The sequence below is a fragment of the Aphidius gifuensis genome, linkage group LG3 (genome assembly GCF_014905175.1).
Source record: "Aphidius gifuensis isolate YNYX2018 linkage group LG3, ASM1490517v1, whole genome shotgun sequence".
NCBI lineage: Eukaryota > Metazoa > Arthropoda > Insecta > Hymenoptera > Braconidae > Aphidius > Aphidius gifuensis.
The window spans coordinates 26979324-27267681 of record NC_057790.1 but is presented as its reverse complement, the minus strand read 5'-3'; the positions used below and the strand labels follow the sequence as shown (position 1 = coordinate 27267681).

At 26.1% G+C, this 288358-nt stretch overlaps 36 protein-coding genes and 1 long non-coding RNA gene across 56 annotated transcripts in view; 18 read left to right on the top strand and 19 right to left on the bottom strand.

Moving 5' to 3' along the window:
- LOC122853443 (RNA-binding region-containing protein 3) overlaps positions 1 to 167 on the top strand; it is a 2258-nt gene extending 2091 nt beyond the window's left edge. Inside the window, exon 6 of the mRNA XM_044153924.1 lies at positions 1 to 167. This exon is cut by the window's left edge and continues 268 nt beyond it. The gene's annotated coding sequence lies outside the window, so the exon portion shown is untranslated.
- A 429-nt stretch (positions 168 to 596) lies between these two features.
- LOC122853444 (myb-like protein X) lies at positions 597 to 3435 on the top strand. The gene is made up of 5 exons (XM_044153925.1): positions 597 to 1234; positions 1680 to 1992; positions 2081 to 2367; positions 2435 to 2738; positions 2827 to 3435. Exons 1-5 carry the CDS (start codon positions 1043 to 1045, stop codon positions 2886 to 2888), a joined length of 1158 nt encoding a protein of 385 aa, XP_044009860.1. The 5' UTR covers positions 597 to 1042; the 3' UTR covers positions 2889 to 3435.
- Positions 3436 to 5140: 1705 nt separating this feature from the next.
- On the bottom strand, positions 5141 to 6163 carry LOC122851137 (the record flags this gene model as incomplete). Its single annotated transcript, XM_044150187.1, has 3 exons — positions 5955 to 6163; positions 5670 to 5891; positions 5141 to 5599 (listed from the first exon to the last, which is right to left on the bottom strand). Coding segments are annotated over exons 1-3 (828 nt in total), but the record flags the coding sequence as incomplete, so codon positions are not given.
- A 64-nt stretch (positions 6164 to 6227) lies between these two features.
- On the bottom strand, positions 6228 to 12049 carry LOC122853442 (histone-lysine N-methyltransferase, H3 lysine-79 specific). Its single transcript, XM_044153923.1, has 10 exons — positions 11992 to 12049; positions 11851 to 11920; positions 9164 to 9422; positions 8234 to 8665; positions 7868 to 8154; positions 7071 to 7793; positions 6902 to 6991; positions 6745 to 6846; positions 6415 to 6676; positions 6228 to 6339 (listed from the first exon to the last, which is right to left on the bottom strand). Exons 1-10 carry the CDS (start codon positions 12047 to 12049, stop codon positions 6268 to 6270), a joined length of 2355 nt encoding a protein of 784 aa, XP_044009858.1. The 3' UTR covers positions 6228 to 6267.
- A 1626-nt stretch (positions 12050 to 13675) lies between these two features.
- On the top strand, positions 13676 to 17728 carry LOC122853441. Of its 2 annotated transcripts, none has more exons than XM_044153921.1 (6): positions 13676 to 13848; positions 15906 to 16354; positions 16531 to 16786; positions 16865 to 16942; positions 17019 to 17156; positions 17233 to 17728. In XM_044153921.1, the coding sequence occupies exons 2-6, from the start codon at positions 16322 to 16324 to the stop codon at positions 17481 to 17483; spliced, it is 756 nt and encodes a 251-aa protein (XP_044009856.1). In that variant the 5' UTR covers positions 13676 to 13848; positions 15906 to 16321; the 3' UTR covers positions 17484 to 17728. The 2 variants fall into 2 exon arrangements, with proteins under 2 accessions (XP_044009856.1, XP_044009857.1); XM_044153922.1 differs by having other exon boundaries at positions 13685 to 13756; positions 17233 to 17627.
- Positions 17729 to 18028: 300 nt separating this feature from the next.
- Positions 18029 to 20226, top strand: LOC122853440 (F-box protein SKIP2-like). Its single transcript, XM_044153920.1, has 5 exons — positions 18029 to 18150; positions 18263 to 18334; positions 18541 to 18670; positions 18754 to 19262; positions 19362 to 20226. The coding sequence occupies exons 1-5, from the start codon at positions 18043 to 18045 to the stop codon at positions 19983 to 19985; spliced, it is 1443 nt and encodes a 480-aa protein (XP_044009855.1). The 5' UTR covers positions 18029 to 18042; the 3' UTR covers positions 19986 to 20226.
- A 763-nt stretch (positions 20227 to 20989) lies between these two features.
- LOC122853439 (RNA polymerase-associated protein CTR9 homolog) lies at positions 20990 to 25396 on the top strand. Of its 2 annotated transcripts, XM_044153918.1 has the most exons (5): positions 20990 to 21136; positions 21410 to 23473; positions 23566 to 23682; positions 23753 to 24724; positions 24842 to 25125. In XM_044153918.1, exons 1-5 carry the CDS (start codon positions 21095 to 21097, stop codon positions 25043 to 25045), a joined length of 3399 nt encoding a protein of 1132 aa, XP_044009853.1. In that variant the 5' UTR covers positions 20990 to 21094; the 3' UTR covers positions 25046 to 25125. The 2 variants fall into 2 exon arrangements, with proteins under 2 accessions (XP_044009853.1, XP_044009852.1); XM_044153917.1 differs by having other exon boundaries at positions 23753 to 25396.
- A 9432-nt stretch (positions 25397 to 34828) lies between these two features.
- On the top strand, positions 34829 to 45102 carry LOC122853436. Of its 2 annotated transcripts, none has more exons than XM_044153914.1 (8): positions 34829 to 35134; positions 38003 to 38237; positions 38314 to 39304; positions 39410 to 39567; positions 39866 to 40115; positions 41419 to 41640; positions 41806 to 42001; positions 42526 to 45102. In XM_044153914.1, exons 2-8 carry the CDS (start codon positions 38019 to 38021, stop codon positions 42533 to 42535), a joined length of 2046 nt encoding a protein of 681 aa, XP_044009849.1. In that variant the 5' UTR covers positions 34829 to 35134; positions 38003 to 38018; the 3' UTR covers positions 42536 to 45102. The 2 variants fall into 2 exon arrangements, with proteins under 2 accessions (XP_044009849.1, XP_044009848.1); XM_044153913.1 differs by having other exon boundaries at positions 42433 to 45102.
- On the bottom strand, positions 35733 to 36912 carry LOC122853437 (serpin A12-like). Its single transcript, XM_044153915.1, has 4 exons — positions 36765 to 36912; positions 36481 to 36708; positions 36264 to 36402; positions 35733 to 36109 (listed from the first exon to the last, which is right to left on the bottom strand). Exons 1-4 carry the CDS (start codon positions 36837 to 36839, stop codon positions 35940 to 35942), a joined length of 612 nt encoding a protein of 203 aa, XP_044009850.1. The 5' UTR covers positions 36840 to 36912; the 3' UTR covers positions 35733 to 35939.
- LOC122853438 (serine protease inhibitor 3/4-like) lies at positions 37024 to 37650 on the bottom strand. The gene is made up of 3 exons (XM_044153916.1): positions 37566 to 37650; positions 37317 to 37499; positions 37024 to 37245 (listed from the first exon to the last, which is right to left on the bottom strand). The coding sequence occupies exons 2-3, from the start codon at positions 37491 to 37493 to the stop codon at positions 37024 to 37026; spliced, it is 399 nt and encodes a 132-aa protein (XP_044009851.1). The 5' UTR covers positions 37494 to 37499; positions 37566 to 37650.
- A 27774-nt stretch (positions 45103 to 72876) lies between the features above and the next one.
- On the bottom strand, positions 72877 to 74019 carry LOC122853435 (GS homeobox 1-like). The gene is made up of 2 exons (XM_044153912.1): positions 73752 to 74019; positions 72877 to 73634 (listed from the first exon to the last, which is right to left on the bottom strand). The coding sequence occupies exons 1-2, from the start codon at positions 74017 to 74019 to the stop codon at positions 72877 to 72879; spliced, it is 1026 nt and encodes a 341-aa protein (XP_044009847.1).
- Positions 74020 to 83044: 9025 nt separating this feature from the next.
- Positions 83045 to 87433, bottom strand: LOC122853434 (protein crooked neck-like). Of its 3 annotated transcripts, none has more exons than XM_044153908.1 (4): positions 87317 to 87433; positions 86946 to 87141; positions 84858 to 86850; positions 83435 to 84770 (listed from the first exon to the last, which is right to left on the bottom strand). In XM_044153908.1, exons 2-3 carry the CDS (start codon positions 86979 to 86981, stop codon positions 84865 to 84867), a joined length of 2022 nt encoding a protein of 673 aa, XP_044009843.1. In that variant the 5' UTR covers positions 86982 to 87141; positions 87317 to 87433; the 3' UTR covers positions 83435 to 84770; positions 84858 to 84864. The 3 variants fall into 3 exon arrangements, with proteins under 3 accessions (XP_044009844.1, XP_044009843.1, XP_044009845.1); XM_044153910.1 differs by having other exon boundaries at positions 83439 to 83938; XM_044153909.1 differs by having other exon boundaries at positions 83045 to 86850.
- Positions 87434 to 87630: 197 nt separating this feature from the next.
- LOC122853433 (nuclear RNA export factor 1-like) lies at positions 87631 to 91359 on the top strand. Its single transcript, XM_044153907.1, has 8 exons — positions 87631 to 88029; positions 88145 to 88446; positions 88529 to 89053; positions 89121 to 89233; positions 89474 to 89510; positions 89592 to 89827; positions 89915 to 90083; positions 90179 to 91359. The coding sequence occupies exons 1-8, from the start codon at positions 87960 to 87962 to the stop codon at positions 90614 to 90616; spliced, it is 1890 nt and encodes a 629-aa protein (XP_044009842.1). The 5' UTR covers positions 87631 to 87959; the 3' UTR covers positions 90617 to 91359.
- A 14231-nt stretch (positions 91360 to 105590) lies between these two features.
- On the bottom strand, positions 105591 to 108265 carry LOC122853430 (metalloendopeptidase OMA1, mitochondrial-like). Its single transcript, XM_044153906.1, has 6 exons — positions 107324 to 108265; positions 107115 to 107254; positions 106861 to 107034; positions 106675 to 106782; positions 106228 to 106608; positions 105591 to 106153 (listed from the first exon to the last, which is right to left on the bottom strand). Exons 1-6 carry the CDS (start codon positions 107667 to 107669, stop codon positions 106043 to 106045), a joined length of 1260 nt encoding a protein of 419 aa, XP_044009841.1. The 5' UTR covers positions 107670 to 108265; the 3' UTR covers positions 105591 to 106042.
- Positions 108266 to 108358: 93 nt separating this feature from the next.
- On the top strand, positions 108359 to 110717 carry LOC122853429 (eukaryotic translation initiation factor 3 subunit E-like). The gene is made up of 8 exons (XM_044153905.1): positions 108359 to 108789; positions 108927 to 109043; positions 109121 to 109282; positions 109353 to 109475; positions 109551 to 109783; positions 109844 to 109961; positions 110031 to 110242; positions 110327 to 110717. The coding sequence occupies exons 1-8, from the start codon at positions 108700 to 108702 to the stop codon at positions 110583 to 110585; spliced, it is 1314 nt and encodes a 437-aa protein (XP_044009840.1). The 5' UTR covers positions 108359 to 108699; the 3' UTR covers positions 110586 to 110717.
- Positions 110718 to 111202: 485 nt separating this feature from the next.
- Positions 111203 to 120123, top strand: LOC122853428 (microtubule-associated serine/threonine-protein kinase 3). 3 transcript variants are annotated; one of them, XM_044153902.1, is made up of 14 exons: positions 111203 to 111839; positions 112403 to 112660; positions 112737 to 112816; positions 112893 to 112995; positions 113436 to 113517; positions 113593 to 113695; positions 113778 to 114004; positions 114087 to 114162; positions 114626 to 116862; positions 117028 to 117436; positions 117503 to 117838; positions 117964 to 118029; positions 118157 to 118745; positions 118834 to 120123. In XM_044153902.1, the coding sequence occupies exons 2-14, from the start codon at positions 112438 to 112440 to the stop codon at positions 119637 to 119639; spliced, it is 5337 nt and encodes a 1778-aa protein (XP_044009837.1). In that variant the 5' UTR covers positions 111203 to 111839; positions 112403 to 112437; the 3' UTR covers positions 119640 to 120123. The 3 variants fall into 3 exon arrangements, with proteins under 3 accessions (XP_044009837.1, XP_044009838.1, XP_044009839.1); XM_044153903.1 differs by having other exon boundaries at positions 111209 to 111839; positions 118855 to 120123; XM_044153904.1 differs by lacking the exon at positions 117964 to 118029 and having other exon boundaries at positions 111209 to 111839.
- Positions 120124 to 129953: 9830 nt separating this feature from the next.
- LOC122853427 (retinal homeobox protein Rx1-like) lies at positions 129954 to 134753 on the top strand. 2 transcript variants are annotated; one of them, XM_044153901.1, is made up of 4 exons: positions 129954 to 130178; positions 130978 to 131234; positions 133291 to 133378; positions 134201 to 134753. In XM_044153901.1, the coding sequence occupies exons 1-4, from the start codon at positions 130100 to 130102 to the stop codon at positions 134671 to 134673; spliced, it is 897 nt and encodes a 298-aa protein (XP_044009836.1). In that variant the 5' UTR covers positions 129954 to 130099; the 3' UTR covers positions 134674 to 134753. The 2 variants fall into 2 exon arrangements, with proteins under 2 accessions (XP_044009836.1, XP_044009835.1); XM_044153900.1 differs by having other exon boundaries at positions 130957 to 131234.
- A 13636-nt stretch (positions 134754 to 148389) lies between these two features.
- Positions 148390 to 167444, bottom strand: LOC122853426 (retinal homeobox protein Rx1-like). Of its 2 annotated transcripts, none has more exons than XM_044153899.1 (5): positions 166846 to 167444; positions 161239 to 161480; positions 149688 to 149785; positions 149420 to 149598; positions 148390 to 149318 (listed from the first exon to the last, which is right to left on the bottom strand). In XM_044153899.1, exons 1-5 carry the CDS (start codon positions 167015 to 167017, stop codon positions 149299 to 149301), a joined length of 711 nt encoding a protein of 236 aa, XP_044009834.1. In that variant the 5' UTR covers positions 167018 to 167444; the 3' UTR covers positions 148390 to 149298. The 2 variants fall into 2 exon arrangements, with proteins under 2 accessions (XP_044009834.1, XP_044009832.1); XM_044153897.1 differs by having other exon boundaries at positions 148644 to 149298; positions 166846 to 167396.
- Positions 167445 to 175611: 8167 nt separating this feature from the next.
- Positions 175612 to 176613, bottom strand: LOC122851136 (chymotrypsinogen A-like). Its single transcript, XM_044150186.1, has 3 exons — positions 176560 to 176613; positions 176154 to 176469; positions 175612 to 176080 (listed from the first exon to the last, which is right to left on the bottom strand). Exons 1-3 carry the CDS (start codon positions 176606 to 176608, stop codon positions 175612 to 175614), a joined length of 834 nt encoding a protein of 277 aa, XP_044006121.1. The 5' UTR covers positions 176609 to 176613.
- A 1212-nt stretch (positions 176614 to 177825) lies between these two features.
- Positions 177826 to 178837, bottom strand: LOC122851135 (trypsin-1-like). Its single transcript, XM_044150185.1, has 3 exons — positions 178781 to 178837; positions 178377 to 178692; positions 177826 to 178300 (listed from the first exon to the last, which is right to left on the bottom strand). The coding sequence occupies exons 1-3, from the start codon at positions 178827 to 178829 to the stop codon at positions 177826 to 177828; spliced, it is 840 nt and encodes a 279-aa protein (XP_044006120.1). The 5' UTR covers positions 178830 to 178837.
- Positions 178838 to 190914: 12077 nt separating this feature from the next.
- LOC122853423 (kynurenine/alpha-aminoadipate aminotransferase, mitochondrial-like) lies at positions 190915 to 193745 on the top strand. Its single transcript, XM_044153894.1, has 8 exons — positions 190915 to 191213; positions 191293 to 191480; positions 191568 to 191738; positions 192139 to 192399; positions 192468 to 192647; positions 192717 to 192843; positions 192909 to 193117; positions 193193 to 193745. Exons 1-8 carry the CDS (start codon positions 191117 to 191119, stop codon positions 193265 to 193267), a joined length of 1308 nt encoding a protein of 435 aa, XP_044009829.1. The 5' UTR covers positions 190915 to 191116; the 3' UTR covers positions 193268 to 193745.
- Positions 193746 to 194038: 293 nt separating this feature from the next.
- On the bottom strand, positions 194039 to 198954 carry LOC122853425 (bile salt-activated lipase). 2 transcript variants are annotated; one of them, XM_044153895.1, is made up of 5 exons: positions 198787 to 198954; positions 198310 to 198385; positions 197067 to 197201; positions 196896 to 196988; positions 194039 to 194725 (listed from the first exon to the last, which is right to left on the bottom strand). In XM_044153895.1, the coding sequence occupies exons 2-5, from the start codon at positions 198380 to 198382 to the stop codon at positions 194127 to 194129; spliced, it is 900 nt and encodes a 299-aa protein (XP_044009830.1). In that variant the 5' UTR covers positions 198383 to 198385; positions 198787 to 198954; the 3' UTR covers positions 194039 to 194126. The 2 variants fall into 2 exon arrangements, with proteins under 2 accessions (XP_044009830.1, XP_044009831.1); XM_044153896.1 differs by lacking the exon at positions 194039 to 194725 and adding an exon at positions 195085 to 196384 and having other exon boundaries at positions 198787 to 198953.
- Positions 198955 to 199935: 981 nt separating this feature from the next.
- Positions 199936 to 204069, top strand: LOC122853422 (voltage-dependent calcium channel gamma-3 subunit). The gene is made up of 6 exons (XM_044153893.1): positions 199936 to 201649; positions 202979 to 203071; positions 203171 to 203314; positions 203380 to 203468; positions 203543 to 203698; positions 203776 to 204069. The coding sequence occupies exons 1-6, from the start codon at positions 201364 to 201366 to the stop codon at positions 203995 to 203997; spliced, it is 990 nt and encodes a 329-aa protein (XP_044009828.1). The 5' UTR covers positions 199936 to 201363; the 3' UTR covers positions 203998 to 204069.
- A 121-nt stretch (positions 204070 to 204190) lies between these two features.
- Positions 204191 to 206266, bottom strand: LOC122853420 (tectonic-1; the record flags this gene model as incomplete). Its single annotated transcript, XM_044153891.1, has 1 exon — positions 204191 to 206266. A coding segment is annotated over exon 1 (2076 nt), but the record flags the coding sequence as incomplete, so codon positions are not given.
- Positions 206267 to 206282: 16 nt separating this feature from the next.
- Positions 206283 to 207044, bottom strand: LOC122853421 (B9 domain-containing protein 2-like). The gene is made up of 2 exons (XM_044153892.1): positions 206824 to 207044; positions 206283 to 206722 (listed from the first exon to the last, which is right to left on the bottom strand). Exons 1-2 carry the CDS (start codon positions 206909 to 206911, stop codon positions 206283 to 206285), a joined length of 528 nt encoding a protein of 175 aa, XP_044009827.1. The 5' UTR covers positions 206912 to 207044.
- Positions 207045 to 210902: 3858 nt separating this feature from the next.
- Positions 210903 to 214650, bottom strand: LOC122851134 (ankyrin repeat and KH domain-containing protein 1-like). Its single transcript, XM_044150184.1, has 4 exons — positions 214639 to 214650; positions 213762 to 213926; positions 213125 to 213678; positions 210903 to 211020 (listed from the first exon to the last, which is right to left on the bottom strand). The coding sequence occupies exons 1-4, from the start codon at positions 214648 to 214650 to the stop codon at positions 210903 to 210905; spliced, it is 849 nt and encodes a 282-aa protein (XP_044006119.1).
- A 1563-nt stretch (positions 214651 to 216213) lies between these two features.
- On the bottom strand, positions 216214 to 219425 carry LOC122853419 (conserved oligomeric Golgi complex subunit 3). Its single transcript, XM_044153890.1, has 2 exons — positions 219218 to 219425; positions 216214 to 219133 (listed from the first exon to the last, which is right to left on the bottom strand). Exon 2 carries the CDS (start codon positions 219092 to 219094, stop codon positions 216551 to 216553), a length of 2544 nt encoding a protein of 847 aa, XP_044009825.1. The 5' UTR covers positions 219095 to 219133; positions 219218 to 219425; the 3' UTR covers positions 216214 to 216550.
- A 70-nt stretch (positions 219426 to 219495) lies between these two features.
- Positions 219496 to 224423, top strand: LOC122853418 (formin-binding protein 4-like). 3 transcript variants are annotated; one of them, XM_044153889.1, is made up of 9 exons: positions 219496 to 219835; positions 219921 to 221174; positions 221248 to 221699; positions 221767 to 221900; positions 222605 to 222886; positions 222962 to 223164; positions 223231 to 223544; positions 223636 to 223974; positions 224239 to 224423. In XM_044153889.1, the coding sequence occupies exons 1-9, from the start codon at positions 219772 to 219774 to the stop codon at positions 224326 to 224328; spliced, it is 3132 nt and encodes a 1043-aa protein (XP_044009824.1). In that variant the 5' UTR covers positions 219496 to 219771; the 3' UTR covers positions 224329 to 224423. The 3 variants fall into 3 exon arrangements, with proteins under 3 accessions (XP_044009824.1, XP_044009823.1, XP_044009822.1); XM_044153888.1 differs by having other exon boundaries at positions 222605 to 222889; XM_044153887.1 differs by having other exon boundaries at positions 222605 to 222894; positions 222964 to 223164.
- A 699-nt stretch (positions 224424 to 225122) lies between these two features.
- LOC122853417 (putative uncharacterized protein DDB_G0282133) lies at positions 225123 to 236339 on the top strand. Of its 4 annotated transcripts, XM_044153885.1 has the most exons (11): positions 225143 to 225251; positions 225436 to 225557; positions 225901 to 226260; positions 226339 to 226928; positions 227026 to 227631; positions 228225 to 228472; positions 228583 to 235628; positions 235706 to 235803; positions 235882 to 236010; positions 236077 to 236231; positions 236307 to 236339. In XM_044153885.1, exons 3-11 carry the CDS (start codon positions 225999 to 226001, stop codon positions 236323 to 236325), a joined length of 9153 nt encoding a protein of 3050 aa, XP_044009820.1. In that variant the 5' UTR covers positions 225143 to 225251; positions 225436 to 225557; positions 225901 to 225998; the 3' UTR covers positions 236326 to 236339. The 4 variants fall into 4 exon arrangements, with proteins under 4 accessions (XP_044009818.1, XP_044009820.1, XP_044009819.1 ...); XM_044153883.1 differs by lacking the exon at positions 225436 to 225557 and having other exon boundaries at positions 225123 to 225251; XM_044153884.1 differs by having other exon boundaries at positions 225143 to 225557.
- A 760-nt stretch (positions 236340 to 237099) lies between these two features.
- On the bottom strand, positions 237100 to 239516 carry LOC122853415 (polyribonucleotide nucleotidyltransferase 1, mitochondrial). The gene is made up of 2 exons (XM_044153881.1): positions 239357 to 239516; positions 237100 to 239257 (listed from the first exon to the last, which is right to left on the bottom strand). The coding sequence occupies exons 1-2, from the start codon at positions 239500 to 239502 to the stop codon at positions 237130 to 237132; spliced, it is 2274 nt and encodes a 757-aa protein (XP_044009816.1). The 5' UTR covers positions 239503 to 239516; the 3' UTR covers positions 237100 to 237129.
- A 7923-nt stretch (positions 239517 to 247439) lies between these two features.
- LOC122853414 (probable E3 ubiquitin-protein ligase makorin-1) lies at positions 247440 to 251068 on the top strand. Of its 2 annotated transcripts, none has more exons than XM_044153880.1 (6): positions 247440 to 248398; positions 248676 to 248844; positions 248937 to 249579; positions 249652 to 249974; positions 250050 to 250206; positions 250288 to 251068. In XM_044153880.1, exons 2-6 carry the CDS (start codon positions 248807 to 248809, stop codon positions 250399 to 250401), a joined length of 1275 nt encoding a protein of 424 aa, XP_044009815.1. In that variant the 5' UTR covers positions 247440 to 248398; positions 248676 to 248806; the 3' UTR covers positions 250402 to 251068. The 2 variants fall into 2 exon arrangements, with proteins under 2 accessions (XP_044009815.1, XP_044009814.1); XM_044153879.1 differs by having other exon boundaries at positions 247615 to 247888.
- A 271-nt stretch (positions 251069 to 251339) lies between these two features.
- LOC122853413 (putative uncharacterized protein DDB_G0282129) lies at positions 251340 to 254768 on the bottom strand. The gene is made up of 3 exons (XM_044153878.1): positions 254181 to 254768; positions 251693 to 254112; positions 251340 to 251612 (listed from the first exon to the last, which is right to left on the bottom strand). Exons 1-3 carry the CDS (start codon positions 254182 to 254184, stop codon positions 251607 to 251609), a joined length of 2430 nt encoding a protein of 809 aa, XP_044009813.1. The 5' UTR covers positions 254185 to 254768; the 3' UTR covers positions 251340 to 251606.
- Positions 254769 to 256758: 1990 nt separating this feature from the next.
- On the bottom strand, positions 256759 to 261399 carry LOC122853412 (tetratricopeptide repeat protein 39B-like). Of its 2 annotated transcripts, none has more exons than XM_044153876.1 (10): positions 260811 to 261399; positions 260001 to 260050; positions 259875 to 259903; positions 259616 to 259796; positions 259395 to 259527; positions 259201 to 259333; positions 258961 to 259126; positions 258006 to 258730; positions 257391 to 257624; positions 256759 to 257314 (listed from the first exon to the last, which is right to left on the bottom strand). In XM_044153876.1, the coding sequence occupies exons 2-10, from the start codon at positions 260025 to 260027 to the stop codon at positions 257113 to 257115; spliced, it is 1830 nt and encodes a 609-aa protein (XP_044009811.1). In that variant the 5' UTR covers positions 260028 to 260050; positions 260811 to 261399; the 3' UTR covers positions 256759 to 257112. The 2 variants fall into 2 exon arrangements, with proteins under 2 accessions (XP_044009811.1, XP_044009812.1); XM_044153877.1 differs by lacking the exon at positions 260811 to 261399 and adding an exon at positions 260135 to 260259 and having other exon boundaries at positions 257028 to 257314.
- Positions 261400 to 261774: 375 nt separating this feature from the next.
- Positions 261775 to 264504, top strand: LOC122853410 (TBC1 domain family member 22B). Of its 3 annotated transcripts, XR_006373904.1 has the most exons (5): positions 261775 to 262144; positions 262328 to 262521; positions 262613 to 264023; positions 264091 to 264284; positions 264358 to 264502. XR_006373904.1 is itself a non-coding variant. In XM_044153875.1 (4 exons), exons 2-4 carry the CDS (start codon positions 262424 to 262426, stop codon positions 264229 to 264231), a joined length of 1650 nt encoding a protein of 549 aa, XP_044009810.1. In that variant the 5' UTR covers positions 261794 to 262144; positions 262328 to 262423; the 3' UTR covers positions 264232 to 264504. The 3 variants fall into 3 exon arrangements, 2 of the variants coding, with proteins under 2 accessions (XP_044009810.1, XP_044009808.1); XM_044153875.1 differs by having other exon boundaries at positions 261794 to 262144; positions 264091 to 264504; XM_044153873.1 differs by having other exon boundaries at positions 261897 to 262144; positions 262395 to 262521; positions 264091 to 264504.
- LOC122853409 lies at positions 264091 to 284632 on the bottom strand. Its single transcript, XM_044153872.1, has 5 exons — positions 284233 to 284632; positions 283536 to 283571; positions 280391 to 283446; positions 264819 to 274529; positions 264091 to 264752 (listed from the first exon to the last, which is right to left on the bottom strand). The coding sequence occupies exons 1-5, from the start codon at positions 284291 to 284293 to the stop codon at positions 264666 to 264668; spliced, it is 12951 nt and encodes a 4316-aa protein (XP_044009807.1). The 5' UTR covers positions 284294 to 284632; the 3' UTR covers positions 264091 to 264665.
- Positions 278950 to 279482, top strand: LOC122853411. The gene is made up of 3 exons (XR_006373905.1): positions 278950 to 279058; positions 279134 to 279365; positions 279427 to 279482. It is a non-coding gene; the product is annotated as an uncharacterized LOC122853411 (long non-coding RNA).
- Positions 284633 to 286208: 1576 nt separating the features above from the next.
- Positions 286209 to 288090, top strand: LOC122853408 (RING finger protein 11). The gene is made up of 2 exons (XM_044153871.1): positions 286209 to 287344; positions 287407 to 288090. The coding sequence occupies exons 1-2, from the start codon at positions 287216 to 287218 to the stop codon at positions 287800 to 287802; spliced, it is 525 nt and encodes a 174-aa protein (XP_044009806.1). The 5' UTR covers positions 286209 to 287215; the 3' UTR covers positions 287803 to 288090.
- Positions 288091 to 288358: the final 268 nt, after the last annotated feature.

Genomic DNA, 288358 nt, shown 5'->3' with positions numbered 1-288358 from the left:
TTGAATTTAAATTCTTCCATGTGTATCTCTCTGTAAATAATAATAATAGAATTTTCCTAGTCCAATTATTAGTTAAATGTTATTGAAATTTTTCATGTTGTATTTTTCTTTATTTATTATTATAAATGGTAAATAAAAAGAAAAAAGTATTTTTCATTGATTAATTATATTATTTGTACATGGCTTTTTTTTTTTAATTATTTCATAAAAATCACAAATCAAATCGAAATAAAAATATTTAAATCGAAATATTTTTAGTTGTTTTTTAAAAATATTTTAAATAATTTCGCGAAATATTTGTTTAAATACATTGTTCATTTTATCAATGACAACTTTTTGCAAAATATCAAAGTGAAATTAAATTATCTAATTAACAAAAAAAAAAATAAAAAAATAAATTTATAAATCGACAAACATGATTGCATGACTACGTAAACGAACAATATGAATTATTGTGAATTATGATTTAATTTTTTTAATGGAAATTCAATTGACTTTTGTGGTGGCAAGTCACAGCCGCGTCAGCAGCGGGGGTGTCAGCTATTGGCTTGATAAATCCACCAGAGGGACAATAATTGATAATCATTGTTATTATGTTTATATGTGGTTGTGTGTGTGAATGTTGATGTGTGCCAACTTGCCAAGCCGTCGTGTCATCATCATCATCATCACTGTACAAATATAGTATATATATATATGACAATATAATATTGTTGTGCTAGTGTCATTATTGTATTTTTTGCATGCACACACAATCAAAAATAAAGGAAGAAAAAAAAAAACTTGTCTTCCGTCAGACACTCGTGTCACTTGTGTTTTACAATACGCCGCGTGTTAAATTTTACTCAATTTTACTTGTAGACACTTGAGATTTTTAATAAAAAAAAAAAAAGAATATTTATTCTCCAAAGTAAAAAAACAAAAGTGTGTTTAAGAGTTTGTGACAGGTAGATTTAAAAAAAAAAAAACATATATTCAATAAAAACTATTTACAGTTAAAAGTAAATTTTTCATAAAATAAAAAAAATATATAAAGTCAAGCATGGATTTGAGTTTGCTTCTCCAACAATTCCAGTACGTAATTCCAGTTTGTGTTGTACTGATTGGAGCTATTTTAGTATTTTTATTTGGCTTTAAAAATGCTGAACAACCACCATTTGCTCAACTCTCAGCTGCCCCAGACGTGGACCGGAAACAAGCCAACAAAAAACGGAGCAAAACCAAGGATAATAAAGTAAATATATTATATTTCAATTATTTTTATATGCCATCAATACAAATTTAAATTATCAATAACAATAATATCGCCATGTTTGATTTTATGCAATTTATTCAATACAAAATACTGTGCCATATGGTGGTACAATTTTTTTTTTTTTTTCTTATTTATTCCCATCGTTTTAATGTGCATATAAAACACACACACACATACATCCACCTACTTGTACTTGTATACACACACATATGATAATATATAATAATCAGCTGGAAAGCATTCATTAGTGCATTAGGCTTCAAAATGCAATACAATATTTAATTTAATTAATTTTGTTTAATCTAAATTAAATTTTCTTGATATAATATTTTAATTTATTATCATTTATGTTCATTGAATTTAATTAATTGATTAATTGAAAAAATTTTTATTTATTTTTATGTATTTAATTTTACATTGTTAGAAATCATCATCATCATCATCATCAACAACAACGACAACAGCAGTAGCAACAAATTCTTCAGTAACTGCAAATGAAAAGAGTGCTAAAAAATCATCACCAGCTAAAAAATCATCAACAAAGAATGATGACGTTGAGGATAAATTGAAAGAACGAAAAGATGAAAACAGACAAGTTATTGCTGCTAACGTTGCCAAGAAAGACAAGACTCAAATAATTAATGCTAAATCTGGAAAAGAGAACAAGGCTGAGCAAACCAAAAATAAAAAGAATCTCAAAAATCAAGTTTTGGAAAAGCCACTTGACTTTGACGAAGGTATTTTTCTCTTTGTTTGTTTATTTATTTTATATTAAAATTTGCAAAATAATAATCATAATAATTGTTATTTTATTTTATTTTCAAGGTGATTGGGAACAGGCATTTTCAAAGAAAAATAAAAGATCCAAAAAAGAAGAAGAAACACCAAAAAAAAATAAAAAAAATAATAAAAAAATTGAGCAAATAAATGATGCCAAAGATGTCAAGGAACAAGAAAAATCTGAAATCAAGGATAAAATTGCTAAAGAAAGTGAAAATAAAGAACTCAAAGAAAAAAATAATAAAAAAGATATAATTGTTGATGGCAAAGTTGAAGATAAAGTTGATGAAATTATTCAACAAGTTCAACAAGTCAAAGAACAAGTTAAAGAGGTAAAAAAACATTTAATCATCAATTTAAATAAAAAAATTATAAAATATTTATTTATTTTTTTCTTAGGAAATAATAATGGCACCAGAAAAAGAAGAAAAAAAAAGTGTTAAATCATCAAAGAAAGCTAAAAAATCAAGTAACAAAGATGTGAACAAAGATGAAAATATTCCAGCTGCTGTTATTATTGCTGATGTACCAGTTGAAACTAAAAAATCACCAGCAAAAGTAGCTGAAAAAAAAAATGAAAAAAAAACTGAAAAAAAAGTTGATAAAAAAGTCGAACAAGTCAAGACTGAAATTGTTATTGTTGAAGCACCAAAAGCTCCAGCAATTGTTGAAAAAACTGGTGCAGTCTTTGATGAATTGGAAGGTATTTAAAATTATTATCTATATTATTATTTAAATTACTACTACTTATTGATTATTTAAACATATAATTATTTGATTATTTATTGCAGATGTTTGGACAGAAGCCAAGCCTCAAAAAAAAAGTAAAAAGAAGGCTCGCAAAGATAATTGAAATATTTAATTAAAATGAATAATTAATTTCAATTAAATTTAAAAGCATCAATGATTGTTGTTGCTAGAAGCAGATAATGATGATGATGATGATGATGAAAGAGAAAAAAAAAATAGAAACAAAAAAAAATTAAATAAAAATTGAAAAAATGAAAAAAAAAAGGGAAAAAATAAATAGATAAATAAATAAATAAGAAATTAAATGATTTCTGATTAATTATTAGTGCATGATCAGTGCACTTGTTAAACAAGGCTTGATAAAACAAATAATAATAGTAATAATGAAAAGTTGATAATTCTTCTTTTTTTATTCGTGTACATAATTTATATCTGGATTGATGGAATAATCATCATTTCGCATATGAATACATATATATTATATAAATATTATAGAGGTATATATAAATTATATTTTTTAAAAAAATCACACACACACACAAACATACACACTCACCTTACAAAGAAACAATATCGTCAAAGTATTGCTCACAGTAAATTTAAAAAAAAAAAAACGAAATAAAACGAAACGAAATTATAAAATATTTCATGTGCCACTTCAGTACCTTCTGAACATATTTTTCATTTATTTTTTTCCGAATTTTAAATAACAGTTGAACAAACAAATAACAAATCAAAACATTTTTTCTAAATTAATTTATTATTGTAATACATTATTGGTGATTGTTGCCAATATATTGACGAGATAAATTTTCAAGCTGTGCCAATTAGTAAAAAAAAAAAAAAAGGTGCAATGAAAGAAATTGAATTTTAAAATAATTGTTTTAACGATATTAGTATATATTTATTTTTTTTTTATACATATTTTTGATGATAAAGAAAAGTAACCCAGTGGCTTTTTGTTATGAATAAATTTAAAAATTACACAAAAGCATTTAATGAAAATATCTCGAGATAAAATATTTTATTTCAAAGACTTTTTCCTCGTGATGGTGATGGTTTAATATAATATAATAATAATAATAATCATGTCATTAATAATTAATTAATTGAATAAAATAACAAGTGTTGTAAAGGCTGAGAAAGAATCATATTTTTATTTAAACAAAAAATGATTTTTTGATAAATAAAATAAATCACATCTATTAAAAACAAAAAAATTAAGACAATTTGTAATGCTAGAATTAAAATGTGATAAGTGTACTCGATACCTGACACACACTTTGGTTGAATGGCATCTAATTAAATATTTTTTAAAAATAAATAAATTTTGTTATTCTCTTTGCTTAATATCACCGACAATTAAACAAAAAAAAAAAATACTTTTTTCTCTTCTTTTTAATAGTATATAATATTTACATAATTAAACTCATTTTGAATATTGTGATGATAAACATCAAAAATTGGGTTGGGTACTTAAAAATAAATTACCAATCGAAATGAGTCGAGCCTAAATAATATTATCAAAATGGATTTTTTTGTTACAATTATTATTGACAATATTTTTGTAATGAAATCAAGAAAAATATGTAAAAAAAGCGAGAAAGAGAGAGAAAGAGAAAAATAAATAAAAGACATTTTAAATATAATATAATCCTCCAATCAACGATTTAAATCATGCAAAAAATTGTAAAACAACAAGTAAATGTGAAAATGTCATATTTTGAATAATAAAAATTAAGTAAATATTTGTAAATAATTAATCTTATAATCGGGAAATAACAAGTGCTGATAATAATTGCTATTTCTTTCTAGTAATATTATAATAATCATTATTTAAAGATAAATGTTTACTGGCTTTTTAGTTTGTTTTATTATTTTCGTTTTGTGAATTATTAGAAAAAATACATTGTTAAACAATTTGAATGTTAATAATAATAATAATAATATCAATATTATTATTTGCCAAAATGACAGAAAACAAATTTAAAAATAGCTATGTTTTGATAAGTTGAAATGAGTTTTTTTTTTTTTTTTGAATCTATTATCAAAAATATTGTTGTTGTAGTAACAAATTATATACTTTTAATTTTAATGATGATTTGTGCATGTAAAATTGAGCATTACTAGAAAATGAAAATATATATTAAAAAAAAATAAAGAATGAATTTTTCGAAAATGAACAAAATAATAAATTAAAATTGTATATTCCAATTACGTTGAAAAAGCACCTTAATATAATAAATAAAAACTCTTGAAAAATAAATTCACGTTAATTATTTATTTTTTTAATGACAATGATGAACTTTTACTTTTTTTATTTTTCGAGTAATTTGTACATTTTCTTTTAAATTTTTTAATTTCAATATCTTCATATTGATTTTGATCCTCATTGATAACAACTGTTTTTTTACTTTTATTACATTTTGATTTATGACTTTTTCCAAGTAATCCAACATTTTTTTTAGCTGATGAGCCAATAATTTTACATCTTGTAATTTTTTTATGATTTTTTCTTTTATTATTTTTATTTTTATTATTTTTATTATGAACATTATTGAGACCAGCAATTATTGTACTGGTATCATTTGATATTTTATTTTTTTTTTGTTGTTGATTAATAACAATACGTGTAAATGAATCATAAAGTATATCACCACATGATTCACCAAAACAATATTCTTCACCACATTCACCACATATTTTAACACTACTTTCAATTATTCCAGCACGATTTTTATTTCTTCTTATTGGACTTGTTATTACACGTCTTTCTTTGGCCAATGTTTTCATTTCTAATTTTCCCATTTCAACCTGTCAATATAAATGTTATTAATTAATTACTTGATTAATTAACAAATTCAATTAATAATAATTAACAAACCAGACGTGAAAACATTTCTTCATCAAGTCGTAATTTTGGTCTGAGTGGTGTCAACATTCGCCAATCAATAGCAACTTGTTGTAATTCTTGAAGATTCAATGTAATCATATCTGGTGGTACTGGATCACCATATCCCCAATCACGTTCAACTGATTTTAATTCTTTTTTTGTTGTTTTCCATGAAAAATCTTTATCTCTCACTTTGACATCATCACGTTTTACCTATTAAATAATTTGTCGATTTAATTTAACTTATTATATTACTTGGTGAAAGATTTTACCAACTTTTTCTGGTTTTATTTTATATTCTGGACAACGTTCTCGTAAACGACGAAATTCCTCTTGTGTATTGCAAGTGGCTTTACTCAAATCTGGTATTAAATTACCATCCCTTTTGTCATCCCTCAACAAGTCATCCAATTGAAATGCCATTGATAATCTTTATCAGGAATATTTTTTACATCAAAATTGAATATCAAAAAAAAAAAAAATACAGTAATGCAAATCATATATTATTATATTTTAACGAGCCTCTATTTATTGAAAAATTAAAAAATAATAAAAAGATTAATTTTTTATTTATTTATTTATTGGGTTTTTAATAAATATCAGCACTTGGAGAAATTAGACATCTTTCTGAATCCCACTCTTGTTGTTTTGCCAGTAGACCCTTGAATACATTATTTGAAACAAAAAAATATATATATTAATTTTAATATCCTTGAATTTTTTATAATCAACTTACATTTTTTAATGTTACCAATTGAGAAATAATATCATGTTCGTGCCACGAATCAACTTTGTCATTTATTTTATTTTTTTCAATAATTAATTCATTATTATGAACATTAATTCTTCCATTTTCATCAATTCTCAATGGAACAATTGAATTTAAACTGTCCATTGATAAATCAGCATCTGAATGATTATTTTTAATATTACGACGTGTTAAATTTCTTATTTTTAATTTAATATTATTTATTTTTCTTCGTTCTGATGATGGTGATCTATAATTACCAATTAAATATAAATTAATAAGCAAATAATTTGTATGATAATATGTTTAGAATATTACCTTGATCTATCATCACTTGATTCAATACGTCGTCTTCGCATTCGTAAACGTCTTTGATAATGTGGATCTTTTTCACTCTGTGTTCTGTATCTCGTACCAGGCCTAGACAAAACTTTAATCACTTAAATCGAACACAATTGTTATTATTATAAATTACCTATTGGCATTCCACCTGGGACGAGAATCAATACTTGCTCGTGGTTGTGATTTTGATCTTGCACATTTTTCCTCATTTGTACTTGTTGATCTAAATTTTTAATTTAAATTATTATTTTTATTATTATTACTATCATATTTTAAAAGAATAAAAAAAATAAAATATTAACTTTTCATTATTTTTTCTATTGTTATTATTTTTTTGTTGATTAAATGTCTCATTTTCTCCGTCAGTTTGAGTTGCACATTCTCTTGCGGTCATCAATGATCTGTATTTGCTTGGTGTTAATAATCTATATTCAATTGTTTTATCTTTTGGTGAACATGATGAATCCGTCAATGGATTTTTAATAAATTCATTAATTATTGAGTTTGAGTAATAATTATTTTTTGATAAATCAGATTTTGTATTAACAACGAGATTCAATAGATCCGAGTCATCAAGTCGACCAGTCAAAACAATTGCAACTTCATTATTAACAGGAAGTCGTAATAAATTTTTCATTTTTAAATTATCTAATATTTCAAAATTTAAATCTTTATTATTATTTATATTTTTTTCTTCATTATTAATATTGATATTAATATTTTCCTTGATTTTTTCATCATTTTTTTCTTGACTATTATTGTTGTTGTTATTATTGTTTGGTGTATAGTCAATAGTGGTGGATTGATTTTCTTGAACTTTGTGAACATCAATAGTAGTGGTGACTTTTGATGGTAAATGGTCGTTGACCTCTTTGATATGCTCAGTTGAATCATTAACTTGACGACGATGTCGTTTTTCTTCTTTTGCAAGTTTTTCAGCATTCTCAATAATTTTTCTCATTGCTTCTTCTTTTTTAATTTTTGCCTCTTCTTTTTCTTTCATTTTTTTTTCTTCTTGCTCTAGTCTGTAATTAATTTTTCATGATATAAATTATTATTATTTGTAATATATATGTATGTATGTATTGTAGACAAATACCTTTCCCTTTCTAAACATCTTTCTTTTTTAATTCTTTCTTCTTCCTCATATTCTTCTTGTTGTTTTTTAATTTTTTCTTCTTTACGTTTTTTATCATTTTCTTCAAGTTGTTGTTTTATTGCATTTTGTAGTTGTAATGCTTTTTGTCGACGCAATTCACGTTCTTCAAGTATGTGTATATCAACTGGTATATTATGACCACGTAAATAAGTTTTTGAATCACAATTTGATGAGCCAGTTGTTGAACTGTCTGGACTACTTGTATTTTCATGATTAATTACCAATATCTTGATGAATCCAACAGCAACAACAATTATTAATACATTATTATTAATGAAAAAAGATTAAAGAAAAAAATATATTTACCTGACTAGAATTATCAAGTCTTGATAATCCTCTTTCGAGCCAAGAATGCTGTGGTGGATCTTTTGATGATTCACCTTGCCAAACACTTCCCCATCTTTGTCTATTGATATCACCTAATCGTGTTATTGAACATCCTCTTGATGTTTCAGACACTGAACCAGCAGTTGTAGTTGTTGTAGTATTTGGCATTTCACAATATGGATTTTTCCAAGTTTTTTCTGATGACATGACATTATCATTATTAATCATTGCCGGATAAACTTGATGATGTTGATGACTGATATTATGACTGTTTACTGGTGCTTCAACAGAATCACTTGCATAACCAGAAGTCTCATCTTCTCTTTCTAATTCATATGGCATATTTTTTGATGAGCCATTTTTATATTTGGCATCTCGAGTAGTCTTATCTCCTTTTAATTGTAATATTTTCTGCATAAAAAATAGATGAATAAAGTTTATTGACTTGGCATTATTATGATGATTAAATTACAAATGTTATTGTATAATGTATATATGTATTTGGGTCAGAAACTCGGAAAATAAATTGTTATTTTAATATCGTGACGATGAACGAAATGGTACGACTAGGTCTTGTCAACGATCAAACTCAACTGCCAACTGCTGTTGCTGCTGTTGTTGTTGCTTTTTGTTATTTGTATATTAGGGTTAAAACGACAATATAACATGTAATCTATTTTATTTTCTTTTATTTTTTTTTTATATACCTATACCTATCCTGCAAGACAAGGTAAATTACTTTTCCAAGTTATTTCATATATATATATATATATGTATACAAAAGTTCGTTGAACCGAGTTACGGATTTAAACGCTAGAATCGATTTTTCTTTCAAGTTATATAAAATATGTTTTTCCATAGCTACACATATTTCGTATTATGATAATATATTTAAATGAGATAATTAACCTGACTATTGTTGGCATGTTGTTGTTGTTGTTGTTGTTGATGATGATGATGATGATTTTCTTTGGTATAAATTGGAGGTAAACTGGGACTTCTTGTTCTCATTGTTCCTGTAAATTCATTACGATCAAGAATATTGATCATACTACCACCAGCTGAAAATTCAAGACTCTGGAGACTCGTTGTGCTACCATACTGTCCACTGGCACGAACTATTTTTTGATTACAAGAAGAAGATTGTTCCCTTGACGATAATCTTGTTCTATATACATTTTTATTTTTTTATTTAATTTAATTTATAGGGGTGTGCGAATAGTCTTCGAATCGAATCGAATCGAATAGTACTATTCGACTGTAATTCGAATCGAATTATTCGACATTTCGAATAGTCGAATTATTCGAATTTTCGAATATTCGTGTAAAAACGAATAGTCGAATAGTAACGAATTATTCGACTATTCGAATTTTTCGAATATTCGTATAAAGACGAATAGTCGAATAGTAACGAATAATTCACTTATTCGACTATTCAACGGTATATTTTTAATTTTTCGAATTGAAATGATTTATTGCATTCAAAAATTGTTCCAAATAGAAGATAATTGTAAGAATATTGAACTCAAACATGAGATAATTTTTTATTTATATTATTTCAATGAATTTATTGAATACTTATTAATATAGAATACAAAGTATAGTATCAATCTTACACCCGGTTCCATTTATTAACAAATACAGCAATATTTTACATTTATTTATATTTATTGATTGCACTCTTTCATCACCTTATCAATCATGGAATAATTGAGAATTTCGTTTAATTTATTGAAAAGAAAAAAATAATTACAAAACAAAATCATTAATTTTTGGGTATAGAAAAGACTCGGTTTTCAGGTCTGTGAACTTGGCCCCTCAAGTTTGAATAAAAAATTTATAATTTTTTTTTTTGATTCTTTTATGATAGTAATTGATATAAGTGAATTATTTTTTGATAGTATAGTTCAACCATTAACTGATATTTTTTTTTTTTTTTAAATGCCATTCTCCCGATCAAAAATTTTTGAATTTTTATTTTTTTTTCTAGTTTAATATCGTTAGTAGTTGATAGTAATTAGTAGTTCAAAAATAAAAGTCTTATAATTTTTTCATTTTTTTATTTTTTTAGAATGTGTCGGAATTAATAACTTCTCTTTTAAAACTAGCTACTATTGGCTACAGTAATTTCTTTTTTAATAGTAGTTTCATAAACTCGTTTGAATATATAATCGAAAAAAAACTAAATTTTCAAAAAAATATATTCTCGTATTCCATGTCAGAATAACCTGTAGAAGGTTAGCACACCACAATGGACACAAACTAATATATAGTTAGAATGAAAAATTTTATGTTATATATTTTTCTATATTCTTATATATTTTTTTTTATGCAATGTTGTGCTAGCTTAATATTAAGTTAACACAACTTCTTTAATAATTATTTTATTCTAATAAACTCTCGATCAAAATTATGTGCTTTTTATGTGTTTTTATTCTACGTTTGAGTTAATTTTTTTTTTAAATTACTTTTTATTCAAATATTTTTTTTTTTTTTCCTAAAAATGTTGTGCTAAAAAAATTATTTCAATAAAAAGTAATTGAAATAAAAAATTTATTCAAACGTAGAATTAAAACACATAAAAAGCACATAGTTTTGATCGAGAGTTTATGAGAATAAAATAATTATTAAAGAAGTTTGTTAACTTAATATTAAGCTAGCACAACATTGCATAAAAAAAAATATATAAAAGCACAAAAATCGCGAGTTCCACACGAAAATAGCACAAAAAAAGCATAAAATTTTAATTCTAACTACATTGTGGTGTGCTAACTTTTTAGAGGTGTCGGAATAGTAGTTGAATAGTATTAATAGTCATTTTAATATATTTTTTATCAATGAATGATATATGTAAAGAAAGTGTAAAAAAAATAGAAAAAAATTAACTATGAAATATTTATTATTTTTGATTATTTTTTTAAACAAATTTATAAAACCACTATTGTAATAAATATAATGATTTTTGTTTTGTAATTATTTCTTTCTTTTTAATTAATTGAACGAAGTTCTTATTTATTCCATGATTGATAAGGTGATGAAAAAGTGTAATCAATAAATATTAATATAAATGTAAAATATGGCTGTATTTGTTAGTAAATGGAACCGAGTATAAGATTAATACTATATTCTGTATTCTATTAATAAGTATTCAATAAATTCATTAAAATAATATAAATAAAAAATTATCTCATGCTTGGGTTCAATCATTCTCACAATTATCTTCCATTTAGAACAATTGTTAAATGCATTAAATCATTTTAATTCGAAAAATTAAAAACATACAGTCGAATAGCCGAATTATTCGTTACCTTTCGACTCTTCGTCTTTATACAAATATTCGAATAACTCGAATAGTCGAATAATTCGTTACTATTCGACTATTCGTCTTTATACGAATATTCGAAAATTCGAATAATTCGAATAATGACGAATAGTCGAATTATTCGTAGATATTCGACTATTCGAAAATTCGAATAATTCGATTCGATTTTCGAATTGAATATTCGATTCGTATTCGATACGAATTATTCGAGTTTTCGAATATTCGCACACCCCTATTAATTTATTTTTCAACAAAATATATTTAATTTTTCTACCTGATTGTTGTGCGTACTGGATTATGATGTTTTATTAAATCCCAATGGTTATTAAGTCGTGCCATTTCCTCTTTTAAAAATAATTATAAAAAACAATTCAATTGTTTATTTCAATTAAAAAAAAGAAATATTTATAAATACCTTTTTCTTTGGCCCATTGAATTTTTTTTTGTTCCACCAATGTTAATCTTTTTGTCATTTTTATTTATTCTCAATCATCAATAATAATAATAATATAAAAAAAAATAATTTAAGCTTAGCAGTATATATTAAACAGAGGCTCGTTTAATATTATTTAAATAAATAAAAAAATTTTTTACATTACAAGCATTAAAAAAAGAAAAATTTAAAAATCAAAAAAATATATTTAAATACTACATTTTTCTAATTAAATCAAAAAAAATAATATAATACTAAAATTAATGAATGAATGGGGATGAACGAATGAATGAATATAATTTTTCTGAGATTTTATTAAATATATACCAGTGTTGATTTATGTATTTATATTTATTATTATTTATTATTATATACAACACATGTGAAAGTGGACAAGACTAAACAACAACTGATGTGAGGTATAGCATAAGCAAGCATAAGTTATGGCTTAAAAAAAATACCCTCGGGTTTAAGTCACCCCTCTCTTGGGACCAGTAAACTTAACTTCGATCGAACACACACCTTGTATATATGTAACCATAGAAACAATTGTCGAATCGACTTTACTTATATGTATACTATTGTCAAATTATTATGGCTGTATGTTTTTTTTTTTATTTCATTTTTATATACTTGTACGCATACAGCAAGATTTTTTAGTTTGATATCATATATATACTTATCGATCTCAAAATGTATCAGACCTTTCGGATGGATAATGACCTCCAGTGTGTGACAACTAGAGGTAATTGTCACGGTCACTATTTTATTATTATTATTCAGATAAGATTTAATCTTGTTGCAGCACATGCATTCTATGTGTATTGAGTTTACAACAGGTACATATATGAATAGGTAGACTGATGGATGCGTGGATAAATTAGTTTATATATCATTGATGCAATTGTTTGTTTTTTTATATCAATATGCATGCAAACAAATGGCGAGACAATAAATGACCTTTGCGAAGGACAATGCACTCATTAATATATTTAATTATGTTAAAGTAAATAAAGCTCTTAGTTTCATTTATCTTTTTTTTTTTTTTTTTAAATATATTTGTATATAAAAAAAATAGTGAGCAGTTCTTTTAATTAATTAATAAATTTTTTTTGTATATATAAATGATGCGTTTGTGGGGTAATATATAAACTTCAAGATAAAAGCTGTCGAGCGTTATAAATAAACAAAATAAATATAGATAAAATAGGGGACTATTTTTGATTAATGCACCCTCTTATATATTTTGTTGAATATCTTCAATATATTCAACTCAAATAAATAACAACAACAACAAAAACAATATAAATATAGGTCAATATGTCTTTGATGTGTCTGACTTGATACTGGTTCACATCACTTGCGGGAATAATTCTGTTTTATTTGATGCGTATATATGATTTTGTGTTTGAAAAATCCACTTGAAGTAGGGCTGTTTTATTATGGCTGAGTCATACAATAAAAAAATAAATAAAAAAAAAAATACAATACAAGAGAATAAAACTTTTATCGTCATGCAGACTTTTTCTTAATTTTCATCTAGTTGTACGTTGGGGCGTTTAAATATATATAGATATATCAACATCAACCCACCACCACCATCATCATCATCATCATCTTCGTTTTTTTTATATATTTTTTTTTTATCACGTGCGTGTACAGTAGTAAAAGCAGTGCGTCGTCGTCGTCGCAATAGTTGTTAGCATCTCCACTCAGTCGGTTCTACAATATACTCAGTCAGACACAAGTAAGAAAGTCCAACAAACCAACAACCATACAACCAAGGAACCGTACAACCATACAACCATAGAACGTTGACCCGACAAAGTCATAACTCTCGTGAGTCTCGTGTGTTTTTTATTTTACATTACCTAAATTAACTAATTTAATATATAAATATTTAAAAACGAAAAAAAAAAAATATATTTATTCTCATCATACGCGTAATACTTCGAAGCTTTTGTTTTATTCATTTACAATTATTTTCATTGTTTTTTTTAAATTAACAAAAAAAAAGTATAAAGTGGTTTTAAGGTTGATTCCCAGTCACATCACCGAACCAATATTTATGCCACGAAGGGCCCGTATATCAATAACGCTATTTTTTATTCCCGTGTCCTAAAATTTTTTGTGGCGCCACTGATGAAAAAAACAAATTCTTTAGTAGTATGTGTATCGTGGCTACACACTAGCGAGCAAAGATTACATCGTACACTGAAGCCATGCTTGTGTTCATGTCTGTGTGCTGCGCTTCTCGCGAAATTTTTGAATTTCAAAGTTATTTATTTTTTAAACTCAGAAGACAAAATACTAAAAATTTATATCAAAAAATTTGTCTTTTCTAGCACTACAAACTGATAGAAATTTAACGTTTTCTGTTGCGTTTTGAAAAAGTTATTAATAAAAATATGAGATACCGCCTATACCTTGCGTGTTAAAGTTGTCAACTTTGACAGTAAATATCTCAAAAAAACCGAACAAAAAAAAATTGAAAAAAATTGACAATGTAGATATTTATTTCATTTAAACATAAGATAAAAAAAAAAAAAATCTGTTGCGATTTCAGATTTCAAGAATCAACCTTAAATTTATTTTATTTTTACTTTACTTTAAGTGCCATTGTGTGCGATTTATTTTTGAAAATAAATAGTTAAAAATTTGTGTTATTGTGATACAATGTATTATTTAGAGAAAAAATAAATATATATAATTGATGATGATTGTAACGAGTCACTTGTAAATAAACTTGTTGATTGCTATTTTATTTGCCGGCGTAATTGAAATAAAATGAAAATATAAAAAAACCCATATACTAATTATAATAATCCATAGCTAAATAAAATATTAGTCTACATGATGATAATGATAATGATGATGGTGGTGGTGATGATGAAAATAAGCGTCTACAATAGTATATCTAAAACACATATATAAAATATAAATTATAGTGACATACACGAACAAGAAACTCCTACTCGGCCTCATCCTATTTTCGTATCGCTTTATTTCTCTTAATACATATTTCTTTTATTTATTTTTTTTATATTTTTAAGCTCGTATCGGTTTCTCGCTCATTTTCCACTTGATCAGACTTGTCTGAAGCTTCTCTCGCATATATATACATAAATCATTCATACTTTGAATGTTACACACTCGCTTCTGTCTCGTTTTTCGGTTAATTTTTTTTTTTTTTTTTTCTTTTTTGTCATGAAAATACGCATTAAATAAATAATACAACAAATATGTTATTATGCTGCACACATTTATATATATTTTTTAACGTTTACCCAAGTTTTATTTACATTTTTTATTGCACAATTTTATTATTAGTCATTACATGCGTATACCAGAGCAATCATTAAAACAATGGCATACTTGTAAACTATTTATTCTTCATTTAAATTATATTTATACTCAAGTTATTCTTGGCTTTTTATTATTGCTTTAATTTTATGTGTCGAACTAGTCTTGACATATTTTTTTATGTATTTCATTTGAAAAAAGAAAAAAAAAAAAAAAATTATTGATAGCTGTTAATTAAATTAACAGGGCAACTAATAAAATAAATAATATAATAATTAATTGCTTTTTTTTGTGGTGGTGCCATTGTGACATTATTATTGACATTAAGAAAATTTTCACAATGTTGGCACAATGACAAAATTTAAATGTCATTGCATACAAATAACAATGTGGTATTTTGGTCAATCATCAAGACAATCTTATTTGTATAAATATATATTTTTTCTTTTTTTCTTTTCATGTTTACAAGATAATTTAAACGAAAAAATATTAAACTGACTGTAACAAGATTTGCTTTATTAACATTGTTTTTCATTGTTTAATGTTTATATTTATAAATATATACATATATTATTTCTTTGATCTTGTTTCAGATAAATAGATAAATATTTTGACGAAAATGGCACATGTCATAATTTGTTGGGACATAAATTCAACATCAAAATGTCTCGAGTATGAAAATCATAAAAGTGCATAAGGATTATAATCTGGAGTAAAAAAAATAAAAATGTAATTTTGATATTTTAATTTAGTGATTGTGTTGATAATTGATACAAATGTCATTTTAAACAATAATTAAAGAATATGGATAATTAATTGAATGTGTGTTGGACCACTGCCAAGTATAATTATTCACCAACAAAATATATATATTATTATTATTATTATTATTTTGGCATCGCTGCATATGTTTTAAAACATTTTTTTTTTATTTCAAAAAGAAATTCAAAGTGGTGACAGTGATATTTTTTTGTATAAAATTAAATTAAATAAAATAATAACAATAATAATGGCGAGTCGAATGAAAGCTCTATACAGCCAGGTTCGTATATATACATACTTTTTTTTGAAAACAAATGTAAAATTATTCAACAGAATCTTTAAATGTTAAAATAAAAAAAAAAAAAAAAATGTAGATTTATTTTGACATTTAAAAATAATGTTGAGCGTGATGATAAATAAATAATGTGAATTTAAATTTTTTTTTTTTTTATGTAGATTGTATTTGAAAGGCGGGTGTTGTTTGGCTGTACAATATTAATTGGTTTATCAGTATTTGTCTGGGCAGTTGCAATATTTACTGATCATTGGTATGTCGTGGAAGCACAAGACAATCAAAGCCAAGGTTTGCCACTTGGTGATGCTGGAAAAGCTGGAAGAATGCTCATTTACAGAAATCAAGGTCTTTGGAAATCTTGCACCAGTGGATTAGTACCAAGTCATGAAAATTCAAATCAACAATTACTACCTTATCGTAATAATTATTATTAATAATGTATAATTATTATTTTATTTTTAAGTAACAAAAAAATTAATTTAATTTAATTTACAGATGAATGCAAATATCTGGAAATGTTTCCAACAGAAATAAATATCATTTCAGATCCAGGCTTTGATGAAACTGTTTTAAGTAAATATTATTATTTATTATTTATTGTTATTATTAATAAATGTTTTTAATTTTTTAAAATTATTTAATTTGTTAGCCTATGCTAGAACACAAGTGTCATTTGCTATTATCAGCATGATTGTTATGATTCAAGGACTTTTTTTTTCAATATATACATTTAGAAATCCACGTTATATGTTTAAACGTCTTGCTGGTGGTATTCATTTTATAACTGGTAAGTTTTAATGTGTGTAAATAAATAAATAAATTAAGTCATATAAATTGATGTTAAATTAATTGTTGTTTTTCAGCTGCTTGTGTGATGGTTGTCATTCAGGTAATCATATCATCAGTTGAATACGAGAGTAAAAATGTACAACAAACATTTCCCAAAGGTGCATCAATGTATTATGACTATTCAATAGTATTGGCATGGTTTGTTTGTCTATCAAATGCATTAGCTGGATGTTCATTTATGTTATTTTCAAAAAAACGTAAACGTGATAAAGCACCAAATGAAGAAATTGCTATGGCAGATGAACCAACAATAATTGGTCGATGATTAAATTTATTTTAAAGCGAGTGTGTTGCCAAATAATTATAATAATATACTATTTTAATTCAATTGTTTTTTTTTTTTCTATTGAAAATAAAAAAAAAAAAAAAAAGTACCTGTTGTACAATAAATTATATTGTAAATAATAAACATTATTATTGTGGTTTTTTTAGTTTTAATTTAATTGATTATTGTAAAATATTATATTTATTTTCAAAATACTGGTATAATAATAATAATTTAAGAAAAAAGATTTATTTTTTTAAATTAGTTTGCTTCGTTTATTATAGAGGTCATTTAGTTCATTTTATAAAAAAAAAGAGGGCCCTTTCAACTATCATAAAATTTATCAAATTTATCATCAGTATCATACGTATGATCAGGTCAGTCGAAGTTCAAACACACCTCATATCGCCTCATAGTATATTTTGACATAGCTTACATCACGTGGTTGCCACGTGGCCAAATACTGGTGCTGGAAGCTTTACTAATTTTTATGAACAACAGTTAACAATTGTGAGGTGATAAGGTTTGGCCTTCATACAAATTATTAATTTTATCAGATATGAGTCAGCTCAAACGATTACGGAAATCAAGCTCGCCAGAACGCTTGATAAAAAAATATAAAGCTACAAGTCGAATTCCACGTTGCATGAGCAAAAAGAATAACAAGGTTAATTAAAAAAAAGTGCAGTATAGTCTGCATCCCATGCTTGTAGATTATATTATATATAATATATTGAATTATTGTTATTAATTTGGTAAATATTGATTATTCTTTTCAGAAATACTATCAGCAACCTAAGGCTCCAAATCCAATTGAAATAACATGGTCTTTTAATAAAAAAGATGATAAGGTTAGTCGAAAATAAGTGTTAGTTAGTCCAGTCATAGAGTTTTATATATGAACTGGTTTTGTAGTCCATAGTCAAGTTAACATAGTGTAGTATAGTATAGGCATAGAGGCCTACAATAAAAATTATCAACAGCAACAACAACAACAAACAGCAATTTACTCCAACAATTTACTTCAGCTTATATATTGTTTATATATTTTTTTTAGACAGATTACTATCACCATGATGATGCTTCATACGCCAAAATCAGGATGATAATGGAGCGTGTTAATGATGATTGCCTGGCTGAAATATTCATGTATGTGCCAGCATATGAGAGACAACAAATTGCACTGGGTAAGATGATGAATTATTTAATTTAAAAAATTATTATTTACAGTATATATATAATGACAATTAATTAATTTTTTTTTTCTTAGTATGCGAAAAATGGAAAAGAGCTCTTGATAATGCTTGGTTTAATGTCAAAAAAATTGAACTAACTCATTGGGAGTATGACGAGTATCCAAATTTTTTAAAGAAAAATTATCCAACAATAGATAGACAATTTAATTTTTTAAAATCACTGCTTTATAAATGTGGTCGTTATTTACGAGAATTAGACTTGTCAGTCTATCCTAAATGTAACATACTGCCAATTATTAATGAGTATTGTCCAAATCTCGAAAAACTTGGAATAAGAATCGATAATATTGATGATATTGATGATGCAATATTAAGTAATGCATTTACAAATCTTTCTAAACTAAAAGTATTAAAAATTATATTTCATCGTTGTCTTTGTGGTGTGGATTCATTGGTACCTACAACTTTAATTAATTCATTGTTAAACGTTGCTGATACATTGACTGATCTCAGTATGTTAAATTGGCCTGAAGCCATGCAGCTTGAGGAGGAGAACGCTCATTTTCCAGAAGAAATGACTAGTGTAAATATATTATTTAACCTAAACTTTATACATATATCTTATTATCTTATCTATCGCAATATATACACAAGTTTTTTATGTGAATTATCTAATTTGCAGGTGATTTCTCAACTAAAAGCCTTAAAAAAATTTGTAGTTGCTGGCTTAGAATATCACAAGAGTTTATATGACTATGTGCAAAATTCTAAAAAAATACAAAACTTTTTTGGCAACGCTACTTACATTCGAGGAAAAATGGATAATAAAAAAGAGCTCTTTAAAAATATCGAGGAATTAGATATTATGTGTTGGCCAATTAACGATGATGGTATATATCATATTGCTAACACTATGAAACATTTACGGATACTACATGCATCATGTGACTCTCTAACTGATGCTGGTATCGTTGCATGTACAAAAATGAATAATTTAAAATGTCTCGATTTTTTCGGCTCTAATAACACCACTGACTCTTCAATTATATTGCTTAAAAATTTTATAAAATTAAATTTACCACACAGCAATAAAATTACTGATGAATCAGTCATTAAGGTTCTCGAAAATTCACCAGAGATGCAAATTCTTGTTGTTGTAAACACAAGTATAACTCATAAATTTATTGAAAAAGCAGAAGAAATATCGAGAAATCGTAAAAGGCAATTAAAAATATGGGTTTCACGTGATATGCCTGTCACACAAGTTCAATATGAATATTTAACTATTACACATCACAGATATTAATATAATTATAAATTCAATTATTTTTAACGGTAAAATTTTTATATTTTTATGTTTGCTTATCGAAGGTAGCTTTGTTTTGTTTTTTTTTTTTTTCACCTGTAATTTTTTTGTTTGGTTTTTTTTAATTTTTTTATTGTTTCTTTATTTTCTTTCTATTTTCTATGTATATATCGTTAACAATTAATTAACGATTATCTGTATAATTATTATGCAAAAATAAATGCTTTAATTAAAAAAAAAATTGGTATATTTATATTTTTTTTCTAATATTATTTATCCATACATATTTCATTCATTTGCAGAATAGCTCGTATACAAATTTTATTGCATCTTGAAGAAAAATCTTGTGCGATCAATTTATTATTTAAAATGTACCTATTTAAATAGTATAATTATTATACAATTAAAATTTAATTATTATATAACTATATACAATAATAATTTAAGAATAACTTAAATCTCATAATACATATGCGCATTACTAATTACTAATTATTAATTAAAATAAAAAAAAAGAAAAGTAAAAAACATTTAACAATATTCTTAAATAAATAATGATTGATTGTTGTTGTTGATGTTGATGATGATTAAATGATTATTAATATTGACGTTCGACATATTGTTGTATCTAATCATGATAATAACTGACACGAGAATAAACACCAGGAAGTGCTTGTTCACCACATCCAATTCCTAATTGTAAATTTCAGTAGATACCGGCATGCTTAGGTCACGTGGTTAATTGATAAAATATTATATTCATTTTCAAAATACTGTATATAAAATTGTTAAATTGCCAATTTATAATAATAATTATAATAATAATAATTCAAGAAAAAAGATTTGTTTTTTAAAATTCGCTGTTTTTTAAATTTAGTTTGCTTTGTTTATTATAGAGGTCAGCAGCTCTTGGAGACGACATTTTGATTTTTTTTTATTTAGTTGGTATGTTTGTAATAAAAAAGCCGTGTATTTTTTTTTTTTATCTTGTTGTTTGTTGACGGTTTGACGTGTGAAGCCTCTTCGAGAGCAACAAGAAAGTGTCTTTAAATTGTTACAATATTATATATTAATTAAATCAGTTAATAAAGTTATTTGTGACGCCAAATATGGCGGGATCAATAGAAATACCACTTCGTGATACAGATGAGGTGAGTTTTATTAGATATCAAGTGTTTTAAATAATTTAAATGTATCGGCTTTTTAGTGTCTATCTTAAACATAACCTCTAATTTGACTATAAAAATTTAAACAATCACTGTTATTGTTGTTGTTGTTGTTGTTGTTGTTGTGGTTTTTTTCTTAAATTTTATTTTATTTATTTCAATTAATCTTTTTTTAATTAAATAATTAAAAAAAAAAAATCAAAATAAATTATCGTTACTCTTTTATGTTTATTTACAAATTGTTTAAATAATTAATAGGTGATTGAACTTTATCTGGAACAACTACCTGAGGGCGATGAAGTACTTAGTATATTACGTTCAGAACATGCCCAACTTAATATCTGGGTCAATTTGGCATTGGAATATTACAAACAAAATAAAATTGAGGATTTCATTAAAATCCTTGAATCATCTCGTCTTGATGCTAATATTGAATATCGTGATTATGAAAAAGATCAAATGCGTGCATTGGATATGTTGGCAGCATACTATGTTCAAGAAGCTAATCGTGAAAAGAATAAAGATAAAAAAAGAGATTTATTTACAAAAGCAACATTACTTTATACAACAGCTGATAAAATTATTATGTATGATCAAAATCATTTACTTGGTCGTGCATATTTTTGTCTTCTTGAAGGTGACAAAATGGATCAAGCTGATGCACAATTTAATTTTGTCTTGAATCAATCACCAAATAATATTCCATCACTTCTTGGTAAAGCATGTATTGCATTTAATAAAAAAGACTATCGTGCTGCACTGGCATTTTATAAAAAAGCATTAAGAACAAATCCAAATTGTCCAGCTGCTGTTAGACTTGGTATGGGACACTGTTTTATGAAATTAAATAATCAAGATAAAGCTAAACTTGCATTTGAACGTGCACTACAACTTGATAGCCAGTGTGTTGGAGCTTTGGTTGGTTTGTCAATATTAAAATTGAATGAACAAAAACCAGATACAATTAGAACTGGTGTACAAATGTTATCAAAAGCCTACACAATTGACTCGACAAATCCAATGGTACTCAATCATTTGGCAAATCATTTTTTCTTTAAAAAAGATTATAATAAAGTACAACATTTGGCACTTCATGCATTTCATAATACAGAAAATGAAGCAATGCGAGCTGAGAGTTGTTATCAGCTTGCTCGTGCATTTCATGTACAAATTGATTATGATCAGGCATTTCAATATTATTATCAAGCTACTCAATTTGCACCAGCAGCATTTGTTTTACCCCACTTTGGCCTTGGTCAAATGTATGTCTATCGTGGTGATTCAGAAAATGCTGCTGGTTGCTTTGAGAAAGTATTAAAAGCTCAACCTGGTAATTATGAAACAATGAAAATACTTGGCTCATTGTATGCCAATTCATCGTCACAGTCAAAAAGAGATATTGCCAAAAGCCATTTGAGAAAAGTAACTGAACAATTTCCAGATGACGTTGAGGCCTGGATTGAATTAGCACAAATTCTTGAACAAAGTGATTTAACTGGAGCATTAAATGCCTATAATACAGCAATTAAAATATTAAAAGACACAGTTCAAGCTGATATACCATCTGAAATATTAAATAATGTTGGTGCTTTGCATTATCGTCTTAATAATCTTGAAGAGGCAAAAAAAAACTTTGAAGATTCATTGGCTCATTCAAAGCTAAGTGCTCAAGATGATCCAGCATATTACAATTCAATAGCTGTTACCACAACATATAATCTTGCACGTTTGAGTGAATCACTTTGTGTGTTTGATCGTGCTGAAGAATTATACAAAGACATATTAAAAGAACATCCAAATTATGTTGATTGTTATTTACGACTTGGCTGTATGGAAAAAGACAAAGGACAAATTTACAAAGCATCTGATTGGTTTAAAGATGCACTACGAATAAATCATGAACATCCTGATGCTTGGTCACTTCTTGGTAATCTTCATTTGGCTAAAATGGAATGGGGACCTGGACAAAAAAAATTTGAAAGAATTCTCAAGAATCCAGCAACAAGTAATGATGCCTATTCATTAATAGCACTTGGTAATATTTGGCTACAAACTCTTCATCAAAGTGGCAGAGACAAAGAACGTGAAAAACGTCATCAAGATCGTGCATTGGCCATGTACAAACAAGTATTACGCAATGATCCAAAAAATATTTGGGCAGCAAATGGTATTGGTGCTGTTCTTGCTCACAAGGGTTGTATCAATGAGGCACGTGATATATTTGCACAAGTACGTGAAGCCACTGCTGACTTTTGTGATGTTTGGCTTAATATTGCACATATTTATGTTGAACAAAAGCAATATGTTAGCGCCATTCAAATGGTAATTTTAAATTTTATTTATCTCAATAATGATGATGATTATGATGATGATAATTGTTGTTATTTATTTATTATTTATTTATGTTTTTTTAGTATGAAAATTGTTTGAGAAAGTTTTATCGTTATCATAATTTGGAAATTCTTCAATATCTTGCACGAGCATATTTTAAAGCTGGAAAATTAAAAGATGCTAAAATGACATTACTCAAGGTAAAAAAAAGAAATAATTTTTAAGCTTTTATTATTTATTTAATAAATAATTTTTGTTATTATTTTATAGGCAAGAAGAGTTGCACCTCAAGATACCATAATTTTGTATAATATTGCACTGGTATTACAACGTCTTGCTACACAAATTCTTAAAGATGAAAAATCAACATTAACAATTGTACTTCAAGCTGTAAATGAATTGGGTCTTTCACATAAATACTTTCAATATTTAGCAACTCATGGTGATAGAATGGAAATACTTGCTGCAAATGAGGCACAAATTTGTCAAGATTTATTATCACAAGCACAGTATCATGTTGCAAGAGCAAGAAGAATTGATGAAGAAGAAAAATTATTGAAACAAAAACAAGAAGATGAAAGAAGACGTTTGAAGGAAGAACAAAATCGTGAATTAAGTTTAATTGAAGAAAAACGACGTAAAGAAATAGAATCAATGCTACAAAAACGACAAGAATTTGTTGAAAAAACTAAAAATGCAGTGGTATTTGGTGATATGCCATCTGAAAAATCAGGTAAAAAAGGTAAAAGAGGACGTAGTGATCAGTATGTCAGTGATTCTGGTGGATCTGGTGGTGATGAACGTCGTGAAGATGCAGCACCAAGAGAAAAAAGTCGTAAAAGAAAAGCAAGTGGTGATGCTAAAAGTCGTAGACGTAGTAAAAAAAGTAACCATGACAGTGGTGGTTCAGGTAGTGATAGACCAAAAGCTAAACGTGGCAGAAAACCAGGTGGTGGTGGTCGTAGTGGTAGTAGTAAAAAAAGAAAAGACACAAGACCAGCACCAGAAGTTACTAGAAGTAATTCCAAATTTTTATCAAAAGAAACAATATCAACAAGTGAATCAGACAGTGATAATGGTGGCAAAGCAAGTACAAGTAAAGGATCTCGTGGTGGTGTTAAACATTCAGATGGTTCAAGAGCATCATCACGTGACAGAAGTCGTTCAAGATCTGGAAGTAGATCATCACGTTCAAGATCTGGAAGTAGATCTTCACGTTCAAAATCAGGAAGTCGTTCACGTTCACGTTCGCATTCAGGCAGTCGATCAAAATCTGGTTCTCGTTCACGATCTGGATCAAGATCACACAATTCACGTTCACGTTCACAATCACGTTCAAGATCAAGATCAAAGTCTGGATCACGTTCACGTTCACATTCTGGTTCACGTTCACGTTCTGTATCAAGATCTCATGGCTCTCGTTCACGATCAAAATCAGCAAGTCGTTCAAAGAGTCCATCAAAATCACGCAGTAGATCTAGAAGTGGCTCAAGAAAATCTCGTAGTCCAAGTGGTTCAAGAAAATCACAATCTCCTTCAAAGAGTCCCTCAAAATCACCATAATAACAAAATAAAAAAAATAAATGTATATATTTTATTAGGTTTATGGAATAACAACATCATCATCATTAGACATATTTGTATAATCGTTAAACAAAACAAAACAAATTGATGAAGATTATTATTATTTATTTATTGATTGATAATTAATAATTAAAATAATAATTATATTACAATTATTCTTTTTTCATTAAAATAATAACAACAACAACAACAACAACAACGTGACAATGGACCAATTGAAAAACAATTTAAAAAACAAACAACAAGTGAGTTTAAAATTATAATTTATCAAATGGATTTATTTTCAACGAAAAAAAATAATAAAATCTTCCAAATTATTCAAAATTAAAATGCAATTATGTGTGTTGATTATTTTTAATAATGTTTAGTTGGAAATTGGAAGCATTGACATGAATGTCATTTCGATTTATGTTCGTTGAGAATTATGCTTTCCCTTATGTCATTTATTTAGCATTGGATGTTGTCGAATCGATCGATTCCATATATTTTTTTCCAATTTTACGAGAGAGTATTTCCCAAGAGTGTGCCAGAAAACTTGGTAACTAATATTTTTTTTATTTTGCATTGATCTTGGTGTCATCACCTTCAACCACTTGAACCGTTTTTTTTTTCTTTGAAAATAATATAAAATTTAATAAACATAAAGTCGTGGTATTTGATCTCTTTTTTTTTTTTATACGAAAAAACAAGTTGCCCAAAAAAAAAAGGCAAAAAAAGTACCAAGAGTACTTTATCTTGTCTATGTTTTTTTTATTTTTATTATTTTTATTATGATAAAGTTACGTGGGTGGTTTTGTTTTGGTTTCGATCGGACCCTCTTAACTATTTTCACAACCCTGAGTTTTTTTTTATTTTATTTACCGAGGCCAATAAAGATTTCAAACTTGAAACGTTTTTCGAATAGTAAAACCACCTGACCAGCTTCTTTAACTTCAACCAAAGGGTTTATATAAACTTTTTTTTAAAAATATTATTTTCATTATTTATAATATGCTTTATTTTTATATTTTTATATTATTGGTTTTGGCATTTTGACAAAGTGCTTGCTCTCTCGCATTAGACGTGTATCTTGAATTAGGATTGTGTCGGCTAACTCAACCGAGCATGTTGCTTCAAAAAATTTTAAACTTTTTTGATAGATTACAAGTAAATACAAGCACATGTTTTTTCCTATTACATGTATTCTCAATAATTTCAACAATATTTTATTATTATTTTAAAATTGAATATATCACATCAATGTAGATTATTATTTTTTCTTCACGATGCAAAATAGACAAAAAAAAAAATAAAAAATATAAATAATGAAACACAAAAACTTGAGACATTAATGATGAATAAATAAATTTGTCTCTTTAAATTTGGTGGATATTTAAATGACATTTTAAAATATATTTAAATAAATATACAATACTTGTTTTTTGATACTTGAGTTTGAGGGGAAAATAAATTGGTAAAATTAAATTTAAAACAAAAACAATGAATTTAGATTTAACATGCTGTTGAATTATAATTATTATTGACGACTGATATACCTGCTTGATATGACTTGGTATATTATCAGTGGTGTATTGCGCGGACGCATTGCCCCTGGCAAGGAGTAGAACCTGTGGGGTCAGTCAGGTTTTGACCGCGTTCTCGTTCGGTACATATTTATTTCAAATACCATATACCTGCTTCATCAAGCTTAATTACATAACATAACATAAATATATATACAGTATAAACTTGTACGTGTGTGAAACAACAGATTAATATTATTATTTTTTTTTTTTTTTTTTTTTAAAAAAGAGTAAATTTATTTATCATTAGCAACTTTTTAAATTTGGATGTTGGTGAGTGTTGAAGAATTTTTTTTAAACCGGCAATTTAAAAGGAAATCGATTTATATACTTTTATGAAAAAAATTTCCTTTTTACAAATTGAAAAGTCTTTTCGTTTATTTATTTATATTTAAAATTCTCAAGACGACAAATTATCAAAAGTTTCATCAAACTTTTACGCTTGATTTTTTTTTAAAATTCATCTATTTTAATTTGGCTTTTATCGGGTATTTTTTTTTCATTGTATTTTTGTTTTTCAATTGATTTTCAATTTTTAATCAATTTTTTTTTTATATGAATATTTATATTTCGTGGAACAATCAAATTTTAATTTTTTTTTTCCGATTTTTGATGAACCACGATTGAAATTGTCAAATTCTTTGTCGCTTTCAATTTTATCGAAATCACTCTTTTTTTTTTTTCAAACAATAGTATAGTAAAAAAAAAAAATATTTAAACCGCAATGTTGATGAACCTTTCAAAAACAATTTTGAATTCCACCAATTATTTTTCTTCACTTGTATAAAAAACTTGATTTGTCTTGACATTTGTCCATCTGTTAAACCAAAAAAAAAATTAAATAAAATGTAGATTAAAGCTTGAACTCAAACAGCATGATAATTAAAAAATCAAAGCAAAATAAATCAATGTTCTTGCGCGATGATCAGTCATTTATTAAATGTGCTTATTCGCATACATTTATCAATTGATCTGCATAAATATATCAAATAAATTTATGTAAATTTATCAAAGCATTTATAAAATCATTTTAATTAACAGTTTTAAAAATTCTAAATCAACACAAACTTATCAAAATATTGATTATAGAAATTTAATTATAAAACTTTAGAGTTGCGTTTGATAAAATTTTATTGAATTAATTGCCTTGGCGGTAAAGCCATATACTTTGCTATATACATAATATATATTATAAAAATTACATATACATACATACATTAACACAAGATAAATAGAGTAATTAATTATATGTTTCATCTGTTGATCAGAATCTATTCAATTATCACATGTTTATCTACAAATTTATATTGAAAATATAAAATCCTTGCTTGATTAATATTTTTTTTCATTTAATTTTTCAAATACATCCAACATTTTAATATTGGATAATACATAACAAAGTGTACACTACATACAGTTAATCCTCAAATTTGCATTCATGATAATATCAAAATTCAAGTCCACCCGGGAATGGGGTTGAAGTTTATCTTGAGCATACTCGGAAGAAAAATAAATCTTGTCTATGTATCTACTTATATATTGTTTATATACTGATTTTAAGTATAAACTGAGCTACATTATTATTTCAAGTATAAAACACAAAACCGTCTACTTGATGATTTATTTTGTAATGAATAAGAAAAAATAAAAAATACATTAAAATGTTTATAGCTGTATGTGAACTCAATGTTGATCGTAAAAGTGTACATGGATATATATATTTTTTTTTTTTAATGTGTGGCATTGATGGTGCTTTCGGTTTTTAAATTTTATCTTCTAACCAGAATCTTTGTATAGAGTAAAACGGAATTAAGCTTGTAAGAGCAATAACTTTTATCCACTCGACAAGAATAAAATATCGTTGTATGTTATTCAACTTGAGCTTTTGCTTTTTGTGAAATTTGTAATATTCATTAGCTCATTGCATGTTTCAACAAAAAATAAAATGAATATATATGTATATAAAGTTTAGATCAACTGCGATAAAACAAATATAATTTAAAAATAATTTTAAAAATATGAAATTAATATTTTACAAAAAATAATGAGCACTTTTATAAAAAATAATTAAAGCTTTTATGTATACAGTTGATGATGAAAATTTATAAATATTCAGTTGAGTTTTAATTAAATGTCTATCGACTTACCATCACAAGGATGCCAATGATTATTCTCGACATCATGAGCAAGTGCCGGTAATGCTTTTCTCAAACTTTGCCGCTGTAAAAATATGAAGAGGAAAATGATGATGATGATCTTTTAATGAATAATATATATTGAGACATTTCATCAACTCGGAAATTTATTAATCATAGCTGTAATATTTATCGAGATAATGACTCAACACTTAGCTGTAATTATCTTTCTCGCAACTTGATTATGTTTTTTTCTTTTTTAGCTTCAATTAATTTTGAGGATAACCAGAAAAATAAAATCAAGTTGGAAATATATTTAATTTAGTATTTATTTCAATGGCAAAGTAATTATTATGCATTGGAAAATTTAAATAAAATTATTTTCCAAGATGTTATTATTTCTCAAAATACAGCATCACTTTAAAAGGGTAAATCTTGGAAAACTATTAATTTCAAGGGGTGAATAATATCCATATTCATTATTCTACTTTATGTAAAACAAAAAAAAAAAAAAACCAAGCATTTCAAATATCCATCCACTACTGAGAAAATGAAAAAAAAAAAAAACGAAACAAATTATCTTTCATGATATAAAATTCTTTTTATTGACTGTATTTTTAAATATTTATTTTTTTCACTTTAAATATATATTAAAGTATGAAGAAAAAAATAAAAAAAAATTCATTTCATAAAATATCAGCTTTTTTCTTATTCAAGAAAAAAAAAATATTTATTTTTAAAATTGTCATTTGTATAGTAGGTATATAAATTTATTAAATTTTCATTCATTTATACATTTTCTATTTTTTTTTTTTTTTGATATTCAACTCGTATAGAAAAATGAAAACAAGCTATCTATATAATATATACTTAATTTTTATTTTTATTTGCACGGATACTTGCACGTGTTAAAAATATAAAAATTCAGTAAATTGAGTGCAAGTATACATTAGATACAAGTCACATACACATGGAATATTTTTATTATTATTATTACACGTGTTGGTAGATTCGAAGAAGAAAATTTGTTGAATAAAAAATAAAAACATTTTAAAGGATCAACTGGGTATAACAAAGTACAAAGATAAAATAATGATAATAATAAAAAAAGAGGTGATAAATTGTATAAAGATTTTAACATAGTGACTCAATGTCAAAAATATATATATCTTTTCATCATTTTATGATATTTAAAAAAAAAATAAATAAAAATGAATTTAAGGTTCTTTGATGTAGAGATGAATTTTTTTTATTATTATTATAATATATAATAAATATAGTGCCTTTGTAACTCTTGTGTGTCTGACTACACATGCGACTATTCCACTTGATATACAAATTTCATTTATCAGTATGAAGATAAATTAATTAACATTTCATCAATTTACCTTGTCACTTAATTTTAAGCACACACTAATTAAGCTCGTAATTAAATTTTATATGGATTTTTTTTTTTTTTTTCTAAAATTTAGGTTTCTTTTAATTTAAAAAGTATGCTTCGATGAATTTTTTTTTCATTGTTAAAAGTTTACAATATTCCTATAGTTTTATATATTATTATCGACTGAAAATTATAATTAAATTGCTTGATTTTTTTTTTCGAAAATAAATAAAATTTTCTTACGTCAAACTTACGTATATATTTCGTGATTTTATTATTTTTTTATTACTTATAATCAAGTTTATTATTATTATTATAAACACGCAGATTATTTTTTTTTTTTATAAAAAGTTTGTTTTATTTTAAATATATAAATAAATAAAGTTAAATAAAATAACATGGTACACCAATTTTGGATATGGGAAAAACAACAGCTTGTCGCGTCTATGCAAAATACAAGCTTAAATATTTATATAATATTTTTTTTCCTCCAAAGTATACAATGTTCATTGAAAATGAATTTTCTTTTTTTTTTTTTTATTTCAATTTATTGTATATTCTCTCAGGCAACAAATGCCAATGATTACCATCATCAAAAAATGTCACATTTCAATTTATTATTATTATTATATTTAAATAATGAAAAATTCCAGTAAAATTATTTTTAATACCAAGAGATATTGTTTTCTTATCGTTATTTTAAAATTAAAAATTTATACAAAACTTGAATGGCTAAATAAAAATGTAGAAATTATTTTTAATTTTAAATGGAGATTTATGAAATTTTAATTAAAAGTAATTAGTTCAGGGGGGAATATAAGTGAAGGCACTCTAAGAGTTGGAATTGCCAAAGCTTTTTTTTGTTTAGCCAAATAATTAAATATTTTATTTTCATACAATGTGCAAAGATGAAAGTTTGAACTCGACAAACCTTTGTCTGTTGTTTCTTGTTTTTTTTTTTTTTTTCTCGACATTACTGTCTTATCACTGTCGAAAGCTCACATTATTTTTGATGGATAAAAAAATAAAAGCAAAACACTGGCTATATTTATTTATTTTTTTTTTTATTATCTCGTCAAGAATAAAATTGTTTTTTCATGATAAAGATGGATAAATGAGAAAAGAAAAATAATAATAATACTATTAAGAAAATTGTCTGTGGTAGGCATTGTCATCGATCCAAATATCGATAAATAAATAAATGACAATTGACTTTGACCCGGCCTAGTTTTCGGGTGAAAAAATAAGGTCATGACACTGTAGAGGAGAAAAAACATATAAAAAAAAGTTTATTGATACGTCAGTTTTTTAAAAAATAAATTACAGAAAATATTAATAACATTTGTTGGTGTTTTATTTTTTTTTTAACTTTTCTGATATTAATTTTCGGACGTAATACATTATAGAGCTTTGAAACATAATAGTTAAAGCTCATTTGAAACAAATGAAAATAGTATTTTATTATTTCTTTGAGTGCCAGTACATGGATTATAAAAAATATATTATATTTCACACTGCACTGTACGAGATATTATATTTTTAATTAAATATATACTGATCAATGATGAAGATGATAATAGCAAAAAATAAAAATACCACTTCAATATAAAAAAAAAAAAAAAATTATTTTTAGATATACAAAAGTAAACTGGGTGTTATTGAACTACAGCCCTCTCACAAGGCCAAATGATTCTATTATGATATAGAAAAAAAAAATAAAAATAAAAAAGCTAAGAGTATAGGTGTCGAAAAAAAAAAAAAATAAAATAAAAGATGGAATTGCAAAAAATAAAAACAAGTTAAATAAATAGAAAAAAAAATAAAAAAAAGGAAATTGAGATGTCTCTCGATATCCTCGTCACAAGTAAAACGGTAAAATGATCTTTTTTTTTTCCTTCTTATTTAAGTATTTACTTGATATTTTTATCTTGATAAAAAATTAAATAATAACACTTGAATAATTCTGGTCACTGTTTTATTAACAACAAATAATTATTTATTAATTTTTCATTTTTTTTTTGACCTCATTCAGTCATTCATATTTGTTTTTATTTATTTTTTCTTTCAATTTTTGCAAGCCCATCATCTGAGCAAAAATAAAAAAAAAAAACAAACAGTCTCACAAGACTTTGTAATCTCACGGTTTGATAAACCGCAAGAGGAAAAGTCTTTTTCTCCATTTTTTTTTTTCAAAATGTATTGGCTATTTTGTACGGAGATTTTTTTAGACCTTGGTGGAAATATTTCTCCGACTTTTCTCCGTCTTTTTACGCAACAGACCGGTGATTGAAAAAATAATATCAAGTCTTAATTGTCATTCGGATGAAACGAGTTGATTTTTATAAATATTTGTTCAATTTTTGCAAGCCCATTTGAGCAAAAATAAAAAAAAAAAACAGACCCCTGGTAAAAAATATTTTTCCGGTACCAATCTCATGCCGGACTCCGGAGTAATGTCAGAGAAATATTTCTCACAGTTTAATAAACCGAAAGGAAAAGTCTTTTTCTATTTATTTTATTTTTTAAAACGTATTGGCTATTTTTTACAGAGACTTTTTTAAATAACAACATTCCAATTGTATATGAAATTTATTTATAAAAACCAAATCAATTTATTTAAATTTCATTTTCATGAAAATATACAAGAGTCATTAAATTTATCAAATAATTACAATCTATACATAAACATTATTATCCTCCATGTCAAATATTATCATTTTGTTTTTATTTTTTGACTTGTTTGCATAACAACTACAACCACAAGAATAATTGTTTATTTGAACATAAAAAAATTCCATTAATCTTAATCATAAATTTTGTGACATTACATATTTATTATAATAAACAATTTTTTTTAAAATACCAACTGCAAATCAAAGTGAATCATTTCAGTGAAATTGTTTGTTGATTTTACTGGCATAGTATATTTTTAAAATAAATTGATAAATTTGATGGAGTATCTCAATAGCTATTCAATGATCGATTTAATGTGTCATTATATACATATATATTATACACAAGTAAACTTACAATACTCATTTCAAGTTGTTCCATAAACCACCCTTGTCTTTAATATAAATATATTACATTGCTAATGAGGTACTTGTTCAAAGAGGGCGAGAAAGATTATAAACCAAAGTTATATATAATGATTAGATTATTATATTGTGCGTGATTTTCTATATACCTATCTATCTGTCTTTGTATAATTAAATATGTCATTAGTTTTGCAAGTAACTGTTGAGACAATAATACAATGAAATTCATAGAAAGTAAGAGATAGATAGAAATTATATCTATACTCTTAGACACGATAGGAATAATTAAATTATTCAATTAACATTTAGCCATGCAGATTTGAATAGACAACTTTATTCAAATTAATCTTCAATATGTTAATAGTTATTTTATAAAAAAAAAATAGTCAACAAATTTAAAAAGTTTCATCTTGTCAATAGTCGTCGCAGAAAGATAATTATTTGTTTTAAAATTTGAATATACTTGTAAACAAAAAAAAAAAAAAAAAACAAATTTGTATATACACTTAATCTTGATTTTGGTTTTTTGTTTTTTTCGTTGTATCAGTAATATTGGTGGTGTCGTATATAATCGAATGTAAATCCATCTTATGCATGTTGGTTTTGCACGAAGCCATTCATCTTGACTCGAGCCAGGGTGACACTGTTGTCCCCATGGAAATATTTCAATGAAAATTAATAGCCCGGCTTTCTAAACTTGGATATTTATTTTTTAATTTAATTTATTTAATTTATATAATGAACTTTGTGCGGCTAACATTAGTATAATGATGTGGTATAAAATATAAATTTTTTTATGTCAATGACAATATCATCTTTGTCATGAAAAGAAAAATTATTTAAAAAAGAATATTAAATATCAAACAATGAAATTTGTTTCCATTGAAACTAAGAAAAATTTTGTCTCCACAGTCATTTATCCCTGTGGGATTCAATAAAAAAAAAAAAATTATCTTTTCAATTTTTTTGAAAATGTCCTTGAGAAATAATAATCAAGTAAATAAAATTTATATAAAAAATTCTAAAGAAAATGGTCATGTTGAGAAAAAGTCATTTCGAATTAAAAAAAAAAAAAAAAGATTCTTGATATTTTTTACATCGGAAATATCATGATACACAGAAAAAAAAAAAAATTACCAAGAAAATTAATATGAAATTGACAGTTATTTGAAAAGGTCATATTATCGAGCTTTGAACTTTTTTTTTGCGGAAGTTTTGAAATTCAATAATATAATAATAATTAATATACAAGCTATTAAAATAATAATTAAATATAAACAAGATAATGATGATAATGAAAATTAATTATGTACATATAATTTGATAATATTTATCGATGAAAAATTAGTAAAAGAAAAAAAAAAGTAAATAATTATTGTAAAATAATATGTAACATAATTAAAATGCTGCAGTAATGAGAAACTATTTGAGATTTTTATTCGGCAATCAAGAAAAATCTACAAGCAACATGCTGCAAATGAGGTAAAGTAAAAAAGTTGGAGTGTTGTTGTTGTTGTTGTTGTTGGAGGAACGAATGAACTAGAGGGTTGCTATATTGCTATATATTTTCACAAAGATGAGAGGAGTTGAGAAAATCCTATGCGCTGACGCAAATTTCTCTTTCGCCAACACACAAATCGTATAACACACTCAGTAACATCGCAACTTTCGAGTATGCTTGTCGTATAACAATCCTCAAATTTTTATTATTATTATTATTTATTTATTGCTAAATAATTGAGCCAAATTAAAAAAAAAATATCATCAAACTATAATTAGTGGTATATAACTTTTCAGTGAAAAATATTGTGATAATACATAAAAATCCTATATTCGAGTGAAAAAATAAAAAAATTATATTTATCGTTTTTTTTTTAAATTTTTATTTTTTAAATAAAAGGTAAAACAAAAAAAAAGAAATAACAAATTTGCCAAAGAGATGATGAGATTTGGTAAGTTTTTTTTTTGTTTGTTATTTAAATATTTTTTCAACAATAAAATTATTATTTTCATATTTTTTAAATATATTTTTCAAGTAGTAATAATAATAATAATAATATCAAAATATAATCCAAGTTTATGCTGTATATCTTGATAATTTTCAAAGCAACTTTGTGAAGATATTTACATGCGGAAATTTAATATATACATCATCAAATATACAAAGACATATATACACTTGTTATTTATACCCATTGATAGTTGGAAAATTGTACATGAATGTGAGTATTAATTTACAATATTCATATAAAGTCAATTTAATGATGTCAAATATCCAAGTAAACTTTCAAGCTCATTATTTATAAATATTCGCATTCATCAAACTCTGCAATAAACTATAATAATTATACGCACTTGTTGAAAATGAAAATATATTACTGCTCATTTTTATAACTTGAAATGCATATTTAATACCAATTATAAAAATATTATTATTTAAAAAAATTAAAATTTCAATTAAAAATAATTAATACGTAAATATATATATTTTTTTTGATATAAAAAAATAAAATCACAAGAGCGCACAAGTACTTTGTGTGATGTGGAATACCTATATATTTTCTTGACGTCTGGTATTGACACTATATATTTTTTTTCTTGACTGGTTAAAAATTCAATCGACACCTGTCATTGTCGTCGTCTGTGTCGTCGTTAAAATATCAAAGATAGGTATATAAAACAAATATGCTTCTGACACGTTTTAAAATTAAACTCTAATATTTTTAAAAATTAAAAAAAAATAATAAATAATGATGTTTAAGTTTTTTTTAAATTATTCAAATGATATTGAAAAATATCAATTGTTGGATCACAAATTCGTGCACTGAATAAAACTGTTCCATAATATTCTGATACAATTGTTATGACAAAAGGTTTGATAATTGTTTGCACGTGAAGTGATTCAACTTTAACTTCACCAAATCCACCTGCAATAAAAAAAAAAGTAAAAAAGTAATAAAATACTTTGAGCATTACTTTAAAAGTCAATGTGATACATAAATTATATTAAGTTTAAAAAATGAATTATTCAAATAACATGATCAACTTAACGTAACATAAAAAATTATCATCAAGTTTTACCAGTTATTGCAGCAACTTTAGTCCCTTCTTCATCAACTTCGATAACAACTTTTTGAATAACTTCACCAATTTTAGCTGACGTTGTGTTAACAATGTCTTTCAAGTAAACTGAATATCCAAACATTTCATTTATTCCCATCTTAATAAATTTTATTATATGTATATATTATATTTATTCAAGTTTTATTTTTTATTGAATCAATCAAAAATTTATTACCTTTGAAAATACACTGCTAAGATCTAATTTACTTTCAATTTTAAATTTTGGTAATGCAAGATCCATTGATGAATAACTTGTGTTTATTTTATTGAAATTAACTTTGTCAATATTCATTTCAAATTTTTTTAATTTTCTCTCATTTGGAAACATCATTATGTACATTTTAAGTGTTCCTTTATTATTATTAACATCTTCATCTTCATCAACAACATCAGATGATTTAATCTAACAGAAATTAGATATAAATAATTTTTTATTTAAATATTTAATATACTTTTTACCTTGTAAGGTAATGCAATGAATGTGCCATTGTATTTTCTCATTGTACCATGTAAAAAATATCCAGATTTTTGCATTGTCGGAATGTACTTGACAGTGTCATTAACCAAGTACGATGCAATCAATGTTCTTGCTGGATCAAATTTACTTTCCCATGTTGCATTAAAATAAATTGCATTTGCTATTATAAATTCAGCAAATTTAATTGAATCTAAAACAATAAATTATTCAATTTTTAATTTTATAAAATCATTTATTTTTCTACGTACCAGGTGTTGCTAAATCTTTAATCATATTCATTGTTTTATTAGAACACCACTCATTGATGCTCAAAGTGGCTTGAGTTTTATTTGATAGATCAATAACTCTAGCTTCAGAACGAAAATATTCCATGTTGTTAATAATAAAATCATGCTGTCCTTGAACTGTTGATGAAACGAAAATGTGATTGGTAAGCCAAAGTCTTGATTCAACACGAATATTCTGTATGATTAAATTATATCATCAAGTATAATAATATTTTGATTAAAATTAAAAAAAAATCATAAACATACGTTTAATGTATCAATTAATGATTGAAATCCAGTTTTAGTGATATTGGTATTTATTGGCAGTTCAATTGAATCATGAAATTCTTTTTTAATATTTCCACTTGCACCATTGTCGAGCATTCCAAGTACCATCAATGCACTGAATGATGATATTACAATATTATTTGTACTATTATCCATTGCACTCTAAACCAACCAATAAATGTATTTTTATATAATATTTAAATTTTCATTATTGTTATCAATAAATACCTTGTAATAATTGGATGAAAATTTACGTAGACCTTGAGATAATTCAATGACATCGCTGGTGTTACTTCCCCAAATAAATGTATGACAATTTGTTGATAATATTAAATTTAATATTATTCCAATTAATAAAACTTGAATAATAAATAATTATTTAATTAAAAAAAAAGACAATAATTAATAACCTCTAAATTAAAATAAATTGTACTTACATTTAGCCATTTTAATTTCGACTTGGCAACTGCGATGAAGGCTTTTAATTATTATTATATTATATACATAGAATAAAATTTGTTTGCATTTGAAATTAAAAATGATAAGCGTCTATATGTAGTAAAAAAAAAAATGAAATGAAATAAAGAATTATTGTGTCATTATCTATTTTTATCTGCGATGATATTAACTTTTAAAAATTTTATTTTTTAAATGTTATGAAATAGCTAAAAGAATGTCGTGATGCTTACGAGAAGTTCGTCGTCCCGATGCAGAAAAGCGTCGAGGAATGCCGGCGTAAATTCACCTCAGGGTAATTCAATAAATGTACGACGTGCATCTGTTGCAACTGACAAGATCATAAATACAACAACAGATAATATAAATATTATGGATCGTCAACGTTCACCCCGTGGTAGCGTTGTACCAAATATTGCATTTAATGCTGATGACAATGATGAAGTTAGTAGTACAATATACATATATGTCAACAAAATATAATTTATAATTAAAAATAAATTTAATGAATGTATTACAGCCAATTGGACGAAGAATTCTTCCTGATCCAGAAATGTGTACAACACGTGGTTTACTTCCAGAACAAAATCGTAGTCCAAGAAATTCATTAATACCAGATGAATATTGTAGAAGTCCAAGAGGATCACTTGTGCCAGATACTGGTAGAATACATCGTGATAGTTTATTGCCAGATGTACCAAGAAGTCCAAGACATTCTCTTGTACCAAATCATCATCATCATCATCATCAAGAGCATCATGTATCATATAATAATCGTAGTCCAAGAAATAGTATTGTTCCAGGCACAAGTGGTGGTGGTGGTTTAAATCAACGTTTAACATCTGATAATAATAATAATAATAGTTCAACAAGAGGTTCTAGACATTCATTATTTCCAGAGGCATCAAGAAGTCCACGTGGTAGTATTGCAAATATTGAATTTGACAAAAGTCCAAGAGGTTCAATTTGTCCAGATGTATCTAGATCACCAAGAGGTAGTATTGTACCACCAAATGATTATGATAAAAGTCCACGTGGTTCAATATGCCCAGAAATGTTGACACGATCACCAAGAGGTAGTATTGCACCTGGTTGTATTGATATTGAACGTTCATCAATAACATCAGAATATCATAATCAATCACCAAGAGGTTCAATTATGCCAGAAATTAATAAATCACCACGTGGATCAATAATACCAGATACAAATCGTTCACCGCGAGGTTCAATATGTCCAGAGGGTAGTCGTAGTCCAAGAGGTTCACTTGTACCACATGATAGCGGTGGTGTAAATAGATCTCCAAGGGGTTCAGTTGCTGTACTTGACTTTGACAAGAATCCTCGTGGTTCAATTGTAGAACAAGATGTTGTATCAAGCCGCAGCCCAAGAGGCAGCATTGGACCAGATATCGATCGTAGCCCAAGAGGTAGTCTTGGTGGTCATGAAAAACGTTATCATCAAGCTAATAGTCTCACATTTCATGAACCACGAAGAGCATCTGCAGATCAAGGTTACAAAACTATTATTATTATTATTATTATTATTGAAGAATATATAAATCAAAATTTAAGATAATTTTTTTTATATATTATGTATATTAAATTTATGATTTCAGGCACGTCGGGGAATCGTAGCAATTCTCCGTATCGTCAACGTGAGGTAAATTCAGCAAACGTGAGATCCGGAGCAAGTTGTAATGCGCAAACTAATTTTGGATATGGTACAACAAATGCCTGGGCTGATTCAAGACGAGCAAGTAGTTCTGTTTCACAGGTTAATATTTTATTTTCTTCAACATTAAATTTTCATTTGCAATTATTTTTTTTTTGCATCAATCCTTTTTTAAATATATTTTTTATTTTTCAACAAACATAATCAAAACTTGAGTTTGCGCAAGTTCAAATGAAAATTATTATCCAATATTTACTAGCGTCTTTCATATATTTTTATTTTTATTTTTTTTTCTCAAAACATAGCTACATGCTCAATTGAACTTTGACTTTGAATAAAACTTTTTAAAGATTGATTTTTATATAGTCAATAAAATATTTTTTTATTTTTGTTTATTTAGTTTTCAGGTGATGAATCACGAAGACTGTGTATGAGAAGTGTAAATTCAACTCAAAAAGGAGTTGATGGATCTGGTAGTATTGCTGTTGCAACTTATGGCTCACTTGTATTTCAATTAAAAGATGCACATCGTGAAGCTAATGGTACATGTGACTTTGTATTTCGAGCAATGCGGGTAGTCAGCAAAACAATGATTGTCACAATTTGTCTAGCCTGTCTCTCGACAATGCCCGTCATAATGCTTATCATGGGTATGTTTTTCATTTAATTGTTATATATTACACATAAATAAAAAGTTTAGATAAATTGATAAAATAATTTATTTCACATTAATATCGATTACACGGAAATAATGTAATCTCTCTGTTTGATTGTGACACGCACGCGCAAAATACAAACGGCAATCGGCATGCAAGCCCAATTAATTTAACTTTGTACTACTGGCCTCTTATTTTAAACAGCTACATAGTATTTGCAGTTGTATATTTTCAAATCGATATTTAGCATATACTTGTAGTGTAATTACATATCAATATCAATGTACATATATTTAGTCTAAATAAACTACAGGTAGATAATTATCTTGTATACCAACAATATTACTGCAAATTTCAGATTATCCACTTGCTCTCATCAATCATCATCATAATTTATTGACAAACATATTTTATAAACTAATTTATCTTTTTTTCTTTTTTTTTTTGTTCCAAACAATCATAGAACAAATTACAAAAACTCAATGTTAAAGCCCCATGATTAAAAATTTTATTAATTTATAAAACAATTAAATTTACATTCAAAAATAAATTACTTTACCAGTAATTACAAAAGTTTATTAATTTTATTTTTTAACAAACACTATTATATATGCGTTTAATCGTCACGTTTTCACATATGTAATATAAATTTAAACTTTCATCAAGTAAATAACATGAAAAAAATAAAATAAATGCAAATAAACATTGCATTGTTGATAAACTCCACGAAACAAAAAAATAGAAAAAAAAAACAGTAAAATAATATTTTGTGTTGATGAAAAATCAGGATTATAAAAAAAAAAATATTTTACATGTAAATAAATACAAAACAAATAAACAAACAATTTTAAAGTCAAATGCAATCATCATTGGTCCATATAAAATTCAGTTGAATCAATATTTTTATTTTTCAATGTGGTTATTCACACATGCACCACATGATTCTCAATAAAATAACAATAACAATTCATAAGTTTAATTTAAATTTGACCTTGCAAGGATTCGTGTATGATAAAATTGAATTGATACAAAATTTTGATTGAAACAATTTGACATTATCATTTATCAACAGATATATGTACGTGGAGTATATGAATGTGATGTCAATATGCTGGCTTCTCTTTGTTCACCAGTTCTCATTTAACAATAGAGTCCTTATCACCTCAGTCGAATTTGACACAGATGATTCAACCATGATGATGGCTTTTACTATAATAATAATATGCCAAAATTAATTAATAGTAGAGCCTAAATTTTAACATAAATTGATTAATGAATTTAGTAATAATTTATTTAGGTTTGCAATACATTAAGGATTGTCCAAAAGAACCTCATATACCAGTCTACATGATTGTTGGTGGAACACTTGGTGGTGTTAGAATGTTTTGGGCATTATACTCACAAATACGTTCGAGGAGACTTGAACTATTGAGCGTGCCAACAGACTCACCCTACATATCACCGATGCAGCTAGTATCCATTATTCTAACGTGTTTTTTAACTGGCTGGTTCGTGCTAGGTAAGACAATTTTTTAAAAACTTTTTTATCTGTTGGCTGTATAACATGTTTGACCTATTTTTCATGTATTTGTTCTTGTTAAAAAAATTTTATATATACTTTTATTTTATTTCGATGAAAATTCCAATCGACTTTTGTTTTTGTTTGTTTTACAATATGATTCAGGTAATTATTGGATTTTGAAAATCAGATGGCCAGATTATGAGGCTAAAATGTTTGAACCAGATCACTGGTGTCACAAAACACTCTATACATTTTCAATAATTCATTTGGGTATAATGTATGCTGCAATTGGTGTCAGCATCATAACAGCAATTGTTCTTGCAATTTGTAGGTTTCTTGCGTGTCCCTGGTTTGAAAGGTAAACATATATATTTTTAGATATATTAATATAATAAAATCAGTGGACTAAAAAAAATGTCCAAGACATGTTTTTAAAACAGGCTAAATGTCCAATTTTTCATTATATACTGACCGGGCTATATTTTTTTTTTTTTACCTATCATACTGTCGCTGTTTTCTCTTCAAAGAGCTGCTTTATTGTACACGATCAATAAAATCGCGTGATTCCATACAGTATAATTAAAAATAAAAAAAAAAAAATAAAAAAGTAAAAAAAAAAAAAAATCACATCTACAAACAACAACAATAATAATAATAATTAATTTTTAACAAAATCTCATTTTGTTGATTGATAAATTAAATTTTTGATTATCACGTTTTTATGTTAAATTATTAAAAAAGCACAATGAAAAATAAAAAACAATAATAATTTATATTGAATGATTTCAGAAATTATAGATAATAATATATAAGATGGCATTAATATTATTGATGTGAAAAAACTCTATGCCTATATATTATATGTGTAATTGTATATGATAGATACAAATAACCACGGCGATCAACACGTCTGAGAGAGTGCATTGATGAAACATCTGGTGGTGGTGGTGGTGGTGGTATTGCAAGACGTCCGAAAATAATATCATTTGATGGACAAATTCTGGAGGAACTCAATGAAGAGGATGAAGATGCTGCTGGTAATGATGATGCTGCTGCTGATCGTGATGACGATGATGATAATGGAAATGATAAACAACATCAAAATAATATTGATAATAAAAATTATAATAAAGATATGATTGACACAAGCAAAGAAGTCGTTGTTCAGGAAATTAAATTTTGTAGCAGAGTACAATTTCGTGCACCAGATATCATCGAGTTGTAATTTAGCTCTATACTAACTATGTCACTTGTCTTGGTAAGTCAACAACTGAAATTATTTATTTTTTGTCTTTTGAAAATTATAATTATGCTCAATTTTTTTAATAATAATTTATTTAACATATTCAGTTTGATTAATATTTATATACAGTGGTAGCGTCCGCGAATTTTAGATTCGCTGTAACGAGTCAATTAGACGTAAATAATATATTTATGTCACCAGAATTTTTTAAACAAGAAAATATATGAAAAATTAAAGTTAAAAAAAAAAAATATATATATATTAATTTAAATTATTGTGGAGTGTCTCATGAATTAAAAAAAAAAAAAAAAAATATATAATATAATAAATATAAAAAAATATTAATCAAGTCAATAGATAGTCTTAAAAATAGATAATACATATTGTGTAGAGAGTAGAGACCCGAGTCACCTGACCAAGCAGTCTTATCAAATTTTCATGGAACAAGTTAAGCTAATGTTATACTTGACCTAAAATAATAGTCGATGGCTCTCTTGCTCTCCTTTTCTCATTGCGTCTTATTATTACGCAATGTAGTATTTAAATTATCAAGTGTATTGCTGAAAATACACCCCGTCTGACAACGTCCACATTTCGCTAATCTAAAATTTATTATACAGTGTCATTATAAATACTGTAAACTCATGAGCTACATGGCTTTTAGGAAAATAAAATTTATAAATTAAAAATGTAGGTCTTATTGGAGACAGGTACAGGTATATCAAGGTTTTCTTTTTTTTTTTTTTTTATATCTATTATTTACATTTTTTTTTGCCAATAAAAAAAAAATATATACTATAAATGTGCGGGTCCATTTTATATGAATTCAATTGAATTTTATATTTTTTTTGCAACGACATGTATGCATTATATCTTTGAAATACTTTGTGGAGTAAAATATATATAAGTATATTTTTCTTTTTTTACTTTCTGAATTTCATATGAAAAAAAATATTTTATTTTTCAAGTTTTTTAAACTTTAACATCAGCAAATGGTATATAGACTCAATAAAATATCAAATGTTAGACTAAAACTCTTTAAATTGATCAAATAAAATTATTGAAAATATCTGCAACGAGGATAAATAATATAATATTTTAGTAATAATAATAACAAATTATTATTTAACTTTGTAGATTATATTATAGAGTTTAATTATTTTTATAAAAAAAAAAAAAGAAATATTATTATCATTTAAATATTTTATTCTGTTGAAAATTATTAAAAACATAAATAAATAATAAATAAATGTTTAGAGAATTTACGCAATGTTACGCTTATAAATAATATATATTTAAAATGCAATATTTTTTTGCAAATTGTGTAATAAATAATAAATATTTTTATTGGACTGAAAAGAAAAAAAATAAATAAAATCTCCATAATTAATTTCATTTATATAATTTAAATAAAATTATATTCTGTTGAATTATTCAAATGCAATATAGCATTATTTATTAATAAATAAAATAAACTCCAATTTTTCATATATATATATTAGTTTAGTCGAAATTATCTCATGGATTTCTCTAGCTGGTCGCAAGGCTTTAATCACATATGATAAATAAATAAATAAATAGATAAATAAATTAATCAAAAAATAGTAAAAGCTCGTTATAAATGTTTATCAAAAAGAAATTTATTTGTGTTAAAATAATAAATAAATATATATGTGTAGAAAAATTATAATAATTATGTTGAAATTTTAAATCGTCGACCAAATCTATATAGACGTATATATAATAATAAATTTTATTTGATAAAACAAAAAAGTTGATTTTTAATGAAAATAATTATACTTGAGTTTATGAATTATTCATGAAATATATTGTAAAAGATAACAAGGATTTTTCAGTGTGGCAGTGCCATATTGATTGTTGAGGATAAATTAAATTCCATTAACAATATAATTATGTAGATTAAATGACATAAATGCATGTGTAAATATTAAATATAATATTAAAATTATTACGAATCCAAATGTTTTAAAAAGAAATATTATATTAAAACAAACTTCCCGCGATGCACAATATTATATATTATACAGAAATATTTTAACATGCGTTATTGGGTCCAAGCATTATTTTTCAATATCATATATAAAAATATATAGGACCTTGCAATATGCACCAAAAAATATTCGCCAATTCAATAAACCAATTTTCACAAATTTTACAAAGGAAAAAAAAAAAAGCAGGCACTCAATATAATATATCAGCACACTCGTATAAATTATATAAAAAATAAAAAATATCATATTATAAATAAATAATAAAATAATAACATTATAATATGTGGAAAAAAAAAAGAAAAAAAATATTTATTCAATAAAATAATTAGTTTTAATTTCATTGTATAATAATTATAATAATTTATTTGTATTATAATAATGAAAAAAATATAACAATCGAACAAACAATATATGCCTGATAATAATAATAATAATAATAAATAATTTGTGTTGATTTTTTGAACTTGAAATGAATTTAAACCTGATGAATGATGATACATAATTGTTTCAAGTATATGTAGTTGATGACTTTGTTTAATTTATATAATAAATAATTTAATTTAATTATATTTCACACGCATGACTGATTGGATTCCAATGAAGCTTTGCTTGACGATGTGAAGGATATAGAAGGATATACAAGGATAGAAGGGTAAATGGTGTTTCCTTTCGAGGCAACACGAGAGCACCATTGGTTTGACATAATTCAAGTAATTTAAATGGAACAAATATATTTGAAAAGAAACGAGTGAGCTGTCATGTCACACTGACGATCAAATAAAAAGGTTTTTTATATATATATATGATTATTCAATTTAATATATTATTCGTTGAAATCAGTGACGTAAAGAAATGTTGTGGTGGCTTTTTTACTTTTTTTTTTTTTATTTAAAATTTTTTTTTTGTTCGTATTAGATCGAGTGGCTGATGTTGTGACAGCAATTGTAATTCAATATTGTCATGGCTCGAAATTTCATAATGAAACACTGTAATGTCCTGTGGGAACGTGACTTTTTTTTCTTCCAAAATTATTATAATCACAATTTAATGTTTAAAAAAAAAAAAATCATTATTAAATTATAAAATATTTATGTCCTTTTTTTTTTTTTTTATACAAATTTAAATTGGAAATTAAATAAATTTATGTATATTTATTGCGCAATTGGTAAGTTGCCAGAAACATTTTTATAAATTTTTTTTTTTCCAGTTTTAAATACACAATATATTAATATTTATGAGTATCGATCAAAATTCAAATCAACGAGTCAATAAATTAATTAAACAGACTGTTGACTTTTTACTCATTTATTTTATATTACCCGATGAAATATTACTCTATCATTTTTTCATTTTTTTTTCATTTTGCAATCATGACAGCAAAAGTTAGTGTATGTGTATACTTAGCCCCTTATATTCTGACTGATTCTTATCGCAAAAAATATATTAAGTGTTACTTACGTCAGTTATTTGAGTCATTGATTTTTTTATAAAATAATAATATAATATTATGACACAGACAGATGTGTAGATTCAACAAAAGCTCATTGATAACATCTCTGTAAATGTATATACGTGGGTTAATATTAAAAAATATTAAAATAAAATTATTTAAAGTTATTAATAATAAATTAAGTCTGCGGGGTTTATTTTAATTTCCGTTGAGATAATTATATTTATGTCTCAAAGAATTTGTATATAATTAATCCAATGCCACAATTATATTTCCAATAATTTCTAATTATAATATAAATAGACTCAATTTGAAACCTGAAACTCATTAATAATTATTAAAAAATACACAAGTAATTTATTGATTTCTTAATTTTCCAATGAATTCTTTTATTTTTCATCTTAAAATTTATTCATGTATATATGTAAATTCGTAAATTTGTAAAGACATTCAAGATGTCATTCATCATTGATTTTATAATACAAAGATACTATTTTCCAAATAAACAACCACGAATGAGATTGCATCTTGAAATAGTTGACGACTGAAGCGTTGAATAGTTGAATTTCAACGACAATTATTGTTAAAAGATGCAAGACAAATACAATTGATGAATGATATATCATTTATGGTTTTATCAAATGGTGTTGCTCTTTTTGCTTCCACTCATTTTATTTTTATTAAATTTTGCAATATAAATCGCATCATTTTTTTTTTTTTTTTTTTTTTTTTTGTTGGGTTTATAATTATATTCAAATTTCAATAATATTGAAATCTTTTTCTCTCATTGTTATATAATGGTGAAATTTTCAATGAATCAATATTATTTAAACCTCATTATGTTGTTTCTATCTTATATGGGATAATAAACAGATAAATATTGATATCGAACTGCTGTGTCACCCATACCAAATTCACATGTAGCCCATACTTCTAATTGCCTTTTACGATTGCTTGATATTTTTAGTGCTTTTTCAATAAACTTATGAGTTATACCTGTGTTCTGAACGATTAACTTTCGCATGTATGGTGAATTTTCAAGAACTTCAATGACTGATTCATCAGTTATTTTATTGCTGAATGGTACACATAAATATCTTAGATTTTTAAGCAATTTAATTGAGGAGTCAGTGACGTTATTGGAGCCACAAATAATAAGAGAATGTAAATTATTCATCTTTGTACATGTGACGATACCAGCATCGGTTAGCCTTGAACATGATACATTTAGCGTGTGTAATCGTTTCATAGTATTAGCAATATTGTATATATCATCATCTGTAATTGGCCAATCAATAATATTTAATACCTCGATATTTCCAGAGAGCGGCATATTGTATTTCCACCAGGAAACATTCCTTTTATTTGGAACTATGATACCAGTGTCATCACAAATTTCTATTGTTTCAGAATTGTTCAAAGAGTCACGTAAACTTTTCGAACAGCTTAGACCAAACATTACTAATTTTTTCAAGGCCTTTAGTTGAGGAACCACCTGCAAAATAAATAATTCACGTAAAAAACTTATGTATATATTGCAATAGATAACATATATATGTATAAAGTTTAAGTTATATAGTTACACTAGTCATTTCTTCTGGAAAATGAGCGTCCTCCTCCTCAAGCTGCATGGCTTCATGCCAATTTAACATACTGAGATCAGTCAATGTATCAGCAACGTTTAACAATGAATTAATTAAAGTTGTAGGTACCAATGGATGTACACCACAAAGACAACGATGAAATATAATTTTTAATACTTTTAGTTTAGAAAGATTTGTAAATGCATTACTTGATATTGCATCATCAATATCATCAATATTATCGATTCTTATTCCAAGTTTTTCGAGATTTGGACAATATTCATTAATAACTGGCAGTATGTTACATTTAGGATAGACTGACAAGTCTAATTCTCGTAAATAACGACCACATTTATAAAGCAATGATTTAAAAAAATTAAATTGTCCATCGAGTGTTGGATAATTTTTCTTTAAAAAATTTGGATACTCGTCATACTCCCAATGAGTTAGTTCAATTTTTTTGACATTAAACCAAGTAGTATCAAGAGCTCTTTTCCATTTTTTGCATACTGAAAAAAAAAAAAAAATTAATTAATTGTTATTATGCTGTAAATAATAATTTTTTAAATGAAATAATTTATCTTACCCAGTGCAATTTGTGGTCTCTCATATGCTGGCACATACATGAATATTTCAGCCAGGCAATCATCATTAACACAATCCATGATCATTCTATTTTTGGCGTATAAATCATCATCATTATCATCATCTTGGTGACAGTCTACTTGCTAAAAAGAAAAAAAGAATAGTTGTATACAATAATTTAATAACAATAATTCAATTATATAATATAATCTACAAGCACGAGATGTAGACTACTGTACTTTTTTTGAACTAACCTTGTTATTCTCTATGCTCGAGGAACGTGTTGCAATTCGACCTGTAACTTTATATTTTTTTACCAAGTTTTTTGTCGTTCCTGATTTACGTAATCGTTTGAGCTGATTCATTTTCGATAAAATTAAAATGTTGTATCTCTATAAGTATATAACCAATTTTCAGTTTAATATATTTAGTAGGGCCAGACCTCACAATTGTTAACTGACAAGTCATAAAACATAATAAAGTAAAAAAGTGTCAAGTGAACCTTCAGCGCCAGTATTTGGCCACGTGACAATCACGTCGAACTCTACTATTAGGAATTGGATGTGGTGAACAAGCGCTTCCTGGTGTCAGTTATTATCATGATTGGATACAACAATATGTCGAACGTCAATATATTACTAATCATTCAATCATCATCAACAACATAATCAATCATTATTCATTTATGAAAACCGTTAAATGTTTTTTACTTTTCTTAGTGGCTAATTGTCTATTTGTACAAAAAAATTAAAAGACGAAAAAACGTTCTTGATTTTTCTTCAAGATCCTATGAAATTTGTATACGATCTATTCTGCAAATAATTAAAATATATATGGATAAATGATATTAGAAAAAAATATAAATATATCATTTTTTTTTTTTTTTTAATGAAAGCATATATTTCTACATAATAATTATACAGACAATAGTTAATTTATTATTTAAGTAGCTACATAGAAAAAAATGAAAAAAACAAAAATAAAAAAAAAAACAAAGCTACCTTCAATAAGTAAATATATAAAAATTATTTTTATTTTTTTTTTTTACCGTTAAAAATAATGGAATTTATAATTATATATAAAATTATTTATAATGTTATATAATTGTAAAATTTTCATTTTGTTGTATTACTCTTTTTTATCATAAACAACAGTTAAATATTCATATTCAACTTCTACATATCATTTTTAAATTAAAGCCATATTTTTTTAGGAAAATCCATCAACAGATAAAATCGGGCCAAAAAAAAGTAATTTTATCGCAAAATTTTTTAAATAAAAAGTTTTAGTTTTGATGTGAAAACGTTTTGGCACAAAAAAAAAGTATAGTATCTATTTAAAAAAAACTATGTTCATACTGGAAACTCCGCCTTTTTCATTTTTTAAATTTTTTTTTTCGATTTTTCTATGTCCCCTTTCAACCCTACAACTTTCCCTGGTAGAATTATTTCTCCAACTTTTTCCAACTTTCTCCGCCTTTTTTCCAACTTTCTCCACCTTTTTACGAAAATGACCCATGGTTGGAGAAAAGTTGGAAAAAAGTTGGAGTACATTTCAAGTTAAAGAAATGGCGGAAAAAAGTCGGAAAAAAGTTGGAGTAAATTTTTGGTTGGAGAAAGATTGGAGAAATTTGTCCGCCAATTCTTCAACCATGGGTCATTTTCGTAAAAAAGTGGAGAAATGGCGGAGAAAAGTTGGAAAAAAGTTGGAGAAAAGTCGGAGAAATATTTCTACCAGGGTTCACTTAAAAAATACTTCAATTCGAGCCATATTTTTCGAGAAACAGCCATTGATAGATTAAAATGGGACAGTCTGTCTTTATAACCTGTACAATTAATCATTCCTAACGGATATCTAATTTTTAGCATCAACACCAAAGGCGTCAACATCTGGCAGAGTTGCAAGAGCAGCAAGTCCACCAATTCGTAAGTATTTTTTTGTATTATATTTTTTTAATTACATACACATACTCGGTTTATTTTATTAATCCCCAGGTTGTTTTTTTTTTTTTTTTAATCAATGTAAACTAAATTCCCACACGTTGTAAATATGTTATTCCAACATATTTCACATAGCTCAACTATTTTTATTATATGCTCGTGTTGAATTTTTTTTTATATTTATTTTTCAGCTGATCCTGTTCCATGTTTTGTATGTCAGGAAACTATAGACTATGCCAGGTGCCAAAAACATTATGGCTACCATGGACGTCAGAATTCCTGTTTTTCATGTCACAAACAATTTGAAAGTGCGCAAAAACTTGCCATTCATCAAATTGAACATGAAATTACCAATTATCGTGATCATTGCAAGAAGGAGCATATACATGAAATTTTGGACGCAGTTAAAAAAAGAAAAGAACAGAAGAAAAAAGAATTTGAATTCAATAAATGATTTAAACTAATGAAACGGTAATAGCAATATTGTTGCGAGCAAGTTATAGACCGTAGAACGCGCCAAATACACTATGATCATCATAGGCGTGAAGGTAATGTTGTTCAGTGTTTTCGATGCGGGGAACTTATAATTGAATCAACCTGCCAAACTCACTATACTTCTCATAAACTTGAATATTCATGCAACACATGTCACCTACAAAAGAATAGTATTCAAGAACTTGGTAATCATCAACATGAACATTATCGTGTTGAGCATCCTGTAATGTATTGTCCATGGACGTCGTCTTGCAACCGAACATATAAACAAAAAACTAGTTATTTTGACCACTTAAACAAATATCATACATAGGAAGTTCGTGGTGAAATTCATAGTTTGCAAATAGATTTGCACAAAAGATTGCACACAAGATTGCATAACGAATAAAATGGTGATAGCACCAAATTCACCATTTTTTTTTTCTTTTTTTTTTTCTATAAAAACATTTATTTTTTGCATAATTATTTTTTTTTTTTATCGTTAAAGCATAATTTAAGTATTACATTTAATGAATTTTTTTTAATTTTCATATTTGTCACTGTAATAGCACAAAATATTCTATTTTTTTTTTTTTTTTACAAAGCTACCTTCAGTGAGCAAATATAAAAATTATTTTTTTTTTTTACCGTAAATATAATTTCTTCGGATTTTCTACGTACTTGAGACTTCCGGAGATATTTACGGAGTAATCTCCAGACTATTTCTATAATATCTCCGGATTTTTTCCGGAATTTTGACTTAAAAAAACAAAAAAATGGAAAAATTAATAAGCAAAAGTAGAAATAAGAGTTTACATACGAAAAATAAAGAAGAAATTTTTTCTGAAAAAATTCGGAGAAAATCCGGAGAAAACCCGAAAAAACTCCGGAGTAATATCTCCGAAAGTCTCAATTGCGTAGAAAATCCGGAGAAATCCGGAGAGATTATTTCTACCAGGGTGAGTTTATAAGTATATTGAAATTCCAATTTCTATATATAAAATTATAAATAATGTTATATAATGGTAAAATTTTCAATAAAACTAGTATAATTATCAAATTTTCAATTTGTTGTATTTATCTTTTTTAGCATAATAAACATTTAAAAATTCATATTCAACTTGTGTGTTAGACATATCACATTCAAGTGTAACCCATATTTCTAATTGCCTTTTACAGAATTTTTATTTGCCTGTTTTTTTTTTTATACAAATAAAATTTACATATATAAAAATCAATATGAAAAAACTTATTTGAAATAAAAATATGTCCGTACATGTTATTTAAAATTATTCATTGAAAAAATTTAAATTAATATTTTATTGAATTTATCATTCCAATTGACAGGTGTAAGAAAATCATAGATAAAATTTTTTTATAATTTTTTTAAATAAATATTTTCAAGCTTTAAAGTTATTTAAAAGAAAAAAAAAATAAAAAAAAGTAAAAGTGATGTTACTGGTTTATATACATTATTTATGTGGCACACGCCACATGTTCAAAACTTTTTTTCAACATGCCACCAAATGCATACACACTTTTTGTTATTGTCAACTAATCTTGTGTAAAATTTCAAACTACCTTCTGCTTCTTACATTTTTTCTTATTATATTTTTTTTGAATTTTCTGAATGACAAAAAAAAATATGATACTTGTGATACTATTGTCCAAATTTTATTTTTCTTTTCTTGACTTTTATACTTGTTTATTCTTTTTTATTTTTTAATCTTTTGATCCATTCACTTTGACACATGTAATATGGTCTATTATGTCACTTATATTTATATATGATCATTGTAAATATTTTATTTATCGACCATAAAAATATCATACATTTAAGTACAAAAATATAATGTATAATTTGTCAATCAACATTAGCATTCAATTTATATAATATCATTTTATTCCTACTCGCATGAATAAATTTATAAATGTACATTTTTTTCCTTTTTCAAGTTACAATAATAAGTATAAAAATAAAATTTACCACAAGTACAATTAATTAACAGACAAGTAGGTAAATAAAGGAATTATTATTTTTCTTTTATATACTCAAAGGGCTACTTGTTTGAATGCATCAATGGATCTTCAAGAGCCAGTTATACTTTTATTTTTATTTCGTTTGTCGCGTGTGCCGACCACTATCAATGATGCATCAATCAAATATCACGTGTGCAATATGCTCTATACTTGTTTGTTTTATAAATTTTATCATTGACTGGATGAGGCTTTTTGTAAATAATGCCACATTTAAATCCATCCATAAAAAGAAAAAAAAAACCCAATTTAAAATTTAAAATATTAACATCAACATCCAAACAGACAGTTATGAATAAACTGAATTTAATGATAAATCCCAATGGGACAACTTGAAAAATTTTTCAAAACTTTTTTAACGATGTTAAAAATTTTTTATAAATATTTATGATTTTTATTTATTTTTTTTTTTATCATTTGAAATTGAATTTGTCAATATTTATTATTTATGCTGAATAAATATATTTTTATTATTTTTCGTATTTTTTGAGTTATTAAAAATATAGAAAATAAATATTGATTATAAAATGAAATTTGTAATTAAAAAAAAATGCGGAAGAATATCCTTTGTCAGGGTATATATTTCATCCAATTATAATTCGAACAATAGATGGCATAATTATTAAAAATTTTCAAATAATTTAATTTTATAAAATAACGTCTAGAAATATTGATTTTAATATACCGAGAATATAAACTCTATTATTTTATTATTAAAAAAAATAGAAAAATAAAAATAACAGGAAATTAAAATTACCGGGATTTAATAAAATATATATAATATAATATTAAAATTTTATTTAAAGCATATGCTCTGCAAGTCAAGCAACTGTTACCTTTTATTTCCAAAAACTCTTTGTTCGTATTATATTACTCTCGAGTTAAAAAACTTGTGCAAGTCATTAATATGAATTTCAGAGTTTTATATATTGACGACAGTATAAATAAATAAATAAAATTTAAAAAAATCAGCATAGAAATATTTTTTAAATAATAATATTCGATTTCGTTTTTTCTTTTTTTTTTTAATGATGACATTTCTTTGAGGACGTGTCGCGCATGTAAACATTTTTTTTTCTACAGATTGATTGAGATGCGACATATTGAAAATTCATTGTTGACAATATTTTTAACAACGTTTGTGTGTTTAGCATCTCAGTGGAATACAGTCTGATCGATATAGGTAACGCCCGGAATTTTCCATCAGCTGCAAAAGAAAATAATAACAAGATTTTTTTTTTGTCGTCAAGTTGAAAGTCGGTTTGTTTGTTTCTTAATCGATGATTGATCTCATCCTGATGAATATAAATACCACAAATTTTTTTTTTTATTGCTCAAACAATTACTTTGAAAGGAAAAAAAAAAAATTCATTTTAATCTAATAATAGAATATATTTACACTTGAATAAATGTGTATTTTTGCATTTTACATGAATAGAAAATTATACCACGTGTGATTCTCTGTTGTACTGCGCAAATGAAATGTATTTGAATTAACACTTTTGCTTGGTGTATGTATGTGATAATAATGATAATAAATAAAAAACTAGATTTAATGTCAAATAAAATAGAGAGACACGTACACGTGTTGGTTCGTGACAATTTCGTGGTAATATATATACACATTGCAGCACAACATACAACAATATGCAATATAGAATAATTTAAAATGACTCGACTCAGCTTCTCTCACCACTTTTTAATATAATTTGTATGTAGATGGAATTTAATAAAAAAATTAATAATATTAATTGTTAATAAATCGAAAAATTCAAAGACAATCAAGACAAATAAATTTAAATGATACGACTCTTGGTAATGTCATGGTGCCGCAATGAATCCCAATATTGTCTAGAAGCCCTTTTTGAATTTGATAGTTTAACTGGGGTCGGTATAGAGGGTGGTGGTGATGATAGAAATAATATTATTTGTTTTGGATGGCTTGTTCCACGCTTGCTCGAATTTTTACCCTTGATAATGATAATAATTGTCAACTACTATGTGAGCAAGTCGAATGACATTGTCATTCAATGATTTTTCATCTAGAATAATATTTGGGGATATAAAAATAATGACATGCAGGTGTACACAATATAGCCGAGAATGGCATGCAATATATAAATTTACCGTGAATCAAATATAATTCATTATTTAATTAAATATTTTATTTTCAAAATAATATAAATATTTGTTTAATAGTAAATTGAAAAAGATTAAAATTTTATGGTGAATTAAATTGACAGTGATAAATTTAATTTAACGACATATCAAATATAATCAAAACCGAAAATTTTATTTATTTATTTATTTATTTATTTATTATTAAATTGGCTGGGCTGAATAAAAAAAAAATATATATTCGAATATTTTTGAACAAGATTTACTGTTACTTTTTTTTATTAGATTTTTTTTTTTCTTGTTCATTCATCAATATATACTCATCAATAATGATGAACTCCTCCCAATAGGATTTTCAATTTTCGCATCGATGCACGCTAAATTTCAACATACTTTTTTATTATTTTTCTTCATGTACCTCGACGATATCTATTGTCAAGTATGAATAACAATATTTATATCTATAGACATAGGACAAAATGTATTACGACATAGTATTCGACTATATCGATCCAAGATAAATTATATAATGCATCGCGATTTATATTTATTAAAGCAGATGTGCTACAGTGTATATCAAACCCATTCAGTTTATATTGAGATCAATCATTTTTTATTCAATGCTTTCAATATTAGGCATGATATTTTTTTATTTTTTTTTTTTTTACAATTTCAAAATAATTATTGTTAAATATTTTGAAATTGTAAAAAAAAAATTGAAAAATTAATATAAGAACTATATAGCTCTTTTCAGTATTAAAATTAACTCATTTTTTTTAACGTTAATTGAAATTAAAAAATAAATTAATTAGATTTTAATGCAGTCATTCAGATGATGAAAATATATTTTTAAAAATATCATTTTTCAATATTATTATAAATTTAATTGGTAAATTTTTAATCTTTAATATTATATATTAAAAATTGCATAAATTTAATTAATATTTTCAACAATTTTTATTATTAATATATATATAACGCTATTGGCACCAAATACGGAGAAATTTACGGAGACATTTATGCAGGTTACGGAAAAACTTACGGTAAAAAATGTCCCCGTATTTCCCGTAAATTTTCCCGTATCGGTGCCAATAACGATTTCGTTTATAAAATAAAAAAGCTACAAATATTTTTTTGATAATTTCATATGCTGCTATATAATTAAAATAAAATCAAAAAAACAAAAAATAATAATTAATTATGATATATTATCACAAGTAAATTAATAATAACAATAATAATTTACAACAATAAGCTTTATTATTGTTATTATTTTATTGGATGCTACGTGATACTCTGCTGAGGGTCGTAAACCTCTTCTGACCTCGTATCACGATCAAGAAATTATTCTTACTATTATTATTATTATTATTATTTGATAAAGAGGATAAGTGGACAACGACAATTCAAATATATATATATTTCGGTATATACTACTATTATTTCCAATATATTTCAAATATATCTTGAAACAGTAATATACCTTTTTTTACAGATCAAAAAATATAAAAAAATAAATAAAACATGTCGTGTCATTTTTTTTCAAAATAACTGATGTTCATATATCTATTTATTTTTATTATAATAATTTATTTGAATACGTGTGTGGCCCATCAATAAAATAAAATATCATGACCTATTATTAAATTTAATTTTATAAAGACTGCATCATGATACAGCTAATTTTATACAAATTTTTTTTTATGAATAATTAAATTTTATATTAAAAAAAAAAATAAGAAAAACAAATAATAATAATAATATATATGTATTTTGATTAAAATAATATTTGAAGCCATTAAATATCTCAAAGTAACTACTTATATATTATTTTAGACTAAGGTTTCTACATGACTTTTTCATACAAAGCCAAAATAATAATTTTCAAAATTTTCATATACGTGTAATTGGAATGTCATAAACAGTAAAATATTAAATATATTATATATATTTTTATCCACAATAATTAAAACTTGTTATGAATTTATAAAATAATAATAATAATATAAAATGACGAATTGTAAAATCAAAATAAACAGCTTTTATATAAAAATAAATAAGAGAAAGAATATACAGCAAGTAAAAAGAGGGTGGCAGTGATGATGCTGATGATCATGATGATAACTAGCACTAGGGTGGGTGACATAAAGTCTGTAGTGAGTGTGTGAGAGAGAGAGAGAGAGAGAAAGAGAGCAGTATAGGGTGCGTAACTAATTATTGCGTCAAAAGAGAGGAAAAATATATACGTATATGAAGAGGCAGGCATGACGAGGCTTCTGGTATTTGTGCTATATAGTTGTGTACACGTGGGTCCAGATGTTTCACCCTCGACATCAACTATTTTTCACCATTGCCATTGCCGTCAACAGAAACGCCTTGTCAGCGATATATTTTTATCTCTCTTTTGCTTTCTACCTCTAAAATAAATTTACGCATATACCTATTAGACATTATAAATTATAAATTATATAATATATATAATAAAAACAAAACATAAATTTACAATTGATGTCCCCAAAAGCCTCAATTTTACATGAGCTGTTTATTTTTTTATCGTAACTTTAATAATCAAAAGAAGTGAAATAAAAAAAAAATGGAAAAATTTTGAAGTATAAAGTTGAATAATTTGCTGGATAAAAAAAAAAAAAAAAAAAAATTAGACGCTTTTTTACGATAACGCATGATAATAATATTATAATAAAAAACGCCTAATTTTTTATCCAACAAATATTCAACTATTCACTAACGATATTAAAGCCACGATAAAATAACAGCTCATGTAAAATTGATTTTGAAACATCAATATAACTGTTTTGTTTTATTCCTCATTTTGTTTAACTAATAATAGTTTATGAAAATTATATTTGTACAAATCTTCTATTTTAATTTCTCCGTGAATACCATGATGAAATAATATAACTGTTAATTATATAAAAGAAATAACAAATCTTCTTGTATATGAATGAATCGAAAATTAAAGCACATATATATATATTATATGAATAGCTATGAAAAAATAAAAATAAAAAACAAATTCTGCTATACCATCAATGGTAAAATCACCAACACATGCCTCTGCATAAACACACGTATATGCATGGAGAGAAAAATTCAGGGGAAGGGATAGGCGCGGGGTATGGCGCGACGTATCCGAAGAAATGTGGACATTTCAACTTGAAAATTTATTTTTTAGTAAGATTTGTTACCTGGCTTTTATTGAGTTGTATATCTTTTTTAATATTCGGTAGAAAAAATCGAGAGTAGGCTTATTGGAAAGAGAGGCATCGATATATATAATGAAACTATTTTTAGTTTTTTTTTTCTAACATTAATTAAAGAGATAGAACAGAAACTAAAAATCGTGACGTCACAGACCGCTGACTTAAAATACTTATACGGTAAGGTCTCGCGCTAGAGTAAAATTGAGGCGAGACTCTACCGAGTCTCTTGATATAGAATGTGCTACACAATTTTACAATGACGCATGAAAATTTTGTTTTTTTATTTTTTTTCGTTGACTTTTATCATTGGAAGATTTTTAATAATATAATATTAATTTTATTAAATTTTTTTTATCGCAGTTCTTTAGAAATTTTTTAAATTGGAAAATTCCTGTACTCGATGAAGTATTAATTTATTTGAAATATAAATCACGTATTAATCTTTTATCAAATTCATTAAATGCGACTATATGAAAAAGAAAAAAAAAAAAAAAATTGAATGGAGCGTGAATGTCATACATTGCTTGTAAATTTTCTAGCACAAAATTGACATTTAAAAAAATCATAAAAAATTATTCTTGTGTATATTTTTTTTATGATGATGAAAGTGGAGAAAGTACTTGATGAAAATTAAGTGCAAAAGATTTTGTCTTTTAATTTATATTTAAATAATTATCATTGGATAATAAATCAAAAGTGCTTTTTTTTCCATCATTAATTTATATATGAAAAAAAAAAAAAAAGAAATTATTTATAAATAGCAACAATGAAGGTTGTTGATTATAAAAAAAAAAAAAAAATTATAATAAAAGGGTGTAAAATAGAATGCAATGGTCCCTGGAGTTTCCAGGTGACCGCAAGTCCCAAGTGCAACAACAAAATAATAATTGAAAAAGAGGGTAAAGCACAGCTTTACAAGAAAAAAAAAAATAAAAGAGAAGAAACAGCACAGATGAAAAGAGCCGCAAGTTTGGAGTTGAGGGTTGCTTAACAAAAATAAAATAAAAAAAATAAAAAGGTTGACAAATCAAGATTTACGATCGAAAAAAGAATCAGCATTATTTTGTTGCTATAATAATAATCATAATTACTTTCAAGTCAATGCAGTACTTGTTATCCTTTTTTTTTATTTTTACTCCCATCAATTTATTTGCTTTAATTAATTATCTTACTTGTCGAATTACATGTATTTACAATATACCAACATTTAAATTTCACGAGAAAAACAGTTGCTATTTTTTATCTCATTCATTGCCAAACCGATGTTTGGCAATGAAATAAATAAATAAAACAGGTACAATGGCAAAAAAAAATAACATTAATTTTGTAGAGTGGTCAACTAAAAAAGTATCAAAATTCAAAGATTTTGAGGAGAAAAAAAAAAGATGAATGAATCTAGTTTTCAAGTAAAAAAAGAGTCTCAAGGAGTCGTGAATATTTTTTTTCTATTGTGAATAATAGATAAATGAGACGACATGGAGCCAAAAAAATCTTATACTCCCTGGAAATTTGAATTTTACGTTTTATTTGTTATTATTTTCTATTAGGTTCAAGTAAAAAAAAAAAATAAAAGGGGGTGCTCAGCTATAAGTTACAGGTACTCCAAAATTGACAATAACACCAATACTATAGTGAAGTGCCCATGCAAACTTTGTGTGTTATACTTTGGACATCTGGATTTTGGACTATTTGCAAAGTATCGAAAACTCAATGGGCTCTTTTTTTTCTTTATTCATCGTTTTCATCAAATTCTCTGAATTTGTATTCTTAACACCTTTTTTTCTATAGTGTGACTTTTTTTTATACAAATGTATATAAGAAAAAAAAAAAAAGATAGATAGAAGGAGAAGAGGAAAGAAGAAAGATTGACCATGTCCACTTTGTACATAATGATGCTCCATCGACTTTTAGATTTTTAGTCTATATACTATTTTACGGTGGTTTTAGGATGATTTTTTATATATACAATTTAAAAAACGTATTATAAAGAAAATAAAAAAAAAAAAAAAAAAAACGAGAATAAAAAGAGCGTCTTGAGGATATTCACCTTGGGAATTCTATTGCAAATGATGAGAAGAAGAAGAGCAACAACAACAACAATACAATGCAGTAGTTTCAACCCAAGAAGCTATATCTTCTTGGATGACACGCGTTACAGTCTATCAGTTAACTATATGTATACATATAAAATGCATTTTTATATATGTTCACATTCACACACTAACACCAACACTCTGTATATATCAATGAACACGAGAATATTGCTTGGCAATGGTAGAGGCGTTTTAACAGCATGTGGGCGTGACACTCAATAAACCAATTCATTTTGTATTACCTATTATTGTAAAATTTATTTAAAAAAAAAAAAAAGGATTACTATTTTTATCAGGTATTTTTTTGGCAACTTTATTTGACACATGTGCAATGTCGGCCAACTGTCAAATAAATGTTACATTATCTGCAAATTTGTCTGTTTTAATATACGGCAATATATTTAGTGGATTTCATCGTTGCAAATAAATTACATCAAACAGAAGTATGGGTGTTTAAATGTCAAATTGATTTGATATTTTGATGCTTTATGTAATTTACTAAATAAAATTTTTTAATTGACAAATACATAATAGTAATTTATTGTCAAATAAATCTTCAATTTACGTGTTGCAGATTAGAGGAAAAAATAAAAAAAATCTATATAGTGGGAAAAAAATAAAAATAGACATCTGTCGATAGTAAATTTTGCCAGTTGATTTGATTCCTTTGATATTTTAGTATTTTTATTTTCAATTTATTTTCGAGGACGTGGTATTTTATGATGCTCTCGATTTGCAATATTCTAAAGATCAATTTATCCGGCTAAAGAGGGCCCTTGAGTGTGTTGCATAGAAAATTGTTATGGATTTAAAAAAACCAACATTTTTTATTGCTGATGTTTCAAAAGTATATACGGATGTTTAGAAATAAATTCGCGCGTGCCGAATCGTATACATATACATTTATATAATAGGGGCACAGTGAAAAAAACATTTCTTGAAATCCATTTGTCTAAGACGATTTGGAAGGCACGAGAAGCAGCTGCTTCTAAATATTATATAAATCATTTGGTCAATTGGATTTATATCATTCAAAAAAAAAAACAAAAAAATATATATTAATAAATTACTAAGCGTTATTTTAATTTTTCTAAATTTAAATTAAAAAAATAATTGCACTAGTATGGAAATAATAATGAGAAAAATGACACCGAAAATATATATAATTTATTTTTTTACAAGCCCATAATTGTCCCTAAAATTCTTGTAATAGTTTGGACCACCTGGATTTAAAATTGAAAAGCCATATGGAAAAACCAATAGAATGTTTTCATGTCTACAAGTATCTGCAGAGTATTCTCGTACAAAAGTTTAAAAACTGTTGGTCATGTATATTTGTCTAATTTGTCAGAGACTGGCAAATAGCTTGAAAATGAACAATAGTTGTAAGAGCTGCTGTTGAAGCACTACACAACACACACACACATACTTGCAACAATCAAATAAAAAGAATATGTATATCCAAAAGGAAAAAAAACCGAGAAAATCGTAATGGTTTAAATGGTCACGCTTTTATAAATATAATATAGAAACGCGTTGTTGTGTGATAAAGAGCCAAGAAAAATAATAAAAAGAAGCAGAGTGCTTGAAGAAGAAAAAAAAAAAAAAAAAATTGGTAAAGGGGACCACCGGACCTGCCAACTATGGGATCAGAACATCAGCAACATAACACCTGGTAAGAGATATATACCTGGATAGACGAGGCGTGACATTATTTTATGATCTCCCCGTCAAAGATACTTGAAAACATTTTATCGACCAGTCAACTACACATGCCTTGACAAACATTACAATGTTCAACAACAACACAACAACAGCAGCATCAACTAGGAATTACATCATTATGATGATCTTGAAACCTGAAGCCAGCTTTTAAAATAACTTTTTTCCTATTTTTATCATACGCATAAATAATAATGATGATATTGATGAATGATGTTAATTATGATGAGGCATGTTGCAGCACTCATGCGATAGTTTTGATCCATACAAAAAAGTCACAGTTTATATTTATATTGAAGATATTTGCTTTGATGCGACCTACGGAAAAATGAAAAAAAAAAAAAAAAAATAAGAAAATATTGCCTCGAACAATTTATCAGTAGTCAGCACAAAATTACTTGAGCAGCAAGTTGAAAAAAAATTCTCAAGTATTTCGATTAATCTCAACACCATTTATTATCATAGTCTTGATTTTATTTTTTTTTATTTTTTTTGCAATATAACTTTTCTTTTGTTTCAATCTGCCAATATAGTCACAGATGGATTTTATTTAATTTCAACTGTAGTAAAATAGGTAAATCTATTATCTAGTATTTTATTCCACTGATTAAAAAATAAAAAATAGCGAGTATAAATGTGTTTATTCTTTTTTATTTTCTTTTTAATTAAAAAAAAAAAAAAAAAGAGTTATAAAAAATAAAATAAAATGACTCTATATTTTAAAAATTCAAAAACTATCATTGTAAAATTACGGCGTTTGAAGTATTAATTACACAATGCATACAAAAAAATATATTTAAATATTTAATTTTTCTCAAAAGATTAAAGTAAATTTTACATATATATATTCCAAGCACGTATAGTTGATATATAGTCCAGAGTGCAGCATGTATATCATAAAAGAAAATAAATTTAACATATGAAGACTTTTGGTTATAAATTTTACAATGAAAAATATAATATATGACGTATTAATTTTTTAAAATTCAAAATGAACACAATGTGAAGGTAAGCAAGGTATGACCTATAAGCTAAAACAAACATATTTTATATATGAAATTCTTTTTAAAAAAAACTTTGAGCAGCTACCAAATATTTAATATATATTTAATTTTATTATTATTATTCTAAAACTTTTATATATGCGCATGTGGCGATATATGTATTTATTTAATATACTGTTTATTTTGAAAACAATGCAAAATTAAATTTTGAAAATATTGTTGCATGTGATATGATACTGATGATATTTACCACGCGAATTTCATCGTTATTATTTTCCACCAATAAATGTGGTGTTGTTTACACTTTGCCCTTGTACTCACGTACATAATAATGCAACTATAATATATGAATACATATAAATGCATTATATATATAGACAAGATGTATTTAAACATGTTATCGTATAAATTCACAATGAAACCCAGCATATTTTTTATTTAATCTAAATTGAAACGTGTCGAGTCTCGTTTTCCCGTAGCCGCACGCAATTTAACCCCGCAGAAATTTATTCTTGTATTATTGGTCGTAAGTACTTGGGTACACACTCGGGGGTCGTTCTATATATATTTTTTTTTTTTTTTACTTTGAGTCTCTTGCTTGTCCATGTACAATAGAGAACCAAAAACTATTCATTTCTTTTCTACCAGTTTTTTTTTTTTTCATATCATGTATGAATCGATGAAATAGATCCCAATTTATCTGATGATTTTTTTTTTTTTTAACGTCTCTTGATAATATAATAAATTGTTAATAAATATTCAAAATAATAATTTTATTAAATATTTATTTTCAATTTCGTGGAAAATAATAATAAAAATATTTAATTAAAAATTATAATAATATTTTTAAAAAATATAACTAAGGGTATTTTTAAAGCTAGCAATATTTGATGCAAATTGTATATAGGTATACCTATGTCTATATTTTTTTTATTTCATCTTTGAATAATTCTCAGGGGCGATATATAAGTTTGCTTAGGTCTTGCTGCTCCGCCCTCGGACACAAGTTGTCTATAGATAAATATAATATACGAGCACATTTTGATACTCATTGTTCAAAAGATTATAAGCGAAAAATTATTATCTTTTGCCTCTGGCAATATATTAAATATATTAAATAAATGTTATACATTAAAGAATCCTTGAATCAATTAATATAAAAAAAAAACAAAAATATAATAATAAGTAAAATTTTTCCGTTGAAAATATAATTCATATAGTATAATGATCAAAATACAATGATAAATGATTGAGATATATCATTGAGAATTATCTATTTATATAAATTTATTGAAAGAGTTTAATTCATTTCAATGGAAAAGCAAATAATTTTGATGAAATCTTGGTTATATTGTGTGATGACATACTGATCGATCAAGAAAATCTAAAAACCCATCAACAATAAAAGAAATAATATAATAAAGAAATGTATTGAGTAAAAATAAAAAAAATAATATAAACATCATTGGTGGTTGGTTAACCTTGTACAAATATCAAGGAAGCACGTGTAAAACTATCTTTTATCTGGATCTTTTACTTTGATTTTATTTGTACATCCAAATAAATAAAATAAATAAATATCACAATGACACAAATATAAATACGCACTATTTGTCTTCATGTACAAACTCAAATATACAAACTCACAAGAAGATTAGAGGTTTACATGGTGTACAGTTGTACACGCGTCAACAATTATTTCGTTGGTAAAATACTATATATTTACATGTGGCATTGCTTCAACAGCTTTTAACTATATTGAATGTAAAATATATAAACAGCTTTTTTTTTATGACAAAAAATTATATATATTAATCTCGAATGAATTTTCATGATGATAACAATTGATTAGATTTAAATTGAATCTCATTTGGTCATGAGGTTAACTCTATATCCGGGTGAATCCAGAGAGTCCATTATCGAATTTCCGAGTATATGATGTCCTTATGGTTATATACATGTATACACTGCAGCAGCATTATCTATATCTATTTCCATATATGCATGTAGTAGTATACATTGAGAAATCGAAGCTTGAATTCTAATAAGGCAAGAGGGCCAATTTTGAAACTTGATATACTGCTGCACTATGCTCTACAAAGCTCAAGTACATTTCCAATAGGTCAAAATAATTATATTCTATAGGTCTATTGTCGTATTCAATTATTTTATATCTTATTGCGATAATTATTATATAATACAGCAAGGAACACGTGGTGACTCATGTCAAGAGAATCGACCAGTTGGCTAGCTGGTGTGTGCATAAATTTATATTTACATTTATTTATTCACATGTGAAATTTACATTCAAATAAATTTTTCAACTGTAAAAAATTTTAAATAATAAAATAAAAAATTTATCTTTTTGACTGTAAATATATTATATAGTGAAAAAAAAAAAGAACAAATAAAAAATTTTGAAACAAAAAAAATTAAAAAAGCCGGTTATGAAAAGATATGAAAGACAAATTAATTGGATTACTTTGCTGACGTTGCTATAAATATAAATGAATAGATATGAATATTATTTTTTTTTTTTTTGTATGATGATGAAATAAATGTAATAATAGAAATTGCATTTTTTCAAGTGTGCACTTAATAATATATACCGCACAATTTTTCATATTTATCAATTATGATAATTGAAACCGTGAAAAATAATAATGAGTATTTATTTTTTATTTTTTTTTTGCACACAGTATGCATAGTTGCAATTGTATATGATGATGATAATAATACAAATAAAAGGCCAATGTAATTATCTGAATATAATGATGATGCTTCAGTATGCGCGTTTATACTATTATCATCAAAAAATATACCAGTTTTTTTGATTTAGCTTAAAAATTTGTTACGGTCACGATATAAAATTAGCATAGACATAAGTGGACAATGATTTTTTTTATTTTTTTCCACCGACAACTATAAAATATATCCTAAAAAAATTTTCACCCTTCTCACCTTAAATACCCCCTTTATTTTTTTTGAGTGTCAGTAAGAGGGATGGTAGAAAAAAAAATTATGCAAATATCAGACTATAACGAACCTTGGCCAGCGATTCAAAGGGGTTTTAAATTAGTAACCTTTCTTTTTCTGATGCCCTTGGCTTTTTTATTTTTATCAATAAAAAAAAAATAAATTATTATACAACTTTTACTGCAGCTATTAAATATAATTTAAAATTACAATGATGAAATATTTTTATAATTTATTTATTGAAATAAATTTAATTGGAACAGTCATAAAAATATTTACCAAAGAACTTGATGAATGTGTATGAAGTTAAAACAAACTCGTGAATCGTTTGGCTTCTGGTGTTTGTGTTGCTGAGTGATGACCAGGGAAAAAGTACAAATAATATTTATTCAAGGGTCTATGTACTTTTACACATTCAACGAGATAATTATTGAACTGTAATTTTACAAATTAAATCCTATGGGATCTAATTAAATAGTGCATAAAGTTTAAAATTATCTGAATTAACAAAGAACATACATAGTTCGCATATACATTCAATTTGAGGTAATTGAAATTATTTTCGAATGTACATTTCATCAGGATTATGTATTCAAAATAATATACGTATCATAGAAATTGATGAATAATTCAAATTAAAAAAAGATTTAAATAAAAATAAAAACCGATAATGAAAATGCAAAATTGTAAAAATAAAAAAAAAAAAAAAAATCAATTATGTCGCGAGTAGTATTATTTAATTATCATCAGCCAACTCGTTTATTTTTTTTTTTAATAAATAATTTTACAAGTTAAAAATAAAAATTAAATTACACTAATTAACAATTGAGTGTTTTTTTTTTTTTATTAATTAATTTGCATTGTGGATTTTTTTTTCTATTTTTTTCCAACCTTTCATGTCACATCCAGTTAAATTTTTTTAACCAGAATTTTTTTTTATCAAAAAGATTAGAGTTTATTCATGTATTGATCATGATTTTAAAAAAAATAAAAAAATGTATAGATTTTTTAAATGATATTTAAATAAAAATAAAAATACATGAAAAATGTAAATTAGCGTTTATCAAATAGATGATACGATATAAATAAATTTAAAAAAAAAAAAAAAAAAAAAGAAAAGTGTCAAGTAAGATAGAGTTGTTGATAAGTCCAAAGTACAAAACTTGAGTGGTTATATATGAACACATGACTTTCGATTAAGGGCGCTACTCTCACTCGGAATTTAAAAATGCCAAAGAACATTATTTTTGATGAAAGATAATAAGGATTAAATGAGGATTACCATGGTGACTCGACAGCAAGTGTCGTCGATATTCATCGCTCAAAGAAAAAAAGAACAATAAACCATCAAAATAAATGTTTTCATATTTTTTTTCAATCATACTTTTAAAACCATATATAAATTTAAAATTTAAAAAGTAAAAAAATGTGCTCACTCATGATGGCAATATATTCATATTGTAGATTTAATCAAGGACTGTTTAACCTGCTGTTAAAAGGTACAAATAAATATTTGAAACCCGATCACTATACTTAAATAATAAAATTTAAAATGATTTTTTTTTAAAATAATTTTCTTGAAATATAGATTATTCAAATGTTGGGTCAAATAATATATTTCATTTGTTTTTTGCTTCGCATGAATAATCATCTCTACGTGTATGCATAAATTGAAATTTTTTTAGTTGAAAAAAAACAGAAAGAAAAAGATTGAAATGAAATAGTGTAAAAGTTTATGAACCACCGAGTTTTCACATATTGCAATTTAATATCTTGACATGTTCGTTGAGCGAAAGGTTAAAATATATATTATATTTTTTTATTTGTTTTATCACTATAATAAAAACAAAAAAAAAAAAATTGCCTTATGGATTCTCTGTTGTACTATGTCCTACATAGAATAAAAATTAAGTGGTGATTTTACGCCGCTGATTATGACAAATTGAGTTAGGGTTCGGACGAAAAGTTATATAACGGGTGGTGGTAGTGGTGGTGGTGATGGTGGTGATGGTAGTGATGGTAGTAGAGAATGAAATTATCTTTGAAGCGCTAGGTAGTAATTAGAATCAGCAATATTTCACTCGGCTGGCAAAACAATACATCATCAAGAAAATAAACCACCAATTGGATTTCTAATGCTTAAATTATTTTCTTATTTTCTCATAATTCAAAAAACCTGTATACACTAATTTATTATCATGTCTTTCTTTTATTTATCACGGAAATGATGATAAAAAAAAAAGTATGAGTTTTTTTATATGTTAAATAACTACCCATAGTGCAACACAATGTTGTCAAACACATTTTATATAAATAAAATGAAAATAATGTCACTACGTGTGTTTCTAGCTATAAAAATAAGAAAAAAAAAAATTGTATTAGCTGCATCAGAGAATATGTTACTTAAAATTTCATCCATTATACTTTGTTTTATTATTTTTTTCACAAAACTTGATGGATATAGAAAAAAAAAAAAAAAAGAGTAAAATGTAATATGTTGAAAAATGTTTAAATCCATCATATAGCTGCAGTTTATATAGAAATATAATGTCACGATGTGCACCAAACAAATATACCTTAATTTATATTTAAATTAATTCTGACAAGCCTTTGGATTTTCTGACCCATTTAAGTACTCCTATATCAACTAATTTATATACCCATATTCTCAGCACTAAAACCACTATATGCTGAAACGTTTTCACACCCAGATTCTAACAAGATTTAACCCTGATGTGGTTTATCCTGATGGAGGCTATATAATGTATATAATACAACACGCATACAATGTCACTGTTGCCTGTCAAAATTTACTGTGTCCACACCAAGTTAGTTAGTTAGCCAGCTATATATTTGTAACAAGACCGACTAAACAAACATACATGACGATAAAAGATTTATACTGTACATACACACAAAAGGTCATTTATTCGCACCGTAAACTTTTGGTCTTTGGATGTATAAGTAAGTAGACATTGTTGAAAATATGATATCTTCAGGGCTAAAGTGAGTTAATAAACAAAACAACGAAAAACTGAAATTTCTATTAATAAAAGTTTTGACTAAAGTTGGTGTCTCAGCAAGACAAGACCATGGTATTTTATTTATCAACAACTTTTATAACGAGTTAAATGTAAATTTGTTTATCTCGAGTAATAAACTTTATCTGAATGTGAATTTACATTGAATATATAAATTGTCATGCAAATTTCTATGCAGAAAAAAAAAGTTTTTAATAATTAATTTCTATGCTGATTATTTAAATAAATTTAGTCAAGCATTAAAATTGATTATTGAATGTAAAAAAAAATTTGTAAAATTCGTCAAACATAGAATGTCACACAATTCAATATTTTAAACTTGAAAAATAAAATTTCAATTGATTTTTAAGAAAAGTAAAGAGCTATTGTATTTATTTTATATATATTTTTTAGATAATAAAAAGCCCACTCAAAGCTCAAACACAGATAAAAAGAGTACTTCAAAAAGACGCATGAATAAAGAAAAAGAAGATTTCATTTTTTATATTATATATTATTTTCGCTATATAGGTGAAGAAGAAAATAATAAAATAAATAAATAAAAAAAAAATTGCAGCAATGAAAAAAAAAAGTAAAAAAGAATTTGAACAGTGTGTTGTGTAAGCTTTTTTTAAATTTGTCACAGAGAAAAGAAAACCTTTGAAAAAGGCATTTCGCCGCATGCATATAAATATATATAAAAATGCTACTCTATATATATTTTATATATAAATATAAATTTACAAAGAATCAAAGTCATTCCTTAGCTACGAAATGTCCAAGTTTGCTGTGTGTATATACTATACTCTCATTCATTCATTCATTCATTCACTTCTACATGCCACTTTCAATGTAATATATATATAATAATGACTTGGCAATAAATAAAAAAAAGGAGAAAAAAAAATTCCTCAAACCATTGCCATTCACATTCATTGATGCTTTTTGTGTGTTTTTCAAAAGCATATACAACATTTCGAGAAGCCCACGTAGTGTCTTTCATAGATATATATTTTTTTTTCAATAAAATATATAAATGATATACACCAGCGTGAAATTATCTATACCATTACGAAATGGAACAAATATTTTTTGTCACATGCATGCAGGTATAATAACTGCAACACAGAAAACGGTTTTACATTTAGTCTCAAGTGTTTGCCACTCTCTCTCTTTTTTTATATAAAAAAAATAAAAAATAAAAATAGTAATAATGAAAAAAAAAACCAGCTCGACAAATCCACTTAACAAAATATACTAAAAATTATTTCAAATATTCTCTCGCTATTTGTCCTGCACATATATATACGACAGCTTTTTTTTCTGATTTTGATGGAGCGCCTCTTCAGAGTGCATAAGATGAAATGAATTAACCCACCGGTTTACCGCCGCTAAAATTTTTTACACAATACATATTATATATATTTTATTTCAAAACCATATATGTCACTTTTATATAACCCCTCTTTTTTTTTTTCTTCTATTTTTAACTATTATTATTTTTTTTAACAACTCGCGGCGGTTGAATGAGTGTTTTTGCTCAGTGGTACGTGTAAAATGACACATTGGTTTGAGTTATTCTATTATTTCATGTGACATTATTCGCTGTTGAAAAAAAAAAATATAAATTTTATAGTCTGTCATTTGGAAAGTCTATTTTAAATGTAATGTCAAACAAGAGAGAGACATGAAACAGTTTTATAATTAACTCGACATGAATGATGATTTAAATGAAACGAATTATGAAACTTTGAATTTCCCATTTGAGATTTAGCAAGACTAATTGGTAAGACAGATGAGTTTGTCCAAGTGCAGCATGTATATAGCATTTAAATAATCCCATCTAGATAGATAAGAAGATTATATATTTTATCAAAAATTATATATAAATAGTTTTATGGATGCTAATCGGATGATCCAATCTGCTGAATCAAAAAGATTCAGTATATAAAAATTTAATGCACTTGTTTGTTTGTAATAGCATAAATATATTTTATAAATTTAAAATCATCCGCTAAATTATATTAAATTATTATTAAATTTTACATATTTCGAGAATTTTTTTTTCTATTTGTAAATCCGACAATGGTACATTTTTTCCCATTCAGTGATTTTATGCTTGAATAAAAATTTCGTATCATTTACTAAATGATGTTTGAATAGTTCGCAAAAATACATGAAAGAATCAAGTCACACCGACCACAAAATTCAACAAAAATCATCATCCAGCATGTTAAATTTACTGAATGAAATTTGCCTCTTGAAAATTGAAAAAAAAAAAAAAATAAGAATGAATAAAAAAAAAAAAAAAAATATGTCTTTCAGTGATTGTATGACAATTTGCCCTCCCACTCTGCACTTCTATGAGTTGACGATAGTTCTCCGAATTAACCGAAGCCCCTGACTTTATCCATTCATAAAAAAAATAAAGATTTCTTTTTTTTTTTTATTTTTTATGAATGGTCCACTCACATAGTCCAATATATTCATGAATGGTTGGAGGACTCGGCGACAACAAGTCTAGGCTCTTTGGAAATATACCAAAGAAAACTCAAATGAATTATAAAAAAGTAAAAAAATATATAATATAATAGGTAGTATAGGTATATGACGATCAGAGGGTAAATTTAAAAGATCACCCGCTGGGTCATTCGCGACACAAGTGTGGCATTGTGACAGACTTGAAGAATCCACATTTTAAAATAAAATAAAATAAAATATAAAATATATATTGTCGGCTGTGTGTTTAACGCTATTAACTATACATTTTACCTTAAATTTGGCTAAAAGTGGAAGGCCCTCATGACAAATTTACGAAAATCAACGTCTTTCCAAATTGTTTGACACGCATAATACTGGAATTTTATATTTTATTTTATTTTTTTTCTTATATTCTCATACACAATAATTCTATTCAAAATGAGCCGACTTCTGAATTCTTTTGCCACTTGCATTTAACAACTACTTGGTCCGAAAAAAAAAAAAAAAAAAACTTTATATTGTCTTTTTCTTGGAAAAACATCGGTAAAACCCGCATGAATGAATTTTTATTTTTTAGCTACACATTTAGTGTTTCACTGTCCAAAAAAAAAAATGTAACAATAATAATAAAATTAAATTATATATTGCATATATATGTGTGTGTATTTTTTTTTAGAAAATGTAATCAAGTTGGTGAAAAAGAAGATGAAAAAATAAAAATAAAACGATACACGTCTATCAATTTTCCAGAATCTCAAGACTACTGTGTAATAAAAGAAACTTTTTACGATAATACATCTTGAAAGTTGATTCTTTTTTTTTTTATTTCATTCGTTGGATGGTTGGTTCAAAAAGTTAAAGAATAAACAATATATAGCTCTTTCCAAAATTACTTTTTTTTTTTTTTATATAAAAAGTGATACTTGAATTTAACTTTTATTTTTTTCCAAAGAATGTCGTCATTATTATCAAATTCAAATATAACAAAGGTATGCAAAATAAAAAAATAAAATTAATCAAATTAGCCAAGCTTCCGTCTACGTGAATTTCAACAATTTAATAATGAAAAAAAAAATAAATATATAATTTTCCAAGTATTATTAAAAATAACAACAAACATTTTTATTTTTTTATTTATAAATTTTTTTTTTTATTATAATTATTTCAATCATTTATTTACATACAAAATATATTTACAAATATAAAATATAAATATTACAAAATATTCACAGTCTTTTTGAGAGATAGAAAAAAAATCTAAATTGCATATATTATTATGAATTGACAATGTTGTCAACAGTGTGCTTAGTACATGTATTAGTTCTAACAATTGGATAAGTTTTAAGTGAAGTTACAAAAGGATCCAACAATATACGTTTATTGGTGTCTTGAAAATTATCATCAAAACTATCAAGTGATCGTTTTCTCGATGTTAAATCACAAATATCTTGTGTCTGATTTTGATAATGAAAGATATTTTGTAATTTTTGATAATCATTGTCCAAAGAGACAGGTGATGATCTTAGCTCTTGTTTAACATTATTATTTGTCAATGCGTCTTCACAATCATTGTCATCAATATCATCACGTTCATCAGTATTATCATCAATAAAACTATCTTGTTTTTGTAGCAATTCTTGTTGATCATTACTGCAGTGTCTTGATTCTTCAGTGCAATCATCCTTTTTCTTTCCACAAGTACGTAAACAACAACATTTTGAGCTTTGTCCAGATGGTACATCTTCTTTCTTGTATTTAACACGACGATTTTGAAACCATATTTTAACTTGTTTTTCAGATAATCGAAGATTCGTTGCTATTTCAATTCTACGTAATCTTGACAAGTACATATTTGATGAAAATTCACGTTCAAGTTCTAATAATTGAGTACTTGTAAATGCTGTTCTAATTCGTTTTGAACTATTACTCATGGAATTTGGTGATTTTGATGATGGTGGTAGTGATAGTGCTGATGATGGTGGTGGTGTTGGTGTACTATTACGTGATGTTGATTCATTTGCCGTTGAAATATCTATTTGAAAAACATAAATAAAAAAATAATCATTAGATAAACAATTAAATAAATAAATAAATTTTCTTTTTTTTGTTATATAACATTTTAAAAAAACATTTGGTATTGAATTCTTACCTGACAAACGACTAGCAGAAGTATTTAATGGTGATGGTGGACTGTGATGCCCAGACAGCGGAAGTCCCATCACAGTTGGTGGGCTAAGTGTCACTGGAACTGGCAATGTTGGTGGTCTTGGTACTGGTCTAACTGGCTGATATCCCAATCCAAGATTGAAAAAATTAAACATATAATTTGGCAATTGATTTCCATATCCATATGGAAGTGGATATGTTGGTGGTGAATTATTTCCAATAATGGAATCCATGAGAAAACTTCTCGACATCTTTTTTCTTTTTTTTTATCAAAAATTTATACGTTAATTTCACTGTATATATAGTTTATTTTTTTCTCCGTCGTTTTCTTCACAATTTTTTTTTTATTTCACAATTTTATATGTACACTGTAATCCAACTTGGTGATTTTAGCTATGTTGTTGCTTTAACTGATTGAATTTTAAATGATTTTTTAAAAACTTTATATTAAGTAGTTAAAAAGTTTTAATGTCACTTTATTTAGGGACCTTGAGACCCTTCTCGTACGGTGTTTAACCGAGTTCTGCAATCGATGGGGTCCAGTTGGGGATATATATAACACCAGCAAACTCCACCCAGGGGTTGGTTACCAATTTTAAATAAGGGGTCTTTTTTGTCCCCGTGCCCCGCCCTTTCTTGTATTAATACCAGTCAAACAGGGGTACCAAGTGTGTGTTTCTTTTTTCATCCTTGAGTGCATCTCTTGTGCTTTATTCATTTTGCATCACTCTTTCTCTTTTTCTCTCTTTACAACCCCTCCATCTAGTTTTCCCAAAGGACAAGGAAACTATCCGGTCCACTTTCAAACACACTAATTTCAATCTCCATCTGATAAATCACCACCACCACATCCTGACCTTTGGCTATATGTAGAGTGATGGTCACTCAACATTTAATAAAGCTTTAAAAAAATTTTTTTCATAAATTCATGATAAAATGTACACTTGCTGCTGTATATATATCTTTGCTCATTAATATTTTTTATTATGAAATAAAAAGCTATATGGACTAGCATATTTATGTATCCATGTAATGTACATATTCAAGTATCGAAAGGGTGATTGTGATAACTTGCAAAGTACATATACTGCATGTACTATGGACCGATAAAGTTTCCTTTTTTTTAAAGCCATTATTGAAGAATAAAGTACATGTAAAAATGAAATATTGCAAAAAGAAAAAAGCGCCCATAAAATTGTATTGATTTTTCATTTATTGAAAGTTGATTTTTTAAATATTATTTACTGTGTCACTTGAAAAATATTAATACATAGTTTTATTTGATAAAATGAGATATGAATTAAAGTGCTTTTCTCATCATTTCACTTGAAGCCTTATACACTTGAACTACAGAGCATCTTAGAAAAGCAATCGAGAAGTATAAGCAGCTTGAAGCAAAGCCCGAAGATCATTACAAACTATTGCCTAATATTATACGTTTATACCAAATTAGTATATAGCAAGAGAGCTTGCAAAGTTTGGCATAGAAAAAAAAAAAAGAAATAAAAAACGATACAAGGGGATAATATGGTAATCAGCATGATTACGCGACTGATAAGCTCGTCGAAAAATCTTTCAACAAAAGAAATTCACAAGGGACCAGTTTACGTGTTCTATACATAAACTAAAATGAAAACAATTCCATTATATATAGGTATATTTTAAATTTGAAATGATAACATCACACCGTTTATATAAAAATGAAATTACTAAATAAAAAATAAAAATAAAGCTTAATTTGAATAATAACTATTTTATTTATAAGTATAACACAGTGTAATTAATTTGACAATTCAATGAGCATCATATGTGTGCTTAGTAGACCATTAAATTAATGTTCAGTTTATATAACAACGATGTCAGCTTTAATACCAGTATAGTGCAACATGATAAAACACAGTCATCACTTACACCTGTCTGATGAATTTGCTGAATATATACTTGATAAAAATTTATAAGTAAAAACTATATATACATAGTAAATTAAATGAAAAATAATAATTTATTTTTCTTGCAAATCCGATTTAAATGAAATAAAAATACTGCAGCGAGCTTTTATTTAATACTCAAGTGTTCTGGTGAAAAAAAATAAAATATCTTTTCAATTTTTATAAAATAATATTTACCAAGACAAAACTTTATGAGATATAATTTTTATTTCTTTAGATAGCAATTTTAAAGAGTTAATTTACAAACTTTTGCATTGACGAAAATGAAATATTGAATATGTTTGAAGATCACGAGTCATACCAATGGCTACCCAACAACAAGATTAATCCCATTAACATTAGAACCAACAAAGCCCATCGAGCCAAAACTGTATATACATATGATTATGATGATGATGATGATGATGATGATAAAGATTGGGGTGAAAATAACACATTGACGATCATGGTAACGTTATCTTTCCGGTGTTATATATACATACACGCGGATTAATGCACACGCATAAGAAAGTTATACAGACAACATATGCCCGTTGGCATACACATTATACACAATGCATTACTTTTTCAAGTAGGGGTAATATTCGATAGCCACCCTTGTCAAGGGGTTAATATATATGTATATATGTGTATCTCTAAAAAATATTTGAGGGGTTAAATCACGCGAGTACATTCATATTGTATATACAGATTTTATAATTTTTTTTTTTTGATTTTCTTTCATTTTGAGGGATGGTAAATAAGAGAGAAGGGTGGGTAAGTGTATACATGTATATATATGGCATCATCTCATTATATTTTATTCGACAATATCGCATCATTGCACAAAAAGTATATTTTAATTTTTGGTACAACCCTCCAAGTAAACTTGAAACATATTCTATTGGCTCATATTGACCCTCTTGGGCGGTACCGTCAAAAGTAAAACATCATCATGATCGGAGAAAAAAAATATATATCAAAAAATGAATATACATCTGTAATTTACAAGTGGGAAAGTTGGTATTTGGTCACCAATTTTAAAAATATACAACCAATTTTTTTTTGACTATACAGCTTGCGGGATATATAATTATAATAACATTGAAAATTTATATTTTTTTATTTAAATATAGATGTGTATCAGCATTTTTTATTTTTTTATCTTTCTTTTGTTAAATTGTATTTATTTATTAGTATTATTGTATATCGTGTGGTTTTTTTTTTTTTTTTTTTTTTGTTCGTGTTAGATGAGTATAATGGATTTTATTTCGTGAACATTTTTATTTTATATTTTCTATTTCTACTGTAATTTTGCTTTTACTGGTAATTTAATTTTTGTTCGAAGAAAAGATCTCTCCGACAAACTTTTGGAATAAGAGCAAATGATGTAACCGCATCTAACTGAATTCAATATATTCTCTCGGAGAATATTTTTTATATATCGAAAAATCATCAGATAAAATCATCAGCGAAAATAGCAATAATAAAAAATTTATTTTTGAATAAAAAACTATATATGATATTTATATTATTATCTGATTGACAAACTAAAAAAGGCTCTCATGTTATATATAAAAACTCAAAGAAAAAAAATAATAGATATTCAACATATATCTTGAAAAAATAAATTTACAAAAAAAAAATCAAGTCACGATCAGAATCCTTTAGGCATAGAATTTTTTTTGTGTGTCTCAGATTTTCAATAAAAAAATCTAAACATTTTCATAAAATTAATTCGGCCCATTTGATTTTTATCAAAAAAAAAGTATTGGATATTTTCCAAACGAACAACTTTATTCGCTTTATTTTTTTTTTTCCATCAATGTATCAATTTGTCTTCAAGATTTCGTGAATTAAACCACGCACGAAATATTTCAAGAAAAGGGGCAATGGAATCCACCCTCAACACACGCTGTTGTTCAGAAGAAAATAAAAAGCCAAGATGAGATAAACACACACGTGCATTAGCCGTCGGCGAAAATAAATAGAAAAATATATATGTACAAAACAAAAAGATTTTGAAAAATCATGGGAATGGTAAATAAAGTATTTTTAAAAATATATAAGCGCAGTTTCATGAAATATCATTTGAGCAACAAAAAAAAAAAATTTAATTTATTAAATATGTATTTTAATTTGTTGTTATTTTATTTAAACAATAAACAAATTAAATTAAAAAAAACTCATGAATAATATTGTCATTTACTCGAAAATAAAATTATAAATAAATATTTTTTTATAAAAAATATTGAAAAGCAATATTTTTCATAAAAAAAAAAATCAAATTTTTTAATATATATTCTACATTTTATATTATATTTTCTATATATGAAACGACAACAAAAGAACATGAAAGATTTGCAAAATATTTTATTCATCCCGGGAGATGTAGTACAATTTCATTGTTGAAAAATGAAGAGACGTTGTCGGTTGCGATTGGTAAATCGATTCAACAATCCATGAATAAAGAAAAAAAAAAAAAGAAACGAAGACTACTCTTGGGAAACCCTCGAGCCAAGTTCAGTGTTGAAAATTATTTTCTATATCAAACGTGGATCCATCTCTTCACGATGAAATTTAGCAGGGTTTCTCTTCAATTTTATATAAAATATACATCGTCTATCATTTTTATATAAACTTTAAATACTTTTCTTGTAATTTTTTTTTCCTTTTTTCGAAGCTCAATTCAATCTGCACTTAAACATTTAAATAATCATTAATAAAATAAAACAAAAAATATCATATATATGCCACATAATATATATTTCTTTAAAATTATTTCAAAATGAAAAAAAAAAAATTTTAATCCGGAAATAGGATTAAAATTGTACTTTTTCAGCATATAGTAAAAAAAAAAAAAAAAATTATATATATTTATGATGAAAATGGAACAATTTTATTTTCAAGTGAATGAAAGAAGCATTATGATTGAATATTATAGTAAAATAATAAGATGCGGCGGCATAGTCATTGATAAAGAAAAAAAAAAAAAAAAAAAAAAAATCATCTTTATATGGGCAGTCTGACATGGTCATTGTTCCCACCAACAATGTATAACTGAAGAGAGCACACGATCCCATCATCATCATCCATGATTATTCTAGCGTAGATCATTCGGTAATTTCCCAGTTAAATTTATACATCTCTCTCTTTTTTTTTATATTATATTTTTATTTTTTTTCACCACCCCACTTGCCTCACTACCGCCAATGAAAAGTAAGAAGTACAACACTGTTTCGTGTTTTGACACGCGCGAAAGAGGCCCTGCAGTGATCAGTGAGATGATCATATATATATAAAACATGGATACCCCATGGTTTGTTAAACACGATGAATTGCTTCAGCCCTGTGCATCATCTACACAGTAGCCATATAATATAATAATGTGAATATATATTCATTCATTCATTCATTCTTCTTCACTTTTTGAAACAACTCGTAAAAAGCATCGCTACATTTGCCGTTTTACAGTCGTGAGAATATCATGGGATGTAATGATTCGTCCGTGAAATTATAAGTGACGCTCATTTTTTTTTTTTTTTTTTATTATTCTACCTCAACTTGATCTTCTTTATCTACTTTATGTTGGTGGCTTGGTCTTTTCTTGGTCATTCGCGAATTATCCCTAAGCCCATTTATTTTCCATTCAACTTGGCTATTCAACAAGACTTCCCATCACTCTCCTCCTCCTCCTCCTCGTGAATCTATACATTTCTTTTTTTTTTTTTCTTCATTCACTATATATTATGAAAGAAAAATATAAATTTTATACCTTTTTTTTTTCATAACTATCTCACTAAATGACTAGTCTCGTATTTGTACTTTATTTTTTTTTATTTTTATTTTTCAAGATAAATCAATACATAGGGTTTACTTTTGGAAATTAAATAAAGTCAATAATTTAATTGTAAATATCATTTGCGTATTTAATCATATATCAACACACGTTAGATTTAAATTGAATTGATACGAAATATATTTTTTATTTTTATAGCTAAACAATGCATTTCATTTTCTCCGAGTTTTAAGGCTTCAACGACAATTGCATATTCTATATACTCTTTTGCATTTTTTATATCCATTTTTATTTGGACACTATGTTAAATTAAAAATTTATAAATACACGTAGACTTGCTAAATGGCTCGAAGCATTTTCTGTCACACTATATGAAATTTTATACAAGACACTCGCTTTTTAATATTTTTGCAATTGAATAATTTAAACTACCTACTTGAATTTCTGATTTTGTTTTTCACCCGAGTCTTTTTTATACTCGAAAAAAAAAAAAAAAAAAAACTAAATTCATTGCAACTTTTGTCAAAGTTTATAATTAGATAAATAAATTATTTTTTCTATTTTTCGTATATATAAAAGTTTAATATTTCGCATTTTGAGAAAGCTTTTTTAATAAATATTTTAAATAAAATTCTTAATGAGCTCAGTTGTATAGTTGATGTATATAAAAAAATGAAAAAAAAGTTGAGTATAGTTTGATGACTGGCTCATTTTAATAACAACATTTATTATAATAAATAAAATAACAAAAAAAAATCATGATAATAATAAAGACAACGTGCGAACGCGTGTCATAATAATAAGTGCATCAGTTGGTTAAACTACAATGTATATACCATCATCATCATCATCACCACCCTCTTTATCATATATACATATACAACCTCATTTTGAAATAAATATATTCAAAGCTTTTATTATATAAATAATGACCTCGTCGATAACGATGACGGAGACGACGGAGACTATATACGGAGACAAACAGAATGAAAAGTGAAAACCAACAAAGCAGTTGTAAAATAATCATAAAAATTATTTATAATGATAGGTATTTTATTGTGAGATATTAAAATTTAAAAGGGAGGTATAAAAAAAAAAAAATAGAAAATAGAAAATAGTGGTCAACCACAAGATATCTATAACCAGGTGTCAATGAAAATTGAAAATATATGAATATGTTGGTCTTGAAAAATCAAGGACCCAATTGGACAACCCCTCGTTTAGTTATGTATACCACTACTCATGAGGTAGTCCATAAAATCCTATAAACACCCTTAAACATGGATTCTTAAATTTTATTTCAAAAGAATTATAAAATATCGCTGTCGTGGCAATTTTACGGCAATTTTACGATTCAATGAATACAAGAGACTATGAACCAGGTGACGTTGGTGCTCTTTTAACGTTTTTTTTTTTATTTAATATATAATAACATTTTTTGACTTTTTTTTTTTTTTTTTTTTCATTTCATTTGGCTGATGTATTGCGTTGCTACTACCACCCTCACTTGGTATTTTATATTGATGAATGAAAAATACAACAACAATGTCTATGCAACCATCTATTCAATTTATAATAATAAAAAAAATAAAAAAAAAATGTTTTTTAGGGGTTCTTGTACGTATATATTATATACAAAAATGAAAAAAAAAATAAAATAAATAAAATAAAAGTGGTGATGGTCAATGAAGTGTAATCATATTATTCATCACGTGCGACATCATTCATTTATCCATTTGGCTACAATGAATATAATAATACACCAATAAAATTTAATTCAATTGACATATTGTGAAGCTGTGGTGTATTACTATATACACTCAATGACTTTTGTTATTACAATAATTAACTAATCGATCTATTCGAAAAAATAAAATATATGTAATTTATAAGCAGTTTTTTTTTTTTTTTTTTTCATTCAATATATCACTTTGAGTGTTTATATTTTATCGATAAGAAATAAACGAAAATTTCAATTTAAATCTGAATAATAATTCTTTAGGGTCGCAGTGTGTTGGATTTTTCAGCTCAATTTTATTTCAAGTGAGCCAAAGTTAACGAGATGAAATGCCTGGATTTTATTTTTATTTTTTTTACAAGTAAAGTGAACTCATAGGGCTTTTTAAGATGGATTTTTTTTTAAACCCAGTAATAAAGTATTTTTATTTTTTTATTTTTTAACTTGACTCAAGAAGCTATATTAATTTTTTTTTTAATTTGAAAAATAACTCAAATGTATTGTAAATATAAATGTGAATTTTAAAAGTATTTGCTGTGAAAAAAAAAAATTAAATTACACTCACGACTACCCCTCCTGAATAAAATATAAAAAATCATAAAAAATATAAAAAAAAGTGATTTTAATGCGGATCGAATCATTGCTGGGGTTTGAACAATATTGTCGGGGCCTGATCGAAACCAGCCCCTAAATAAATTCGAGTCACAAGTAAAATATTAAATTTAGTAAAGTGGCAGCAGCAACAACACAGTAGAATTTTCTTGATAATATTGCATCTCTCTCTTTATTTATTTTTATCTTTGTCACATTTAAGAATGATTCTGGTCTACTGATGTTGTCTATTCTTGTCTATTTGGCATGTCGGCCTCTGGAGTACCCGATATTATTGTACACATTGCTGTCAGGGGATTTTAAATTTCGACACGGTGACTTAGTCACACAAGTTGCTTCACTATATATCCACTAACTTAACAACTATAAATTATATCCCCAAGTGTCAATTCAATATACAATTCAAACAAAAAATATTAATAACAAAAAAAAAGTAAAATACATTTTATTATTTTCGTCAATGTGTAGTACAGCATGATGCTGATTTTTTAATGAAGAGTAAATATATTTCGTGAAATTTAAATTTTAAATTAAAAATAAAATAATTAATTTCAGTGACAGTATAAATTTTAATCTACTCAATAGTCAATTATTGTCAAACTAGCAGACACGCGTTGAAAAAATAAATTTAAAAAATGTCTAAAATCATTTTCCGGACACGAGGCAAAAAAAAAAAATATCAATTCAATTGACAATATTCAAATGGCCTTTTTATTTCATTAAAAAAAAATCCAACAATTGCAAATCAATATAAATTGATGTTTTTTTTTTTTTTTTTTTTCATTTTTAAAATTTCATACTTATTTTTAATCTTTTTTTTTTGATTTTATTTATAATGAGGGTTGAATAAGTCACCTTGTGTGTACAACGAAATAAATTTATATAAATTTTTCATCATGAGAAAATATATGAGTTGACCTAAATTATTATATTTAAATTTGTATAAAAATATATATATCGCAGATGTGTAATATTTAGCTAGCGGTTAATTTTTTTATTTGAACAAACATATTATCAATAAGCACCCCAGGTTATTCTCAAGCTATTTCAATGTCAGGCCCATAAATATATCGATGCTAGATCTGATCCCTCAATATATGAGTCTCATTTGTAACATGTAATCTCTTGGCAAACTAACTATAAATTATGTCCAATTGTCGACTCTAAAAATTGCATTTTTTTTTTTCATTTATAAAACGGTTTTTATTTAAATTCATTTAGCTAAAAATACATTATTCAATTACAATATCATTTCAATTATTTATTTATTTTTATTTTTCATACACAGGTAAAGCTCAATTGATTGACAAGATAATAAAGGTAAACTTGTGTTCTTGAGTATACTCGACACCTTTGGTGTTTTTGTGGGATTTTTTTTGTCTTTATTTTCACTTTTTCTATTCACTCATTTTCACAAGATCACAATCACATTAAAAGCCATGGACTATATTCAACGATAGTTATCATCTGATTGACATTTATCAAGAAAATATGAAAAAAAAAAAAATCTATATGAATGAGCATTGAGCACTAGGCCAAGAAGGGTGATGATGTAAAAAAAAAAAATAAAAATGAAAAAAAAAAAAAGACAAAAGAAGGTCGGCAGGTTATTGTGAACGCTTCTCTCATGAAAATCGATCACGTCTCATCTCTATTGAAGTGAAATTATCGTTTCCATTCCCTGTCTCATGTCGGATTAGGATTTTAGGGGAAAAATATACACATATTTTTTCAAAAAAGCGCAAAAATCATGCATTACCATAAGCGGCTTACCGATTATTCAAAGAAAATTTGAAAATAACAAAAAAAAAATATTTATCATAATAATAACAACAAAATAACGAGGGGGTAAATCATATGAATTGTTGTTGTAATATGTGTCTCTGTTTGTTACGTCAGTACCAAATGCTTAATACAGAAAGATTTACCATATAGGTATATGTACTTGGTGCGTGGCACCACAGTGTTTAGACATCCTGGCATGATGCAGCCTCGTTGATACATTATTATCCAGCAACACACATACGCAGCTGGAGATGTTCATTTATTGTTATTCTTTATAATTTTTTTTTATCTCATTTGCAGTATAAATCCTGTAAATACAAAAATTATCAGAAAAAATATTAAACTTGTATGAAGGGAGGATGCAACAAAGTACCAGTTGGTGTTGATCGAATAATAAATTGTATTAAAGATAAAAATAATAATTTTAAATGACTTAAAAAAATCTGTATATAAATTAATTAATTAACTTTTTTTTAAACCAGTAAATAATTAATTAATGCTTGATAAGTATTACATGTATGTTCGAATATCATTTTCTTTTTTCAGGTATTTAGAAACGATTATTGATAATTAATTGTAACAGTAGCTGATGATCCATCACAACAACAATTTTATCGTTTATCAACATTAGATATAAATCCAATATTTAAAGTGAAAATGAGGGTTTACCTTGTTTGTACAATGAGGCATCAATGTCACCATCAGGAGAATAATTTGTTTTAAAATGTGGTAGTCCTGATGTTCCTCATATTTCCATATACAATAAACATTTATTTACAATACCATTTAATTTGAATATATATAGATTTTTTACATGTTAAAAATTTAATTTGTAAATTTCAGAATGATTCTACTAAAATAATGACTTGGATTGATAATATTAAAATTGAAAAATTAATAAATGACACAGCTCAGCAAATTGTGATGAAATTAAAAGTACCTATATCAAATGATTTTCAAGCTGATGTTAATATTAAATGGCTCATTTATATATCCTCTGCTAATTGATGTGTAAGTATTTAAAAAATTTTATATATTTTTAAATCAAAAACTGTGATTTTATTCATTTTTTTTTTTTTAATAATAATAATTTATATTTTTCATTATATAGATATGCAGGACCAGGTTCTTTTCAAGTTACTGAGGAATTTAGAGTTGATTCATAAAAAAAAAAAAATTAATTAATTATTATTATTTATTTGTTATAAAAAAAAAAAAATTACATACAAATTTTTCAAGTTGTTGTTGTTTTATTATTTATCCAATTTTTAGCAGCAGCAAGAATTTTCAAGTTAGCTTGTTGTAACTCATCTTCTGGGAAAATAAAATCAATTATTTCTTCCCAACCATCATCAGAGCCATCATCACCAACAAGTCTTCTTCTCTTTCTAACTCTTCTTGGAATTTTAGCTGAAACCTTAGCACGACTCTCTTCATCACCGATTTCACTTTCAAATTCAAGCCAAGCTTCAAGCAACAAAGCTCTACTTTCGCCATCACCATTTGTTCTTAATGCAGTATTTGCTCTTTCAAATACTCTTCTTGCCAATACAACTTTATCAATGCCCTCTTCAACAATGTCATTTTGTAATTCAAATTTAGCATATGCCATCCATACTTTAACATGTGGTGTTCTTTCTAGAAGACGTTCAAATAAATCTCTAGCATTTTGTGGTTCACATTGTGATATTTCAAAATCAATATATGCTTTCCATAATACTTCTGGCATATCAAGTATTGGTTGTGATATTGCCAATTTAAATATTGCTCTAGCACGATCAATATCACCAATTGATGATTCTAATTCAGCAAATCTCATCCATGTTGTACTATTTTCAGGACCAAATTGTAAAAATTTTTCATACAATGTTCTACATCTTTCAAATTTACGTAGTTGTATTTCAAGATCAATATATTCACGATATAATTTATCTCTTGGACAAATATCAAGTGCCATATCCAATGTTTTTCTAGCAATTTCTAAATTTTTTTGTCTTATTTCAAATTTAGCATATAATAACCATATTTTTGAAAATGTAAATATTTCATGTGGTATTAATTCAATACATGTTTTATATACTTGACGACATCTTTCAATATCTTCAGTATCTAATTCTTCAAATAGAGCATAATTAATCCATAAATGAATATATCTTTTCCAATGTTCTTTTTGTTTTGTTGGTGGTACATTTGCAATTGCTTTTTCATAAACTTCACGTACATAATTATGATCTAAATTACCTTCTGATTCAAGTGATTTTAAATAATCAAACCATGCATCATAATTTGATGGATTATCAGCAACTTCTTGTTCATATTGATTTTTTCTTTTACTAAGAATAACATCATCAATACCAGAACGATCACCATATTTTTTTTCATGTATTGTATATGCTTTATATATTTCTTGTGTTTTATCTCTTGGTAATTTATCTAATGCATATTTATAAAGAACTCTTGTTCTTTCATGTTCTTTTTGTCTTTCTTCAAATTCTGCAAATGATAAGAATAATTTTTCATCAATATTTTCATTACCATAAAATGTAACAGCTTCTTCAAATACTTCTCTTGCACGACTTATAAAACCATGTGTTTCTTCAAATCTAGCATATTTTATCCAATTTTTAACTTGTGGATGTGCCTTAACAAATTTTTCATAAATATCTCTAGCTCTATCAATTTCTTTATAACGTAATTCAAAATTAATATATGTTAACCATGCTTGTTCATCTGGTTGCCATTCCATCCATCTTCTAAATACTTCACGTGCTTTTGCAATTTGATCTAATTTTTCTTCCATATATGTATATTTATACCAAAATTGATTGACTCTTGGTAATAATGTAACAGCTTTATCCCAAATATTTCTAGCATGTTGTACTTGACGATGACGCATTTCCATTTCAGCATATTTTAAATATAGTGTTATATTTTTATGATCAACATCCATTGCACGTTCATATATTGAACGAGCACGATCAATTTCTTTTTGACTTTCTTCCCAGGCTGCATATTTCATCCAATTACTTAATACAGTACGATTTTTTCTAATAGTATCCTCAAAAGTTTTTCTTTTTCTCAATTGATATGCTGCCAATTCATGTGGATCTGATATTTTTTGTTTTGGTGGTGGTGCAAGTATCTCAAGATCACGTTCTTTTGCTTCACGAAGAAGTTGCTCAGCTGTTATTTGTATTTCTGCCGGTGATTTGTTTTTGACCTATCATTTTAAAAATTAATTTATCATATTAGTAATCATTATTAATCATTATAATTTTATTATTTATTTTTTTGTTTTATCATCTTAAAACTTACCTTTGTCACTTTGGGCATTTTTTGTGGTTTCTCCATTATTTTTTTTGTCGTTTTTTATATTGATATTTAAATAAATTTATTGTTAATTACAATCAACAAACAAATAAACTAACTTTACTAACTTTACTAATATTGATTTCGATTTATTACAATTAATTTCATTAGCCCAATTAATGTTTTAGCCACTCACTTTAATCTGTAATTAAAAATATAAAACAAAAATTGTTATAAATATTTACTAAAATTTTATAACCTAACTTCAAATAATTAATTTATTTGCTATAATTAATGAAGAAGTACACTGTAAATATGTGTTGCTGATGTGTTAAATAATTACTAGCAATAAAAAAAGTTGACATTTAGGTACATACCATTTGCCAATTTTTTAACAAATTAATATTTTATTATCACAAAATCCACAAACGTTTACAATCGTTTATCTATGTCGTCACTATCATGACAATTTGACATTTGTGGCATTTGTGCATTTGTGACAATAAAGCCATGCCATATTTATCGATTACTTGTAGTTCTCTAATTGACCGTACGACAAAAGCGCCAAAATTACAAGTTTTACAAATATTTACATTATCAACCGAGTTACTACTATACAAACAAAATGGCGTATAACAAAAAAGAAAGAGTGTGGAATGACAAAGAGAAAAAAAAAAACGAAAAAGAGTGAGAGAGAGTCATAATCCGCCATTTTAATTTCGTGTTACACTGAATTCACAGTAATCCGTAATTTTTTATTATAACAAAATAAAGTAATTACATTTATTCGTGTATGCATTACATCCATAAACGTCACAATAATTATTAATTATTTATTTATACTAACAGTGAATTGGTGTTTAAATTTTATTAAAAAGTTGACAAAGACGTATTTTAACACGAGGCATTATCTTGCTACAGCCCTTGTTGCTTATTATCAACAATTTATTGATAAAAAAAAAAACAACAACAAATTGAATAATAATAATAATAATTGCTTGTAGCAGATAAACATTAAAAATGCCTAAAAAATCAAGTAAAGGACAACCATGGGTCAGTTCAAGGAGATCTGATGATAAGCATTATTTCGGTAAGCATAACCTATTTATTTTTTTATTTTCCAACAACAACCTTGAGCATACCTATATGTTTATTCTTTTTTTAACTAATGCCACGTATTCATATTTGTAAAATTTATTATCTAGATCATGATGATCGTGATGGAAGACGAATTGACAATGATAGTCATTTTAATGGAAGTAGACCTAGAGTGTCATTTAAAAACGTCACCAAGAGCAATAAAAAAGGAATTAAAAATGTTGGATTAGCAGCACTAAAGTCTCTTCTTGATGGTGATGATGTTGCAATGCTACCAACAACCAATGGCAATAATGTCAGCAGGATAATTGGATATCGAGGAAGAGGACGTGGTGGTAGTGGTGGTTATGTCAACAACAGATCTCGTGTTGATGCACCTCTTCGTGAGGGTTATTGCTATAAAATTCATGTAAGATTATTTACTTGACTTAATTATTTATTATTGTTTTAACAACTGGTATCTTGATGCTTTATTTATTTATTTATTTTAGATACCGTATGGTAAAAAATATGATAAACCAACACTTGTTGGACTTCTTCACAATTCAATACAGCCAGATGTTTTTGTGCCAATAATGTACAAAGAATGTGAACATGATGTTATATTTTACATTGATGATTTTAAAGTTGCTAAAAAATTATTATCATTTGATCGTAAAATAACAACACCAGATGGTTTTAAAATTATTATTAAAGTAACTCAACAAAGTCCACCATCTAAAATTGATGATGTCACCAAAAATAGAATAAGGCTAGCAATGGAAAAAAGATATTCATCTGTATTAAATGCACTTGATTTATCAGCATTTCATCATGACTGTGATCTCGTATCAGAATATTATTTTCCTCTTAATCGTAATAATGTATTAACTGAAGTATTGGATATTGTTGGTGCTGTTTTGCCAACATTGGGTGCATTAAAGTTGGATAAAAATAATTTTGGAAGTATTCATAAACTGAGTATTCTTGGAGCAAAGTTTGCAAACTTGAAAATTTTACATATTGGTGATAACAAAGTAAGTCAATGATAATTGATATTTTTGTTTTGATTAGAAATTACTGTTTTCATTGAATATTTTTTAGATAACTTCGTTGGCTCAACTTGAAGCTGTCAAGGAACTTAAACTGAATGAACTCAAATTGACTGGAAATCCAGTTTGTTTACGTTACAAAGATCGTCATGAAAATTATGTTGGGTAATATTTAATTTATTATTGTTTTTTAATCATTGCATTTGTTTATTTACAGGGGATAGATCGAAATATTTTTTTTTCCTTTTTTTTCTCTTTTCATTGCTGCAATCTAAAGGAAAAAAAAAAAGTCATGGATGTTGTTGATTGATATATCCCCTTTAAATTAATTAAGTATATTATTTTTGTTTTTCTTACAACTAACTTGGAGCTTCCGTGCTTCTGGATTTTGTTTCTCCATCACAGTGATTTGCGGAAAATATTCCCAAAACTAATGAAATTGGTGAGTTTAATTATTTTTTTTTTTTGTATTTATTTCCTTGGAAAAATATATATTAATTGTTGTTGTTGTTTTTTTCTTAAGGATAATATAGATTTACCACCTCCAATATTATTTGATGGAGTTGACGATGAAGTCAAATTTCCTGAGACAAAAACAAGCTTTGCTGTTTCACTTGAAGCTCATACAACTGCAACACAATTTTTAAAACTTTATTACGAATGTTTCGATGGTGAATCACGTCAACCACTGGCAGATGCCTACAATGAATCTGCCAGTTTTAGTATTACTGTATCATCAATATCTTCACAAATGTACAAGTAATTACTCTTTTCTAAAAATACAAAATATTTATTTACCTATTTTTAATTTCAATTAATAAAATGTTGTGATAATTTAAATTATAGATTTGGTAGATATCATGAAGACAATCGTGACATGATGCGAACAAAAGATCCAATAAAAAGAAGAAGATTATTGAAACAAGGCAAAGCTTCAATCATCACTTACATTTCGTCATTACCAAAAACCAAACATTGTTTAAACAGTTTTACTCTTGATGTTACTCTTGATACTGTAAGTTGAAATTTAATTTATTTACACCTATATTTTTATCCAGCTTTTTCTTCTTCTTCTTTCAACAATAATAATAATAATTTTTTGTTATTCAGGGAAATATGATTATGATGACAACAACCGGCTTATTTAAAGAATTAAATACTAAAGATGAATTTATAAGATACTTCAGTCGCACATTTATAATTGTTAGACAAGGTGCTGGATGGTGTATCAAAAACGAGCAATTAAGTTTATCACATCCAACACCAAAACAAGAAAAAAATATATTCAAAGCAATTGTTGCTGAATCAACAACACCACAACAACAACAACAACAACAACAACAAGTACCATCAACGTCAACACCTGTTGAACTTACAACAGAAATGAAACAACAAATGGTCATCGCCCTCAGTGCAGCAACTAACATGAAATTAGATTGGAGTGAAAAATGTTTAATTGAACAAAATTGGAACTATCCCAATGCTCTTAGTGTATTTCAAGAATTTTTTAAACTTGGTCAAATTCCTCAAGATGCATTTAACAAGTAGATATAATATTAATTATTTTTTAATCTAGAAAAACTTGATTTTTTATTTTAATTTTAATTTTTTCGTTTAAACAAAAAAAAAGCATGAAACATTTTTGACTTTAAAAATAAAATAACAAAAATGAAATTTTTGTTTTATATAATTATTGGATAATGTTCCAATTAATATTGTACAAAAGAAAAAAGTTAAATTCAAGTTTCATGCTTTGTGTATATAGAACAACTATCATAATTTATCAATTTAAATTACTCATAGAAAAAAAAGTTGCTCGGCAATGCAATCTTTGATAAAATCATTTTACTTTGAAAAAATTATTGTCAGATAATTTAATTAGGAAATTTATCATTTTGACATATTGAATCTTGGATGTGCGTTCAAAGTATCAATTTAAAATATTTTTTTTTCATCTTAAAATGATATACTTTAGCTAGATAAATTTATGCTTGATACTTGAACTCACAGCCAATTGATCCAACATGTATTTTTTATTAACATTGATACTATTTTTATTATATTTTTTTTTTTTTTTTTTTTTCAATGAGAATGAATATCTTAATAATTATTATTTATTCATTCTTAATTAATAATTTTTTTAGATATTTTTCAACGATCATAATTTAAAAAGAAAAAATACTTGCAAAATAGAAAAAAGAAAAACAGACTAAATAATTTTTCTAACAAAAAAAAAATATTGGCATTTTGGAAATGATTTTCGAATTAAAATTCATGATCGCGTTTTGATTCAAAAAAAAAATAATAATAATAATGAACAAATGAAAATAGGAAAAATAATTAAAATAACATGTCTATTGAAATGAAAAAAAAAAAAAAAAGAACATAGCAAGTGTCTTGAGAACGAAAATGCCTCTGGCTCAAAGAGCCATGATTAAAATTGTGTCTCAAAAAATTAATATTGGAAATGAGAATTCAGTGGTTAAAAAAAAATTCTTCATCACAAATCGACTCTTCTTTTATCATCATCATCTTCTGTCTCAACAAAAAAAATACGACAAACATATTTACACTTGAGTCTTGGTTCGATTTCATAAGTCAATTAAAATCGTTCCAATCAAGAAGCTCAGTGGTGTTGATTGTAAGCCAAGATTTTATATTATTTAAAATCTTCAAATATATTGTGCAATGTTGACAAAGCTTGGTGAATAACCGAGTCAAGTTATCATGTAACTTGTGTCACCAACAATCTCAATTTGTTGTCGTCAACCATTTTTCTACTGTCATCTATAAAAACAACAATTTAAAAGAATTAATTTTACTGCTGCAATTGTCATTTCCAGTTAACTATCAAAACATTTACACACTTGACTTAAATTTAAAAAAGAAAAAAAAATTATTCCATAGACATGGCTATTTTATAATTTTTCATTATCAAAAAATTCAACGGTACGCATAAATTTGCGTTAAAAAAAACATGAATTTTAATTCCAAAATTATCTTCAGCTTGCTTCTTGATAGAAAAAAAATCAACAACAAAAATATTAATTTTAAAAATATAATTTTGCCAACATTCATTATGATTTCTTATTATTAATAATAATTTAGAGGAGAAAAAAAAAAAAAAAAAAAAATGTGATAATAATATATGTAAATAGGGTTTTTTATAATAATAATAATAATAATAATAATTTAAGAAATAATATTGTGTTGACTGTCAGTCAGATGCATACACAGTATTGTGTAGTGCAGATAAATTACTTATGTAAAATTAAAATAAATGAATTTACATATTATAAAAAAAAAAATAAATGTGATTTTATATTTTAATATTAACAATTTATTCCCACAACAATTATCCAATTTTATTTTATAAACATATTCAACTGTTTAAATTTATTAATTACAAATTAAAAAAAACAAATGAATACATCAAATATTACAAGAAATAATTATTTTTGGTATATAAAATAATACCAATATTTGATATTTATTATTAATTTAAAAATAAATGATGATATTTATCAGACATATATGTATATGCAACTTCACTAGCAACAGCTTCAAGTAGAGCTCTTATTAATGGTCCAGTACTATTTAAACATGATTTAATTGGTTCAAGATTTAGCGATAATTTTTTTTTAAATATACGTTCATTTTGTTTACAAATAATACTTTCACCAGCATTGTACCAGCACGACCAATCATTTGTTTATATGTTAATGTATCAATTGGTTTACCATGATACATTATTGTTCTTATTATAACTCTTCTTGCTGGATAATTCTGGGTTCAGCACGTTTAGCAGCATCTCTAAGCTTAGCTTCGTCACTATATTGTTTAGGTTTTTTAATTATTTAACTGGGCATTACTCCGGCATTTCTCCGTTTTTGGCCCATTTCCGGAGAAATTACTGCATGAGGTTGATGGCGGAGAAATTATTCCGGCATAAAAGTAGTGGCAGATTAATTTCTCCGACATTAATCTCATGCCGGAGTAATTTCTCCGGAAATGGGCCAAAAACGGAGTAATGCCGAAGAAAGCCGGAGTTTTCTCCGGATTTTCTCCGATTTTTTTCAGAAAAAATTTCTTTTTTATTTTTCGTATGTAAACTCTTATTTCTACTTTTTCTTATTAATTTTTCCATTTTTTTGTGTTTGTTTTTTTAAGTCAAAATAGAGATTATTTCTACCAGGGATAATAATAAAATAAAACTGTTGTTCATGATAAATGTTAAGAGCGAGATAAAAATTAATTTAGAAAAAAAAATAAATAAATGAACTGATACTTTGTTGTGAAGTTCAGCTTGCGATGCTTCTGCTATTTTATCAACTCGTGAATCATTGTCATTTTTAATTACAATTTTAGCAGCTTTTTCTTTTTCGTCTTCAAGTTTTTTTTCGTGTTCAGCTTTTTCAGCCATTGCCATGTCACGATATTTCTTAAATTCTTAAGAGAAACTATTGGTGAACTCTCTGGTTTTATTATTTTTCAATTGGATATTGTAACAATATCAGCAACAGTCTGTAAAAAATAAAAATAGTAACATTTTACAAAATATTTATAAGTAATTACATTCAGTATTTCATTAATTAAATTTTCACGTACTTCAAAATGTGTGGACTACATACTCATGGCCATCAGTAAGTTTAATTATCTTACGTGGTTTGTAAACTTTCAAATGATCTTGACGGACAGATCCCCACGTATCAGTTGTTGTCACCATTGAACCTTGTAAATGTTCTGAAACTTCTAGAATTTTTAGAAGTTTGTAGAAAAAAATTATTGCCGTTCCGTTATGAATTTTATGGATGGCATTTTTTTTTTTCCAAACTTCAAGAGGCAGAGAGACGCAAGTTTTGGATCCTCTGGTGATAATAAAACTGGCTGTTGAATAAATAAAAAAAATAAATTTATCCTCTTGAATTCAGCATCCCATGCTACTATCATATGTAGCTAAATCAATCAAAAAACAAAGTTATTGTTTATAAGGGATTGTACGCCCTAGTGAAAATATTTTTCCGAATTTTTCTGAATTTCTCCGTGATTACTCCGAATTTCTCTCAAATGGACCCATGCCGAGAAATGAGTGGAAAAGTTTTCTCTTCGTCGTTGATTTCGGAAAAATTATTTTTTTCACATGTTTCTCCGCGTATTCTTATCGTGGAGAAAAATTTCCGAACGTTTCTTCACCCAAGTCAATTCGGAGAAAATTCGAAAAAAAAATTTTGATACCTTTCTCCACTCATTTCTCCGCATGAGTCAATTGGGGAAAAATTCGGAGTAATCGCAGAGAAATTTAGAAGAAATCGCAGAAAAATATTTTCACGTACGTACCAACGATTCTTTCATTTCATTTATTTTATCAGCACGTGTTGCAGCATTTGCTCTCTGTTAAAAAAAAAAACTAGGTAAACTAAATAATCTATTAATAAAAAAAAAAAAAAAAAATTATTTTATCACGTCAATTTTAGTTGGCGGCACTATACTCTATAATACGGAAGCCGTTAGCCGGGTAGTGCCACTATGTATTTACAAAACGAATAATTTTTTAATTTGTTATTCGTAAAATTTGAATAAATATATATATTTTTTTTTTGACTTTCAAAGCCGAATATATATTTTAATATTCTTCAACACTAAAATATTTAAATAATTGATAAAAGATAAAACAATCATGCCTTTATGAAGAAAACAAAAAGCTTCTTCGTGTAATTTTACTCAAGCTTTGATGTAAAATAAATATAAATTTGATATTATGTATTATGTTTTATTTAACGTCAAAAATATTTTTATTATTTACGCAATACAAATAATATTCTTAATTTGTTATCAATAAAATTAAAAAAAATATTTTTTAATTTTTTATTTAAACAGCTAAATTAGGCCTGATGTTTTTACCAGTCTAATAATTATTAGTATTATTAGTATTTAATCAATTTTCTAATAACGATGAAAAAAAAAAAAAAAACAACAACAACAATGATAAATATAAAATAAATGTGATTTTATATTTAAATATCAACAGTTTATTCCCTCAACAATTATCCTATTATTTATTTTATAAGCATAATAACCAACTGTTTATATTTATGTATCAATTAACAATTAAAAAAAAAATATTTTTCCATTCTAATATAATTTGAAATTGAATTTAAATCATCTCAAATACCATTAAAAACTAATGAATTTATTTATTATTAAAAAAATATAGATGCAAGGATAAAAAACTGAACATTACGTAGTGCCCAAGTTTTGGAACCAATGTCTTGCTCTTTATTTTACGTTATGTGACAAGAGGTTCGTCCTTTAAAATAAAACGAATATTACAAGAAAAATATTTTTAGAATTATATAAAATAATACCAATATTTAATATTTATTATTAAAATATTATGTTTCGATATACATTTGAAAATCAGTAATTAAATTCATCAGACATATATGTTTGGCTCTGCTTGTATCCTTGCAGAAATTATTCGTGAAGCTTGTGCATCTTGTTGGCTCGATGGCAAAGATGAAGTTGGTTGTCTTGGATGACTTGATGACCTTGCTTGATTTTGCCGATTGGATGATCTTGCTCGACTTTGATGACTTGCTGATCTTGCTCTCCTTCGTCGACGTGATGATCTTGATCTTCTTGACTGTCTTTGTTTTTCTTTTCTTTTTTTTTCTAATTTTTCCTTTAATTTTTTTATGATGAAATAAAAACAAGAGCCAATAAGAGCAAGTACGCAAATAATTACAATTGAAATGAATATATACATTCCAATTCCTTCTTTTGCAGGATGTACTTCATTTGGCAATTCAATGTCCTGACAAATTGTTGGTTCAACACTGTCGACAATGTCAACGCAACATCTCCATTTTCCATAATCTGATTTGTCTCCGAATTCTACCCACTCTATTAAATTGACATTATAAATATGAATATAAGTTGGATTTATTCATAATCAATATAAATATATATATACAGCTTACTAGTTAATCGAAGTTCACATAAAGAATTTTTTTTTCGAGGAAAATAATGTGAATCATCAATATCACCAGCTGTGAAATTATGATTACCATTAATTTTCGTCCATTTACAACTAAACATATGTGCTTCAACTGCTGGAGATATGTGACAATCAAGACCAGAACCTGCAGTTGATACAATGTTGTGATGGTCATCGTACGTAGTAATCTTACGTTTCAGCTCTGGAGTAATTGTATAATCTAAAAAAAAAAAAAATTATAAAATCTTATAAATATCCTCTCCTCCTATTATAAAAAGAACAGTTGTCATCGAAAATTGTGGGAGTGAGAGAAAATAAGTGTGAGTGAGAAAAAAGATTTAATTTTTTGTTTTATTTTTTGCAGTGTAATGAGTTATAATAAATAGACAATTGAATAAAAAGTTAAAAAGTTTTATATCAGATTTTAATTAAAAAATCTATTTATATGTACTACATGTTTAATGTATGTTCAGTCATTTTGAAATTGTCAAAATTTAATTATTTAATTATGAGTTAATACAAATATATTGATATAGTTAGTAAAGACTTAGTGGTGATGAGATTTATAGAGGTCATGAGTCATATGGCAGGCAGAGATTTTTTTATTTGTATCACAGAGTTAAATAAATATTAAATTGAGTACATATTATGTGTGAATTGTAAGACGGTTTTATTTTTCAATCAACAAATATTATAATTTACTATTTTTGTAAATTAATGTTTAATTCATCAAAAAAACACAGCCTCGAAGAAGTGAACGTTAGAATGAAAAATATTTAAAGTAAATTATTACCAAAAAAGCATAAAGAAATGAAATTTATCTCAACAGTGGTTGTAGAAGAATATTATGTAATTGATGTTTCGTGACAGCTAATGATGAATATTGATGAAAAATAACTAAAAAATAAATAATAATTGCTATTTTGATAAAATTTTTAAACCAAAAATGACAACATTAGTAACTATTATCTTGATTTTTAAGAGACTGTTTGTATATTATATATATATAAAAAAAAGGCTCTCGAAACCTGCCCAGTAAGTACTCGTAATTATAAAAAGTCAACAATTTATACTTGTAAGTATGATCATTCTTGGAAGTTTGACCAGCTGAATAGTATCATGCAAGTTTAAGTTGGTTAAAAGTTTTATTTGAGGGCTACAAATCCAATTGCCAATGTCTCTTTCATGCAGATCTATTAAACAATAATAATAATGTTTTAATTTTATTTTTATTATTTATTTTTAAATAAAATTGTAAAAAAGTGCTTGTATTATATTTACTGTGTATTGTCAGATCACATGAAAATGGAGTAGTAATATTGACTGTGTATTCATTTGAATTTTTAGAAATGATGGATCCATTCGCATGATTCCACAAGCAATAATCAATTTGATGACCTTCAATTAAATAATTGTCATACGTTTTCAAATAGTTTGATATTTCACAGTGAAAAACTACTCGTTTTATTATTGTTCCATTTATCCGCTCATCAGTTTCGTTAATATATTCAATATGAGATTTAACATAAAAATCTGTCGAAATGGAAAAATATTAAATTTTTATACAATATAATTTCTATAATAATTATTTTGTTGAATAAAAATAATCTTAGTTACTTCGGGCTTGCACGGAGAAAAAGTATTCAATGATTGTACTTCCAATGTTGCTTTCATTAAAAGCTAGTTGACATTTCCAAGTTCCATTGTGTTCTAATATATTTGCATTTTTAATAAGCATCGAACAATTACCTGCTTCCAATTTATCCTTGTCAGTTATATGTGTAACTTCTAGAGTTGGAGCTTGAATTCTACAAAATAAAAGTGGTCTATTGTGGGAACAATTTACCTGTAATTCATGAAAAATAAAATTATTATATGTATACATATATAATGCTAGCTGCAGCTATAATTATGAGTAACATAATGAATATTATATACCAAAAATTCATCGTTATTTTTTACAAAGTGACTATTATTATTTTGGTGCATCTCTGATATTTGATAATATTTTTTCATTGTATGAAAATTATTTTTTAAAATTATTGTACGATTAATTGTAAACTTTCCATAATCAATTAAAAGCTCTCTCATTTCGTAGTTATTTTTTAATGAGTGATTTATTTTAAATTCACACTCACTGAGGCTGTTTATCTCGTTGATTCGAGTAAAATCATTTTCCTCCTCTCTGTAAATAATACAATGTTTTAAGGTAATTGGTATTTCTTATTAATTGAAAAGTTTATATTTGAATAAATTGAAAATAAAATTGAAAATCTTACTTGAATGATTGAACTTTTGGTTTAGATTTTTCAATAACATTTCCATCGGTTGACATGAACAAACATCTCTTTGGTTTTTTTTGTATATTATACATTGAGATACTAGAAATTTCTGTTGTCATATCTACAATAACTTTGACATGAGTTGAATCTGCAAATAAAAAATAAAAAATTTATGATTATTGATCATATAATATAGTAAAAAAACAATTTACCATAAATTTAAAATAATTGAATTATCTGATCTTACCCCAAGTTGTGATGGAATAAAATGCTGTAAATACAGGAGGTTCAAGATCTCTAAATAACATTTTGTGGTAATGCAATGTCAAAATACCGTTGTCAATAATAGAAACGTTTTTGTATAAATAATTTATTTCTCTATCATCTATGGCATAGTCTCCATCGAGTAAAATATGTTCTTCCAGATATTCAGCTTCAGCCATCGTATAAAAAGTTCCAACTGTAGTACCATTTGGCATTTCAATAATAACTCGTAATTTTTCTCTACGTATATTAGACGGAATATTATTTGTTAACAAGCATGGAAACAGTGATCCTTCAATAGCTGGTATATTATAGTAATGTCTAAAATTGTTTTGATTAGGTAAAGGGTCAAATAATTTCATTGGATATTTTATTGATGCAGTGTTTTCTGTTTCAAAATTATATACTTCATCAGTTTCATTTGCTTTTTCAAGTATACAGTCATAATATCCATGATATTTAAAATTAAAGTAATAGCCATAATCGTTATCACATGCTTCACAAAAAGTGAATATGTATCGATAAGTATAGTCAATTCGACGATAAAAACCTGCATCTTGTAAAGAGAGACTGTCGTTGTATTCTGGTATTTTTATCTGGAACCAATTATAAGAAATTAATTTATTATTTATTAATAAATTTATATTTAATAAAATCTAAATTTACATGCCTTAAACAATTTAATAATGAAAATAATAATAATATATATTGTAAATTAAAATAATAATTGTGTCATACGTATATATTTATATTGTGAGTATATTTTTATTTATTTAAATTTTTTACCATTTCTATTTGTTTATCTTTAGCGTCAAATTGACATTGAAACTTTGGAATGGTAATGTTTTCTAAATTTTTTTCTATTTTCATTTGAAGATACATTGAACCTTGTTTCATTGGCTTTTTGGGCACATTTTCCTTTTCAATATTGTTATCGAACTTCTATGAAAAAATGAATTGTTGATTGTTATCATTAGTATATTGGCTCTACAAATCTATTATTATCACTAAATTTTTTTACACAATATTATCAATAAAATCATTATACCTCAATCATATGAATATTAAATTTTTGTGTTGAGGTTTTGTTTTTCAATTGATGATCTTCATAATCCGTTATAATTTCCCATCTGTTATGCCATTGCAAATTTTTATGAAACATAGGAACATAATTAGATATCATTTGAAATATTTTAAATTGACAGGTCCTGTTATTTCCAGTAAATATCACTTCATCATCTGTATTTGGATAAATTTCATATTCTACTTGAGCTGTGTCAGACAATTCTTCAGTATCAATACCATAATTATGAATTGCATAGCATTTTTTAACTTGTCCCAATACTTTTGTTGGTCTCAGTGAAAGTGGATTATAATCCACAAAGTCAATATCTTCTGATTTACATGAACAGAAAAAAAATTATTTACTTATTAAATAATTGAATTGAATGTGTTTAATTATGAAACAATAAATTTAAGCAATTTACCTTTGTCATTTCTAGATCCAGGATCACTTGTTGAATTCTCGAATCTTTCCTGTAAATTCATATATATTATTTATATTATATTAAAAGTATTTTTTTTTTAAATATTAATTTCTATTGTGAATAAATAAATATATATTAAATACCGTTTCTAAGGGAATTGGAAAAAGAAATCCCTGCAAAGTATGTTTATATTGATCTTGTTTTTTTTTACGTGGATGAAAAGTAGTGGTATTAACGATCCAACGTCCATAAAAAAATCTTTGAAAAGGTGAAATTGAAAATGAGCATGATTTATAATAATCCAATAATTCAAAGTAGTGAGTCGTATCATTATCTTTTCTTTCCAACTCCCAATTTCCTTGGCTAATTAGTTCGTATTTTTTTCTAAATTGGTCAATGTATATGTTTGTAGAATATTGTTTTACTTCACAACTGTATATATTATAAGTTCTGTCAACAATTAAATCAACTGTGTCATTGACATTGACCCACATCGTAATATTTTTACCTGCAATATTTATACATGTATACATGTATATAATTTACGAGAATTAATTTATTATTATATTTGATAATATTTCATCAGTTTAATATACTAAAATACCAACATATATTATATTCAAATATTTTAGTGTACGCATACAATCAATTTTACATGGACATTATATATTTTTAGAAAAAATTTCGGCCGATAAAAAAATTATATATGTATACCTATTATCAGTTGTATACCTAAGTATAGTTGACAAAAAAAAAAAAAAAAATAGTTTATTATAGCTTTCAACTAAAAAATAAAATATTAATTTCATCTATAATTAAAAATAGCTTTCTTTTTTTTTTTTTTTTTTTTTTTATCAGTATAAATTTAAATAAAAAAAAAAAAAAGATTTTAAATAAAATATATTCGAGTTTATTATATTTTAATTTATTCCTCAGCTTTATTGAGTTGAATTATTTTTTTTTGTTAATATTATATAATTTATTTTTTTATAGAATAATTGATGCTTCTAAAGACACGGACAATTGTATAATTTTTTTTTTAATTTACTTCTCAAAAACACTCTTCATTCTAGTGTTATTCAAAAAAGTGAATTATCAAAAAATTATTACGCATATATGTAACAATTTATTAGTGCATTGATAAATTATAATATAATTATATTCTATGTTATTTAAATAAATGTACAAACCATATGCGTATATATGCAACGAGATGAGAACCACGAAAAATAAAAACCACTTCATGTTGTTGGCTGCTCAGGTGAGACTGTTGAACTGATCATAAATTTTTGAGTTGTGCTGGACACATCAGCAAGACCAAGACCAAGACCTCAATTTTCTATTCCTACAAACACTTACACCTTGTCATCACTCATCACTGATAACATGAATGGTTTAAAAATAAAAACTTGTCGGGTCAAATTGTTTTTATTTTTTTTTGTTTTTTAACTTTTAAAGCCAAATATATATTTTAATATTCTTCAACAATAACTTATTTTGATGATTGATTAGAGATAACACAATCATGTTTTCGTCAAAAAAACAAAAAGGTTCTTTATCATTATTTGTTGATGTATAAAAAATATAAATAAATTTAATATTATTTTGTTTTCTATTTAACGTCAATAATATTTATATTATTTACAAAACGAATAATTTTTTAATTTGTTATCATATAATTTAAATAAATATTTTCTTATTTTTTTTAAACAGCTAATTATTATTTGTTTCACGTATCAATTAAGGACTTTTGAATATTGGTAGTTTCACTGGCAGTTTCTTCTATTCTTTTTTTTTTTAATTTTTTAATTTTCAATAAAAACCAATAATATATTGAAAAAAAAAAAATATTACAACTACAAATGTTATTATTTTTTTATTATTTTTATAATTTATTATTATTATTATTTAAAAAAAATGTTACATTATTTTTATATTTTTTATTTTGGGAATTAAATTTTTATTGAATTTACTAAAACATATTTTAATAACTAATAATCAACTTGGCCGAAATTAAAATTATGAATAAACAAAATGAAAAACAGATTGGCTCATTTTAAGATTTACTGGAAGAATTATATACATTATCTGGATCAATACATCCTCTACACAATCCTTCATTTGCAATACAAGTATTAAATTGATTATTCAAATATCTTAATTGCTGATTAAGCCTCGAGTCATAAAAACACTGATATAAATTCTAGCAAATGAAAATCTTGTGTTCACCAAATGACAATGACGAAATATATAGTCCTTATATGATACTCTATAAATTACACAAAATTATTTATAAAAATTGTTCAATTTACAAAGAGAAATAATCCACATTGAATTTATTTTTTAATATACAAATTATTTTTGTATTTTTATTATTTAAATTAATTTATTTGTTGAAGGTTTGAACTATGATGAATTAAAAGAGAGCTTTAGCTTAAAAAAAAAATAATTAATAAGCCATTCAAGGCTATGTATAATTCTATTACCCAAAAAAAACGAAAAAAGCTAGCAACATTTTAAAATTAAACTCAGTAATCAATCATCTATAGTTTTCAAATTGAGAATAAAAAAAAATTGAAAAAAAATACTGTTATTTTAGATTTATTATTATAAAATAAACTGTACACTTTTTTTTTTATAAATTATATACAACTTAATTTTTTGATATCCACCCATTAATTTAAATGTTTATAATTTCCATGTGTCTTTTGTAAATTTTATACAAACTTTGTCACTATTTAAAAAAATTTTAAAAAGAATTTAAAAAAATGTTCATATTTCCTGAAATAATATAAATAGGATGTTCGTATTAGAATCAAATTGGAGCTTGGAAGGAATAATACAACTGAGGATACAAAAAAAATAATATTTTTATTGTTAACAAACATATATATTAAAATATTTTATTTGAGTTGTTATTTTATATTTATATAAACTTATAAATTATTTTATTACATTTTTTATTGAATATTAATTAATTTTGATGATTATTTTAAATGAAAATTATATTTTGTTATATTAATTTGTTAATTTTAATTGACAATATTTAGGTGTTGGTTAAATTGTAGAAGCTGAAAATAAATAATTACAGGTAAATTTAAAAGTGTCTTTTCCACGTCACCCAGGAGGTAAGACATATTTGACTCGTTTTTTTTTTATCAAGTGGTTTCTCCAGTAGACCTAATCCACTTTTCGCGCGTTTTCTAGCTGCAGCTAGAATTATTTCAATTGCGCTCAAAGCAGCAAATTTTTCGATTGCGCTCATAGCAGCAAATTTTTCGATTGCGCTCATAGCAGCAAATTTCTCGATTGCGCTCATAGCAGCAAATTTTTCGATTGCGCTCATAGCAGCAAATTTCTCGATTGCGCTCATAGCAGCAAATTTCTCGATTGCGCTCATAGCAGCAAATTTTTCGATTGCGCTCATAGCAGCAATTACTGACGCACGCGTGTACCAAAAAATAAATATACATATATACCCGCGCTCATAGCAGCAGGTATATTTTTTATCATTCGCTGTGATAGGACATTTCTAGGCTCAATATACACTATGCCACTATCACTAATTGTGATAGGACATTTCTAGGCCTTAATCACTATGCCACTATCACTTACTATTATTATCTCACGCTTCACTATTTCACTATATAAAATATTAAAATACCTAAAATCATAAAAATCCTGAAACAAAAAAAATTATGATATTAAAAATCCTAAAACAAAAAAAAATCATGATATTAAAAACCTGAAATCATAAAAATCCTGAAACAAAAAAAAATCATAATATTAACATCCTGAAAAACCTGAAATCATAAAAATCCTGAAACAAAAAAAATCATTATATTAACATCCCGAAAAACCTGAAATCATAAAAATCCTGAAACAAAAAAAATCATAATATTAATATCGTGAAAAACTTCAACTCCTGAAAAACCTGAAATCATAAAAAACCTGAAACAGAAAAAAACCTGAAACATACTTGAAAATTTTATTATTATTTTTGGAAACGTGCATTCAATATCAAATAAAAAAATACATCGCGAATGGAAAATAGGGTGATAATTTATCTATTATAAATTTTCACGATAGATAATAATTCCTAATCACCCTCGTCTACTCTGTTTGAGACAGACAAGGTCGATTCATTTTGACTTTTACACTACGACTATATTTAATTTGGCATTAAAATTGAATATATAATTATTGTAATAATCAGTCAAAATAAATCTACATAAATTAATAATGTGGAACGACAAGAAGCTTCAAAAAATATAGCAACAATTTTTTGAAACTTCAAGGATATTGAAGCACTTTTCCGGGATAGGTTAAAAATTACAACTAGTCAATCGTGATCTAGAGGAACTTACCTTATGCCACCAAACAGCCATGAAGAAGTTGTCCAGGGAGTCTCCAATAATCCAAATAAATTCCGCCACATCCTCTCAGCATAACCATGAAGAAATCGTCAAGGTAGTCTCCAATAATCCCAAAAAAGCAACGGCATGGTAGTCTCCAATAATCCAATTAATCCCAAATCAGCATCTAGCACTTTTTACACTTATATCACTGTATCACTTATCACTTTAATTTCAATTACAGATTTCTTTTTTTGTAATGAATCACTGGCACTTTCACTTTTCTTTTTTTTTTTTATAACCACGAGTCAATCTACACGCGGTCGTTCTAAATATTTCTAACCAAATTTAACAGACGAAAAAATTCGATACGATATTCACTCCGCGCAAACTAAAACGAACCGACGAAAATCTAAGAAACTATTTTACTATTTTAAACTTGCACTTTTTTTTAACACCGAGCAACCACGAGGTAATTTAAAATATTTCTAACCACGAATTTATCGGACGGAAAATTTTAATATGATGTTAACCCGACGATACCGAAGAAGAACTGACTAAAATTTGTTTAGGACACCCTTTATATATCCTAGACGATCCTAGACGAAGACTAGACGTACGTCGCTTTTTCTATGAATGACTGTCTAGTTTCGCCCTCTGCAGATCAGCCATTGGCTATCGTAAAGCAAAATTTTTTAAAACACGTTTCCCACCGCATGACTCACGTCCGGATTGAAAAGAAAATGTTACGTGGATGCCATGCGGTTGAACAAAAAAAAAAAAAAAACCACGTGCAAAAAAAATTTTAAATATATTTTTCTGAATTTTAAAAATTTGTCAATATATTATTTTAAAATTAATAAAAATAATTTTCTAATTAAGATTTTGACTGAGAAATAAATCTTAAGGAATTACTGGAAAGCAAATGAAATTTAGCCACATTTTCGTTGTAAATAATTTTAACAATGGGGATGAATTCGAAGGGTTAATTCTTGATTATTGTTGAATTTTTTCAAACTCTCGCTGTAAATTAATTTTAAAGTATTCGGTGCATTATGAAATGACTGAAGCCAATCCATGCAATCAAATATAACTTCAGCTTCGTTATAAAAGCAAGAAGAAAAATAAATCTCTGTCTCTTTATTCTGTAATGTATTTATATTTACAATAGTTATTTATTACTCATGATTCATTAGTGAATGTATTTTTTTAAATTATATTTTCTATTTTTTATTTTTGTAGGAAGCAAAAACAATTTTGCACAATACTAGATATATAATAATAATAATATAGGGAAGAAAAAAAAATTTAAACAGGGTTATTTTATAATAAGTAAATAAATTAGCATTGTGATGATAGTGCAGCTAAATTACTTATGTAAAATAATAATCAATAAATTTACATTAAAAAAAAAATAATAAACAAGTGTATTTTTTTATAAATTCAATTTAATTTTATTACAACGACAGAAAAATAGTTGCTTTTTTATTATTTGGCAAGTTTGTACTAACAATAATAATAGCAAGTAAAAAATAAATAATTTTATGTTTAAATATTAACAATTTATTAACATATTAATTATCTAGTTTTTATTTTGTTTGTGATGGTACGTAGCCTCTTTTAGCAAATTGTTTTAAATGTTGTTCTGCTGTTTTTGCACGATATGCAGCAATAGGATCATGTAGTCTCAATCGAAGACACTGAAATATTATGTTTAATATTAATTAATATTATTTTAATTATAATAAAATTCAAAATAATATATTTATCTTACCCCACATTGGTTTCTTAAATCAATTGCTTCAGGTAATATAGTATCAAGATATTTTTCTCGATCTTCATGAGCTGGATGAGTTGACAGCCACGTTGATTTTTCAGGTTCAATTTCTAAATGAGATAATTGTTTCATCATTGCCCATAAAACAACAGCTTGACGTACATCAAAACATGCTTTTGATGTAATTTGTAAACCAACATGATCAGCTTCTTGCTCTGCTCTTCGATTATGTGGCAGAGTGATGAGAATATTTGTCAATTTAACTCCAAAATATTGAAGAGCAAAGGCTAATAAATCACTGGGTATTATAAACCAAGTGATTGCAACGGGTACTGCAAGAAGTATATCCAACAAAAAATTTCTAGACAATGATTCAATCTAAAAATAAATCAAATAAATATTTATTAATTTGTTTTCTTTTTAAATTAAATTATTACCACTTACTGAATGTAAAAGAAGAACATGAGCAATTTCATGGGCCAAAACAAAAGCCAATTGATCATCATTTTCAACAAGTTTTAACATACCCAGATATACAAATATTTGACCACCCTGAAATAGTAGATAATTATTCGACAATTAGCTTATTTAAATAATCATTTGTTTAAAAAAAAAATAAAATATACCAACAGGAAGAACAAAAGCATTTTTTTGATTTGAATCAAGGACTGTCAATGTCCATTCTCGTTCTGCAATTGATGGTATATCCTGATTTGCTTTTAACAATTGCTTGACAATTTTATTTAATCTACGATATGATGAATGAGATGGAGGCAATACTGAATCTTCATGATCTTCAAGAATCTAATTAACGAATAAATATTATTAATTAACAAAACAAAAAACATATTATTTATATAATTAAAATTAAATAAATTACTCACTCCTTCAGCTGCTAAAGAACTCAATGCTTTTTGTTGTTCTTTATTGAGAATGATGAATCTTGAACGACCAGTTATTGGATCCGTTTCAATATGATAAATGTAATAAAAAAGTAAACTAGCTAAAGCAAATCCCAGCAAACCTGAAAAATACAATAATAAAAACATTAATATTTATATTTTATTATTTATTTATTTATTGTTGTTGTTACCATAAATTTTTGTTTTTCTTGCAGACAACCATTCTTTATAAATTTCTTTTTCTTGTGGACTTTTTCTTGACCACCATTTTTTAAGTAACCGTCCAAATAAATATGCTCCAACTCTTGTTATTGGGCGTATTAACAAAGCAAAATATGGTGGTATATCAAGACGAGGTGTTGTATGAAATTTACATTTATTAATAGTAATTTTATCATCATATTTATCGATGATTTTTGGCAGAGTGTTTTGTGAAAAACTAGAATATTTACTTGGATAATGTATTGTTGGCTTGATAAATCTTGAGACAAGAGTTTGTCTACGATTTAACAAACAAAATGACCTGAGTAGTAACATTTTCACTTAATACGCAAGTTAATTAACAATTAACTTTTGTTTAATTCATAAATAAAAAAAACACTGAAGTTATGATGATGAAAATAAATAAACAAATGTCCTAAAATTAAGTACACTGAGATTATATACCTATATGTGTAAGAGGGTGTGTGTGTGTATGTGTTGATATTGTTGTTTGTTGTGATTTTTAAATAATAATTATATGTAATCCATACAAGCTGCAAGAAGTAGCAAGTGAAATCCTAAACGTGCATGACAATAATACATGACTCCAGCAGCAATAGTTGATTGTCCAGCAGCATATAACATTCGTTTTGTAAAAAAAATTTCTATTAAATGTAACCAAGTTGGACGTTTACGTTCTTTGATGACACTTGTGTTGTTGTTGATGTTATTTAATGTTTGATCTTTTGTCATGAGATGAACCAAACTGCCTTTTTTTTTGTTAAATTCATATTGCCATGACATGACACAAATTTAAAAATGAACAATAAAAATAATAAATATACAATCACCCACCCTTGAATTCACTTGAATTATTTAATGATATTTTTTTTTGTGTGGTGTTGAGCAGTGTTGAGTGTGCGTTTGTGTATGTAATAATAATAACATCACCAAAAGTTGTAAATAACTACATAGTTACTAGATTATTGCAATTTATTAGTATATATTATATATAGATATAATAAATATATAATTCATCAGTGTTGGGTTGATTTTTTATCAGTTAGATTGGCGTTTTCCGTTTGTTATCTGTTGAATCTTCATTTGGTTTTTTTTTTATAATTCATGATTTTTAAAATTTATAATGGCGTTCCCGCTAATATATCGACACATCGAATTAAATTGAGCTGAATTGAGCTAAGTTCAAGTGATACAACTTGCCATGCTTGCTCGCTCTTGCTCGCTCTCATGGAGGTGTATAAACTCCATGCTCGCTCTATTCCTTTTTTTAAATTTCCTTTTCAAATAAATATCTGACACTGACATCAGGTATTTTTTAAAAAGTAAATGTAATTATAAATTAACAATGGCTAAGTACGATTTAACACCCCGTATCGGGCAAAATTTGGATCGACATTTGGTTTTTCCACTTTCGGAATTTCTTACTGCAAAAGGGGTATGAATATATTTATGTTAAATAACTTTGTTATACATGCGGTTAAATTTTGAGGTTATTATAACCTTGTATAATTTGTTGTTAATAAATAAATACATATAATTTGTTAATAATAAATATATTAATTTTGTTGATAGCTTTACGATGAATCTGGATTACTTAAATCAAAACTTGAAATTCTCGAAAAAACCAATATGATTGATTATGCTATCGACATCTGGATGCAGCTGTATCCAAATGACGAAGCACCTGAGGTAATTCAATATTTTTTTCTTTAATTATTATCATTATGATAACTTGACTGGCTAATTTTTCTAAATTATTAATTTAGAAATTAAAAGCTCGACGTGATGAAGTCGTTGAAGAGCTTGGAAGACTCCAGGAAAAAGTTGCTCCAGTTGTTGCATTGATGAATAACGAGAAAGCTATGAAAAAAATGGAGGAAATGCGTGACTCAAAAGCTCTTATCAATTACTTGACCCAAGAATGGGAGGTAAATAAATCATAATAATTTTTAAAATACAATTTAAATTGTAATTAAATAATAATTTATTTGTTTACAGTTTAAAGTTGAAATGATGGATGATCTTGTAGCACTTGCTAAATACAGATACGAGTGTGGTAATTATTCAGTTACAACATCTTATCTCTATCTGTACATGTTGATTATGCCACCAACTGACAAGGTAATTAAATATTTTTTATAAATAAAAATAAATGAATAATCAGCTATAATAATAATTTGTTAATATATTTTTTAGAACTATTTAAGTGTTCTTTGGGGTAAATTAGCATCTGAAATTCTTGCTCAAAATTGGGATACAGCACTCGAAGATGTTAATAAACTCAGAGAATATATTGACAGCAATGCTATTGGTAATTCACTTCAAGCTTTGCAACAACGTACATGGCTTATTCACTGGAGTTTGTTTGTATTCTTCAATCATGCCAAGGGTAGAGATGCAATCATCGAGATGTTTCTCTATCGTCCACTGTAAGTTTAAATCTCAATATTTTCTGTATCTGCATCTACATTGTTGTTCATTTGTTTTAGTTATTTGAATGCTATTCAAACAATGTGCCCACATATTCTTCGTTACTTGGCAGCAGCTGTTATTGTCAATCGCTCAAGACGATCAACATTGAAGGATCTTGTTAAAGTTATTCAACAAGTAAGTTACTATTTAAATTTAGTAATTAATTTGTTTATTAATTAATTAATTAATTTTATATTATCTCAGGAATCATATACATACAAAGATCCAATCACTGAATTTCTTGAACATTTGTATGTCAATTTTGATTTTGATGGAGCTCGTCAAAAACTTCAAGAATGTCAAACTGTTGTTATTAATGATTTCTTTTTAATTGCATTATTAAATGAATTTGTTGAAAATGCAAGACTTATGATTTTCGAAACTTTCTGCAGAATTCATCAATGCATTAGCATTCAGTATGTAGAATTTTTTATATTCATTAACACATTAAATAGATTAAATATTAAATTTAAATTAAATTTTTTTAATTAATTTTCTAGAATGCTTGCTGAAAAATTAAACATGAAAGCTGATGTTGCTGAATGTTGGATTGTCAATTTAATTCGTAATGCACGTCTTGGTGCTAAAATTGACAGTAAACTTGGACATGTTGTTATGGGTACACAGCCAGCATCACCATATCAACAACTTGTTGAAAAAATTGAGGGACTTAGTGTTCGTAGTGAAGCACTTGAAAATTTAATTGAACGTAAATTGAAAGCTAAAAATCAAGATCCAGTTAGTATTGTTTGGAACTAAACAACTTACCGAACATACTAATAATTCTTTTTTTATTGTAAAATAAATTTAGAATCAATTTTTTTTTTTTTTTTTCCATCAAAATAATCTTATAAATCAGTTGAGCTCATTGAATCTTTTGCTACTTTCATCGCACAGTTTTAATTTTAAATAATAAATAATCTTTGTAAAGTTTTTTTCCTTTCACATAATTATTTATATTAAATTATAAATAATTAAAAAGAAAGTTAAAAAATGCTTCAAGATATATTATTGTTTATAAAAAAAAAAATTCATCTTTGTATCTTAAAATTAAAATATACCAATAAACAAAAAAAATTCAATTTAATATAAATTTGTTAATTTATTTTTTTACGAATTTTTTTCGTCCACAACTGCAGTTAGCTAGTAGTTTAAAAATTCAATGCTAGTTGACTAATTATTATTAAAATTTTTTTAATCATTAGTTAACTGTAATTGTTGAAATTTGAATGATCTATAGATAATCTATGATAAGATGACTAGAGATATCTGCTTTATTGACGTATGATGCTTTGAATTGCTTTGAATTTCTCTCTCTTTTTCTTCTCTCTCTCTCTCTCCCTCTCTCTGTTGGTCTTGTTTTTTTTTTTCTCCTCAATCCATCTCCGTCATGAGTCAGAAAAACCCATGGTCATCGCGACTTAAATAATTTCGTAATTAATTCCGATATTAACGTACAACAACACTACAAGAATGCGTGTTAAATTATTAAAACTATTATTGTTGAGTACCCGGTTGTTGTTTGGCAATAATAAAGCCAACAACTTTAATTTTTTAAAATAAATAGTGTTGTTGTTGTCGTCGTCGTCGTGGTGTAGGGATGCCTGGTGCAAATAATTATTATTATTTGCTTATGGCTGTTGTGTGTCGTCGTTCGTAAAATAATTAAAGTTTTTTTTTTTTTTGTTTTTTTTTCATTCTTTCTTTTTCTCGCGGTAATTATCTTGGTGGTATTTTTTTTTCATTATCATACATGGCTAATTGTTGTTAACACAATTACAACAACAATATTGTTTACGCGATTTTTAAACGTGTGTGTGTGTGCATAGGTGTAGTGAAGAAGTACGCTTGCTCGTTTAATTTTTCACTTTTTTTTTTTTTTTTCCCTTTTTTTTCCCCTGTTTCATTTTGTTGTGTTGACTTGCAAAAAAACCAAAAGAAAAATAATCAATGGGTTTTTTTTTTTACCTGTGATTCATGGCTAATCTTACAGGATAACTAAAATTTTTTACGGTAATTTTTTTATTGTTTATTCAGCTTTTTTTGTTTACTCATTTTTGACAATTTTTACAAATTGCTTTTAAAAACGATTTTTAAATTTATTGATTTTCATGATAATTTGTTGGTTTTTTTTTATTTTTTTTATTTTTGATTGATTGATAAAAAATATAAATTTTATTTATGATATCGAACTTTGAAGAGGTTTTAAAATATGTACGCAAAAACATTATTTTTATTTTAGCAAAAAAAAAACCAACAAATTTTTTAATGTCAATAAAAAAAAACATAAAGATATATCATATATTTATTTATGTTTATAAATAATAAACTGTCAATGTAATAATAATGATTATTTATTTAAAAGCAGACAATAAAGTTGGTATGTTGATATCTAAATGTGACATGTTAAGTATCATACAAACATTGTTGTTTATTCAGTAGCTAAACATAAAACAAAATAATAAAAAAAAAAAAAGAAAGATATTTGCCAATGAGTTTGCGGTTATACAGTTAGTTGGCAAAATTATTTTCTATATGCATACTAAAAATCGTGATTTATTATTGTTTATTAACAGAGTAAGAAAATTTTGAAGGAAAAAAAATTAACACAATGGATACAGGAAGGAACAGACCAAGTAGACCACGTATTCGTTCACATGGTAATTCAGCAAGAGTACTTGTGTTTGATCAAACTGAATTGGATGAACAAGCTAGTGGTGGTGGTGGTGCTGCTGGTGGTGTCGATACATCTGTTGCTGGTAATCAACTTGAAAAAATAATGAGAAAAACAATTTTAGCAAAAGTTGAAAGCAAAGAAGCACCAGCTCGTGATGGTAAACGAAATTTATTAATTGGCTAATTAATTATTTGCTTGTTGATGTTGTTGTTAACTTGATAAATTAATTTTAGGATCCAGTGAATTATCAAATTTAATTAGAATGCGTAATTCAGCGATTGGTAAATCAGCACCATCGTTGTCAATGCACATGGTAAATAAACCATCATTTATATTTCAACATACAATTTATTTAAAAGCTACATTTTTATTACTTTTCAAATCAACAGAGAGAATTTAATATTCCACGACGTGCAGCCAAGGCAGCTCATCGTAAATCTTTTATTCCAACAACCTCACCCACATTGCCACGATGTAATTCTCCATTGTCAGGTAAAATAAAATTAAAAAAAAAACAGCCAAACAACTTCCTCAATTGTTGTTGTTGTTCGATGATAATAATAATAATAATAACAATTTTAATATGATTAATCAATCGATCATTGATTACTAAATTAATCATTCAATTTGCCAACATAAAAAAAATAATAATATACAAAGAGACAGACAATTTAGATCAACAAAACAAGATCAATGTTGGCACTTGATATTTATTTTGATATCACATGTTTATAGATGAGCACAGACAAAGTGATGAAAAAATTGTTCAATTATAAAACATTATTTTGGCAGATGTATTGTCAATGTAATATTGTTGTTATTATTATGCAATTATTATAATCATTCAATGTGACTTATCAAAATAATTAACAATGAGCTTGTAATTGATAATTAATTAATATTTTGTTTCTTTTTTTATTTTTTTGTTAAAGCGTTTGTTCCAATAGTTGGAAGTCCACTTGAGAGTCCACGTATGTCATCAAGTCCACATTTTGCATTTGCTCCAATAAAAAGGTATATTTAAAAAATACGTTATTTTAGTATTGTCATTGAGAATCAATTAACAACTAGGTGATATATAATAAACAGAATTGGAGGTGGAGCTTCGGGAACAGCAGACGGAAGACGATGGTCGGTTGCCAGTTTGCCTTCAAGTGGTTATGGGACAACGCCCGGTTCCAGCAACGTATCGGTAATATATATATATTTTTTTTTAAAATCTTGATAATAAATTATAAATAAATTATAATTTTTTTATATAAATTTTATTACAGTCTCAATGCTCTAGTCAAGAACGTTTGCATCAATTACCAAACATTCCAACAAAGGACGAACTTCGTATGTTATCCTGTCATTTTTCAAAACCAGGAACACCAAGTTCATCACATCCTGGTTTTCCAGGTTGTTCAAGTATATCAAGTATACCTGGTAGTATATCATTTAGCCTTGAAGAAGAAGGTAGAAGATCACCATTACATCGTCCAAGATCACGAAGTTTAAGGTCATTTATTTTTTAATTTTTTAAATCAACAAACAAGTATTTTTCAACATTACTAATATTTTAATTTAATTTAACATTACAGTAGTCCAAGTCGATCACCAGTTCTTGACAATGAAATTGTCATGATGAACACCCTCTACAAGGAAAGATTTCCAAAGGTAACATATTTAAAATAATAATAATGCAATAAAATTGTGAAAGGTCATCATCGTCATCATCATCTTGAAATTAAATAAATAAAAAATAAAAATAAAAATCTATTGAAACGTAGTGTACATATTGCAATGGTAGTATTCGTTGAAAACTATTGGCATTTTGCCAATGTCTGTCAAAATGACAAATGTCTTGATTCATTCAAAAATAACGATTGAATTTAATATATAAACTAACAAGCTGATTATTTCTTTTTTTTTTTTTTTTTTGTATCATATTTCGTTTATTTTTTATTTAATGAGGTCATTTGTTTGACCTAAATATTATTGTTTTTAATAATGAAGGAAAATTTTGAAAATCCCTCGAGTATTTTAATTTTTTTTTTTATAAAAAAATAAATAAACTTTGATTCAATCTTTCAACACATATTTATAAAAAAATATAACTTATATTATATTATTTTGACAGGCAACACAACAAATGGAGGAACGTTTGACAAATTTTATAAATGAAAATAAAGAAGTTGATGAGTATGATGTTGTTTCTCATATGGCACAAGATTCTTTGCCAATAATACGTTTTGTTCATCATCAAATAATTGAAATGGCTCGTGATTGTTTACAAAAATCACAAGAAAAATTAATAACATCACGTTATTTTTATGAAATGACTGAAAGTCTTGAGCATTTATTAATGGAAACAATTGATAAATCACTTGAAGCTGCTGCTCGTATTACTGGTCTTATTAAAAAATTATTATTAATAATATCAAGACCAGCTAGACTTTTAGAATGCTTAGAATTTGATCCAGAAGAATTTTATCATTTACTTGAACAAGCTGAGGGACAAGCTAAAATAAATAGTGGTGGTATGAAAGCAGATATTCCACAATATATTATAAGTAAATTATCATTAAATCGTGATCCAATATCTGATCTTCAAGATGACATTAATAAATTGGAAGATTCAACAAGTTCAAGTGGTAGTAATGCTGAAATAACATCGTCAAGTTCAAATTGTTGTGAAGATGATCAGAATACACAACAGTCACAATCATCACAACAACAATCTCAACAACAGTCACAACATCTACAGCCACAACAACAACATCAACAACGTGTACCACGTGAAAATGATTATGAAGTATTAAAACTTATTAGTAATGGTGCATATGGAGCTGTTTATTTGGTTAAAGAAAAAATATCACGTCAACGTTTTGCCATGAAAAAAATTAATAAAAATAATTTAATGCTGAGAAATCAAGTTGATCAAGTATTTGCTGAACGTGATATTATGAGTTTTACTGATAATCCATTTGTCGTATCAATGTATTGTAGTTTTGAAACTAAAAAACATTTATGTCTTGTTATGGAATACGTTGAGGGTGGTGATTGTGCAAGTTTATTAAAAAATATTGGTCCATTACCACCAGATATGGCACGTTTTTATTTTGCTGAAACAGTATTAGCTGTTGAATATCTTCACAGTTATGGTATTGTACATCGTGATTTAAAACCAGATAATTTATTAATAACAGCACTTGGTCATATTAAATTAACTGATTTTGGTTTAAGTAAAATGGGGCTAATGTCATTGGCAACAAATTTATATGAAGGATATATTGATCGTGATACAAGACAATTTTCTGATAAACAAGTATTTGGTACACCAGAATATATTGCTCCAGAAGTTATATTACGTCAAGGTTATGGTAAACCAGTTGATTGGTGGTCAATGGGAATTGTTTTGTATGAATTTTTAATTGGTTGTGTACCATTTTTTGGTGATACACCTGAAGAATTATTTGCCCATACTGTTAATGATGACATTGAATGGCCAGATGAAGCTGATTGGCCAGTACAACCAGAAGCTAAAGATATTATAACATCATTACTTTATCAAAATCCACGTGATAGACTTGGTACACAAGGTGGTGCACATGAAGTTAAAGATCATCCATATTTTTTTGGTGTTAATTGGAATACATTACTACGTCATAAAGCTGAATTTGTACCACAATTAACAAATTCAGAAGATACAAGTTATTTTGATACAAGAATGGATCGTTATAATCATGATCTTGGTGAAGATACTGATGACACTGATGATTCACCATTGTTTGGTAGTTTTTCATCATACTCACCACAATCAAGAAAAATATCACAAACAAGACCACCAAATTTTAATGAACATGATAATACAAATATTGATTTAGCTACTAAAAAATTATTATTTCACAATGAACTTGAACGTAATGTTGTTAAAGTTTTACCAAAAACAATACAACCTTCATCATTATCATCATTTTCACCACCATTACGTGCTTCAATTAATAATAATAATAATGATAAAAATAATACAATACAAGATAAATTAATAACAAAATTATCAACTGCCAAAATTATAAATTCTCCAATAATTACAAATGAAAAACTCGATAAAAGTTTAGATATTTTATCATCATCATCATCGTCATCATCAACAACAGCAAGTCCAGCTTCAGTAATAAGTGGTGATTTATACTCTTCAAATCCTAAAAATTCAACGACAATTATTGATAATAATCCACCAGTACATAGTACACCAGAAACATCACAAAATATTGAAACTGAATTTGATATTAGTCCACAAATTCATAGAAGACGTCATACACATGCACGCGACAAGCTGCCCAGATTCAGTATATCCATTGATGGTGATCACACGTGAGTCATTTATCATTATTATTTTTTTATTTATATTTTTATTTTCACGTTATATCTATCATTATTATTTGTTAATCAAAAAATAAACTCGTGTGAGTCATATTAAAACTTTTGTCAGATTAAACAAGGAAATAAAATTTAATATAAACAATTAATTTAATTTAGACTGGATTTGGCTGCTGCCAATAGAGAAATAACAGAGGACAGATTAAATTCAAGTACAGATTCATTTGATTCAACGAGTACAACACCACATGCATTATCAGGACAATGTGTTAAACAAAAATCACGATCAGTCATTAAATCAGCATCAACAAGTGGATTATCGTTGGTTATTCCAACAAATGATTTTGCTTATGATCAATCTGTATGTCAGTCGATTGAATCACCAGGTGGTTCGTCAACAGCTTCGTCACGAGATACATCGCCATGTCGTGAATTAAGTCCACTTGTTACAAGCTTAAAACCAGCAATTATTATTAGAAGAGGTCCACATGGATTTGGATTTACTGTACATACTATACGTGTTTATTATGGTGACAGTGATTTTTACACAATGCATCATTTAGTAATGGTAAATAAATTTTGATTAATAAATAAATAAATTGTATTTTAAATAATAATAAATTTTTTTGTTTAGGCTGTTGATCAATTGAGTCCAGCTTTTGAAGCTGGCTTGAGACTTGGTGATTTGATAACTCACATTAATGGTGAACCTGTACAGGGACTTTATCATACGCAAGTACTTCAGCTGATGTTGAGTGGTGGTGATCATGTCACACTGAGAAGTACACCACTTGAAAATACAAGCATTAAAACTGGTGGTAGAAAACGTGAACTTGCACAGAGTAAACTTGCTAGAAAAACATTACATCGACAACAACGAAAACAAAAACGTGATCATTCAGATAAAAAAAGAAAAACTTCATTATTCAGAAGAATTAGTTCAAAAAGAGCAAGTGTTGAAATGCAGCAGGTAATTTATCTTTTTTTATATATAAAATATTAATTTATTTACACTTGATGATTATTATTTTATTATTATTTAGTCATTTCATTTATTTTTTGACAAGACACATATTTTTTTTTATTGCATTACAGCCATTAAGTATCAATTGTCCAATGTCAGCACCCATTTTATCCAGTGACAGCAAACCTCCACTTATGGTATGATTTATTATCATTTTTTTATTTCTTTTCCTTTTGTCAATTCCGCTTTTTAAATTAATGATATTATTATTTTTATTTACCTAAAATAATTTAATTAATATAATGATAAAAATAAATAATTTAGATGGCTGCTGGAATATGTTCTCCGTCCATGGTAACACCGAGCCGTTCATTTCAATCTTTTACTCGGTCATTACCACCACAGCCAGTTGAATTTTCATCGTATTTTACTGGTGGTATACAAAAATGTACTCCGTCCCCAACAACAGCAACAACATTATCATCATCATCATCATCGTCATCAGCAACAACAACAACAACATCATCAGCAACAATAACAACAAACCGTCCCACATCAGAATCATATCATTCAGCATGTAATTCACCGAGTACTGGTTCAACACCAAATTCATCATCATCACCAGGCTCAAGTACATCATCTATTGGAAATATAAATAATATATCAAATCCATCATCTCATTATCAACGACCAAGTACATTACATGGTTTAAAACATAAACTTCATACTGCTGCTAAAAATATACATTCACCAAATCGTCGTAAATCAGTTGGACACATTCCATTATCACCACTTGCCAGAACACCATCACCATCACCAATACCAGCCAGTCCAACAAGAAGTCCGAGTCCATTGGCTTTTCCAACTGGTCATCAACCTGGTAGTTCAAATACAACACAGTCTTATAGTCCAGGTATTAATTTACGATTTTTTTTTTTATTTAAATAATTTGTAATATTATTTTTGTTATTATTGTCCATTGATATCTTAACACTTTTAAGGTGTCACATTATCAACACCAGCAAGTCAAAAGAAAACATATGGTCGTCCAAAATCAGCTGAGCCTGGTTCGCCATTATTGCGTCGTGCATTGAGTCCAGATCGTTTACATCCACGTTCAGCTGAAAATAAAACATCAATATCACCACTTGCTAATAATTTGGTACGTGTTACACCACGTGTTACTATTGCCCAAGCATCATTGTCTGAATCTGGTGATGAGGGACAAAATGATACATCATCATTCAAAGATTTAAGTGATACTAAAATTGGTGATAAAAAACCACCAGTTAGTAGTTGTTGTTGTAACAGTAATAGTAATAATAATAATAGCAATAGCAATAACAATAGTAATAGTAATAATAATGAACAAAAAATAAATGAATATTCAAAAATGACACATGGAATATTAATTAATATTCCAAATGTTGTTGGTGGTATGTCAAATTCTTGTGGTAGTACACAATTACCAAGAATTGCTGAGGAAAAAGATTCTCCAACTGGTTCAAAAAATGATGATTATAATTCAAAAGATATTTGTGATAAAATAAGTGTTTTTGAATCAAAATTAAGTGAATTTTCATTAATTAATTCAAATAATACAAATACTAGTGATTGTGCAACAAAAACAAGTGTTAAAAAACATGATGATGATGATGATAAATCATATTTTCCAAAAACTAAAATGGAATCAAGTCCAGAAACTCGTAAAATTTTAAAACGTTATAAAGTTGATGGTCAAGAAAGTTCTGGTGCCGTAAGAAAATTAGACAAATCATTTACAACAGAAGATAAAAAAAATAAGTAAAATTATTAGCTTAATTTTATTTTTTCTGTTTTATACATCAGAAAATATATTATATATATTATTTTTACGTGTTACCTTTCGTTTTGTTTTTTTTTTTGTTTTCAAATTTTTCTTTCAATTAGAAGAAAAAAAAAAAAAAAAAAGTGTAAATATTTAACGGAAAGGATTGACTGATTCGTGTTTTTTTTTTTTTTTTTTTTTTCGATATAAGATTGACATCTATCATGCATTCCTCATGGAAACATAAACGAGTCAGTGCAATATTCTGTTTAAGTTGTGCATAATTTAATATTCGACTGAAAAAAGAAAAAAAAAAAAAAGTTCATTGTCATTCGCAGTATTTTTTCGATTGTATTTTCATCTTTCATTATTATTGTTTTCATATTCGTCATCATCATGCGTATAAATTCATTAAGCACATTAGATATTAGAAAAAAGAAAAAATGAAAATAGAGTGTGTTCGATTGAGTGTGTCTATTTCGATGAGGTAGTGCAAAGCAGTTAACTTATTTATTTTGTTTTTAAAAAAAAAAAAAAAATGTAAAATACGCTTCTGGCCAATATTTTAGGCTGCCATATCTTTGATATGATGTTCAATTATCTGTACATCATTGATTCCATTACATTGTGTTTCAAATTTTTTATTATTTTTTACAAAAAAAAAAAAAAAAAGATTCTAAATTCGAAATTAAAATCTGTCGAAATATTTAAAAAATATTAGAAAACAATTTTCAACTGTTGCTTGTCAGTTGTTCCTTGAAGTAGCTATACTTCTAAAAAATAAAAAAAACACAATTTATTATTAACAATTAAGTAATGATAAAAATATACAATTTGCAATTTAAAAATGTGGTTTAAAAAAAAGTCGAAATAATTATCCTGCGTTTGTAAAACAAACGACATTGTGATAAATTTTATTAAACATTGTTTAAACAATCACATAATTGACAATTTAAAAATAAATAAACAAACATTAGCAGCTAACTATTTTCCATCGTGAATAAGTGATCTTTAAATTTGAAGAAAAAAATTAATAGTTAATAATTAAAATGGTATGATCATTTTTATTATTTAAAATTAAATTTGTTTGTTTTTTTAATGTTAATTTGTTGATAAATAATTAATGTTAATGTTGATATATATATTCAAATAATCTCTGAGGCTTTAAGTAGTAAATTAATCAGTTAAATCATTTTTTTTTTTCTTTCTTTTTTTATCATTTTTAAGCCCTTCATTCCCAATTTTTTTTTTCGTTTTTTTATTTTTCAAATTTCTGGCATGTTCTAGTTATTAAAAAAATATAAAAAAATACGTAGAAATTCTTAAATTCACATACAAGTAATTTAATGAAATAAACAAAAAAAAAAAAAAAAAAACAATGCTCATTATTTTTTTTTTGAGTTTACATTGTTCCCTGTCATATTATTATTATTATTTTTTATTTTTTTATTTTCAATATTTTTTTTCAAGTCTTAATGTATATCTCCGTGTTGAAATAATCGTTGATTAGACTTAGATTAATAAATATTATTAGGTAACATTCGTTTGGGACACATTTGTCCAAAAAAAAAAAAAAAAAATAGATAAATCAAGAATTTAATTATTTTTAAATGATAATTACTGTTTGTAATTTTTTCATTTAATTTTTTTGAAATTTTTATTGAGCTTAAGTATCTCATTGATTTTCTTTTCTCATAAATAAATAAAAATGCTGATATTTTTTCATCTACTTGTGAGAAATTTCTTGTAAAGAAAAAAAAAAATATAAATATATTTAAAAGCAATAATAATTTTTATTTATTATTTAGTGAGAAATGTGTTTTTTTTTTTTTTTTCTTTTCATAAAAAAAATTATTAATAGTCAATGTATAATTGAGATAATTAATAATTTATCAAAATTGACTGATGATTTAATAATGAAAAGAAAAAAAATAAATAAAATATTGTTACTTGTTTAAAAAAAAAAATAAAAAAATGGACAATGAACCTCCGAATGATTGATCAGCAGCAATTTTGTCGCCGAGTGTTCTTAAGAAAATAATTAAAGCGAATGATTTGAGTGAAATAATAATAATAATAATAATGATAAGTATAAAAGATTGTCTCACAAAAATTTGTACGATATTTACGTCATATTTAAAAGAAAAAAAAAATAATTAATGTCTCAATGTTTGATAGCAAAAAAAAAAAAATAAAGAAAAAGAAAAAAAACCAATTTAAATATTACTTTTTGTGTATGTGATTAAATAAAATTATCCCTATTAATTTATTTCATAAAATATAAATAATTAATAAAAAAAAAAACAATATGAAAAAATATCAAAATTGCATGTCATTAAAAAATATGATTTCATAAAGTTTATTTACTAAGTATATTTGAAATGATATGCTTGTGGCAAACGGTAGATAAAATAAAAAATAATTAAAAAAAAAAAAAATTCTGATTACTTTTGTCTGAAAAAGCTTGCTCTTTTACGCAATTTTAGCGTTTATTAAAGTTTGCTAGCAAATGAAACCAGCCTAATTTAGCGAGTCGCATTTTCAAGTGGGTACTACTAAAAACGAGAAGGGCAGAGTGTTATTGCCTAATATGCGCGCTCGCGTGAGAGCACCGTTGGCATGGCCAAGGGAGATATTAATTCAAGGTATAACAAAAAATAAATAAAAGATAGACAAGGAAATTCACAAATCTGCAGGCATGCCACATGCATATCATATTCTGTATACATGTGCATATTTGATACTCAAACTTTTAAGCGTACATACATCAGATAAATTGCTGAACTAAAAATGCAAACATGCGCCAATTTTATTCCAAAATAAAATCAACAAAAAAAACTATATATATACATAATTAACATGCATTATTTTTAATTAAAATTACATTGATATAAAATATATTTTATTAATTATTATCTATGTATGATTTCGTTGAAAATTATTATCGTTATTATTCAAGTCATGTCAAAAGCTTAGAAATTTATATAAAAGCTTGTATAATTAGCTTTACCAACATGAGCACATCAATAACCCTCTATACATGCATGCACATAGTAAAACTATAACTGAGCTTCCGGAATCCTTTCATTCTGTTTAATATGCCACTTTCATCAACAGCTTTATTATAAATCAATTTTTTAAATAAATAAACATTATTATTTTCATATGTATACAAATATATAAATAATTAATTTATTTATTAAAGAATAATAACAAAAAGAAATTTCGTATTGAAAAAGTTTTATTATTAGTCTGTATAGAATGCTAATGATTCATCTCATCATATGCATGTGTTTTAATATAGATATTTAATTTTTCATCAAGTATTATTCACTGGATAAAATAATGACTCACTTATGTAGTGTCTATCACGATGTATTAAATTGCGCGCAATGTCAGGAATTACAGAGTGTTGCACACATTGAATATTGTGTAGCGCGGGAAGTGTGAACAATTTTGTGCATTGTTAAATTTTGAATTTCAGTAAGTATATATAGATATATAGAAAAATATTTTCATGTAAAAGTGAGAAAGACTGAAAAATGGATTGCTCGCATATATGGATTGTAAGCAAGTAAGTTGGTAAATTATTAGAAGGCCGTTTGAAACTAACTGTTTCCTTCATTAGCAATCTCACTTCTTGCTCTCATACGTGAAATCATGTGAATCATAAAATTGCCTATCATTATTTTAATTGTACCATTAACGATAATACCTATTTAATTTTACAAAATACATAATAATATTATAACAAGTTGAGTCATTTAGACAAAAAAATTATTTAAAGAAAAAAAATAAAAATATATAATATTGATAGACTAACTAAAGCTCCAATTGGCTATCACACTGGCTATCAAATTGTAATGCAAATTTAGCTTCAGCTTGATTATTTACCCTGGTAAAAATTTTCCTCGGCTTTTCTCCGAAATTTCTCAAATTTTATCAAATATATTTTTCCACTTTTCTCCGAAGTTTTTCTCGTATATTTTTAAGTTTTTCTCCGATTTTCTCCGTATACTGCTGCAGTAGAATTTAGAAGAAAAATCAGGGAAAAATTATTTATTCCAATTTCCAATTAATAATTATCTCCAACTTTCGCCGGGGTTATTTCATACAACAATGTCCAATTGCAATTCTCGCACTACAAGATATAACTTTTATCTTTTTTTAGTCCTTAAGGAACCCTAACAATTGTTCTACTCTTTTTTACACATGCCTTTCCAAATTGTTTGACCATGTTTCTTGGTAGTTGAGATTGATTATTTTTTGGTTCATTTGATTCCAGTGAACAAGGACTTTATTTCTTCTAGAACCTCGAGGCTTTCATGATATAACATACTGATATTTTTTGGCAGTATTCATTTAAATACGTGCTTTATTGACGTACATCAATTTTTCCAATGCTAAATAAAATAAAATTCTTACAATAGTTTGTAAATTTAATTTTGAAATAACAGCACCTGTTTTTTTTTTATTTCATTTAGCATCGGAAAAACTGACGTACATCAATAAAGCAAGTATCTTATCATAAATTGTATATCGCTATTGGTTATTGTACACGTGCCAAAAACAGTGTTATTGATACATTGTTTTCATCGACTAGGCAATTAGATAGAAACAACAGGCGGTCTCCACAAACTTGACTCTGAATATGACAGTTTTCAAAAGGGCGTTATTTCATGATAGCCAAGAGTGAACTTATGTAATAGCGGTTTTCCTCATCTTTACCACAAATTTATTAATACAATTTAATTTCATATACATACAAAATTACAAAATCAATTTTGTCAACAAGTTAATAATTTATTTTTTCAATTACATTATTACAATTCCCACAAACACTTTTAATTTATAATGTAACGACACGTTGTTTAATTAAAAAATATGAAAAATTTATTATACATGAGAATAAAAAGCATGTTGTATGTATATTAAAATGATAAAATGATTGATCGTTAAATGCTTCATTTAAGTACTTGAAGTAGCAACTGTATTTAATTGCGGAATAAGAAGCAAAGTCGATGTGATGAAAAATGGTTGGCAATGGGTGATGATGGAATGAGGCAAATCAAAAAAAAGAAAAAAAAAAGATATAGATAGTAGTCTGATGATTGAATTGAGAAGATAAGTAGAGACATTTAATAATAAAAGTACGAATATCGCCAATAACTCAACTTTTATTCTCGAATAATTTCCACTCTATTGGAATATAATTATACTTTATCGCGGGTGCCTCTTATAAAACTCGCAAATCGCTCAATTATATATATCTTTCTTATTTTATCCATTTTTTAAAAATTTTATTTATACCTTGATAACTTTTAAATCCATTATTAATTTATTAATTTTTTTTTTAAACAATTAAATTTATTGTTAAATATTAAATCAATTTTTTTTAAAATTTATTATCCTCGCATTTAATTATTATTTAAATGAAAAAAAAAAAAAAAAAATTAACAAAATTTATTTTTAAATAATTAAAATTTTAATTATTAAAAAAAATAAAAATAAATAAAAAATTCAAGTGTATATAGTTTTTTTTATATTTATTTTTGTTACAATTAGAATTCAAATGCATTTTTTTTTATTTAAAATTTATTATTTATTTTTAATGTAATTTATATGTGTATATTTTTTCAACTTGAAATTAATAATAAAAATAAAATCATGTATTTTTATTTGTGTATATTTACATAATGATTAATATCATTTTTATTAATTATTAATCGAAAAAAAGCTTATTATTATTTTTTTTGTTTTTTCGAAAAAGGCCAAGTGTATAATAATAATTGAAGACAATATAAAGAAAAAAGGCCAGAAAATCTGAGGACACGAGATCCGGCTGGAAAAAAGGTGCGGGAAATTTATCTCTCAATGGTGTATATGCGTGAATGCGCATTTATAAAGAACACGAAAGGTGAATTGATATAAGTGAGCGGTTATTTCACGATCATTTGAAGCTTGTCTCGGTTCGTATATAAGGGTCGTACTCCCTCTCTGCATTTCCTTTTTCTACACACACATATTATCATGCACCTATATAAAAATATATATAAAAAAATATCTTTTATCAATGTATTGAGACACGCGTCGTTTCATCATTCAATTGACTAAATATATGCAGTCTATGTGATACATGATCAAAGCGCGACATGATCGCTTTTCATTCAAATGAATCAATTTTTTATTGAAATTTAAATATCAATTTAACTAAAAATTATATAGCAAATTGAAATTATTTTTTGGCTTTAAATTTATATTATTTTTTAATAAAAACAAAATGTATATTTAGACTTTGATTGTTTTTTTAAACAAGCAATTGTTTTTGTTTTTTTTTTTATTATATACTTTGGTATAAAATTTACGTTAAAAGTTCTAAAAGACTGTTGAATTTAATATATTGATATAACATAAAGGGTCGGCATCAGCATCAATGTGGCAGTGGCGTTGTTGTACGGAAAGTTAATAAAATCCGAGTAACCAAACTGTGACGATGCCGGGGGCGAATTTATTTAGCACAGTCGTTTATATATATACTAGATTTTCCAGCAACACACACAAAATGATAAAAGAGATAAAGAATAAAAAAATAAAAAAAAAAAAAACCTTTACCATCACCAATTCATTTATTTAATATGAGTCTGTCTCATGATTGTTCATTGGTTATATACCTTTGGACAATCTTTCCTTCATTTATCTCATAAAAAGTCAGCCGACAATTCTCCGCATACGACCATCACACACACACACACACACTTTTATTTTATTATCATCATTTTAGATAGCTTCAACTATCACACAGATAAAAATATATATATGTATATGACAATGGCGTGTGTTGCCTCGGGGACCAATAACGACGTCGCTAATGCTCTCTGCGATTTCCGTTTTTTTTTTTGTATTTTTTCTATTTTTATTGTGATAAAAAGAAAATAAATATTGTATTTTCTATAAAAAAAAAAAAAATTTTTAGTCGCTGTGAATTTTTTTTGTTGTGTCATAACATCAAAATTAATTATCATGCGTGTATTTTTTGCGGATAAATTTTAATACAAACACACAAATGAATTGAATAATTTTGAAAAATTTAGAAATTTAGAAATTTTTTATTATCATTTTTTTTATTAATAAATATAATATTATATATTAAAATGAATTTTTCGACTGAGCGATGCGCATATTATTAATATAATTTGACAAATGACAAATGAATATTACGTTGAATTCAACTAAAGTGCCATATAACGTTTGATCCTATTGTATCCGATGTCAATTGTATCATGCTTCTCTTCTTATTATTATTTTCCCCTTCAACTTATATTCATATTGTCGTCATCACACCATCCTTTTGATCCTCACTACATTCGATCCTTTGATTCCTTTACAGATTAATTTTTTGATTTATTTTTTTTCCTTAATTTTTAAAATTTAATTTTTTTTGGTTAAAATAAAATTAGCTTATATTTTTCATAAATATTTAATTATTTATAGCTCAAATAAAATTTAATATATATTTTTTTTAATTTTTCATTTCAAAGTATATTTGACTGATCGTGATAACTGCTAAAATTAACTCGTAAGTTTATTGCACATATTTCATCTCATTATTAATATATGAACTTGCGAAAATTTTAGATAACTTTGATAAGCTTCTATAAAGTGTACACGCATATATACCCAAGCTGCGACATTAAATTTATTTCATTTCAAAATATACATTTACAAAATTTCCCTAAATTATTTAACAAAATACGTATATATCAACCTTTTTTTATACAAAATAAATTAAAATTAAAATATGCTTAATTTATATATATTTTACAATATACATAATGACCGCTAATTTTATCTTTGATCCTCTTTCAAGTTTTTCAACAATATTAACGTAATACGTTATCGTCTCTGACGATGGTTATGGTAAAATGCCATTTCAAAATTTAACTTTAGAATTTGCGTGAATATAGTATATGTGTGTATGGATATATATTTTCGAAGGCATATGTATGTGAGTGCGAGTGGTCCTGTTGCCGTGGTTTGAGGCCGCATACAGGGCGGTTATTTGCATCATAAAGCCGATTTAAACGGGGAGAACGCGTCGCCACCACCCACCCTTCCTTCCTTCCTTTTACTTGTCCGTCATGGGTGTGGCCGACATAACGCGAGTTTGGTTCTAATGAGCCCAGAGTGAATTTATACACACATATACGTATAATATTTAGGCTAATATACCTGCATCTGCTATATATATCTCTATAACAATTTCATTTTTAATACACTCACTTAGCATTTTTAATTCTGCTTTTTTTTTTCCCCAAATTGCTTTGTATTTTGTTGTTTTTTTTTTTCTTTTGTTTGCTTGCATGTAAATGACAATTAAAAAAATATATATATGTTGTTTGTAAAATCCACATTCCAACCGTCATCAGGAGTATTAAGTATTTCGTTTTTTTTTTTTTCTTTTTTTATATATTGGCATTGTTTTGTCAAATGGATTAGAGTAACTTGTCTATTGTTGAAATTAAAAGATTTTATTATAATCTTCTTATGAGGCGCCTTTTTTCTAGGCGCCACATTAAGATATATTTTTATATATTTTATGTATATATGTGCTACTATACTATATATACAGCAGGAAGGATATCCGCATTTTAAAAAAGTTTAGAAATATTTGTTTTCTTGTTTCAAGATATTTTTGAAGGTAAATTTTTTGTTGGGATTCTTTTGATGAGATAAAAAAACGAGTGTCTGAACAAATATATATTTGTACTACTTAATAACTGGCGCGCCGGATATTTATTCTTATAGGATTTTACAAAAAAAAAAAAAAAAAAAAATGCAAAGGTGTTGTCTTAGAATAAGTCGGATAATCGGGTAAAATCGAGTTTTCATTATTTCTTTTTATTTTTTACTTCCTTTTTCTTTGGGAATTCTTTGGGGCACGTGAGAATGACTGGATAAAAATTTCGGCATTTATAAATATATTTTACGACATCTCTCTTTTTTCGTAATTATCTGTAGAACCAATGGGGCACCCAATTTTTATTTATTTTATTTTTTCTTTTATATTTTTTATTCTTTTTTTTTTTGGTGAGATGATTTAGTTTGAGAATAGCAAAGAGTATCGTGTTATATATGCTTCAGTTGCAATATTTGTACGATGCCGCCTTCACCACCGCCACCATCATCATCATCATCACCATCGACACCTGCAGCGATAAATTCACAAGCTCATCAACAATAGGTTCATATTATACTGGTCTAATCCTGTATGCCAGATACATCTATATATATTTTTTTCTTAAGATTTTAGAAAACCTAATTATCGATGCTTCATTTCATTAACAACAAAAATATTTATAAATCTCTTTTTTAACTAAATTTTTGTAAATTTATTTCATTTGTATGATAAATAAAATAAAATCTGAATTTATAAACTGAAAAAATAAATAAAATTTAATATGAAAAAGCTGCATAATTTATTTTTATTTTATTAATTAAATTATTTTATTTTTTAAATAAAATACAACTATTAATTAACCTATTTTTTTTTTTTTAATAAATTTGGTAAATTAATCAATTAAAAAAATAAATAAATTTTAAAATAAATAAGCTGAATAATTTATTTTTATTTCTTAAATTGTTAAAAATTAATTAATTAAATTTTTTTATTTTTTAAATAATATATAATTATTAATTAAATATTTTTTTAAATAATTTTTTGTAAATATTAATTATTATCAAAAATCTTTTATTTTTATTTTTGAAATTGTTAAAAATTAATTAACTAAATTATTTTATTTTTTAAATTAACAATAAAAAAAATACAATCTTATTTTAAAAATTATAATTAATTAAATATAAAAAAAAAAACACTAATTAATAATTTCAAAATGATAAAAAAATTTTAAAAAAAATTATAAAAAATACTTTCTCCGCCCCAAAAAGTATCATTTAACCCTTAGTAAGTAGGGGAGCTTGCGTAAACGTGTTGTGTACTGTGATTGGACGATTGGCTAATATGGCGGTGTCAGTGGCCGCGGGGTGGGGCAATTTTATGTCATATTAAGGGATGCTGTCTCGTTCGTTGAGGGTAGTTTGTGTTGCGCCGTCAAATACAACGCATTCATCATTTGACATTCATCTTTTAACCGGTATATTTTTTTTTTTAAATTTTCCTCTGTGTTGTTGTTGGTGGTGTTGGTGTTGGTGTTGTTATTGTTGCTGTGTTGTGTAAACAATAAAATAAATAATGCCGATATTATTATTAATGTGTTATTATTTAATTATTATTTATCATCAATGGCTATGACAAAAATAATAATAATTATCATATAATATTATTACCAATTGGATACAACACAATTGTGCTTTATATGTAAATAAAAATATATATTTAAATACAAAAAAAAAAAATAAATAAATCAAGTGACATTTTGTTTTGTTAATAATTATTGGATAATATGGCACAAACGTGTAATCAAAAAAGAAATTCACAATTATATTCAATTGATCAAATACTTGGACACGGAAAAGACGATGGTAAGTTTTTTTCAAAATTAAATTAATCAATCATCATTGCAAATGGATTATAAAATTATATTTATCAATTAATTTTGTAATAAAAATTTTTTAATATAAAATTTTTAAATCGGTTTAATTATGTGAAAAAAAAAAAAACAATTTTGATTGGCTTGCAAAATTGTTGGAAAAATTCAATAACGAGTTAAAAAACAGAAGGATTTAAACAAGTACATAAAGCTATATACAATGTGTTTCCATTGTGTATGAAAAATTAAAAAAAAAAAAAAATAATAAAAAAAATCTGTCTATTCATCGGGGATTAGTATAGTCATTGCATATATGTATCCGTATACAGCTAATATTAAAAATATAATATATATAGCGTGATGATGTTCACGTTACTTATGTATTTATTATCCTCGTTTGCGTGTTTGTGCGATTACCTGTTTGAATGAACAGAAGAGCACGCGCGCACGCTTTAAATCTTTGGATGTATACATTTAACCCCCCCCCCCCTCACACACACATACACACATTGAAATGATGATAAATTTATTAATTATATTGAGCATCAATTTATATTAGTTTTTTAATTATTTAATCTGTGATGATTGTTAATTTTTTTTGTTGCCAAAAAGTTGACCCTGCACTTGATTTGATTAACGGATTATTATCATTAACATGATGTTATTTAAAAAAAATAATAATATAATTATCTAGATGCAATGATGATGATATTATAATACAATATTTTATGAATATATTATTTAGAAAAAATTAAAATATTTTTGTTTAGTTTTAATTGTAAATTTATTAGGTAATTCAAATCCTTCGGAGAATGCTGGTGATAATGGTGATTCTGATGGTTTGATACATCTTCGTGATCATCAAATGCATGATCCAATTGAACTCGGTGAATCTGATAGGCCAAGAAAAGTAAGACGTTCAAGAACAACTTTTACAACTCATCAACTTCATCAATTAGAAAAAGCATTTGAAAAAACACAATATCCAGATGTTAGTTATCGTGAGGCACTTGCATCAAGTCTTGAGCTATCAGAAGCTCGTGTACAGGTAATTACAAAATTTTATATATTTTTTTTTTCTTTATTTTATGTATTACTGCAATTATATATATTTATGTAGGTATATTTTTTTATTTCACAATTCAATAGAGTACATAATAAATAATTATATAATTGCCATTATATAAAAAGCAGTCTGTCAAGTAAATTGGGGTCTTTGCAAATAGGCTTGGGGTAAAAAATAAAAAAAAGATAAGAAAATGAAAAAAAAAAAAAAAAAAAAAATTAAAAGTTGCCACCCATGGAATAGCTGGCAAACCCCTTGTTGGCAATGCTTTTGCTACTCATCATCAGCTTTGTTCATTGAGCCACTTGACTAATTACCAACCTATTCATTTTTTTTATTTTCAAGATTCTTATCTTTTTCAAGATTTTTTTTTTTAACCATAACTTGAGACTATCAACACCGCGCATGCAAGTGTTATTTTTTTTTTCTATAAATATATCTTGAATTAATTTAATATTTTATAATGACAAAAAATAATTATACAATTATACCGTGTTGATAAATTGAATAAAAAAAAAAAAAACTATTTTATTATATGTAAATTGAGTCGTGTGCCATGATAAAATAGAAAGAGACACAAAACATTCCGATTGGCCCATTGTGACAGTACATTGCAAAGTGACAATGCCGGCAATTGGCCGTCGCTCGACAAAACCGCTAAATGATCACACCGCCGGGTTGCAATGTGGTGCTGGTGCCACGGCCACTTTATTTCAATCTGTTCTAACTCTCGCACCAGTTTTACTCCAATCATTTCATCATCCCATCATCCATTTCAGTTTTACTACAGTTGCTTCTGCTTTTCATTGCATTCTTCAACCCCTTTCTTTCTCTTCCTCTTCTTCCTCCTCCATCATCTCTCTCTCTCTCTATCTCTCTATCCATCTACCAATGGAAATGAAATGAAATCACGACTACATCCATCCAATTTCGAATGCGTAATAGCTCGCCAACAATTTTGTTTTTTTTTTCATGTGGCATTAATGGATGACACGGCATTTTAACTTATACCTGCTTGACCAACCATCAATTTTATATATATAAATGATAATAATATCACTATTCAACTATATAATTGCCATATGTATTTTGAATCCCTATTTCTATGTATATCATTTTATCTCTATTCAAATATTTTTTTATTTTTTTTGTTTTCTCAAATTATTTTATTTACGACAAAAGTAAATGATAAATATATTTTCAAACTTATATGTATTATATATCAATTAAAAAATATATTTATTTATAAATTAAATTGAATTTTTTTTTTTTTTTTGCTAATTTAACAAGCAATTTCACATTAGCATTAACTAATGAATATCAAATTATATAATTATACATGTATATAGAGAGAGAGAGAGAGAGTAACTGCGGCAATGCATATAGAATCAGAGGAAATCAAGATAATTGTTAATAATTAGCTTAATCAGTGAGCTCAAGAGGCACGCTTTTGTTGGTTGCTGATGGACCCCGTTGTACGCGAGCTCTATATAAGCATTAAGCTTCGAGGTTCTCATGTTGTACCTTTTATATATCTTTTTTAATTTTTAAAAAACTTTTTTCTTTTTTTTTATATTTTGATCCCCTACTTGCTCAATAGAACTCGAATAATACATGAAGATAACTATGTATATTTTTTCTCACTCGTTTTATTTTCCCCCAAGGATTACATGGAATTTATTCATATACATATATATATAGTTGCCAATATACAATCATTGCATGTGATCATGACCCTCTCACGCCATCAAAATTAACCAACTTATATTATGGTGTACCCCTATATTCTATTTTATTTTATTTCATTTCATATAAACACATATTATACCTGATGATGGATTAAATGTTATATAATATATTGCATACAGACACATCGACTCGCATATATTGGACACGTGTATATGTAAATCGTTGTCCCACGTTGATGTTTATGTTGATGTTGATGTTGATGCGATCATCTGTTATTCTGTTCATGATGCACCTTTTATAAAACTACTTAAGCTTTAAGCCCTAATTAAATTTAATATTTTTATTTCAGGTATGGTTTCAAAATCGTCGAGCTAAATGGAGAAAAAAGGAAAAAACTATGGGACGTGATCCAAGCTATATGCATGTTGGTCAAGGAGGTGAGTTATATATTTTTATATTATTTTTTCATTTGATATTTTGATTGTTATTGAACAAGTTATATACACTGTATAAATTCACTGCAAATGTACATTTAGATGTTTCATGTATGATAAAACATTATATACATTGAAAGTTGGCAACACCTGTTGGGAAAAAAAGGGATAAACAGTCACGAGTAAATTATATACATATAGTAGAGCTACCTGAATCATCATTATAAACTTGATATTTATCAAAAAAAAAAAAAAAAAATACACATCAGTGTAACATATTGTTGTGCTGAAAATAATTGATAAAATAATAATAAAAATAAATAATAATAAATTCATCAATATTTACTATATACTTTTTTTTTTTTTTATTTATGATATTTATATTAATCTTAAATTGAATTTTTCAATATACACTTATCATAAATAAAAAAATAAAATAAATAAAGCCAGTTGAGATATTATATATATATAAAAAGATGTCTTGTTTACATCGCACTATGTGTACTCAATACTTAAAATTTTTTCTTTTCATTAATACATGGTATTATTATTTATGAAAAGACTTATTCTTCTCCCTTTTTTTGTTCAAAATCAAAATCAAAATCAATTGGCCAAAGTACAAAAGATTCAAGTGGTTTGCAGTTGTACCTTCTTTTATGATTTACATGATTTAGGGAGGGTTCATCTGTACATACACTAAATACATATATAAATATAATATAATATTTATTTTCAACACCAATATACATATTACATATACTCTAGAGCCAAAAGACATTATTATTTATTTATTTATTTATCTTTTTTTTCATTTTAAAATTTCAGATGTCAATGATTTGTCATTCCACGCGCAGTTGCTTCAAACAGCTGGTTCTAATCCATCAGCTCCACCTGTATCAGGTTTTCCCTGGATTGGTCCACCAGTATTTCCAACACCATGGTCATCAAATACACAAAAATTACAACCATTTCATGCATTATTATCTCACTACATTGGGCTTCCGCAGGGTCTTGCATCACTTGGTTCAATATTACCATTTGGCTTTAATTCAAATGTTTTTGCTCACAATCAATTGCAACAACAACAACAGCAGCAGCAACAACAACAGCAACAACGTGAACAACTTCAGCAACATTCATTATTTCTTGATGCACAAAATTCACCTCAAAATTTGAGCTCGAAAGATCAACAAGAACGTGATGATGAATCAGTGTCATCAGACGACGAAATAAGACGACAAAGTGCACAGGTACTTAGGGTAAAAGCTGAAGAAATTATACGTAAATCTGGCAATTAATTATGACAATCAATACCGCAGGCGGTTTGGTCAATAATTATTTATATATACATAATATTATTGCCTCAATCATCATTGATAATAATACCAATAACAATAATAAATAAATACACTTTTTTTATATATAATAAAGGTGATGTAATAATTTAAATTTTCAATAATAGTAATAATGATAAATATTAAATAATAGTTAAAAATAAAATAATAAAATAATCGATTATTTTTTGAGGTTGAATGATGATTAGTCAAATGATTAAATATATTTATTTATATATTGGCTGTGGCTATTAGTGGCTACAACCGCATAATCAATTGACCCACGCTTTAACACTTTAATCGATTATAACAATATATACACACACACACACAATTCTGTATTTACAGGAATTTAAATTTAAACACATGATTCAATGTAAATATATACAAATGATTAAATTCAATATAATAATCATCAAGTAATTTAATTTATCACCATTAATGTATTAATTAATAATTAAAAAAAAAAAAATTAATATTTCTAGTTAATATAAATTAAAAATATATAAAAAAAAAACAAAGCTTTTTGTACAATTATAAATCGATAATATAATCAAATGTATATATGTAGTTAAATAACATTTCATTTATAATTGAAAAAAAAAAATTATAACAATGACGAGATATATAATATATGAAAAAAAAAAAAACATTTGGTTGTGTGTGATTATTTAAAAAATAAAATAAATAAAAAATTTAAAAAACAAATTGAGCTTGCAATTTATAAAATAAAATTTAATCTTGAAAAAAAAAAAAAAATTTTTAAAATACATTTTCACCTATTTGAGTGAATTGTATGTTTTTTATTTTTTTTTTATTTGAAATAATGACAACCACTGGTTCGAAGGACAATTAGATTAAAAGCAGCGCCTCTTGCGGCAGCTTGAAATCCATTAGTGCCTATTGTACCACCCCATTTGTAATTTACCCCCCTATTTTATATTTTTCCTCCCCCACTATAAATTTAGTACGAAGCAGCCCTCATCTCGAAGCCAAGTCCTTATTCTCAATAGTAATATGCTCACTTTATACTCTTCCACTCAACGTTTCAAACCTCTATATGCTTCTTTATGACTTATTCTTCGTCTTTCACTATTTTATTTTTACCATTTTTATTTTTGTCACTCTATACATATTTTCTCTTTCTCTCTCTATATATACACACATAAACGAACAAGTGCATTGGATACATATATAGAGCTTCTGAGCTTTTCGCGTTAATACACAAGAGGCTATACGCGATGGAAAAAAAAAATGAAGAAAAAGCTCAATGAGAAGAGAGGTGGCTGAATGGCAATGGAATACACCAGCTAAGTATTTCATTATTTCATATATGCATGCATTATAAGCCGTTCAACTCGGAAATGAACGATGAAATAGAAAAAAAAAAAAAATTAAAAAAGATATTCATCTAGATGGTTTATGTACAAGAAATTGCATGTATATTAAATAAGTCTTAAATACTTAACACATGTGCTACATCATGATGCAGCACTATATATTGTTCAACAATAATATAACAATGATAATAGACAATGATTTTATCATCTTCTTGCAGTTGAATGCAGTGTTAATTAGTTATATCTATTTAAATATATATATATAGATAGAGCTTTTTTTTTTCCCCAGCTAAATTGATGCTGTTGGATCTTGGGGTAGTTTGTAGATAAATTTAAATAATTATAATTTAAATAAATTCAAATATTGCCTTTTCACATTCAAATCTTGAATTGAATTTTCATTTCAAAATTCAAAGACAGTCAGTTTTCAAAGTTAAAGCTTCAAAAACACTGCGAAGGGTTCAAATATTATTATTTAAATATTAAGCTTTATTTATTTATAAAAATTTTAGCTCAATGACAATTACAGGTTGCATTTTATTGTGTGTTTATATAATTATAATAAAAGAGTATTATATAAAAATAGGGTTGATTTTTTTTTTTAAATAAATTAGCTCAAAAAAAAATTGAAAAAAGTTGATAAATGTTCGCACGTTGTTAAGTTAAGTGTATGGTTATGCTTAAAAATTAGTTTCATTATGATGGTCATGTGAGATTCAAACACGAGTTTTGACGATCCAAATAAATTGAGTGCACACACTTCATTAAGACCATTAGAAAGCATTTGGGCATATTAACGTGCTTGGCTTACACGTCGATGCTCAAAATTATTTATTTTATTTTTTTTCTTCCCACTGCAGCAATGCGTACATCTATATGTACTATCCACCACCATTCAATTCTCACTTTCTTTCGATTTAATTTTTTCTCACTATACACAAATTTGTGTACGCGTCGTTTGAATTTTATTATCTGGGTGCAACAAGGTATTCTTTGCTGGGAACCTTGTGTATACGCATAGAGAGAAATATATATTTTGCTATTTATAAATAAAAATGTTGCATGTGTCTCATTATTATATAATAATTTATTTAAAAAAATATAGCTGCTCTTGTTGAAAAAAAAAAATTAGCTTCTTTCAACAATTTGTTGTAAATAATTTTTAGCTAATTATAATTGTTCAATAATTTAACAATTTAATTCTAACTAACAAAATATATTTTAATTATTACATGTCAATAAATAAAGTTAAATAATAATAATAATATGATAACAAACATTTTGTGGTTAACTAGTGGTGAGAAATATGAACGTTAAAAATTTAAATGCCAATGGAAAAATGTTTCCGCAAGATCAATTTTCTATACACATGTGTAGTAAAGCCATACCCATGTACCTACCACGACAATAAATCAAATAGAAAAGAGGCGAACACATCGCATTACACGGACGATGAAAGAAAGTACATGCGTTAAAAGCCCCACTTTGATATTATATTATTATTATTTTTATTTTTATTAGTAGTATTTTTATGTGCACCATTGGGGGTCCACGACCCTTTATTTTTAAATCTCTAGATATATGTGTACTCGTGATATGGGAACTTGCTCAATTTTATAAAAATTTAATTGTCTGTCTAATTATTTATTTTTATTGTTCTAATGTATGTAGATGAGATTATTTTTTTTTAAATTTAATTTTTTTTTGTACTTTTCAAGTGGAAAATATATTTTTTTTTATTTAGTTTAATTTTAAATGTAATTTAATATATTTATATTTATTTTTAGCCGAGCTTTTTTGGGTATAGATTAAAGTCAATTTGACATTGTCTTATCCTTTGAGAGTACAAAATCAACCCGTCAAATTTTGACATTGATTTTCATGGTAAAATAATCTACACTGAAATCAACAATACACAAAGTGTTTATTATTTTCAACTAATTAATTAACTATATATTTATAAATAAATTTAAATAAAAAAAAAAAGCTCCATTGATATTTTAAATTTTTTTAAAACTCAAATTTCAATATAAAAAAAAAAAGTATCCAAGTTATGAAAATAAATAAAATAACATTAAGCATAATATATATTTTCAAAAATTCCCATATCAAGTTACGTGGTATAATGAGACCACTGATGGGTGGTACCTGGATTCAGAAAAAATAAATAAACACTTTGACAATTTCATATACAGCTTTTGCTCTCTTCCTACTGCACACATATACTTGTTTTTTTTTTTTTTCATTATATTTTGAATTTAGCTTCGATATGTACATTATATTTTACAATAAAAATATATACTCGATTTTATATTCTAAGGATAAACTGATGCGAAAAAGTCTTCTTATATAGAGACCTCCCGTTGTGGTACTCTAGCAGATGTATGAAAACACAGAGAGACCGTCTCACAATAAATTGTCAATGTATATTTAAATTTATATTTAACTAGTGTAAGTAATTGGCTGGTGTTGTAAATACACAAACATGATGTACATAATAGACTTCAAATAAATGCAACTTATTCTTATGTATACATGTAAAATTTTACTCGATAAATTTTGGTTTAATTGTCGGTCTAATAACAGATCATATTTTTTTTTTTTTATACATAAATAGTCAGGCATAATCGAGCTTTCATATATACACACACTTTTTTTTATCTCCATATTTTTTTTAAATATTAGGCCGTTGATATATAAGCATTTATATTGTTTCTATTTCTGGTACAAGAATTACGATTTTTGTTTAATCCCTATGAATCGAAGAGCATCGATATCGAGTGCTATAAAACTTGAATAAAATAACGGATTTTTCTATTTTTTTTTTTTTATTATTCCATTCATTTATTTTTATTTTTTTTCCAGTAGATTTTACTTTCAAAGTAGCTATCTTTATTTATACATATAATTCTTCATGTATATGGAGAAAAAAAATAAAAAATGTGATTTATTATTTAAAAAAAAAAATTATTAAAATTGTCAAGGATATATTCAAGTTAAAAATCTCATGTACTAATTTCTTACAGCTTAATTACCAAGCTTAATTTTAAAAATATGAAAAAAAAAATAAAATTAATTATTTTAAATAAATAAATAAATTTTACAAATGAAAATAATTATTTTGTAATGAAAAAATATAAAATAATTAATTTATTAACTTAATAAAATTTATAATTTTTAATGTACAAGAAAAGATGATGATGATGATGATGAGGAGGAGAAGGATGATGATGGTGATGGCAGTCAGTGGATGCAAGAAATTCGTATATATCGTTTGCTTGCTATTGGGATTACAAAGCCGCGGATCCATTGTCTCCAAGCCACCCGCCAAGCTTGACAGAAGCTTAACTTTTTATTCTCCTCTAAATTGCCATTAAATGTGTGTGTGTATATGTAATTACGTCTATGTGTATTGTGTATTGCAAAGGCGTGCGGTTGTGTCCACAATCACACAGACTTTATTATATATATAGAATTTTATAAAATCCAGTTTTATATTAGCCTTGGTGTAAAATGTAAATCTAATGAAACAATGCCAATCCTTAATTTTTTACTTTTAATTACATCATATCTACATGTATAGAGCTTTTTTTTTTTTTTATATATCATTTAACTTGATTTTTACATTAAAATAAAAATGTAAAATTATATTTTTTTTTCTAAAACTATAAATAAAAGATTTTTTTTCAGCAATTTAATATTTTAAAAATTCACTAGCTTATTATCAATCAATAATTGGTTAATTATGTTGAATTAAAAAAAATGAATGATTTTTCTAATCATCTATTAGACATATCAAAAGCACCATGTACATTTATAATATAGTTAATAAATAAATTTGAGTAAAAGTAATTGAGTATATAAAAAGTAACAATGAAAATTAAATTGCCAATAGAAATGATCACTATTGTGTCATTAATAAATATAATATGTCTATAATTGCGTTGATGATGATGATGATGATAATAAGAGTAACGATCAAGCGACAATAATACATGTTACATTACATTATTAGAGATGAATCAAGAGTGGCACGATTCGATCAAACGTGAAACGAAAATTCTCCATGTCACAAGAGAGAATTTATACAATACATATGTAACTTGTATGTATATATATAAAAGCCAATATGATAATATACAAAGGGACAGACATATTCAATAATATACATATATATTTGAGTCCAATTGTGCCCATCACAAATCATGAGCATAAAGTCGACATATACTACTACTACATACTGCCACTGCTACTATTACTTTTACAGTACTAAGCTAGCTGACTAGACGAAATGTACATACGTGTGTGTGTGTGTCAGTGTTTTTGTGTAAGAGAGAGAAAGAGAGCAAGTGCGCACGTTTTGCCACGTGCAGTAGTAAAACGTACAACAGGCGCTCGTTTAGTTGTCAGTTGTTGACGCCTCATTTCACCAATTTCGGGCCCTTTATTTAATTAGTTCGATTTCAGAACACATTATAGCCAATATTGGTCATTAACTTTGATTTCATTCTCTATTTATAATGTATACATACAAGCAACTCATGCATGTCAATTAAATTCTATTATTATATAGGTATATCTTGATTATTTACCCTGGTGAAAATTTTTCTCCGCTCTTCTCCGATATTTCTTAGATTTTATTCGATATTTTTTCACTTTTCTCCGGATTTTTCTCCGATATTTTTACGTTTTATGCGATATAATCTGCTTAATTTTTTTTGTTATCTTTATAATAATAAGATGATATTCATATCCAACTGATTGATGATCAATTAATGCACTTTCAAAAAATCGAATTAAACTTTTAAATTCCCGGGTAGAAATTAGAGTCAATTTGAGGTCACTTTTCGACTTCACATGTTAATTTGATATGCGAGAAGTCAAAAATTGACTCTTATTTCTACCAGAGTTAAATTTAAATTCCTGACATTGGTAGTGCAAGTGGTATTTTTTATATTATACAGCAATGTTTTTTTCTTCTATGCAGTACTTGCTTTATTATCATCATCTTATTATATGATTTTTATTGTTCCGTCATTTGAATTCTTTTAATTAATTCACTTAGATAAACTCTTTACCTAGGCTAAACCCCCACAAAAATATGAATATACTGGATATATGCCGATCGGATATACCCTGAATATATCTTGAATATTTCCGATACTGCAGGTATTCTCTTAAGAAATTCCAGGATATATCTGAATGGCGTACATCCAGGATATATATATTTTTTCGTGGGGGAAGAGAGGCAGTGATCCTACCTCACAATTAATTAGCATTGGTTTTATTAAATCACTTATATACATTGTATATTAAAATATAATTTCAACAATTGTTCAAATTAAATAACAAAAAATAATTCCCAATCAATTATATAATTAACACATTAAAATAAACTATTGATGAATAATTTATATTTAAAAAATATTATAACATACAGTATTTGTAGTTTTTAATTTACGTTTTAAAACTTGAAAAACATTCATAAATTTATTATTATTATTTTCAACCGATGAAATTCAGCTTGACAAAATTTATTAAATTTCACTTCATCAGTTTCTCATTCCTTTTTATCATGAATAACAAGTTTCAAAGTATATATATCTGCAATATACACATGTAGCTATTATAAGCATATATATATAGAGATAAAGCTCAATCTAAGTTATACAGAGAATCTCGGCTTGCCGCGTAAACTTCTATTCACGCATATACACCAGATTGAAATTTATATATAGATATATTATATATTTGCAAACAGATTGCCCAGGTTGAGTCGAATATATTGAAATAATCTCGGTAAATACGACAAGTTCGGTTATGAAATTTGCCAAAGGGCTTGTGAGCGCATTTTCTATCCTCTACCCACTTTCCTCTCACCCCCTTTTTACCCCCCTCTCTATTACTCTTTTTCAACCCCTCTTTAACTACTATAAATGTTCACCGTTATCCTGTTCTCGACATGGTCGTCATCATCATTCACTCTTTATTCGTATTCCCTCCCTCTCTCATTTCACTCATCGTCATATATATATTTTCATCTTGCTCTTAAATGTAATGCCACCAATAGCTTTCTGACTAGTTAATATTTACTCAAAATACCAAATCGGTTCAATAGAAACTCTTGGATATACAAATCCAGTGTCTTGTGAATATATATATTATTTATTTTCAAACTTGTTCATTTGCGTACATGTATAGTGCTTATTAATAAATAAATAATTATTAAATATAAAATATAAATATTGTAGATTTAAAATATTTAAAGCTTTGAAGGACATAAATATATTGAAAAAAAAAAAAAAATCAACTCCACTCACACACATGCGGATATATATGAAATGATATTTTTCAATAATTTTGTTTGTCCCTTTTATTTTATTTATATATCTGTTGGATTAAGTCCCGACGCGACTATCGATGCTTATTGGAAAAAGGGTTAAATATTTTTGGAAATATTTTGTTGATTTTTTATATACTTTTTTTATTTTATTAAATACCTATTTGTAACACTGTGTATTTTGACTATGTATAAACAAAGCTACACATAGACACACGTATATAGAAAAAAAATAAAATAAATAAGTTTTATATCGAATAATAGCTGTTTATGTAGATGTGTATATGTGTGTGTGTATATATATGCTGTCAAGTTTTTGCAAGGCATGATGTAGCCAAGCAGAAATTGAGACCTTTGATACAACGGGGTGGAACAATTAAACGCTAAACTACCCCTCGAGGGCATCGTTTATCCTCTGGCTTGCTTCAACTCTCTCGATTTCAACTATATCTTTTTTTCTATGTATATATATACTTTCTAATGCGCTCTTTATGGCAACTTAATGCCCCCTAATATTGCATGGCGACCCTTGTTTATACCAGTCCAGCGCTTCCCATTTTCGTTTTGCCACATTGTTTACATTCGTGAAATCTTTTTATTTCATTTTTATAATTTTTCTTTTATCCAACAATTTGATGAAATTTTTTTTTTTTCCAAATTAATATATAACAGTTGACATGTTAATATCAGATTTAAAAATCATGCATGATAAATATATTTTAACGCTGCAGTCATTAGAAATGTAAAATAAATCAGATTAAAAAAATATTTTTAATGCTTGAAAATTTAACCTGTTTTTTATTGGATATATTTTACCTTTTGACAAGGCATATATTTATAAAAGTATATGTGTACAATTTAATATAATAATGTGACAAACAAAAGTCGAAGAACCCCTGAATCGGATAAAAGGGAAGATTGAACTGTCTGCTATATACGTATATGCATGGGAAAAAAAAGAATAAAAATTATTGATGTGTTTGCACTGGAGATTTGCTGGTTCAAATAATGTAAAGCAGACAGCTTCATTGAGTCGTTTCTAATATATCTGTCACTGTATTAGAGATTAATGTTTGGTCAAGCTTCAGGGCAGGACATTATCAAATTACCAAGTTGCATATTAGCTTTCACATATATGCCTAGACCAATGAAATAATTAAATTTCATCTATAAATGTTAAATATTTATTTTTCTCACGATTTATTTAATTTAACATTAATTATTTATATGAAAATTATTCATTTTTTTATTCTTATATTGAAACAAAATATAAACATTTTTTAAATTAATTTATTTTTTATTTTTTTCAATTAAAAAATGCATTTTTTTGGATATTTTATTTTTCTCTCTTTTGGTCTTGTACATATGTAGTTTGTCGGTAGACATCAAGCTTCTTTGGTGACGATTTTACTCAAGAGGGTCTCATTTCTTTTTAAGCCACTGACAATGCAACAAATGAACCGAATTTGCAAAACTTAAAAAAATTTTTTTTTGTGATTTTTATTTTTCTATTGAATGCATGTTATATATATAAAATTTTGAATAGCTCTTGTGGGTCCATCAACAGCATCACTATATAGTCATTCATGTGCACCCTTAGGCGTTAGAACTAACACCATTCACTGTGTCAAGTTTAAGAAAAGAGGTTGCACTTTCCTATAGGGATGATACACACTCCTCCTCATAAGCCACAGACGCATATTCAAATATATTACACACTTCACTGTGTTCATTAACAATAAATACCTGCTCTATTATTATATATATTTTTTAGATACTTTTATTGCGGCGGTGTCATATCTGTAGCTATTATAACAATTGCAGCAATCTTTCTTTGAGGAAAAATATCCTAAACATTATATCGTTGCATTCAAACTAATCATGCACAAGTGTCCAATTTTTTTTTAATTTTATTTATACAAATAGATTGTAAAAATGTTTAAAATTTTTTGACAATTTAATTGTTTATAAAAAACAAAAGGTAAACAATATAAAATTTTTTTTATCAACAAGTAATTTAACGACTTCTTTTTAAAAATATTTTTAAAATTTTTTAACAGTAAAATTGTGTTTTTTTTTTTGGTGTTAATTAATAATAAACTAGTTTCTTGCTTTTAAATACAACAATATAAAATTTTGTTAAAATAAAAATATGAAAAATTGACCTATCTACAGATATTTTTGAAAAATATTATTTTTTCCATGACAAGAGTGATTTTATATGATTGAATTGCGAGTTATGACAAGGCTTTACATGAACGGCCTGGATACATATATGATGTTGATGGAATGAATTTTATATATGACGAGAAAATAAAAATTTTAAATAAATAAAAATAAAAAAAAACTATATATGAATATATAAAATCGAGTGGGGAAAAAAAAAATAAAAAAAGTGTCGAATGAAAATTTTTTACGACGCGGTCATGAACAAACACATTTTGACGGCCATCACACATGCACTAGCTTTCAAGTAAATATATATATCTATCTTTAAACTAATCTATCGACAATTTGACGTTGAATATATAAGAGTAAAAAAAAAAAATTTTAAAAAAGCGTTGCAATTTTTTGCACTCGTTCATGGATTACTCGTTATCGTTATATTTTTTATTTATTTATTATTGTTATTTTTATATTTAGTTTAACATGTTTTTTGCCTGTAACCCCACCAAGTTGCAGGGAGGCAATGTTTTGTCTCCCCCCATAAACCCCCTTTTCCGCTACCCTGCTGATCGCGAAACCACCTTGCTCACTCTCTTCTTGCACTGTACTCTGATTCCCGGGCTATAAAGCTATTAAAATTCATAACGCTGGACGTATACTGAGGGGGGTTTTATAAAGGCCAGGGGTTGATGCAAAATGAATTGAGGAAAGAGGAAAGAGGAAAGACCGAGGATGAACGCAAATGAAGTAACTAAATTTAGTGTGGACTTGGTGTGTGAGCGCGTTGTATACATATTGCTCAAAATTCAAAAAACAAGGGACAAACATGATGCCCCTTGGCGTAATTTTGAATATGCATTGCTTCCTGCTATATATCTTTTATATTTTACATAATAAAAATATTAATATATATTTCTTTCATCTTTTATTATTTTAAAAAAAAATCTGTTTGTCTATTGTTACTTTGATTTATTTGTATAATAGATGAATTTAATTTTAAAAATGAAAATGAGAAAATTTCAATTTTTATATTTGATTTATTAAATATTTTGTAGGTTTAAATGCTAAAATATTATTTGGACTGTTTTTTTTTTCTATTTTTTGATAGACTGTTGTAGTTATTTTTGAATATAGCAGTTTTATTATTATTTGATATAATAATGGTTGTTGAAATTGTTGAAAATTGTCTTAATGGACAAATAATAATATATCAACTGCAGGGGTAGACGACAGATGAAACGAGTGAGTTCTATTTTATCGGTATTAATAAGGGATGCTGTGATGCACTGAATGAACCCTTATAGAAAAGGAAAAAATAATCAATAGGATGCGAATTTATTTGAATGTGTTGTGGGGTAAGGTATCGGTTGTCGGTGTAATTTTTTAGTGCTCATGTATGTCGATAAATTGATGGATGGCTTATAAAAATTGTATCTTTGGAAATAAATATTTTTACTGAAATTTTTTGTGTCTAAATTGTTGAGAATTCTTCCTTCTATCTTCCTGTAAATTTTTAGAATAATTCTTCGGTGCGTTTTATTACTAGAAAAAAAATAACATCAAAGTCCATCGAATGACATAATGCAAATAGTGCATACAGTGCTACATGGTTAATAAAATTCATATCTTTGGAAATAAATATTTCTTTTGGAATTTTTTGAGCCTAAATTGTTTAGAATTTTTTCCTCTTTTATCCTGTAAATTTTCAAAACAATTCTTCAATGCATTTATTAACTAGAAAAAAAATAACATTGAAATTTGAAGTTTTTGAAAATGACATAATGCATGAAATACCATTTGGCTAATTAAATTTATATCTCTTGAAAAAAAATTATTTCTCCGTGGTTTTTTCGAGGCCAAATTGTCAAGAATCCTTCTTTTTATTATTTTATAAATTTTCAAATAAATTATCAAATTTATATTAACGCAATATATTTTTTTTTTAATTGCTGCCTTAATTGCGAGGTAGCCCTTGCTTACTTTGTTCAATTTTAAATTAATTTTTTCATAAACTAGCAAGTTGTTGAAATAAATTAAATAAAAACCAACAAGACAAAAAGTATAATGTTTAAAAATATATAAAAATATTATATATAGGCTCTAGTTAATTATACATATAAATATTTTAATGAGAAACCGTCTTCTTTGAGGCGCCATCTTTCGTTGCTTAATCTTTATCTCGTAAATTTTCTAATGAACCTCGGGTAAATATTATTTCTACCTATGTACTTGCAAAAGTTGGTATATCTTTTGGTCTTAATTAATAATGCCAAAGTGCCTTTGCGGCAAGCAACGAGAGCACATTTCGCGGTGGCACATTACATAAAAGCTTCTTATATATCCTCTGAACTTTTACCAATCTCATTAACATAACAATTTATATTTATCTTTTCATTATCATCATTTCAACTATTTTATATTAAATTTCAATTAATTCATTGTACATGTAAAAGTTTATTTAGTTGACAATTTTTTTTAGTTACAATTTCTAATAAATATATAAAATCAATATTAGTCTTGAAAGTATATAAATTGTGTTAAATACGCATGGACTTTAATTTTCATTTTATATTTATTTTATTTTTTTCTCTCTCTCTCTCTCTCTCTCACATGGTTAACTTGGGTAAACAAAAATTAGCATTTTATTGGATGAGTTTTATCCTTCGATCCTCTTAGTTTCTGGCCAACTCAGCTAAAGTCAAAAAGCCAAAAATAAAGGACTTGACTATTATCCCCACGTCCGAATCAGCCCATTTATTTGACTTTTCGCACTTTACGTCAATCTATATAGAAAATTTCATTTATTATTATCACAAACGCATTATGCTTGGAATAACTAATTAAAAAATCTAAATCCCAAAGCAAATAAAATAATAATAATTACTGCAAAAAAGATTTTTCTTTGTTTCAATTATTTATATAAAGCAAGTAATTTAAAAATAAAAAAATAGAAAATTAAATTGTGTCATTTGCTATAGTAAAATAATTGGTAATAAATATAATAAACAATACTAATTAATTTGAAGAAATAAAATCATGTAAAATAATAATTAAAAAATCTATGAAAAAATATAATTATTATTATTGTTTTATAATTTTGAAAATAAAAAAATTGTTTTAGTTTAAATTATTTATAATAGCGAGCTTGATAAAGACAATAAATTACTATGTTTAATTTAAAAATGAAAAAAAGGTAAATTGTGTGATTTAAAAAAAAATATAATTGAAAAATGAAAAAAAAAAAAATGTATTTTTATATTAAATGTATAAATGTGTATGTATATAATATAGGTATGTATGAGTATACCTATAATTAAATTGACGAGTACTCCCTCGAGCAAAATTAATTAAGGCCAAATTGAAATTGCTCTTTGATATGGTAATTCGTCAACAATTATGTGTCTCTAATATATTTTATGGATATTCAATATACATACATAAATTTACTTAAAAACCTTTTACGAGTTATCTTATTTAAAAATAAAAGTCACTCTGATTTATTTTCATATAATAAGAATCATCAAAACTCATTAATTTTTAATGATTTTTAATTTGATTTAAAAAAAAAAAAATAATTACTCGCTGCTGGTGTTATTAATGTTGAATGTTTTTTAAATAAAATAATACATTTTCAATGTTATATTTAAATTTAAATAATTTTTGAATATAATATATATTTATATATATGTACATCAAATTTTATTTCATCACAAGCAAATATATACAAATTATTGATGTTCAGTACAGCGACATTTTTTTAAATTTATTTTTATTATTTTCATTTTTTTTTTATTTATTTATATAATAAATTATCGTGGAAAAGATAATTTTCACTTTTACCTTTGTCAAACATCATATTATTTTAATTTAATATCAGCTTCATAATAACAATTTACATAAATCAAAAAAATAAATGAATAATGACTTGATGGATTTTTTAAAAATTTAAAAATTTAACTTTTTTTTTTTTGAGATACTACAGGTTAAGAATTTACGGTAGAAATTCATAGACAATTTATGAATATTATTTGTCGGCTTATGACTTATTAATACTGCATGATATTGTTTGTGTCAATATAATTTTTTTTTTTTTTTTAATTTTTTTTCTTTTCTTCTTTTGGCTATTTTGCCATATATTTTTTTTTAATTTTTATTTTACGTGATTTCTTTTTGGTCGAAATCTCATGTTAAATTAATTAATTTTTTTTTCATGTTTATGTTAATTATTTATCAGTATATAATATCTCTTTTCAATAATTATCCTACATATGCATTTATAACTTAAAATTAATTATTTATTTTAATTTTTCATTTCACTTTTAGTTATCTTTTAATTTAAATGTTGATTTATCAATCAGTTTGTGGCTTTTATAATTTTTATTTTAAAATTGTGTCTTGTTTATTGCACATTGCACAATTTTCGACTGTAAAATAAAACAGCCGTTTGATTTTATACACAACTGATTATTATATATATATAAAATAAATGAAAATTAATTTGTCTTTTAAATATGTAATATGTAAAACAATAAAATTTTTAATTGTCATTTGTTTTATTGTTACTAAAACACGGCCGACTATCAATGATACCGGCAGTCTCCAAATTTCAAACCATTTGAAGACCTTTGGTGAGACTTTCAACGTGTTCTTTAGCTCTCATTCTCAATGCTTGAATGCTAGATGTACGTGGATCTCCATGTGTATCAGGTGGACTTGGTGATGGTTGAACATGTCCACTTGTACCTACGGAAAAAATATACCAACTATACATATGAGTCATTATTTAAACTGAACTAAACGTTATTTGCCTGATTATTATATTTTTCTAAACTAGACTTATATACATTAAAATACTAATATTAACCTGGTATTCTATTTCCAACTGATGATATATTTGGTGGTGATGGTAGTCTTCTTGGCGACGTCAAGTAACTTGGATAGCCTGTATGTGGTGCTGCTAAAAAACCAGGAAGTGCACTTAATAAACCAGGTGGTGTTAACCAAGGATCACCAGGAAGACCTAGTGCTGGTGCTCCAACATTTCTATCAATTGGAAAATTTAAAAATTAGCTTTATTATACCTGCTTTGTTTTTAATTTTTATTTAAAATAAATAATAAATGATTTACCAACCTCATACCAGCTGAATGATGATAATCTGTTATTCCCATTCTTGCAGCTTCCATTTTTTCTTGTCTACGCCACTTAGCTCTTCTATTTTGAAACCATACCTGAATCAAATAAATACAATTTATAAATTAATAACTCGCATATGTATATCACAACAACTCTAAACTCATCATAATCATTTAATTAAATTCTTTTTTTTTGTAGATTGTAAAAGCATTATTTTGGATATATAAGTTTAAGAATGTACAAGTCATTGTGATTATAATCAGTACACAGCTTCTGCTTGTAAAATAAATATATTCATATTTAAAATTATATATATTGTAATTGATGGTTTTTAACATCGCAAGACATCACAGCTACCGTCGGCATTTCCAACTGCTTCTATCAAAATTTCATGGATATCTTGATGATCATACTGCTGAGTAATCATCATCAAAAATAAAATAAAAAAAACTATATCCATTAGTTGCTTGAATTAATATAATAATAATCAAAAGATCAAATGAAATATATTTTAACCAAAAAAAAAAAAAAAATAAAAATAATAGGTCTATATCGCATGAGATATTTTAAAAAATATCGAGTCAATTTGATGGGAACGCGAGAAAATGTGTGTGTTTCAATTGAATGTAAAATATTTGAAAGCGCAATAGCAATGGAAGGCGGAGCACACGGACCACCCCTAAACAAGCTCATAAGGAAAATCAAGAGGGGACTTTAGTTTGGTCCACACCCTTCCATGTGGCATTTTGAGGGTAACAAGCTCGAGGGCGAAATCGAAAGTAAACGAGACAGAGAGTTTGTGAGGGTCTTGGATATTTGTGCGCGGCATCAACTCTGCAACTCTTGGCTTTTATATATATATAAAAAGGGGTCGCGATATAGTCGGCCATGTTGATTTCTTTATTGTAACATGGCTGCTGATGGTGATGGTGCTGGTAGTTGAGCTACTGGTTGTTGGTGGTAGTGATATTTCTGTTTTTGATTTTGATGGCATTGGTGGTGAGATGCTGCTGTTCTTGGCAGCCACTTTTGACGTCTGACGTCCGACGACAATTTTCTCATTTTTACTTTTTTAATATACAAGTAGTCTTGGATAATAATATCCGTATACTGTTGTTAACAGAACATCAGAGATTATTAAATTTCAAATTTTTCTTTTTTTTTTTTTTTTATATGTCTCGCAGCGCAGGATATTTAATTAATTCAACGATATAATTATTTTAATCATTCAATTGCAGTCTGCAGAGTTGTTGTATATTTAAAAATATATCAATAGACAGGTAAATTTATTTTTTAAATTAAAAATAAAAAGACACTCTGTTGTAGATTTTTAATACAATGATGAAAATATTAGTTTAGCTGGAGAAAAAGTTATAATAAAAATAAAAATAATATTTCGTTTATCAACGCGAGGCAATTTACTTTTGTCGCAAGTCATTTGATGTAAAAATACTTGAGTCACAACAACAATAAAAATAATAACGAAACACAAGATGCCGCTTGTCTAAAATGATGAGAAAATAAGTAAATTTAAGTCTGCCCTTATAAACTGTCTTGTCTCTCGGTGTTGTTGCAATTTAAACATTGGAGTGAGGTAAAAAAATGAAAAAATAAAATTTTTGATTGAATAGAAGACTGATGGTACAACGACGAGAATAAATAAAAATGCATTACGTGCCAGTTAAACTTTTTCTTTCTTAAAATATTATATTGGATTTTATTTTTTATTATATTTTAATATTCAATTACCTTGTAGCTCAGCTGAACAATAAATTTTAAAGATCAACTAAAAGATAAAATGGATATTTTTTATTTTTGTAAATTATCTTGTTTATTTTTATTATCATTTTCATTTACGGAAATATTGAAAATATATATTTACACTTTACAGATTAATTTAGTCTGTATATAATATTTTTTTTTTATTTTTTTTCAACGACGTAAATTTGTTACAAGACACTTCCTCAACTTTTCTCATTCCATTAGCTCAATGATATTGAAAAATAAACTCATTTAACGAGTCTTCTCTTGCATTCAAATAAAGTGACAATTTTCTAAAAAAAAAAAATCATAAATAACAAATTGATATTAATAGCCCAATTTTTTATCTCTAAAATTTTTAATAAAAACTTGAGCTTATATTTTAAATTCCGTCGCTGAGAAAAAATAAAAAAAAAAAAATAATAATTCACATGAAGTCCCATACACCTTTACCAATTTCTTTTTCACTTGATAAATAAAATAAAAAATAAATTCAACAAAGATTAACAAATTTTATATCGCGTGAAAAATCAATTTTAAATTTATATTTTTTCACAAAACATACTTGAAATGTTTTTTATTTTTTTTCTACCTCTTGTGATAATATGCGTGTGGATCATGTATTTTTTTTATTTATTTGTCTCGAGTACCGATCTATTTTATTTATAAATTTTTTTGCTGTGTGTGGGCTACATTTGTATATCTATTTTGAAACTATATATACCTACTTGAAGCAAGCAAGAGCTGTACAGGATTAGTGCCGTTAAAAGGTATACGATTTTATGCAACAATAAATTTATTGTCATAGGTTGTTGGTTTCAGTATTAAGGGATTTTATCTATTGTCAAAGATTGTCATCGTATATGTATATATATCCACTCGAAAATATATATAGCACACGAGAGATGGAAAAAATAAAATGAAATATAACAGAAAAGAGTTTTTACAATGTCATTGTTGCATGTGTCAGATTGAATTTAGCACGCTTCATCATCATCATCATCTTGCATGCAACACAACATGCTTTTTGTATAAAAATAACATATTATTATTGTTGTTGTTGTTGTTGTTGTTATTGTTAATAATGGTTATGTAAAAAAAAAAAAAAAAGACAACCGTTAATGCGTGGCTCTTTGATTGTCCAACTGGGTAATAGTTGTGGGTGCCAAATCGACACACAGAGACCACAAAAATTTCTTAAAAGGATCGGTGATCTTTTCAACGTGTTATGTATGTATATAAAAGTATTTATTGTACTGACATGAGGGTGCGTCAGGCACATGCCTTCAGGGATTTATTATTTTTCCTCTTTTTTTTTCTTTTGCAATACAAAAAGTATAACACACTTTGTAAATTTATATACTGGCTAATTAAAAAGCAATATTAATAGACTTGCTTTTAAATTGTTTTTTTGAAAAAAATATTGTTTATTTTAAACACGACAATTTGATTATTGAAATATATTTTTTTTTAAATCAGCTATATTTTTTATATCGATAAAATATAATGCAGAAATAAAATGTATATATACTGTTTGCGTACAAGTAAATAAGAAAATACACGAACACACACAAGTTGCGATAATAAAAAAAGATAAAAAATTTTAGTATAGAGCTGAGGGTGATGTTTGTAGAGGGCTAAAGTCTATTATTTACCGCGCTTTTTATATACAACCCCATGTCAAACTGTCGAGTAAATTCAATCTTCCACAGTTGTTCTCATTCATTTTAATAATAATATAAATATTTTAATAATTTACATTATAAAATAATAATAATTTCGTTGTTTTAATTTTAATGATGAATTAAAAATTTAATTAAAAATAGCAATTTATATTTGCAGTTCATACATGTATACAGTATATTTAATAAGATTAGTGTGTATTGTTTAATAATGGTACATAATTGAATTTTCATCATTGAGTTAATGTAATTTTACAAAACAGTGAAATAGGTGGTTATGTGATGATGGGTTATAGTAGTTTAGTTATATACAAAATTTATCGATAATCGAAAATCGACAATCGGTATAATAATTGAGAGCCCCTGGCTCCTTTACTCCTTCAATAAAACGACCACCCTTGTCGTCGCGTGTAATCACCCTTAAACACTCAAACGCCCTGGGCAAATTTATCTCTCTCACTCACGCTTTTTGTTGGCAAAGTCTTGCTTTTACCCTCATCTAAAATTCTACCCCTGTCTTGTCTGCAATACAATACTAATGTGTTACAAATAACATTTCAAATACTGCCCGATTATTGCGCTTTTATATACATTTAATATCATTCAAGTTTTTTTTTTTTTTTTTTAATTTATATAAAAAATATAAAATTAAATTTCAAATTTTATATTTAACACGTTGTAAATTTTTACAGTCAAAGGGAACATTTTTTATACTCATCTAGACTGATGAAAAAATTTAAAAACAACTTAAACTTTTTATTATTTTTTTTCAACTTTAAAAATTTATTATAATTAAAATTTTTTCGTTTAATTTAATTATTTAATTAAAATCAATTTAAAATATTCATATTTAAATTATTCAAGTTGTTGTTGTTCCTGTTTAATATTAAATTAAATACAAGGTAAATTAGCCTTATGGCATGAGTATTTTGATACGATTTATTCCATAGTAGTTTATTTCCGTGGTTGCTAAATACAATGTGAGCCATTGTCTTGGCTCGTCATATGTTTTTTTTTTTTTTATTATTAAATAGCCTTTGAATAAATTTATTGTTTAGTTTTATATTCAATTTTATATTCTATGCAATAGGGTTAATCAACTTTTGCCTCTTCTATGTATATTATTTTTTTTTTTATTAAAAATTTCAACGTTTGTCTTGCCAACACCCACATAACTATTTTTATATTTTTTTCTATTATAAACTATTGTTGTTGTTATGTCTATTATTAATTATTATTATTCAAAAATATTTGCAGCGTGTGTGTGTATTTATAAACACGACAAAAACAAAAATTATATTATTAGTTTTTTTTTTTATTTTATAAATTGGCCGAATATATTACAGTTTGACATATAATAAATATGTACAAAGGCTAAATGTAAATAAAAAAAAAAACAAATAAATAATAGTGAAATTTGAGAATGTAACATTGCAATAATAAGTCGTTGTAATGAAAATAAATCTGAACAAAGTCATATTAGCGTCAGAGGCACGCGTGCCAACTGGCTGAGTACAAAGGGACACCCGCCTTCGACAAACACAGTGACTTGATGATTATTAACTTGGCAGGGACAGCAAAATTTGCTTCAAAATGTAATCTGTTTGGTCCCTGGAGGCAATATTTATTATCATTCTTTGTATCATTTTGTTAAATTTTTATAAACTTGCTATGACACATTGAACAATTTCAACATCAAATATAATTATTACTCTTGGGATCATGGGAACCAAATTAATTAAATCATACATACTGCCTCTTTTATATACAAATCAACTTAATAACAACCAATATGTATTTCTGCAATTGGCTATAATAATTTTACGTGGCCAAGTATTTTTTTTTCCATTTGAAAAAAAAAAAAACATTATAACAAGATTAATTTTCATTCAAATTTCTAAACATATCAAATGTATAAATAACATTGCCGCATTTTATCCTTGAAAAAAATCTCAATAGAAAAAAAAAAAAAAAAAAAAAAAAAAAGACAGGGTGCAAGTTTTAGAAAATAAAAAAAAATATATCTTGATGTAAGAAGATATAGGTATGATGCATTTGTTGAAACACGGATATATTGAAATGACGACGACGACGGCACTTTATAAACAAGGACAAGGACAAGGACGACGGTCCTTTTGCCTTTGTAAAAGATCCCTCAGATATATCAAAAACTTGAAGTTTGCTTCTATTTAATAGTACAATTCTCCCTTCTCTATATTTCTTCATGTACATCCGATGCCTTTTTTATTTATTTCAGGGTTGCTTTATCAATAAACAAGTGAGAGTGACAGAGATAATACATATGGAAAATAAAAAAAATAAATACATGGCCATTTAACAAAGACAGAAATATAACAAAAAAATAATAATAATAATCACAAGCTAAGGTCGAAAAAGGAATTAAATATGTTTGTACAAAGTACCGACACAATACTACTGGTAATTCGATTACAAGAACCGCCAACTAATTGGTAATTGCCGGTTTTTAAATTGGCCTTACCGACAAAGACGCACCATATTAGCTCCTATAATTATTATTTTATATCTAGGCCACATAAGATGTGAATTACCCTTTTAATATATTAATCAAAAATATATATTTTTTTCAAGTTATACGTTATTTATTTTGCCAAAAATATATACCTACCTATCTTTTCTTTTTTTTTTTTTTATTAAAAAATTAAATTGTATTTTATCTTAAATAGCTTGAGTTTATATGTATATAAACACGTGCACTTTTGTACCCTTTGGTGTTTAACAGCTAATTTACCAAATGAAGTGTTTTTGTATTTTTTCAACACTATATACTTCATCTCAATTGAGAGTAAAACCACCCTTGAAAAAAAAGGAAAGGGTTGTCAGGATGATTGATGCTTGAGGGGTCTACAGATAAGTATATAGCTTTTGCTGTATGTATATATGTAAACCCAAACCAATGTGAAGTAAATGAAAAAAAAATAAATAATAATAAAAAAAAGCTCATATTCTTGTAAGCATCACACTAGATTACTTTTAGCAAAACATTGTACACCAAACCGACAACTTAATTGAACCACAGTTTTGTTTTTTTTTATTTTTTTTTTTATATTGTATATATGTGGTTTTACCGACAGACAGCTAATCTATTCAGCAATTATTTATTTAATTTTATCTTGTAATGATAAACGATAAAAGAAATTTTTTTTTTTAAATGAACTAGCTATATAGCTATAATATTTTATATATACAACATCTTGATTCTTGATATTCAATTTGACAATAATTTTGTGGATAAAAAAACTTTATGTATATATAACTTTATGTATGGATAAGTTTGTTATCCATAAAATTATTGTCAAATTGAATACCAAGAATCAAGATCAACCGAAAAACGCTATTAATGAAATTGGTTAATACGATACATGATCATAAAGACAGAAAAAGCACAAACCGAAAGTTTTCATTATATTCGATGAGCCCTCTTTCAATTTCTAACAATTTGCTTTTAAGGTAGCAAAATGCAATTAATAGGTGCAGTATAGATGAATGAGGGCAACTAAAACTACACATCAACTGCAAGAAAATTTGTTTATGTGTGTGCGTTAGGGTAAAGTGTATGAGAAAAGCAGGATTATTTCAGTCTCTCTTGCACTTATACACAAAAGTGTCAGGATGTGGATCGTCTTCATTTTCATCTTCATCTTCGTCGTCTCCGTCGTCTTCGTCGTTGGTTAAAAGACGGAGAAATCGAGGAACGGGTGTGTTATGTTGTCCTCCACCATTCCTCCGTCTATTAACACTATATATATATTATATACAGTGTAGAGTATATATATATGTATATATAATTTACAAACAAATTTAGCATATATTGAGGGGGCAATATTGAGTTACCCAAGAGTAATTATAATACTCGTTAGACAGGCCTGTAAATACGCTCGTGTGACTCTGTGTGTAATCAACGTATTATTCTCCACCTATATTATTTCCAAATTTCCTTATAGCTCACTATCGATCATTTACATACATATATATTTTGCCACGACAATTAATTTTATTTTGTTGAGCTTTTAATTGTCATGTCAAATAGGTATATAAATATGATTTTATTTTTTATCGTCAAAATAATATCATTCAAGGTTTTTTTTATTTCATTTTTTTTCTTGCAATGAATTATATTTTATATAAAAAAAAAAAAGATAAATAAATATATATATTACAATCTTTTATGTACTATTTTAGTTGAACAGCTACTGTGTGCTGCACACTGAGAGAAGACAGGTGTTGGTCGTCCCACGGTCTCTGGCATTTTCCATTTTTTTTTTTTTTTTTTTTTCCTCAAACGTCAGAGCATATTCTCGCACCTCTATACTACCCCCTTTTTTCTCTCCCTAAATCCCCATCCACTAAACCATTATCTTATTTTCCGCTCGAGAACATTGCACGCCTATGATCCAACCGGAATCCGAACCGAACAAAAAAAAGTAAAAAAAAATCATCTTTTTATATGGAATAATAGGTATTTTTGTGTTTTTTTTTTTTTTTTTTTTCTTCACCTACACACATTGTCGTTGCCTTGATACTCTATTATTGGATCATTTATTTTATTTATTTATTTTTTTTTTATTACGAAATATATACCTATCTTTGAAATTAAAATAAAACTTTTTTTTTGAAATTCAAATATACAATATTTATTTGCTAATTGTTGTTAAAAAAAAACGAAAAGCTAATAATAAAAAGAGCATATGTTTGTGAACATAGAAAGCCTTTATTAAATATTTTTTTTTTTTTTATTGATTCTATTTTACTTTGTAATTGGAGGGAAAAAAAAATTTATTAATTTGAGAAAGTGCAAATTTTGAAGAAGCAAGTAGTTATATAATAATGCAAGGATATTATTTTATTGATATATATATTAATACATAAATAATAAAAATGAATAATTGTTTATTATTATTGTGAGTTTATATCAGCTGTTGTATATTTCACGATTCAAGTCACAGGGGAGTTAATTTGATTTATAATATTATGTATATGCTTCATAAAGTACTCATAAAGTATAGCACACCCTATAAACGCTATGTATGTTTTTCAACAGTATATTTTGAGGGGTTGTTAATATATATACTGAACATATTATGTACAACGAATCAACGATACAACTTGATCTTGTGTTCCAGTGTCACAATTCTCACCGATTTTTGCAAAAAAAAATATTTTTCAATATCAATTTAAATTTGGAAATTAATTTTATAAATATTCAATCAATTAGTCAACTCAAACACTACTTATTAACAATTAAAATTAATTAATTAATTAATAAAAATTTGAATTATATTTTTTTTTTTGCAAAAAATAAAATATAAATATTCATGACAAGCTTCTATATTTATAATCAGATTAAAATAAACATGAAGCCAAGTAATAATAATAAAAAATAAATAAATATATATATTATAGATAATATGTTGATATAACTAAAAAATTATAAAAGCCAAGTAGCTATGGTTACACCTATAAACGTTTTGGGAATTGCTCGAGTCGTGCGTGACCAATTTGACACCCCATTTGTTTTCCCCATATAAATTCACACATTCACATCTTAATATACATACATATATACAAATTGAAATTAAATGTATTTAAATGTGTGTGTGTATGTGTAGACAGGCACAAATGCTCAATAAAGTTTGTATAAACTACTGACGATCAGCCAAGGGCACTTTAACGTGTGTTTCATGTATGGCCATTCACCTGTAAAATTTAACTTAACGAGCCCTAAAATCAAACGATTAGTTAAATTCCATTAACAATATACATACAGCATTAACAAAATTTAAAAAAATAATTTTCATTATAATTTTTATTTATCTTTATATTTTTAAAATTTTATTTAACCAAGTAATAATAATAAAAAAAAAGCACCCCGCAAGTCAATCGTATGCAACACGAATGTTGTGGAAACAGGGAATTTTATTGGCCACACAATTGGATCATGCGACTATATATATGATATTATATGATATTACCTCAAAGCATCACGAGTTGCTCAATAATAATGCCAAGCTTTTAAAACTGATTTTTAATCAAATACCTTTTATGTATATGTGTGTGTTGCCTCTATATATAAAATTATTTATTAAATATAGAAAATAATATATAGAAGGCGTTGCTTAAAAATATATGATGATGATGATTGTTATGCGCGTGTCAATATATTTATATATTGCTGCGAATATGAGATGCGCGGGCGCATCGCGAGCTTTTACAAATTATCACTTTGTGTCTGTGGTAGTTGATGTTGATGTTGATGGAGGTGATGGTGGTGGAAATGGTGATAATGGAGAATAGATTTATGTATATAGGTATACGAGTGATTCAGAATAAATTAGGGTTTCGTGTTACGGAAATATATTCATGCAGGTAGGTTTATATAGATTGAGTATATAACTAGTGATTTAATGGAAAGTGTTCGTGTCATGCCAGTCATTTGATAACAAACCGATCATTGAATCGTTTGTGCAAACGCCGTAAACAGAAGCCATCTGGTTTATGGCTCGTGCTGTTGTTTATTGCATGTCCTTCTCTCTCTCTCTCTCTCTTTGTTACCAACACCACCAACACCAACAACATCAACAACATCACTACGACGGATATCTAACTAATCATTGAATTAACTTTTGTTTTCCATTATATAATAATAATAGTCATTTAATCAAGAGTCATTAGCATCATCTTTTCTTTGTTTTCAACAAGTTTTTTCATTTTTTTCAAGTCAAGTGGTTGTTGTTTTATTTTATTTCTTTATATATTTATTTGCGCGCATGTCATTTGTTTAAATCCGATAAAACTGATTGACACTCTGCACGCTCTGTTGTCAATTAAAAATAATGAAATTATGCTGCTACTTCTCATGTTATCCACGAATGAAAATAAAAAAATAATAATATACATGTATATTGCGGTAGATTGAAGTTTTATTATTTTCTTTTTATAAAGTAATAAGCTTAAGGGATTAGTTGTACCCACGGGGTTAGTCACATCAAGTATAAACGCGGACAAAATAAACGAGCAAACAGTCCGACGACTCGACGAGTCACTTGACTTTGTGAAAATTGGAAAAAGTCTGGTTTTCGTGATGCGTTATAATGAAAAGCAACAGAAAAAAAAATATATATACTAAGTACACACAAACACACAAGACCGCACTAAAATGTATATATATCTACACCTGAAAAATTTTGCTTGATGAAAGAACAGAAGAATGAAAATAATACTAAACGGAAAATTCAATTAAAAAATTTTAATTACACTTTTAGTCCAAACTATTATTACTCATTTGTTTTGTGCTGGTCTTCTTTTGCAGGGTGTCCTTGACTTATATATATATATTTTTTTTTTTTATTTTTTATTCATTTATTTGTTGCCAACAAATCATAAAACTATTTATTTTATTTTTTTTTATAATATTGTAATATTGCAAAATTATAAGAATAAAATAAAATAAATGATTTTATGATTTGTTGCAATAGAAATGTAAAATTATCGAAGCACAATCCAATAAATTATCAGTTGGCAGTTCCAAAGAAAAAACTTCATTATCTACTACAAAACAGTGATGCTGATTATATTACAATACTCATGACTATTATTTGAATGTAACTACTATATAGTTTATGTATATTGAATAATCAATAATTGAAGGCACGCGAATTTATAAATTTATTGTACTTTACATTGTATTATAATATTAAAATGGTACACTGCACTAAATAAATTAATAAAATTCTCAATTTTATATTAATATAATTCAAATAGAGATATTGAATAAAAATAATTTCATATTTTTTTAACGGTGGTGCTATTGACACCGTCTCCTGGCAAATTCATACAAATTTTCGGAAAACTTACGGTGAACACTCGATGATCATATAAATATCATAAACTGTCTCCGTATTTCCCGTACCGGTGCCAATGATAATTCCGTTTTTTTATTTTTTCAAATCAATCAAGCATTATAAATTCGCAACAGCCTTGAATATTTTATTCAACACTCGCAGCTTTATTTCATCTTGAATAATATTTTTAAAACATAAATTGAGCTTAATATAATTATTAATTACCTGTACACGAACTTCTGGTAAATTGACTTTCATTGCAAGCTCCTCCCGTGAATATACATCTGGATAATGTGATTTTTCAAATGCTCGTTCAAGTTCATGAAGTTGATAAGTTGTAAATGTCGTTCTATTACGTCGATGTTTTTTCTTACTATTATTACCATCTGATATTATACCATCATCACATTGTGAATTAATAAGTTCCTCATCACTTCCACCACCCGTTGAATTGCAACTATTTTCACCTAAAAATTGATTAAATAAATAAAATATTAACAATAATAATAATATTGTTTGTTGTAAATTAATTGTAACCACAAATTGTTTTGACAATAAATTAACTTGAATTATTAACTTGAATTATTAGTTGAAAATGTGTTTATGACATGTGCCTCTCTTTTCCCCCCTAAATCAATGCACACAGTTTCTATCGAATAATATATATATAACAAATAATTAGTATGTGGTTTTGAAAGCTAACCATTCCAATTAAGTTTATCACAATATTCGTGCGTATGACATTTGATCGAATCTTGCTGTCATTTTATTACAAAATCAGCTTCATAATTATTCGACAAAAATTAAGTCAAAGTTTTTTTTTTTTTTTTTTATAATAATATTTAGCTGCTTAAAAAAATGACTTTGAAAAAAATCATATCATTTAAATATATCTATATTTATATTTTTCAAAAGCCACTAGTTTATTTTATTTTATTTTTTTCACTTTGAAAGATTGAAGGCTACTGATTGAAGATTAAATATATTAGTGTAATGGATTTAGGTTTGAATATTTTAATAGACACGCAATTTGATTACCGATATTATTTTTATATAAAAAAAAAAAAAAAAAAAAAAAGAGTTTTAATTATTTTTTATATTGCTATTGATAAATTGTTTGAATTTATTAATTATTATATTGACTATACCTACATGTATATAAAGGTAGAGAAAAAAAATATTGAGAGCAAAAGAATAAAAAAAAAAATAATAAATAAAAGACTGATGGAGATGAGGCCGTCAAACAGAAGGTTTAGCTCACCGCCATCAAAGCCCAAAAGAGGATTATGGACCTTATTTTATATTCTTATTATTTTCAACTTGTCTTTTGAATTTTATTTTTTATTTTTTTCTTTCTTCATCATATCACTCGTATCTTGACTCAAGCTAAAACACATTTTCATATAATTATATATATTACCGTTTAAATAAGCCATTAAATGCAACATAAAAATACTTTTTCACAAGATCAAGTGTACTTAAATTTAACATATTAACAAGCTAATAATATTACATTTTTAATGACAATTTATATTAATTTTATTTTGCTTATTACACAAAAAAAAAAAAAAAAAAAAAGTTATTAAGCTGTCATCAAGTTTTTTTATCATATTCACTGTTATATATTGTATATTGTTACATACAATAATTAATCCTCTTTATTATCATTGTTATTATTTATATTTTATAAAAATTAATTTATGTATATGAAAGATATTATATTTCAATCTAATTTATAGCCATGATCGATAAGTAAATCCGGCTCAATTTAATAAATCAATTTTATTAACTTGTCGTTATTATTTATAATATATAAAATTTTATTTTTCAACAATAATAATATTTAATTTTATTTAATATTTTACAACAATAAATTAACAAAAAATAATATACAAATAATTAAATTTTATTTATAATTTAAATTGTTGATCAAAAATCTTTTTATTTTTTTTGTTAAACAAATAGCTATGGCTACTTTTAATAATAATAATAATAATATTAATAATTAGTGCAATTGTGGCTCATTGCTTGTTATCATTACCGGTTAATATAATTTAATTGTTTAATGGCGTGCACGTAGCTTTATTAGAATATCTTTATGGCGGCATCGCTGAATTAATAAATAACGCGTGCGCATGTGAAAAAAATAAAATAAAATAATTTATCTAGCTAATTTTCCTGTAGTTTAACAAATATATATTAGATCAATAAATATTTATGAAAATTTAATAAATACATAGAATATATACAATTACTCAATTTTCATTATATCATCACATTACAAATGTGTAAATATGAAAATAAGGAAAATTGAGTAAATAATAATATATCTGACACTCATCGGAGTGCTCGTATAATTAATAAACCAATCAGTATTGCACTCATCAGTCAATTTTGTATTCCAATTGATAAACAACACCAATACACAACAAAATAATATGCATGTATATAAATGTCGTCGATCTGGAGATGTGTTATACATGTGCAGTTTTGATTAATCGTCACTAATGAAGTCAAAACGACGAATAGATATGTCATATCCACATGTATACATACTCCAAATACATGTGAATATATGATCTTGTCAAAGTATTAAGTATAACATACTTGATGATAACACTTGTGTATATATAATTTGTGTTGACGAGCTTTGATCAAAACGGTAATTCGTTTAAATCATTCGTGATTTTGGTCGCATCGTATATGCACATATATCATCAAATTATTTGCTCATTAACAGTAATAAATTTCATCATTATCATCTCTCTCTCTCTCTTTATATATAGCTTTAACTATGTACTATTTTATCCTGATGCCTACACATAAATAAATAGACAAATTGAGAGAAAGATTTTATGTGCAGCTTATACATAGTGATCGATCGATTTCATTGGCATATGATGCAGTCGGAAATTTCGCGTACCACCTTCTACCGTCTCTGATGTATTTTATTATCCATCATATACTTTTTATTGTATTTTTTTTTTTAAATATATAAGTCTCGTGTCCTAGCAACCAAAATATTTAACGTTATTTTTTTTATATAATTCTAATTTATAAAATTATATTATTTTCAAGTTAATACTGTTAGATTCATTTTTTTTTATCAAATTAAAACGATCAAATAAAGAGTTGAAAATATATTTAGCTATCTGATTAATAACTGCAGTTATGTAGTGTTATCATGTTGAAAAAAAAAAATAAAAACAACAACATTGCCTGATGCCTGATATACAATACATGATGACTAGTCGCATATAAAATAATTTTATTAAATATATACATATTAACTACTACTATCACGTGTATAAGCGTCTACTTCCGTGCACCTTGTTTTTCTGTATATAATTTTATTTATTTTTTTCATATTGTATTTTTAAGTTTTCATTAAATAATTTGGGTGCAATATTAAACAGTATATTGGAGTGTTAGTTGTGTATTAAAAATAAATAAGATACATACAAATTTGAGGATAAAAAAAAAAAACACATAATTGCTTGGCGGCTTGATGCAAGTGTCACGCGAACAAAATCACCCTTTTTTTAAATTTTGTGTATATGGTAAATAATTAAATGTATATGTGCCAAAGACACCTGAGTTTGTCTGCATGCAATTTAATATACCGTACATGTTGAAATTTAAATAAAAATAATAATTTTAAATTTATAAAAATTATTGATAATGTATTATGTATTTTTTAAGTGAAAGAATTTTGAGATTTAGATTGAGTGAAAAGGCCTCGAAGAAAGTGTGGATAAAAAATTGAAAAAAAAATGAAATAAGATAAGTGAGGGATGACGATGATGATGAAGAAGAAAAAAAAAAAAAAAAAAGGTGTAAAATCTTTGGTGGATGAGATGGAATGAGGCAGGACACACGATCCATTAGTAGACACGTCAATTTAACTTTTTGATGGTGAGACCGATTCACTTGTGTCTTGATTATTTTAATGTTTATATTCCTGATGATAAATATATTGGAACAGACTGGTTTTATTATATACTTTTTAAATATATTATATATTTTAACAGCAAGTTTATTATTTATTATGCAAATGCTTGAGGTTTATAATTTAAAAAAAAAAAAATATATATAATTTCATTAAATAAAAAGCCAATAATATTATTTATTTATTCATTTTTAATTATGTGGTAAATTTAAATATGGAAATTAATTATTCAACTGTGTGTAATTGTAAATATCAATACGTTCTAATTTATATTTTTTTATTAATTAAAAAAAATAGTAAATTGATGAAATTTAAATGACATTATTTTTTTTTTAAATGCCTATTTGTTTATGTATATAAGCCTTTCTGATAATTTTTTATAATTAAAAAAATAATAAATAAATTAATTAATAATTTGAATAATCAATTTCATTTTATTTTTACCTAATGTTTGATGTTTTTTAATTATTAATAAATTAAAAATTGAAAAAACAAAAAGAGAAAAACATTTAATGATAAATTTTGTTTGATATTATAATTAAATATATGAGTTAATTAACTTTGGTCAAAGTACATAAATAATATTCCAAATACACATTGACAACGATATAAACGCGCGCATAATATTTGATTGTACAATATGTTCCTCAGAGTCGAGGTTTTTTGTCCTTCTCACATAATCATTTACTCTCTTCATTTACTCCCTATTATAACCCCTTTGGCGTAGATTGCAACCACGATAATAACGATTTTCCAATTATATACTGACATTGCCACGAGTCTGCATCCGAATACAAAATACATATATACAATCAAACATGCACAGTGCGTATTTTACAATACTATCCATAAAAAAAAAAAATAAATAAAAACAAATATTTCTTTTAATTTTATTTTAAAACAATCACGCACACCTTTTATCATTTCCTATATTAATATATATTTTATAAACGTTAAAAAAATTAAAAACCCATTTTAAATATATCAAAAAATTCATATAGCTATATTTAAACATAAAAAAATAATAATTTAATTATAAAACTTGGTTCATTTTATTTAAATATTATAATTTTAATTTTTTCATGTGTGCACGCTTTTAATATATACACGAGTTCGTGTTGATTTAAAAAATGAGACAAGCTATTTATATTTTTTTATTTAAGTTTTAACTCATTTTAAAACCCCCCTCATCTTTACTGTAATAATAATAAAAAATATAAAAAAGATAAAAATCTTGGTTCAACTCGCGAGCTTAATTAAATATGAATTATTTACAACCCCATTGCTGAATAGTTCCGGCCTAAATTTTCATTGTTTTAGATAAATTTATATATAAATTTAAACACACACAAACACACACACACATTGTGTTGATAATCTAGACACGCGCGTAGTTGTTCTTCTAATTTTGATTATCGCTGTGATTAATTGTGTTATTTGTAGTTGTATAAATAAATAAGCCACTTGATTATTCGTGTGTGTGTTGACTGCATGTTTGTATATTTTATTTTTTAAAAATTTAGTAAGCTTCGGGTGTCCACAATTTAATAATTTATATATATGATTTTTTTATGTACTTATAATGGTATAGGTTAATCTATTTAAATCACCGCCGTCGGACCCTTTTTTCTCTTTTTTTCTATATATTTTATCAAGCCTCAAAAAAATTAACAGGATACATCTACTCAAGGTGTGTGTAAAATAACTTTATTATTTTTAATACTAGCCTTTTTTTTTTTTAAATATATATTGCCAATAAATTAAATTTTCTTTTTTTCTTTTTCAGTGATTAGGGTCAATTTTAAGTCATACATTATTTAATAAATTTATTGAGATGATTTAAGATGCTCTCTTCAAGTATAGAAAAAATATTTAAAAATTACCAGTGCTTTCTTGTGGATCCCTCGTTGTTTCTTCCATATCTTGATGTTTTCTTTTTTGTCCACGACCCAATATGGCATCAATACTGTGTCTCGGTATGCTATTTGCCGGTTTTGGTATCACCAAATCTTGGCTATTTTGCGATGATGTCTCAACAATCTGTTGTGACTCCATCACTTAAAATTTATTATTATAAATATATTCTAATTAATTCACTTGTTATATAAATCACTCAATTATTACATTCATCTAGTTCATTTTAAATAATATATAATTTATATATTCACTATATCCATTGACACAGTACTTATCACTTATTGTTATATAAAAAACAACAAAAATAATATCAAATTTATCAATTATTCACAAATCCAATTACAGGCACGTTAATGTCTTTAAACAAAAAATAATAATTATAATTCAAATTAATTATAAACAAATATAATTTTATGAAAAAAAAAAAAAAAATTAAAAATAAATAAAATAAAAAAAATAATTTTATAAATTTAATAATTAAGTGGAACGTGTTGTTTGTGGATCCTGCAAACGTGCACTAGTTGTAAACTAATAGTAGGTAAATGCCACGAACAGCCAGACGACTGTTGGACGCCGTTATAATTTTTACGGGGTAGAATACATAAATAGGAACGCGCGCGCACACACAAACACAAATACACGTATATATATTTTAAAAGCATCCCTTCCAAATGTATATGTAGTTAGTTACATGAGGGTATTTGAGCTAGTTGTATTGTGAGTTTGTTTGTGTAGATCATCATCAGAGTACCAAGGGTGAGAGAGAGAGAGAGAGAGAGAGAGAGGACTCTCTGTAGTATCAAGTACTTGAAGAGAGGCTGGCATATCGGAGGCGTGTTTCAAATTACAACCAATCGTGAACACTCTCGTTGAATGATTCAACCAATGAAATATCTTGATAAAGAACATGGCGAGAAATCATGCAGTGATTCTCAACTTTTCACAGCATTAAAATCAAGCTCAAATATACTAAAATAAATATTTTTTTTTTTTTATTTTATTCTCTTGATAATACAGGAGCTTTAGTCAGCCTACTTATCATCAGCACCATTGACTATTTTTGTATCTTGTTTATCAAATATTTTTTTATGTGATTGTATACTGATTGACGTTGTTTTTTGTCTTATTATATTATGTTGCAATTTAAATTATTTGGTACATATTGAAACCACAGTAGCAGTAGCTTGATTATTTTAAGGGGTTGCTTGTATTTTTGATATTATTATTATTTATTTTGTGGTGTATCAAAGAGAGAGTTAAATTTACCAACACAAATGTGCAGAAGCTGCAGAGTATAAGGAGGAAGAAGAAGCACTCAATAAGTCAACGAAACAAATTGTCCAAGTTTAAACTCAAATGTCATGTATTAATTTATGTACTCAGTCATTTATATTATATATACCAAATAGTTGACTAGATAATTTGTATAAATGTGGAAAAAAAAAATGAAAGTGACTCGACTGTTTTAAATTTTTTTTTCCGGGAGTGACTATAAATTAAAAAAAAAAATATATATAGAGCTTTTATTTATTCATCAAATTAAAACATAAAAATTGTTTTTATAATATTTAGGCTATCAACAATTAAAAATTATTAAATATTGAGAGTATATTTATATCAAGTCACGTGCATTAAATTACTGAAATTTTAACTTGACACACGGTACAACCCCTAAACCAAAAGTCACATAATTAGTTGCACTTAAAAACCAGAATTTAACACACGTAATTGTCTTAAAAAAAAAAAATAATATTTAACATAAATAGATTAATTTCTTTATTTAATTTCTCCGTAGAAATTATTATGTTTTAGTTGAGCAACAATTGTTTATTTAAATTTAATAACAACAATCATTCAGAGTAATTCATTTGATAATATCTTTGATGAGACTATCACTCGAAGAGGATATAGGATATTGAGACAATATAAACAATAACCAAAAAATTTTGTACTTTATATAAAGTAAATATAACAATAAAAATTTAGAAAAAAAAAAAAAAAAAACCACTTCCGTCACGAATCACCACAATTGTAAATATATATTTTTAGTTTTTTTTTTGTCATTTCTAGGAGAATTGTTATAATCTATACCACAATATCTTTTGTTACATATTACATTTTGTTTTTTTTTTTTTTTTTATTTTCATTCCGCAAATTTCCGGCTACTCATTGCTTCATAGTTTCGTTTATAAGTAATTGTCTATCAATTTTTTTTTTTTTTCCTTTTTTATATATGAATGAAAATAAAATTGTTAACTGAGAATAACTGCGGTATATAACAATTTAGATTTTAGTATATATTCGTTAAAATGTATCGTAACCAGTTGGCGTTTTTAGCTTGGGGCCTTGGTAGGGGGTGAAAATTGGTATGAGGAAATATACGCCCACAGAAAGGCCACAAAAGATATACATCCGACAACACAGTAGCCATACTCAAAAATCGATTTGTAAACCATCGTTTTACAAATTATACCTTTTGAAAATTGAATTGTTATTTGTTCCTGATGAATATGAATATATATAGAATTACATTTATATTCAACCACAAAGTTTTTCAAAATAATCAAAAACAAAATCCATGTAACAATCAAATACTTCTCTTGATACAAATTTTTCATCTAATTTATTTTTTTTTTTGTAGTAAAATTTATAACACGAGCACATTGGCGCGCTACGCGCGCCTGTATCTATACCTTCTAAAAGGTTCATTGTTCATTGATTTTATAAACACAAGTATTGTCATAAAAAAAAAAAAGAATAAATAAATTGACGAAAAATTTTTTAAATTTATTTATTTACACATAAATCACACATAATTCACACGTAATTTTTAGTCTAATAACATCAAGATTGAATGTTTACTGAAAAAGTTGTGCTACCTTAATATGTCAATTTTAAAAAAAAATATAAAAAATATTTAAAAAAATTTTCTTTCAAATTTATTTCTTCACACAGAAAAAACACATAATTCGCACAAAATTTTAAGCCCAATTGCATCGAGATCCGATGATTATTGAGAAAGTTGTGCTAGCTTAATATTTGAATTTTTAAAAAAAAATGTAAAAAATAAAAAAAAAATTTTCTTTCAAATTTATTTCTTCACACATAAAAAACACATAATTCGCACAAAATTTCAAGCCCAATTGCATCAAGATCTAATAATTAATAAAAAAGTTGTGCTAGCTTAATATGTCAATTTTAAAAAAAATATTTAAAAAAATTTTCTTTCAAATTTATTTCTTCACACATAAAAAACACATAATTCGCACAAAATTTTAAGCCCAATTGCATCGAGATCCGATGATTATTGAGAAAGTTGTGCTAGCTTAATATTTGAATTTTTTTAAAAAAATATAAAAAATAAAAAAAAAAATTTTCTTTCAAATTTATTTCTTCACACATAAAAAACACATAATTCGCACAAAATTTCAAGCCCAATTGCATCAAGATCTAATAATTAATAAAAAAGTTGTGCTAGCTTAATATGTCAATTTTTTTAAAAAATATAGAAAATATGTAAAAAATAAAAAAAAAATTTTCTTTCAAATTACTTCTTCACACATAAAAAACACATAATTCGCACAAAATTTTAAGCCCAATTGCATCGAGATCCGATGATTATTGAAAAAGTTGTGCTAGCTTAATATTTGAATTTTAAAAAAAAATTTAAAAAATAAAAAAAAAATTTTCTTTCAAATTTATTTCTTCACACATGAAAAACACATAATTCGCACAAAATTTTAAGCCCAATTGCATTGAGATCCGATGATTATTAAAAAAGTTGTGCTAGCTTAATATTGGAATTTTTTAAAAAAATGTAAAAAATAAAAAAAAAATTTTCTTTAAAATTTATTTTTCCACACATAAAAAACACATAATTCGCACGAAATTTTAAGCCCAATTACATCGAGATCCGATGATTATTAAAAAAGTTGTGCTAGCTTAATATGTCAATTTAAAAAAAAAAAATATCAAAAAAAATTTTGTTTACTCGCTTTTTTTTGTTGTTTTTTCGTTGCTAACGAAATAAATAAAAAAATAATAGAAAAAGGCAAACAGAAAGAAATTTGTATGAGAGTAAGTGAGAAAAAAACAATGACCAATCAAATGTCCGGAAGACCGATGATGTTTGTCCTTTTTATATTAGGATTTGCAAATAACTCATCGAACGAAAATGATTAAAATTATGTTTTTATTTAGAAAATTTAATTTTTAATTAATTCTGTTCGATGGAAATTTTTTTTTTTTCTACAATAAATCATCTAAAAATTCAATGAAATTTTCAATCAAAATTTTGGCAAATTCAATTTAAAGTAAATTAGACAAAAATCGATTGAAAATAATTTTTAAAATAAAAAAAAATGTAACAAGAATTGAATTATTATTTGAAAATATAATTTCAATTTTTTAAAAATTCTGTCAAGTCAATTCAATTTAATAAAACAAAAATTAATTTAAAAAATAATTTTTTAAATAAAGAAAATAGGAAAAATTATTTCTTATCGAAGCTTGGGAATAAATTTTTCATTTTACTTTTTACTATTTAAAAAAAGAGGATTTAAAAAATCAGTAAAAAATTGATGCCAATCAGTAATATACAGAGTCGTTCTGTATATTATGAGATTTGTAATAGTGTGACACCCATTTGTTACAGTTTAAATTTGCTGACATCACCGACGCCAGGGGCAGTTTGATGTTTGACTCAAGATTGCCTTGATAATTAGGCATATTTAAACTCAAGCTAACCTTTATTTTTACTTAAAAAAGATTTAAATAAAAAAAAAGAAAAGATATTAAGATATATAGATTATTTTACTCGAGACGAATAGACGATGTCTCTAAGATAATACACTATACAATCTTACAGACTTGCCTACTGTTCTTTTTTTTTTTTTATATATGCCCGCAAGTACAAAGCTAAAAGGTTATAGAAAAAATAAATTTATGTGTATATATTTAATAGCTTTCTATTAGCAATGATAAAAATCATTAGAAAAAAAAAAGAAAAAAAAAAAAAGAACAGTATGTATACATTAAAAATTTTATTCATCAAATTTAATTCCATTAAAAAATTATAAACAATATAATTAATATAAGATAAGTCGAAAAAAAAAAATTAAAAATTTCGAAATTTATCATTTTTTAATTGTCGAAATAAGTTTAGATATTTAATGTAATTTAAATGTTGAAATTTAATTTTTTAATTTTTATTTTTTTTGATATTTAATTTAACACTCTACTCAATTTTTAAAATTTATTTTTCATTTATATTTTTATTCCTGCTAATTTTTAGAATTAAATAAAAAAATTACCATATATTTTAAGCATTGATTATTAACTCTATTGAAATAAATATATTTATATTTCCAATAAAATAGAAAATGACTCTAGTTTGCCTAGTAAAATTTATTTGTTCAACATAAAAATATATATACACAGAAGAAAACATTATTTTGTTGGGTCGAGTGAACACGAGATCGTTTGGTCAACAATGATCTAAAAGATATTGAGATTGAATCCTAAAAAATATATATTCAATTGACAATCGAAAAGCAACTAAAAGAGCAACTACTCATGCTGAGTAGAAATTCAAAACTGTTTGCAAATCCAAGCACAATAAATATAAAAGAAAATAAAAATTGTCAAGAAAAAAAAGAAAGAAAGAATGTATAAGAATTGATTGATCTTGGTCGGTGGTTTTTTCATTTATTTATCCTGAATGGATATATATTATTGAAATAGAGTAGCAACTTTTATGCTGCAGCTGCCCAAGTACACCGATCAGACTAAAAAGATAAGTCTAATTTTCTTGGACTACTTTATGGCATTCAAGCGACAAAATCCGCTCCAATTTTTTTCTTATTTTTCTTTCATTTTTTTTTTTTTTTTCGTTATTGTCTCTTTTACTATTTATATATTTATTTACTTGTTATTATGATTTGAACTTGTTCAAGTATATTGGCATGCATCACGCGTATTATTATATTTTTATTTATTTATATAAATGTGTATTTTAATCTTCACCTCAAAAAAAGAAACAAAATCATTGTCATACAGATTTACCACCCGCCAATGTTTACCGGATTAAATGGTATTAACATTATATATGAGACAAGGTTATAGATGAAAAATATAAATATCTTTACTGATGCTCACAACGGGATACGTGTCATTTGCGATTCAATGCATTTTCATATATTTATATATATATTTACAATAATAATGTTAACATCATTCACACATTGTTGAGGATCAACAAGATTCCTTTTTTCTTTTTTTTTTTTCATTCTTTTATTTTTTATATATATTTTTTTTTATTATTTTCTTTTTTCAAGTGCTTGACAACGTTGGGAAAAACATTCACAGCAGGATAATGGGAAAATTATTTGATATTTATATTTATATTGTGATTGTCGTGTGGCAAACAACAAATAGACAAAAAAAAAATAAACAAATAAAATATGAGAGATATATCACAGATAATTGAAAAAATTTTATTATAAAAATATTAAATTATTAAATTTAATTGGTATTTTATTATTAAATTCATTACCAGCAATAAGAAAATATTTAAAAAAAAAAAAAACCAATTAGAGAACAACAAAAATATTTGCCAAATTTGTTATTGAATTTTAATTAATTAAAAAAAATTGACGAAAAAAATATTCATATTGTATAATTTATAAAAATATTAAAGATTTTAAATTATATTTACTAAAAAAAAAGTTAAATTAACATTTAAAATATAATTTATCTTTAAAAAAACTAAATAAAATTTTCTTAAAAAAAAAAACACTAAAAATACTTGTTGAAATTTCTACTTCAATATAAAATAATTTGAAAAAAATTTCACCATAAAATATAAATTTTGTAAAATACTAAATAATAATATTTCATTAAAATATATTTTTAAATTAATTTAAAAAAAAAAAAATCTAAATGCACTTGGCGACTGTTTATAATTTTTTTTTTTTTAAACGAGACCCTGATAAATACACACAAAAGCACAAAATTAAATTTTCATCTCCCTTAGATTCTCTGGTAATATTAACACGAGAGACAAGTTCAACGGGGCGAGAATATTTATATACATATATATTGTTTGGGAAAATCAGTGAGATAGAAAGAGAGAAAGAGAAAAAGAGCGAGCAAGTAGGGAGGAACGTGCTGATGTAGTTTTATATACATATATAAATGATGAGGGACGAGGAACAAGGGGATACTTTGAATAAAACACGATAAAGAAAGGTCGCTTTTATCCAATGGCGTTTAGCGGTACGTTAACTATCATTCGGTTATCGCCCTGGGGCCAATTTTCGACTAACCCAGTGTTTACCAATGCCCATAGCAGTGTTGAATATAAACTGATGATGGGACCCTTTTTTTTTTGCCATATATATATTATACATGTAGCCCATACCACACAAATTTATATTGTATATTTTTAATATATTCTATATAAAGGGTGGCTTTTTGACTATTTTTATATTTTTTTCTTTTTATCTTATTTTTCTTAAATTTGTTACCACAAATATTAAATTTATTATGATAATTTTTTTTTTCTTGATTATCTTGTGATTGATAAAAAAATATGAAAAAAAACAATATAGTAAAGAATTTATTTATAGTTAAAAATAGAATATAATTTGATGAAAATTAGAGTAAAATATTCATCATGAATTTTATATTTTTATAAATTTAGCTTTTTGACATGATTTCATTGATCCAGCTAATATAATGACTAACACGTGTATAAACAGATGATATTTCACTATCACCACATGGATAAAGACCCCAAGAAACAATTCCAATTTGTTCGTGTTCAAATGAATGTAGTTGTCGAGTAAGTGGACTACCAGAGTCACCGATACATGTTGAAATAATATTATTTATAGATCCGGTACATAATTGAGTATGAAAAACTTCCAAATTTACCACTTGCTTCATAATATTTTTGCATACATCATAAGGGTTGTGAGTAGTGACATGAAAATACACAAAATAAACTTCATCATGTTGACGATGTTGATGATAAAACTAATCTTAATTTTTTATCTGTGTTATCTAATCTAGCTACTTTTTACTATGGTTCTTTTAAATTAATTTTCATTTATCATTCATCAACTTGTTTGAAGTGTATATTCTTTTAAACTATCCCGATCAGTTAAATGATCATCCAAAAAATTTAATAACTGATATTTGGTGAATTGTATCGATTAAGTATTAGAAAAAATTATATTGACAGATAATTTTACATCAGATATGATACAAGGAAGTGCTAAAAAAAAATATACGTAAAATAAAAAACATGATTTGATCAGATTAAATAATTATTTTATTACTTAAGCAATAACAAAATTTTTTTTTATTAAATAACATCAATACGTGAATCATTTTATATTTGAACGAAAATTGATAATATACCTTCAAATTTTTATTTAATGTATATTCTATTATTTTAAATATTTTTTAAACTCCTGTTGAAAATATTTAAAAATAAATAATATTTAATTGTCAAATAATTTCATATAAAATATCATAGCAAACGTAAAAAATTATTTGTTAAACTTCATTCAACTATTCAAGTAAATATAAAACAACAATTGACTAAAAAAAAAATTAATGACAATATGTAATTTAATGAATTAATAAAAAAATTGAATTTTATATAAAACAATGATTTAAAATAGTTGAAAAATTACCGAAAAAAAAAATAAAGTATTTACATAAATTTAGTTTCTTGACATGATTTGATTGATCCAGCCAACATAATGACTAACACGTGTATAAACAGATGATATTTTACTGATGCTACATGGATAAAGACCCCATGAAACAATTCCAACTTGTTCCAATGTATCAGAATTTTGTTGAGTAAGTGGACTACCAGAATCACCAATACACGTTGAAATACTAGTACTAGATTCAGTACATAATTGAGTTTTAAATATTTCCAAACGTGCACCCATTTTTTTCATTGAATTTTTACATTCATCGTAAGAAGTAATTGAAACTGAATCATAATGTAACTTGTTTGGCATATTTACAATATCAGTTTTTGAAGTTGAACCCCAGCCACTGATGGTTCCTGAACCACTGAGGCTGGCATTTACGCTTGGAAGAGAAATTGCTTTAACATACCCATCAAAAACAAGTGGATCATTTAGTTTAAGAAGAGCAATATCATGTTGTGCATTTAATCTGTAAATAAACAACTTAGTATAAATAACTTTTGAAAAATATATGATAATTGATTGTTTGATTTAATAATTACCCTGGATAAGAAGAATGAATATGTATACTACTGACGAAGCGGCTTTGTCGATAAGGTTCAGATATTGCAGAGAGATCATGTGCTCCAGCAAGAACTTTGACTTGGCTTGATAATGTTGATGGAATTCCATAGACACAATAAGCAGCAGTTAGTATCCAGCTTTCGTTAATTATTGAACCACCACAATATGGTCTGATCTCTAATTGATCTGGCACACCCCAGACGTTTGATCGAGAGAGTTCTACTTGATGTGGAAATTGACCTTCACTTGCTGTATAAGCATTGATAATACGGTTGTTCAATCCATAGCTAAAAACTGTTTACAATCATATAAAAAATAATAGAAAATTTATTAGAAATCATTAGAGTATTATATTGTATGAGTCTTTTCAATTGTTAAGCTCACCTTGGGTTGTGAGTAGTGACACAAAAATGAACTGGATGAACATCATCATGTTGACTGATAAATTTCAACACTGATTTGTGTCTTTTTATAATTTTTTTTTTATTTATAAATATTTATAATTTTGATGATAAAATTAATCTTGATAATAAATATACGAGTTAACTATTTAATTAATCGTATAGATTTATATCTGTATTATCTTTTCTAGGTATTTGTATACTTTCTTTTTAATTTTTTTTTTTATCATCATTTTTTAAGTGTTTATTCTTTTGAAGTAACCCAAACAATGATCATATGAAAAAATCTAATAACTGATATACTTTATATGTATTATCTATTTGGTAATTCGGAGTATTAATTAAATATCAAAAAAATATTATTATTAATTAAGAAACATCAGATATGATACTAAGAAGTATACTAAAAAAATGTAGAGCAAAAAAACACAGTTAAATTAGATTAGATAATAATTTTATTAGTTAAGCAACGAAATTTTTCCTTTATCAAATAACATCAATACCTGAATCATTTTATATTTTAACAAAATTGATAATTCCCCTTTAAATTTTAATTATATGTATATTTTTTTGAATAGTTTTTAACCTTCTGTTAGAAATACCTATTTGAAAATAAATAAAAATAATTTTCATAATAAAAAAATTTAATTGTCAAATTAGTATTATTTGTAACTATAGCGCTCGTAAGGAAATCGAGAGAGAAGCCTCGAGTCAACCCCCACGAAAAAATATATCCTGAATATATTGCTATTCGGATATATCTTGGGTACATCTTGAATATATCCAGGAATGCAGCGATACTAGTATATTCTCAAAAAAATTCCAGGATATATCTGATTAGCGTTTTCATGGAGGAAAGCTGAGAGTGTCGCAGATAGCACGAGAAAACTACCCAAATGCGCCACGAGTCTATCTATATACAACAGCGTTACGAATGAGCCAAAATACGTAACGCTGAACGGTGTCGATATTTCTCCAACACAATACGTAACTAGTGCAAAATATAATTTCTGAGGGCCAATCGCATAACTAGCAAAATAATTCGAGCCAAATTCGTATAACAAATGTTGTATATAATTTTATATTTAATATCATAAAAAACGTCAGAAATTATTTGTTAAATTTTATTAAAGTATACAACTAAAGTATGAACAACAATCAACTTAAGAAAAAATTAATGACAATATGTAATTTAATGAATAATATAATTTATTTTATAATTAATAAAAATTTATTTATGATTTAAAATTTAGTTTATTGACATGATTTCATTGATCCAGCCAACGTAATGACTGACACGTGTATAAACAGATGATATTTTACTGATGCCACAGGGATAAAGACCCCATGAAACAATTCCAACTTGTTCCCATGTACCAGAATTTTGTTGAATAAGTGGACTACCAGAGTCACCAATGCACGTTGAAATACTAGTACTCAAGCTAGTTCCAGTACATAATTGAGTATTAAATATTTCCAAATGTGCTCCCATTTGTTTCATTGTATTTTTACATGCATCATAAGAAGCAATTACCACTGTCTCATAACGCAAAGTACCAGGCATACTAAAACTATCAGTTGTTGAAGTTGAACCCCAACCACTGATTTGTGCATCACCACTATAACTTGCATTTGAGTTTGAAAGAGAAATTGCTTTAACATATCCATCAAAAACAAGTGGTTCATTTAATTTAAGAAGAGCAATATCATGTTGTGCATTTAAACTGTAAATAAACAACTTAGTATAAACAACTTGAAAAATATAATATGTAGTTAATTGTTTGATTTAATAATAATTACCCTGGATAAGAAGAATGAATATGTATACTACTGACATAACGACTTTGTCGATCAGATTCAGTGGTTTCAGTGAGATCATGTGCTCCAGCAAGAACTTTAATTTGACTTGATAATGTTGATGGAATCCCATAGACACAATAAGCAGCAGTTAGTACCCAGCTTTCGTTAATAATTGAACCACCACAATATGCACGTTGTTCCAATTGATCTGGCACACCCCAAACATTTGATCGAGACAATTCTACCTGATGTGGAAATTGACCTTTACTTGCCATGTAAGAATTGGTAATACGGCTATTCAATCCATCGCTGAAAACTGTTTAGAATTGTACAAAAAAAAATAGAACCCATTAGTGTTATATTGTATTATTTATTTTTTTTTTTTTCAATTGTTAAGCTTATACCTTGGGTTGTAAGTAGTGACACAAAAATAAACTGGATGAACATCATCATGTTGACTGATAAATTTTAACACTGATTTATGTCTTTTTATAATTTTTTTATTTATAAATATAACATGTAATTTTGATGATAAAATTTATATCTTAAATGTTTATCTGTTTTATCTTTTCTGGGTATTTATATACATTTTTTTTTTTTCATTATTTTATCATTTTTTAAGTGTTTATTTTTCTACATTTTAAGTATCCAAAACAATTCAATGATCACGTGAAAAAATCTAATAACTGATATACTTTATATATATTTATTTATTTAGTAAGTCGGTGTATTGAATAAATAACAAAAAAATATTATTATTAATTGAAAAACATCAGATATGATACTAAGAAGTACTGAAGCAATATGTAGCATAAAAAACACGGTCAAATTAGATTAGATAATATTTTTGTTAGTTAACAATAAAATTTATTTTATAAAATAACATCAAAATGTAAATTACCTGCATCCTGTTTTTATATTTGAATAAAAATTGATAGTAGGTATTTTTTTTCATGATGATTTTTAATACCCTCTTCAAAATTGACTAATTATTTTTTTTTTAAATTTTTTAAAAGATTTTTTTGTTGTTTAAATTTTGTTTGATTTATAAAAAAAAACAGAACAGTTATTTTGCAAAGATTATTATTTTTAAATTTAATTTTAACAAACAGGATTTTGATTTAAAAAAAAAAAAACATGCAGATGGGAACATGACAATTTTAAACATCCTGCTGAGTGCATATGCCTTGATATACAGACGAACGGGTATACGATAGGCGTCGTTTGTGATTTTTGATCCAACTTGCGAGCACACATTTATCTCTGTTGGATACTTTTGTTGTTGAATTTTGCAAGTATAACCTACCCTTTGGTCCTCACCATGTGTGCCCTCTCTTGACATATTTCTTTCTTTCTTTCTTCATATCCCTTATATATATTTTAGTCAATATTAATCTTGATTTTGTTTTGTATTTTTCGTGTTGCGTCATATGTGTCATTTTCAAAATGTAATTTATATATATAAACCTAATAATAACACATCTATATATAATTATATGTATTCAATAGAAATACATTTTTTTTTTTTTTTAAATTAATATTTTAGACATGTTATACTTTATTGTCTGACATGACATTGGCTTTTTCTACTTTTTTTTTTTTTTTTTCACTTTTCCTCTTCTTTCACTAAATGTATACGAAAATAAAGAAAAAAAAAATAATTAAATTAATTATATCTTTGCAATTGAGACAACAAATTGTCATTTCTAATTTTAAAATTTTTTATTTTATTTTTTAAATAAAGATAAAAAAAATAGTCTAAAAATTTCTGGAGATGGCTTTTTTATTTTTTTATTTTTACAAGTTTTTTAGAAAATTGAAATTTATTTATTCATAAAAATTAAATTTTCAATCATCCTCAAACTATTTTACTCAATTTTAAGCATAAATAATTTTTATTTTTTTTATTATTAATTAAACAATTTAAAAAACCTAAAATAAAAAAAATTCAGTTTATTAATTTATTATAAATTTTTGTATACAAAAAATAAATTTAATTATTAATCAATATATAAATAATAATTTTCAATATATATATATATTGGCGGAATTGATTAATTTTCATTGTCACTCGGATGTAACAATAATGTATAAACATAAACTAGCTTGTACCTGATAAATGTTGAATAATAATAATTATAAATGAACAAGTAATAGGCTATTAATGTAGATAAATGTTGAATATTATAATAACAAGGTTTTGTCGATAATCAGCAGACAAGGCCTCCTACGAGGGCTAATGAATTTTCCCTCCCCAGCGTGTGGTCACGTTAATTTGCTTGCAACCAGCAGAGTACCATAGCAATATACAATTAACTCGTCTCGTCCTGTTTGCTTATCATAAAATAATAATATTCATAATATACTTCATGGTCATGTCATCTCCGCTAATCTAAATTCTTCATCATTTTAATATTATAAAATAATAAATAAACAAATTATTTTATTTTTATTTTCAAAATTGCTTATTCACATAAATAAATTTTTGATAGACGTGTGCTTGCAAAAGAAAATTTATTATTCCTTCGTACATACATGCAATTTTCTTGACTTTATAAAGAAATTTCATGTCAAAAAAATAAAAAAATATAGATATGTATAGTCCGGATGCATATACATAGATGAAAAATGGCGTGGCACCAACGACGCGGTTTATAAATCCATTCATCGTTGTGTGTAGTGCTGCTATTCAAGTATAAAAAAAAAATGAAAAAAAGAGGAATGAGTGGCTGATGGGTATGGGGTATGTATGAGGATGGTAAGGGAATTGAAGGGAAAGGTAAAAGGTATATAGATGGGGAGGAAACCCTCTACTATTCCATACACCAAGCTCAGCCATGTTTGCGGGTTTATAAATTGGTTTCAGCGCTCGGGATTTTTCTATTAGGATAAAATTGGTTCTTTCAACCACCACCCAGGCCCAGAGGCGCACTTTATCGCATTCACCATATATCTATATGCGTATATACATCCCTTAAAAAAGGATAAAATAAAAAAAAAATATCAAATTTTTTATCTCACTCTGCTTCACATGTTTTATCAACAAATTCATTGACAAAAGCTCTCTGATTTTATTTTTTGTTAGTTTGAATATATAATACTGCAGCATGCTTTTTTTCTTTTGAATTTTTTTTTTTTTTTGTTAATAAATTATATATAAATGGATAGGAGATATTGTATTGGGAAAATGCAAGAGAGGAAAATATTATTGGTCGCATGCCATAAAGACAATGAGATAAAAAAAAGATAACGAATCAAGTGGAGCTTTACTTGTGGCAGTGGCAGCAGCAGCAGTTCGAAAGTCGATATTTCCGTCACCAATGTTATCATTGTTGCTTTCTATATAAATTCCGCACAGTGTCAAAATAAAATTACCTATCAAAGTGTCAGCTAAGACTCTAAATGTATTTTTTTTTTTTTCATTTCATTTATTCATTGTTGAAATTTTTCTTCATCATCATCATCTTGACTAATTTTTATATAATATACTTGCTGATAGATGATTTTTTTTTTCTCGTTCACATCAGCAATTTTATGCTAGCACATTCAACTTATTTTATCAGATTAAATTCACCTCGCTCAGGAGCAGCAGGGGGGTCACGAGGGAGACTGTATATAAAAATTCTTTTTGTATTGCCATATGTGCAATTTATATTATATTTTTTTTTTTTTATTTATTTCTTTATTCAATATATGTATATATATATGAAAACAAAAAAAAAATATTAGTTGCTATTTAATCATCAATTGTCGAGTAATTGTCAATTTGAAAAAAAAAAAAAAAAAATAGAAAAAAACGTGGAGGGAAATTATGTAGTAACGAGTTTAAAAAAATAAAATAAAAAAAAAATAGATATAGAGTGGTTGAAGAAGGGGAAAGTGAGGTGAATGTGTTATTAAAATTTCATTATATGACTACAATGAAAAAACATGAACCCACTGGTTGTTGATCGTCGCTTTTTCAATTTTCGTTTTTGCCGAAGCATGTGACCCCTCATGTGACCCGAAAGTAATAAACTTGCAATGTGTACATTTTTTTTTTTTTTTGATTTTTTTTTTTTTTGTTATTTTTTATATTTCCGGAATTGAAAATTGACCACTACAATTTCCAGAATTTAAAACCATTATTTTACATGATAATGAAAAATAATTAAAAATATAATTTTTCAATTTATTTATTCACAGTAAAAATGATTTCTATGAAAATTGAAAAAACAAAAAAAAAAAAAAACTCGTTGATTTTATCATGAGTAAAAAAAAAACATATAAATTGAAATATAATTGAATGATAAAAAAAAAAAAAAAATGAGTTAAATTAAAAATAATACAAGGAGAAAAATAATGTCAAATTGTATATTTATTATAGAGAGAAATGGTCATTTGGCTTGACTTCATAAGTCATTAGAATCAGCCCTGTCTCCGGGCCGTTTATCACAAGAAGAACCCACTGTATATAAACGAAACATTCAAGGGTGCCTAACCAAATTACATCAATCCCATTTCACATCATTTTGACATGGCAATTCAATTGGGTTTAACGCGCAACTGTTGTATTTTATGTATGATGGCTTTGTACATCATCATCATCATCATCATCATTTCACATACATAAATATATTATACATTTACAATTATATATTTTTTTTCATATAGGCAAAAAATTTTAGACATCAAACTGTCATTTGCTATTTTGCAAGACATGTGTGTATTTATATTTTATTTTTTTTTATATAAAAATTTCTTGGAGAAATCAAATAAGGGTAAAAATATTTTTGTGCTTCTTCTACATACAATACGAGTCTGCGCAACCCTCGTTTATAACTTGAACTTTTCTGTCTTTTTTTTTTCTTTTTACTTTTTTCTTATCGAAAATAAGTCGTTAGACGTTCTTTCATCTACAAACGAGTTTTGCGCTGCCGTTATATAGACTGTCGTTTCCCAGACTCCGCACTTTTCTATTATTATCCTCATTTTTCTCAATTTATTCATTGTGCTTTTTTTTTTTTTGCATCAACAAAGAATTAATTAATTTTGATAAAATAATTTTTTCAATTACGTCAAATTAAATTGTAGTTTATTTATTTTTCATTTTGTAGTTTAGCGAGGGTGCCCTGGTGGAAATATTTCTCCGTTTTTTTTTTAACTTTCTCCGTCTTTTTTCCAACATTCTCCGTCTTTTTTCCAACTTTTTCCACCAAAAATTATACATATATATAAGTATAACTTTAGTCCACTATATTATATACATATAAAATAATTTGATATATATTATATATTATATTGATATATTTGATATATTATAATATTCGTTCGACTTCTTCATGACCACTTGCATTGTGCAATAATTGCCTCACTTCCAAGTAGTACTTTGACCACTTCTAACAGCTTCTTCATCACCATCCGAACTAGTAATCGTTAGTGGTGTCGACCCATTATGTAATGCATAAAACCATAGGATTATGCAACTGCCCCTTTTTCTAATAGTATGGTGACAATATTTTGACGACCATATTTTTGTGCCAATGGCAATGATGTATCACCAGACCACGTTTTTAAATGTATATTGGCATTAAAAGCCAATAGTGCTTCGACTGCTCTAATATTTCCAGTTTTGGAGGCAAATATTAATGGTGTTGTGCCAAAATGTATTTTGGCATTGACCTTGGCACCATGCTTCAGCAACAATTGCACGATAGAGTATTGCCGTCATCAATGGCGTCCTATTGAATTATTGAAATCATTGATAATCAAGCAGAAGTTCAACAACTTTCGATTGGCCCCTCGAAACTGCAAACGTCAATGCCGTCGAACCATGATATGACGCATTAACATTTGCACCACGTTCTAATGCCAAGAGAGCAACTTCTAAATTTCCATCTTTTGCTGCTACTATCAGTAACTAAAATAAAAAAAAAAAAAGAACAAATCAGAAAAAGAACAAACAAATAATAAAAAGAACAAAAAAGAAAAAGAATAAATTTTGGAGGAAACTTGATACTAAAATTTCAGAATATTATTTTGCAATATACATACAGTTGTCATGTTTTAGTAATTATAACAACAATACAATTGATAAATATATATTAATTGGAATACTTCGCGCTATGTAACAATTAATAATAAGTAATTTTTTTTTGGAAAAATTGAAAATTGAAGAAGATAAAAAAAATTCAGAAAAATGACGGAGAAATTTCGGAGAAATTTTTGGTTTGATAACTGGTGCACAAATTTCTACACCATTTTTCTAACCATGGGTCATTTTCGTAAATAGGTTGAAAAAGTTGGAAAAAAGACGGAGAAATATTTCGACCAGGGTATATTTACACACAGTATGAAAATAAAATGTTCTATTTTTCATCATCATTTTTAATTTATAATTACTTTAAATTTTGATTTGTTATTTTTATATTATTTTATTCAAACAAACTTTAAATCCGAGTTTTAAAAATTATAATTGTATATTTTTTTTTTTTTATTGAATTGTAAAGTTTTAGGATTTGAACTGACATTTGTAAAAAATTAAATGTTCGTTTTCAAATGTCAAACTAAAATTTCATTCAAACAAAAAAATAAATTATTTAATAAAAAATAAATATTCATTTAAATCCAATTATTTTTTCGGAATAAAAATTTCACCAATTTAATTTTTTCATTTGTATATTAATCCTTAAAATTTGCGATAAACTCTAAAGCCAATAAAAAAAATTGAGCCTCATTTTGACATATGAAAAATAATTTAATATATAAATTTGATGTTCAAGAAAATGAAATAAAGAAATCAAAATTAAATACATAAAATTCCCTTGACATTAATATACAATACCCGCGTGTCCTGCACAAATAAATATATAATAAACAGGCTGAAAAAAATATATAAAAGCAGACACTGACTGTGAGATTACTTATGCTGACTATACAATGTGGTAAAACCACTTGAAATCCGCTTACCCTCGGTGACATTTTTTACGTAATTATCAATAATTGGAAGGTCTGTGTAAAATTACATACACGATCTATATAACAATGAAATATTTTTATATAAATATAATAAATTGATAATATTCCATTTGATAAATAATTTATATATTTAAATTGTCAAATGAAAGGTCATTGGTGTTAATAAAATTATTATAAATCGAGGTATAATTAAATGATAAGACTAAACACTTCTGAGAGCCAACCAATGATGCTTCTTCTTGATGAGCGTCTTAATCAAATTTCATCAAATTATAAGTAATTATCGGTACTACGTTGTAATTATGTTACAGCAACGTTGATGATGCTGAAAAAAGACATTGGCTCTTTATCGGTAATTTAATTTTTTCTCCGGTGCCGGACGTTTTTGCGCAACTTTATTTTTTTTTTTTTTTCGACAAATATAAATAATCCAATTATTATCAAAATAAAATATATTTCAAAAATCAAATTTTTAATTGAATCAAAGCATGCAAATAAATTTTAAAAGTTTCATAAAAATTTAATTTGTCAAATAAATTGGAGAAATTTATTTATCAAATTTTTTTTTAATAATACAAATTCAAATGACGTATATAACATTCAATTTGTACTTTACATTTGCAATATATTTTTCAATTTACAAATACATATTTTATTATTTTTTATATATTTTTTTTCTTATAAACATGAAAGAAAAATGTATTTGAAGCTTTTGACGAAAACTCGTATATGTACATGCATGTTTCAGAGTGTGTATCCACGTAAACATGTTAAAAAAAAAAAAAAAAAAAATAGGTGAATAAAGGCGGGCGCGTGAACAATTCCATTGTACATGATTTCTTTTGCGGTTGAACGCTTTGAGATACAAGCACAGTAGTTACATTGTTTATTTAAAAAAATATTGAAATATTGTAAACGCCTTTATCGTGATTCTCTTGTTGCAGTTGGCTGGTTGGTTTGTTGGTCGGTTAACACAAAATAGTTATATATAGTTCAAGTTATTTACTAGTAGATGAGACTATTATAAAATAGAACATAAGGATTATAGCAACTTGGACAATTGTTCCTTACACTTGGATATATATTTATTTTTATAATTTTATTTTCTTCTTCTTTTTCTTTTGCTTCTTTTTCTTCTTGACAAGATTGTACCGAGTGCCATATATATATATATATAATATAAATAAAGAAAAAATAAATATATATATAAAAAAATATAAAATAAAAAAAAAAAAACCCCTAGGATAAGTATTTTGACACCCAGAATAATAGGGCAGCATGGGGTGAGCACCCAATTAGGTATCGTCGGGGCGTGAACACGTATCCTGCCGCACCAACGGAAAGATACAAAGTTTATATCTCAAAAACCACTAGAAAAACTATTGAGGGATATGTACCCTACCATTGTCACAATAGACTTGGATCACAGTTTACAAAACATATTTTATTCTCATGCATCTTCATCTCTTTCCATACAACAACAACAAAAAATAAAAAATAATATAAAGTAAATTATTTGTTCTTTCTATTGTAAGCGATCCTTTCGAAACTACAATTTATATACCTAATCCGTTTCTCTAACACACATTGTAATTGTTACTTTTTTTTTTTTTTTTCTTTACACGCGTGTATGAACACACACGTATTATTTACAATTTTATTATGTTTATTTATTTATTTTTTTTTTTGTTTTAATCGAGGGAGTTTTTTTTAATATTTAAATTCAACTTTTGAGTTGCGTTTTATTTTTTATTTCGACTGGTTTTGAAAAATTCTCTTACAAAAACGGTCCGACAGATATTTTTAAAAATTTTCAAGCAATTAGAGGGGAGTTTTAACTATTTAGAAAAAAAATTTCATCATGATCCAATAATTATTTACGGTTTAAAAAATTAAAATCAACTTGCAAATTTTTTTATTTTTTTTATCCAAAAAAGAAGAATGAATAAATAAATATCAAAAATATATGTAAAATAATTATCATTGATAATTTTTAAACTAAATTTAAAGACAAAATAAAATTTTATAAAATTGCTTGAGCTAATTTTAAAAATAATTTATAATAATTTAAGTGTAGTTAAAAAAAAATTTTTGATTTATATTAAAATTTTCTATAGAATAAATAAAAATAAATTAATCGATATCCGATGAGGAAATTCATGTGGCTTCAATCGTCTATTTTAGTGGCGTCGTAGTAGATTCATCCACAATTTGAAATTAATTTAATTTCAAGATAATCGAGATGGGGCAATGAGTTGGTTTTCCATTATCGTCGTCAATGCGCGCAATGAATAGATTTTGTACAATTAAATATTCAATATATATATCTATGATTTAGTCAATTGATCAATGTATATATACATCTTAAACTTAATGGCCATCAAAGTTTAAAAAGAGAAAAGACAATCTCCCGTGAGGAGATGGCTTGATTTTATTTTTTTCTTTTTTTCATTTTATCTATAAATCATTTTTTTTTTTTTTTTATTTTTTGTTTTTGTAAATTTTCATTATCAATTTTATCTTCTCGAACTTTTCAATTTCACGAGTAGATCTATTTCCTCTATTGGGTGTCATTTTCTACATCCTCGTTGACTTATACTACTTGTTTTTTTTTTTTTTTTCTGTTTAATTTCTGTCTTATTATTTTTTTATTATTTTTTTTATTGAATTTTTATATACGATTTGAAGCTGATGATGATTATATATACGTAAATATGATGTGCATATATTTCTCACATCGTTTTCGTAGTTATTAATTATAAATGAGACAGTCAAAGAGAAAGAGATGCTACTGGCAACATCAGTATTAAGTTTAAAAAAAGAAGGCTAAAACGGACGAGCCACAGTCAGTCAGACGGAGGTTGAATCAAGAGTAGGTAATTTAAGGTTGGATAATGTAGTTTTGCTTTTAATGAACTTCTACATTCATTAAGTATATTTCTCTATCTCCTTTTTAACACTTGTTACAGAATATTTCATACATGTATATACGATCTTTTCTTTTCTTGGTTATTAAATGTCCCATTGGAAGACAAAAAAAAAAAAAAAAAGTATTTACTGCTTGATTATATCCTTGATCGAATGATATAAATATTTACATTATTTTTTCTGGGATTATTAAAACAAAACTGACCTCATTTATTTTTCACTGATGCGTTAATTAATTTTTTATCTGTTGTACTAATGAGCTTTATGCTTTATTTACTTTGATATCTTGTCAAAATTATTTTTTATATAGATATTATTTTATCACGTGTTAAATTATAATGTCTATCAAGCTCATCAAGAGCTTTATATATATGTATATGTATTTGAATGTTGACATTGTTATGTATATAAAATTTATGAAAAAATAAAAAAATGAAAAAAAAAAAAAAACTTACAACAATTGTGACACCAGGATAGACAGGATCTTGAACGAGAATTGGATCACCAGGTGCAATTATTGCTTCAAGTGCTTTACTCAAACCATCTTGACTTCCTGATACGACAATTATTTCTCTGTTGTCCCAAGTTGGTGGATTATGCACTCGTTTTTGATACTCCCTCATTGCCTGATGATGCAAAAATTTAATCTATCATATCTCAACAATGCAATAAATAAATTGGCGATTATTTTTATCAATTAAAGCTATTTATACCTGTAATAGTGGTGGATAATCTTGACTTGGAATATATTTTAAATGTCATCAGTGACTCAATGTCATTTAATTTAAATGACTTTAAGTGTCATCATGACTCATCACGTGTTAAATATATTATCATAGTTCAAAGAATAAATTTAAATATCCGTATTTAATTTTAAAAAAATCATGCGACTATTAATTTATTGTTTATATCAAATGTGTTTTTATTTTTAGCTAATGATATTGTTTTTCTATTCTACATTGACTGTTATTAATGTGCTTTTATATTTATAAATAAAAAAAAAAAAATTGTGATTTATAATCATAATGTAAATTGACATTTATTAAAGCAAGTAAATGATAAAATTTATTTTTTAACATTATCATTCTCTTTGTGTATAAATTATAACACTGTCTTATCTATCTCATTTATTATTTCCCCAACACTTGTTGTTGAAAATGTATATGTTTTTATTTTTCAATATCAATCCGGTAAATTTATTTCAATATTTAAAAAAAAAAAAACATTTTAAACAAATATCATTTCAACTACTGGAATGAGATAAATAATTTTTTTTTTATTTTCATTTTACAATCAACAATTTTTAAATGATAAATTAAAACATACAGAAATATTTGACATTTTAATTTTGCTAAATTATTTCTTATCGTAAATTTATCAAATTCATTTAAAAAAAAAAACAACAAATATAATGATAATATTAATTTATTTTGACAAAAAATTATAATTTTTTTTTTTTTCATACATTTCGTTTATCTGAATAAAACGTCACGTGCTTGAATCAAAAATCTCGTCTTAAAATTGCATCAGACTCGGGTCATCAGTTGTTATATTAAGGGGTCAACTCTGGCTGTATATTTATGATGTATTATGTCGATTATAAATTAACTATTTGTTAAACATACTATCAACGAATAAAAAAAAATATATTAAAAATTACATTATCAATATTTATTTTTTGTGATGATTATTACAAACACCTACATAAATAATTCATAATAAATCAATTTAGTTGTTTTTCAACAAATAGATAATACCTTGAATAATTGTTTATTTATTTGTTGATAATTTTCATATTTTGTTAATAATATTTTTCAATAATTTTTTTATCAATTTTTAAATTAACTTTAATGTATTTTTCATCATTCATTGACGTATCATTTATTTATTTATTTACAATCATCGTAATTATCAATTAAAATTACATCATGATATAATTATATACGCAGCTTGTAAATAATTAATTAATTGTCAGTTGCAAAATTTATATTCAAATATAATCTTAATATTATTGTTTATACAACTAAAAATCCAGATATCATATTTTTTTTTTATTCAATTTATAAATATTTACTCAATGTTTAAATAATTTTTTAGAAAATAACAGTTTATCGATAAATCTATTTCTATTTTTAATTATCCTGTTGTCAAATAAAATTTAAAAAGTGTGATAAAAAAAAAATTTTAAAACGAATTAAATATTTTTATTTATTTCAAGATTTTTAGATGTTATAAAATTTTTTTCTACGTTTATGTTGTTTTTTTTTTTTATACGTTTTAAATAAATAATATTTTGTGATGATTCCCCGAGGCATGTATCCATAATGATGCTTCTAAAAATAATAGATAAAAACGGTAGACAAAAATTTTAGAAAAATAAAAAATTCGCCTATGTTGTAGATTATATAAATAAAAATAAAAAAATTATATTGAAGTAAATTTAAATGCAGCCAAAAAAATATTAGCATTGTTATTACTATTATTATTGGTAACACATGTTATCTATCGAGGCGTGATGAATAAATTTGCTCAAGGAAGTAAAGTAACATATTCAAGTTAATATAAAATTCATTAACAAATTATCTGATGCAATGTTTATCCTCTATAACGTCGTTCTTCATATAAAAGTCGGCTTGTAATTTGCCAAAGTAGCCAGTCTTGTTAGCGACTTCAAACGAGTCACAACTATCTGCAGGAATATTTGTTTGTTCATTTTTTAATAACAATAAATTAATTATATTATTTGAAAAAAAAAAAAAAAAAGAATTTAATTTATCACTCAAATAATATTATATATTTTAATATTAACAATAAAAATAATTTAAAAAATATTATCAACAATAAAATAATTAAAAATGAATAATAAATATTCAGCAAAATTTAATATTGATTATACAAAATTTAAAACAACAACATCAAAACGTCGAAGGCCATCAGCCACACGAGAATTGAGTAATTATTAATTATTATAATAATAAATTAAAATTTAATTAAAAACAATATTTGATTATTAAATTGTTTTTAATTTCAGCAAAAATATCATATTCAATGCCACATAATGTAATTTCATTAGCCGAAGGAATGCCAAATGAGGAAACTTTTCCAATCACTGAAATAACTGTTAAATTAACTGGTGGTGCAAGTTTTGTACTTGAGGGTGATGAACTTGGTGCAGCTCTACAATATATTCCAAGTCAAGGTTATCCACCACTTTTACAGGTATAAATAGCTTTAATTGATAAATATAATCGTCAATTTATTTATTGCATTGTTGAGAAATGATAAATTAAATTTTTGCATCATCAGGCAATGAGGGAATATCAAAAACGAGTACATAATCCACCAACTTGGGACAACAGAGAAATAATTGTCGTATCAGGAAGTCAAGATGGTTTGAGTAAAGCACTTGAAGCAATAATTGCACCTGGTGATCCAATTCTCGTTCAAGATCCTGTCTATCCTGGTGTCACAATTGTTGTAAGTTTTTTTTTTTTTTCATTTTTTTATTTTTTCATAAATTTTATATACATAACAATGTCAACATTAAAATACATATACATATATAAAGCTCTTGATGAGCTTGATAGACATTATATATTTAACACGTGATAAAATAATATCTATATAAAAAATAATTTTGACAAGATATCAAAGTAAATAAAGCATAAAGCTCATTAGTACAACAGATAAAAAATTAATTAACGCATCAGTGAAAAATAAATGAGGTCAGTTTTGTTTTAATAATCCCAAAAAAAATAATGTAAATATTTATATGCGAGCCTTATCTATAAATCATAATCAAGCACAATTTGTCACAATTATTATTTAAACAACTTTTAATTAATTTACCAAATAATTTTTAATTAAAAATTTACAGTTAGCTCCTCATCAAGCTGAAATAATACCAGTACCACAAGACAAACTGGGAATAGTACCAGATAAACTTCGTCAGATACTTGAGAAACGTGATATTGAAGGAAAAAAAATGCCAAAACTTTTGTATATTAATGCAACTGGAGCAAACCCAACTGGATCACTTATGCCAACAGATAGACGAAGAAAAATTTATCAAATTGCATGTGATTATGATTTTCTTATACTCGATGATGATCCTTATCATTTTATGTATTTTACTCAGGTAATAATAAATAAATTTATAAAAAAAGAAAGCACGAATTTAATTGGATCATTTTGTTTTTCATTCAGGAAGAACCAACGAGTTTTTTAACTTTAGACACAGAAGGCAGAGTTATTCGATTAGATTCATTTTCAAAAGTACTTAGTAGTGGTTTGAGAATTGGATTAGTCACAGCTGCAGCCCCCCTCATTGCCAGTATGGAACTTCACATACAAAGCAGTCATTTACATGCAACAACATTGTCACAGGTAATTATTATCTCACATATTTAATTATTTATAATTATCCAACATTAATCATACAATAATAATCTTCAGGTTATACTCTACAAATGTCTGAAAATATGGGGCTACAACGGCATGATGGAACACTATCGCTTCATCAGATCATTTTACAAAGAAAGACGTGATCGAATGTCTGAAATTGCTACAAAATATTTGAAAGGTAATTAATCTCATTAATCGATATGATAAATATAAAAACTAATTTGTCAATGTTGTTTTTGCTAGATCTTGCTGATTTTGAAAAACCAGAAGCTGGAATGTTTTTATGGATCAAAGTCAGAGGAATCAAGGACACCTGGAACATGCTGATGAAACGGGGAATCAAACATGGAATACTGATGACACCTGGGGCAGCATTTTTAATTGATTCATCAATGTCATCAAATGCCATACGAGCTAGCTTTTCTCGTATCAATTATGAAGAAATGGAATTGGTATGTGTTTTTTTATTTAAATTTTATTATCAACATCAGCATGGATTTTTTATTAACTTGTATTTTTAATTTCAGGCAATGAAAAGATTGGCTAAATTGATACAAGATGAATTGTCGTATGAAAATTTGCTTGCCATTGATAATACCTAATATTGAATTATAAAATTTGTAATTTATGATACTTGGTATTCGTATGACGTGAATGTTGAGTCTCCAAATGTTTTTCAGACTTCAATGAATCATACATCAAATGCGTTGGCAAAAAAATCAAAATCATTTTTTAAAAATAGATAATAAGGCGCAAGAAAGAGATATATTTATATTTACGTATTATTTAATTTTAAGAAAAATATATTTATGTTAATGTGATGTGTTTTATCTAGTTTTACATGAAATAATTAATTACAATTTTTTTTTTATAAAAAAATAATGAATGAATAATTTGTATTCAACAAAATAAATTAAATTTAATAAATCTGTTGTAACGAGAATAAATTGTTAGATGACTTTTTTTATTTTTAATGTATGAATAATTGTGGAGAATTAAAAAAAGCTCAAAGCTTTAGGTGGATTTATTTTCAACGAGAAAAAAATTGTTTTAATTAATAAAAAAAAAACAAAAAAAAACTGCGATTGTAAATTATTAAAATTAAGATATTATTTATATTTGATTTATAAACACCTGAAAAAGGTGACAAGATGTTGTGATGTCCATCCAATTCAAAATACTTGATTAAAAATTTATAAAAAAAAAAATAAAAATATCCTTTAATAATGGTACAAATTGTGGTACCTCCAGTAGCAACACTAAAATTTTTTTTAAACAGAAACCGGTTATCACTGAAATGAACCATCAAACGGTACAATTATCAAGTCCTATAATTTTTCTTGTCAGTCGGTAAAAAAAATTATGATAACTAATGATAAAAATATATATTTATTTAAAATTTATAAAATGTTAAAATTATTTATATAAATAAATAAATAAAATTACACTTGTCTAGATGAGTTAATTTTTACCAGTAACTTTTTCAATAAGAGTTTTAGCAACTAAATCAGTTGCCCATTTTTTGGCGGCACTTTTTAAATCATCAAAAAAACCTGGTTTTTTCTGTTGAGGAGGTGGATACTGTCCAGGCTGTGGATACTGTGGATACTGTGGATAATTATTTGTATTTTGTGGATACTGAGGATACTGAGGATATTGTGGATAACCAGATGGTGCTTGATAGCCTGGTTGTTGATAACTTGGATACTGTGGATAATTTGAATTTTGAAGAGGATATCCAGTCTGTCGTGTTGGATACTGAGGATATTGAGGACTATTATTGTTATTATTATTATTATTAGATACTGGAGGATATCCCGAGCTAACTGGATATCCTGATCCAGCAGGGTATCCTGAACTAGCTGGATATCCACTGGATCCAGTTGAAGCTGGTAATTTACTAGGTGGCTCATAAGGTGCTGATGGTTGTGGAGTTGTCTGAGAAGTTGAACTGCTTGATGGATATGATGGATAGCCACTACTTCCACCACCAGCTGAAGGCATACCAGTATTTTCCAGTGATGGAACAGATGGACGACGATGTGTATCATCATTATTTTCTGTAAAATTTTCTCCATGAAAAAAATACTATCACGATGCAATATTTTTTTTTTTTAAACTATACAATAACATGCTGCCCATTAGATAAAATTAATGAAATAATGATTATTATATCAAATAAAGTGTAATTTTATTTTTTAACTTTTTTTTTTTCATGACAAAAATTATATATATTAGTAAAAGTTCCAAGGACATATCAAATATTCATTAATAAAAATAATAATAATTGTATTAATCCTAATTAACAATAATTTGACTTTGTTTTAATGGCACTTGTTTTTTTTTTTTCTTTTCATTTCATTATTGCTTCATGTACATAAATAAATCAAATTATAGCCTGAATAATATTGTAAATTTGACCTCATTAATACATACTAAATAGTGTATACAAAAAAAAAAAAAAGTAATAAGTATTTTATAAATGCATTAATTAATTAATTAAGTATTTTTTTTGTAATTAAAATTGTTGTTTGAGATATTTTAAGGTCAACCAGAGAAGGTCCAAACTTTGTTGCCACGAGAATCACTTGAGACATGAGTTTTGTAGTAGTTTCCTCGATCATTACTGTGATTATTTGTTGGCTTTGTTCCACCACTTTTACCACCATTTTTATAATCATTACCACCACTTCCACCACCCCAGCCATTCCATATTGATGATCCACGACCTCCTCCACCACCACCAATTGTATTTCTAGAATTTCCTGGATAACGACGACCATCAAAACCAAATGATGATGATCTTGGAGGAACTGGTGGAGGTGTTGAAATTATTGTTTTTGGTACTGGCACAACGACTCTATGTCTTCCACCTGGTCTTCTAGCTGCTGGAGCTGTTTTTATTTTTAAATCATCACATGATATTATTTTTTTTTTATTCATATTTTTCTAATTAAATAATTTAACATATTTTTCTTGGAATAAAATTTATCAAATGACTTTACATGAACTATTACGAAATTCAAAGATAAATTTACAAGTCATCAAAAGATCAAATTAACATAACTCGTAAATACAAAATAAAAAGATTATATATTATTTTGTTATTCATAAATATATTTAAGTACAAAAAAAAAAAATAAATATTTTAATACTTTGATTATCTTAAAAATATTCAACTTATTTTAGCAATTATATTATCCCAATTTTTAATAGATAATTTTAGTAATAGACAATAGTAAAAAAAAAAATAAATTAACAAAATTCATGCAGTTAAATAAATAAATGTTAATTGATGATGAAAATAATGCTGATTATAAAAATCATTGATAAATTTGGCATATTAATAAAGCCAGAATTATAAGGTCTTCCACGATTATTATTATTATAATTTGGATAAGGTGGATAATTATTTGGCGATGGTGGATAAACTGGTTGAACTGGTTGACGATTTTGTGTTGGATATGGTGGATAGCCAAGATCAGTTTCAGAACGTGTTGGTGGTTTTTGTGGATATCCATTTGATGGAAATGGTGGATAGCCTAAATTATTTCCTCCAGAATTTGATGATGGTGGTGGTTGTTGTGGTGGATAATAATTATTTCCAGTATGCTCTGAAGGTGGAGCATTTGCATTTCCATATGGATTGACATTATGATCATCATTATTTCCATTAACACGATGACCATTGACTGATGATACTCCAGCTGATTCAAAGTCTGGAAAATTTATTTAATTTTCCATTTGTTTTTTATCCAGTCAATGATACAAAGTTCCTTTTTTTTTTTTTTTTCTTTTTTTATATACGTATATAAATTTTAACACAAACACATTTAACAACAACACTACACCAAAAATATTTGTACCATCTAGATAATGTCATGTATCATCTATCCTTTATAAAATTATATACATGACACATTGTCAAGTTTTGTTATTCACATCAAAAGTATATCAACCACTTGTGCATGATTATATCATCTGGCTGCGCGTGCATTATCTCATGAATATTGTGTTAATCAAGTGTAATAGATGCAGAAGCATGATTTAATTTGACGAAGTAATAATGTTAGTTTATAGTTGCAAGAAATAAATATATGTTAAATTGAAAAATAAAAACCAGATCCAGCTATTGATTAAATACTCAAAGTATGATGATAAATACACCCAAAGATATAAATTAAAAAACAATAAAAATATATATATTTTTTGATAAATAAAAAGACTTACCAAGTTGAGATGAGGTGTCAGCACATGTTGGTTGTCCATCAACTGTTTTGCAATATTTGCCAAGAGGACATTGCATTGTTCTACAACTGGCACCTGTATTTTTGTTGATACAAATAAAAACAAAATAAATATTAATCAATGCATTGATTGTTAGTGTAAAAAATAACTTACCACCTCCATTTTTAACTGAACATTTTGGATATTTTCCACATTCAGTACTTGGTCTGTGATAAGTACATGGATCCTCAGCCATCACACATTCCTCATTACTTCTACAACCAATATCATTGCATGATCTTCCATACTCTGTAACATAAATTTGAATTAATAAATTTGCCAAGTCAAGGTTGCATGATAAATCAACAGATGAACTAGACATTAGCCAACATTTACAAGATTAAAAAAAATAAAATAATGTAAATAAAAATATAGAATCAATTTAATCAAAATTTGCAAGCTTAAAAAATTAATTTAAAAACAAATAGAAAATAAAATTCAATAAATAAAAAAAAAACAGAAATATTATCAATTTTTCTTTTATATAATATTTTTCATTTGATATTATATCTTTTGATGAAATGAAATAAAAAAAAATTCGCTTTTAAAAGCGATGATTAAAGACCATGAAAAAAAATGTGAAAAAAAAAATTTACATTAAAGTCATTATCATAAAAGTAAAAACATAAAAGAAAAATTTTAAAATAAAAATAAATAAAATGTATTTTTGTTGTTTAATATAAGTTTATAACTAGACTGGAAAATTATACGACACAATTTTATTATTTTTAGATCCCATAAGATCTATAAAACGTTTGCAAAAAAAAAAAAATATTGATTCCTTACTTATAATAAAATATGAAAATTTATTCATATTTACTTGATATTTTTTTTCAATCAAAAATTAATTTTCCAACTTGTTAAAATATTTTTATATCTCAAAATTGAATTGTAAATTTTTTAATTTGAATTAATTCATAATTAAATAATAATTTTTTAGTTTAATAATAATTAATTATAATTGTACAACAATTACAATGACCAAGACAAAATTGACAATAATATATTTACAAAAAAAAGATTTTATAATTAAAAATATATTTTACATCAACACGTGTTTAGCAATTAAAAACAAGTTGACCTAAAAATTACGCAGCAGCAGCAATTTAACGACCTTCGTGACTGTAAATATATTTATATAAAAAAAAATAAAATATAGGGATTCAAAGAAAAATGAAAAAGACACAAGGCATTGACTCTGAATTGAAGGCCACTTAACAAGTGTTGGAGCAAATACACACAACTAGGAAGTATATAAAAATATTTATAATCAAAATATATTTTGTCATTTTGTATTGACGCTTTAAAATTTAAAAATAATATTAAATATTTATTTAATAATTAAATAAAGACTTACTCGAGTATCCATCAGCAATACTTAGACACAAAAATAAAATTCCAGCGATACTTGTCCATGGAATTTTTTCCATTTTCTGAAAATGAATTTGTAAAATTAAAAAATAAATTACAAATGATTATTTCTATAAATTAATCTATGCAACCTTGAATAATTCACCAAGATCATTAAATTATATTATTATGACTCGTCGAGGTTTTTAAATCACAAGGCGGTGGCTTGTCATCAATGACGAATTAACACAATATTAAACTAGTAAATCATTTTAAATACCAAAATAAAAACAAGACTAATTAATTAATTTTTAAAATAATACTCATGCAAAAATTAAAATATAATTATTATTTTTTTTACTGGAATTTATGAAAAGTTTGATGTGAAATTTGACCAAGATGACGATACAAAATTACAATTATTTATACACATAATATTTCCAACACAATTAAAATAAAATCAAGGAATTCAAAAGGTACTTACAATAATTGTAATGGATGACTATGTATACGACTATGTTTATTTGTTAACTAGCAATGTTGGTGTTTACAGTATTGTGAATCTGAATCAACTGCGACACTAATTTTCAAGACCCGCTTTAAGTTTTGTTCAAGTTGTGCCAACAAACACACTGACACATTTACTTTTAACTCAGTCAAATACTAGTACAGCTGTATGTCTGTATATTCCATAAATATATATGTACTCTTTTCCTCTTCCCTCTTACTTTTTTTGTGGCATTTGCTTGATCATTCTCTCGGCTGCTCCCTTCTATTTTATTTTTCACATAGCCATATAATAAATTTATTTTTATATTTTTTTTTCATATAATTTTAAAATACATGCTGACTGCTGCGATATATATATAATTAAATTTGATTTTTTTTTTTTAAATTAATTTAGATATATTTTTTTTTTAAATAATTTGGTCTAAATAATTTTTTAAAAAGAATTCAATTTAAAATTGAATTTCAATCAATTTTTAAATTAATACGTTTGAAATTTATTTGGAGTAAAACAATTAGTCATTAGATGCTTAATAAATTAAAAATTTTAATAATTGAGATTTATATTTTTTTCGGCGTATAAAAATATTAATTTCTCCGTTAGAAATATCTGCTCTAAATTTTCTCCGAATTACTCCGAAATTTTTAAACACAATAAAATCCTCCAAAGAATCTAAAATAATTATTTTTTATTCAACACAAACAAAAAACCCGTAGTTTCTTTTAATTTTCACCCAAAAGAAAATAAAAATTGTATTAAATTTTAATTTTATGTAATTAAATTTTTTTTTATCAAAAATTAAAATGATATTCCAAGTCTCGATATTGTATAGAATTATATTTTTTGAGATGTTAATTATTAGTTACATTTATTTGTTTTTCTTTGAATTTTTTGATAAATTATAGTTTCATAAAATAATTACATAGACAAATGCAACTTGCAAGAAACTTTACAATCTATAGATATAATGTTTCTTGCAAGTTGCACCAGCACCACCACTTGCAATCAAGCTCAGCAAGTTTTCGCGCTATACCAATATATACACACTTTCAGCATATAATTTTTCCTACTTTTTGCAAAAGGGTTGGTGGTGGCTGGAGGGATGATGCTGAGTGCAAGCTGAGCACAAGCTCAATTGAGAGCTGATAGTAAACTCGGGCGTCGACCGTTAGTCACTTTCAAGCTTTCGTAAAAAAACCACTCAAAAATTATACCTTCAACAAAACATATCATTTTCGCGCAATTTATCTTTTTTGAAAATCGAATAATTTAAAATTTATTTGAAAATATAAACAGTTTAATTTAACGTTTAAAATAATTGTAACATTTTTTTTTATTTTTTTTTTTTTGTTATCTTGATTACTTGATGTTTTAATTAAATTATTATTTAAATATTTATTAAATTCAAATTTATTTTATTCTAACAACAAAGTGATTTTTATAGTTTTATTTTTTTTCATTATATAAATTATTTTTTCCTGAAAAATTAAAACTTCAATGTGCTGTTTTATGTTGTTTTTTATTCTTCGAAGGCAATAAAATAACACGTTTGTTTTTAGTGTAAGTATTTGACATAAAAAATAAATATAAATAATTTAATTTACATTTTTTTTAATTGATTAAATTACTATCTAATGACGAGAAATAAATATAAAAATTACTATGAATTATTCATGATGATCGAATAAATAAAACTGAAGTTTAAATTTAATTTTCCGTCTCCAATTTGAACGGCGATAAAATTTTATTTACTAGATAACATTTAAACAATTATTCATTATTAAAAAATTAAAATAATAATATTTTTTGTTTATAACTTGAACTGTCATACTCTAGTGCTGATAAAAAATTTAATTAAAAAACTTTTTGACAATAATTACCGGCCACTAAATAAAATTGCAATCAAGACATTTTTTCTTTTTGTATATTTAAATTTTTAAAAAAACTTTAAAAAGAAATAAATTCGCGTAACTTAAAAAAAAAATAAAATAAATTTATAAGAAAAAAAAATAATTTAATTTGAATATAAAATATTTATTTCATAATTTTAAAAAAATAAATTTTTAAATAATTCCTTCAACAGATAAATTTTACAGCAATAAAAAATCATTTTGAATTTATTAAATCAATTCACAATCCTACAAGAAATTATACTTTATAAAATTATTTTTCCACCAATCTAAAATTACAAAAAATGAAAAAACACAAGTAAATATTTTTTTTTTGTTTACTAAAGTTTATTTTTCAAATGACCCTGACATTTGAACTATTTAAAAAAATAAAACCTCAAGGATTTAAATTTATAGATGAAGTTACAAGTAGCTAAGAAAATAATCAATAGAATAAGGTCAAAGCTCAAGACCCGATAAGCTCACGAGAGCAATGAGCTTTTTGAATAATAAAAAAAAAAAATACTATATCTCGAGAGATGAAATATAAAATCAGATATACCAATTCAATTGAAATATAAAGGAAAAATTAATATGCTATTGAATTAAATAATGCAATGAGAAATTAAAAAAAATAAATGAAATAAATTTATTTGGGAAAAAAATGTCTTGTTACACATGTTGCTTGTGTTGTTGTGAGCCAAATAAAATTGATACATTGACATATGGACCAGAAGAAATAAGAAATCATCAAGACAGCAGTAAGGGACTTGCTTTTCTATCTGGATTTACTGCTTTACTATCATTTGTCATTGTTTCAATAGCAATTGGGACAGACGAGTGGCTATTTACTGATGAAAAATTATCAAAAATAAATCCAGCAAATGCATCAGTTGAACCGGATAGTAAAATTACACACAGTGGTCTTTGGAGAATTTGCGTTGCAACAAGTAAGTTTAACAAAAAATAAATTTATATAAAAAAATTTATTTTTATCTAAATATTATAAAGAGGGATATATTTTTTTATTGGATTAATATATTGTAGCATCTTTGACCTATTTACTTTGAAATAAAAAAATTATCATTGGGGAAATTATTAATTACAAACTCGAGAGCAAAGGAAATTAGATTTTTTTTCTTCCGACGTTTCTTCGAGGCTATTGAAAGATTTTAAGATCTAATTTATATCTGTAACTTGCTGGATAATTATATTTGTTTGTTGTTTTAATATTAGAAACGGAATTTTATATATATTTTGAGAAGAAATATTTTTTTTTATTACTTTTGACAATAATTATGGATTTTAGCAAAATATAAAATTAAAAAACAAAAAAAGTACTCGAAGATAATTAATAAAACTTTCAGAAAAATTATATTTAGGGATTGTTTAAATAATAAAAGCATAATTTCGTGAAAATTCTATTGAGAAATATTTTTTTAAACGAATATGACTTGCAGCCAAAAAGCTGAATTTTGTCTGCAGGTCACAAAAAATATGAAATTAAAAATTAAAAAAAAGGGCTCGAAGAAAATTTGTAAAATTTTTAGGATAATTAGATTTAGCTGTTTTTTGAATATTAAAATGATAATTTCACGGAAACTATGCTTAGAAATATTTTTTTTAACAATGATGGATTTTGGCATAAAGTACAGAATTTTGTAAAAATATAAAATTAAAAAAAAAATAAAAGTACTCGAAGAAAATTTATAAAAATTTCAGGAAAACTAGGTCAAGGTGTTGTTTAAATAATAAAAGCATAATTTCATGAAAATTTTGTTTAGAAATATTTTTTTTCACGAATATGACCAGCTGTGAAAAGTACCGAATATTGTCTACAAGTAACGAGCAATATAAAATAGAAAAAAAAAAAAAGTGCTCGAAGGAAATTCATAAAAAATTCAGGATTATTATATTAAGGTGTTGTTTAAATAATAGAACCATAATTTTATGAAAATTCCATTTAGAAATAATTATTTGACCAACATGACCAATCGCGAAAAAAATTGAGTTTTGCCTGCAGATTAAAAAAAATATAAAATTAAAAAAAAAAAAAAAGTACTCGAAGAAAATTTATAAAAATTTCAGGAAAACTAGATCAAGGTGTTGTTTAAATAATAAAAGCATAATTTTACGAAAATTTCATTTAGAAATAATTATTTGACCACTACGACCGGTAGCGAAAAATACTCAATTGTCTCTACAAGTCACGGGAAATATCTAATCAACAAAATAATAATCTAAAAACCATAAAAAAAAAAAAAAATTTTACTGTTCAGGTCCAACCATGCAATTTGAATGTTCAAGGATTGACTATTTTCCCAACGAAGAATATCTACCTGACCCCAGTGATTCCACAATGGCAATTCCATGTACGTTATTTTTTTTATTTTTTTTTTTTTCAATTAATTTCTCTACTCAATAGTTTTATCGACAAAAAAAAATAAAAAAATAATTTCCACTTGTTGCAGATGCAGTTACAAAATCAGCTGTATTTTTTATCATAGCAACAGTCTTACTGATGATTGCTGAAATTTTCTATGTGATTGCTTACGTATCTAGACCGAGACTTCAATTGTGTATCTTTGTTGCTGGAGTGATATTTACAATTTGTGGTACTCTAATAAATTCTAAAATATAAATATAAATATAAACAACAATTAAAACTTAAATTTTCTAGGCTTGATGATGCTCGTTGGTATGATAATGTACATATCAGTATTCAAAGCTGAAGTTGGTAGCAAACTTCGTCCACGATCTTCATTCCAAGTGAGTTTTAAAATACCTAAATTTATTTTTTAATTAGTCAATGAATAACAATGATTTTTAATTATTATTTTTAGGGTCCACCGTTTACTTATAATTATGGATTTTCGTTTTTATTGTATGTCAGTGGATTCATCACAACAGAAATTGCTGGTACATCAGCAATATTTTTATATATATCATGGCACCAGCGAGACCTTGCTAGAGAAATATTAGAAAAATCAAATATTGATGTAAGTTTTAAATTACCTTTATTTTATATTTTTTTTTTATTTTAAAATTGTTTACATATTTTTAATGATTACATCAGGATGGCTATGATGTAACAAGTAGTGCTCAACGTCGTAACACTCGTTCACGTCAATCAAGAGGTTCATTTTTGTGTGAGCGACATCAAAAACGTTATTTTTTTGGCAGAGAATCAACTGAAGACCAAATTGATTTTGATGATTTTCTTCCACTTCCAGCTAGTCTTGATTATGATGAATTTCCAAGACAATTTCCTCGTGATATTACAAGCCAAACGGTTTAGAAAAAAAATTTATTCATCCGTTATAAAATAAATGTATTAAATTTTAATAAAATTAATGAGAAAAAAAAAATTTTTTTTCCTCTAAAAATAATTATTATTTAATAAAATTGTATATTTTATTGAAAAATTTTTAATTAAATTTTAAAAAATACTTTTTAAATTATAAGAAAAAAAAAATACATTCTACTAGAATTAAAATAATACATGAAGAATAAATTGTTGAAGAATTATTATTTCTACTCAAAAATGGATAAAAAAAATCATAAGGCAATATGAGATCCAAGTTTGGTCCACCAGCATAATAATACATTTCTGGTGTTGATATATCACGTGATGAAACATAAGTAATAATATCAACACTCAATGTGTCAATGCACCTATCAACAGTGCTATTATTTTTATCAAAACATTTTCTTTCCCAAGTTATGGATTCTTCATCAGACACAGTGATGCCAGCTCCAACAATTTTATAATAATCATCATTTGTCATCTTTGGCATAAGACCATACATCAAATCAATTTTAATTGAAGTAAAAAGTCCAGAACATTGATACTCTGTCTCCAATATTTTAGCAGTAACAATATTTTTTGGAATTCTATTAAGTAAAATTTGATTCCAATCAGTTGCATTTAAATTTGTCGTGTTACCACTTCTAGATATGTAAATTGGATAGTTGTCAATATCAGTAATATTAACTAATGAATCATCAAAAAATGCTGTGATAATTTTTTGATTAATTTCCATACAAGTATTGGCTGTAAAATTATCAGTATCAACAATAATTTTACATTTTGACTTGACATCTTCTCCAAGAACAAGTGGATACTTGTTGTCACTTGAACACTTGGAGTCTTTCATACCCAGTGGAATTTTAAAAATGTAATTTGAAGTGTTAAAACTGATGATGTCATTGGACACAGTACTGGAAGCATTGGATAACATGGTTCCAAAAATAATTGGCTTGTTTAAAAGATAGCCCAAACTTCCACTTCTCATCAGTGGCTGACTTGATGAATTTATCCACTGGAATTTAATTTCATATTGTTGATTAAATGCTCTTGTAAAATTTCCCAATTGAATATTTAATTTGACATTTTTAATACCATCACTGCCATTGTGATAAATTGTGTACTCAAATTTTTTGACAATGTTTACACATGTCTCATTGACACAAGAAGCACGAGGAATAATTTTAGAATTACAATTTTTAAATGCATTTGTACAAATTTTTGTTTCAACTGGAATACATATATTTTTTGTACAATTTTCATTGATTGATGTGTTTAAATACTTTGGCAATGATATGACAGTAATGTTGCTGTAAAAATCTGGATTAATCCATGGATTTTCATTTCTTAAATTAATTTGAAGACAATTTGATTGCCAATTATTTAAATATTCAATTTCTTTTATCATTGAACATTGTCCAGTAAATCCTTTAAGTGGTAGCTCAAATTTTTTAACTTTTTTATTTCTTTTTATCCAAAATACATCACCATGAATATACAAACTCGATACATTGATATTAATTTTATTTGGTTTTTTTTGTTCAATCCAACTGTATCTTGTCTGATGATTATTCTTCAAAACATCATTAAATTTTTCACGATTTTTAATTCTCATTGAATTTATTGCTGAATCAAGTGGTGGTGTATTTTCTTTTGATATACAAAATAAATTATCAGCTAATCTATCAAGAATAAATTTAGTATTATTTTTTTTAATAAAATTTTTGTTAAAACAATATTGTGAATCGTAATTCTTTGGTTTAATATCATAACATTTTGAAAAAACTTCAAGTTGATACTCATGACAATCAGTATCACAACAACAATTTATATCACAAACAAGTACTGTCAAATCACAAGGACAAATATTTTTATTTTGTTTTTGTAATGTTAATTGTCTTGTTGTGTTTTTAACAATTGTTGCTACTGTTGTTACAACTGGCATGATTGTTGTTGTTGTTGTGATGCTAATATTTTTTGATGCTTCAATATTATCAAAGTCTACTTTCAAATCAATTCCTTCATCATCACTTTCTGTTGTCGTTGTTGTTGTTCTTGTTGTTGTTGAATAAAAACTTGTTGTTGCTGTATCAATTGTAGAGTTATCAAAACTCACCAGAGTATCATTATTTATTTTATTTTCACATGTATCATCAGTTGGACATTGAGTTGTTGAAATAACATCAGTTATTTGACAACAACATTCATTAAAAATAAACCAAATGGTCCAAATAATAATTGTCCATGTGTTTATCTTCATTTTGATAAAGTAGCCTTTAAAGAAGACAGCCAAATTTGATAAAATTTTTAGCAATAACATGCAAAACAATATTAACAGTTCCAAGACTTTGTGTTAATAACTCAAATCTATCACCACCATTTGCTAAAAGATTTGGACTTTTAAGTTGAAGTGTTATTCCCAAAAAACGATCTCGTAATTGATCCAAACAATTACCAATTGGTTTCCAGGTGTAACACTTAATTTTATGTTGACCTGGACTCAATGGAACAGTACAAACTCCATAAGCAACAAATAAAATTCTTGAATATTTATCACGACAAAATACTTGAAGTAATAATTTTGGTGATGCTTGGATTGTCTGGGTGGTGTAGTGAATGTCAATTGGATGACTCCAGTAAGGCTTTTCTGTAAATGTATCACGAGACTCTTGAGTTTGACCTTCAATATTCCCATCAATTACTCTCCAACCATTGCCTGATTTTTTTTTTTTTAAATAATAAATAAAATAAAAATAATTATTATTAGAATTTTTATTGTTATTGTTGTTTGATCATACAATTAATTATAATTATTACCTGCATGAAAATTCCATTTACAAAACAATGCAATATCACCAAAATTTTCAGCTGATTCAATTTCACCAAAAACATGAAGCTCTGCCATTACAATTTTTCATGATATAAATAATAATAAATAATTATATAAATTACAACTTTGTTTGTTTTTTTTGCTTCAAAAAAGAATTATAAACAAGTAGATTTAATAAAACGTACTATCAAACTAAATTTATCGAGCGTCCAAGTCAACACACAAATTCAAAACAAATACGTTTCTATGGTAACAGGTGTTCCGTGAACACACAGCTGCAGGAATCGATATTTTTAAAACCGGCCCACATCAACACGTGTTAATTGTGATTGTCACGTGACCGAATACTGGTGCTGGTGCTAGAAGCTTCACTTGACACTTTTTAAATTTTTATGACTTGTGAGTAAATAAACAATTGTGAGGTCTGGCCGTGTTAATTATATTAAACTAAAACTTGGTTATATATAGTAGATACAAAATTATAATTTGATCAAATATGAGTCAGCTAAAACGATTACGTAAATCAGGGTCGCAAGAAAGCTTAGTGAAAAAATATAAAGTTACAAGTCAAAATTCAACACGTTCCTTCAGCAAAAACAATAATAAGGTCAGTTAAAAAAAAGTGCAGTTTGCATCCCATGCTTGTAGATTATATTATATTGAAATTTGAATTATTGTTATTAAATTATTAAATATTGATTATTTTTTTTAGACATACTCTCACCATGATGATGACAATGATAATGATTTATACGCCAAAGATGGAATGTCAATTGGGCATGTTAATAATGATTGCCTGGCTGAAATATTTATGTATGTCCCAGCATGTGAACGGTCGAAAATTGCACTGGGTATGATAAATTATTTTATTTAAAAAATTATTTAGTAATAAGTTATTATTATTATTATTATTATTATTATTATTATTATTATTATTATTATTATTAATAACAATTAATTTATTTTTTTTAGTATGCAAAAAATGGAAAAGAGCCCTTGATGATGCTTGGTTTAATGTCAAAAAACTTGAATTAACTTATTGGCGATATGATGAGTATCCACATTTTTTAGAGAAAAATTATCCAACAATCGATGGACAATTCAATTTTTTGAAATCACTGCTTAATAAATGTGGCCATTATTTACGAGAATTAGACTTGTCAGTCTATGCTCATTGTAACATAGTGCCAGTTATCAATGAATATTGTCCAAACCTAGAAAAACTTCGAATAAGAATTGTATATATTGACAATGCAATATTAGATAATGCATTTACACGTCTTTCGAAACTAAAAGTATTGAAAATTACATTTCAATGTTTTAGAAAACGCTGTTCACAATTACCTGTTACTTTAATCAATTCATTGTTAAACGTTGCTGATACATTGACTGAATTGAGTCTGTCAAATTGGCCCGGATGCATGGGAGACAACTCTAAATTTCCAGAAGAAATGACTGGTGTAAGTTCAACTTTATACCTATGACAAAAACAACAAGCAAAAACTCTCTTTATCCTTTACATATTGGTACTTATGAATTATTTGTTTTGCAGGTGGTTTCTAAACTGACGGCCTTGGAAACAGTTCACATTGCTGGCATAAGCTGGTCCCCAAGTTTATGCGATTATTTGAATCCAAGATCTATGTCTCAAACATTATCACTCTTTATCGACGATTATCATTACCTTCAAAATAGAATGACTATCATATCACTCTATGCAAGAATGGAGGAATTATATATAGTAAGTCGTGGAGTTACCGATAATTTTTTATATAATATTGCCAATCTCATGAGGCAATTACGCAGACTTCGTACACCTTGTGAAATTGTAACAGATGCTGGTATAGTAGCACTTTCAAAGATGAATGATTTAAAAATTCTTCGTTGTTACGGGTTTAATGATAAAGTCACTGATTCTTCAATTAAATTATTTAAAAATATGCAAGAATTTTCTTTACCATGGAGCAATAAAATTACTAATGAATCAGCCACGAAAGTTCTTGAAAATTCACCAAAGATGCGATATTTAAGCGTTAAGAACACAGGAGTAACTTATGAATTTATCAAAAAAGCAGAAGAAATATCAAGAAAACGTAAAAAAGAATTGACACTAATCACGTTATGTAAAGATGGTATGTCTACCACAAACATTAAATATGGATATTTAACAGTTGTTTATAGTGACAAAAATAAACGAAAAAGTTAAAAATTAGATATTTCATCAGCTATTGATATGTAGCTATTCATGATAACTAACTAAGAATACTAGATTGATTGAAAGCTTAAACAAGTAGTATATAATTGTTATACAATTAAAATTCAAGTATTATATAACTATATACAATAATAACTTAAAAATAACTCAAATTTCATAATACATACACGAATTACTAATAATTAATAATTATGAATTAAAATAAAAAAAAGAAAAGTAAAAAACAAGTTGATTGATATATAATTTAACAATTGTCATAAATAAATAATAATTGATTATCAAACAACACGTCTATTGTCTAATTAATCCAAACAATTATTACTTAATTTATGATTTCAATAAAAAATAAATATATTATTTTTAATAGATAAAAAGATCAACCACCTCTTACATTACTCAAAAAAAAAAAAATGTATTAAATCATAATAAAAAACAAAGCTAAGATGATGATGGTGATGATGAATTAAATTCTTTTGGCTGAAAAACAATAATATAATAAAAAAATAAAAATATAAAAAAAATAATTAAAAAATTTATCTGTCAAGTTAAATAAATATCCAACAAACATTCAATCATCATTTAATTATTTTTCATTCCCCGCATTCAAACAAGCTACATTATAAAATATATGAAAAAAAAAAAAAAAAATATTGTTAATAAATGAATTAGCGAATTTAAAAAAAAAAAAAACAACAATATATGTACAGACATTTTTTTAGTCAATTTCACTTCTGAGTTCTGTTGAACTTCCTCATATTCACCATTATCATAAAATATTTTTAAACTATATTTTGTTAATTAGTTGACAAAGATTACGAAATTATTTTTTAAAATTTTCATTTTAATTTAACTTTTTCTCTTTGTTTGTTTATTATATACAGTTGGCATGTTGAAGAAATTATAAAAACAATACAATTATTAATATATATTAACTGATAAAAATTTTGTTCGCACAATAACTGAACTTTGTGCAAAAATGAAACTAATTACAAGAACAAATATTAAAAAAAAAAAAATTTGTGTATGTTCTTGTCTGTCTCGCTCACTCACTTGCACTCAACTGCACTCTATGCCAATTTTGGTGAATTAGGCCTTATCGGGTGCATCAGGTGCACATGGGTGCACTAGTGTCATCAGGCCCCAGTACATATGTACATGGTGTACATGTATGCTCGCCTGTCCGACACATTTAATCAAAAATGATTGAATTTAGAACATCACTGATCACATGAACTGGACAAAAAATTAGTAAAAAAATTATCAGGCGAGTTAAAATAACTAGAGTGCTTTTCAAATTAAATATCAAATTATTGTTGTTGAAAATAAAAATTGATCAGTCTTTTCAGCAATACTACCAACATCATAAGGCTGAAAATCGAATTATGACATGGTCCTACGATAAAGAGGATGACATGGTTAGTCGAAAATAATTGTACTCACCGCATGCTTGTAAATTAAATATTAATTAATTATTCTTTTTAGATATGCCAACACGATTATGATACATCTGAGCGTGTCAATGATGATTGTCTGGCTGAAATATTCATGTATGTTCCAGCATGGGAAAGACCAAAAATTGCATTAGGTAAAATAAATTATTTGATTTAATTTAAAAAATTATTTAGTAATAACAATTAATTTATTCTTTTTAGTATGCAAAAAATGGAAAAGAGCCCTCGATGATTCTTGGTTTAAAGTCAAAAAACTTGAATTAACTTATTGGCAATATGATAAGTATGTACATGTATTAGAAAAAAATTATCCAACACTCGAGGGACAATTTAATTTTTTGAAAGGACTGCTTAATATATGTGGACGTTATTTAACAGAATTAGACTTGTCAGTCTATGCTCATTGTAACATATTGCCAGTTATCAGTGAATATTGTCCAAACCTCGAGAAACTTCGAATAAGAATTGAATCTATTGACAATGCAATATTAAACAATGCATTTAAAGGTCTTTCTAAACTGAAAGTATTAAAAATTGTAATTCAATGTTTTAGAATTCTTAATATCGTAAGATACTATACACAATTACCTGTTACTTTAATTAATTCATTGTTAAACGTTGCTGATACATTGACTGAATTGAGTCTGTTATATTGGCCTAGATGCATGGGAAACAACACTTACTTTCCAAAAGAAATGACTAGTGTAAGTTTAACTTTATATCTTAGACAAAAACAACAAGCAAAAATTCTCTCTATTCTTTACATAGAGGTACTGATGAATTATTTGTTTTGCAGGTGGTTCCTAAACTGACGGCCTTGAAAAAAATTCACATTGCTGGTATAGGCTGTCCCTCGAGTTTATGCAATTATTTGAATTCGAGAGCTCTTTCTAAAAAAATATTACTCTTTAACGACGATTTTCTTTACCTTCAACATAAAATGACTATCATATCACTCTATGAAGAAATGAAGGAATTATATATAGAAAGAAATGGAGTCACCGATGATTTGTTATATAATATTGCCAATCTCATGAGGCAATTACGTACACTTCGTATACCTTGTGATATGGTAACAGATACTGGTATAGTAGCTCTTTCAAAGATGAATGATTTGAAATTTCTTACATTTTTCGGGATTAATAACGTCACTGATTCTTCAATTAAATTATTTAAAAATATGGTAAAATTGTCTTTACCATGGAGCAATAAAATTACTAATGAATCAGCCACGAAAGTTCTTGAAAATTCACCAGAGATGAAATATTTAAGTGTTAAGAACACAGGTGTAACTTCTGAATTTATCAAAAAAGCAGATGAAATATCAAGAAATCGTAAAAAAAAATTGACACTAGTCATGTTATGTGAAGATGGTATGTCTGCCACAAAAATTAAAAATGGATATTTAACAGTTACTTATAGTGACAAAAATAAACGCAAAAGTTAAAAATTAGATATTTATCATTAGCTATTGATATGTAGCTATTCATGATAACTATAACTAAGAATACTAGATTGATTGAAAACTCAAACAATGTTACAATTATAAAAAAAAAAACAACATGCATAATTATTGACAACATATATATTTTTAATAAAAATAATAAAGTTAGAAATAATATTGTATTAAATGTATAGTATTAATTCAAATAATAAATAAATAAACAATGATAAAAAAGCTAACCCCTGGTAATTGATAAATCCTAATTTTATTGCTATTTAAAAAAAAAAAAAAATGAATTTGAATAATTTAAAACAGATGCGGTTGCGTACTCAGGTGTAACTTTTGAATTTATCGAAAAAGCAAAAGAAATATCAAAAAATCGTAAAGAAAGATTGATACTAGTCATGCCATGTGAAGATGGTATGTCTACCACAAAATTTTATGAATATTTAACAATTTTGTATTTTGACGAAGATAAACCAAAAAGTAAAAATTAGATATTTCGATAGCTATTGATTGAAAACTTGAACGATGTTACAATATTATAAAAAAAAAAAAAACATGCATAATTATTGACAACATTCATATTTTTAATGAAAATAATAAAGCTAGAAATAATATTGTATTAAATATATAGTATTAATTCAAATAATAAATTAATAAACAATGATAAAAAAGCTAACCCCTGGTTATTGATAAATTCTAATTTGCAATTAATAACATCTGTAATTAATATTTTTAATAAAAAATAACAATCATTAAAATTTTATTGCTTTTATTTATTCGTTTTATTGTTGAATAATTAATTTTATATGCTTTTAATAAAGGTATAAAGTATTTTCAAGTCAACATTTAAAAAATTATTATTTATTTATTTATTATTAGGTATTTTCTACAAATGACAATACATTTGCATGTTATATTATTTTTAAATGAAAATTTATATATTATTTTTTTTTTTATTAATTTTTTTTAAATAATATCAATTTTACAAAAAAAAATTATAGTAAATATTTTTTTTATTTTGTTATTAATGTTTATTTTTTATTGAAAAAAAAAAAAAAAAAAAAAAAAATTCGGTGTTATATATTGATGTCTATTTTATATCAATGTACATAATTTTATAATATTTTTTTAATTTCACCACTTGTTGCTAATGATAATGCTGTTTCACCTACGTTTGATTTTTAATCAATATTATGTTAGCAAAATGATCCAGTAATAATTTAACGATATCAACATTGCCAGCACGTGATGCTGCCATCAATGGAGTTACTTTATTGTGATTGGATATTTCAATATTTGCACCACTATTTAAAAGTACCTGAACAACTTCTAAATGACCTGGACCTTCAAGACCACAACCATATATTAATGGTGTATTACCGGATTTTGATTGGCAATCAATGTTAGCATTATGAGCCAATAATAGCTTCACAATTTCAGCATGACCGCCTCTGGCTGCTATGATTAACGGTGTGCATCCATCTTTATTGTAATCATCGACATTGGCTTTCCATTTCAGCAGCTCTTTTACAACTGCTACATGGCCCTTATTGCAGGCGTACATTAATGGTGTATAACTTGTTGCTGATTGAGCTGTAATATCAGCACCACTTTCCAATAATAATTTGACAATTTCAAGATGACCACTGTCGGATGACAGTATCAATGGAGTGGCACCTAATATATTGCAACCTTTTTCAATGTTTACTTTATTTTTTAAAAATAACTGAAATAAAAAAAAACAAACAAAATACAACAATGAAATATATAAATAATAATAATAAAATATATAGATGATAAAAAAATTACCTTTACAACATTTAAAGAGCCAGCTCCACAAGCAATTGACATTGGAGATGCAGCACTTTCTGTTTCCTCATTTACATTGTGTCCTTTTTTTAAAATGTTTTTAACAATAGTAACTTGATCATTAACACACGCTTCAAATAATGTACGCCTCTTATGACTTGTTAGCTGTTGAATAAAAAAATTAATTTTATTTAAAAAAAAAAATCAAATCAAATAACGAAAATACTTGTGTTTAAAATTTAAATAGTTTTTTAAACAGTATGGCTCAATCAACAATAGTAAAATAGGAAAATTTAGAAAAATTAAAAAAAAAAAAAAAAAGACATTGATTTTGATCGAGACTTGATTATAAAATTTTAGAATATTATTTTTTTGAAATATACATACAGTTGTCATGTTGAAATATTTCTAAAAACAATACAATTTATAATTATATATTAACTGGTAGAATTTTGTTCGTACAATAACTGAACTTTGTGCAAGAATAAAATTAATTACAAGAAAAAAAAATATAAAAAATATTTGTGTATGTTATTGAAAGAACACGTGGGAAAATTGAGGTTGTATACACACAAGCCTAAGATAGATAATCGTAGAGTAAAACCGGCAGCAGAAGGTAGTTGACGCACACAAAAATAAATTGCATGCTTGTGTGAACAGATTTATTGAGATTTATTCACACTACAAGGTTTCTAGTTTTCTTGGGTGCAACAATATATTATCTCTCTCTCTCTCTCTCTCTCTCTCTTTCTCTCTCTCTCTCACGCACGTGCACTCTATGCCAATATTCGAGAATCAGCCGGCCTGATCGGGCTCAATCGGGTGATCGGGCTCATCAGGTGCACGAGTGCCATCAAGCCTGATCAGGCCCCAGTACATGTATGCTCATTGCTCGCCAATGCGACACATTTGATTAAAAATGATTAAATCCAAAAGATTACATGAATCAGAACTGGAAAAAAAATTAGTAAAAAAATATAAGGTGAGTTAAAATAACTGCAGTGTTTTTCAAATTAAATATTAAATTATTGTTATTAAATATAAATATTGATTAATCTTTTCAGCAATACGATAATGATGATTTCCTGTCTGAAATATTTATCTATGTGCCAGCATGGGAGTGGCCGAAAATTGCATTGGGTATGTTAAATTATCAAATTTAAAAAATTATTTAGTAATAACAATTAATTTATTTTTTTTAGTATGCAAAAAATGGAAAAGAGCCCTTGATGATTATTCTTGGTTTAATGTCAAAAAACTTGAATTAACTTATTGGCGATATGATGAGTATCCACATTTTTTAGAGAAAAATTATCCAACACTCGATGGACAATTCAACTTTTTGAAAGGACTACTTAATAAATGTGGCTATTATTTACGAGAATTAGACTTGTCAGTCTATCCTAAAAGTAACATAGTGCCAGTTATCAATGAATATTGTCCTAACTTAGTAAAACTTCGAATAAGAATCAAGTTTATTGACAATGCAATATTAGATAATGCATTTACACGTCTTTCGAAACTAAAAGTATTAAAAATTATATTTCAATGTTTTAATAAACATGCATATTTACCTCTTACTTTAATCAATTCATTGTTGAACGTTGCGGATACCTTGACTGAATTGAATCTGTCAAATTGGCCCGGATGCATGGGAGACAACACTAACTTTCCAGAAGAAATGACTAGTGTAAGTTTAACTTTATATCTATGACAAAACTAATAAGCAAAAATTCCTTGTATTCTTTACATAGAGGTACTCATAAATTATTTGTTTTGCAGGTGGTTTCTAAACTGACGGCCTTGGAAACAGTTCACATTGCTGGTATAGGCTGGACCCCAAGTTTATGCAATTATTTGAATCCGAGATCTATCTCTAAAACAATATCACTCTTTATCGACGATTATTATTACCTTGAAAATAAAATGACTACCATATCACTCTATGCAGAAATGGAGGAATTATATATAAGATATCGTGGAGTTACCGATAATTTTTTATATAATATTGCCAATCTCATGAGGCAATTACGCAGACTTCGTACACCTTGTGAAATGGTAACAGATGCTGGTATAGTAGCACTTTCAAAGATGAATGATTTAAAAATTCTTGCTTGTTGCGGGTTTAATGATAACGTCACTGATTCTTCAATTAAATTACTTAAAAATATGGTAGAATTGTATTTACCATGGAGCAATAAAATTACTAATCAATCAGTCACGAAAGTTCTTGAAAATTCACCAGAGATGCAATATTTTTGCGTTATGAACACAGGAGTAACTTCTGAATTTGTCGAAAAAGCAAAAGAAATATCAAGAAATCGTAAAAAAAAATTGACACTAGTCATGTCATGTGAAGATGGTATGTCTGCCACAAAAATTAAAAATGAATATTTAACAGTTTATGTTGAAAAACAGAAACAGCAAAATGAAAATTAGATAATAAACTAGATTGATTTAAAGTTTCAACAATCATAAATCATAATTATTATTAACAATATATTTTCATGAATTGTCAGCAAGAAATAATATTAATTTAAAAATAAATAAATAAATAATGATAAAAAAACTAACTCTTGGTTATAGAATAATCTCAATCTTACTTCCATTGAAAAAAAAAAATTTGAATCATTCAAAATCAGCTCACTAGGTCATATATTTAAATTTTTTTTTTAAAATAATTTTAATTAAATTCAAATTAAAAACAAATCAATTTTATTAAATAAAATGCATATACCATAAATAATAATAATAATATATATTTACAAACAATCTTGATAATTAAATAGCTAATTGACAATATCAGCAAAAGAATTGTTGTTATTATGAGATGATTGTTCTTCTGGTTGTGTTGATGTTGGACTTTTTAAATTTTCAATACTTTTACCATGTGATAGACTTGTTGAACTAAGCATAATTGATATTTGTTCTGGCAATGGACACGCAATCAATAGCTGTTCTTCTGTACTATAATTGGCATAAATAAAATGTGACAATTGAGCAAATATACCAACAACATTATTTCTAATTGGTTTAAATAATATACACTCTGTTTCTTTATTTGCCAAATATAATTGCATTGATTGTTGTATACTTGGTAAACGAAATTTAATTAATCTCAATGATTCACTAACAACTTTAGCAACTTGCTGTGCTTCAATTTTAATCACTTCATCATTGTTATTATTATTTTGTTTTGATTGTTCAAGTAATTGATTTATTGGCTCAACAATAATATCTGTACAATGTTGAATGAGTCTTTGACAAGATGCTTTTAATTTAGCATCAACATGTTTTCTTGAATCAATAAGATGTTCTTTCATTCTTGGTGCTCCTTCAAGTAAAAATTCTAACAATGCATTATTTGATAATGCAAATAGCCTTGAACGTTTTTCCAATAAACCAAATGCAGCTGTTTTAACTTTTGAAAAATCAAGTGAATATTCTTTAATTGTAAAATCAACTTGAAATGGAGCAATTTGTTCTCGTAATATTAATAAATGTTTAATTTGAAATAATAATGCATCAATTTCTGTTGATCTTTGTTGAATTTTTTCTTTAGCATTTTCAACACTCTCAACACAAAATGTTATTGCGTCATGGCTCAATGATTGAAATACTGGTCTATCAACACAACGATAAAGACGTGATAAACAAACAAGTGTACGTCTAACAGTTGGATACCACATTCCATGTAAATCAGCTGGTGAATTTGATACACTTGATTTTTGCATAAGTGGCTCAAATGCAATATGTTTCTGTTGTTGTTGCTGTTCTTGTTTTAAATTTAAACTCTCATTTGATGAGCCAATAACTGAAGGTACAAGTGAAGTAACAGATATTTTTTTAATTCTTGCTTGTCTATCTTCTTCTCTCAATGATTCAGCAATGTCCTCCATCATTTTTAATTTATCAGGATAAGCTAAATCACCTGGTGATGGATTATAGCCCTGTATGTCAGATTGTAAATAAAGATGAGCACGATAAACAAGTCTCTCTTGTGCATCATGAAGAAGTTGCAAACAAACATTTCCAAAACCTTCCAATGCTTCCATATTATTATGCACATGTTCTTCCAACATTTCAATTCTTAATATACAACATATTTCAGCAAGTGTCTCCAAGTGAATTATATTTATAATTGATGGTCTTAATGAATCATACAATGACGTACAAAGACTCTCAAGATACTCAGTAAGTGCTGATGTTTTTTTATCAAAAAATTGATAAAATAATCTGTACTCATCTATGGAAGCATGAAGAAGAAGTGAACATGCATGTCTCACATGACTACAATGATCACCATTGTATTTATCTTTTGCTGATTGTAATCCCATTTGTACACTTGGAACAAGTACCATTCCTCTTTTTGTCAGGTACTTTTGATGACAATCAGCCAACAATGAATCATACTCTTGACGTTTGTATGATCTTTTTTCAATAATATTAACGATTGGTCTCATTTTTGGTAATATTTGTTGAAAACGACCATATAGTAAAGCCATTATTGTGTCTGGTGTGTTGATCAATGATGAATCAGTTTGACCTTGATGATTTAATTCACTAAAATCTTCATTTTGATTTAAAATACTTTTTGTTGCTTCATCCAATAGACTCATTATCCAATTGTGCATCATATTAATAACTCGTGATTGACAATGACGATATTTAACAAGATAAGAACTTGCTTCTTTAAATTTATCATTTTTTTCCATAAATTCAATGTTTTTTTCAATTTTTTCAGTTATATCAATAAATGTATCACTTCGTACAGATAAACTTGGTGAATCAAGCTTGTCCATTATGAAATTTGATTCTTTAAAATATTTTGTATACTGACCAATTTGATTAACAAGATCATTTAGTTTTTCTTGTTCTGATATTAATTGTTCAGTTGCTGAATGTAGTGATGTTGTTTTGCCAGATACAATTGCATATTGACGTGATAATTGTGCAAAATCATCAAGTGCATCTTCAATATTTTTACATAGACTTTGACATTCATCTCTTCTTGTTTTTAATTGCTCTAAATAATTTGAGTATCTTGTATACTCTGATGACTCACATTTTGTTTCAAGAGTTGCATATAATTTTAATAATTCACGACATGTTTCTATTTTTTCAATTTGTTTGTTGTCATCATCATGTTGCTGTTGATTTAAAGAATCATCAGTTGGCTTTGATGATGGACTGTTATAATTTTCTACATCTGTTTTCATAACTTCCTCTTCTAGACATGCTATCAAGTACTTTTGTTTATCTGACAGTGGTGCCAGGGCATCCTCCATTCTATCCCAATTTATTAAATTCATATTGACATTTGTTTCTGTCATTTTTATTATTTTTTTAAAACTTTAATTATGTTTATATACCTGCAAAGTTTAATAATTATTATTAATAATAATATTTGTTTACTTTGTTTTTATTTTTTATCAGGGTTATGAAATAAAACTTACGTTGTTTATTGATAAATTAATGATGCTTTGTTGGACATTATGCAATTATAATTTATTAAAAATAAAGTAGACACTCGAGACACTCAAATTGTTAATTGACAATTGTTTATAATGTCTTAAAACATATATTAATAAATAATATAATAATAAATGTCCACGTCAATATTTACTGTCAAGTGTCAAAGTGTCACTGTATGTGTGTGTGTGTGTGTTTTTTTTCTCTCGGGTTGGCAACTCTGCTCTCTTTTTTATTATTATTATTGTGATGACACTCTCCCTCTCTCTCTACACTCATTAAAATTTTTTGGAGGACAGACAATCCTTTTAATTATTTTGAACAATTGTAAAATAAATAAATAAATTGTTTTTCAACCAATCATCAGTAAAAAATAATTAAAAATTGATGATATATTAAGGACAAATAAAATGTTAAATAAAAGTAAGGTTAACAATTTAACCAATCAATTGTTATCATTGAGTGTTGTGTTTTGAATTTATTGTTGACATTTTTATTAAATCTATTAATTAAATAATAAATATTACATGATTTAATAATGAAGAGACACCAGAGAAAGCCTGTTTTAGATTTAAATTCTGATTCATCACGTAAAAAACAAAGTAAGTTTATAATAGAAAAATATCAATAATAAATTTTATTTAAAAAAATGAAAAATTATTTATTTATGATAAATTTAATTTACAGATAAATATCATCAAAATAATGAACAAATATTAAATCATGATAATGGAACAATTCCAAGTAATCCACTGTCAAATTTGTTAGAACAATATAATTCTGATAGTGATGGTGATGAAGACAGCAAGCATAATGTAACAGATAATTCTGGTCGACAACTTGATAAAAAAGTTGATGATTTCTTAAAAGAAATTCAATATATTAATCCAAATACAACAACACCAGTTGACCAACGAACTAGTGATCGGCCTATAAATATTGACAAAGAAAATTCAGTTGTCCAAGAGGATTCATCACCTTGGCAAGAATGTTTTGATGAATCAACAGGTTATCCTTACTACTGGCATATTGAAACAAATCAGGTTACCTGGGAAATTCCAAAAGAACTTGAATTGAGTAAAAAAAAAATTGATCAAGTTAATTCACCACGTCCTGTATTTGATCCTCAACGTAATTTTACATCAAAAACATATCCACAAATGCAATCAAATATTCCAGAAGGTATGATACCAAAAGAAGTTGTTGCTAGAAATAGAAATAGACAAGTTAATTTACCAAGTACATCAAAAATAACATCAACAAATGATAAAGATAATAAAACATTAAATGACAGTAAAGATGATGATATTAATGATGGTAAAATTGAAATGATAACATCATTTGGAAGTGATGGATCTGATGAATCAGATGAAAGTGTTGATGATGATGTTAATTCCAAGGAAAAAATAATATCAACAGTATTACCATGTACTACTGTTGATTCAAAGCCTAAAAAACGTAAACGAATGCAAAAAATTGGACCTAAATTACCAGAAAATAACTATGATACAATTGCAAATGGACATGATGATAATCCAAATGAACCAAGTATTGAAAATGATGAAAAAAGTAATGAATCACTTGAACAAAATGTTGATGATAAAGAACATAAATTTTCTCTTGTTCCTGGATACGCTGATGATTCTGATAACGAAGATGATCATTCAAATAATAAACCATCATCACAACAACAACAGCAACAAGTATCAACACTATTTCCAATTTCAAATTATCAAGAAAAAGAATTAAAGACTTTTACAAATATAGAAAAGACTGAATTACAACAAAATATTGACTCTGTAGATTCTTGTTCTGCTGATGATAATAATTCAGGTACAATTAAACCTGAAGAATTAAATGTTACCAAAGTTAATATATTTTTGGAAAATAATGAAGCACCTGCTAAACGTTATCAACGAAAACAACGAATAGCATTTGATTGTAAGTTTAAATTTAATTTAAAAAATAGTATTACAAATTTAATTTAACTTTTTTTTTTTTTTTGGTTTTACAGTGATGCCAAATACAAATAAAATTACTGAAAATGAAAATAATTGTCTTGAGCACAGTAACAGTAATAGCAATAGTAATAGCAGTATAAATAAATCAGATTTAATAAGAAGTAATGATGAAAGACTTGGTTTTGGTTTTCCAAAAAGACCATCAACACCAGATACCACCAACAACAAGCCTTCTAGCTCAATTGAAGAACGTTCAACTGATTCATCAATAGATAAACAAGACTCCAGTATAAATTTCGTACGTGGTGAAACAATAAATATTTCAAAAAATATAAATTCTAATAATGAAGAAGATGATGATGACGATGATGATGATGATAAAAATGATGAATCTGATAGAATTGAAACTAAAAATGAAACAAAAATGATTCTTGAAAAATTAAAATTTTTATCGGAAGGATGTCAAGTTGCATCAGCTGTTCAAGTTATGACCATTCAACTTCAGGTAAATTTTTTAATAAAATACAATTTAAATAAATATAGAATAATCATTTTTTAAAATTTTTTCTTAGACATTACTTGGTGCTTGGGAATCTGGTGATTTGAAAAATCAATATCTGGACAATTGGTTAAAGGGAACAAGCCAGGAACTTGGTCGATTAGAAACAGCAGCAGCTCCATCAGGCTGGGAATGCAAGTGGGACAGGTATGGTATCTCTTGAAAAAAATATTTCTAAATCCAAATCCTGCCTACCTTTCTTTCTTCCATCCTTCATTCCTTTCCCCATGTCTCTCCTTCATCATTTTTTTTTTTTTTCTACTTTGTTTTTTTTTTTTTTTTTATTTTAAATTGTTGTCCTTATATTTTTTTAAATGTATTTTCAGTGAATATCGCGAATAAACATGGTGATACCATAGTTAATAATATAATGTAAAATTTTCATGATTTATGCTTTATCTTGCTGTTGTAGGTTTTGGAGAAGCGAACGTTATTTCAGTGGACGAGGTCCTGGAATAGACTACAGTGACTTGTTTTTATTTTTCATATCATAATGCTAATTTTTTTTTTCTTTTTTTCTCAATAACAAAAATCAAAATTGACAATACTCAGACATGCATCATTTTATTTGTTTATTTTTTTTTTATCATAAAAAATATATATTTTTTTTATTAAAAAAAAAAAAAAAAAAAAACAATTGCACAACTGCAATTGTATTTTTAAATAAATGTTTGAAGGATGCAGGTAGGGATTACAGTGAAAAGTTCAAAATATTATTAAAAGAAAAAAGTGATGTGTCGGGATTTTGTGAAAAAAAATATATACATATATAAAAAAGACGAGAGATTTTTGTAAAATTATTTTATTTGTTTCTCATTATTTTTATTTTTGGGGTTGGGGGCTGTTTCTAGGTCATATAAAAGGTACTTTTATCGAAATGAAAGCACTGGTGAGGTGCAATGGAATTATCCAGATGTCATTGGTGGTGCTGAAGAAATGGAACTATGCACAACACCACCACCACAAGATGAGGAAGCCTTTATTGATGATAAATCATGCAGCAATTTAATGCAGCAAGAAGTGTCTGAAAATACTGTTGATAAAAAACAAGATAATAAATTGACTAACGAGCTAGAAAATTTGGTCAACAAACAATTGGATCACAACAATAAAACAACACCAACAACAACAACAACAACAGGTGTGTTTAATTTTATTTTAAAAATTTATACTTTTAAATATATATTAATTTTTATTTAATTAAATTTAGATATGGATACAAATAAAGATGATAATTGTGATGTAAAAAATGATGGACTAGTTGCACCACCTCCACCACAAATATCAAGTCCAAGTCCTCCACCACCACCAAAAATATTTCCTGATGATTTAAAACATGGAAAAAAAAGACGAGTTAATGAATTTGATTCATCTTCAATGATATCAACAAAAAAAGAAAAAATATCAACAGGTAAATTAATATTATTATTTGTAAAATTAAAATAAATAAATAATTATTGTTAAATTATTTTTTTAGATGTTGATCAATCATTGAGAGTTGAAGAAACAGTTAAAAATATACAACAGACACTATCATCACATTCTCTAGTCGGACCAGTTCATGCAGAGCCACTTCCACCAGGTGTTGATTCACCTGAAATATCATATCCATTAGCTGGTACACCACTTGAACAAACTGTTATTTTTACAACAACACCACATCAACAAACAAATGCATCATTATATGCAGCTGCTGCTCTACAAGATCCAACACTAATGGGACATCATCATCAGGCATTATTGCAAAGTCAACTTGTTCATTATCCTGCCTATCATCAACATTTACACAATGTAATTGAATTTTTTTTTTTTTTTTATTTAAAGTTTCTTTATTTATTTTTTATTTAACATGAGGTTTTTTTTTTTTGTTTGTTTTGTTTAGCAAGCAATATTGGCAGCAGCAAATCGATTAAATAATCAAGAGACTGTTCAATTTGTTTTGGATTTTCCGAGGATATATACTAATACTCAAGTTATTGCTAAACCTCCAATGAAAACAAGCAACGAGACAATGGGATCAGCGCTGGATTCATTTTACAGTGATATTGCCTCGTTGGAAAGGCCTCCAATTGAAGCCAAACCAGTTGAAGCAATTATTTACAATACAAATTTACCAGATCGTCCACAGCCAGTATCAACACCAACGTCTTTAACATCAGATAATAATGATAAAATTATCAATGATGCTTTAACAAAAGATAAAGAAAAAAAAAAGAAAAAAGTTTGTACTCAATTTATTCCTCGTGAAAAAAATCATTTTTGATTTTCTCTGGAAAATAATCTAGAGATTGCTTCGTAAATTTCTCCGTGATTTTTTTATTGGAAAAATTTTTTGGTTTTCGAAAATCTCAGTAACATAGAAGTCCGGAGAAATTCGGAGCGATCCTGGAGAAATCCGGAGAAAAACGGAACAAATTGTTTTTACTGTAAATGTTTTAATAATTTATTTATATTTAAAATTAATTGTAATTTTATTTGTTTATAGGCAAAAATTGTCATCAGCAAGAAACATAAACAAGTCTCAAGCATGGTGGCTAAATGGCAAAAAGCCCAAAATTATGAAGATAGTAGTTAATTTGTATATGTATTATAACGTTATTCTTAATTTTCATTTTTTTTTTGTTTTAAATATAAAAGTTCAAAAAATTAAATAAATAGTCGTAAAAAGTTGGTTTGATTTTTTTATTTTGTTCAAAAGGCTAATAGAGGCTTAAATTATGTACTACATATTTTATTTTATCATGATAAAGCAATCATGATCCAACAATAAAAAAAAGTAATTAAATTGTTGCTTGAACATATGAGAGTAAATAAATAATAATAATTATAAATGTTGCTTGAATTATTATAATTTTATCATGTTTAATATTCATCATGAAAAAAAAAAACAAGAACGTAAATATTATTTTTGAGTTTAATGTAAAACTTAACTGATATATTTTATATTTTTTCAATTTCTTTATGAAATATCTTTTTCAAATGATCCATGATATTAAAAAAAATATAAAATATATCAATTAATAATTAAGTTTTCAAAATTTATATTTTTTTAAATTTAAAAATAATATTTACAACAATCTAATTACTAAGTAAATATTTTTTAACAAATAACTATAAATTTACGTTCTTTTTTTTTTTTTTTTTCATGATGAATCATCAATCATGATAAAATTATAATAATTCAAGCGACATTTATAATTATCATTATCTAATTACTCTCATATGTTTAAGCAACAATTCAATTAATTTTTTTTAACGCGAAAAAAAAAATATCAAAATTCAATATTGACATTACGCATTTGGCGCTCTTTTTTTGATTTTGTGTGGCACCGCACCATGGCGCTAGTTACACCTCCATGGACTTGACACACACACACGCACACACAGTCAGTGCAAATATTTTTTGACTAAAAAAAAAACCCATAAAACAATAAATAAATATTAGGAAAAAAAAACCAATAGGTTATTGTGTAAATTGATTAAAAATAAATAATCAAGGTGAGTTTAATGTGTTTAATAATAAATAAATATTAAGTGACGTTAATTAATTGTTTAAATATAATTAAAATGAAAATATTTTTGAAAAATGAGTAGACATTCGTGAGGGACGCCATTTTAAATTGTTAAATGAATAGGGTAAAAGAGAGATAACAAATAGCAAATGTTTGTGTGTTGAAGAAAGATAGTGCTATAAAAAAAGGGAGAAAATATATGAGCAACGTCGTAAGTTGGCGTCGTGAGAGCCCCAAGATGTCCGGATCATTTAGCAGCTGAATTTTACTCTGAGCTGTGTCTTTGCACCAGGTCATTATTATCATTATCATCATTAAATTTATTTATTTATTTATTACATTGTTTAAATAAATATTATATCATTATTTTTGACAAGTACAGATATATTTTTTTATTGTTTATCTACTAATAAATATCTAAAATAATATTTTATTACTTGACGCGAATGTTGATTGATTGCTTGGTGAGAAAAAAAAAAAAAACTAAATTCTTTAAGGATACAATATATTCATATGCAATATACAGTATAAATATTGTTTATTTGTTGTAGATATTAATATTTATTTATTGATTTAACTTTGTGTTTGGTTTAAAAATTTTTAATGAAATATTTTTTTTTTTTTGTCTGTTTCAGTATGGTGTTAAAAATTTGACTTGATTGATAATTAATAATCATCAAGTGATTGATTGACTTGATTTTTGTTGAAATTTATAAATTTTTTTGATGTAAAAATGTCAAGTGATAGTGAAAATATGTCAAGACCATCAAAACGTCGTAAATATGTCTTAGAAAGTGACAGTAGTAGCGACAATGATGATTCAGATATTGTTGAATCAACAAATGGCAAACGTCATGTAAAAAAAATACAAAGTGATTCTGATAATATCACAACTGATGATGACAGTGATGTTAAACCACCATCAAAACGTAAACCCAATATTATTGAAATTGAAGATTCAGATTTTGACAGTGATGTATCATCATCACAATTGAGTAAGATATTTGCATATAATTTAATTATCATTAATCAATATATTTTTAACAATTAATAATTTGTATTTAATTTTTTAGTTGAAAGTGATTCTGATGATTGGCAATCAGACTGGCAAAGTTCACATGAATCTGATGATGATGATGAAGTTGTACCTAAAAAATCACATGTTAAAAAAAATGAATCAACAATGAGAAGTACTGAAAAAATAGTAATATCTGATTCAGAATCAAATGATTCAACCAATGAAAATACTGAAAAATGTCCAATTTGTTTGTTACCATTTAAAAAACAACAAGTTGCAACACCATCAACATGTGATCATTGTTTTTGCTTATTATGTTTAAATGAATGGAGCAAAAATGTAAATACCTGTCCAGTTGATCGTAAAGAATTTTCATCAATGATTGTTAAATTACATTTCAATGGTAAAATAATAAATAATTTACCAGTTGAAAAAAAAAATAGTATTGATGTTGAAATACAAGAAGATCCAACATATTGTGAAGTGTGCCATCTTTGTGATCGTGAAGATCGTATGTTATTATGTGATGGTTGCGATCTGGGTTATCATCTTGAGTGTCTTAATCCACCAATGGAACAAGTACCAATGGATGAATGGTTTTGTCAAGATTGTACACAATCAAATCAATCAAATATGGCTGAATCGGTAATTATTTGATTATTTATTTATTTATTATTCTCTTGTCCAATAACTTTTAATTGAAAAATCATTAATAATATATTATTTATTTATTTAAAAACAGATTGAAATGGATTATGATGAATTACCTGATATAATGGCAGAAGCTCGTAATCTTGGTGTAAGCTATGGACGTACAAGAACAGGTTTACCACGTGAAATTGATTTAACTATTGGATTATTTGGTTCTCATCAACGTGCTTCATCATCATTACATTCACGTATTGTACCACGAACACGTCAAACTGAACGTGTACGTGCAAATATACGCGAACAAGTACGTAGAAGTACACGTGCAACAACATTTGATCCTGATCAACCATCAACATCATCTGGTATTGATTCAATATCAGAAAATAGTAGCAATTCACGTGCAGTACCATCAACATCACGTGGTCGTGTTGCTGCTGCTGATGCTGCTGCTGCTGCTACTCGTCGTTCTAAGCGTATTAGTAAAACTAAAAAACCAAGAACACGTAAAACAAGAAAAAAACGTACAACTAGAAAAAATAAATCTAATGGTGATGATGATGGTGATACTGTTATGCATGAAGTACGAATTAGAGAAATTAATGCTGATGGTGTTGAAGAAGAAACTGTAACATATGTCAAAATTAAAAAATCAACAACAACTAGACGGAAGTCTAAGCGTACTAAAAGAACGCGCAAGGTATTTAGTCATTAATCATCAATAGAATAAATAAATTTTTTTTTTAGTTCTTTTAACAATTAAAAAAAAACAATCGTTGGTTTTTATTTTATTTTATTTTTCAATTCATCATAACAATTTAAAACATGTCGTACTTGACAGAATACCAGCAAATTATTTTTTCAATTTTAATCATAACTTTTATTATTATTATTATTATTACCATTGTCATTTATTAATTATACATATTTAAAATTGTCATTATCATTAGATCTAGTTAAATTAATTTTTTTTTTTCATTTTGCTTTCATTATTTTTCTTCTTCTATTTTCATAAAAATAATAATAAATAATATTGTAATTCCAATATGAAAATTGACGTTTTTTTTTTTAATTTTTTTTTAATTATTTATAAATAAACTTTTAATTGGAATACATATATATTTATCTTTGATATCTTTTTAAAAACCTACTCCTAACAATAATTGATAATATAAAAAAAAAAACAAAAAGCAAATAAAACAAGAGAAAAATAAATGAAAAACAAAAAAAAACATGAGCAAGTTTTATAAAAAGAGAAAGAAGAAAAAAAACTTACGAATTATTTGATTTTAGAAAAGAAAATCAGGTCGACAACGTCGTCTTTGCGGCTTGGTAACAGCAAAATCAGTTAAAAAACGTTTAGCATTGGCACTGGGTATGATGAATAGAAACACAAGTGTTCCTTCATTATCTGGTCCAGCAGTTAAACATCGTCCAGTTTTATCTGATCATGTTGTTTTAACAAATTCACGATATCGTGCTGGAATAACTCGAGTCAGTTTATTTGGAAATGATCTTGGTCTTGGTTACAGTCCACCTCAGTGAGTAGATTTAAATAAAACATCATCATTAAAATATAATTTTAAATTAAACAAAAAAAAAAAAAAAAACAAACAAACAAAAATCTAATACCCAATTAAATAATTAACAGATCTGACAGCGAGACAATCAATGAGGAAGGTGGTGGTGGTATTGGTGGTCCTGGTTTGGCTTCAGGTCCTTTAGTTAGTGTTCAACCACGTAGATTACCGCTATTATCAAATCGTAATCGTTTGGCACTTAAATCTGGTATACAAAATATTCAAACACAGCCACAACCAGTTGTCGATTTATTATCATCAATAATAAATAGTCAAAAGTTTTGGCATTCAAAAACAAAAGATAAAGTTACACTTAAAGCTGATGGAACATTTCTTTTACCTGAAGAATCAAATAATAATAATAATATTAATAATAATAGTAAGGAAAAAAACAATTTATCTAGTATATTTAGTCCGAAAAAAGATAAACCAATAATTGATAATAACAGTATTAATTCTCCTAATCTTACATCAAATCCAATTGATTTAAATAATGTAAATTCAAATGATATTATTACACAAGCACCAATGTACAATGGTTCACGAGGAGGAGGTGGAAATGGTGGTAATTTTCGAGGTAATTATCGTGATGGAAATAGACATAGTTATGGTGGAGGTGGTGGAGGAGGTGGTGGTCATAACTATGGTGTTCGTGATTCATCAAATACTGGCAATGGTGGTCGTCATTCTTATGGTGGTGGAATGAGAGGAGGTGGTGGTGGTGGTGGTCCACGTGATTTTGGACCATCTCCATTAATGGATTATTCACAAAATTTTGGTATGCCTTTTCGTGGACGAAATCCACAAAATTTTAGACATGATAATCGTAATCGTATGATGCCACCATCTGGTGTTGGAAGAGGTTTATTTAGACCAATGGATAATATACAAAATCCAATATTTCCAATAAATCCATTGGGACTACAGCCCCCTCCACCTCCACCACCCTTGCCATCGTCATCATCATCATCATCATCAGTAACACAAAATCAAACTCAATTATCAACAACTCCAACACCAACAAATCAAATTACAGATAATTCTTTACAAACAACGACTAGTACTACTACATCAACTACGCCGACGACATCATCATCATCATCATCATCAGATAATAATACAACACAAGAAGAAGTTAATCCATCGTCTGTTGTACCAAATGAAAATGATGATACTTGTAAAAAATCAACAGTTGCTGATAATAATAATGATAAAGAGGATGATAATGAGAGTTGTAAAAATAATCAAGTAGAAAAAGAAAAAGACTGTAGTAATACTCAATCAGATAATGAAAAAACTGAAGAGAAAAATGATTCAGTTAAAAATATTGATGATGATAATAATAAAAAAGATTCTTCAGATGAATTACTTCCACCACCAGAACCACCATCAGAATTATTAGATTTTGAAGAAAAAAGTGATAAAGAAGAAGAAGAAGAAAGTGATGATGGTGAAGAACTTGTTATTGATGATGCACCACGTGAAAATAATGAAAAATGTGAAGATAGTAAAAAAAATAATGACAAGTATGATCCATTTGCTGATGGTGATGATAGTGAAAGTAATGAAAGTCATAGTGATTTTAAAAAATCAATAAAAAATAAAAAAAATAATAAAACAACACCACTTGTACCACCACCAGAACCACCAATATTTCCACTTGATAATTTACACAATGATATTAAATATGGTGATAATGATGATGATGATGATGAAAATGATAATTCACAATCAGATTGTCCAAATTTTTCAATATATTCATCTGAAACAATGGATCTTGCACGACATACTGAACAAGAATTATCACAACAAATTGGACCACTTGAACCACCACCATTACCACCAATAATACCAGATGATGATGATATTATTGTTGCTGATGTACAAGCATGTGATTTATCAGATATACCAGAACCAATTGATCCATATGTTGAATCATTACAAAAAGAAAGACGTCAATTAAGTAAAATACCATCTAAAAAAATATCAACTGATACTAGAGGTAAAATACAATTTAAAATTGGCAATAAATTTAAATTAAATAATAAAATAAGTTCATTGTATGATGAAATTGATGAAAATATTAATACTCTAATACAACAAGAAAAAATTGATGAAGAAACAAATCCATCAACAACACCACCACCGATTGTTAATGATGATAATGATGATGATGATGATAAAGCAAAATTAAATCCATCAACAAGTAATATTGATGATTGTAAAATTAATAAAGACAATGAAGTAACTAATAGTAATAATGATGATGATAATGCTGATGCTGCTGATGATGATGACGATGATGATATTGGTGGTATAATTGATGAAGATAAAGATGATAATGATAAACAATCACGAGAAAGTTTAGTAGATAAAGCTAGTAGAATCAAGGAAATGCTTAGAAAAATTAATATTGAAAATAAAACATTAGATGATTGTAATAAAAATGATGGAGATGATGATGAAGTAAAAAATAATAATTTAATTGATGATAGTTTGTCTTCCAAGACTGATGAAGATGCAGAATCTTCAAAAGCACAATCAGATGTATCTAAAATTGATGATAATACACCAGATTTATCAATGGATGGTTTTGATGATAAAAAACTTGAGAAATCAGATGATTTTGAGCTTGAAAAAAATCCAGTTGATCATAAAATAACAAATGATAAAAAAGATAATGAAAATAATGATGATAATGTACAACAAGATTGGTATTCTGATGGTGCATATACTCCATGTAAAGATGAACTTCCATTATTACAAGAAAAAGAAAAGATTGTTGCTGATAATGATGATGAGAATAATGATGAAGATGAAAAAATTGAAAAAAATAATAAAGATACTGATGAAAAAAGTAATAATGAAAACGTAAAATTATCACCATTTGAAGATGGCCTGGAGCCAATAACACCACCACCAAAAGATCGTGAAAATGATGATTTAGATATTTGTCAAACACCAATTGATTATGCACGTTTAGGCACCGAGGCAATATCTGAAACAGATGAAGCTAATTTTGATGATGAACCATCAACTCATAATACTAGTAATGATAAAGATCATCATCATTATCATCATCATCGTCATCATCATCGACATCGTAAAAATAGTGCTAATGACGAAGATGACGATGACGATGAAGATGATAATAATAAAGAAATTGAAGATGGTGAAATAACAAATGATAAAAAAAAATATAATATTAATAAACAAAATGATAATAAAAATGAAAGTGATGATTCTAAAAAAAAAAGAAATAAAAAAGATAAACGTGAAAGAGTCAAGGATAATAATCGTGATAGTGAAAAAAATAAAGAAAATATATCATCTGATAATCAACAAGTATCATGGAAAAAAATATCTAAAAATACAAAAGAACGTTCATATCGTGAAAAAGGTAAACGTTCTGGTTCAAGAGATAGAGATAAATATAATTCAGATAAAGATAAAGAACGTGATAGTAAAAAAAATAATAAAAAATCATCAAGTAGTAGAAGTAATGCTGCAGATAAAAAAAAAGAAAGAAGAAAAGAATTACCAAGATATGATGTGAGAAAAATAGTTGCTGATAAACCAGTTAGACAAAGAAAAGATGAATATGGACGTGATATACGTGAAGCAACATCAAGAAGTCATTCACGTGGTGGACGTAGTTTATCACGTGGTAAACAAAGATCATCATTAACACCACGTAAAAGTAGAAGTCGTTCGTATACACCAAAAAAACAATTACAATCACAATCACAATCACAACAACAACATCATCATTCACGTAGTAGATCATGGACATGGTCAAGAAATAAAAGAGATACATCAAGACGACATTCATTATCAAGAACAAGAAGAAAATCACCAAATAGACGTAGATCATTATCAAAAAGACGTACATCAAGATCACTATCAAATCATAGACGTAATCGTAGATTATCACCATCACCATCACGTCGTAGAAATTATCAAAAACGTTCACAATCAAGAAAACGTAGATCAAGAACAAGAAGTAGAACAACAAGAAGTCGTACAAAATCACGTTCACGTTCACGTTCACGTAGTTTATCAAAATCACGAAGAAAAATTGATAAACAAAAAAATAAACATAAATCAAGAAGTCGTTCAAGAAGAAGAAAACGTTCATGGAGTAAAAGTCCCATTGGTACATCACGTCGTAATGATAAAAAACGTATTAAAAGAAGTAAAATAATAATTGAAAGATCAAGAACAAGATCACGTACACGTGAACGTTCAAGATCACGTGATTGGGAACAACAAATAATTGATAAATCACCAATTGATAGAACTGATAGATATTCAACACGTCATAATACAATTGGTAATATTATTGATAAAGATATTATTAATATTAATCCAAGTGCATCAACATGGAGAGAAAATCAATGGACACCATCATGGTCAAGATCACGTTCACATTCACGTTCACGTACACCACCATTAACACAACGTATGTTGCATGATTCACATGGTATTATTGGTAATGATAATATTGATCATCATGATGATGACGATGGTGGTATTGGTGTTGGTAGCTGGTCACCAATTCCAATTCAAACATCTGGTTTATCTTTACAAACTGGAACAAATATTATTGATAAATCATCATCAGTACTTGATCCAATTGCACCAGAAAATTTAACAGTAATTTTAACAAATAAAGATGCTATTAAAAAAAATAAAAAAAAAGATAAACGTACAAGGGAAGGTAAAAAAATACGTAGTGATGAACGTAGAAAAAAAAGTAGCAAACGTAATCGTACACCACCACCATCAAAAGAAGTATTTGCATCTGGTGATAATATACTTGTTAGTGTTTGTTTTAATAATGATAATAATAATGATAAATTATCAAATAATAATGCATTACCACAATTGACTGAAACTCTACCATTATTAACAACAACAACAACAACAACAACATCATCATCAACAGCTACAACAACAGCAGCAGCAGCAATAGAAGGAGGAACAATAACAACAACAACAAGTAGTAAAAGAAGACGTCGTGATGGTATTAAAACAATTGAACCACCAAGTAAAAAGCCAAAGAAAGATAAGGCCAAAGAAAAAAGATTAAAATCACCTAAATCAAGTAGACGTGATAATCCGAAAAATAAAAAAAGAAAATCAAAAGCTGCTGAAATTGCTGCAACTAAAAAACCAGTTGCTGTTATTGATCTTGATCAATCACCATTTAGAGAACAAACACCATCACCAAAAGATATTATTATATTGAGTGATGATGATGATGATGATAATGATAATAATAATGTAAATAATGATAACAACATCAACAACAATAATAGTAATAATAATAGTAACAACAACAACAATAGCAGTAGCATTAACAACACCAATAATAGTAATAACAATACCAACAATGACAATGTAGAAGTTGAAAATAGAATAAATACAAGTGAACAGTCATCTGTTCAAAAAGAACAACAACAAAATCAGCCACAAAATATACAAAATCAACAACAAAATATTCAAAAACAAGATAATAATAATGATAATAATAATGAAAAACAAGAAGAATCTGGTGATGAATTTGTTGGTCCAAAAACACCACCAGAACCTCAAATTAAATTTTCAATAAATAAACAACCAAGTAATTTAAGAACATCAATGATGAATCCACTTCTTGGTGATGATGACGATGATGACGATGATGATGATGGAGGAAATCAAACTAATAATGAAAATAAAAATGATAAAAATAATATTGAAAATAAAAACGATGCAAAATTAAATCAAGATAATGGATTATTAAAAAAATTATCAAGTTCAGATAGCCAAGTAGAAAAAGGTATTCAAGAAGAAGATGATGAAGAACAAGTAGTACAAGAAGAAGAAGAAGAAAATGAACTTGATGAAGAAGATTTACAAGCATTGGCAATGCTAGAAATGGGATCAAGACAACAAGATAAAAAAAATCATCAAGATGATAATAATAAAACAGATAAATTATCTCATGATATTAATAATAAAAAAGATGAAAGTTGTGTAGACAGAAGAGCACAAGATGAATTAGATTTACGTCTTAAAATTGGTCCAAATACACCACCTGATCCTCCAAATTCACCACCAACATCACCAGAAGCATATGATCCATTTGATCCACCAAAATCACGTTCACAATCACCATCATCATCAAGTAAAAAACATGATCATGATATTAATAAAATAACAAAAGATTCAATGAAAGATTCAACGAGTGATAAACGTGACAGTGATAAACCAAAAATAACATCAATGGTTACAATAAAACGTGCATCATCACCACATCAAAAAAGTGGTAATAATACAACAACAAGTAATACAACATTATCAACAGCAACAATAACAAGTATCGCTAATCTCATTAATCCAACATCAGCATCAACTTCAACAATTGTATCAACATCAAGTACGCTATTATCAAGTGGTATATCAACATTAACAACACAACAATCAAATGATGATAGAAAAGATAATTTATTAAATAATAAAACTAGTGGTGTTGGTGTTGGTAGTTTATCATCATTTGCAACAATAAATCCAGTATTAGCAACAGTTGCTGCTGCTGTACAAAGATCAGCAATATTTAATGCAAATAATGCAACAAGAAATATAAATCAAGCCAATAGTAATCAAATAAAACAACGTACTAATGAAAGAACAACACAATTACCTAATTTATTTACAAATACAACTAAAAATAATAGTGGTAATGGAAATAATCGTGGACAAAAAATAAATACAACTAGACAAAATGGTAATGATGGAAATTCAGATAATACTGGGAATGATGTTATGGTACTTGATACAAGTTCACCATATTCACCTGGTTCAAGTTTGAGTGATGGTATGTTTGATCCACCAAGTCCACCCACTGGATCTAGTGGTAATCATCATGCATATCATCAAAGATCATCCTCATCCAATACAGCAACTGTTAATAATAAAACATCAAAATCAAATGATAAAAAAGATCCATTTGATTCATTGTTTGGCTCATCATCACCTCCCAGTAAATCTGCTAATAGCAAAAATCGTAGTAAAAAATCAGCAGCAGCAGGAGGAGCATCATCATCATCAGCAGCAAATAAAGGAAAAAAAGGTAAATTTAATTGATTTAATTTAATTGATTATATTGAGTATTTTGTTAACTATAAAAATTGCTTAATTGTCATTTAGCAACCAACTCAAAAATTGGAGTTCGAATGGATGAGAATGAATTACAAATTCTTGATGATTTACCAAGCTCAGCTGTTGAGATGCAAGTTAAAGATAAGGTAATGTTTTTATTATTATTAAATATTTATTTTTCGCTTGAATATATCAACTAATTTAATTTCATTTAATTCATCTAGTTTTTGAAAAAACTTAATCGGCAAGAAAGAGTTGTTGAAGAAGTTAAACTTGTTTTAAAACCACACTATACCAAGAAGCACGTTACAAAAGATGAGTACAAGGACATCATGAGAAAAGCTGTACCCAAGGTAATTATTTAAGCTTTAAAAATATATGAACATTATTATAATTTTTTTGTTTTTATCAAATTACAGATTTGCCATAATAAATCTGGTGAAATAAATCCCAAAAAAATTGCTCACTTGATTGAGGCATATGTTAAAAAATGTCGAAATAATAAAAAAAAAAGTACAGTCACAATTCCAAATCAAAATTCAACTAATCCTGTAGCGAAAACGATGAGACCAGTGTAAGTAAATGAGCTATATATTTTTTATAAATAAATAATTGAATTAAATAATAAAAATAATCTATTTTTTAACAGAAAAAATCTCTGGAGTTGATCATCCACAGAGGAGAAACATTAGAATAACTAAAAATTTATATAGAAATCGGTAAATGAAGCCAGCAATCGATCAGCCAAAAATTCATTCGATTTATTTAAGAATTAATCGCTGTGTAAGAAACATTTTGTGTAAATACTTGACTCTTGTATTTGTATTTAATTATTGTAAGAAAAATAATGATAATTCATTAGTTGAACATTTAAAATAAAAACAGCACAAATTTTGTTGCTTTGTTTAATCTCGTGGATTATTTTAAATAATAAATGGCAAAATTTGTAGCTGATTGTTCTTCTTCGTAGTAATGAAATAAATTAATTTAAAATTCATCCACGAGCAGCTCTTTTTTTTTTGTTCGATGATATTTTTATGTATGTACTGATTTTATATAAAAATAAATATCAGTTGATAAATTTTTTTGTGTAAGATTGAAAATAAATTATTGACAAATGAAAAATTAAAAAAAAAAAAAAACTATATATTTATATTCATTTAAAATATTTATTTAAAAAAAAAAAAAATTCTCATTATTATTTATTATTAATAATATTTTTTTTTTTGTTAATTAAAATAATTATAATTTTAAAAATAAAAGATAAAAAAAATTTAGTTAAAATTTTTATATTGATTTATTTGTTAAAATTAAGAAGAAAAACCTTTTTTTTTAAATTTTATTGTTAAATTGTTTAAAAAAAAAAAAAAAAAGAATTATGTAAAAAATGATAAATATTTACAAATTGAGTCATCAAACTCAATGGTTATTTACATATTTCATTTGTCTAAATAATGTCTATAAAAAATTATTTATTTTTGATCGTGAAAATTTTTTTCTGGTCCAGCACCAGTAGCAATAATGGCTTTTCTTGATAATCTCATAAATCCAGATGTTGGATCACGTCCAAAATATTTGACTTTAAGTTCATGGTCAACGTCAAAACCAAGAGCACTTGGATGAACAACTGAACGTGTATCTAATTGTGATACATGAACAAATGCTGGACGCATATTTGGATGTAATGTAAGCATAACACCATTATCACGCATTTCAACAATTTTAGCTGTATAAATACCACCAAATTCAAATTCTGGTACTTTATCTTCTACTAATAACTCATCAATAATATCTTTAGCTTCTTTCATTGCTGTTTCATTTGGTGCAAATAAAGAAAAACAATTTTCATCTTGATTTGTAATAGTAACACCAGTTATTTCATAAATTCTATTAATATTTCTTCCACCACTACCTAAAAACTTGCCTCTTTGATGAATTGGAACTTCAATAATTTCACTAACTGGCATATTTGGTTTACCAACTCTAGGTTTTGATAATGCTGCATTCATAATATTGATAATTTTATTATTAGCAGTATGTGCTCTATTTAAACTTTCCATAATAATTGACAATGGCATTCCTGGTATTTTAATATCAGCTTGCAAAGATGTTATTGCTTTATCTGTACCAGCAATTTTAAAATCCATATCACCTAAATAATCCTCAATGCCTAATAAATCAGTTAATATTCTATAATCTTCAATTTTATCTGGTGATGAATTATTGTATTTAGTAACAACACCAATAGCAACACCTGATGCTGGTGATGATATTGGTACACCAGCATCAAGCATAGCAAGACTACCACCACACACAGTTGCCATTGATGATGAGCCATTTGATGATAACACTTCACTATTAATACCAACAGTAAATGGATAATCATCAGGAACAATTGGATATAGACCTCTACCACCAAGTGCACCATGTCCAATTTCACGTCTACCAGGTGGTCCAAATTTACCAATTTCATTTGTTGCATATGGTGGAAATACATAATCAAGATAAAAATTTTTATCTTTAATTCCACTTTTTAACATTGATATTCTATCCATTTTAGCAGCTGTCTCAAGTGAATCAAGTGTTACTGTACAATGTACACGTGTTTGTCCACGTTGAAATAATGCTGAACCATGAAGTGATTCATCCTCACCAACAATACATTTAATATCACGTAAATCAGTTAATTTTCTACCATCACATCTTATGTCATTTTCAAATATAAGTGATCTAAATATTTCTTTACTAATAACATTAAATGTTTCAACAACTGCTGATAAATCAAGATCTGATACACTTTTTTTCATTGTTTCAAGTATATTATTTCTAAGATTATTTAATGATTTATCTCGCGACATTTTATCATGTTTATAATCACTAAATATATCACGTAATTTAATTTCAGCAATTGATTTAATTGTATCTTTTAATTCATCAGTTACTTTAATAACTGGTTCATATTCTCTTTTTATTTTACCATAATCTTTACTTAATTTTTTAATACCTTGTATTATTAATTGGCATTCTTTGACACCTTGTTTAATAGCTTTTTTAACATCTTGTATTAATACTTTATCAGCATAACCATCAAGCATAACAAGATTATTATTATTAACAGCAGTAACAATTAATTCTAAATTACTTTTTTCTCTTTCATGTCTTGTTGGCATAATAACAACTTCATTATCAATAAGACCAACTCTAACAGCAGCAACTGGTCCATTCCATGGTATATCTGATGTTGCAAGTGCTAATGATGCTGCATTTATTGCCAATACATCTGGATCATTTATTCCATCTTTAGCTATTGGATGTGAACTCAATTGTATATCATATAAATAATCAGATGGAAATAATGGACGTACTGATCTGTCAATATAACGACTTGTTAATGTTTCTTGATAACGATTTGTTGGTCTTTTAACAATGTGACGTAATTCTTGTTGATAATCAACTGTTAATGGTAAAAAACCACTTGATGTTGATGTGTGACTTTTGCTAACACACGTGGATAACACGCGAGTGTTTCCCATCTTTACAAAACCGCTTCCATCAGCGAATTCAACTATTTTGCCAGTTGCCAGTGTCATTAGTTTTTTTCTAATTAAAATAAATACAATTTGTTTTATTAAAAATTATAAATACAATTATTTATTTATTTATTCATGAGCTATCATAGTATTTTGATTTTTTGCTTACCCATTTGACAATGTCACTTCTGCTTCTGGCATGTCCCATTTATTTGCATATAATCTTTTTATATTGATACACTTATTGTTGTTATTTTTAATTAATAACAATTGTTTATTGTTACGGAGTAACCTCAAATTTTGTAGACCCGGCATGTTGAGAATTTAAATGACTGTTGTGAAATAAAAAAAAAGAAATAAATAAAAGACAGAAAGAGAGGAGAAAAAAAAGAGAGAAGAGAAAAAAATATAAATACAGCGGGAAAATATATATTTAGCTGCCATTTTCCCCACTTCAAAAAGTACTAGATATATAAAAAATTCAAATTATTATAAATCGGAGAGAGAAAAGCATATTGAAATTTTTTGCCGGGGGGAAATTTGAAGACTAATTATTTTCTCAATCGTTTTATTTTATTTTAAATAAAATTATTATTTTCGATAATTTCTATTATATTACTAAAAATGTCAGTATATTTAATTGAATTTTCATATAATCAGAGATTAAAAAATGTGTGTTATATTTAGTTCAAAATTAGTACTGCTATATGTTACAAAACAATTAATAAAATTAATGAGAATTTATTGTGTGTTTCTTGTTTTAAGCTTTTAAAAATATTTTTAAAATTTATTTTCGCTAGATTAAATTTATTATTTCCAATATTAAACAAAGATAGTTGCGTTAATAAAATTTTTCCATTTTTCTCCAATATTTCTCCGCTTATCTTCGTATTGCTCCGGTTTTCTTCGCTTTACTGCGATTTTCTCCGCTTTACTCCGATTTTCTCAGCCTAATGTTGAATTAAGATTTTGAAGATAAATCGGTACTTGTTTGAGTAAAGGGTGATTTGCTTACCATAATACCATTTTCTTCTTCAGTAAAATAGCCTGTTGCAGAAAAATGGAATTGGTCTGGTTACTGGCAGTTTGTGCACGACACGATTTACCAATAAATTCACCCCTGTAACTGGAACAAACTGGATGTATGATTTTGACACCTGTGTTACCCATTTTTACGAATCCACTCCCATCAGCAAATTCAACTAGTTACTTGACAAGAAATGTCAGTATGTATGACAGTTTTACTATGCTACTATAGTACCAGTGGATTTTTTTGGATTTTTGATATGATATATTTTTTATGATTTAAATAGTAGTTTTTATTATTTACATAGTAAAAAATTTTTAATATTTAATGTTTTTAAAAAAATATTATATGATATCAAAAATCCGAAAGCATCCACCGGTACTATAGCAGCATAGTAAAACGTAATATTTTTTTCTCTCAGTGTATTTTATTGAATTTTCAGATTATCAGATATTAAATAATATGTGTCTTATTTGGTCCTAAATTAGTACTGCTATATATGTTATTTTTTATCAATTATCAAAATATGTTATTGTTGAATATTAAAATATATTTGTGGCTTTAAAAATTAAAAAACGGAAAACATAAAAACAATTTGACCTGACAAGTTTTTATTTTTAAAGCACCTGTGTTATCAGTGATGACAATGTGTAAGTGTTTGTGGGAATTGAAAATTGAGCTTGGTCTTGCTGGTGTGTCCAGCACAATTCTAAAATTTATGATCAGTTCAACAGTCTCACCTGAGCAGCCAACAACATGAAGTGGTTTTTATTCTTCGTGGTTCTCAACTTGTTGCACATATACGCGTATTGTATGTTTATTTATGTGAATAGCATAAAATATAATTATATTATAATTAATCAATGCACTGATAGATTGTTGAAAATAATTTTTATTAATTTAATTTTTTAAATAATATTAGAGTAAAGTGTTCTTTTGAAAAAAAAAAAAATTATACAATTGTCCGTGTTATTAGAAGCATTGATTATTCATAAAAAAAAAAACAAACTATATAATGTAAAAAAAAAAATTTATTCCACTCAATAAAGCTGAGAAATAAATAATAATTTATCAACTTAAACATCAGTGATTAAATAACTACGTATATATTTTATTTAACTATTTAAAGATAAAAAAAAAAAACTTCTCTTTTTTATTTAAATTTATACTGATAACAATAAAAAAAAAAAAAAAGTTATTTTTAATTATAGATAAAAATAATATTTTACTTTTTACTCGAAAATTGATATATATTTTTTTTTTCTTTTATTTCTTTTTGTCAATTAGGAAAAATAATATTTTACTTTTTACTCGAAAATTGATATATATTTTTTTTTTCTTTTATTTCTTTTTGTCAATTAGGAATTTTTTATTGCCCAAAATTTATTAAAAATATATAATGTAAAATTGATTGCATGTACGCTAAAATATTTCATTTATATGTTGGTTATACAATTTGTATAATAATTATCCGATGAAATATTGTTTAATAATAATAATAAATAAATTTTTTTCAAATATACATATAAATTGCAGGTGAAAATATTACGATGTTTGTCAATGTCAATGACACAGTTGATTTAATTGTTGATAAAACTTATAATATATACAGTTGTGAAGTAAAACAATATTCTACAAACACAAAAATTTTACAATTTAGAAAAAAATACGATTTAATTAGCCAAGAAAATTGGACGTTGGATGGAAAAGATACTAATGTAACTTATTATTTTGAATTATTGGATTATTATAAATCATGCTCATTTTCAATTTCACCTTTTCCAAGATTATTTTATGGACGTTGGATTGTTAATACCACTACTTTTCATCAACGTAAAAGAAAACAATATCAATATAAATATATTTTTCAGGAATTTTTTCTTCCAATTCCCCCAACGGTATTTAATATACATATATATTTATTGATTCACATTAGAAAATTTTAATATTTAAAATATACTTTTAATATAATATGCGTATATTAATTTACAGGGAAGATTCGAGAATTCAACAAGTGATCTTGGATCTATAAGTGACAAAGGTAAATTGCTTAAGTTTATTGTTTCATATAATTAAATACATTTTTGAATTATTTGCTATAGCATATATGTATAACGTTTGGTTTTGATGACGCTTACTTTTTATTTTCAATTATATTTATTTATTTTAATAGAAATAAGTATATTAAAACAATGAAAATACAAATTTTATGAATGCACCTACATAGAAAGTGTCTAGGCACAAAGTGATTTTATATTTTATTAATTTCTATTTTCCTAAAAACAAAACAGCACATCAGTTATACCACGTGACTTACATGATTGATGTAGTGAAAATTCTCGAAACAGCATAGGTATTATTTTACCTCGTTACAACTAAATAAATATTTTTTTTTTGTCCATGTAAATCAGAAAATATCGACTGCGTGAATGATAATCCACTTTCACTGAGACCAAAAAAAGTATTTGGACAAGTTAAAAAATGTTTTGCAATTCATGAGTATGGTGTTGATTTAAAACCAAATATCAATTATACTCTAACATATCGAGATAGTTATCAAATTTATCCAAACGCAGATGATGGAATGATATTTACTGGAAATAACAAGAGCTGTCAATTTAAAATATTTCAACTGAAAGACAATTACGTTGTGTCTGATCCTAAACTTTTACCATGGTTTGACAGATGGGAAATTATAACGGAGTATGAAGACCATCAATTAGAAAACAAAACCTTAAAACAAAAATTTAATATTCATATGATTGGGGTATAATAGTTTTGTCAATAAATAATTATATTTGTGTAAAAAATTCATTGACATTAATAGATTTGTAGAGCCAATATATACTAATGAAAATAATAATTCATTTTTATAGAAGTTCGATAAGAATATTAGAGAAGAGTATGTGTCGACAAAGCAGATAAAACAAGGATCAACGTATCTTCAAATGAAATTAAAAAATAATTTAGAAAACAGTACCATTCCAAAGTTTCAATGTCAATTTGACGCTAGAGATCGACAGACAGAGATGGTAAAAAAAAAAACTAATTTTAATGAATAAAAATACTCACAATATAATATTATGTATAAATACAAATTGCACATTTGTTATTTTAATTTACAATATATTATTATTATTATTATTCAATTGTTTTAGGCATTCAAATTTCATTAAACATGAATGTTTATAAATAAATTTTCAATAATTAATTAGTTTCAGATAAATACACCAGAATACAACAACAGTATATCTTTACAAGATGGTTTTTATCGTCGAATTAACTATACGTATCTCATATGCTTATACGATTCTCATATACCGCCTAAAAACACTTATGGCTATTTCTTTAATTTTAAATATCATGGATATTATAAATGCATACTTAAAAGAGAAAATGAAACGGATAAAATATATAATTTTAAAACACAAAACACTGCATCACTTCGGTATTCAATGAAATTGTTTGACCCTCTACCAACTCAAAACAACATTAGACATTATTATAATATACGAGCTGTTGTAGGATCACTGTTTCCATTCTGGCTAACAAGTAATGTTAATGTATTTGCAGAAAACTTGAGAGTTATTATTGAAATGCCAAATGGTACTTCAGTTGGAACTTTTTATATGAATTTCGAACCATCTCACGTATTACAAGATTCTTTAGAGAATGAAAAAAAATCCAACGGAGAGTCCATGAATTATTTATACGGAAATGTGTCTATTATTGACAACGGTATTTGGACAATGCATTACCACAAAATGTTATCGGAAGATTTTGAATATCCTGTTTTTACATCGATTTATTCCGTCACAACTTGGGGTAAAGTTTAGATAATTTAATTATTTTAAATTCATTGTACATTTTTTATACTTGTATAATGAAAATATTATTATTTTTTATTTGCACAGATTCAACTCATGTCAAAGTTATTGTAGATAAGACAACAGAAATTTTTAGTATCTCGATGTATAATATGCTGAAGAATCCAAAAAGATGTTTGTTCATGTCTACCGATGGAATTGTCATTGAAGAATCTAAACCAAAAGTTAAATCGATCAAGTAATATAAATTTTTTGAAATTGAAAAAATAGAATATTTACTTTGAAACATTGTATTACTTACAGAATGCAGTTAATTAGGTTTACACCAATTGACGAGATCAATAGCCTCAGTGAGTGTGTATTTAAAATAAATCACTCGTCGACAAATAACTATGGAATGAAAGAGATCTCGATTGATTATGAAAATTTTACAATCAATCGAAAAATAATTTTAAAAAATAATTTTCATACAATGAAGAAATATAATGAAATATCATATATGTACCGAAATAATAGCCACTTTGTAAAAAATAACGATGAATTTTTGGTATATATATAAATTAATATTTATTACTCAATTAACTAGCATTGTAGATATTAATTTCATTTTACATGAATTACAGGTAAATTGTTCCGACAATAGACCACTTTTATTTTGTAGAATTCAAGCTCCAACTCAGCAAGTTAGACATATAACTGACAAGGATAAATTGGAGACAGGCAATTGTTCAATGTTTGTAAAAAATGCAAATATATTAGAACACAACGGAACTTGGAAATGTCAACTAGCTTTTGATGAAATCACCATCGGAAGCACAATTATTGAATACTTTTTTTCTGTTCAAGTCAGAAGTAAGAATACTTTTCATTTAACCAAATAATTATAATAGAAATTATATTGAATATAAATTTAATATTTTTTATTTCAACAGATTTTTATGTTAGATCACAAATTGAATATATTAACGAAACTGATAAGCGAATAAATGAAACAATAATAAAACAAGTAGTTTTTTACTGTGAAATATCAAACTATTTGAAAACGTATGACAATTATTTAATTGAAGGTCATGAAATTGATTATTGCTTGTGGAAACATCCAAATGGATCCATCATTTCCAAAAATTCAAATGAATACACAGTCAATACTACTACTTTATTTTCATGTGATCTTACAATACACAGTAAATATAATACAAGCACTTTTTAGAATTTTATTTTATAAGTATATTCATATAATAAATAAAATTAAATCATCATTATTATTGTTTAATAGATCTGCATGAAGGAGACATAGGCAATTGGACTTGTAGCCCTCAACTAAAACTCCTAGCCAACTTAAACTTGCATGATACTATTCAGCTGGTCAAACTTCCAATAATGATCATACTTAAAAGTATAAATTGTTGACTATTTATAATTATATTTATAAGATTTTATAATTTTTTTTTTCTTTTAGATTATACAATTACCTCAAAGCTGATAAGTAAGATTACTTTGTACGATGACTATCACCATATTCGATCAACTGGTCCTGGTCTTGATTGTCACATATCTCCAGCAGTTAATGCACAGATGATTAATTGCAAATGGACTAAGATGCATGGCACTATTAATTTTACAGCTGGTGATATTGATGATTCACATTATTTTCCTCGAAAAAAAAACTCTGTATGTGAACTTCGATTTACTGGTAAGCTGTATATATGTTTATATTAATTATGATTAAATCCAACTTATATTTATATTTATAATGTCAATTTAATAGAGTGGGTAGAATCTGGTGATAAATCGGATTATGGAAAATGGAGATGCTGCGTTAACATTGTCGACAGTGTTGAACAAACAATTTGTCAGGACATTGAATTGCCAAATGAAGTAGATCGTCCTCCAAAAGAAGGAATTGGAATTTATATATTTATTTCAATTGTGATTATTTGTTTACTTGCTCTTATTGGCTCTTGTTTCTATTTTATCATAACAAAATTGAAAGAAAAATTAGAAAAAAAAAGAAAGAAAAAACAAAGACAGTCAAGAAGATCAAGATCATCACGCCGACAAAGGCGAGCAAGATCAGCAAGTCATCAAAGTCGAGCAAGATCATCCAATCGGCAAAACCAAGCAAGGTCATCAAGTCATCCAAGACAACAAACTTCATCTTTACCATCAAGTCAACAAGATGAACAAGCTTCGCGAATAATTTCCGCAAGGATACAAGCAGAACCAAACATATATGTCTGATATAAATACATTTACTAATTTTCAAATGTATTGAAAAAATAATATTCACTTCTTGATATCAAATAACTAAATATAAATTTTTTTTTGTCAATGTAATATTCGATGAATTTTGATAAATAAAATCTAGGTTGTGTGTTGATAAAATGTATAAATTGATTTATTGAAATTAAATTTTTAACGATAGTATTCACTTGTTATTTTTTTTTTTATTTTTTGTGTTTAAAATCAACTTTGATTATAAAAAAACACTTATTTTGTATAAAAATAAGGAACAAATAAATTAATTTAATCACATGACTGTGTTAAATAGATAAGCGTCTATTTCTTTCTATCTCTGATGCTGGACCATTTGCATCCGGTGATAGAAATCTGTCAAAATGAATATTATCATCCTCAAAAATAAAGAAAAAGTTTGCACTGTATCGTGCAAAATTGTTTTTGGTTTTTTTTTTTCAACAAAAAAAAAAAATAAATAAGAAAAATCGAAAAATGCATTTGTTATTATTGACAAAGTATTATTTTTGGCTAGTTATTATGGTGATCTACACAGGTAATAGTATGTTATAATTAAAAATATTGTATTGTGTAATTTTACAAAAAAAAAAAGTTGTTTTTTTTTTTTTTTTTTTTGATTTTACAAATAATATTTTTATGAAGCTATTATAAATCATCCAGTCACACTTAAATTTACAATTAATTTTAATGTATATGTAGTATATTATCTTTTTTGTGGACTGATAATAACTAATATGTATATATGTTTTTTTTTTTGATAATTTAAACACGCTTATAAATTGTTAATATATTTAAACATAAAAATTAAAATTATTTATTTTTATATAATTTTGCTGCACTATAGACAAAACACTGTGTGTACATCTGACTGACAGTCATCAAAATATTAATTTATTTGCTTTTTATAAAATTTACATTTTGCTGTTATTATTAGTGAATATCTAAAATAACTATCGAAATAAATTTCAAATTCAAATTATCTCTAAAATAAATATGGCGGATTAAATTCCCACCAGCCAATCAGCAATCGTCTTAAAAACATGCAGTGCCTCTTCTGTCACCCAAAAAAATAATAATTGTTTTTTTTTTTTTGTATTTTTTTTTTTTTATAAACAAATATAAATTATAAACAATTTAAAAATATTCATTAATAATATTTTCGATTATATATATATACTTTACCAAATTATCAAAATTAATAAAAATTGAAAATATTAAAAAATCAATCAAAAAAAAAATTTATACAAATAATTATTTTTTAAAGGGTTATTTAAAATTGTCTCTTTAATTCTTGCCCTTTATATTTGCCTAAGGACAATTGTCACGTAACAGCGGTAACACACAACAACTGTTGCGTGTATTTAAAATACATATGCATAAAATATAAAATGATAATAACAATAATTAAAATAAAATTATTTGTCAAGTTTTGCGAGTATATTGCTCGTGGGGAGGTTCAAAGTGTATAAGTCAACCAATGAGAGATGAGAATGGCATAGATATACATAGAAAGGATAAAAGGGTTGCTGTTGTTGTTGTTGTCAATTATCATCATCGGGATTATTAAATTTTTGCACCGAATTAACAAAAAGTAAGAAAAAAAAAAAAACAAAAACAATTAAAAATAATTATCTATGTACATGTGGATGTGGTGCATGAACAATCATTTAAAATAAATTCACAAATTTGTTGTTGTTGTTATTGTTGCTTCAATCACAGCGAAACACAATATTTAAAATTTATAAAATTATTGATTTTACAACTAAACAGCTGTTCAAGTTCATTGTGACTTTAAAAATTTGTTGTAGTATTAATTTGATTGATAATCACGACAAAACCACCACCACCACTACTACCACCATCTAAACCAAGGTGTGTCTATCAGTGTGTTTATTACTCTCTCTCTCTCTCTCTCAACTCTAGAAAGAAAAAAAAATTTACTTTTACGTTCCTCTCTCATCAATACATATACAACTGCATGCAATATGTACATGTGCAAGAATATTGTGTTTTAACGACCACCGACATTTTGTTCGTTGTTTACATCAAAGCAAAATTGGGACACAAACAAAATAAATACATCATCATAAAACAACAACTGGTAAATTTTATATTCTCTTATTATTCAGCTAATTTTGTAATTAAATTATTAATTTATATTCAAGTGAAATAATTTAATTACAATTTTTTTTTTGTTGTTTATTTTTTTGGAGTTGGAGTAATTGATTTTGATGATTTTGACTTGACTTTTTAATAATATCATTCACTTTATGAACTTCAACACAACAAAGCTGTCTGTCTTTTCATTTTTTTTTTTTTTTTTATTTAATTGCTGGAATTTATTATTAATTTTTTGTAAATTATTTTAATTGTGATAGAAATTTGTCGTTGCCGTCATCAACAAGTGTTAAAAAAAAAAAACTGGAACTCTGCATATTAAATAATTTTTGCTTCATTGTGAGGGGATAGAGACAATTGGTATTTTTCAAGAACTCGGATAATACAGCAAATGGCTGACGAAGATTGGACACGAAGTGTAACTTGTCGGTGAGTATTGATAAATTGTTAAATGAGTTTAAATAAATTATAAATAATACTTGAACTTGTTGATGTAATTAAATAAATAAATATTTCAACAGATATTACAAAAATGGTTTATGCAGAGAGGGTGACAGTTGTCGATATCGTCATCCATCAGAATCAGATGCTGATGATGAACAATCTGATAATGAATCAACAACAGTACCAATAATATCATGTCGTTTTTTTAAATGGGGAACATGTAAATTTGGTACACGTTGTAAATTTAATCATTCAACACCAGTTAATAAAACAACAACAATTAAACAACAAAATCTACCTGAAGATAATAATAACAAAACATCATCATTGCCTTTGTCATCAAGTGCCTGTTCAAGTTCATCATCATCATCATCATCCTCAACATCAACATCAACAGAACAAATTAAAATGCCATCAACAAGTAAAATTGATGAATGGGTTAATGCACCAGAATTTATACCATCAATACAAATTAATAAATCAATTGAAGAATCATCAATGAGTGGTTATTATAAAACATCACCTGGTTCATATGCAAAAGCTGTTAATAGTTCTGGTACAACTGTTAATCCAGCATCAGAACCATTATGTCCATATGGTGAAGCAACTGGTTATTGCAAAAAACTTGAATGTCCATATTTACATGGTGATATTTGTGAGCTATGTGATAGAGCTGCATTACATCCATTCAATGAAGAATTACGTGATAAACACACAAATGTATGTATTAATTTTTATTTATTTATTTATATTATTAATTGGTTTATTTCTATATTTGTTTATTTATTCAAGGCTTGTGTTAAACAACATGAAATTGATATGGAATTATCATTTGCAATTCAACGTAGTCGTGATAAAACATGTGGTGTTTGTTTTGAAATAATTATGGAAAAATCATCAAATGAACAAAGATTTGGTATATTACCAAATTGTAATCATTGTTTTTGTCTAAGTTGTATTAGAAAATGGAGACAAGCTAAACAATTTGAAAATAAAATAATAAGATCTTGTCCAGAGTGTCGTGTATCATCAGATTTTGTTTGTCCAAGTGCTTATTGGGTTGATACTAAAGATGAAAAAGAAAAACTCATTGTCGAGTACAAGGGTGCACTCAGGTAATTATTTTAAAACAATTTAATATGAAAAAACTGTTACAACTTTAAATGTATTTTTTTATTCTGTTTAAATAGTTCAAAAGACTGCAAATATTTCAACAAGGGTCAAGGCAAATGTCCCTTTGGCAACAAATGTTTTTATCTTCATGCTTTACCTGATGGTACTAAAACAGATGTTGGTCCACCAGCACGCCAAGCTGGAAATGGCGATGTTGATCTTGATTTTTTGCAGGTATTTTATTTATATTAAAAATATTTTTTAAAAGATAATTATCAACAAATTATTAATACCAGCATCTTTTTTATTTTTCAGCAACTTATATTGTGGAATTTTTTAGAAGAAAGAGACAATCGTTGGATTTACATGGATGATCAAGATGAAGTTGTTGTTTTATTTTCCGATTCAGATGATTCTGTTGAATGGTAAAATATAAATCAATAAAAATAAAATACCTATCATCATTTTTCTCTATTTTAATTCTTGCCATTAATTAATAATAATTAATATTTTGGGTAAGTCCGCGTGTCGCTTAGAAAAATATTAAAAAAAGAAAAAAAATTAATAATATAAAATTCATGCTTATCATCGTGCCTACTTACGTGTCTGATTATAATATTAACATAAATAATTTTTTTGTGTGTGTTTGTGTTTTGACCAAGAAGACAAGTCATCTCCGACGTTCGTCGTACCAAAATTAGTCAAAAAAATAAAAAAGAAAAAATTAATTAAAATTTTGTTTAAACGTCGGATCGTCACTTGATCACCCACATCAGAATGTAAGATCACGAGATATACCTAAATCTGTGATAAATACAATGCACTCTATTGGTTTAAATTTACTGATTATCGTACAAAAAAAAAAGAGGAAAAAACATTTGAATAATGCATCAGTTTGTTTTTTTTTTTTTGATATTATATTGTAATAATATTAATTAATATTTGATGAATGGTCACTTGTGTATGGTACTTGTCAATTTCATAATATTACTATTATTATTTTGGAAATTGGTACAGATTGAAGATTAAACTCAACAAAAATTTATGCTCAATCAACCATTACATTCGTTTAATTTACAAAAAAAAAAAAAGAAATCAATGGAGTTTATTAATTCTAATCTCTTGATATTTTTTTCGTTTTAAAATATATTTTTGTTATTTAAAAATAAATATTAATAAAAAATAAATAAATCTTGTACTTGTAGTGTTAGATAATCGATCAAAAAAAAAATAAAAAATAAGCAATGAAAATAAAAAACAAAATAATAATCATCAAGGGATTTGAAAATTAAAAAATTAAAAATAAAAACATTTATAGGCTCTGTTATCTAACATACTGTCAAATTGAAATAAAAAAATTAAAAAACAATTTAAAAAAATGTGTGTATTATTTATTTAATCAATATAAGTATATATATTTTATTTAAAATAAAAATATAATAATCAATATGTTGATAATTTGGTAAAAATTTTCATCTTTTTTTTTTACAATTAAAACGAGATAGATAATTATTTCAAAATATATATATATCTATAAAAATATTAATTTACATTGTTATTAATAAATCATTTAAATGTATATTGCATTATTATAATTTATGTGCTTCATTGAATATGGCAATCATCTGTGTCATCTAGCTCTGAAAATAATAAAAAAACAAATAATTACTAAAACAATTTATAAACAATATTAAACAAAATTATTAAATAAATATTATACCGATGGATAAGTTGAACGATCATAAACTCTTCTCTGTGATGGTGGAATATAACCACCAGAAATTGGAGGTCGTTGTTGAACACTTTGAATATAATTTGAATCATCAATATTGCTATTAAAATTTATTGGATTATTATCATTTGATGTTGTTGTTCTAGTTTGTTCTTGTTTTTTTCTATACTTAGTTGAATATTTATAAAAATCTGACATTTCAAATGGCTTTGTAACTTCTCGATATGGTTGATATTTACCAGCATGATTACTTGATTCAGCTGGTATTTCAAGATCTTTTTCAACAATTTTTGGTGTTGTTGCTATTGATATTGTTGATGATGATGATGACAATGATGATTGTGGTGGTAATGGTGGTGGAGGTGGAGGAGGAGGAAGTGGTGGTGGTGGTGGTGTTTGTGGTTTTGGTGATGTTGATACAGATGACGGTGAAGGTGATGATCTTGGATAACGTAAATTTGTTGATCTTGGTATTGTTGTTGGAGGTATTCTATAACCACAATCAATTGTATTATCATACCATTCTTTGTCTCTTATTGTACCACCACCACGTGATACATATGAATCACGAATTGATCCAGTTGGTGATTCAATTTGTTGATGATGATGTTGATGATTATTATTTATTTGTGCTGATTGCCATTTTTCCACACTTCCCAATGATTGTGTTCTTAGTAGAACTCTTGTATGTGGTGGTGGTGATGGTGGAAGTGATGGAGGTGGTGGTAATGGTGGTGCTTGTTGTTGATGTTCAACTGGTGATAAATTAACACCATATCTATTATGTGGTGATGTTGTTTCTCTCATTGAATGATGTGGAAATATATTTTTTCGTCTATCTAAACTACCAAATTTATCTTGTTGATAAATATTGTCTTGATAACAATGAGCATCATCAACAACACAAGGCCAATTATCATTTAAATTTAATATTTTTTGACGTGGCATTGTCATTGTCAGTCCATCATTGACTGTATTTCTACGTGGAATTCTTTCTTGTTGTGACATTAACATGTCATTTGTATTTTCTTTATAATGATTATTATTATCCTTGACTGATTCAGGATAATATTGATCTTGATGTTTTATCACAGACTGATTATTGTTGTTGTTGTTATATGAATATGATAAAATTGAATTTTTAGGTGCTATATTGTGTTCTAATAAATCACCATGATGATAAACTGATTGACCAGTTGATTTTTGTAAAGATGATAATCTATCTTGATAATAAAAACGTTGTTGTTGTTGCTGTTGCTGCTGTTGTTGTTGTTGTTGTTGATGTGATGGTGGATGACGATGTGATGAATGTTGATGTAAATATCCTGAACCAGTTGTTTCTAAATATTTTTTATTTTGCCAGTGGTGTAAATCATTGCTATTATTATTACGTGATTCACAATCTAAATTAAACATACTTGGTGAATTTTTATATGGTTTATCTTCAAATTGTAAATTACGTAAATTTCTAATACTTGAATCTTCAATATTATTACCATGTGAATATGTTCTAGCTCTATAATGATCTGGATATATTGTTGGATCAGCATTGTGATCAATTTGTGTATGATTATCATAATTTTTAATATAACGAATTTTAGAACGATAATAATCATGTGTATTTGTAAAATCATTATCATTATGTATTGTATTTCTTTCGATTATTTTTGAACTACTTGTTGTACTACCTCCACTGCTACTTGGTTCTTTATCAAATGATGCTTCAAATGGTGGACGTGGTTTCTTAATTCTATGTTTTGTTGCAATTTTATTAACATCATCATTTGTCGTTGTTGTCGTTGAAGTCGTTGTTGATGTTGTTGATGCTGTTGATGATAATAATTGCCAATTATCTGATGATTGATTTGGTATGGTTCTTTTGGATAATTGTCCATATCCTTGACGTATAAAATTTAAACGTGTATCTAATTCTTTTAAACGTCTTTGGCTTTGTTGATAAAGCTGTCGATGTTTCCTTCTAACAGTTTTACTCTCATTACCATCATTCACAATGGCTAATGATGTTTTAGCAATTTCACTTTGTACTTGTCGTTCTAGCTCTAATGCTGATTCCTCAACTTGACTTGTTTTAGGCTTAGTTGTTGTTGTTGTTGTTATGACACTTGTTGGACATGTGGTTACAATTGATGATGTACTAATACGTTTACGTAATATTGGTGGACTTTCACCTGGTTCAAGTGGTATTTCTGGTGGTACCACACCAGTTAAATATGCTTCATCAATACATAAGCATTTTAGTTCTTTATTTTTAAGTATTAGTTTTTCTTGTAATGCTTCTTGACGTTGACGTAGCCATTGAAGTCTTGCTGTTGTTGTTGTTGTTGATGGTGTTGTTGGTGTTGTTGTTGTTGTGTTTATTTCTAGTCCTCGTTCACTTTCAGCCATCACTGTGAAATCAACAACAAATTATTACTCATATATTATTACATAAATAAACATTTCTGTTTTAACTAACCCATATTAATAATTCAACTTGTTGTGTCTTCTTCTCATTCTTCAGACAATATTTTTTTTTAATTAAAATCAATTTACTCCAAAATAAAAAAATAATTTGACGTTTCAACGTAAAACCAAGGTTAAATAGTTTGTACTCAATTAAAAAATAAAAAACTATTGATTTAACAATTGTAAAAATTACATATAAACAATTAAATTAATTATTTTTCTATTCACACTAATACACACACTATTTTTTATTTTTAAAATGATAAAAAATATCAGCGTCACTGTAAATTCTTATCAAAATTTTTTAATCAACACACAACAAAATAATAATAATAGTATTGATAAAAATGACCTTTTATAGGTTAAGAACGACGAGTTTTATTTTTATTTGTAAAAAATATTATAAACTGTTATTAAATAAATGTTAAATTATATAAAAAAAAATAAAAATAAATAAATAAAAAATGAATTAATAATATTTATGTGTGTAGTCTACATTATATACACACACGTACTTGTTGGGCGCAGCTGGGCGCTTATTTAATACACACTTTATATCTATTATTATTATTTTTTATGATTTTTTATTTATTTTTTTTTTATATGTATGTGTGTGTATGTGTTGTATAACGATCAACGTCAGAGTGCATCTAAATATCTAATAATCAGCGGAAGAGTGAGGGAAAGAGAGAGACACTAAATTATAAAATGACAATAAATTTAAAAGAGATAAAAGATGAACCAATATAAAAGCAATTTAATTGTTGGAAAATAATAAAATAGGCAATTGTTGATTTAGGATAAAATAAATATGTATATATAACAATTGAATAACAATTATTTAATTTTAAAAATATTTAAATTTAATAATTTATTATTTTTTACCATTTATTTTAAATTGTAAATTTATCTATATTTTTTTAATTTGTTTTTAATTAACAAAATAATTATGTAATTATTTAGTAAAATAAGATTATGATTATTTGGAATTTTTTAATTTTTATTCATTTAAAAAACATTAGCAGTGTAAATATTATTGTTTTTTTTTTTTATTTTAAATTTATCTATATATTGTTAATATAAAAAATTATACTATTTGATATTATTTTGTATTTCTTATGAAATTAATATAATAATATTGTTAATAAATGAGTTAATAAACAATGTTCTCCGTCTTTTCTCCAATTTTTTCCGCCACTTGAACTTTTTTTCAAAATTTTTTTAAAAATGACCCGGGAATAGCGGAGAAATTTCCTTGACCAGCTAAAATTTACTCAAACTTTTCTCCACCATATTACCGACTTTTCTCCAACTTTTTTCCGCCGTTTCTCCAATCTAAAAGTTTTTTTTTTCTTTCATAAAATTAAAATATTATTATTTATATAATCCCTGGTAGAAATAATCTCTCCAGATTTTCTCTGGATTTCTCCAGACTTTCTCCGGATTGTCCGCCATTTCTCCACCCATGGGTCATTTTCGTAAAAAGGTGGAGAAATGGCGGAGAAAAGTTGAAAAAAAGTTGGAGAAAAGTTGGAGAAATATTTCTACCAGGGTAGCCCGGGGAAAAATCAGATATAGATCTAAATAGATGTGTTGCCGTAGATCTGCCCGTCAACACCCGTCAAGCGCATCTATATAGATCTACTCAACCGACTAAACTAGAGTAAAATATGTTTGGACGATGTAGATCACAATAACAATACTATTTCATTATTATTATTATGATTTAACAGGTCTTGGGTACAATGTTCTCTTTCCTTGCAAGAAGAACCAATTTTTATACGGCTGGTGAAGATGCTGTTGAAAACAAAACTCAAAATGAACATCATATAAAGTCATTAAAAGTTTTTAATTTAATTATTTTAATTGCAGCTGGTAATCAGTGAACTTACAAAATATCGTAACATTGCCATGAGCAAAAATGATGACAAAGCTGAATGTGGTAAACAAAAAAAAAAACAAAAAGAAGAAGATGAAAAAAAAGCTACCAAAAATATTATTAAAATAAAAAATGATGAACATTTTTAGCTGAACCTAAACAGGTAAATTTTATGTAAAATAATTGTTAATTATCTTTTCTTATCACTTCAAATTGTAATTATTTTATGGCTTTGTTTTTTGTTAATAGGAAGATACTGAATCCATATCGGAAGATGAAAAGATAAAATCTCTTGAAAATTTTCATTTGATAGTTGAAGCGCTCCCAGTTGAAAAAATCTCATAGAAACCGCAAAAAAGGGTCAAATACACATCAAATGCTCATAGATATTATTATTATTCTATGAGCATTTGATGTGTATTTGACGCTTTTTCGTGGTTTCTATGAGATTTTTTTAACTGGGCTGGTATGTACAACGTATAAACAATTATTATTTTAAAATTTTCAAATAAATAATTTGTTTAAATAATTTCATTATTTTAATACACATGCTTTTTTTAATGATTTAGATTCATACAAAAAAAGCAGAGCGAGCTCAATGTAAAAACGTCTTGGTCATCAAGAAATTATAAAAATATTACTTCAAAATGTTAACAATAATTTATAACTCGAAACCCATCATAATAATGGAAAATTAAAAAACACAATATAACAATCAATAATAATATTTATAATGAATAATTATACATACTTTATCTTACAGATAAATCAACAATAATAATATTAAGGGACTAAATCCTGGTTAAAAAAATTTCTCCGACTTTCTCCGATTTTTAAGAAATCGGAGTAATTTGAAAAGAATCGGAGAAAAACGGAGAAATTATTTTTACCAGGAAAGCTATATATTTTTTGGTTCACGAAAGATTAATTTTTTTTTTTCTTTTTAAATAATTTAAAATGTAACCATTTTATCCCATAAATTAATATAAATTATATATTTTGTACATATATCAAATATATCTATGTAAATTATTTAACCCAAAAAAAAAAATAAATAAATAAATCAACAAGCAGTTTCAATTTTAGTTTTTGATATCAATTCAGTTAAAATAGCTTCAGCTGCCTCTTCAGCTTCTTCTGCTTCTTCAATAACTTGATTATTTTTAATGGAATCATTTAATAATTTTTCATCATTTAATTCTGATAAATCTGCATGAATACGAAAATGCAGTCTTGATTCCAATGAATAACCAGTATAATTTTTTCTAAAATTTTTAAATTGAAATAAATACTGATAATTTTCATTTAAAAATTTCCATTTTATTTAAAAATAATAATTACCTGGCGTCTTCAAGAAGTGCAATAGCACCACGTATATCACCACGATCTCTCGCTAAAAGTGCCATTTCAGCAGTTGCATAAGGAACAAGATAAGTGTCTGATTTTAATTTTTTTTCTAGTTTAATAATTTGCCTAAAGCAATCCTCTGCCTGCAGTGGATGTTTCATTTGTCTGAGACAAGCACCTTTCAATAACAACAGCAATGCCTCATTGTCGGTTTGATAAATTGTTCTTCTAAAAAAACAAAAAAAAATATTTTTACCTTTTAATAATAAAATCTTTGGTGGAAAAAATCTCAGGATTTTCTCCGGATTTCTACGCAATTGAGACTTTCAGAGATATTTACCGAGTATAATCTCCGGACTATTTTCATAATATCTCTGAATTTTTTCCGGAATATTCGCTTAAAAAAATCAACAAAAAAAATAGAAAAAATCAATATAAAAACCAGAAATAAGAGTTTACATACGAAAAATAAGAGGAATTTTTTTCTAAAAAACTCTGGAGAAAATCTACAAAAACTCCGGAAATCTCAATTGCGTAGAAAATCCGGAAAGATCTAGAGAAAATATTTTTACAAGGGATATGAAACCAATAAATATTATATCAACTTACGGATTATTTTTTATGTTGTTTTCTTCATCTTCAATAATTTTATACATGTTCATTATAAAATTTGATATTTTACCAACAATTCTAAATAAATTCCATACATACATAAGCTCAAATATTGGCAACACCAATGTTTTATCTTGTGCAAAATATCTTTCTGATTTTTTAACAACAAATTTTTCCATGGGCAAGGATTTACCAGCAATTCGTTGTTTATAAATTGGTACATCATGCATAAGATTATTGATAAAATCTTTGTCTGATAATTGGGGATTATTTTTTTTACTCATAATCATTATTGCTGCTTGTTGATAAAGATATATTGTACGTGACCAATTTGATTCTTTAGCTAATAATACTGCAAATGACAATGCTTTATCCCATTCTTGTTGAACACAATGTGCCCACATTAATTCCCAAAAACATAGATGATGAAATTGTGGCCATAAATTTTGACTTTTCCATGATTTTGTATACCATTCAATTGATGTATCAGTATTACCACGTATAAATTCTAATCGTCCTTTAAAAAATAAAAACCAAACACCATTTGGATATAAGCTTAATTCATTTTGCAGGGCTTCTTCACTCCAGCTCAAATCACTATCTGAACTGCTTAATATAAATGACGCTATCAAATGATATGAAAATAATGTCATTGAACAAAGAATTTGTCGGAGACCACGTCGATCCTCATAGCCACTTTGTAATTCTCTTAAACCATATTCCTAATCAATCAATCAAATATATATTTTATTAATAAAAAATTTACTTTATTCCCTGGTAAAAATGATTTCTCCGATTTTCTTTAATTTTCTCCGATTTTCTTTGATTTTCTCCGATTTTTGAAAAATTAAAAAAAAAAAGTAATTAAAGAATCGGAGAAAATGCGGACAAAATCGGAGAAAAATCGGAGAAATCATTTTCACCAGGGTTGCAATGATAATTGATTTGTTACCTTGTCACCAGAAAAACCAATAAATTCCAGCAGTTTAATAACACGTCCAGGCAATAATGATATCATCAAATTAAATGTTCCAATTCCCATTTTAACACCACTCTCAAAGTGTACTCTATGTGTTTCACTTTCCCATTTACGTGATTTTAATATGACCAAGCATTCTCTGTTATAATTTACACAGAACAATTAATTAAAAATTAATTTTAAATTCAATTTAAATTATGCAAATAAACTCACTTGTACATAATAAAACATGTACGAATTTTAAGTCCAGCTTTGACAAAACTAACAAGTGTTTCATCCTCGACAAATGTTAAAAGTGCTTTTAATAATAATGCCTCTGCATAGCACAGTTCAGCATGTACTTCAACTAAAATAGTAATTAATTAAATTAATAAAAATTTCCAAAATAATATTTTTATAATGATTACCTATTGTATAATTATCGTAATTTGTTCTTTTAACCATTTTTCCAATATTTTGTGTCAATGATACATGACGTCGATGCTTGGAACAAACATGCATACATAATTTAAGTGCTTCAGATGCTTTTTCAACATGTTTCTATAAATTAAAAGAAAAAAAAAAAATTAATTATAAATTAGTATTTATTAATGACAAGATAATTAATTTGTTTTTTTTTTTTTTGTACCTGTTCAAAGGTGAGAAAAGCTTCTAGACAAGCAAACACAGCATTTCCTAGTGAATGATACATGCTTGAATTGGCCCATGGTTGTAAAAGATCTCTGGCTTTGTCAAAATCATTGTTGAAAAAATAATAAATGGCTTGTCTTGCTTCGTCAATTGACGTATCAAGATCCATTGTTGTTGGTCTGTAAATACAATTTTTTTCTTTTATTTTAAATTAATGTAAAGTTATGATTATTATTTTTTTTTTTTTAATAATTTACCTTGATATGTCTTCCTGTGCATCTTGGAACTAGAATAAATAAAATAGAATAATATGAATAAAATGATCGATTTTTATAATTCAATGTCAACAACTATTCCATTGATTATTTTTCTATTATAAATACCTCATCGTCACATTCGCAATCAGACATTTTTTGATGTTGCTGTTGTTAATCTGTAAAATAAATTGGAAATGATTTTTATATTGTTTAAAATTTGCAAATTGTAAATATAAAAATAGAGCTTGAAATAAACGTGCCTCGATTAACCAAGTTTATTATAACTGTTTAAAAAACTTTCTCTTGAATATCGTGTCTTTTCAGACCAATGGATAGAAAATAAAATTTCACTTATTAACTCAATCTTGAGATTTAATTTTAAAATACGCGTCCTCTTTATTATACCACAATTTTTCAAGATATATTTTTATCAAATAATATATAATTTATATTTCTGCTTGCAATTATTATTTTATTTTTTTTTTCATTCCCCAACAATTGAAATGCAAAAGAAAAAAAAATACGAAATGATAAGCGTTATAATAATTGGAATGTTGATAAAACGTTGGTATCTTTTTTTTTTTTTTTTTTTCTATCTTGAATAATAACGTTGACGTGTTTTGAAATAAACAGGCAATTATTTAAAAAAAAAAAGGAAATAATAATTTATTTTTTACATATTTTATTCTATTTTATGAAAAAAAAATTATTATTATTTTTTAATAATAATTGTAATTTATAATTGTAAAAGAAATTACACGTAAAAAAAAAAAAAAAAAGAAAATAGAAAATTAATTTATTAACAAAAGAAATATTTTTTTTTTTTCATTTTTATTTATGAATAATAATAATTTAAAATATTTCTAGCGAATATATGCCATTTACAGAGTAATTTTTCTATAAAAAAAAAAAAAATTAAATTGAATAATAACTTACTTAAAAAATGTTGAGTTTGAAATACCAAGTAGATAAACTCCCCTCGTTGATGTTAATTTAAGAAAAAAAAAAAAAATATAGATTTTTAGATTAAATTGTAAAATACGTAGAGCCTTAGAGTTTATAATCAATTTAGTGAGGATAATGTTTATAGACGACCTCGACAAGGGTCAAGACAACTATGAATACTTGAACCAACTATATTTATTTCGAGTTAATTAAATAATTAAATAAATAAACAAAAAAAAATTCTATATTTTTTTACGGTAATTTAAAAAACTATATGGAATTTAATTTTAATAGATGACTTTTAAAAATTAAAAAACACAGTCAATTAGTTTCTATCAGTAAGCATGTATAGAGAGATTATATTATGTAGAGATTAGAGAGCAAAACATCAACTGACAGCTGTTAAACTGTCAGCTGCTAACTGAGCACAACAATAACACTGCTCCAAAATCTTGGCTAATAATTCAACTGACTCAGTCGGCTTGATTCATTCCGATTGAGCTCATTGGAGCTAGTATTATCTGATTTTTTTATTATTTTTTTTTTTTTCTAATACTGAATGGGAAGTTGTTAACTTCATTGGCTTCACTATGAAGCACATTCACGTGACTTGACGCCATATGCAACGATCTAGTTTGCGCGTTTTTTAAAAAATTTATTTTCGTATTTTTTAATATTTCTATAATTAATTTTTTAATAATTATTAACAATTAACATTATCATTATTATAAATATCCAAAATATTATTAATTTTTAAAACAACTTTATCATGAATCAATAAATTATTTAATTTTTTTCTCGTTTAAATTTGTAGAACTTTAATTTAATTTAATTTCGAAATTTCGATATAGAAAAAATACTCCGAATACTCCGAAATCATTAAAAATCATTAATATAAATTACCACTAGATAGCACCACCTCTCGGGCTTTTGATGACTAAAAAAAAAAAAAAAAAGAGTTAAAATATTACTCATTTTTTTTTTGTTTATCATTTTCCTTACGTCAAATAAAAAAAATACTTGGACATTTTGTAATAATTTTTTATTTATTTTTTATTTTTTATTTAATTGCTCATCATCATTTACATAGCATTAATGATTTTTAATTAATAGTTTAATATATAAAGGCTAATTTGATATAAAAAAAAAAAATATAAATAATAATATTTACACTTTTTGACAGAACATTTTGACAGAGTGTAGATGTTGTGACTTGAGTGTGTGTAAACGACATCGATGACGTGTGCCATCCTTTTTTTTTTAATAATTAATTATATTTGTAATGCAGTATATATAACAAAGAAACAATATTTATTGTTATAATGGTAATAGTCATAAATATATGAGCTTTGTTATAAATAAACTTTTTAAATTGCGTTTTAGTGTTTACAAAATATTGATAGCTGTCATGTTTATTTACAAACTGACATAACCTGCTCAATATTAAACACCTAAACCCATAAAATTAATATTTAAAATTCATATGTAATATTTATTTTTGTTGATAGATACAACTATTAATTTAAAATTAATAAATCTAATATTATTTTCAATGTGATCCATGTGTTCAATTAGTATCAAAACAATTGATGACAAAATAATTTATGACAGCTGATATAATGGAAAATAAATACAGGCATCAAGGAAATAATAATAATCAACAGTCATTTTGGAAAAAAAATGCAAAAACAGTACCAGGAAGGTATTTTACTAATAACAATTTGCTAAAAAAAAATTTATACCTAAATGTTTTAATTTAAAATAAAAAAATTTGTAATGAAAATCAATTCTAGACCAAGTCCAAAACAAGATAATCGTCCAAAAATTCATGCAACAAGTAATTTACCAGGAGTTGTAGTTGGTAGTGGTAATGTTGGTGGTGGTGTTGGAGTAACAACTGTTGGTGGTGGTGCAGGAGGAAGTACTAGTGCAGCATCATTTAGAGATTTTCAAGAAAGTACTGATGATGCATGGGATTCTGGTGATGATGAATTTTGTCTTGTATCTGATATTAAAATATCAAAAAAAGTAAGTCATTCAGCAGCAATGTCTGTTATAAATTCTCATCGTAGTGGTAATCGTGATACATCAACAAAAGATGATACACAATATTATAATAAAAATTTACAAGAAATAATACCAGAAGAAAAACGCATTGAAGCATTACAAAGACTTGCTGTTCAACCATTACATTTACGTAATGATCGTAATAAATGTCATGATAATAATGACAATAATGATTATGGTAATTCACCAAATCGTGGTTCAACCCATTATCCTGGTAGACCTCAACCACTTAAATCAGCATCAGCAAATAAATTTTTTGTACCATCAAAAGAACAAGATGGTGAAAGTAAAATTGATAAATTTCAAAGTTTACTTGATGCATCATTGCTTAATTTAGATGAACTACGACAATTATCATGGTCTGGTGTACCAGCAAAGCTACGTTCAGTAACATGGCGTTTATTATCAGAATATTTACCAGCAAGTTTAGAACGTCGTCAACAAGTACTTGAACGTAAACGTTTTGATTATTTAAACTTAGTTAAACAATATTATAATGTTGAAAGAGACGAAAGTTTTCAAGATACATATCGTCAAATTCACATTGATATACCACGTATGTCACCATTAATATCATTATTTCAACAAAATACTGTACAACTTATATTTGAAAGAATATTATACATTTGGGCAATTCGTCATCCAGCATCAGGCTATGTACAAGGCATGAACGATTTAGTAACACCATTTTTTTTAGTATTTTTACAAGAAACAATACCAGTATCATCATGGCAAGATATTGAAAATTATGATGTTGCATCATTAGATCAAAAACAACGTGAAATACTTGAAGCTGATAGTTTTTGGTGTCTATCAAAATTTCTTGATGGTATACAAGATAATTATATTTTTGCTCAATTAGGAATTCAACATAAAGTTAATCAATTAAAAGAATTAATACAAAGAATTGATGCACCATTACATCAACATTTACATAAACATGGTGTTGATTATTTACAATTTTCATTTAGATGGATGAATAATTTATTGACACGTGAAATTCCACTTCATTGTACAATTAGACTTTGGGATACATATTTAGCTGAATCAGATAGATTTGCATCATTTCAACTTTATGTTTGTGCTGCATTTTTATTGAGATGGAGAAGACATCTTCTTGCTCAACCAGATTTTCAGGTAATACACTTTTTTTTTACACTCCTAAATCAGTTGTAATTGTTGTTTAATTAAATTTGCATTTAAGGGCTTAATGTTGATGCTGCAAAATTTACCAACACAAAATTGGTCAGACTCGGAAATTGGTGTTCTTGTTGCTGAAGCTTATAAATTAAAATTTACATTTGCTGATGCACCAAATCATCTACAAGCACATGATCCTAGATGACCAATTTCACGTTTACCACCAAATCGATAAAATTAAATCAACTTCCAAATTGGGTAATTAAATTTTTCATTTAAATTTAATGAAAGAATTTTGCAAATTATAAATTCATTTATATTCTTTCATCAGCCAGATTTTTTACCATTCAATGCTGCCTGCATAAACATCAATTATTGTAATATTAATAATTCTTTTTTATATATTAAAATAGGCATATATATATATATACAAATTAATTAAAAATTATAAAATAATAAATTTTAAAAAAACACAAAATTACATTTCTTCTATTTTATTATCATAAGACTATTGTCATCAAAGAAAAAAGCTCGACACAAATACAAAAAAAAAAGTAATAAATATTTCAAATGTGTCAATGGAAAAAAAACATAGCTAAATTTGTTTATGATATTTTTAAAAATTAAATAACGTAATTATTAATCTTCTTCTTGATCAACTTGAACGTAGTCAGTGTCCATTTGTTGAATAGCCGAAGAATATCCATCATCTTCATCAAAAGTTTCCTAAAAAAAAATCTCGACATTAGAAATAATAAATAATTAAATAGCCAATAGTAAAATTAATCTTACAGTAACATAATCAACTTCAGTTGGCATTGGATAAATACAAGGTATACATTCCATATGTGTTACACCATCATTGTTAGCAGTACATTCACAATTTTGACATGAATTTGGTACAGCTGTTGATGCAACTCTTTTAGCAAATACACTTGCAAATTTTTTAATTGCTGACATATCATTGTATTTTAATTTATTTCCACTGAAAATTGTACCATTTGATTCAAGTGCAAGTGGTGTACAATATCCCAATGCACTTTTTGATAATTTAACTTGCCTACGTAAATCAACATCACCACTTAATATTTTACTGTCTTTTCTTGTGTAACCTTTTGTTGCATCAAGACCATAAAAAATTTTATTTATTCTTGATTTTTGAAAATTAAAATCACCATCCATTAATATATGTAGACGTATATCATGCTCAAGTAGTACTTGATTAATGACTGAATAATCAAGTGTTTGATTAAGCTGTTCACAATGTGAACATGGCATTAGTATAAATGTTTTTGATACACCAGCACGAAAAACAAGTTGTGTAGCAAATCCAATTGCTGAAAATATATCTTGATTACCATTACCAATTTTTATATTATCAAAATAATCTGGAAAACGCCATGAATTTGTAAATATTTTATTATCAAGAATTAAACTTCTTGGTTTATCATAAACATCATCACCACCAAATGTCACAAGTGACCATCTATTATCCTTAATACCATTATCATTAAATTCTTTATTTAAATATGCAATAACTTGATCAATACTACGATTTCTTTTGATGTCATTGTTACATGATTTAGCTTCAACAATAAATACAATATCAGTTGATTTTGGTACTTTTGTATTTTCTAATTTAATAAATTCACCTTCAGCTACAGTTGTACCATCAATCATCATTGGACAAGATGTACATGTATCTGGTATTCTTAAATATGTATTATAAAAACCACATATTTGCATATAACCAATAGCCAATGTACAAGTTTCACTTATTGATCTTACACTCTTGCATGCAACAGCATAATCATGTGTATCAATAACAGCAAAACAATCAACAAATTCAGAGCTTGAATTTAAAAATAAATTTTTACAATAGCTATATGATTCATAATCGTATTCACCAATTATAGCAAGATTATCAGAAAAATTTAAATTATTATCAGCTGATGCTGTTGATGGTAATGACCAGCTTTTTGCAAATTTTTTAATATTATCAATGATAACTCGTCCATTTGAGCTTAATGTATCATCCCATTTTTCATTATTCATTGTACCAAGTAGACCAGCTGTTTTACCAAAATACCAACCACTCAATTCAATAATACAAACATCATATTTAAGATTACATTTCAACTTAAATTGTCCATTTTTTAATTCAACTGTAACAATACTCTCTTCTTGATAAACAAAGCCCATATTATTATCAAGCTTTAATGGTAGATGTAATGCTCTACCAGAATTACCCAACTCAACACTATCACGAAAAACATCAATTTGAATGATTTGTTTACCAGTTAATACAATAATTTTATGTCGAATTGTTGAATTATTTTCATCCTCGTAATTTATTAAAACTGAAAAATCATTATTAACAAAATCAGCAGCAAGAAGATAACTATCTTTTCCAACAAAATCAATATGTAAACCATCAAATGTAACAAGATGCTGATAGCCAATTATCATAGCTTGTGCTTTAAATGGTGGTAGCCAATTGTAAGGATCAGTATATGGTCTATAACGATAATATAAATTCCAAAATGTTGAATTTGATATTGTAAAATAATTTCGCATATCAACAATTGTACGATATTCTGGAATTTCTTGAAATTCTGGTGTTTGATTAAATGCATGCCATGACATTGGTAGCTTTTGTTCTAAACACATTATACCATTATCTGGATCAAATATAAATTTTGTTTTAGCTTCACGATATTTACTTTCAGTTTGTAATGCTGTTTGACTTATTGTTATTAATTTTAAATGTATAATACGTACTGTATATTCAATTTTACTTTTAATACCAAAATATTGATAAAAATAATTTGCTTGATCAATTAAATAATTAATTTTTTCATATGTATAATTAATACTTGGTAATTTTTTTAATTCTGATAGCTCTGTTATTATTTCATCAACAAGATCTTTTAATTCTTGACCAAATGGTACCATTGAAAAATAACGTTCTTTTATAAATGACACTATGATAGCTGAATATTTTCTTATGTTTGTTATAATGTCATTATTTTTAATATCACGATAAAATTTATCAACATCTTGGGTTAAATTTGTAAATCTATTAAAATAGGGAGATTTTATTAGTTCATTTTGACGATCATACAAAAAATGTGAGACTTCTTCACTTATTTTCCATGCAACTGCTTCAAGATAATGAAGAACTCTGATGAATGCTGGTTCAATCATTTTTAATGTTTTATTCCATTGATTATAAATTGTACGATAAAATGTTGACCATAAATTTTCCATGTATTTTATAAATGCAACATGTAAATCTTTCATAAATTTATCATATTTTTCAACTATTTTTTCAATGATACTTGATATTTGTTCATAACTTTCACCTTTTAAAATTGCACTTACTATTTCACTCAGCTTTTTATATCCAGCTTTTGTTGTTTCAATAATCCACACTAATGATTTACGAATAGCTTCACCAGATTCTCCCATTATTTCCCATATTTCATTTAATATATTTGGCAATGATTCAATATGACTTCTCAGTGACATTTCATCAATAACATAAAGACCAACAGCAACAACATCCTTAACATAAAAATCATTGGCATTATAAGAATCATTAAGATATATTTTTAATAATTCTAAATCATCATCAAGTTCTTTTAAATTTTCCCAGTCATCAATTAAAACATCTAAATCATCTCTAGCATCATCCCAAACTTCTGATAATGCATTCATACCCTCTGTTCGTAAATACTGCTTCCAATAATCAGCATCATTACCAATTTCATTGTAAATATTTGTAACTGTATCTTTTACAAGATTAACAATGTCATTTTTTAAATCTGGTCTCCATTTTGTCATTGATGTAACGAGTCTTGAGTGATTTAATTTTACATAAAATGCAACATCTGATATCAACAAATCTCTGTCATATGTTCTCCATACATCAAACACAGCATTTCTAGCATTTGGAATATTTCCATACATTCGTAAACTCTCAATTGCATCTGGTGTATAATTAACCATCATCCAAGTTAATTTTTCATCTACATTTAAATAAAATTCACCAGTTGAATTTAATGATTTAACTGTATCAATTGCACTACCATTTATTTTATACTCTGTATCAGTTGATGAATACATAATATCTAAATGTTTTATCAACTCATTATTTTTTTTATCAAATTCAAATTTATTTTCTGGAATATTTAAATAAATAAATAGCTTTCCAGATTCTTCAGGAAGAAAACTACGTCGATACAATGCTCTATGATTAGTTTCATATTTAATTAAATGAACTTTACCAGCATGTCCAAACATATCAAGTTCCAAGCGTGTTTTTGGATGTTTACCATTTATTGAATAACTGTATTGTATATTTTGTGTACTTGTACTTTCATTTTTAATAATTGCAGTTAATGATAATAGCTTGTCTGGTGAGTCTGAATAATTTGCTAAAATTGTTGTATTAATAAGTATAGCACCATCATGCCTAACAAGATAACCAGATAATGTTGTATCCTGTGTAAGACCAGGATGTTTTAAGCTAAATTGTGCCATTTGTCTATCAACAGTTGGTCCATCAACAGCATCATTATTATCAGTTAAATTTTTCCAAATAAATCCAGCACCAATTGTTCTTTCTCTGTCATTGCCATTTGAATAATCATATGAATAATCAGTTGATGTTTTATTCCAACTTAATTTACCATCAGTATTAAATTCTCGACTTGTCACAAAATATGATCCATCAAATGTAAATTTTTTTCTTGGATATGCTATATTTAATATGATAAATTGATTATCAATATCTTCAGTTGTTTTATTTACAATATTTATTTTATATGATGCCCATGCATCATCAGCAAGACTTATCCAAAAATTGTTATCAAATTCACCTGGTAATATTTTATAATCAGTATTTAATTTAACTGTTCTATTTAAATGTATTGCTGTTAAATATATATCTTGTCCTTCATGTGTTGTTCTTATTTTTGATTCACCAGCAATATCAAATGCTGTATGATTATCAAGTTTATAAATACGTATTTTTTTAGTTTCAAGATTTGGATAATTTGTGCCAAAATTACCAGCTGAATATTCAAATTGATTAACATAATCAATAGCCAATGGATGATATGAATTTTTTAAATTAATTATAATATGTTCTTTTTCAAAACCAGCACGTGATTCACTTTTTGAATCATATGTACCCTCTAAAATACTATTATTATTATAAATTAATTTTGAATATCCAGTTGTAACAAGTGGACGTTTTTTATATCCATAATTTAAATTTGCAATGTGTCTTGTACTAAGTGGTACTTCAAGTTTAATAATACCTTCTAAATTTGAGTCTAATTTTTCACTGTGATATGTATAATCTGATGCGAATAATGCTGTATCATTTGGCCAATAAAATTGTACAAATCTCATGTTTTTTTTTAATGTTGTTAGAACAATAAAATTACATGCAGCATATTGAAATTTTGGCATTGATGTTGTTGCATTTAATGTTCCATTAACATTAACAAGACTTTCATATGATATATGAGCTTTTCCAATTTGTTTTTTACCTGGATAAAAAATATCAATGTCAATTATATTACGTTCAATTGGTGAGCCATCATAATGCATCACAATATTAACTGTTTTTTTTTTAGCAAATTTTGGTGTATACAAAGAATAATTAATGCCAATTTTTTTATGTTCAAATGTAGCATTTAAAATATTATTTATCACAACTTCAGTTGATCCAGAACCTTGACAAAGACGAAAATGTCCATCAATACTTTTATTTGTCATTTTAATTGATCCATCAGTTATGTAATTTAATTTACCTTTTATTGAATTATATCCAATAATGTAATTTTTATTTTGTACTCCATTATCACCATGATAAGATAGTAACAATTGATGATTGTCATCATCAGGCGGTGGAAGTTTAACTAGAATAACAACATCAATATTTTCATTATTTTTATATCCAAAACTTGTGTTTGTTGATGTTTTCCATTTATTAGCATTTAGATCAAAGCCAAAATTTATATTTCTATATAAATTTAATGGATTTTTAAAGTAAATATTTACACCAATGTCCTTGTTGTCAATGCTACCAGATGATTTTATAAACATGTCAATCATATATGACAATTTCCAAGCAACATTTATACGTTTAATAATATTATTTATATTTTGTCGTAATCTTGCATCACCACTGTCATTTGACAACATTAAATTACCACTTATTTCCATATTTTCAAGATCAATCAGGGGTGATTCTGTTCGTAAATATATACTTGCATTTCCATTAACTGGAACATTTGCAAATGCTTTTAATGACCATTTTTCGATTTTTAAAAATTCACCAGTTGATGTGTTTTGTTTTAATAAATCAGCATCAATATTCGTATCCCAGTTAAATGCATTTGCATAATTAAATGATAAACTTGCATTTGTCAAGGTAGTAACGAGTTTTAATTTGATACCATGTATTTCACGTGTCAAGTCAAATTTAATATTATGTTTTATATTATTTTCACTGTCAAGAAGCTTTGTGTTTACTTCAAACAATACACCACCTGGTTTTATTTCATTGAGATCATAATTACCATCAATCAAATAAATTATTGTCTCGTTAATATTTTTTAATTGTCCAGTTATATGTTTTGATGATTCAATTTCTCCATTAAATTTATAAAATATATCTTGTGGTCCTTGTAATTTAAAGCCAAATGTTTGACTTGGTTCATATGAAGCTGTTAAATTATAAATATCATCAGGATGAATTTTAATATTAACATCTAGCTGAGCATTCTCATTAGTTGCTAATTTATTTAAATAAATTAAACCAGCATTAAATTGACGAAGTGATGGTACCCATGTCTCAATGCCAATTGACATTTCAACATGTTCCTCTGATTCAAATAACCAAGTACCTTGAACCTTGCATGGTACATTTTTCAGCTGTTTTATTTCAATTTCAGCTTCAATTTTTTTTTCAACTTCAGCTAAATCTTTTTTAACATTAATTCTTGTTGTTGGAATTGTTAGCACGTCCGATGTAATACCAAATACAATTGTTCCATCAAAAAATGATTCTTCAAATTCCAAAGAACCAGACATTTCAGCATTACTATTATTTGTATGTATTTCGATTGATGATTTATAAATATTCTCATCAACTTCAAGTACACCATGACCATCAAGATACTCCAAAATTTCAAATGGTGTTTTAAATGACACCTGTAAATGATGAACAACTGAATCATCCTCATCAGCTTTGACAAATGAATAATTACCAGTGTAACCAGCACCAACAAGTAATGTTGAATTATCATCAGAAATTTGCAAAACATTTACCTCCATTGTTGTAAAATAAATTGAGTCTTTTTTATTAAAATTAAATACATAATTTGAATCAACGATTGATGCAAATGAAAATGGTGTTTTAATTTGTAACACATTTTTCATGTCAAATAAATTTTTGATTATTAATTTATCATCAATTAATATTTTACCAGGTGGTAGTATCAATATTCCAGATATTTGATAAGACACATCATCCTTATTGATATTTAAATGTCCAATGACTGTCTCAATAACTGCCAAATTTATTTCGACATCACCATGCCATTCAAAATCATCATTTGACAATAAATTATCTTCATCAACTTGTCCAGTCTTTGTCATGACAATTGTATCAATAATTTTTGGTTGATAAATTATTGGCTTTGGTCCAGTTACAACAGACAATCCAAGTTTCGTTTCGACAATTTTAATCGAAAATTCCGTGTCAATTGCAAATTGACTGAATTTTTTAAAACTCGAATCATTTATTATTAATTTAGCAACAACACCACTCTCATGAAATCCATGAATTGGTGTAAATAATATATAACTATAATGAAAATCAGTAATATTATTGTAATGCCAAATTGCTTGAAAACCAGCTGTAATATTATTATACGAAATACGAAAATCATTTTCAGTTTTTCCCATTTTAGCTAAAATTAAAAATTTTTGTAAAAATTCAATTGGCGTTGATATTTTAAGCATAACATTAAAATCATGATTTGTAATTGTAAATAATTGACACAATGCTTCAATTCCAATTGGACCAGATGGACTTGTAACTTGTGCAACAACATGTCTATCACTTTCTGATAAACCAAATTCACCTTTTAAAAATGAATATTTTTCAATTGGTGTTGTGATATTAAATTGTATCATTGATTCTTTAATTCTAGCAATATCACCACGTAAAATACCAGTGTATCTTCTCAAGTCAATTTCAACACTTGACGTACCATCAAATTTCCATTCAGATGAATAACTCAATTGACATTTAACATCACCATTTTTATAATTACTCAATGGTGATATAAAACGTAAATTACCAGTTAACGTAAAATTATCATTATGATTATCTGGACTCTTTAAATTCCATACACTTCTTAGATTAATTATTTTATCAGGATGATAGTTAACTAAAAAACGTGTATCAACACTTGCTTGATTACTTAATTTTGTAAATATATGAGTCATGTTTATTGTCAACCAACCAATCAAATGAACAGTACTACTTAATCCACAATTTGCATTGTACTCAACTGTACCAGTTGATGGACTTTCCACACTTGATAATAGCATTTGTATTAAAAATTTTTCAGTATCTTGCCAAAATGCCTCAAAGTCAGCAATAAATTGTTGCTCAGTTAATTTATATTTAATATTTATTGATGTTTTTTGCCACATTTCAAATGGTGTCAATAAGTAACTATTAAGTCTCATTTGATTTCTCCAATTATTTGGATCAAAATCAATTTCAACATCAAATTTAATTGCCTTCAATGGATCCCATACAATTTTTGTATCTAATATATAACTTTTATAATTAACAATTGCAGCATGACAAGAACCAGTTAACAATCTTCCTGGATAAGATATCATCACTGATCCAGTTAAATTTTTAGTTATTGGTTGTTCTGTTAATTGAAAATATTTATCAAATTGAAATTGACCAATGAATTTTAATTCTGGATCTCTATTAGCATCCCACTTAATTTCAATACCAAAAGTTTTTGTATTATCGTCATTTATTCCAGTTAAAATAAGATGAACGTCTCGCCATCTGTCCAATTGAAGTTCCAATCTAATTTCACGTTGAACATCGACATTTATTAAAATTGCATAAACAGTATTACGATATTTTGCTTTGGCAGATGTTGAAAATGTTCCATTTGTTAATATTGAATGTTCAATTTTTAATGCATACTTATCAGAATCAAGATGTTCAATATTAATGTCAACTTTAATATTTGCATGATCACGATAAAATTTACAATTTATTAATATATCACGTTCGATACTCGGTGAACGTAGTACGAGTTTTAAATTATGACTTATTATTTTTGGTGAACCATTTGATACAACAGCTGTTGATCTATCAGCATACATACCTTTGATTGTTGCATTATGTCCACTGAACCATGAGCCATAAAAATCAATGTCATATTCTTTTTTAGCTTTTTCAGTTATTTTAATATTAATAATCATTGGTTTGTAATTTGGAATAGTCATATTGGCGTGCCCCTCAATTGCCAACATATTACCTCTTGGTATTATCAAATTAACAGCCAGTGTTATTTCTTTTCCTGGTGCATATCTTATCATGATAAATGTCTTTGAATGTGGACCAATTGATACACGTTGTATTTCAAATTTAATATCTAAATTTTGTATTGGTTTATTTATTGAAATAAATGCATTAACACGTGCTTCTTGTGATTGAAAATATGCTTTTGAATATGTTAATACAGCTTGTGCTGTTAGCTTGTATTTATCATCACGTAAATGTGGTTTTGTGTTTATTTCCAAGTGTAATTCAAGATGACCAATAGCTTGTTTGTACCATGAATCAATTATGGCATTTAATTCAGGATATGCACTTGATTGAAGTTCAAAGTGTGCCTCATTGTGAGATAAATTTTTTGTTGATCTATCGTGAAGTGCAATTTCAATTTGAAGTGTTTCTTTCTTATTTAAAGTTTTCAATTGATACTCAAGTTTGATGTTACCAGTTAAACTTGTATTTCTTCTCATCACGTAGCCAATTAATTTACTTGTTACTTTTTTTGTTTCGAAATTTAAATCAATGTCACACTGGGAAATATTATTTTTAGATGCATCTCTTATTGTTCCATTTAGCTGAAGTATACGCTCGTTGTTTATGCCCAAATAAATACGTGGTGAATATGTGTAGCCGTAGTTTACTTTTTTACGAGAATAACCAATATGAGCGTGGAGATGCTGGGTACCATTTATGTCCAGGCCAACATCAATCATTGCCTCGTTATCAGTTCGTTTGTAGGTACCTTTTGCAACGAAACTGTTACCAGCTGAACGTAGCAGGACTGATACATTTCTGTTTGGACCGTCAAAGCTCACCATGATACTTGATTCTCGATTTATTCGGGATCCAGGAGTGTCAAATGCCAATCGCATTACACTTTCAGTCTGAAAAAAAATTTTCATAATATTATTTTTCGAATTTCGATTTTAGTTTTTTTTTTCTAGTAATTAAATGGCTCGAAGAATTTCTTTAAAAATTTATCAGATAATGAGAGAAAGGTTTACTAATATTTTAAGCTCAAAAAATCTCGGGAGAAGTGATTTTTTCTAAAGATATAAATTTATAAAGTCAAATGTATTTTTCAAGATTTCGATTTGAGATTTTTTTTTTTCTAGCAATAAAACGACTCGAAGAATTTGTTTAAAAATTTATAATAAAATGAGAGGAAAGTTTACTATTATTTTAAGCCAAAAAAATCTCGGGAAAAGTAATTTTTTCCAAAGATATGAATTTATAAAGTGAAATACCACTATATGCATATCTACGTAATTTTCAAGATTTCGATTTTATTTGTTTTTTTCCAGCAATTAAACGGCTTGAAGAATTTGTTCAAAAATTTTTGAGATAATGAAGGGAAGATTTACTATTATTTTAAGCCAGAAAAATCTCGAGAGAAATAATTTTTTTTTTTAAATATAAATTTATAAATCAACTATATGCATTATGTATTTTTCAAGATTTCGATTTCGATTTTATTTTTTTTCTAGTAATTAAATGGCTCGAAGAATTTGTTTAAAAATTTATAAGATAATCAGGGGAAGGCTGACTATTATTTTAAACAAAAAAAGTCTCGAGAAAAATATTTTTTTCCAAAGATATGAATTTATAAAGTCAAATACCACTATATGCATAATTATGTTATTTTTTAAATTTCGATTTTATTTTTTTTCTAGTAATTAAATGGCTCGAAGAATTTGTTTAAAAATTTGCATGATAATGAAAGGGAAGTATACCAATATTTTAGGTACAAAAAATCTCAAGAGAAACAATTTTTTCCAAAGATATAAATTTATAAAGTCAACTATATGCATTATGTATTTTCAGGATTTCGATTTCGATTTTATTTTTTTTTCTGGTAATTAAACGGCTCGAAGAATTTGTTTAAAAATTTATAAAATAATCAGGGAAAGGCTTATTATTATTTTAAACAAAAAAAATTTCGAGAAAAATATTTTTTTCCAAAGATATGAATTTTTTAAGTCAAATACCACTATATGCATAATTATGTAATTTTCAAGATTTCGATTTTATTTATTTTTTTTCCAGCAATAAAAGGACTCGAAGAATTCATTTGAAAATTTATGAGATAATAAGGGAAAGGTTTACCATCATTTTGAGCCCAAAAAATCTCGGAAGAAGTAATTTTTTTCCAAGATATAAATTTATCACGCCAATAACTCTTTTATGTTTCTTTTGGGAAAAAAAATACTTAAAAAACTCATTTCTCTATACGTTTTTCTTATTAAAATAAATATTAATAATACAATAAAATAAATAAAACTTAATTATATCACTCATCAATGTGTTGGTGCTCCGAAATATTAAAATAAACTCGTGTTTGTGTGTCGAATAGAATAATTTCGAAATGCCTCAGTATTGTCAGCTGAGCTATCGGCCCATCACGATGGAGTGGTTCCTATTATTTGGCTTTGTTACTCTATTTTATCAATGTGCATCTGCCGATAATATATATGGTATGTTTATTTATTTATAGAATTTTATCTTATGCATATTTTTAATATTCCATTAATATATTATACATATATTCATTGTATAAAAATTTTGTTGTTCTTTTTTATTTAAAAATTGTTAAAATAAATTTTTTTCTTCTCGCTCAATTGTGACCTCAACATTCACAAGATTATTAAATTTTAATGAGGAATTGAATAAATATTAAATTAAAAATATATCGATAAGTTTATATAATAATATTTTATTATTTTCTGTTTAATTTTATAAATAAAAATCATATTTTTTTCAATTATTTTTAATTCACATTATATTTTTTTGTTGTATGAAAATATAAATTTTACTTTATTTATTTTTGTATTTTTTTTATACCAATTTATATTTATCTACAGTTAAAATTTTATTTTTTCATTCGTTATCAATATTTGAAAACCGATAATTTGTGCTTTGAACATAAATGTTTTTTTTTTTTTTTTAATATATTTTTTATTTTAATCACAATTCTTCAACGTTATTTATAGTCAAATTTATCTCTCCTATTTTATTTTTTTTTATTTTCTACTAGGTATAAAATAATAATAAAATTAAATAATTAAAAAATAATCATGATAAAAATTTCAAGAATAAATACTCAATCAATTTCTGTAAATAATTTTATATCTATAATTTTATACTACCACATTAAATTAACAAAATATTATTGCTAATTTACAATGTAGCCCATAAGTACGTAATGTCAAGGGCATGTATATATTAACTAAATAAATAAATAAAAAAATAAATAAATAAAATCGTTATTGGCACCGATACGGGGAAATTCACAGAAAATACGTATAAATGTCTCTGTAAATTGCCCCGTATTCGCTGCCAAATGCCAATTATTCAGCTAGTAATAAATATTATTGACATAAAAAATTATTTATTAATTATTAAATATAACTTTTCTGACATATAGAATATGTAAGTGGAGAAAAAATAATCGTTGTCAATATAAATGATACAGCTGATTTACATGTTGAAGAAGTATTTGATGGTGTCATAAAAATTTGTGAAGCAAAATTATATAATACGTACAGACAATTCAGAACAGAATACTCTTTGATTAAAAATGGTCATTGGAACATGACAGATACCACAGATAACGAAGATATAAAAAAATATTTTGAATTATTGGATTATTATAAATCATGCTCATTTGCAATATCACCCTTTCAAGAAAAATTCTACGGCTATTGGGTCGTTAATACCACTTACGAAATTGGCGATAAAAAATATGGAATTAAATTTCAGCAATTTTTGATAACAGCACCAACAGAGGTATATATTTTTATTTGGTGTTCATAGAAATTTTTTATTTCATTTTAAAAAATATATTTTTGCTCACAGAAAAAAAGTAAATATGCAGATGATGTTTATTTAATATCCAAAAAAAATGAGACAGAAATAATTAATAAAAAAATGGTCTCTGTAATGAACAACGCAATTTCCCTGAGACCAAAAAAAGTACCTGGACAAATAAAAAAATGTCAAGTAATTCACCATGATGAAATATTTTATTTGAATGATTATTTCGAGATACCACAAAATTATAATCAGGAAAAAAAGCTTTACGAAATTTATCCAAAGACAGATGATGAATTTTATTTTACCGGAAATGAAAATAGTTGTCAATTTAAAATTTTAAAAACGAAATTTATCATACTACCAGGTAGAAGTTGTAGAACTTTTTTTGGCAGATGGGAAATTATAACGTATTATGTCAATGAAACAGACAAGTCAACAGAAAACATAGTAAATACAACCGACACATTTGACATATATAAAACATGGGTAAATAATTTTGTTTAATAAAAAAATCAATATTCATTTAGTATAAAATCTAATAAATTGAAATTTATTATTCTGCATGCAGACAATTGACAATTCAAAACGTCAGGAAAATATCACAAGAGGAACTTATATTGAATTTAAAACCACCTCGTATGCAAATATCTCATGTCAATTTGAAACTTTTGATGGGAGATTAAAAAAGGTATAAATTAAATTTAAAAAAAATAACGAAATAATTATCCGTGCTGATACGGGTCAATACGGGAATATTTTTCTGGTAAATTTCCCCGTACACGGTACCAATAGCACCACCGTAAAAAAAAAGACGATATATAATTTTAGAATTACTTGTTTAACTGCCTTCAGGAAATAATGGTGTACAGTAGAAATGAGTCAACACAAAGTGACTCACTTATTCGATTGGAAAACAATAATATTTCTGTAAATTTATTTAACGTCAAGAACCACGGTTTATATCATTGCGTTCTTGAAAAAGACCAACAATTTCCACAGTATTTAAATAACTTCAGGCTGTCTTTTTACATTAAAACAAGCTTGTGTGATTATCCAAAAAAAATAATTACAGAATACTCGATGATTTATTTGTTGGATATATTAAGTACTGAAGGATCATTTCTCACAGTTTTGTATTCGACTTTTAATTATCCAAAATATTGTCGTATTGAAAAACCAAACGGTACATTTATAAAAAATTTGAAATTTTTTGGCTATAAATATTTGGAATACGGGACATTTAAATCGAAGCTTTCGGAAAATTTAACAATTTTTGACAATGGATTTTGGAAATTTAGGTGTACATCGTCAATTGATAGTATATTTTATATTGTTTCTATTTCAACTTGGGGTAAGTATACTTAAATTATACCTATATAAAAAATCCCTCGACTTTGTTCAATCAAATTTAGCTGAGAAAAAATTATTTTTAAATTTTTTTCCTTTTAGATTCAACTCGTGCACGAATTATTGTAGATACGACTGAGGACAATTTTCATGTCTCATTGTACAGCATACAAAAAAATCCTAAAAAATGTATTTTTTTATCAGCAAATGGTGGTTTTTCCAAGACAACAGAGCCAATCATTCATAGCTACAAGTAAATATGAAGAAAACAAAAAAAAGCTTCACAAAAAAAATAATTGATGTTAAATGTATAATTTTTTATTTTCAGGCCAATAATTAATTTCGAGTTTGAAAATATTAGCAGTCTTACTGAGTGTGAATTTACAATTGATAAATCATCTGAGTATGGAGCAAAGCAGCTCGCAATAGATTATGGAAATTTTAAAATTAATCGAACAATAATATTGCAGAAAAATGTAGTAAAAATTGAAAAATATAATGAGCTACCAAAAAAGTGGGGTACAAATGATTATGTTGTAAAATATAATGATGAATTTTGGGTAAGTAAATTGTCTCAATATTAAAGTTAAAATCACCTGTCTATTTTTAATTTTATTTCAGGTAAATTGTTCACACAATAAACCGCTGATATTTTGTAGAATTCAAAAAGCAAATGAAGAGGTAACACAATTAACTGATAGCTTTGATTTAGAAGCAGGTAATTGTTCAATGTTTATAAGAAATGCAAACATACTGGATCACCATGGTGATTGGAGATGTTATCTGGCCTTCAATGAAAGCAACATAGGCAGCACGACAATGGAATTCCACTTTTCAGTAGAAGTCCGGAGTAAGTAGTAAAATTTTACTCGTTAAATATGAACATTTTTATTAAAAAGTATATTTTTATTTCAACAGATTATTACGTTGAATCTGGGATGGAATATAGCTACGAAAATGAAGCTGATAAAAATGAAAATAAAATAAAACAAGTCGTTTTTTATTGCAAAATATCAAACTTTATAAAAAAATATAAAAATGACTTAATTGGAGCTGATGAAATTGAATATTGTTTGTGGAAACATCCAAATGGATCAATCATTTTCAAAAATTCAAATGAATATACAGTCAATACTACTACTTTATTTTCATGTGATCTTACAATACACAGTAAAAATATAACAAACAAATTTTATTTTGTATTTATATATGTATAAAATGAGACATCAATATATCTTCATTTTTTTTACAGAAATTTATGAAAACGACTTTGGAAATTGGAGTTGTGATTTCCATCTAAAACTTGCAACTAATCTAAGCTCAGGTAGTACAATTGAATTTTCACAACGTCCAGGAATGGTGATACTCAAAAGTAAGTGAAACAAAATTGTTAGTCTGGCACCAGAGTGTTAAAATTTTATCGTCATTAAAAATAATATTTTTAAAAAAATCTTGTATATTGAAAACTATCGTCGTACAGTATAATTAATTTTCAACAATTTATTACTATTTCTATTAAATTGTAATATATAAAATGTATTTTAAAAAATAATAATAATATAAAAAATTTAAATAATCAACATACCGGAGTAGCATTCCATTTGTATTCAAACAAGTAACTCTCAGCAGTTGGATCCGCCTTGATGACTGATGTCCTAAACAAAGTTGGTCCATTCAAAACAAAATACGATGCATCACTAACATCAGTGACATTTGGAAATTGATAATCAACACACATTTTGAGTCCAATTAGTCTTTCCAGAACTGGCCAACTACAAGTTGTATTTTCAATACGACTAGCTTTACTTGATCTATTTCCAATTTTTGTAATAACTGGTTTTTCCATACTCTCTGCTCCACTTGTTGATATAAAAACAATATCAGTCTTTGCTGAAAATACTTCCAGCTGTTTATTCGGCAATTCAACATTAAGTCTAACCAAATTAACACCCTTGATGTTGAGAGTCAAATTAACAGCACCAGATGAATAAACATTGCTTCTCAATTTAATACCAGCACTTTTAAATATTGCATCAATAGTCATTTTACCAGTAAGATCAACACTCACACTTGGTGCAATATTACCAACAAGATTTATTTCACTTTTAGTTGCAAATTTATCTGTATCAAGCATACCAGATAATTTAAAATTACATGCAGCTGATCCAGCAACATCAAGCTTCACTGGAAGACCAACAGTACTTGGCACAACATATTTAACATCCAAAAACATGCCAGTTTTTTCAAATCTTATTTCTTTACCTGATAATATTTTTTTCATTTTCATCCATGGATCCAATGCTGCCAAATTCATGGCAATATCATCAACACCACGAAGTGTTTTAAATTCAAGCTCATTGCCAAATATTTTATAAGAATAAGTTATTTTTGGATCATCAAAATTATTATCAATGACATTTGGCAGCTGTTTAACACCATCCAAATAAATATTTGAATCTTGTGGTACTGATCGTAAACTTCTGATAAATCCAGCCATGTATTTTGACATTTTTTCATTTGCAAGTGGACCATTTGGACCGAAGAATTTCTCTGCATAATGTTCAATACCCTCAAGTCTAACACTTGTCTCTAAAACATTAACAGATTCACCAAATAAATCTAGACTCATGTTCATTGTTAGTGTTCTTGGTACATATGATTTTGCTGAAAATACAACATTAATTTGCATCGTTCCTCCAACATTATATTCCTCCGAGAAAAATGAAGTTTCATAATTTCTTGAATATTTTCTAGCATCACTATTAAATTTATCACCAAGATCACGATCACTTAAAAGACTTTGAATTTCAATTCTCGTTGGTGATGATGACTCAAGAAGATTTGTCAAATGACTCCAAACAAATGAGCCAACTTGATTAACTGGTTCATCTCTCAGAGCTGTTTTTATTACTTTAACAACATTATAATCTGGACAACGCATCACTTGTAGATACGAGGCAATTCTAAATTCTGGATCAAGTGTAAAATTTCTATAATAAGGAAGAAATAATTCATCACGAGTTGCTTGACATGATGGTAATCTTCTGTGAGCTTCAATAGCAGCAATTTTAATATCCATTGATAAAAAGCTACCTTCATCTTCAACACAAACTTGTAATAATTTAAGAATTTTTTTAGTTTCAATTCCCATATTACCAATGGCTTTTAATGCTTCAAGTGTTCTTCTGTTGTCTTCATCTGATTCATGTGGTCTTGGACTACATCCTTTCTCAATAGTATCTTCAAGTCTTGATATAAACTTTTCAATTCCTGTCTCTTTAATTGCCAAACAATTATTATCAATGAAAAATCCATTTGTTTGTTTTTTCCATTTATTTGATGTAACTTCATTTTCACAAAATGCACGAACAACTGATGAATAAATCAATATCAAATGTGCTTCTGGTATTTCTCTTTCAATTTCCAAAAGTGGCAACAATGCTGAGACAGTTTCAATGTCAGGTCGAGGAACAAGAGCGATTGCTGTCATCCATGAATTTGAACGTTCATGATCAATTGTACGTTTAATCATCATGTCACGCATCACTTTAATAGCAGCACTACTTCCAATAAATGGTAACGCATCAAGTATATGTTTTTTTCCACCAAAACAAAGGCCATTTGCACGTGCTAAAAGTTGTGACAATGATGGATAATCCAAGTATCTTGCTGAGTAAATAAATTTAGTGAAAGACTCGGAAAATGTTTGATCAAGTTGACCACCTGATCCAAGGCTACACATACTTTTTAGAAGATCAATTGATGTTCTTAGTTCACCATGTGATGTTTTAGTGACTGATGTTATTTCAGATGAATGATCATAAAGAAGATTTGTCGGGACTGTGTCACGTCCAGATGATTGTTGATCATCATCAAAAAATTCATCAAATGTTTTTGGTGATTCTTCAAAGAGTACAATACTCGAGTGAATTGTTGTTTGTGCAGCAGCATTACCATTTGATAGTGGACGGAATAAATGTGATTCTTTGCATGTAACACTTTGATAAATATTATGATCAATAACAATTTCACAATTTGTCGTTGATTTAAGAAGATTATTTTCAGCTCGTGAACGAGGATTTATATTGTAACCATATGATTGTAATATTGATAAATGTTTACCACGATTTGTACAACCAGCAAGATCTTTAATTTTATTAACAATTAAACTTGTTTTTCTTGCTTCATGAAGACGATATGTTGTATCACAAATACCATTAACATCAAGCTCAGTATTTTTATGATCAACATCAAATCTTTTCATGGTATTTTGTAGCATTGATAATATACCACGTTTAATATTAAGTGCCCATATTGCTTCATTTTTACTTGGACATAATTCATGTACATGTCCATCTTCAAATGCAAAACGTAAACTATATTTTTCAAGTTTTTCTTTAAATTCAGATTCAGCACGATCGGGAAATTCAGTTTCATATTTTTCACGTATATATTGGTTAATACTTGATTCAGTTATACGTAAATCAGCTTCACATGCTGATAAAAATTCAATTGACACTGTTGATTCAATATATAAATTTGATGATGTTGAGTCTCTTCCTAAATTTAGACTCACATTGACACTGTGATGATAACGATAAATTGTTCCCTCGGTATACTTGAACTTGGCTGTTCCTCCCACTGTTTATTAATTTATTAATTATTTATTGGTATTTTCTATTTGTATTATTTTTATATTTTTATAGAAAAAAAATTAATATAATATTTACCTTTGCATTGCATTCGTCCACATACTTCTCCAGCGACTGTTGAAAAATTTGAAAAATAAATTTAATCATTCAATTGAATATTTATACAACTATTTGACTATTTAATTATTTTTTTATTAATTTATTTAATAAGTTATTCAACTGTTTATTCATTTATTCAACTACTGAGTTTTTAAATTTTTTATTTATTTATTTTTTTAACTATTTAATGATTTAGTTATTCATTTATATAATTATTAATTAATTATTTGTATTTTTATTTTTATTTTAACTCTAAAAAATTATTCATTATTTTTTTTTTAACCATTGCACAGTTAAAAAAATAAAACGTAATATTTTTCAATATATTTTATCAAAATAAATCAACATTTATTATTTTGTATACTAAAAAATTAATATCCAAAAAAAATATAAAATAAACATCTAATATTTATTAAACAATTCAAATATTAATTTCTCAGATTAAATATTTTTTTAATTTTATTTAATTAACATCTTTTAATGGTAAAAAAAAAAGAAATGTTAAATTGTAATTTTAGAATATTTTAACTTGTTAATAAAATTCATAAAATATTAATTTAATTAAAAATCATATCAATCATTAATTTAAAATATAAAAATATATATTTAGTAAAATCTTAATAATTAATTAATCATAATTACAACTGTGCAAGTTGTGTTTGATCAAACTACTTACTTCCAGATGATATGATAAACTGAATGAGCAAAAAGCCTGCCAAATATTGGCGAGACTTCATGATTATTTTATTTATTCACTATATTATTGTTATTCAACAGTGATAATATTTATACTGTCTAATTGGATCAACTAATAATACGCAAAATGCTATCATTTAAAATACCAACAAGACTAAATGATATATATTTTGTTTTTGTCCCCCAAGCACTTCCTGTGTTCCCCTCAACTTCACTCACTCTTTTTTTTTTTCGCTCTCTTTTTCTCTCTTTCTCTTGTAAAATGTTTATATTATTAATGAATTAACTAATGTTTAATCAACTTTTAAATTAATGTAGTTTAAAATATATAATTTTTTTTCATTGCTCAATGTTGTTGGATCATTACATGATCGTTTGGTGTCTCGTTGAAAACTAATGATAAATAAGAATGAGATCTCATCCAAGTTCTCAATGTTTGACCTCATGCTTTGCTTGTAAACGGCTCCAAAGGTCTATCATTTTAATAAAATATACAATAATTCAACGAGGGAAAATATAAGTTAACATGAGATGAAAATAAAACACCCAAGATCTTTGGTCAAAGGGGCTGAAAGTCATCGTTTTTAAGATAAGATTAAATATATCCTAATGTAAATGTTATCACTCGGAATTTGACGAAATCATTTTTTTTTTTTTTTATTCATTCATTTTATTATACATGTATATATTATTATGTATAAATATATTTTTTTTAACTTATCAAAATTACGAGAATTCAAGAAAAAAAAAATTTTTTTCTAGTTTATCTAAATACATATTTATTATTGAATTAGAATACTTGGAAATTTTTTTTTTTATTATATGCTTAATGTAGATTATAATTTTATTTATTAAAAAAAAAAAAAAATAATTCTATTTATTTATTTTACTTGTTTTTTTAAATAAAAAAACATTGCAAATTTAAGAATTTATTGCAAAAGGAGATAATTATTCTGGGGAAAATTTTTCTCCGATATTTTTTTGATTTACTCTGATTGTCGTCCGTCCGCATTTTCTCTCGAACTTTCTCCGATTGTTTTTTCGAATTTTTCCGGTTTTGTAAAATCGGAGAAAATCGGAGAAATTTTTTTTTTGCCAGGATAAGTTTATAATAAATTTGTTGTTTTAAAAGTTATAAATAAATTTAATTAAAAATTTTTTTTTTTGTTTTTTATTTTTATTTTTGTTTTTTAAGTGGTATTTGACTGTTGTTTTAAATGCTGCTATTTTATTAGCTCATCATTAATACTCATAATTATCAAGACCCCCGTGAAAACGTATGATATAATTCATTCAACTTAAGTTGTTATAAATAATTGTTAAAACAAACAATATAATTCATTCTTAAATTAATTATTGCTCATTATGTCAAAAAGTATACCATAGAATTTCGACTGCTGTTTCTTGTTTGACATTCAGCAAAATAACTATGGAAAACTAATGAATTTTTCCTGGTTTTTTATCTTTAGGTTTTTTATCTCCAGTTTGGTCCAGTCTATTTTTTAATAATTGCATTTAATTCATCACTTCTATTTCTCCAAAGAATTATCTTCTTCAACTTTAAAAAAAAATAATTTATAAATGTTTAAAATTAAAAAAGTCCAGCCTGTCTCCACCCTTACATTTTAATTAATTAATAATAATTAAACAATCAACTCCCAAAGAATTTTAAATAATTTTAATTCCATCAACTTAATAGAACTAATAAATATTTACATAATAAAAAAAACAAAAATTTTAAATTAAAAAACCAATAAGCATAATTTTATTAATTATTTAAAATTTTTTTTGAACAACCTATAATTGCTGCTTTCTTTTTCAACAAATCGTAATTATATTTTTTTAAATCTTCTAATTTTGAATTTTTAAATTTTTATCGATAATCGGTAATGCAGAAAATATACACTTCTAAAAAAAAAAACAACAACAAAAAAAAAGAGAGAGAAAAAAAAACTCATAATAACAATAAAAAAAAAGACAAAAAAAAAAAAAAATATATTTTTACTGCGACGAGTCATAATCCAGTATAAAAAAATACAAAAAAAAAAAAAAAACTCGAATAAAATTTATATTTAAGATTCGTATATTGTCGTATACGAAAATCCACAATCGCAGATTGTAAAAAAAAACAAAATCAGAGACAAAGGCAGCCTTGGAGTCTCTGGTCTCATGGTGTCCATCTAAAATGGAGCGTCTCACAAATGAGCTAAAAAATAGAGTCATCTAAATTTATAATATTTGAATAAACAAATTGTGTTGTGTTTACATTAAAAAAAAAAAAAATATCAAAATTGATTTATAAATTAAATTAGCATTTTAGTGATTGTTTTTTTATGGTTTCATCAGACACCACAAGCTACAAGATATAAATAATTAATTTAAATATTAATTAAATAAATTTCCAGTGTGTTAAAATGTTCTTGTTGATGACTGTGATGGTGAACAACAATAGCCAAACAAATGTCATCATCTAGGTATAATTATTACCTCAAACTACAAATGATAGCTATTATTTTAACTATGTTATTTTGCCAAGACATCAGCTGGTCGTAGTAGTGTGTCTAAAAAAACAAAAAAAAAAAAAGAACATCGCATTAAATTGATAATAATAATAGTCAGTCAATCAGTCAGCTGGTGACGACACACTCTGACAAATAAATAAGATAAATAATGAGATGATACTTGGTGATTTTATATCATCTAGCATGTAAAAAATAAATAAATATATCAAGTTTATTTGTAATCGAGTTTGTTTACCAGTTGAAAAAAAAATAACAAAAATAAAAAAAAAATGACAATAACATGTCAAACTTAAAGAGCTGTTAAAATTAATAGCTTATTTTATGAGCAGCTAAACTGCTCAAAATTAATTGTATTATTATAAAAATTGATAAGTCAATATTAAAAATAAACAAACATTATTTAAATTGTTTTCCTTGTTGAAGGAAATAATTAAGAAAAAAATGGGTAATTGTTTAAAAGGAAGTGGTGGACAAACAGATAATGCAACACTGCTGAGTAATAATCCAGATCCAGCATTGACTGGAAGTTTATCACAGGATACAATTGGATCACAAGCAATGCCTTATAATGTAAGTTAAATGTAAAAATAAATGGATGATGATGTTGATGTATCATTTTGTTGTTGTTACAGGAAATAATTGACTCACGTTATCCAGGAATTGGTAGAAATATGAGATTAACTGAATCAAGTGTTGGCTTTGGTCATAGTATTGGTGGTATTGTTATTGGTAATAATGGAAGTAATGTTAATTCAACATCAGTCAATGAAGAAGAGCAAGTACGTATTGCTAAACGACTTGGTCTTATTCAACATTTACCAACACGTAAATATAATGGTAATAAAAAATGTGAATGCGTTATATGTATGATCGAATTAACAATTGGGGAAGCTATCAAAATATTACCGTGTATGCATACTTATCATGAGACATGTATTGATGACTGGTTGCTGAGATCATTGACTTGTCCATCATGTATGGAACCGGTTGATGCTGCACTTATTAATTCTTATCATCCAACAACTTAGATATTTTATATACAATTTATCAACAACATCACTGAATGTAAAATATTCAAAATATTTTAACAAGAAGAAAACAACAAAATTAATTATATTTATATGATAATAATAATTAGCTTTTTCTTTTTATTTTTTTGATTAATCATCAGATAGATATATGAATATTTGGAAATATTTTTTTATCATTTTAGTAGCTTTATTTAATCTCATCTCAAGCTGTCGAATATTATTTAGAGAAAGTTTTTCGGTGCGAAATAAATGATATTTATAAATTTAAAATAGCTAAAATATAATTTAACAGATGTGAAAGCGGAACGCATTATTTTGATGACCAGTTGTGATAAATTCATGAAATTGCTGCACGCTGCTATATGTTGTGAAAACAACAAAAACACTTGAACAATTATATTTAGTTATAATATATATATTCACACAATATTTTATGCATGGCTTATTAGTATTTAAATAAAAAAAAAAGGATAATTATATAATTAATTAAAAAACGAAAAATAATGATAACCAGTAAATATATTATTAAGTCAAGTAATATTTTATCAAATTA

Excerpts from the sequence above, each read along its gene's own strand:
- LOC122853444 (XM_044153925.1), top strand. The coding sequence starts at position 1,043 with ATGGATTTGAGTTTGCTTCTCCAACAATTCCAGTACGTAATTCCAGTT. Across the intron at positions 2,368-2,434 it reads TCAAAGAACAAGTTAAAGAG|GAAATAATAATGGCACCAGA; the intron begins GTAAAAAAACAT and ends TTTTTTTCTTAG. Across the intron at positions 2,739-2,826 it reads AGTCTTTGATGAATTGGAAG|ATGTTTGGACAGAAGCCAAG; the intron begins GTATTTAAAATT and ends TATTTATTGCAG.
- LOC122853442 (XM_044153923.1), bottom strand. The coding sequence starts at position 12,049 with ATGACAAAAAGATTAACATTGGTGGAACAAAAAAAAATTCAATGGGCC. Across the intron at positions 8,666-9,163 it reads AACATGCCAACAATAGTCAG|AAAATATTACAATTAAAAGG; the intron begins GTTAATTATCTC and ends TTTTTTATGCAG. Across the intron at positions 7,794-7,867 it reads AGATGTTTAGAAAGGGAAAG|ACTAGAGCAAGAAGAAAAAA; the intron begins GTATTTGTCTAC and ends AATTAATTACAG.
- LOC122853441 (XM_044153921.1), top strand. The coding sequence starts at position 16,322 with ATGGCGAGTCGAATGAAAGCTCTATACAGCCAG. Across the intron at positions 16,943-17,018 it reads CTTTGATGAAACTGTTTTAA|CCTATGCTAGAACACAAGTG; the intron begins GTAAATATTATT and ends TTAATTTGTTAG. Across the intron at positions 17,157-17,232 it reads TGGTATTCATTTTATAACTG|CTGCTTGTGTGATGGTTGTC; the intron begins GTAAGTTTTAAT and ends GTTGTTTTTCAG.
- LOC122853440 (XM_044153920.1), top strand. The coding sequence starts at position 18,043 with ATGAGTCAGCTCAAACGATTACGGAAATCAAGCTCGCCAGAACGCTTG. Across the intron at positions 18,151-18,262 it reads TGAGCAAAAAGAATAACAAG|AAATACTATCAGCAACCTAA; the intron begins GTTAATTAAAAA and ends TATTCTTTTCAG. Across the intron at positions 18,671-18,753 it reads GAGACAACAAATTGCACTGG|TATGCGAAAAATGGAAAAGA; the intron begins GTAAGATGATGA and ends TTTTTTTCTTAG.
- LOC122853439 (XM_044153917.1), top strand. The coding sequence starts at position 21,095 with ATGGCGGGATCAATAGAAATACCACTTCGTGATACAGATGAG. Across the intron at positions 21,137-21,409 it reads CACTTCGTGATACAGATGAG|GTGATTGAACTTTATCTGGA; the intron begins GTGAGTTTTATT and ends AATAATTAATAG. Across the intron at positions 23,474-23,565 it reads ATGTTAGCGCCATTCAAATG|TATGAAAATTGTTTGAGAAA; the intron begins GTAATTTTAAAT and ends ATGTTTTTTTAG.
- LOC122853437 (XM_044153915.1), bottom strand. The coding sequence starts at position 36,839 with ATGCAAAAATCTGGATATTTTTTACATGGTACAATGAGAAAATACAAT. Across the intron at positions 36,709-36,764 it reads TCATTGCATTACCTTACAAG|ATTAAATCATCTGATGTTGT; the intron begins GTAAAAAGTATA and ends AATTTCTGTTAG. Across the intron at positions 36,110-36,263 it reads TAAAGTTGCTGCAATAACTG|GTGGATTTGGTGAAGTTAAA; the intron begins GTAAAACTTGAT and ends TTTTTATTGCAG.
- LOC122853438 (XM_044153916.1), bottom strand. The coding sequence starts at position 37,493 with ATGGATAATAGTACAAATAATATTGTAATATCATCATTCAGTGCATTG. Across the intron at positions 37,246-37,316 it reads CATTAATTGATACATTAAAC|AATATTCGTGTTGAATCAAG; the intron begins GTATGTTTATGA and ends TTAATCATACAG.
- LOC122853436 (XM_044153913.1), top strand. The coding sequence starts at position 38,019 with ATGCTTACGAGAAGTTCGTCGTCCCGATGCAGAAAAGCGTCGAGGAAT. Across the intron at positions 40,116-41,418 it reads CGTCATAATGCTTATCATGG|GTTTGCAATACATTAAGGAT; the intron begins GTATGTTTTTCA and ends TAATTTATTTAG. Across the intron at positions 41,641-41,805 it reads AACTGGCTGGTTCGTGCTAG|GTAATTATTGGATTTTGAAA; the intron begins GTAAGACAATTT and ends AATATGATTCAG.
- LOC122853435 (XM_044153912.1), bottom strand. The coding sequence starts at position 74,019 with ATGTCGAGAAGTTTTCTCATGGATTCCATTATTGGAAATAATTCACCA. Across the intron at positions 73,635-73,751 it reads TTCTGCTAGTCGTTTGTCAG|ATATTTCAACGGCAAATGAA; the intron begins GTAAGAATTCAA and ends TTTTTCAAATAG.
- LOC122853434 (XM_044153909.1), bottom strand. The coding sequence starts at position 86,981 with ATGGAGAAACCACAAAAAATGCCCAAAGTGACAAAG. Across the intron at positions 86,851-86,945 it reads AAATGCCCAAAGTGACAAAG|GTCAAAAACAAATCACCGGC; the intron begins GTAAGTTTTAAG and ends TTAAAATGATAG.
- LOC122853433 (XM_044153907.1), top strand. The coding sequence starts at position 87,960 with ATGCCTAAAAAATCAAGTAAAGGACAACCATGGGTCAGTTCAAGGAGA. Across the intron at positions 88,030-88,144 it reads TGATGATAAGCATTATTTCG|ATCATGATGATCGTGATGGA; the intron begins GTAAGCATAACC and ends TTTATTATCTAG. Across the intron at positions 89,234-89,473 it reads CGTCATGAAAATTATGTTGG|TGATTTGCGGAAAATATTCC; the intron begins GTAATATTTAAT and ends TCTCCATCACAG.
- LOC122853430 (XM_044153906.1), bottom strand. The coding sequence starts at position 107,669 with ATGTTACTACTCAGGTCATTTTGTTTGTTAAATCGTAGACAAACTCTT. Across the intron at positions 107,035-107,114 it reads GTTCTTTAGCAGCTGAAGGA|ATTCTTGAAGATCATGAAGA; the intron begins GTGAGTAATTTA and ends TTCGTTAATTAG. Across the intron at positions 106,154-106,227 it reads ATTTAAGAAACCAATGTGGG|TGTCTTCGATTGAGACTACA; the intron begins GTAAGATAAATA and ends ATAATATTTCAG.
- LOC122853429 (XM_044153905.1), top strand. The coding sequence starts at position 108,700 with ATGGCTAAGTACGATTTAACACCCCGTATCGGGCAAAATTTGGATCGA. Across the intron at positions 108,790-108,926 it reads AATTTCTTACTGCAAAAGGG|CTTTACGATGAATCTGGATT; the intron begins GTATGAATATAT and ends TTTTGTTGATAG. Across the intron at positions 109,283-109,352 it reads ACTTGACCCAAGAATGGGAG|TTTAAAGTTGAAATGATGGA; the intron begins GTAAATAAATCA and ends ATTTGTTTACAG.
- LOC122853428 (XM_044153902.1), top strand. The coding sequence starts at position 112,438 with ATGGATACAGGAAGGAACAGACCAAGTAGACCACGTATTCGTTCACAT. Across the intron at positions 116,863-117,027 it reads TCCATTGATGGTGATCACAC|ACTGGATTTGGCTGCTGCCA; the intron begins GTGAGTCATTTA and ends AATTTAATTTAG. Across the intron at positions 118,746-118,833 it reads AACACAGTCTTATAGTCCAG|GTGTCACATTATCAACACCA; the intron begins GTATTAATTTAC and ends AACACTTTTAAG.
- LOC122853427 (XM_044153900.1), top strand. The coding sequence starts at position 130,100 with ATGGCACAAACGTGTAATCAAAAAAGAAATTCACAATTATATTCAATT. Across the intron at positions 131,235-133,290 it reads TATCAGAAGCTCGTGTACAG|GTATGGTTTCAAAATCGTCG; the intron begins GTAATTACAAAA and ends TTTTTATTTCAG. Across the intron at positions 133,379-134,200 it reads TATGCATGTTGGTCAAGGAG|ATGTCAATGATTTGTCATTC; the intron begins GTGAGTTATATA and ends TTAAAATTTCAG.
- LOC122853426 (XM_044153897.1), bottom strand. The coding sequence starts at position 167,017 with ATGGAGTCACAACAGATTGTTGAGACATCATCGCAAAATAGCCAAGAT. Across the intron at positions 161,481-166,845 it reads GGATCCACAAGAAAGCACTG|GTGAAAATAGTTGCAATTCA; the intron begins GTAATTTTTAAA and ends ATCAATTTTTAG. Across the intron at positions 149,299-149,419 it reads AGTTGGAAATAGAATACCAG|GTACAAGTGGACATGTTCAA; the intron begins GTTAATATTAGT and ends TTTTTTCCGTAG.
- LOC122851136 (XM_044150186.1), bottom strand. The coding sequence starts at position 176,608 with ATGATGATGTTCATCCAGTTCATTTTTGTGTCACTACTCACAACCCAA. Across the intron at positions 176,470-176,559 it reads GTCACTACTCACAACCCAAG|TTTTTAGCTATGGATTGAAC; the intron begins GTGAGCTTAACA and ends GATTGTAAACAG. Across the intron at positions 176,081-176,153 it reads ATTCATTCTTCTTATCCAGG|ATTAAATGCACAACATGATA; the intron begins GTAATTATTAAA and ends GTTTATTTACAG.
- LOC122851135 (XM_044150185.1), bottom strand. The coding sequence starts at position 178,829 with ATGATGATGTTCATCCAGTTTATTTTTGTGTCACTACTTACAACCCAA. Across the intron at positions 178,693-178,780 it reads GTCACTACTTACAACCCAAG|TTTTCAGCGATGGATTGAAT; the intron begins GTATAAGCTTAA and ends AATTCTAAACAG. Across the intron at positions 178,301-178,376 it reads ATTCATTCTTCTTATCCAGG|TTTAAATGCACAACATGATA; the intron begins GTAATTATTATT and ends GTTTATTTACAG.
- LOC122853423 (XM_044153894.1), top strand. The coding sequence starts at position 191,117 with ATGAATAATAAATATTCAGCAAAATTTAATATTGATTATACAAAATTT. Across the intron at positions 191,481-191,567 it reads GTTATCCACCACTTTTACAG|GCAATGAGGGAATATCAAAA; the intron begins GTATAAATAGCT and ends TTGCATCATCAG. Across the intron at positions 192,400-192,467 it reads ATTTTATGTATTTTACTCAG|GAAGAACCAACGAGTTTTTT; the intron begins GTAATAATAAAT and ends TTTTTCATTCAG.
- LOC122853425 (XM_044153895.1), bottom strand. The coding sequence starts at position 198,382 with ATGGAAAAAATTCCATGGACAAGTATCGCTGGAATTTTATTTTTGTGT. Across the intron at positions 197,202-198,309 it reads TATTGCTGATGGATACTCGA|AGTATGGAAGATCATGCAAT; the intron begins GTAAGTCTTTAT and ends TTTATGTTACAG. Across the intron at positions 196,989-197,066 it reads TTCAGTTAAAAATGGAGGTG|GTGCCAGTTGTAGAACAATG; the intron begins GTAAGTTATTTT and ends ACAAAAATACAG.
- LOC122853422 (XM_044153893.1), top strand. The coding sequence starts at position 201,364 with ATGTCTTGTTACACATGTTGCTTGTGTTGTTGTGAGCCAAATAAAATT. Across the intron at positions 203,072-203,170 it reads TTCCACAATGGCAATTCCAT|ATGCAGTTACAAAATCAGCT; the intron begins GTACGTTATTTT and ends CACTTGTTGCAG. Across the intron at positions 203,699-203,775 it reads TAGAAAAATCAAATATTGAT|GATGGCTATGATGTAACAAG; the intron begins GTAAGTTTTAAA and ends TGATTACATCAG.
- LOC122853421 (XM_044153892.1), bottom strand. The coding sequence starts at position 206,911 with ATGGCAGAGCTTCATGTTTTTGGTGAAATTGAATCAGCTGAAAATTTT. Across the intron at positions 206,723-206,823 it reads TAAATGGAATTTTCATGCAG|GCAATGGTTGGAGAGTAATT; the intron begins GTAATAATTATA and ends AAAAAAAATCAG.
- LOC122851134 (XM_044150184.1), bottom strand. Across the intron at positions 213,679-213,761 it reads GCTCTTTAAATGTTGTAAAG|TTATTTTTAAAAAATAAAGT; the intron begins GTAATTTTTTTA and ends TTTTTATTTCAG. Across the intron at positions 211,021-213,124 it reads ATATTGATTAAAAATCAAAC|TTTAGAAAGACCTTTAAATG; the intron begins GTAGGTGAAACA and ends TAATACTTTCAG.
- LOC122853419 (XM_044153890.1), bottom strand. The coding sequence starts at position 219,094 with ATGACAGAAACAAATGTCAATATGAATTTAATAAATTGGGATAGAATG.
- LOC122853418 (XM_044153887.1), top strand. The coding sequence starts at position 219,772 with ATGAAGAGACACCAGAGAAAGCCTGTTTTAGATTTAAATTCTGATTCA. Across the intron at positions 223,165-223,230 it reads AAAAGAAAAAATATCAACAG|ATGTTGATCAATCATTGAGA; the intron begins GTAAATTAATAT and ends TTATTTTTTTAG. Across the intron at positions 223,545-223,635 it reads ATCATCAACATTTACACAAT|CAAGCAATATTGGCAGCAGC; the intron begins GTAATTGAATTT and ends TGTTTTGTTTAG.
- LOC122853417 (XM_044153883.1), top strand. The coding sequence starts at position 225,999 with ATGTCAAGTGATAGTGAAAATATGTCAAGACCATCAAAACGTCGTAAA. Across the intron at positions 226,261-226,338 it reads TGTATCATCATCACAATTGA|TTGAAAGTGATTCTGATGAT; the intron begins GTAAGATATTTG and ends TTAATTTTTTAG. Across the intron at positions 226,929-227,025 it reads AATCAAATATGGCTGAATCG|ATTGAAATGGATTATGATGA; the intron begins GTAATTATTTGA and ends ATTTAAAAACAG.
- LOC122853415 (XM_044153881.1), bottom strand. The coding sequence starts at position 239,502 with ATGCCGGGTCTACAAAATTTGAGGTTACTCCGTAACAATAAACAATTG. Across the intron at positions 239,258-239,356 it reads GAAGTGACATTGTCAAATGG|AAAAAAACTAATGACACTGG; the intron begins GTAAGCAAAAAA and ends TATTTTAATTAG.
- LOC122853414 (XM_044153880.1), top strand. The coding sequence starts at position 248,807 with ATGGCTGACGAAGATTGGACACGAAGTGTAACTTGTCG. Across the intron at positions 249,975-250,049 it reads GAGTACAAGGGTGCACTCAG|TTCAAAAGACTGCAAATATT; the intron begins GTAATTATTTTA and ends CTGTTTAAATAG. Across the intron at positions 250,207-250,287 it reads TTGATCTTGATTTTTTGCAG|CAACTTATATTGTGGAATTT; the intron begins GTATTTTATTTA and ends TTTATTTTTCAG.
- LOC122853412 (XM_044153876.1), bottom strand. The coding sequence starts at position 260,027 with ATGTCTGATTGCGAATGTGACGATGAG. Across the intron at positions 259,334-259,394 it reads TTACGATAATTATACAATAG|TTGAAGTACATGCTGAACTG; the intron begins GTAATCATTATA and ends TTACTATTTTAG. Across the intron at positions 259,127-259,200 it reads ACATGTTTTATTATGTACAA|AGAATGCTTGGTCATATTAA; the intron begins GTGAGTTTATTT and ends AAATTATAACAG.
- LOC122853410 (XM_044153875.1), top strand. The coding sequence starts at position 262,424 with ATGACAGCTGATATAATGGAAAATAAATACAGGCATCAAGGAAATAAT. Across the intron at positions 262,522-262,612 it reads GCAAAAACAGTACCAGGAAG|ACCAAGTCCAAAACAAGATA; the intron begins GTATTTTACTAA and ends AATCAATTCTAG. Across the intron at positions 264,024-264,090 it reads TTGCTCAACCAGATTTTCAG|GGCTTAATGTTGATGCTGCA; the intron begins GTAATACACTTT and ends TTTGCATTTAAG.
- LOC122853409 (XM_044153872.1), bottom strand. The coding sequence starts at position 284,293 with ATGAAGTCTCGCCAATATTTGGCAGGCTTTTTGCTCATTCAGTTTATC. Across the intron at positions 283,447-283,535 it reads TGGACGAATGCAATGCAAAG|TGGGAGGAACAGCCAAGTTC; the intron begins GTAAATATTATA and ends ATTAATAAACAG. Across the intron at positions 274,530-280,390 it reads ACAAATGGAATGCTACTCCG|ACTGAAAGTGTAATGCGATT; the intron begins GTATGTTGATTA and ends ATTTTTTTTCAG.
- LOC122853408 (XM_044153871.1), top strand. The coding sequence starts at position 287,216 with ATGGGTAATTGTTTAAAAGGAAGTGGTGGACAAACAGATAATGCAACA. Across the intron at positions 287,345-287,406 it reads CACAAGCAATGCCTTATAAT|GAAATAATTGACTCACGTTA; the intron begins GTAAGTTAAATG and ends TTGTTGTTACAG.